This window comes from Lepus europaeus, chromosome 10 (genome assembly GCF_033115175.1).
Source record: "Lepus europaeus isolate LE1 chromosome 10, mLepTim1.pri, whole genome shotgun sequence".
NCBI classification, from domain to species: domain Eukaryota; kingdom Metazoa; phylum Chordata; class Mammalia; order Lagomorpha; family Leporidae; genus Lepus; species Lepus europaeus.
Window position 1 is genome coordinate 5,071,875 of NC_084836.1, and position 276,112 is coordinate 5,347,986.

At 59.2% G+C, this 276,112-nt stretch overlaps 4 protein-coding genes across 6 annotated transcripts in view; all 4 read left to right on the forward strand.

Moving 5' to 3' along the window:
- The first annotated feature begins 10,957 nt into the window (after positions 1-10,957).
- TTLL1 (TTL family tubulin polyglutamylase complex subunit L1) lies at positions 10,958-38,599 on the forward strand. The gene is made up of 11 exons (XM_062202737.1): positions 10,958-11,037; positions 12,508-12,580; positions 17,611-17,727; positions 22,085-22,293; positions 23,328-23,508; positions 26,099-26,233; positions 26,807-26,915; positions 31,606-31,749; positions 33,923-34,009; positions 34,698-34,861; positions 37,940-38,599. The coding sequence occupies exons 3-11, from the start codon at positions 17,615-17,617 to the stop codon at positions 38,067-38,069; spliced, it is 1,272 nt and encodes a 423-aa protein (XP_062058721.1). The 5' UTR covers positions 10,958-11,037; positions 12,508-12,580; positions 17,611-17,614; the 3' UTR covers positions 38,070-38,599.
- A 16,376-nt stretch (positions 38,600-54,975) lies between these two features.
- On the forward strand, positions 54,976-193,818 carry PACSIN2 (protein kinase C and casein kinase substrate in neurons 2). 2 transcript variants are annotated; one of them, XM_062202738.1, is made up of 11 exons: positions 54,979-55,105; positions 160,253-160,378; positions 175,379-175,535; positions 176,547-176,782; positions 179,289-179,444; positions 181,394-181,569; positions 184,037-184,157; positions 186,855-186,976; positions 188,403-188,516; positions 189,079-189,275; positions 191,860-193,818. In XM_062202738.1, the coding sequence occupies exons 2-11, from the start codon at positions 160,319-160,321 to the stop codon at positions 191,970-191,972; spliced, it is 1,452 nt and encodes a 483-aa protein (XP_062058722.1). In that variant the 5' UTR covers positions 54,979-55,105; positions 160,253-160,318; the 3' UTR covers positions 191,973-193,818. The 2 variants fall into 2 exon arrangements, with proteins under 2 accessions (XP_062058723.1, XP_062058722.1); XM_062202739.1 differs by lacking the exon at positions 188,403-188,516 and having other exon boundaries at positions 54,976-55,105.
- Positions 193,819-200,832: 7,014 nt separating this feature from the next.
- ARFGAP3 (ADP ribosylation factor GTPase activating protein 3) lies at positions 200,833-241,755 on the forward strand. The gene is made up of 16 exons (XM_062202740.1): positions 200,833-200,976; positions 204,764-204,882; positions 213,852-213,924; positions 220,807-220,938; positions 221,715-221,798; positions 222,244-222,331; positions 223,453-223,512; positions 224,724-224,770; positions 225,271-225,410; positions 231,997-232,125; positions 233,049-233,171; positions 235,312-235,443; positions 239,290-239,413; positions 239,642-239,732; positions 241,251-241,372; positions 241,578-241,755. The coding sequence occupies exons 1-16, from the start codon at positions 200,908-200,910 to the stop codon at positions 241,593-241,595; spliced, it is 1,551 nt and encodes a 516-aa protein (XP_062058724.1). The 5' UTR covers positions 200,833-200,907; the 3' UTR covers positions 241,596-241,755.
- A 25,525-nt stretch (positions 241,756-267,280) lies between these two features.
- A4GALT (alpha 1,4-galactosyltransferase (P1PK blood group)) overlaps positions 267,281-276,112 on the forward strand; it is a 21,380-nt gene continuing 12,548 nt past the window's right edge. For both annotated transcript variants that reach the window (XM_062201927.1, XM_062201928.1), the window contains exons 1-2: positions 267,281-267,319; positions 272,540-272,732. The gene's annotated coding sequence lies outside the window, so the exon portion shown is untranslated. The remainder of the gene's footprint in view (positions 267,320-272,539; positions 272,733-276,112) is intronic.

The following is a 276,112-nucleotide window of genomic DNA, read 5'->3' on the forward strand; positions in this document are numbered from 1 at the left end:
ACTTCCCAAATGCCCACAACAGCTAGGGCTGGAGCTGGCTGAAGCCAGGAGCCAGGAGCTCCATCCTTCTCTCTCACAGGGTGGCAGGGGCCCAGGCACTTGAGCCATCACCTGCCACCTTCCCCGGTGCGTTAGCAGGGAGCCGGATCAGAGGCAGAGGAGCTGGACTCGAACCCACACTCTGTTATGCATCCCAGAGTCCAACCCCCCGCGCCTGCGCCATGACGCCCACAACTTAATTTCTTCCTTTTTCATTTTTGTTTTATAATTTTGGGTGGGGTTTGGATCTTTTTCTCTGTTTGAAATCATGTCATTGTCTCGGAAGTTCTGAGGTGTTGCTCTTTCCTCTGGGGGGGGGGGGTGGTCCACAGGGCAAATACAAAGCCTCAAGGAGTAGGTGGGAAGGGCCGGGCGGGAGGCTATGCTGGGCCAACACAGCAGGTTCGTCTCTTAGGAGGGGGCCCGGCGACTCTCCCGGGGCAGCGGCCATGTGCGTGGTCACTGGAACCGTGCTGGGTAGAAGCAACGGCGGAGAAGTGAGGGGGCGGTTGGCAGCCGCAGCCGTAGCCGAATGAACAACCTGGCTCAGCCGCTGCCTCTCCTCCCCCTGCCCCCCACCGACACACACCCTGAGCCCACCTCACAGACGAGGACACGGACCGCAGGCTGGGCCAGCCACGTGGCACGATTTGAAACTCGGGGCTGTCCAACTCCTAATTCCCAGCTCCCTTGCTCGTTCATCCCCTGGCCTCCCAGCCCCTGTCCTGAGTGGCCTGGCTCTGGGAACCCGGAGTCTGAAGTCCCTGCCCCCAGGGAGCTCACCTTGTGGGGTTGGGGGTGGCGCTGGGGGCCGCATCGAGGCCTGAGTGCCCGGTTGAGGGAGGGACACACAGTCACAGCCCACTCGGGACCTGAGAGCTGCCCGGCCAGAGCAGGGCTTGGCCCAGGGCCGCGTCACCTCTGTGAGCCCCCATCCTTGGGCTCTGAGCAGGGGTGACCTGAGCATGGGCCTCCGGGGGCCACTGTGCGGTCACTTGAAGTCCTGGGCCCCGAGCTGAATTCAGCAGCCTGAGCTTTTTTTTTTTTTTTTAAATTTTTGACAGGCAGAGTGGACAGTGAGAGAGAGACAGAGAGAAGGGTCTTTCTTCCTTTTGCCGTTGGTTCACCCTCCAATGGCCGCCACGGTAGGCGCGCTGCGGCCCGCGCACCGCGCTTATCCGATGGCAGGAGCCAGGTGCTTCTCCTGGTCTCCCATGGGGTGCAGGGCCCAAGTACTTGGGCCATCCTCCACTGCACTCCCTGGCCACAGCAGAGAGCTGGCCTGGAAGAGGGGCAACCGGGACAGGATCGGTGCCCCGACCGGGACTTAGAACCCGGTGTGCCGGCGCCGCAAGGCGGAGGATTAGCCTAGTGAGCCACGGCGCCGGCCTCAGCAGCCTGAACTTTCCCATACTCTCCTTACCGACAGCACCTGCCCCGCCGGCCGCCTTGCGCCTCCTCCCCCGGCCGGCGTAGGGGTCCAGGCTGCTGGGAGTGGCCGGGCGTGTGAAAGCCAAGGTCCGCGCACCGCGTGGTTGCCCGATGAGCTCCATCCGCTCCTGGCACTGCACGAGGCCAGGTGCAGGGCTCCTGCAGGTGCGGCAGCTGAGGCCCCGGAACCTGCAAGGCCGGGCTGGTGTCGGTACAGAGCGCCGGGGACCCAGTCCTCTCCTGAGAGGCTGCACGGCCCCCACAGGAGGGACCCGGTGGGAAGAGCCAGGGTGTCGTGGCCAGCGCTCCCTTGGACCTCCACGTCCTTGCTGGCGGTGCTCTGTGCCGTGCCCATGCTGGCCTCTGAGGCGGTGAGGACAGCTCCGGGCAGGTAGGGGAGCGGACAGTGGCCAGCCAGCTGTAGAGACGGGCTTGGTGCTCCGGAGCCTTCCTGAGCCGCACCTCATGTTCCAGCTCCAGAGTCCACAGCAGCTGGCCCTCCCGGGGCCGTCCTCGGCACGCTTGCCACTGCCTGATGGAGAAAGCCCAGGGTCGAATGTGGAGTCCCCTGACCTGGGCTCAAGTTCCCCCCGGTGGCTGCCGGCTCGTCCTGTGGAACCCCAGGCAATGGGACCAGCGTGGGCTTCCAGTGTCTGGGCCGTGGGGCGGGCTCGGGGGACATCTGCCTCACCCCCTCGGTTGGATCCCGCTGTCTTGCTGGGGGCGTTCAGGGCGGAGCACAGCAGTAGCCCCCGAATCCCGGAGTGTCTGCCTCTCCCCCATCCCACTCCAGGGACCGGGTCCTGCAGTGATGAACGCGGGGACACAGGCCGTGGGCACGTGGACTCTCTGAGCCTCTCTCTGTGGAACAAGGGACAGCCCTGATCACGGAGCTGCCCTCCGTGCTGGGCTCCGGGCCGAGCTGCTCGCCGGCAGCACCTTGTGATTTTCACAGCCACCCTGCCAGCCGGTTCTGCCGTGCGCTCCATTTAAACAAGCAAGCGAAGGGCCGCGTGTGCCGCCTCTCGTGGCCGCGTGTGCCGCCTCTCCTGGCTGCGTGTGCAGGTTCTCCTGGCCATGTGTGCAGGCTCTCATGGCCACATGTGCTGCCTCTCGTGGCGCGTGTGCCGCCTCTCCTGGCCACATGTGCAGGCTCTCATGGCCACGTGTGCTGCCTCTCGTGGCCGCGTGTGCCGCCTCTCCTGGCTGCGTGTGCAGGTTCTCCTGGCCGTGTGTGCAGGTTCTCCTGGCCGCGTGTGTGGGCTCTCATGGCCGCACGTGTTCTCTCTTGTTATCGTGCTCCACTGGCTCTGGCCGAACAGTGATGTAGCTTTCCCTGGTACAGGGTAGGACCCCCGGGACCACAGGGCCGGAGGACCAGGGGACGAGGGGCCTGGGCCCAGCTGAAGGCAAAAGGCAGGCTCCTGCTGGGGCAGAAATGGATGGGATGGGGGTGTGGAGAGAAGGAGAAAGGAGGGATTGCCTTTTTTATTTTTTTAAAGATTTATTTTATTTACTTAAAAGAGTTACAGAGAGAGAGACATACAGAGAGAGAGAGAGAGAGAGAGAGAGAGAGAGAGAGAGAGAGGTCTTCCATCTGCTGGTCCAATCCCCAGATGGCTGCAACAGCTGGAGCTGCGCTGATCTGAAGCCAGGAGCCAGGAGCTTCTTCCAGGTCTCCCACGTGGGTGCAGGGGCCCAAGCACTTGGGCCATCTTCCACTGCTTCCCAGGCCACAGCAGAGAGCTGGATCAGAAGCGGCGCAGCAGGGACTAGAACCGACATCCATATGGAATGCTGCTGCTTCAGGCCAGGGCTTTAACCTGCTGCACCCTAGCGCCGGCCTCAGGATTGCCTTTTAAAAAAATAAATAAATAAAATTGAGATTTGAAATCAAGATTTTTCTTTAATTTTTTTTTGACAGGCAGAGTGGACAGTGAGAGAGATATAGAGAGAAAGGTCTTCCTTTTGCCGTTGGTTCACCCCCAATGGCCGCTATGCCCAGCGCATCGCGCTGATCTGAAGCCAGGAGCCAGGTGCCTATCCTGGTCTCCCATGGGGTGCAGGGCCCAAGGACTTGGGCCATCCTCCACTGCACTCCCTGGCCACAGCAGAGAGCTGGCCTGGAAGAGGGGCAACCGGGACAGGATCGGTGCCCCGACCGGGACTAGAACCCGGTGTGCCGGCGCTGCAAGGTGGAGGATTAGCCTAGTGAGCCGCGGTGCCGGCTTTTTCTTTTAAATTTTAACTTATTTTCATTTTATTTGGGAGGGAGGGAGGGAGAGAGAAAAAATCTTCCATCTGCTGGTTTAGTCCCCAGATGCCCACAGCAGCCAAGGCTGGCCGGACCGAAGCCAGGAACCAGGAGCTCGGGGCAGGTGCCCATGTGGGTGGCAGGGGCCCGGGCTCTTGAGCCATCGCCACTGCCTCGCAGGTGCTGGAAGCTGATCAGAAGTGGACCCCAGCCACTCCGACGCGGAGGCATGAGTCCCAGGCAGAGGCTCCCCGCCGCCCCAGAGGGAGGGAATTGCAAGGTAGCCCCGCACCGGGAAACAGCCCACCCAGTAGGCGCCCAGTGGCCGTTCTGGAGGGCTGGTGGGTGAGGAGTGGCCCTCAGCTCCTTGCCAAGAGGGATGTACAGTGTGCAGGGCACTGCCACGTGTGAAACGCGGAGCGGGGCCAGCGCTGGGGGCAACACGCAGGCTCCTCCAAAACCTAAGGTCAGAGTGACCTGGGACCCGGCTTGGGTGCTCAGATGGTCACACCCCATATTCACAGAAGCAGTAATCCCATCAGCCCAGGGGGAGGCAGCCCCTCGTGCCCTGCCTGGTGTGCGCATCCACACGGTGGGACGCGCGGGACGCTGTCCACTTTGGAAGGGAGGACGTCTTGTCGCAGACTGCGGTGGGGATGAACCCCAGAGACGCTGCGCAGGGCGACACCTGCCAGTCACCAGGGACGGACCCTGCAGGGCTCCACTTCCATGGGGTGTGCAGAGGAGTCAGGTTCACCCAGGCCGAGAGTAGCATGGGGTCGCCAGGGGCTGGGGCAGGTGGTGTGGCCAAGGAGGCTTAGGGCTGAAGGGGAATCCTCCAGTTCTCCGAGAAGGTTCTGGCTAGGGTTGCCCATCAAGGCAAAGATACCTAACGGCTAAGGGAAAACGGCTAAGGGAGTAACTTTTCCAAAACCATATTTATTTATTTGAAATGCAGAGTGACAGGGAGTGGGAGAGGGGGAGGGAGAGGTGGGGGGAGAGAGAAAGAGAGAGAGAGAGAGAGATCTTCCATCTGATGGCTCACTTCCCAGATGGCCGCTCCAGCTGGGTGTGGGCCAGGCTGAAGCCAGGGGCCTGGGACACCATCCTCCGTCCCGGTGCCTCACGTGGGCGTCACGGCCCGAGCACTCTGGTCATGTTGTGCTGCTTCTCCAGGACACCAGCAGGCAGAGCAGCCAGGACTTGAGCCAGCGCTCACAAGGGACGCTGGCATCACCGACCGGGTGGCTTAACCTGCTGTGCCACAATGCCAGCTCCAGGATGGAGACTTTATGTTCTGTGCTCTTCACCACAATCAAATAAGAAAATGAAGATTGGGGCCAGCGTTGTGGCGCAGCAGGTAAAGCCGCCTCCCGCACCGGCATTCCGTATGGGTGCCAGTTCATGTCCTGGCTGCTCCACTTATTTTTTTTTTTTTAATGTTTTATTTATTTATTTGAGAGGTAGAATTACAATGAGACATATATAGGGAGAAAAGTCTTCCTTCCACTGGTTCACTCCCCAAATGGCCGCAACGGCTGGAGCTGAGCTGATCCGAAGTCAGGAGCCAGGAGCTTCTTTCCGGTCTCCCATGCAGGTGCAGGGGCCCAAGGACTTGGGCCATCCTCCACTGCTTTCCCAGGCCACAGCAGAGAGCTGGATGGGAAGTGGAGCATCGAGGACTAGAACCAGTGCCCTGCTCCACTTCCGACCCAGCTCTCTGCTGTGGCCTGGGAAAGCAGTGGAAGACGGCTCAAGTGCTTGGGCCCCTGCTTTCCAAGTGGGAGACCTGGAAGAAGCTCCTGGCTCCTGGCTTCTGCTTGGCTAGGCTGTTGTGGCCATCTGGGGAGGGAACCAGTGTATGGAAGACCACCCCTCCCCTCCTGTCTCCTCCTCTTCCTAACTCAGATTTTCAAATAAATAATCTTTAAAGAAAAGAAAGAGAATGGAGCCAATGCCAACCAATCCCCTTGTGAGGACTCCCTGGGGAGTTCGGCCTGGTGCACCTGCTGGTGGACCAGCCTCCTGGGCTTGTGCCCTGTGCCGCCCCAGGGCCCTACTCTCACCGGGGCCACTCTTGGTTTCATGCTGCTGTCACTGTCTTGACAGTCTTAATTTTTGGACTTGAGGACTTGCACTTCCATTTTTCACCAGGCCCTTCAAAGGCTGGTGCGGCCGCTGGTCCTTAGGTAGAGATTCCTGCACAGAATTTGTCACCAGCTTTGGGGACGGGGGGGGGGGGGGGGGAAGGGACGCGCGAGGTGAGGGTGAGCAAGGGAGCTGGGGTCACCGGAAGACAGGAACAGCGGGACCACCTGCCCTGGAGGCGGGCCCTGGGCGTTTCTCACGGGCCCTGCGTCTCACATCCCAGGGAGTGAAGCAGCCGGGAAGGGGCCAGGGTCAGATCAACCAGAGAAGAAGCCTGGGCCATGACCACGCTGGCATTTCGGGTCTCTCTTGGCAAAGCTTAACCCCTAGACACTGGCCACAGGGGTTAAAATCTCACCCAGGGAACCCGGCAGGCGGCAGTTGCGGAATCTGGGTGCTGGGTGGCTGGTGTGCTTCGCTCACCTCCTGGGGCCAAGACGAGAACAGGCGAGCTGGAAGCCGGCAGGGCGGAGCCTCCCCCGGCCTCTCAGCTGGACACCAGCCCAAGAGGGAGGGCCCAGATCTGCGCTGGTCCCACTAGATGGAGCTAGAGGTGAGGGGAGAGGCTGAAGTGTGGGGGGCACCTTGGGAGCCTCGAAACTGCCGAGGTGCTTCCCGAAGGCGGGTGGGGACTTTCCTGGGAGGCAGAGCCCGGCCAGGCCTCCTGGGTTCAAATCCAGGCTCCGGCACTTACAAGTCGTGTGAGTTTTCACTTTTCCACTGATGGTGTTAAGCACTTACTAACGAATAACCTGGTAATACACATCTGTGATGCGAAAATGAAATTCTTTTTTATTTTATTTTTTTGACAGGCAGAGTGGACAGTGAGAGAGAGAGAGAGAGAGAGAGAAAGGTCTTCCTTTTTGCCGTTGGTTCACCCTCCAATGGCCGCCGCGGCCAGCGCATCGTGCTGATCCGAAGGCAGGAGCCAGGTGCCTCTCCTGGTCTCCCATGGGGTGCAGGGCCCAAGCACTTGGGCCATCCTCCACTGCCTTCCCGGGCCACAGCAGAGAGCTGGCCTGGAAGAGGGGCAACCGGGACAAAATCCGGCACCCTGACCGGGACTAGAACCCGGTGTGCTGGCGCCGCAAGGCGGAGGATTAGCCTGTTAAGCCACAGCGCTGGCCTGAAAAATGAAATTCTTGTAGGGGAGGAGGAACATACGTTTCTCTTACTGGGGGCTCAAATTCAGCGTGGTCCCATCAACTGCAGGTGGTCGTGCGTCAAAGCCCCTCTACTCTGCAGCCGTAAGGGAAGCGATGGTGGGCTGGGCCGGGCCAGCAGCCTGCTGAGTCCTGACCTCCCGACGACCAAGTTACCCCGTCTGTGGGCTGTTCAGCTCTCCTTCTGCTGAATTAAATTAATTTCTTTCTTTATTTGAAAGTCAGAGTTACAGAGAGAGGTAGAGAGAGAGAGAGAGAGAGAGAGAGGTCTCCCATCTGCTGGTTCACTCCCCAGATGGCTGCAATGGCTGGAGCTGAGCCGATCCAAAGCCAGGAGCCAGGAGCCAGGAGCTTCTTCCGGGTCTCCCACATGGGTGCAGGGGCCCAAGCACTTGGGCCATCCTCCACTGCCCTCCCAGGCCATAGCAGAGAGCTGGATGGGATGTGGAGGAGCCGGGACTCGAACTGGCGCCCGTATGGGATGCTGGCATTACAGGCGGCAGCTTTACCCCCTATGCCACAGCACCGGCCCCTCCTTTTGCTGAATTTCGTGCCTTCCTCCGGTGTGGTCGTTTTCCTCAAGGTTGTGGACTGGAGTCTCTCTGATGCACCACGGTCCCAGCTTCAGCCTAAACACGAGAGCCTCCAGCCGCTCTGCATGGAGACGACTCCAGTGCCCCTCACTGACCTCCCAGGCAAATATCCACCCACGGACCTTCTCACGTCCCCGCCTTGTGACCTCGGGGGTCGGTCCAGGGTTTGGCTCTGGGAGTCTCTCCCAGGCTCCAGCTGTGTCACAGATTTGTAGCAGACGGTCGCTGAAGCAGAAAGCAAATCCTGACAAGATCCATCTTGGATGGGAGAGCATTTCTGCAGTTTAAATATCTCCATCTGCTGGCTCACGCCCCACACGGCTGCAATGCTGGGCTGGGCCAGGCCGAAGCCAGAAGTCAGGAGCCTCTTCTGCTCTCTCACGTGGGTGCAGGGGCCCAAGGACCTGAGTCATCTCTGCTTTCCAAGGGCATCAGCAGGGAGCCGGATTGAAGTGGAGCAGCCAGGACTCGAACCGGTGCCTGTGTGGGACGCCGGCGCCACGGGCAGAGGCTCAGATTCCCGCACCACGGCACTGGCCTCGAATCATGCTCTTGGAGTGTTTTTATGTCAGAAGATTGAGAGGCAGATGGAGGGAGAGGAGAGGAGGGGAGAGGGGAGGAGGGGAGGAGGGGAGAGGAGGGGAGAGGAGAGGAGAGGAGGGGAGAGAGAGCAGAGAGGGGAGAGGAGGGAAGGGGAGGGGAGAGGAGGGGAGGGGAGGGGAGAGGGGAGGAGGGGAGGGGAGAGGAGGGGAGGGGAGGGGAGGGGAGGGGAGAGAAGAGGAGGGGGGAGGAGGGGAGGGGAGGGGAGAGGGGAGGGGAGAGAGGAGGGGAGGGGAGGGGAGAGGAGAGGGGAGAGAGGAGGGGAGGGGAGGGGAGAGGAGAGGGGAAAGGAGGGGAGGGGAGAGGAGGGGAGGGGAGAGGAGAGGGGAAAGGAGGGGAGAGGAGGGGAGAGGAGAGGAGGGGAGAGAGGGCAGAGAGGGGAGAGGAGGGGAGGGGAGAGGGGGGAGGAGAGGAGGGGAGCGGAGAGGAGAGGGGAGAGAGGGGAGAGGAGGGGAGGGGAGGGGAGAGGGGGGAGGAGAGGAGGGGAGCGGAGAGGAGAGGGGAGAGAGGGGAGAGGAGAGGGGAGGAGGGGAGGGGAGAGGAGAGGGGAGGGGAGAGGAGAGGGGAGGAGGATAGGAGAGGGGAGGGGAGAGGAGAGGGGAGGGGAGAGGAGAGGGGAGGAGGATAGGAGAGGGGAGGGGAGAGGAGAGGGGAGGGGAGAGGAGAGGGGAGGAGGAGAGAGGAGAGGGGAGAGGAGGGGAGAGGATAGGAGAGGAGGGGAGAGGATAGGAGAGGAGAGGGGAGGAGGAGAGAGAGGGCAGAGAGGGGAGAGGAGGGGAGGGGAGAGGGGGAGAGGGGGAGGAGAGGAGGGGAGCGGAGAGGAGAGGGGAGAGAGGGGAGAGGAGGGGAGGGGAGGGGAGGGGAGAGGAGGGGAGGGGGGAGGAGAGGAGGGGAGGGGAGAGGAGGGGAGGGGAGAGAGGGAGAGGGGGCAGGGGAGAGAGGGCAGGGGAGAGAGCCCATCCACTGCTTCACTCTCTGCACCCCTGCAGCAGCTGGGGCTGGGGCTGGGGCCGGGCTGGGGCCGGGGCTGGGCCAGGCCCAAGCAAGGACCAGGGAGCCAGGAACTCCATCCAGGTCTCTCCTGAGCGACAGTGACGGAGCTGAGCCATCAGTCCGCCTCCCGGGGCCCAGGAACCGGAATCACCAGCAGAGGCAGAACTCGAACCCGGTGCTCTGACGTGGATGTGGGTGTCCTAGCCAGCGTCTTACTCATCAGGCCAAATGCCAACTTCTAGGAAAGAACTTATTTTAAAAAGGTTTTTTTCATTTATTTGAAAGGCGGACGGCTTCCGTTCACTGGTTCACTCTCCAAACGGCTGCACCAGCCAGGACCAGGCCAAGCTGAAGCCAGGAGCCCAGGACTCCCCTTGGGCCTCCCGCACGAGCAGCAGGGGCCTGAGCACGCGGGCCACCTTCTGCTGCCTCCCCGGGGGCACTCGCAGGAATCCTGAGTTGGAAGCAGATGGCTGGGACCCACACCGGTGCCCCAAGGTGGGCGCCGGGGTCCCAAGAGGCAGCTGAAGCGGCTGCACCCCAACGCCTGGCTCACACACTGCCGTACGCATAGCTATGTTCACCTGGGAGATGCACCTGCGTTCCCAGGAGGATCTCTGGTCAGAAAAATTTTAAAACTGAGAATTCTGACAAATACTGAGAGACTGCCAGCCTTCACCGGCTGTGCAAACATGCAGTCCTCCACAGCGACGTGAGTGCCTTCACCCACATACCGATCTCTTCATTTTGAAGGTCAGAGTCACAGTAAGAGAGCGAGCGAGAGGGAGAGGAAGAGAGAGGTCTTCCACTCGCCGATTCGGTCCCCAGATGGCCGCACCAGCCAGCAGGGGACCAGGCTGAAGCCAGAGGCCACGAGCTGCACCCAGGTCTCCCCGGGAAACCAACCAGGGCCCATATGGGATGCTGGTGGGCTTCACCGAATTTATTATTATTATTTTAATTTATATGAGGCAGAGTTAGAGAGAGAGAGAGAGGAGAGAGAGAGAGGTCCTCCATCCGCTGGTCCACTCCCCAAATGGCCGCACTGGCCGGAGCTGGGCCAACTGGAAGCCAGGAGCCAGGTGCCTTCTCCAGGTCTCCCAGCAGGTGCAAGGGGTCCAAGCTGACCAAGAGGCCACAGCAGAGAGCTGGGTGGGAAGCGGAGGAGCCTGGACTCGAACCGGCACTCGGAGCCGCGATGCGGCCCGGCAGGCAGGTGCAGCCAGCACCCACCTGGGCGGCGCGCGGGCTGGGGCCTGGCTGGTACTCGGGCCCTGACCCCCATCGGCCCCACTCCCACTCTTCGGCCTCAAGCCCGCGCCCCCGACACCCCTCGGCCTCGCCCTGAAGACGGCGAAGGGCGAGGGTCCCCCACTTCCTAACACCGCCCGTCCCCATGGCGCCTGCGCAACGGGCGGAGCTGGGGAGCCTGACCCCGGAAGTGGACGCGCCCCGGCGGCAGCGTCCTCGGTTGCCAGGGCGCTGCCCCGGAAGTAGATCGAACGCGGCGCCCAGCGGGCCGGTCGGCAGCGACAGCCGGCGGCGTCTCGCGAATGCGGGCGCGGGGTTGGTGCGGGGCCGGCGCGCGGCGCGGGGCAGCCTCCCCGCGCCCCTCCGCGCCCGCGCATGCGCGCCCGCCGCCGCCGGGGCGCCGAGGGGCGGCCGGGGCGAGCGCGCATGCGCGGGCGCCAGGCCGGCCGCGCGCCCTGGGGGCTCTGGGCGGCCCCGCGCGCCCGCGACGCCTGCGCCCGCCGCCGAGCTCGTGCAGACGCCTGAGGCGACCGAGGCCTGCGGACGCTCGCCGTCGGCTTGCCCGGTGCGTGCCTTCTGCGGGGCCCGGTCCCGGTCGGCGAGGGCTCCGTGCGTGCGGGCGGTGGGCGCGGCGGACGGCCCGCGCTGCCCACCGCGGGCAGTGGTCGTTCACTGCGCTCCTGACTGCCGTGGGGGCGCCGGACAGCGACGCCGGGCCCAGGCCCTGGTGCGGTGGGGGTTGAGCGAGGCTGGGGTGGGGTCTCCGTGAGCGGCGGCCCCGGGCCCTGCTGGCTCTTTGTGCCCGGGGGTCGTGACGGCGGCCTGGCCCCCCTGGTGCGCCCTGCTCCTGGAAAGCCGCGGGGGCTCCGTGGGTGCTGGGGCGGGGTCTCTCCCCCGCCTGGCACAAAGGGCTCTTGTGTGGAACTCACTTCTGGGTTTGTGCGAGTTTCCCAGAGCCCCTGGGGGTTCCGGGGCTTCGGCAGGGGTGGGCACGCGGCCATGTGGGTAGCTGTGCACTCCCCGGATGCAGGGATGAGGCCGCGTCTTCGCCAGGGTGAGCCGGTGTGGAGTTCCCCGAGCTGGCGACAGCGTCCGGGCCCCCTCCCGGAGCGCGGGGGTGGGCGCGTGGTGGGTGGCACCTGCTTCTCCCAGGCTCTGGTCCAGGGGCCGGTGGACTGAGCCGCTATGGCCAACAGGAGCAGCGCGGAGGTCGGCGGGAGTCCCTCTCCCTCGTCCGTGGGTCTGCTTTCCATGGCTTTACCTTACCTGTGGTCAACCACGGCCCAAAAACACGAAATGGAAAATTCCAGGAACAGACAATGCACAAGTTTGAAATTGCATGCCATTCAGCCTTGGGCGGGACCCCTTCCCTGGCTGTGTGTGCCACCCGCCCGCCAGCCACTTGATGGCTGTGTGGACCAGATCAGCGGCCGGGGTTTGGCAGTGCCTGTGGCCGGGCCACCCTTGTGTTAATAATGGCCCCGGAGCACGGGGTTGGTGGTGCTCAGAATTCGCACTTGGAGAGCGGAGCTGTGCCGGGCTCCTCTAAGTGCAGGGTGCACGTATGCAAGGCAGGGCTGTCGTCCCTGTAGGCCTTGGTGCCCTCTGTGGATTCAGGCACCGTGGGGCGGGTCTGGGCGGGTCCCTGTGCGTTAACGCAGCCCTCCGTAAAGTGACATTGTGGTGGGCAGTGAGGCCTGAGAGGTGACCTTCGCGAAGAGGCAGATCTGGGCCAGGAGCAGAGCCCTAAGACAGCAGGGCCAGGGGCTGGCTGGAGAGGGGTGGTGGCAGACGGCAGGAAGCCCCCTGGATGAGAGGGGGTGGGATAACAGATAAAGGAATCCACATGACTAACCTGCCGGTAAGAAGGGCCAGGGTGCCCAGGGAACAGCTGCTTCATCCTGCCGCCTCGGCCCCAGGAGCACCCTCTGCACGCGTGTGGACGCCGTGCGCCGGCGTGCCGTGGGTGAACTTGTGGGGGTCTCTCTTGATCCTGTGATCGGAACATTCCGTCCGTGTCTTAACTTTGTTTTAGGTGAAGACCAGAGGCGAGAGTCGGGGAGACCGAGGAGAACCTGGCTGTCTCTGTGGCTCCACGTTTCCCTATGGTAGGTGCGGCCCGGGCTGACCCGTTGGTGACCGTCTGTCTGCGCATGGCCGTGAGGGTGGTTGTCCGCGACCTCGGTGGGTTTGGGGCCCTACACCTGGAAGCAGGTGTGCCTGGTGGAGACCAGAGGTGACGCTGCCTCCTCTCCTCCCAGGTGGCCGCGCTTGCTTCTGCGTCGTCCTCAGGTGTGAGGTCACCCAGCGGGTGTGGTTTCCAGTCTGGGAGTGGGGCCGGAAGGGTGTTGCCTGGGGGGGTGGGCAGTGCCTGGCCCTGCAGTCGGGCTCCAGGGGCAGAGCACGACCAGGCTTTGGCCAGGACTCCGGGCTCTCCCCCGCTGAAATTGAAGAACAGTGAAAACCAGAAGTCCCTCGGCCACTTGTGGGGGCTCCGCCGGCGGCTGTGGGGACCTGGGAATTTGGTCTCCTGGAACGGGAGCCAGCAGCGTGAGAATCGGCCCTCGTTTCTGTGCGGTCGCTGCCGGTGTTCCCTGTCTGCCGTGAGTGACCGCTAGGCCCAGGCATTTGTACAGCACCACGTAGCTGCTTTTTGTTTTAGAGACTCACTTGTTTATTTGAAGGGCAGAGTTAGAGAGATACAGAGATATGGAGGGAGATCTTGCATCCAGTGGTTCACTCCCCGAATGGCTGCAGTGGCCAGCACTGGGCCAGGCCAAAGACAGGAGCCAGCAGCTCCATCCCAGTCTCCAAGTACTTGGGCCATCTTCCACTGCTTTCCCAGGTGCCCCAGCAGGGAGCTGGATTGGAAGTGGAGTAGCCAGGACTTGAACTGGTGCCTGTATGGATGCTGGTATCACAGACAGTGGCTTAACCCGCTACACCACAGCACCTCGGAGAGCGATCCCACGTGCCCCTCCTGGTGACCCTGTCGTCATCGTGTTGAAGCCAAGGGTCACAGAGGAGGTGACGGGCTGTGTGGGCAGAGGCAGCCTTCAGAGCAGGGTTGTCCTGGCTTTGGATCAGGCAGCCACGACTCCCTTGGGTCTGGCTTTTCTTTTTTCCTCTATTTTATACTGAAATTTATTTGTTTGAGAAACAGACAACAGACTCCAGTTTACTGGTTCACTCCCCAAATACCTGCAATAGCTTAGACTGAGGCAGGGCCAGAGCCAGGAGCTGGGCACTCCATCCAGACAGGGACGTAGCTGCTTGGGCGTAACTGACTTAGGGCCTCCTGGGTCAGGAGTAGAGCCATGCGTGGGCCCACACGTTCTGATGTGGGGTGCAGGTGTGTAATTGTCAGGCCGGAGGCCGGCCCCTTGGGCCTGGTGCTTCATGTTTTTAATTTTTTAAAGATTTATTTATTTATTTTTATTTCAAAGGCAGAGTACAGAGTGGCCCAGGCAGAGAAAGTCCTCCCTCCGCCAGGTCACTCCCCAAATGGCTGTCATGGCTACAGCTGGGCCGATCCGAAGCCACGAGCCTCCTCCAGGTCTCCCACACTGGCGCAGGGGCCCAAGGTCCTGGGCTATCTTCCGCTGCTTTCCCAGGCCATCCCAGAGAGCTGGATTGGAAGCAAAGCAGCTGGGATTCGAACTGGCGCCCATATGGGATGCCGGCACTGCAGGTGGCAGCTTTACCTGCTATGCCACAGCACTGGCCCCTTTAATTTTTTTAAAAGTATTTATTTAAGTATCTATTAAGACATGCCAACAGATGTTGTGTCTGCTGGTTCGCTTCCCAAATGGCTGCAGCGGCCGGGGCTGGGCCAGGTGGAGAGAGGAAGTCAGGAACTCCATTCAGGTCTTCTGCGTGGGTGGCAGGGACGCAGGTACTCGGGCCGTCATCCGCTGCCTCCTAGGCACAACAGGAAGCTGGATTGGAAGCATGGAGCAGCCAAGACTCGAACGAGATGTTGTGATGGGTGCTGACGCCCCAGGCAGCAGCTGACCGCGTGGGTCTGGCCGCCCCGCCGGCTCCTGACCCCTGCTCTGCAGCCTCTGCTGTGCTGGCGCCGTTCTCCGTGCACTGGGTGTTCATGTGCTCCGTCCTCACTCCCCGTGCGCTGGGTGCTCCTTGCTCGTCCTCACTCCCCGTGCGCTGGGTGCTCCTTGCTCGTCCTCACTCCCCGTGCGCTGGGTGCTCCTTGCTCGTCCTCACTCGCCGTGCGCTGGGTGCTCACGTGCTCTGTCCTCACTCGCCCGTGCGCTGGGTGCTCCTTTCCTGTCCTCACTCCCCGTGCGCTGGGTGCTCCTTGCTCGTCCTCACTCCCCGTGCGCTGGGTGCTCCTTTCCTGTCCTCACTCCCCGTGCGCTGGGTGCTCCTTGCCCGTCCTCACTCCCCGTGCGCTGGGTGCTCCTTTCCTGTCCTCACTCGTCCGTGCGCTGGGTGCTCCTTGCTCGTCCTCACTCCCCGTGCGCTGGGTGCTCCTTGCTCCGTCCTCACTCGCCCGTGCGCTGGGTGCTCGCTCCTTGCTCGTCCTCACTCGCCCGTGCGCTGGGTGCTCCTTTCCTGTCCTCACTCCCCGTGCGCTGGGTGCTCCTTGCTCCGTCCTCACTCCCCGTGCGCTGGGTGCTCCTTGCTCCGTCCTCACTCCCTGTGCGCTGGGTGCTCCTTGCTCCGTCCTCACTCGCCCGTGTGGTGGGTGCTCCTTGCTCCATCCTCACTCGCCCGTGCGCTGGGTGCTCCTTGCTCCGTCCTCACTCGCCCGTGTGGTGGGTGCTCCTTGCTCGTCCTCACTCCCCGTGCGCTGGGTGCTCCTTGCTCGTCCTCATTCCCCGTGCGCTGGGTGCTCCTTGCTCGTCCTCACTCCCCGTGCGCTGGGTGCTCCTCGCTCCATCCTCACTCGCCCGTGCGCTGGGTGCTCCTTTCCTGTCCTCACTCGCCCGTGCGCTGGGTGCTCCTTTCCTGTCCTCACTCCCCGTGCGCTGGGTGCTCCTTTCCTGTCCTAACTCCCCGTGCGCTGGGTGCTCCTTGCTCCGTCCTCACTCCCCGTGCGCTGGGTGCTCCTTGCTCCGTCCTCACTCGCCCGTGCGCTGGGTGCTCCTTGCTCGTCCTCACTCCCCGTGCGCTGGGTGCTCCTTGCTCGTCCTCACTCGCCCGTGCGCTGGGTGCTCCTTGCTCGTCCTCACTCGCCCGTGCGCTGGGTGCTCCTTGCTCGTCCTCACTCGCCCGTGCGCTGGGTGCTCCTTGCTCCGTCCTCACTCGCCCGTGCGCTGGGTGCTCCTTGCTCCGTCCTCACTCGCCTGTGCGCTGGGTGCGCCTTGCTCGTCCTCACTCGCCTGTGCGCTGGGTGCTCCTTGCTCGTCCTCACTCCCCGTGCGCTGGGTGCTCCTTGCTCGTCCTCACTCGCCTGTGCGCTGGGTGCTCCTTGCTCGTCCTCACTCGCCGTGCGCTGGGTGCTCCTTGCTCGTCCTCACTCCCCGTGCGCTGGGTGCTCCTTGCTCGTCCTCACTCCCCGTGCGCTGGGTGCTCCTTGCTCGTCCTCACTCGCCTGTGCGCTGGGTGCTCCTTGCTCGTCCTCACTCCCCGTGCGCTGGGTGCTCACGTGCTCTGTCCTCACTCCCCGTGCGCTGGGTGCTCCTTGCTCGTCCTCATTCCCCGTGCGCTGGGTGCTCCTTGCTCGTCTTCACTCGCCCGTGCGGTGGATGTTCCTTGCTCCATCCTCACTCGCCCATGTGGTGGGTGCTCACGTGCTCTGTCCTCACTCCCCGTGCGCTGGGTGCTCCTTGCTCGTCCTCACTCCCCGTGCGCTGGGTGCTCCTTGCTCGTCCTCACTCGCCCGTGCGCTGGGTGCTCCTTGCTCCGTCCTCACTCGCCCGTGTGGTGGGTGTTCTTTGCTCCATCCTCACTTGCCCGTCCTCACTCGCCCATGTGGTGGGTGGGTCCTCTCGTCTCTGTTGTCCACATGGGAAAGAGGCTCCGAGAGGCTGCGTGGAGACCCCGTCACCCGGCTGGGGAGCTGCTTTCCCCCGTGCTGCTGCCTGTGGGCGGTGCCGTCACAGCAGGCCTCCTCCCGGAGCCGTGTGAGTCGCACATCCCTGCCTTTTCTGCCCCTCACACGGCCCCCAAAGTAGAGCTGCTGCAAGGCCACCGGCAGGAGCAGCGGGGCCCCCTGGCTCTCCGGCCTGGCTCGTGTGGACCCTGTCTCTGGGGAGACTGCCCGTGGAAGTGCCCCCAGTTCAGCCTTCTGTGATGGGAGCAGGGAGGGGAGCTGGGAGCTGGGCGGGTTGAGAGCCGGACTGTCCACAGGAGGACGCCAAGGTCCAGGAGACCAGGGAGTGCTCGGTGTCGTGCACTGGGACCGGCAGACGGGGCTCATGGTCGGTCAGTCAGAACCGACCGCCAGCGTGCCTCCGGCTCAGCTGGGCCCCGGGTGCAGTGTGGTGAAGGCCTCCCGCCGGGACAGTGGGGTTAAACAGGGACTTACGGGGTGCTAAGTTCCTGGTGACCAGGCTGGCTGTGTAGACGAAGTTTGTGGCAGACAGCGAGGGGAGAGGGCCACAGGCAGGGACCAGCCTGTGCCAAGGCCCTGAGGTAGACGAGAGTGGACAGAGAAGTCCCATGTGGCAAGAAGAGAGGGCGGAGGGGAAGTGGGGGAGCAGGTGAGGGCAGGTGTCTGCGTGTCCTGGGCACACGGGGCAGCCGCAGAGGTTGGTCAGCCGCAGAGGTTGGTCAGGGCACAGGCAGCCTCTCCAAGGCTAGGGAGCAGAGCAGAGCCTGGGGGAGGGGGAGCTCAGGTTGGGTTAGCTGTACCTGGGAGGTCATGCTGCGCCCCCCTGGGGCAGCCTGCCCCACCCACCCTGAGCAGGGCCCAGGCTCCCGCTGCCGCCTCTACTCCTTATGTGTGCTGGCGATCAGTTAACTGCTGCCTCCATCCCCCTAGGCCTGGCTCAGCTGGTGTCAGCCTTGGCACATTGACATCTGGGGCTGGGTAGCTGCGGTCGGGGCTGGGTGTTGAGTGGCATCCGTGGCCTCTCCCCTGGGGGAGTGGGGATGCCCTGGCAGGGACGGGGTTCGAGGGAAGGGAGCTGCGGCTGAAGCCGTGTCGCCTGCGGGGCGCGGTCTCTTGCAGGAGGATGGCGGGCAGAGTGAAGTGGGTCACTGACATCGAGAAGTCCGTGCTCATCAATAACTTCGAGAAGAGAGGATGGGTCCAGGTGTCGGAGAACGAGGACTGGAACTTCTACTGGTGAGTCCGCAGCCGGGCTCGTGGTTCTGCTTAAGCTGCCGAGAGGGGTTAACTCTACCCCCGGGCAGCACCTTGGCTGGGGGGGTCATGGGACCTAGGCGTCTCCTGCTGTGTGTTCTGTCCCGTTTCACGGTGTCCTGGCCAAGGCACCTGGTGGCCCTGTGGAGGGTGAGTGTGCACGTGGGCTGTGGCTGACCCGGGGCACCAAGTCCACGGTGCTGCAGCGCAGCCACGTGTGGTGACCCTGCGGGACAGGGCGAGGATCGAGCCTATACCCACCTTCCTTTGTGCTGCTTATGGTCAGCGACTTGGGGGCTTTCTCGCCCTGTAGATCCCCTGGCCCTGGGGCTCACCGTATCTGCTGCCGCCTGCCCTCCTCCCAGCTTCTCTTCCCCCTGCCCCCAGACCCAATTTTTCAGACTGCTTGGCTTCCCTGTTTTCCTGTAGACATTTCTTTATGTATCCTCTGCTCCCTACACACACACACACACACACACAGAGTGTCCTGAAACATGTCCGCAGACACACACATACACACAGGGACACACACACACACTCACACTCTGTTCTCACACACCACACACACACACACGCCTGTCCTCTGCTGAAACACACACCTGTAGGCACACACGTATCCTCTCCTAACACACATACCTGCAGGCACACACACACACACACACACCGTCTCTTAGCACCTGCCAGCACACGCACACCCTCTCCTAACACCATGCACACACTGTCCTGGGACGTACCTGCAGGCACACACACACACACACCCTGTCTCTTAGCACCTGCCAGCACACGCACACCCTCTCCTAACACCCATGCGCACACTGTACTGGCACGTACCTGCAGGCACACACACACACACACACACACCCTGTCTCTTAGCACCTGCCAGCACACGCACACCCTCTCCTAACACCATGCACACACTGTCCTGGGACGTACCTGCAGGCACACACACACACACACACACCCTGTCTCTTAGCACCTGCCAGCACACGCACACCCTCTCCTAACACCCATGCGCACACTGTACTGGCACGTACCTGCAGGCACACACACACACACACACACACACCCTGTCTCTTAGCACCTGCCAGCACACGCACACCCTCTCCTAACACCATGCACACACTGTCCTGGGACATACCTGCAGGCACACACACACACACACACACCCCGTCTCTTAGCACCTGCCAGCACACGCACACCCTCTCCTAACACCATGCGCACACTGTCCTGGGACGTACCTGCAGGCACACACACACACACACACCCTGTCTCTTAGCACCTGCCAGCACACGCACACCCTCTCCTAACACCATGCGCACACTGTACTGGCACGTACCTGCAGGCACACACACACACACACACACCCCGTCTCTTAGCACCTGCCAGCACACGCACACCCTCTCCTAACACCATGCGCACACTGTCCTGGGACGTACCTGCAGGCACACACACACACACACACCCTGTCTCTTAGCACCTGCCAGCACACGCACACCCTCTCCTAACACCCATGCTGCAGGCACGTGCACACTCTCGGTGAACCCCAGTGCGTCCTTTGCAGACGGGGTGTGTCCAGGGGTTAGGAGCCCAGATGGGAGCCAGATTCACACCACTTGGTGAGGGCGTGGCCCCTCCTCGTGGATTGGGGGCCCTGGCGCTCTCCCTCGGGGAATGTGGTAGGGTGGTGCACGGGCAGGCATGGCCTCGGGTTCTAGCAGCTTCCACTGCCTCCACTGGAAACCCGCAGGGGCCCCGAGCTGCCATGGGAGGTGTTACAGCAGGACTGAGGCTGGGGATTCCGAAAGACGAGAGGGTTATCCTGGCTCCTGGCTGCGAAAGCTGGGAATTCCCAGGGCACTGTGCTGGCATCTGGTGAGGGCCTTCAGCCTGGGCATCGTGACATGGCCAAGGACTTCACGCAGCAAGAGAGCAGGGCGCTACACAGAGCTTCCCCAGGAACCACTGACCCCTGAGAGAACGGGACCGTTCGGAGGGCAGGTCAAAGGTCAGCATTGCTGCACTGGACGCCAGGTTTCCGGCATGTGAAATGTGGGGCGTAGCCCGGAGAGCAGAAGGTGACCACATGTGGGCCCGCCGAGGTGCTGGGCGTGTGACACGGCCTTCTCAGACATGCACACTGGCTGCCCTGTGGCCTCAGGGGTGCGTGGAGCGGCAGCAGGCTCAGCCGACCCCGGCCCTGATCTTTATCCACAAACCAGGCGATCCAGTAGAATGGTTGTCGGCCCGAGGTGCTCACGTAGGGCGACTTGCCCGGTGCGTGTGGGTTCCCTTGTTCTAATGACCGTGCAGCCAGTAGGAACCTTTGTGTGCTGTAGGCTCCTCTTTAGGTTGGGGCTGTGGGGTCCAGGGTCAGGGGGAACAGGGGCCCTGGCGGGAGAAGCCATGAGACAGCTGCCTTGTCCCGTGGCTCTGAGTCACATGGGGCTGCTGGCTGTCCCTACGTGCTCCTCCCCGACCCCCTGTGGGGTTGGTGGGGCCGGGGGGTGGCAGGGAGACCGTGGCTTTCCCTGAGCGTTGGAAGGAACCCCTGTGTCTTTCAGGTTTGTTGTCCCTAGTGGGTTCTCCAAGGTTATGCAGAGCTGACTCAGGGCCCCTGCCCTGCAGAATCTGGGTACAGATATCATGTAGAGTGTGAGAGAGAGAGAGAGAGAGCCCTCATTCGCTGGCTTACTCTCTAAGTTCTTGCAACAGCCAGAGCTGAGCCAGGTCAAAGCCAGCACCTAGGACTCCGTCCAGGTCTCCCACGTGGGGGCCAGGGACCCAGGTACGTGAGCCATCACCTGCGGCCTCCCAGGGTGCACATCAGCAGGAAGTGGGATCAGGAGTGGAGCCAGGGCTCAAACCCAGCACTGTGAGGTGGGGTGCAGTCATCATTCTTAGTCTTCTTTTCTTTTCTTAAAAGATTATTTGGAAGTCAGGGTTACAGGAAGAGAGAGAGAAAGAGAGAGGTCTTCCATCCACTGGCTCATCCCTTAAATGGGCGCAGTGGCCGAGGCTGGGCCAGACTGAAGCCAGAGGGAGGAGTTTCTTCCAGGTCTCCCACATGGTGCAGGGGCCCAGGCTCTTGAGCCATCTTCTGTTGCTTTCCCAGGCGCGTTAGCAGGGAGCTGGATTGGAATTGGAGCCGCCAGGTCTTGAACTGCACCCAGGTGGGATGCTAGCATCCCAGGCGGTGGCTTAACCTGTTACCCACAACGCTGGCCCCAAGGGATGTGGGCATCTTAGCCGGCAGCTTAACTGCTAGGCCAGACACCTGCCCCTGGGCTGGGGAACATTCTGTCGAGGGCCATTGGGTATTTATGACATATTCATGGAGCATACCAAGCTATCAGCTTAAAAATAAGCCTGCTATAGATGGACTGGATTCTGGGCCCTGCCCTGTTGCCTTGGCAGGGCCTTACACGGCCTGTGGCTGGGCGCTCCCCGCCCCCGTTGTGTTGGGAAGAGGACTGTCTTGGCTCTCAGCTGCAAGGCCGGGGGCTACATGCCGTGGTAGACTTCTGGCTGCCACTCCTGAGGCAGTACAGGGCGTGCTGGCGACGGACAAAGCCCGAGGCCTGGCAAGCTGGCTCCTACGGCTCCCACCCCTGAGAGAGCCTGTTAGCCCGTCAGTCACTCGAATGGCTGAATCTATCCAGAGGGCAGAGCCCTGATGATCCCCCAGCATCCCACCCGGTCCCCCCCTCTGTTTCCTGACAGTGATCAGATTTCCGTGTGAGGGGCCAGAGCCACCGCCCGCCACGCCGTCATCCCCTGTGAGCGCTGTTTCGCGTCCCGGCCGTGGCGTTTCCAATCCAGCTCCTGCTGATGCATCTGGAAAAGCAGCAGACTGTAGCCAAGCCCTGGGGCCCCTGCCACCCATGTCGGACACCGGGCTGGAGTTCCAGGCTCCTGGCTTCGGGCTGGCCCAGCCCTGGCCTTTCTGGCCATTTGGGGAATGAATCAGCTGATGGAAGACCTCTCTCTGTTTCTTCCTCTTGTCTCTATAACATGGCCTTTCAAATAAATACATAAATGAATGTTTTTTAAAAATAATTTCCATGTGAGTTTGGGAGGGGACAGCCCCTAGCTCGGTGTTACCAACCGTCAAGGCCACCACCTGTCGGTGTGACTGCTCGCCAGAGCTGTCACTCGTCCACGTTCTCAGCCATGCGTGAGACGCCTGCTCAGGGTGTCCCTGCCCAGGGACAGCTGAGGTCGCTGCTAGCTCCTGGCTGTGCAGTGTGTGCTCCTGTGGACCAGGCGTCCACTCCGTGGGCACGGAGCTGGGTGGGATGTGGACGCTGAACTTCCGGTCTGTGCCTGCTGTCCCCTCCAGGATGAGTGTGCAGACCATCCGGAACGTGTTCAGCGTGGAGACCGGATACCGGCTCGCGGACGATCAGATCGTCAACCACTTCCCAAACCACTACGAGCTGACCCGGAAGGACTTGATGGTGAAGAACATCAAGAGATACAGGAAGGAACTGGAGAAAGAAGGGAGTCCCCTGGCCGAGAAAGATGACAACGGGAAATACCTCTACCTGGGTTGGTACCTGCTCGTGGCCTCGCGGCCTCACGGCCTCCGTGGATGGCTGAAATTCTCACTGCGGGGCACACAGCCGCGGTGGGGGGCGTGTCTGGGTTTTGGAATCCCCCATTTGGTTCAAATTTTGTGTCCAAGTTTCTGTGCTCTCCTGGGTGTACCCTTAGCATGAGCCAGAGGGGCTTTTGGGAGGCCACATCCTGCCACGGCCCCGTGGGCACCCGCAACGGCTGGCCACACTCGGGGGAGGACGGCTGCATCCTTCTGGGGCCCCTTGCCTGTGCAGAGTCCTGGACACACACTCCGGGCCTCAGTTTCCTCTTCTCCGTGGCCGTGAGCGACAGAGCTGAGGGCCACGCACTGTGCACAGGACGCACATAGACTGCGTGTTCCTGCTGGGTGTGTCTGTCCTGTGCGTGTCTCTCCTGTGTGTGTCCCTCTTTTGTGTGTCCCTCCTGTGTGTGTCCTGTGTGTGTCCCTCCTGTGTGTGTCCTGTGCGTGTCCCTCTTTTGTGTGTCCCTCCTGTACGTGTCCCTCCTGTGTGTGTCCCTCCTGCACGTGTCCCTCCTGTGTGTGTCCTGTGTGTGTCCCTCCTGTGCGTGTCCTGTGCGTGTCCCTCCTGTGTGTGTCCTGTGTGTGTCCCTCCTGTGCGTGTCCTGTGCGTGTCCCTCCTGTGTGTGTCCTGTGTGTGTCCCTCCTGTGTGTGTCCTGTGCGTGTCCTGTGCGTGTCCCTCCTGTGTGTGTCCTGTGCATGTCCATCCTGCGCGTGTCCCTCCTGTGTGTGTCCTTTGCGTGTCCCTCCTTTGTGTGTCCTGTGTGTGTCCTGTGCATGTCCCTCCTTTGTGTGTCCTGTGCGTGCCCTGTGCATGTCCCTCCTGTGTCCTGTGCGTGTCCCTCCTGTGTGTGTCCCTCCTGTGTGTGTCTTCCTGTGCGTGTCCGTCCTGGGCAGGCATTGCTGGCTGGACCTGGGTGCCGACTGTGCAGCTCTGGCTGTCCCGGGCCGGCCCTCAGCCACGCTGTGTGTCTTGCCTTCCAGACTTCGTGCCGGTCACCTACATGCTGCCCGCAGACTACAGCCTGTTCGTGGAGGAGTTCCGGAAGAGCCCGTCCAGCACGTGGATCATGAAGCCATGCGGGAAGGCGCAGGGCAAGGGCATCTTCCTCATCAACAAGCTCTCGCAGATCAAGAAGTGGTCCCGGGACAGCAAGACGTCCTCGTGAGTGCGCGCGCCCGCGTGCCGGCGCCCGGGCTCGCTCTCGGGGCCAGAGGCTGGGTGGCCCTCGCCGCCTGCCCAGCAGCACCCGGCAGACGCCCCTGCAGCGAGCCGCAGGCAGCCTGGTGCAGGCCACTCTGTGGTTCTGAGGCGGGGAGGCCTGGGCTTGATCCACTTGACACGCGCTGGCTCACCGAATCTTAGGGCCTCTGGCTGTTCATCTGAGTGAACCAGGGACAGTAGGAGCGTCCCCGTCACCGCCACCGCCACGGGGCTGTGGTGGGGAGGAAGCGCGCTAACCGGTGCAGCACTTGGGGGAGTGCCAGCCAGGCACACCCACGCCGGCGGGATCGTGGGCCAGGGCACCAGTCGGAGGTCAGGTGCGTATGAGGCGCCCTTGGCTGCTCAGAGATGCCTCAAGCCGGTCCTCTGCCCAGGGAAGGTGACTCGCGCAGGTCCCAGTGGAGGGACGCCTGTCATGGTGTAGTAAGCTTGAACCCAATTCACCTTCCAGCTCCCTGGTGGGTCAGGCCCAAGGGCCACCTCCCCAAATGGGCTCCCAGGGCCTGTCCTGTGGCTGTGGTGCTGTCCCCTCGGGAGGGAGTGTCCTTCCTGACACCCCCCCCCCCGTTCCTCCCCAGTCTGACCGGTGCCAGCTCAGTGTATCTCGTGTTTTAGAGTTTTGTGAGAGCCGGGAGCTTGTAACCGATCAACTAAATGCATGTTTTAACCTTCGTCAATTTCATTTAATAGTCTTAGTGCAGCTTTGGGTTCATTGCAGAAGGGAACAGATGTGCAGGGCCACCCCGCCTCCTGCCCGGCCCCCTCCACTACACCGTCCCTGCCAGCCTGGCCGGCTCCTGGAACTCACAGAAACAGTGGACCCGCCTCAGTGTGCGTCGGGGTCACCGTGGGTCTGCACGGACGTGTGGTGACGCGTGTCGGCTGCCACAGTGCCACACAGAGCAGGCGTCTGTGCGTTGGGGTCGCTGTGGGTCTGCACAGACGTGCGGTGACGCGTGTCGGGGTCACCAAGGGTCTGCACGGACATGCAGTGATGCGTGTCGGCTGTCACAGTGCCACGCAGGCATCTCACTGCCCTGGGAGTCCCTGTGCTCTGTGTGTTCACTCCTTTGCCCCCCTCTCGGGAACCCATGGATCCTCTCGCTCGATCCGTGGTCTTGCCTTTTCCAGAATGCTGGCGTCATACTGGATGCAGCCTTTTCAGATCGACTTGTTTCCGCTAGCGACACACATAGAAGGTTTTTTTGTTTTTTTTTTTTTTGAAAGAAAAAAAAAAAGGTGTATTTATTTATTTGAAGGGGCATGTGACAGAGAGAGAGATTAAGAGAGATTTTGGGCTGGCGCCACGGCTCAATGGGCTAATCCTCCACCTTGTGGCACTGGCACACCGGGTTCTAGTCCCGGTTGGGGCACCGGATTCTGTCCTGGTTGCCCCTCTTCCAGGCTAGCTCTCTGCTGTGACCCGGGAGTGCAGTGGAGGATGGCCCAAGTGCTTGGGCCCTGCACCCGCATGGGAGACCAGGAGAAGCACCTGGCTCCTGGCTTCGGATCAGCGCGGTGAACCAACGGCAAAAAGGAAGACCTTTCTCTCTGTCTCTCTCTCACTGTCCACTCTGCCTGTCAAAAAAAAAAAAAAAGAGAGATTTTTGTACCCACTGGTTCAATCCTCAAATGGCTGCAATGGCCAGTGCTGGGCCAGGCTGAAGCCAGGAGCCAGGCGCTCAACCCAGGTATCCCACAGAGGTGCAGGGGCCCAAGCACTTGGGCCATCTTCCTTGCCAGGGGCATTAGTAGGGAGCTGGATCAGAAGTGGAGCAACTGGGACTCAACCGATGTTCTGATGTAGGCTGCTGGCAGGTGACGGCTTAGCTCACTAGGCCACAGCGCCGGCCCCTGTTTAATGTTTTCTGTTTGTAAGTCCTCTACGTTGATGTTTCCTCGTGGTTTATCAGCTCAGTTCATCTTATTTCTGAGTAGTATGCACCATCTGGGTACGTGGTTTATCGATCCGTTCCCCTCCTGACGGCCATCTCTTGCTTCCAAGCAGGCAGCGCTGCCGTCTGTGCGCACATCTGTAGATGTAACTCTTCTCTCCTTGGAGAGCGGTGAGGAGTGTGGTGAGACCGGGGCTGGTTTGGTAGGAGCCCACCAGCTTGTCTTCCTGAGTGGCTTATGCGCTGCTCGTCCGTGCACAGGCAGTGAGGGCGAGCTTGGCGGCGGCGGCATGGCTACGGGCCGCCCAGCAGGTGTGCAGGGTGCCCGGTGCCGTCCAGAGGGCAGGCCCCCTGGCTGCCTGCCCGCCGTCCCCGCCTCGTCCTCGCTGAGTGTCGGTTGATTCTTTGGCCCATCTCCTGTTGTGTCGGTTGTTTTTTTACTGTGGAGCTGTGTGCGTTCTCTGTCTGGGTCAGGAGCCCCTTATGGCTTCTGTCTCTTCACTCCCCTGCCAGTGTCTTCTGTAGGGCAGGAACTTTCTTCTTAGCGCAGTCCCGTTTAGCACCATTCCCTCGGGGCCGTGCCGTTGGCGCCGCGTCTTCCGCCATCTAACCCTGCCCTGCCCCCGCGTGTCTAGGTTTGTGTCGCAGTCTACCAAGGAGGCCTACGTGATCTCCCTGTACATTAACAACCCGTTGCTGATTGGCGGGAGGAAGTTCGACCTGCGCTTGTACGTTCTGGTGTCCACGTACCGCCCGCTGCGCTGTTACATGTAAGACCCCCGGGGCGCTGGCACGGCTGTGGGGGTCGCTGAAACTGTGTCTGCACGGGGCCGGCGTGGCTGGCCCTAAGACAGGAGCGGCTAACCGGGTGCTGGCGGGAGTCTTGGAGATGAGCAAGCGGGTGTTGTCCTTTTCTGTTCTTTCAAAGATGCATTTACTTGTTTGAAAGGCAGAGTTACGGGGCGGGGGGGGGGGGGGTGTCTTTCAGCCACTGATTCACTCCCAGAATGGCTGCAACAGCCAGGGCTGGGCCAAGCTGAAGCCAGAAGCCTGGAACTCCATCTGGGTCTCCCACGCGGGTGCAGGGGCCCGAGCCCTGGGAGATCTTCCACTGCTTTCCCAGGTGCATTAGCAGAGAGCTGGATCAGAAGTGGAGCAACTGGACTCAAACCGGCGCCCATATGAGAGGCCAGTATTGTGGGCAGCAGCTTAACCCGCTGTGCCACAACTCTGGCCCCCGGCGAGAGGGTCTTTACAATAGTTCAGACAGGAAGCCCCGCCTGGTAGAGAAGGAAGAGAGGCTCTGATGCTTCTCACAGTTTGGTCGCCCCGGTTCCGCCTAGGTACAAGCTGGGCTTCTGCCGGTTCTGCACGGTCAGGTACACCCCGAGCACCAGCGAGCTGGACAACATGTTCGTGCACCTCACCAACGTGGCCATTCAGAAACACGGGGTGAGTGCGTCTGTGCGGCGGGGTGCCAGACTGCCCTGGCGGGCTTCTGCCTTTCCCTGTTTTGGGAGAGGACGGCGGGGCGGGAGTCCGAGGTGCATCCTGACCTGAGGCCCTGGCACTGTCCGGGAGGCTCTGGGCTTCAAGGGTGGCTGTGCTGGGGCCTCTGAGGTGGGTGCCAGCCTGCGGCGTGGGTGGGGGGCACTTGGAGAAAGAAGGCTCGGGGTCAAGCCCACCCTTCTGGTTCTGTGACCTCGGGCTAGTCAACGTGCCTCTCAAGCCTCAGTTTCCCCATTTGTGAAAGGAGGTGAGAGAGTCCCCGATGCGGGGCTGTGTCCTGATGAACCCGCCCTGAGTTGAAAATAGCCTGAGTGGAAGACAGGGACCCAGTGCGCATCCTGGCTAGGCAGCACCGTCGCCCGGCGTCACAGGGGAGCCTGTCCCGCACAGCCCTCGCCGGGAGAAAGGTCAGAATCCGCAGCGCGAAGCGCGGTCTGCTGGGCCTGCCTCCCTCACACCGTCGTGGAGCCAGGTCCTCGGGTGGAACCAGCAGAGCCCGGGGACCGCGTATACCTCGGAGCATCGCGGGAAGACTCCAGACGACTCCTTTACTCACTGGAACGGCAGAGTTACAGAGAGAGCTTGCTGATTGACTCCCTGAGTGCCTGTGACAGCCGGGGCTGGGCCAGGCCAAGGCCAGGAGCCCAGAGTTCCATCCGGGTCTCCCGTGTGGGTAGCAGGGACAGGGACCCAGATAATCGGGCCATCAACCACTGCCCCTGGATCAGAAGCAGAGCACAGGGACTCGAATCTGCACCCTGATGTGGGACACCAGCGTCATAGGTGGCAGCTTAGCCCGCTGCACCCAAGCCCCTGCGCCCACGCAGCGACTCTGGCTCTATCGTCCTTCGGTTCAGCCGGCGCCCGCTGAGCGCCCTGTGGGGTGCCCCTGTGCCGAGTGCTGGGGGTGCAGCAGGGGCCGGGAGCTCCTTCGGTCCCCACTCTCATGGGGGAAGGCGACCATCAGGTGATGCGGCGTTACTGCTGGAAGTGTGGTTGCAAATCGAGCTGTTGGCTGTCAGGGAAGGAGCTCACTGTGGAAGAGCAGGGCACGGAGGCCACCCCAGCCCGGCGGGCAGGAAGACTTCTCTGTGGAGGTGCTGAGCTGAGATCTGAAGCACAAGCAGGGCGCTCAGTGAGAGGGGACAGAGCGTGCCAAGGCCCTGGGGCAGGAAGGAGCATGGAAGGAGCTCCCGGAGTGTGGACAGCAGGGCGAGGGCAGGACGCACAGGGCCTGCTGGGTGCAGCTCAGGCTCAGGGCCCTGACCCAGTCCCAACCAAAACTCAAGGTCTCATTTCTCGGAGGAAGACTCTTCTACTTGAAGCCCGCTCACACGGATGCTGTGGTCTTCCTACGACTAGAGTCTGCACAGACATCGAGCGTTTCCCAGGAACCTGAGCGAGAGTTTGGTCAGACCAGGCTGGGCTCCTGCTCGCCACGTCCTTCCCTGTGTGACGTGGGAGACCACCCACCCCTCGGGCCTCACGTCTGCCCGTGGAGCTGTGGGCTTTACCTTGCAGGCCCTGAAATGACAGGGGTCGCCTCTCACCTGCCCATCAGGGTTTCCCGAGAGCTCACCATGGCGGCAGTGCTGTATGGCCTCGACGGGCGGGGCAGAAGGAACGGCCGCCCCGGCGTCAGGCCGGCTGCGAGTCGGCCGGCTGGCCGGCGCTGCACAGAGCCAGCAGCTTCTGCAGCGGCCAGGCAGTGACAGTGGACGCCAGGAGCCCACCCCGGCACCAGGCAGAGACCCGGCCGCCTCCGCCCAGGCCGCCAGGCTGAAGCTGGGAGGCCCCTTCTCCTTTGTCCCTGAGAAGCAGAATCCATTTGTACAGACGCGCAGGAGGAGAGCGCGCAGGCGCCGTTCACCTGGCCCCCGCAGAGCGCGGCGAGCACTGGGCTCCCTCGTGGCTCTGTGCATAGACCTCACACGTGGCCACGTCAGAGTGGTGGTTCTGAGAAACCCGCATTTGAACTTGAGCACATGCTTCCATGGCTCCGCCATGGGTGCCATGGTGTTGTCCTGGCGTCAGGAACTCCGACAAGCAGCGCGGGCGGCGAGGCCAGGAGTGCGCAGTGCCCCGTGGGGCTGCACCGTGGGGCCCAGGAGTGGGTGGGCTCCTGCCGTGCAGGCTGGGAGGAGGCTCGGCAGCAGGGAGGGGACAGAAACTGCAGGTGCGTCTTCAGCTGAGACGTCTGCAGTTCGACTGGATTCGGGGGTTTGAGATCACTGATAAATTAACGTTCCTGCCGACCAAGGCTGGGAGACTTCTGGCGGCTCTCAGTGTCTGCCTCTCAGTGTCTGCTCTCGCAAGACAGTGGTAATGTTTCTAGGGTGATTTTCCTTTCTTTGTTACTTATTTTGTAAGTTACTGTGAGCGCTGGGTTCCAGGCTGCGGCTTGTGCAGGCCGCACTGCAGGTCAGCTCCAGAGCCTTTTCATTTTGCAGAACTGAAACTATGTAGCTGCTGATGCCCATTTTAAAAAAGGTATTCGCTGGCATTGCGATGCCGCAGGTTAAGCCGCTTCCTGTGACGCTGGCATCCATATGGGCACCAGTTCTTGTCCCAGCTGCTCCGCTTCTGCTCCAGCTCCCTGCTAATGTGCCTGGGACGCAGTGGAAGATGGCCCAGATGTTTGGGCCCCTGCACCACCATGAGACCTGGAGGAAGCTTCTGGATGCAGCCTGGCCTAGCTTTGCCTGTTGTGGCCGTTTGTCCCTGCCTCTGTAACTCTGCCTTATAAATAAATAAAGCTTTGAAAATATTTTATTTGAAAGGCAGAGAGAGAGAGAGCATGTATCCACTTCACTCCTCACATGCCTGCAATAGCCAGGGTTGGGCTGGACCAAAGCCAGGAGCCGGGAACTCCAACCAGGATCTCCCAGCTTGTTGGCGTGGGCCCAGCTCCTTGAGCCCTCACTGCTGCCTCCCAGGGTGTGCACCAGCAGACAGCTGGAATAGGAAGCAGAGCCAGGACTCGAACCCAGGAACTCTGATATCAGGGTGCAGGCGTCCCAGACTGTGTCTTTTTTTTTTTTTTTTTAAGATTTATTTTATTTATTGACAGGCAGAGTTAGAGAGAGAGGTAGAGACAGAGAGAGAGATCTTCCATCAACTGGTTCACTCCCCAAATGGCCTGCTTCCTCCAGGTCTCCTAAGTGGGTGCAGGGGCCTAAGGACTTGGGCCATCTTCTACTGCTATCCCAGGCCATAGCAGAGAGCTGGATGGGAAGAGCAGCAGCTGGGACTAGAACCAGTGCCCACATGGGATGCCGGCGCTTCAGGCCAGGGTGCTAACCTGCTGCACCACAGCGCCAGCCCCCCAGGCAATGTCTTAACCACTGTGCCAAACACCTGCCCCTTAATTTTTTAAAAGATATTTATTTTATTTACGTGAGAGGCAGAGTTACAGAGAGAGAGGGAGAGACAGAGATCTCTCTGCTGGTTTACTCCCCAAATGGCCTCAACAGCTGGGGCTGGGCCAATCAGGAGCCAGGAGCTTCTGGGTCTCCCACGTGGGTGAGGGGTTCCAAGCACTTGGGCCGTCTTCTGCTGCTTTCCCAGGCCATTAGCAGGGAGCTGGTTCAGAAGTGGAGCAGCCGGGACTCGAACTGGTGTCCATATGATGCCTGCGCTGCAGGCAGAGACTTAACCTGCTATGCCACAGTGCTGGCCCCATCCCAGAACTTTTTTTTAAGGTGAGCATGAACTGTTCTTGTTTGTAAAGAGAGCCTGAGTGGAGTGAGAGGGATGGGGGCCTCAGCCTCGCTTTTTGTTGAACCTCTCCTGTGCATTTGTAGGGATTCTCACCCTGAGCTTTTTGAGTCTCTTTGACCCTCTGCCTTTCAAGTAGGCAAAATTAATTATTTTTTAAATGTCATCTCCTTAAACTACATATATATGTATAGTTATGTATATGCACACACATAAACATATATACATACACATATATACACACACATGCACATACATACACATACATGCATGTACACACATACACACACAAACATGCACACATATACATACACGTGCACACGCATGCATGCACATGCACACATACATATATATACATACACACATAAACATACACATACGCATGCACACACATACACATACATGCATATATATACATACACACATAAACATATACACATACACATGCGCACATACACATGCACGCACACATAAACATACACACATACACGTGTACATACATGCACATACATGTACATATACACATGCACACATACAAGACATGTACATACACATATGCACGTACATATGCCATGCATGCACATATGTGCACATGCACATACATACACGTATACACATTCATGCATGCACACACATAAACATATACATGCACACGTACACACATATACATGCATATCTACACATACATGCACACACACAAACATATACGTACACACATGCACATACATGCACATACACACATGCGTACACACATAAGCACATTCCTGGAGGCGCAGGTCCCGTGGGGAAAGGGCCACGCTTGCCTTGCTGCTGGCTGCGTCACCCACAGCCGGAAGGCGCTGGAGGAGAGATGTTGGAGGAAGCAGCGCGCACCGTAGGTGCACAGCCTGAGCCCCGCCCCCTCTGCCGCCCCCAGGAGGACTACAACCACATCCACGGGGGCAAGTGGACGGTGAGCAACCTGCGGCTGTACCTGGAGAGCACCCGCGGCAGGGAGGTGACCAACAAGCTGTTTGACGAGATCCACTGGATCATCGTGCAGTCCCTGAAGGCCGTGGCGGTGAGTGGCGGGAGCTGGATCCCAGGGTGGTGGTTCTGGGGGGCAGGGCTTGCTGTTCCTGCACCACCACTACCTGTCCACTCACTGCCTGTCTGCCACACAGACACAGGTACTCCCGGCACGTGAGGGGAGGGAGGCTGCCGGCTCCCTGCACGGCGTGCGGCTTCACTCTGACCTTTGCCTGATGGTGCTGATTCAGATGGGAAGAGCCCAGGGCTAGTGCATTGTGGAGAGTGATCTTGAAGGCTAAATGCCACGTCTTGTCCCATCGAGGCCTCCGGGTACCTTGGTGGCTCGGGTGGTGGGACACAGGTGGGGACAAGCGTGGCGTTCTGGGCTCAGGTGGGATTGATCTTGAAGGCTAAATGCCACGTCTTGTCCCATCGAGGCCTCCGGGTACCTTGGTGGCTCGGGTGGTGGGACACAGGTGGGGACAAGCGTGGCGTTCTGGGCTCAGGTGGGATTCACCAGGCCCCGCCACACCCTCGCTCGTGACCGTCCCCTGTTCGGCCTGTTCTGAGCCTCAGGTGCTGCGCTCTGGGAGCTGGGGCCATGACCCCAGTGTGGGCGGGGTGCGTGTACCGGCTCTGCAGAGGGCAGCTGAGAGGTTGGGACGTTAGCTGCCGTGAGCCCGTCAGTGCCGGCAGCCCCTGAAACGAGCCCGTCCCAGCTCGGTCCGCCCTGGCTTGGCAGAGCTTCTGGGAGAAATCAAGTCCCTAATCAAGCAGTCCCGTGGTTAGCGTGCCTCTGGGAGGCTCCTCCTGGGCCTCAGTTTCCCGAGCTGGGACGCTGTCTCCAGGGCTCTGAGCATCGTTGGAGGCAGGGTCAGTTTCTTCAGTTCTCACTTAGTGAGCGGCCAGCCACGGCACGTTTACCTTCAGACTCTGTGGCAGAGGTGGGCCAGGGAGCTGCGGGAGTGCACACGCAGGGCCTGCTGTGGCGTGCGAGGTGGGTGTTGGGCCCGGAACACAGACGGAATGGAGACCGAGAGCCACGGGGGGGGTGGGCCCAGGCTCAGAGAGGCCCTGGAGGTCACCCCCGGGGTGATGCATGGGTCAGCAGCATTCTGGGCCAGCGGTCTGGACTGCTGTCCTCCGTGGGGAGTGGGAAGGAGCGCCCGGGCCATCTCCCTTTGCTGTCTCCAGTTCAGGTTGGAGGCTTTGCCCAGGCAGGGCCTCTGTGCCCCCCACCTTGTAAAACAGCCTCGCTGGTGCGTCTCTGGGACACTGCCTGGGGGTGCAGTGAGATGACTGACGGTGGGGCCCTTCCCCGAGCCCTGAACCCGGGCTGGCGAAGGCCCAGGACTCTGCATTGTAGACAAGCACTGGTGGGTCCCCAGGCCCTGGGAGCGCAGCCTCAGCTGTGTCTGGTGAAATGGGAGGGAAACGTAGCCCGAGGTTCACGGGCAGCGAGGAAAAGGATTGGCCTCTGTTGCTGGGAGCAGAGGCCGCAGTCTCGCCCCTGTGTCCCTGGAAGCCCAGGACGGGAACGGGCAGTCCCAGGACAGCGTCAGAGAGGGGGCTGCAGGCGGCCTCACCGGCAGTCACAGGACAGCATCAGAGAGGGGGCTGCAGGCGGCCTCACCGGCGGTCCCAGGACAGCGTCAGAGAGGGGGCTGCAGGCGGCCTCACCGGCGGTCCCAGGACAGCGTCAGAGAGGGGGCTGCAGGCGGCCTCACCGGCGGTCCCAGGACAGCGTCAGAGAGGGGGCTGCAGGCGGCCTCACCGGCGGTCCCAGGACAGCGTCAGAGAGGGGGCTGCAGGCGGCCTCACCGGCGGTCCCAGGACAGCGTCAGAGAGGGGGCTGCAGGCGGCCTCACCGGCGGTCCCAGGACAGCGTCAGAGAGGGGGCTGCAGGCGGCCTCACCGGCGGTCCCAGGACAGCGTCAGAGAGGGGGCTGCAGGCGGCCTCACCGGCGGTCACAGGACAGCGTCAGTGTGGGGCTGCAGGCGGCCTCACCGGCGGTCCCAGGACAGCGTCCGTGCTGGGGAGACACCAGTGACTGCGCCGTAAACCCCCTTGATCTGCGGGGAGAGGCCCCATCCCCGCGCCCCGTGCAGGGCTGGAGTGGAGCTGGGAGCCCTGGCCGGCGGCGGTCAGAGCTGGGCTCCGGGTGGCGGCCTGGGGCTGCGTCCACGATGCTGGCGTGTAACGCACTGCTCCCTCTCCACAGCCGGTGATGAACAATGACAAGCACTGCTTCGAGTGCTACGGCTACGACATCATCATTGACGACAAGCTGAAGCCCTGGCTCATCGAGGTAGTGCCTGGACACTTGCCCCGCCCCCGCGCCCGCGGCTGTCCCCCCGGCAAGCGCACTCGGGCCAGGCCAGAGGTGCAGCCGGCACTCGGGGTGACAGGTAGCTGGCACTCGAGGTGGCAGTGCGGTGCCGGTGGGCCCAGGCCGGGCCGAGGGGCTGTGGTCCAGCTCCAGGAGACCTGGTGGCCACAACGCCCTGGCCTCCAGGGGGCGTGTGGGCTGCTCTGCACCTGTCCCCGCGGCCCTGCCCTGTTGCCATCCGGGAAAGGAGCTCCCGAACTCTGAAGCCCTGGGCCAGAGGAGGAGCGGTGCTCTGGCCGAGGAGGTGGAGGTGCGGTCGCAGCGAGTCAGGCGCCACGCGGCGGTTCAGCAGGGCCTGGCTGTGCTGTGCACCTGCCTGAGGCTGGCTTCACTCCCCATGCCGGGGGTGCCCTGCGGTGACCCTAGGGCCTCTGAGGGGCACGGGGCTGGGCGCTCCCACTCCTTGTGGGTCGTCGTCTTAATCTGCCCTTAAATGTTCATCTCTCACTTAGCAGCCAATAAAAGTGGCTGACGCAACGCTTCCGTAGGAGGTGCGCGCTGGGTGCCAGGGGCCAGGAGCCGACAGCTTCCCCGAGCCGTGTGGCCGCTGCACACGCGTTGCTCCCAGGGCGCGAGCGAAGAACTCTGGTCTCTTTCCGCCTCGCAGGTGAACGCGTCGCCGTCTCTCACCTCCAGCACCGCCAACGACCGTATCCTCAAGTACAACCTCATCAACGATACCCTCAACATCGCTGTCCCCAATGGCGAGGTCCCAGACTGCAAGTGGAACAAGTCCCCCCCGAGAGAGGTGCTGGGCAACTATGAGATCCTGTGAGTGTGCGGAGGGGCAGGGCGGGGCGGCCGGGCTCAGCGTGAGGGGGGACACTGGCTGCTCCCTAGCCATGTATGAAGCACTTGGCACGCGGCAGGCAGAGGAGGGTGGACGCAGGCTCCGCCCCCCGCCCCCCGCCCCGTGTGACGGACGTTAAGGCGCTCGCTGCGACTGTCTCGGCCTCAGTTTGCTCACCTGTTAAGTGGGTGAACACAGTCTGTCCTACAGAGCGGGAAGGAAGCAGAATGGTAACACCAGCTCGGTTGTGTGGCTTCCCACGGGCCACGAGCTGAGGGGACTTCACTCGTGGGCGTGCACTTCCCGTCCCAGCCACTGGGGGCGCACTCCGCAGCAGTGACAGGAAGCGAGGAAGCGGAGCCAGCAGACGGGAGCCCCGCCCGCCGCGAGGGCAGTGGCTGGACCGACTGTGGCTCCTGCTCCCCGGGTGTCGGGGGCTGTGCCGTGGCCTGGGAGGCCGAGGGAGAACAGGTTGCAGACGAGGGGTGGGGTGGAACCCCATGTGGTTCCTTTGCTGAGGGCAGGCCGTGCAGAGCCAGCTGCTGGGTCGTTGGCATGGGGGCACGCCGGCTGCGGGGGTGGGGAAGCCAGAGGGGGAGCCAGGGACTCCAAGGGCAGAAGGGCAGGGCGGCAGCCTCCTTCCCAGGCCCCTGTCCGGGAGAATGCCTTCAACTGGGTGCACACAGTGCCGTTCCACCACACAGCTCTGGCTCGCAGCTGGCGGCAGGATTCAAACACGGGCCGTGACTCCAGCGTCCGCCGTTGGCTGCCTCCTGCCTCTGCCAGGGGCGGGTGTTGGCGTCCACGTGCAGCAGCTGCCGTCGTGGCTGGGGAGGAGAGCGGTGTGCAGGGCTCCCCGGCCTCGCTCGCCCAGGCCTTGGCGAGTGGGCGTGGGGGTGGGCTGCCAGGGAAGCCGGTCCACGGGGGCGTCCTCTGCTGCCCGGGGCGGCTGCCTGCCTGGCCGAGCACTGCGTAGGCAGAGGGTGGGAGTGGCCAGAGCGGGGAGTGCTGATGATAGAGGGGGAGGGAGGGAAGGAGGAGACTGACTGGGGAGGGGGAGAGTCGGTGAAAGTGAGCCAGGGTGGGCAGGGCGAGGGCATGGCGTGCCCTGGGATGGGGGTTCAGGTGGGGAGGAGGACATAGTCATCGGAGGCCAGGGAATTGGGGGTCTCATCTGTTAAGGGGTTAAGGGGCGGGGGTCTGCAGCCTCTGTTTTGTGTTGAAGAGACAAGCCGGCCCCTCTGCCGGGCTCTGCCCACTGCTGTGAGGGGTCCCCGGTGGAGCCTCTGGACACCTCCCGCACGGTTCTGAGCCAGTGTGGCCTGCAGGTGTGGCCCCCCAGCAGCAGGAGGGCGGGCCCTGCCCCGGGCCAGACCCAGGCCTCACAGCAGCCTTCCAGCCACTCCGTCAGGAAGAGAAGGAAGCTGGCAGGGTGAGCCCAGACGCCCAGGGTTCCGCTAGTGCCGGCCCTGGGAGCAGGTGCCCAGCTGCTGCCCCAGATGGCGGCCTTGGCTTTGGCACCACAAAGGCTGTACTTTGCAGCACCCCCGGGCCCGGTTCTAACATCCCCAGCTGTACTGGTCCAAAGCCTGGCGGTGGCAGCTCTGCAGCCCCCAGGAGAACGGTCTCAGCTCTGTCGGATTCTGTTTCTCGTTAGCCCAGGAAGTGGCCAGACGGGGCCTGGAATGGTCCAGCCGTGCCCGCTGCTTGCCAGATGCCCCGCTTTGTGTTGTGGGAAGCTGCACACACAGCACAAACGCGCGGTCACACCGCTGACCCCGTGGGCTCCTTTGTGCCACGCACTCAGCAGATTCTCAGCCACCCCAGCCTGAGCGAGGCGCTGGGGGCGCCGGGAGCCAGCCAGGCGGGATGGCTGTAGCCCTGGGCCCAGGAGGCAGGCACAGCCAGGCCAGAGAGAGCTGTGTGAACAGGGCTCCCGGGGCCCATCCCAGGAAGTGTAGCAGGAAAGCCCTCCACCTGCGGAGTCTCTGTCCCACTTGGGGACAGACTCCTGTGTCGCCGTGCTGTCCCCACGCCGGGGCAGGGACGGTCCCAGCGTGAGCGCGCGGCATCTTCCTCCCTCCCCTGCAGCCCCGGTGGCCGGCAGACGCACAGGAGGAAAAGCCTTCTCTCTCAGTCCTATGCACCCCACGTCCACCCCAGACTCTGGTTCTGGAAATCAGCTTGTAGCCGAAAGACACCCTCTTCCCGGAGCCAGCAGAATTCCCTGAGAACCTGCCGTGTGCAGCGAGGGGTCTGCGTGTGACCGAGCGTCGCCAGGAGGGCAGGGGAGCGGGGAGCGGGGCTGCTCCCACGCCTCGGCCCTGCGAGGCGCAAAGCTCGGAACCAGCAGTCGGGAGTCCTGGATTAGCCCTGCCTCTGCCGCCCGCCAGGTGGGAGTCAGCAAGGGCGGTGAAGTCACGGTGGGGACTGGGGACGTCCCTGAGCCTGATCACTGTCTGTAGCCAGCGCAGGAGGCCGTCCCCACCCTCGGGGACACCTCGAGAGAGGGTCCCTGCTGCGGCGGGCCAGCCCAGCCCAGGGCTCCGGAGCCTCAGCTCCGGTCCAGTTCTAGGAGATGCAGAAGTCCTGGCTGGGACGCGTTCACGCAAGGTGCGCAGGCCTGAGGCGAGAGCGCTGACTCGGCAGACTGGCAGAGGGAGATGGGGGGACGTAGGTCACACCGCAGGGCCCTGCCTCCCTGTGTGGGCCCACGGGTGCTGTGTGAAGGGTTCCAGCTGTGACTTCGTCCCCTCACACCCTGAGCTGACCCAGTGGTGCCTCATCCGTGTCACTGGGGACCCTTGCCACGTTCTACCCGGAAGCCTGCAGGGGGCGGGGCCCTGGCTGAAGTAACCACAGCCTGGGGTGGTGATTGATGGGCTGTCAAAGCCACAAGGCGGGCAGGAGCCAGGTGGGGCAGGGGCCGGGGCAGAGGCCGGCTGCTTCCCTGGGCGAGGTCGTATTTGCCACGTGGCCACCAAGGGAGGGCCTGTGCCTGCTGCCGCCTCTGCTCGGTGCAGAGCTCACCGTGACCATGGAGACGTTTCTGTCCGTAGGTACGACGAGGAGCTGGCCCAGGGCGATGGGGCTGAGCGCGAGCCGCGAAGTCGCCCGGGCCAGCCGGTGGGGCCCAAGGGGAGCCGGTCGCGAGAGTCGGGGAGAGCCGTCCTCACCACCTGGAAGTGACCGTGGAGAACCAGCCCCCACCCCCGCCTGCCCGAGCCCGCCCAGGCCCTGGCTGCAGGCCCCTCTCCTCGAGCCCGCCTCCCTGTGCACGCCCTGCGGGGAACAAAGGCGCTGCCGCGAGGGTGAGGCGTCGGTCGCTGGAGCCCACAGACTGCTCCCCTGACGGAAGCCACAGCTCCCGCAGGCGAGTGAGCTTATCACAAAGTATTCACGTCTCAGACTCTACGACTGCGCAGGAACACAGCCCAGGGTGGGCACCGAGCCGCGGCGTCCCAGCAGAGCGCCCGTGCGTGCCGCAGACCCGCTCCCTGCTCCCCTGCCTGGCCGACAGCGGATGGCAGCCAAGTTCTCGGGTCCCTGCCGCCCACGAGGGAGACCTGGATGGAGCTCCTGGCTCCTGGCTCTGAGCTGTTCCAGCCCCGGCAGTTGTGGGCACTCGGGGAGGAACCAGCAGATGGAAGGTCTCTCTCTGTCACTCCACCTTTCAAACACATCTTAAGGAAGAAGTAAACAGGTTCTGACAGAATGCTGCCGCTGTGGTCGGGGTGTTGATTCCGACGGTGCTTTCGGCTTCATTCCCTTTGCTTCAGCGTCCCGGCTGTACCAGGGCTGCCTGCCGTACCTTCCAGCAGGTGAGCAGGGGCGTCTGTGGCCTGAGCGGCTCGGGCTGGGTCCTGCCGGCAGCCAGTTCACAGGGAGCCTCCCTGCCACTGGGCCTTACAGAAGGGTCTGGGGGGAAAGCCGAGTCCGCCCCGAGCCCGGTGTTCTTCGTAGGAGCGTCTACTGGCGCTGTCGGCTGGTGCCGCGTTTGTCCCGAAGGCTGCCCCTCTGTGGTCAGGACGCCGCCCCAGGCTAGAAACCCGCCCAGCATGGCTTCCCTGGGCTCGTCCCGGGTCTTTGCTGAAGCAGGCCGAGCTTGCACACCTGTCAGGTATGCAGGCCACATTCGTGTGTGTGTGTGTGTGTGTGTAAACCTATTTTTTTTAAAGATGCATTTTAAAAATTTATTTTGAGGGGCTGGCGCCATGGCTCACTTGATTAATCCTCCACCTGCGGCGCCGGCATCCCATATGGGCACTGTGTTCTAGTCCTGGCTGCTCCTCTTCCAGTCCAGCTCTCTGCTGTGGCCCGGGAAGGCAGTGGAGGATGGCCCAAGTGCTTGGGCCCTGCACCTGCATGGGAGACCAAGGGGAAGCACCTGGCTCCTGGCTTTGGATTGGCGCAGCGCCAGCTGTAGCGGCCATTTGGGGGGTGAACCAAGGGAGGGAAGACCTTTCTGTCTCTCTCTGTCACTGTCTAACTCTGTCAAAAAATTTATTGTGAAAGAGAAGGAAAGACACACACACACAGAAAGAAGTCCTCTGTCTGCTGGTTCACTCCCCAAATGGCCACAATGGCCGGAGCTGTGCTGATCCAAAGCCAGGAGCCAGGAGCTTCCTCTGGGTCTCCCATGTGGGTGCAGGGGCCCAGACACTTGGGCCATCCTCCACTGCTTTCCCAGGCCATTAGTAGGGAGCTGGACCAGAAGTAGAGCAGTGGCCCAGCATTGTGGCGTAGCAGGTAAAGCTGCTGCCTCTGATGCCAGCATCCCATATGGGCGCTGGTTCAAGTCCCAGCTGTTCCACTTCCAGTCCAGCTCTGCTGTGGCTGGGAAAGCAGTGGAAGATGGCCCAGGTGGTTGGGCCCCTGAACCCACGTGGGAGACCTGGAAGGAGCTCCTGGCTCTCGAGTCTAGCCCAGCCCTGGCCGTTAACGGCTATTTGGGGAGAGAATTAGTGGATGGAAGAGTCTCTCTCTCTCTCTCTCTCTCTCTCTCTCACACACCCCCCACCCCACATCTGTGATTCTGACTTTAAATAAATAAACCTTAAAAAGCAGCTGGGGCCGGCGCCGCAGCTCAATAGGCTAATCCTCCATTTTGCAGCACCGGCACACCGGGTTCTAGTCCCGGTTGCCCCTCTTCCAGGCCAGCTCTCTGCTGTGGCCCAGGAGTGCAGTGGAGGATGGCCCAGTCCTTGGGCCCTGCACCCCATGGGAGACCAGGATAAGCACCTGGCTCCTGCCTTCGGATCAGCGCGGTGCACCGGCCACAGCGCGCCTACCGTGGCGGCCATTGGAGGGTGAACCAACGGCAAAAGGAAGACCTTTCTCATTGTCTCTCTCTCTCTCACTGTTCACTCTGCCTGTCAAAAATTAAAAAAAAAAAAAAAAAGCACCTGGAACACAAATGTACCCAAATGGCTTGTCGGTATTGCAGGTGGTGGCTTTACCTGCTCTGCCACGCCTCCGGCCCCCTGCAGACATTGCACTGTGGAGTCAAGGACGATTCCTGGTAAACGTGTGCGGCACCGGGGGCGGAGCCTGCACCGCGGTGCTGGCGTTCTGCGTCAGTTCTGGTTGAAGGCCTGGGTGCTTTGCTGCTGATCCAGCTCCCTGCTGCTGCACCTGGGAAAGCAGCCAATGCCGGCCCAAGTGCTTGGGCCCTGGCACCCTCATGAGAGACCCAGATGGAGCTCCTGGCTCCTGGCTTTGGGCTGACTAAGCCCTGGCTGTTGTGGCCACCTGGGGAGTGAACTAGTGGATGGAAAATCTCTTGTCGCTCCACCTTTCAAATAAATGAACCCTAAAAAAAACAGTACAGTGTGAAGCAAGAGAAGCAATAATAGAAAAAAATTCTTTAACCAGAATCCAAATACACTGGACTCTGGGGAGCGGTGCGCTTGAACGACGTGATTGAGAGCTGCCGCCCGGTCCCTGGCGTTTAAGGTTAGTGCTGTTTGCCGGCAGGTGTGGGGCTGGGGCCTGGCTGTGTCCCCTGTAGCCCCGCCTTCCCCTTGGTGCCCAGTTGTTGCAACCCCGGTTTTACGTTTGCCTCTGGTAGAGTTGGGAGGCAGCCGGGGTGCCTGGGTGGGACTGCTGACCCCTGCAGTCAGCACGGGGCACGCGGGAGGTGGGCAGCTGAGTTGCCGATGTCCTAGTTGCTAGGTGAGTGTGAAGTGGGTCCACCTCTGATGCCGACTGCCGCGCTGTGATGTCACGTGATGTGCATCTGATGTCATGTTCCAGCAGGTGTTTCCTCCCTGCGCGTCCAGAGCCCAGGCGCAGGAAGTGCGCGGTGGCCCAGGCGGGCCTGGGCAGCGGTGACGCCCGTCGCTCGGCCCAGGCTCTCACAGCAGCCTGTGTGCAGCCGTGCCGGGCGACAGTTCTGCTGCTCTCCAGGCCCCATCATGTTTCTCCTCTCGGGGGGACGGGCCCCAGGCTTGAGGGATTTTTCCCAGCATACCCTCACGTGCACCTGCTCCCCAGGTTCGGGATGGGCTTGAGCTGGGAGTGTAGCAGTCCCCAGCTCTCCCCAACAGTCCCCGGGGGGCCTGGTGACAGCCTCCTGGGCCACTTCTAGAGCCCCGCCGATCTCTGCTGCCACCCCATTGTGTCCACCCTCTGGCCAGCAGCGGCCCCTCGGCCCCTTGGCTGCCCATATGCTTCCTGTGTCCACCAGGTCCCCGTGTCCCAGACTCACAGGGCTCTCTGCCTGGGCCGGCTCCCCAGGACACTGCCCGCCCCACCCTCTCTACAGGTATTGTTTGCAGCCCTTGACCCTTCCTCATGAGGGCGGGAGCTGCCCACCGTCCACCCGGCAGGTGCTACAGCCCAGGTGCCCGCTGCAGCGAGCCTGGCCTAACCGCCGTGTCGGTTAACTGGGCCCAAGTGGGGTGCCCTCGGGGTGTCTGGGGACCTTTCCCGCACCCTCCGCCTGGTTCCGGCGCCTCCTGTAGGGAGATGTTTCCATTCAAGAGGACCCTGTGCTGTCCTCTCTGGTTCGCTCCAGAGACTGAAGTTGAGGATGGCTTCGCCCCTTCCATCCCCAGGAGTCTGGGGAGGTGCAGGCTCCCCAGGCTCCTGCTCACACCCGGATGAGCCCCAGCGAAGGGCGGGGTGGGGCTGCAGCGCCCCCTGCAGGCACCATGGGCTTCCCCTGCCCGCCTCTTGACCAAGTGTTTTTGGTTTTTAAGCTGAACTCCCCTTCTTTTTCTCCTACAAAAATGCCCCGTGGTGGTCCCAGGGTCGAGCTGTTTCCCCAGGTCTTGGGGTGGGGCATCTCTACCTGACAGCAGGTTCTTGAACAGAATCCTGGCAGAGGTCAGCGGTGAGCAAGCAACGGTTGGGCCGGGGCCTGGGAGGGGTCTTGCAGCCCTACCTTTGGGTGGCCTCTCCATCAGCAGCAGCTCCGTGGGCCTGGGGGCGCCCTGGGATCCAGTTCTCTGGAGACCAGAGTCCCGGGCTGAAGAGCCAGGGCTCACCAGCCTGCTGCCCACAACCCTGCCGCCTGGGGTGCTGGCAGCCTGGCTGGGCGGTGGGTGGCCCCGTGTGCACCAGCAGCTTCTGCGTGAGCTCTCAGACCCTGACCTGTGCCACCATGCACCCGGCCTGCCGGCGAACCCCCTCGGGACCTAGCGACCTCCGATCTCCTGTGGGCGTACTGAGTGGTGTCCCTGCACCCCCCAAAATTCATGCCGACTCAGAACGTCGGAGTGACTCCGTGGAAAGGGAGGCTTTGCAGACAGACTTAGCTAAGGACCTCAGGACGGCGTCGTCCCAGGATGGGCCCTAACCTGACCGTCCTCACCAGAGGAGGTGACGCCGTGGGCAATGCCATGAGGCCGAGCGGAGTGGGGCAGAGCCTGGGGGATGCAGAGGGCAGAGAAGCTCTGCAGACAGCTGGATCTGGGCTTGCGCTCTCCAGGGTGCGAGAGATGTGCTGTGGCCACTCCGTGGCTCCTGAGGGCTCCTGGAGGCCCCTGCCGTGTGCTTTGGGGAAGGCGCGTCGCACCTCCTGCCTCCCCCCCAGGCCTGGGCCCCCTCTTCCTCCCACCCGGCTGCCAGCGTCCTGCGTCCGTTGTTCCTGTCTGCGGCTGGTGGAGTCAGAGTTCAGGGCCGTTCTTGGTGCCGCCGCCTCCTCCGTGTCGCTTCCACTGAGAACCGAGCCCTCGGGAGTTTTGCCACCTGAGTTGTGTCCCTTCTGTCACCCCTGCCTCCATTCAGGCCCCCTCCCTGCCCGGCCGGCCCTCGTCCCCCACTGCTCCCCTCCCCTGCCCCTGGAGCCGCGCTTCTGAAGGACGCACCTGTGGTCTGGTGTTGCTGGGACGCCTCCTGCGTGGCTCTCACACGGGGTTGGCAGCAGAGGCTGGGGGCACTGAGCAGGCCCTCCTGGTGGGAGGGTGGGCTGGGGAGAGGAGAGGCCAGGGGTCTCCTGCAGGGCCTGTCTCCCGTGTGGCCGGGGACCCTCACACCTCCAGGCCGATTCCTGGCTGACCAGAACGGCACTGGGCTGGCCAGGTCCCCATGCATAGGGCTCCAAAGCCCGAGGCCCAGCTCTGGGGCCTTGTGCATGGGGGCCTGATCGACCTTCTGTCCCCAGACCTCAGGCATCCACAGACAGGGGCAGAGGTGAGGGGAGAGGTGAGGTGAGGGGAGAGGACACCTCGGAGGGGCCAGCGCAACCCCGGGGCTGTTCCAGCTGGAGGGCCCAGGCGCTGTGCTCCCATCCTCTGACATTGTCCCCGTGGAGCAGGGGACAGGAAGCAGCCCGAGAGCCAGGAGCAAGCCCGGCCCTCCCGGCTGAGTGCACAGAACGCCAGCGGCAGACCGGATGGCTCCAGGACTGTGATGAGCGAGGTGCCCTGTAGCCCTGGCTGGACATGCAGCCGCGTGGACATGGTCAAGGCACACACAGCCTGGACCCGCCCGGCCCGGCTACCAGGAGCGCCTGAAGACCCCCAAGGGGGCCGGCATTGTGGCACAGCAGGTTAAGCTGCTACCTGCAGTGCCAGCATCCCATATGGGTACCGGTTCGAGTCCCAGCTGCTCCACTTCCTATCCAGCTCCCTGCTAACATGCCTGAAAGCAGCAGAGTTGCCCAGATACCTGGGTCTCTGCACCCATGCGTGAGACCCGGATGAAGTTCCTGGCTTCGGCTTGGCCCAGCCCTGGCCATTGCAACCATCTGGGGAGTGAACCGGTGGATGGAAAATTCTTTCTCTCTCTCTCTCCTCCCACCCCCGTCTGTCTCTCCCACACTCTGTAACTCTGCTTTTCAAATAAATAAATATTTAAAAAAGAAAGACCCCCAAGCCCCGAGCGACCCCTGCCTCCTGACAGCGTCCAGGCCATAGCCGCACCTCGGCCTGGACCCCTCCCCGGGGCCCCCAGCCCCTGCTGCAAGCTCCCAGAGGGCCCTCCCTGGCAGCGCCGTGCTGAGACGCCCTGGGCTTCCCATGCCGGGTTCTCCCTCTCTCCAGGCAGCCGGCCAAGATCCACAGGCAGGGGCAGAGGCGGGGGCGGAGCCCCTCGACCGGGAAACACCTGTTTGCAATGCGCTGGACAATGCGTGGGGTGAAGCCACAGACTGCGCTCAGCATATGGAAACCAGGCGGCCAGCAGAGGCCACGCCCCTCTCCCTGCCCCTCCCAGCTTTGCTTCCTCTCTGCCTGGTGGACTTTATAACCCGTACCCCGCCTGCCTCACACGGCGTCATGAGCAAGGCAAGATAATGGCTGCGGAAGATCCAGACCAGTTGGCACTCTTGCCACGTTTACAAACACACGGCCAGGGCGTCTGCAGCCCCGAGGAAGGCAGCGTGGGCTCTGTGCCCCGGGAGGGCCGTGCACAACACGGGCTCTGCAGAGATCTGGGCTGGCTTCCTGGAAGAGGAGCAGCTTGAGCTGGGTCTTAAAGAATGAGTCGGGGGCCGGCGCTGTGGTGTAGCAGGTAAAGCCGCCTACAGTGCCGGCATCCCATATGGGCGCTGGATGGAGGCCCGGTTGCTCCACTTCTGAGCCGTGGAGGATGGCCCAAGTCCTTGGGCCCCTGCACCCGCGTGGAAGACCCAGAGGAAGCTCCTGGCTCCTGGCTTCAGCCTGGCCCAGCCCTGGCCACTGCAGCATTTGGGGAGTGAAGCAGTGGATGGAAGATCTCTCTCTCTCTCTCTCTCTCTCTCTCTCACACACACTGCCTTTCAGATAAGTGAATCTTAGAAGAGGTTAGGGTGCCGGGCTTGGGCACGGGGCCTCTCCGGCCTGCAGAACGCCGCCTCCTGCATTCACACAGCTGTGGGGCAGGTGCAGCCGCTGCTGGAGCAGCACTGGGTGCTGGGGTGCGGGTGGGGACGAGAGGCCAGGGCTGCTGCCCCGAGGTCGGTGTCAAGCGTGCTGAGAGCTCTGTCCCCGAGTGGGGCAGCCGTGTGGAGAGATCTCCCTGGGGGCGGGCACCCAGGCCGCGGCTGGCAGACTCAGAAGCTTCGGTTGTTCGTGGCCCCAGCACTTCCTGGGTGCTCACCGTGTGCAGGAGTTGTGCTGGGAAAGACGATGAGGTGCTGGGGGGGGGGGCACCGTGGGGTGGGTGGGGCTGGCAGAGTGAGTTTATTGTCGCTTCGTAGGAAGCTGTCAGCACTCTGCTCCCTTATCCCCTCCACAGCAGGCCACCCGGGCTGGAGAGGGTTTGCGTTTGCCTGCTGACTGGTTGCGGTGGGCGTCTCTGCATGGGCCCTGGGCCACTTGTGTTTCTTCTTGGCCTCAGCCTGTGACCTCTCTGGTTGGTGTAGAATGGCACAGTTGTGAGGTAGTGAGTCTCCTGTCCCAGGGAGCATTCAAGCAGGGGGGGTGCAGGGAGAGAGGACAACAGGCACCGGCACTTCCTGTCCTGGGGCAGCTCTGCGTGCCCTCAGCTGAAGGCAGGTCTGAGTGGGTCTGGGGACCCTGCTCCCTGGGGGATTTGTTGAGTCACCTCCTTCACCACGGCCTCCCGCGTGCTCAGAGCAGCACCCTGTACCTGGGGTGCTCCAGAGGCCTCTGACTTCAGCCCCCTGGCTCTGGATCCGCAGTCCTTGGGGAGCCCCTGCGTGCCTGCTGGCTGTGTGGCTGTCAGCTCTCTGACTGCATTTCCCTGGGGACAGTGACAGGAGGGTGACTGCCATCCCTACCTGCCAGGTGGGCACAGCGGCCTCTGAGCTTGTGCGCCTGGGCCCCGCCCAGTGTCACCTGCCGTGGGGTGGGGTGCTGCCGCTCCCACTGTCCCCAGACTGTCCCCAGACCCTGCCTGCCACCTGCTGCCGTGAAGTAGGGCAGCCCTGGGCCGCTGGAGGCTGAGTCGGGGCCATGAGGGGTGTGTGTGTGTGTGTGTGTGTGTGTGTGGGATGGTGACTCCTGCCTGCCCAGAGTGTGCAGCATCTCCTGCCTCACAGACAGATGAAAGGAAATGGCTCACAGTGGCCAGCCTGCCCCCGGCGCTGCCTGCCACCTGGCCCACAGGACCTCCTGGCTCAGACACAGCTGAAGTTTCAGGCATCTCCCTGCCTGGCCGCCTGTGCCCCGGCTCTCCTGGCCGCCCAGCCTTGGCCACAGCACATGCTGTGCCCTGTCTGCCCTGTTCTGCCCTGCCCCTCCCCAAGACCGGAGAGACGTCTTCCACACCTGCCTCCGTCCCCTGCCTGTCCTTGACGGCCCCCTTGGCACCCCCAGGCCAATGGGTATTCCTCGCTCATCTCACGGTCGCCCTCCCCCCTCCACCCCAGCTTGGAGAGTCCTCCCAGGCGCTCTGTCCGCTCGTGTGGGTTTCTGACACAGGAGTCAGTACGGTGATGACGTCACTGCTCCCTGGCGTGCACCCACAGGCACCGAGGCCTCGGTCGCCAGGAAAACCCACACGCGGGTGTTGTTTGTGATGGCCCAGACCTGGAAGCGACCCCTGTGTCCTTCAGTTACCGAGTGGATAAACCAACCGTGGTGCGTCCGGATGGCTGGTGCATTACTCATTGACGAAAAGATAAGAGCACAGAGCCATGGAAGACGCGCAGAGGGGCTGGCGCCACGGCGAGGCGGGCACCGCTGCTGCCTGCATCCCACATGAGCGCTGGTTCGAGTCCTGGCTGCTCCACTTCCGATCCAGTTCCCTGCTAACATGCCTGGGAAAGCAGCGGGGGATGGCCTCACATGGGAGACCCAGATGGCGTTCCTGGCTTTGGCTTGGCCCAGCCTCAGGCTGTTGTTGCTATTTGGAGAGTAAACCAACAGATGGAAGACTCTCCTTCACCCCCCCACCCCCCGGCCTTTCAAGTAAATAAATCTTCAAAATAAAGTCTGTTGTGGGGAGAGTTCTGTGGTGCAACAGTTCAAACTGCCGCTTGGGAGCTCAGCGTGCCTGGTTCAAGTTCAGGCTACTCCACCTCCCACCCGCCTCCCTGTGAATGCACCTGGGAGGCAGTGCTGGTGACTCAAGTGCCTGGGCTCCTGCCACACCCATGGGAGACCTGCATGGCTTCTGGCTTCAGCCTGGACCGGCCCCAGCCCCAGCTGTTACAGACATTTAGGGAGTGAGCCAGGGGATGAAAGATCTCTCCTCTTCTCTCTCTCTCCCTCTCTCCCCTTCCTCTCTCTCTGTAACCCTGGTTTTCAAATAAATGAACCAATCTTTTAAAAAATAAATTATCAATTAAGAGACACCAGCCCCTTTTTCCCGGTGGTACTGAGGCTGCCAGTCCCCCTTGGCTCTGCTGGTCGAGGGCTCTCAGCCGCCAGGCGGAGACGGCTGGCGTCCGATGCTGGCATTGCCCTTGCTCCCTGAGCGTGGCTTTTTCGCTTCGCCGACCTCACTTTTCTCTCTGGCAGAGCAGGCGGTCATTTCTACCTTCCACCCGCTGGGAGGGTAAGTCCCTCATCAGAGGGGCTGCCGCTGGGCTGCGGCAGGTTGAGCTGCTGGTTGGGACGCCTGCCTCCCTGTCCGAGCGCCGGTTCAAGTCCTGGCTACTTTGCTTCCAGCTCAGTTTCCTGGTGATGCACCTGCAAGGCAGCGGATGGCGGCTTGGGTCCCTGTCACCCAAATCGGAGACCCAGATGGAGTTCTGGCTCCTGGCTGTGGCCCAGCCCTAGCTGTTTTGGCCATTTGGGGAGTGAACCAGCAGATGGAATCTCTCTCTCTCTCTCTCTCTCTCTCTCTCTCTCTCTCTGTATGTGTGTCACCCTGCTTTAAAAAAAAAAAAATCTCAAAAATAAAAGGAATCAATTGTCAGACGCCATGTTTGTCCAGGGCTGAGTGTGGCTCTTCCTGGGCCCTCTCCCGTCCTAGGCCACCCCTGCTGCTCTAACAGGACACTGCAGGGCAGGCTGGGTAATTTCTGAACAGTAGAAATTTATTCAGCCCATGGTTCTGGACACTGGTAAGTCCATGACTGAGGGGCTGTGTCTGGTGAGGGCCTGTGGCTGTGTCATGGTGATGGGCGTCATGTGGTGAGAGAGTGTAGAGGAAGGGGCACAAGGGCGGATCCCGCTCTAAACAGCCCCACCTGAGAGAGATCTGATGCCACTCATTCGGTCCATCGCCCAGCACGGTCGCACACGGGACTCAGTTTCCAACGTGTGACTTTGGGGGACACTGTCAACACAGAGCACTCTTTGTTTTAAGATTTATTTATTTATTTGAAAGGCAGGCTTACAGAGAAGAGGAGAGACACAAAGAGAGCTTTTCCATCCTCTGGTTCACTCCCCAAATGGCCACAATGTCTGGGCCTGGGCCAGGAGGAAGCCAGGAGCCAGGAGCTTCATCTGGGTCTCCCATGGGGGTTCAGGGACCCAAGCACTCAGGCCATCTTCTGCTGCTTTCCCAGGCCATCAGCAGGGAGCTGGATGGGAAGTGGAGCAGCCCAAACTCGAACTGGTGCCCACATGGGATGCCGGCACTGCAGGCAGCAGCTTTACCCAACCCATAGCATTCTAATGCAGCGGGGAAAGGAGCAGGTGGTTGTCCAATGGTGGGTTCCTGCCACCCACGCGGGAGGCTTGGTTGGAGTTCTGGCTCCTGGCTTGGGCCTGGCCCAGCCCTTAGGCTTGGGGCGTGGGCCTTGACTTGGGGTCGTGTATCTGGCTGGGAGGAGAAGGCCCAGAGCTTTGAGAAGATGCCGGGGTTGCAGAGCTGGGAGAAGAGGGCAGGGGCAGAGCTACCGAAGACAGTGCTGTGTTCTCAGAAAGAGGTGCGCTTTTCTGGAGCGGGAGGCGCGGCCCGGGGAGCGTCTGGGGGGGGGGGGCTGTTTGGGTGGGCGGGTGGCAGACAGCTGCGGGAGCCAAAGGCAGGAGGTGGGAGAGGGTGGGGGACTGGATGACTAAGAACACACATAAGCAGGTGACATCTGCCCTGGCTCCCGGGCCCAGGGGACAGGCCGGGGCTCTTCCTGTGCCCGTCTCTGCTAGGAAGTTCGTCACTGTGTGGGTGGTCTGAGGGGGTGTGGCTTTGATTTAACTGCTCCGAGCCTCAGTTTCCCCAAGTGCAAAGTGAGGTTGTGTTGAGGAGACACTGGGCACGTGGCCTGTCACCGTGGGAGAGGGGCCGTTCAGCCGCTCAGAGGAGACACTGGGCACGTGGCCTGTCACCGTGGGAGAGGGGCCGTTCAGCCGCTCAGAGGAGACACTGGGCACGTGGCCTGTCACCGTGGGAGAGGGGCCGTTCAGCCGCTCAGAGGAGACACTGGGCACGTGGCCTGTCACCGTGGGAGAGGGGCCGTTCAGCCGCTCAGAGGAGACACTGGGCACGTGGCCTGTCACCGTGGGAGAGGGGCCGTTCAGCCGCTCAGAGGAGACACTGGGCACGTGGCCTGTCACCGTGGGAGAGGGGCCGTTCAGCCGCTCAGAGGAGACACTGGGCACGTGGCCTGTCACCGTGGGAGAGGGGCCGTTCAGCCGCTCAGAGGAGACACTGGGCACGTGGCCTGTCACCGTGGGAGAGGGGCCGTTCAGCCGCTCAGAGGAGACACTGGGCACGTGGCCTGTCACCGTGGGGGGAGAGGGGCCGTTCAGCCGCTCAGAGGAGACACTGGGCACGTGGCCTGTCACCGTGGGAGAGGGGCCGTTCAGCCGCTCAGAGGAGACACTGGGCACGTGGCCTGTCACCGTGGGGGGAGAGGGGCCGTTCAGCCGCTCAGAGGAGACACTGGGCACGTGGCCTGTCACCGTGGGGGGAGAGGGGCCGTTCAGCCGCTCAGAGGAGACACTGGGCACGTGGCCTGTCACCGTGGGGGGAGAGGGGCCGTTCAGCTGCTCGGACCCTCGCAGGGCGCCCCGCGCAGGTCTGGCTAAGCCACAGGCCGTGTGGAAGAGAGTGGGAGGCTGTGTCTCAGGCCCAGTCCAGGGAGGGCCTGGCCCTGGGTGCCCACCGTCTGGGCCGAGCTTGGCAGGCAGGCTGGCCCCGGTGCCCACGTGGTACTCCATCAGCCTTAATGAGCGCACGTGCCGCAATCTGAAACCAGCCGGGGCGGCGACCGGCGCACAGATAGAGCTGTCACAACAGGAAGGGCGTTCGGAGCCGGAGGGACACTGGGAGCGGCCCTGGCCTGCTCCCCTGCACCCGGGCGCACAGGAGCTGTCAGGGCCCACAGGCAGGAGGCGGGCTGCTGGGAGTGTGCCCATGCCGGACGCTGCGTTCAGCCATTGTGGCCACCCTTGACCTTGGTCTGGAGCTGGTGCTCTGACCCCTCTCTCTCTGCCCCCTTAGCTGTCCCTCGAGGTGTCTTTGCAGACTGGCTCAACGCCCTCTTTCTAGAGGCTCCCCAGGGCCCACCGGGCTCAGGCCTTGCCCTGGAGTCCGGCTCGCAGCACCAGCCACTTGGAGAGGGCGATGACCACTTCTCGTTCGTGCCTCCGCCAGTGCCTGACCTTACGTGTCTGCCGGAGTCAGCGGAAGGGGAGGGAGGGCTGGTGTGCAGGGCGAGAATCCTGGAGCCGGAGCCGGGGGCTCGGGTCGGAGGGCGTCTCTGCGTCTGGGAACTGAAGAGGAGAGAGATTGATCCTGGGCTTCTGCCACCGATGTGCACAGTGCGAGGTCAGATGGTTCAAAACCCACCCTGGCCAGGCCCCCCCAAGAGAAGAGGCGGCCTGCGGAGAGGAGAGAGCGTGGGAGCCGCGGGCAGCCGTCTGGCTGAGGAGCTGCACGCACCTGGTGTGGCGCTGACCCTGGGGAGCTCCTTGGTTGGAACGCGGGTTCTGACGGCTCCAGCTTTGGCCGAGACTCCCACAGAGTGGTCAGGGAGATGAGGCAGGGGCGGGCCTGGAGTCTGGGAGGAGTGGAAGGGCGTGGGAGTGGGAATGCAGGCGGCAGGGTGGGGCGGCCGGGAGGGAGGTCGGTGCTGCATTCCTCTGTGGGCGATACCACCAGCGAGCAGGTGCCAACCGGAGCCACAAGTCCAGCTCACCTGACACACGTCCACTCCGGGCAAGCAGAGCTCCTGGTCCTGCTACTCTTGGGGCAGCATGTCCGAGCTGGGACCTGCGAGGCACCTTTGCTGCTGGCTCCCCCACTTCCTGCAGTCCAGGAAGTGATCCCGATGAGCAGGTGCACGCCGGCTGGAGCCACACCCAGCACTGACTGAGCAAGCCCACTGGGGGCGTCCATCTGGTGCCCTCTCGAATCGTCCACGGCCACCCTGTGAAGCAGTGTGGGCTGTGGCTCCCTTGCCCAGAGCCTTGTGCTTGTAAGAGCTGGGGGTGGGGGCGGGGCAGGGAGTCAGAGTCCTGTTTGTCCCAGGATGACAGGGGCGGCTTGTGCTAAAGTCTTGGGTTGGTGGCGCTGCGTGCGGTTTGTTTCTTTGCTTCTTTGTGTGTTGTTCACAGCTCAGTCCATTTCTCCCCAGTGTAAAAGGTACCCATGCTCATACGGAAGACTTGGAATTCGCTGAGAAGTAGATAGGAGAGGAGAAAAGCAAACACAACCAATCCTGGGCTTCTGCCGCAGACACCCTGGTGTGGGGCTCATTTCCTGTAACCAAGTATTGCCCACGGGTGGCTTAAAACAAGAGAAAGCGGTTCTACAGTTCTGGGGGCTGGGAGTCCCAGCCAAGGTGCGGCAGCGGCGTCTGGCAGGTGGACACAACGCTTCCATTCCGCCAGCTCCTGCAGCAGCTCCGCGGCAGGGCGCCGGGTACCTGCCGAGCAGGAGGAAAGCAGGTCCCCAGGGAGTCTCTGTCTTCCTCCTGGGGCACGGGACCGCTGTGCTTTCGAAACAGTCACTTGGAAATTGTTCTGGCTTGGTCCGCTTTGGTACAAACGGTAACGTTGTCACCCTCCCAGGGGGCTCTATGGCTTCGTAGAAGTTAGGCTGACCCACGCGCGCCTAACTTTAGGGTTCTCCAGCAGCGGGAGGCCTAAGGACCTGTGGAAGAGCTTGTGAAACGCGGGGTGCTCCTGACGCAGGGCACCCTGCCTGGGCCCGCTCTGGGAAGCCGTTTCCACAGGGGTTCCTGTCGGTGGGAGGGCGCCGCAGCTGAGGGTGGCCCACGTTGAGCGGGGTGTTGTACTTGCTGGGACAGCTTTGCGTGATCAGATGGGCTCAGGGCAGAAATGGAACAAAATCAAGCAAAGCGAGAAAGGCCAGCGCAATCGCGTCTTCATCAGTGAGACACCTGTGAGGAATTCAGATCTTGCCACACCCTTGGCCGGGAGGGCTTCATTCCCAGGTGAACCCCGAGACCAGCAAAGCCTCGGTGTCTCCAAAATATGGACAGGCGGTGCACGCACGTTTTTCAGGCTTCAGAACCCTCATTCTTTTAATCACAAGCTTTTTTTACGCTGCTCTGCCCTGAAGCGTGTCTGCAAAAATGGGCAGGGGGTCGTGGAACGCGTCTACCAGCCGTGGGCCGGGAGCCTTGCACGTGGGGAATCGGCGAGCCTGTTTCCCTGAGCGCTGGTTTCTGGGATGATCACAGCGGAGGGGACAGGGGACGGAGGCAGGAGGCGGGCAGCCACTCACCAGGGGTGCGCAGCCCTCTCCACCTCCTTGCTCCTCTCCGTGCCCCCCCCCCCGCCCCTGCCCCCGCCTTGGCCAAGCGGAACGCGTCTCTCCCTGACGAGTGGGGTTTCTGGCCTCTGACTGGTGCTTTCTGTCGCCGTCCATCCACGGTGGCCCAGGGACACGCCAGTCTTCAGCCCCCCTGCTCCTCTAGACCGTGTCCCTGCCGGATTTTCCCAGGAGCTCCAGCAGGACCAGGGCTACCCTCTGAGCCCCTGCCCTGTCTGGTACATTCCAAGCCTTGGAATTAATCATTGAACAAATGTCTGTGACATGAATGCGTCTGTAACGAATTAATTATTGAGCGAACGTCTGCAACAGATTTTGAGTTTTTCTGGAAACATACTACAGAGTAAGACTTTTTTTTTTTTTTTTTTTTTTACTAGCAACACATGTGGGTGTTTTAATTGTTTGGGAGGATGTTCATGTCTCTGTGAAGGCACGTGTTAACCCAGACGGCTGATGTCCAACCTTCGGAGCGGGAAACGGCCGATGAGGACTACCCTGGCGAGCGTCGGGTGCAGCTACGGGCACGCCTTGTGGGGAGGATGGAGTTCAGAGGGCCCTGCCCCCTCGGCCCTGCGAGGTGGCTCTTCACCACCCTTGTCGCAGGCGGGCACTCAGGAGGTGCAGAGGGCAGCAGTGACGAGCTCAAGGCCCCTCGGCTGGAAAGGGGCAGAGGCAGAACTGGGCGCAGGCCCGGCTGAGTGATGAGGAAGGAGGCCGGGGCCTCCAGGGAAGGGGCATGTTGGTGAGGAACAAGGCTGGGGTTCCCTGCTGGCACACGGGGCTCCCTGATGAGCTGCAGGACAGGTGTCCGACCCAGGGTTCAGGCAGCCGTGTCAAAGCAGAAAACGAGAGGGATTTTTGCTGAAAAGGATTTTGTAATGTGTAGGGCGGAGTTAGAGATGGAGGGAGAGAGAGGTCTCCCATCCGCTGGTTCACTCCCCAGATGGCGGCCATAGCTGGGGCTGGGTCAGGCCAAAGGCAGGAGCCTGGAACCCAAGCCCTTGAGCCGTCTGCTGCCGCCTTCCCAGGCGCATAGGCAGGGAGCTCGCACAGATGCTGGCATCAAAGGCAGGTGCACCACACACCAGCCCCCACGGGTTGTGTTTTTGTCTTGAGAAAGAAGGGGGGGCAAAGGCACTGCTTGGGTCGCATGACCAGGCAGTGACCTGCCCCCCCCATCCTGTTACTGGAAGGTGCCAGACTTGACACCTCCTCTGCCTTCCACACCCCCGCCCTTGGTGTGAGTGACTGCAGAAGGGGTGCTGGGAGGCCAGTGAGCGACGCTGGAGGGACAGGCACGGAGTTGGAGTGCCAGATGCCCGGCTGCACACACAGGGCCCGGGGGTGTCTCGCTGGCAGAGTCCCGGCACCGCGTGTTGGCTCTGTTCTTTCCTCCTCGGTTACCGTCCCGAAGACGACGCGACAGGACAGCCTGGAAGGCGGAGGGTCACCCTGGGGACCCTCGTCCAGTCCCCGCCCTGTGGAGGCTGGGCCGTGGTGGCGTTCCCGGGGTCGGCCGCCGGCTGCTGCCGCTCAGCTCCGAATTGCCACGCCACCCTCAAGGCGGCCTCGGCAGCGGATGGCCCTGCGGGTTCCCGTCCGGGCTGCGCCATTCAGCCCGCGGCCGCCCAGCCGGTCACCTGCTGCCAGCCCCGAGGACGTCAGCCCACGTTCCCCAGGAGGGCAAACTTCGGGAACTCTGTCCTTTGTCAACTCCCAGCCAGGTGCTGCGCCCCGACCCCTGCGCGCCAGCAAAGCGGCGAAGCCCTAGCCAGAGGGGGAAGCGGCCCCAGCTGATAGCCCCCGGGCCGCGACTTCTAGAAAGTGACGCCCGCCGGCCTTGCAGCCGACCCTATAGGCAGTCCGCCTTTGATTGACGGGGGAAGCCACCAATGCACGCCTAGAGGAGGTCCCCTGCGCGCCCTAGGGGCGTGCCGCCCTCGAGCTTCCCCGGCCCAATCCGGAGCCCCAGAGGGGCTGTGGGGCGGGGCCCGGCCACCGGCAGCCAATGGGGCGAGCGCAGCGGGGGCGGCGCGGTAGCGGCTGGCGGCAGAAGCGGCCGCGGCGGGGCTGGGCAGGGCTGGGCGGCGCGGCCGGAGGAGAGCGGAGCGCTGGGACCCGGGCCGGAGCCGGAGTTGGAGTTGGAGACGCCGTCGCGGCTGGAGCGGGGTGTGCGGCGGACGGAGAGGCGAGCGGCGACCGAGGTGCGGGGCCTCCGCGGCGGTTGGGGCGCCGCGGGCGGGACGCGGGGGCGCTGGGCGGCGGCGGGGCCCGCGCCCTGTCAGGCCGCCGCGCCGGGCTCGGCTCCCTGGGCGGGGAAGCCTGTGCGGCCGTCCGCGCCGCGCGCGAAACTTCCTGTCTCCGGGCAGGGGGCGTGTGTCCGGGGGCGGGGGCGGGGGCGCCGAGAGGGGACAGCGCCGAGGGGAGGAGTGGTCGCGGCGGCGGAGGTCCGGGGCAGGGCCCTCGCGGGGCCGGAGGCTGCGACCCGGGGGCGGCGGGCCCTGAGGAGAGACCGAGGTGCGGTTTGGGGAGTCCCGGGGCGCGGGTGGGCGAGGGGCGCCCGGGGCGCGGGTTCGGGGCTTTGAGGGGCGCCCGGGGCGCGGGTGGGCGAGGGGCGGGCCTCCGTTTCCTTCCTGCCTCCCCCCCCCCCCGCCCTGTCCCGGCGCCGAGCCCTTGCTGGGGAGCGGGTCTCCGGGCTGGGGGGGGGGTGTCCTCTTGACCCTGGGACTTTCCCCTCCCCCGCCCCCTCCGCGGCCGCTGGATTCGGGCTCCGTGGGAGAAGGCGGACTTTTCCGCCCGGGAGTCGGTCCGCGGAGCAGGCTGGGGGCTCCGTGGGGCCCACGCGGCCGCAGCCTCTGGGCAGACACGCCCTTGGGGCGCCGTGGCGGGGGCGGGCTCAGGCGGCCCCGGGTGGGGTGTGCGCGCCCCGCGGGTCTGCCCCGCTCTCCTCTCCCCCGGCCGTGCGGGGTTTTGGTGGTGAGTCCCGCGCACTGCACTGCTCACCGAACGCTCCCTGGTTGTCCCCAAGAAAATCTGGAGCCCAGCTCGGAGCTGCGGACCGAGCTCCCGGCTTCAGGCCCTGCCCGGCCTGGGCGGTTCTCCCTGGATGCGGGGTTTCTGTCGGAGCCCTGCTGGGCTCGCCCCACGCGTGCCTGCAGCCCCGCGGTGGAGGCATTTAGGGCGGCGCCAGTGCAGCTTGGGTTCCCCTGGTTCACCTGGGAAGTGTGGTCCGTGTGCGTTTGAAGTTGACCCTGGGGCGTGGCAGTCCCCGGCCATTGGGCCGAGCGACACTCCCATCTTGGGAAAGTAACGCGGAGCAGTGGACCGGTGACGGGGGCTGCACCTGGTCGCTTTCTGGGGTAGAGTGGCAGCTCATTTGAATGAAAATAGTATTCTTAGCGCCTGCTGTTTTGCCAGCTGGAACTTCACTATCAGTCTCCGACGTTAAGAGGTCCTAATGTTTAATCAAAAAACATGCGTCCATACAAATCAGCGCGTTGGCTTCCAGCAGAGCCGGGTGGGGGCCGAGATTGGCCCTGGTGCCCGTCCACAGGCATTTCCTGGGCGGGAGCACAGAGGGGATTGTGTTGAGCCTGTTTCCTCCTTCCCTGTCCCTGACAGCCCACCCTGGCGCACAGGCAGGGTCCAGGGCGTCGGAGAACCTCAGAACGACTGCTGTGTTGTTCCTCGTTGGCTGGTGCTTGGTGCTGAGAGATCACAGTAGCATTGGCCACCCCGCTCCCTCCCCGCAGGGTGTATGGGGGTTCCCGGAGGCCACCCTGTTGACGCTGTGCTCCCGGAGGGCGGTGCTGAGGCGGATTTTTCCAGTTAGGCTGTTTGGGACCTGCAGTGAGGTCACATTCCACAGGTGGCGTCCCCGCTGGCCACCGCCGTGCCGCCTCCGGACCTGGATGCTGGAACTTGACTCTGGCTGGCCACCGCGGCGCTGCGCCTGGGCCGCCTGGGCCCTCCTGCGGTCTTGAGCTTTCTGGTGTTTGTGCTGTGTCTGCTGCCTGGAGGCAGCCCTGAAGGACGGACGGGCTCTGCTTCTGTGTCCGTGTGCTTCCTAGGGTGACTGCCTGGGGGACAGCAGCCATTTTGGTGCTGATTCTAAACACACGCACAGCCAGCGAGGTCCCCACTCCCTTCGTAAGTTTTGTGTTGATTGATTTCCGTGATCACATCTTTTCTTTTATAAGAGTTTTTTCTTTAAAGATTTATTTATTTATTTGAAAGTCAGAGTTACACAGAGAGAGGGAGAGAGGGAGGGAGAGAGGTCTTCCATCCGCTGGTTCACTCTCCAGTTGGCCGCAACGATCCGAAGCCAGGAGCCAGGAGCTTCTTCCGGGTCTCCCACGTGGGTGCAGGGGCCCAAGCACCTGGGCCATCTTCTACTGCTTTCCCAGGCCATAGCAGAGAGCTGGATTGGAAGAGGAGCAGCCGGGACTCGAACCGGCGCCCATATGGGATGCTGGCGCTTCAGGCCAGGGCGTTAACCGCTGAGCCACAGCGCTGGCCCCTGTGACCACATCTTCATCTTTCTGCACGTTGTAGTCTTATTTCCTTGTTTCCTTTAAAACCTTTTAAGACTGCCGGTCATCTGCTAGGGAGGGTGTTTGGCCCAGCAGTGTAGACACCTGCATCCCACATGAGGCTGCCTGGATCTGAGTCCCTGACCCCAGCAGTGTAGACGCCCGTGTCCACGTCGGCCTGCCTGGCTCTGAGTCCTCGACCCCAGCAGTGTAGACGCCTGTGTCCACGTGACCCCAGCAGTGTAGACGCCTGTGTCCACGTCGGCCTGCCTGGATCTGAGTCCCTGACCCCAGCAGTGTAGACGCCTGTGTCCACGTGACCCCAGCAGTGTAGACGCCTGTGTCCACGTCGGCCTGCCTGGATCTGAGTCCCTGACCCCAGCAGTGTAGACGCCTGTGTCCACGTCGGCCTGCCTGGATCTGAGTCCCTGACCCCAGCAGTGTAGACGCCTGTGTCCACGTCGGCCTGCCTGGATCTGAGTCCCTGACCCCAGCAGTGTAGACGCCTGTGTCCACGTCGGCCTGCCTGGCTCTGAGTCCCTGACCCCAGCCTCCTGCTAATGGAGATCCTGGATGGCAGCCGGCAAAGCCTCCAGCAGCCGGGTACCTGCCATCCACATGGGAGGCCTGGAGGAAGTGTCCAGTTCCAGCTTCTGTCCAGCCTGGTGCGGTCCCAGCGGTTGTGGGCGTTCGGAGTGACCCTCAGGATGGGAGGTCTGTCTCTGTCTTCAAGAAATGAGTACACATTTTTAAAAGATTATGTACGTATTTTTTGGTCCTGGTACTGAACTAGACAGAGACGAGACCATAGGAGTGAATACAGCTGTATCTCAGTCACTGAAGACCTCGGTAAGAAGCCTTGACAAAGCCAACCTAGGATGGCAGCCTCTCCGAGCGCCGAGCTCTGTGCCCCGTGGAGTTTACGTGACCCCCGCCCCCCCCCCCCCAGCTTCTGGTGACGTGGGAGAAGTGGGGGTGCGGGCCAGAAGCCCGGGTTCATATCCAGCCTTTCCCGGACTCACCTTAAGGGCCAGCACAGTCAGCACAGATCTTAGGGGCTCCGTTTCATATTTGTAAAACCAGGGGTTTGGAGGTTCGTAACTTTTTGGGGTTCTGATAAAACTGTGACCCCTTCCCAGAAAGCACGCCCGGTCCCAGGCTGAGAACCGGGTCATTCCACCCCTAAGCTCCCTCTCGCCTCTGATAGTCTGTAATCCAATTTCCCCGGTCGTCTTTGAGCTGATAATGGTGACTTGTATTTATAGAGGACACACGTTCCAAAGCGCTTGCACCTCAGTCTTTGCCCTTAAAACATTTCTGTGTGGTGTCGCTGGAACAGGTGTTCCTCCCTGTGCTGGAGAGAGCGTGCCCGGCTTGGCACCGCTCTGAGGACCCCGCCGGAGGGCCGTGCTGGGGCAGCGCTGGGCCCCTGGCTGCCGGCCTGGGTTTCCTGTGTTTCCGTGGCGCTTGTCACCCTGAGTTACGTCTGGCGGCGTTCGCGTCACAGAATGTGTCGCTCGCAGAGGCAGCTGTCCGTCCGTCTGCCGTCCGCGTGTGCATCACGCACACCTTTCCGCCGTCTGCGAAGCGCACGTGTTTTCTCTCTGTTCAGCACGTTTGTAGGAGGTGGGTGTCTTGAGCAGACTTAATTATTAATTAGTATTTACTGACCACTGAAACGCTCACTTGTCAGTTGGGAAAGTGAAGTTCCAAATGTGTGCAGTTCCAAGTGTCTCACTTGTGCCATCCAAATCCATCCTCCCGGACGCGTGAGAGGCCCCGCCCCGGCAGAGCCGCTGGCTGGTTTGCAAGCTGGGTGTGGACAGCGACCGTGGCTGTGCGGTGGCCCCGTGGTTTCCGTGTGGCAGCAGCGCCGAGTGTCCGCTGTGCAGGCGCTGACGGCCGGGCAGTGCCTGAGTCCTGCTGAGAACAGTCCGGTAACCAAGCTGTTCTGAGTGCTCACCTGTGCAGGCAGCAGGGCTCGCCCGCGTGGTGGGGGTGCGGGCTGTGTGCTGCACCTGCCTGCCCTCCTGCTACGTCCCGTCTCCTTCCTGTAGGAGCGCCTCGGCCATCGGCACCCTGGAGGCTTGGAAAGGTGTTTGTTCATTCCAGGGCGTTCCTTTAGGGCTCCCGAGAGGCAGAGGCAGACACGCTGAGCCCCGTGGACACTGGACAGGAGGGCGGCCTCGTGTGTGCTGTGGGTGTCCCTGCGCGAGGGCCGGGCTCGGGGCAGGCTGTGAAGTCCCAGCGTCCAGCCGTAGACAGTCTCCAGAAGTGGGAAGCTGCCGAGGAAATGAGGCCACCAGAGGCCAGGCCCAGGTTGGGGAGCAAGCCCCCGCCTCCAGCCGCGGCCGTGCAGGGCTCCGAGCAGTGACCCACGGGAAGGTGGACACAGACCTGCCACGTGCCTCCTCCATTCCTCTGGTATCAGCGAGCACTGACCTGGAACCTCGCCCTTAGGTCGGCCCTTCCCTCTCTTCCCTTGGCTTCCTGCCTGTCATTTCAGCGTTGATGGGGAAGGGAGGGCGGGGTTTCAGCAGTGAGCTGGGCACTCCATCGGGCTGCTGCGTCGAAGGGCCTGGTCTTCGTTTTCACGTCACTCGGGAGCTGAGCGTGTCAGTGGCCCTCGTGGAGGGGCATCTGCAGGAGAGGGGAGTGGGCAGGGCAGGTGGAGGGAGGCTGTCCTGGCCGCCGTGTGTGTGGTGCCCCGTGGGCTGGCTCTGCTTTTTGCTCTGAGATTCCCAGATAAAGGCGACCTCCGTGCTCGGCAGGGGAGCTCCGTGTTGGAGGTGGGAGCAGTCATTTTTCACTGTGACAGTATCACGTAGGAATCGGGTCCATAGAGGGTGGTAGAGGGTGGGGGACAGAGGAGGGTGGCCCTGGTTGTCCTCGGGGCTCTGCAGAGCGACCTTCCAGGAGATGGCTTGGGAGGGTTTGCCAGAGCTGAGCCGCCGTGCTGTCCGGGGGTACGGTGGGAATTCTGCAGGTCTCAGCGGAGCTGCAGAGCCGTGAAGCTTGTGGGTGGTGTGTGTGGGAAGGGTGCCCAGCGTGGCGGAGGGAGGCCGGATGGCTGGGCTTCAGCTTCTGGTCTGTCTTGTAGCCAAGCGTGAGGGTTTGCACCTGGTCTTGGAGGGCGACGATCAGTGAGGGGCTGGTGAGGCTCTGTGGTCAGCGTGATGTGGCTGCAGGGTGGGGGCAGTGAGTCTAGTGGTTCATTTTCTTTCTTTTAAGATTTATTTATTAATTTGAAAGAGTTAGGAAGGGAGAGACAGAGATCTTCCATCTGCTGGTTCACCCCTCAGATGACTGTCATGGCCAGGGCTAGGCCAGGCTGAGGCCAGGAGCCAGGAGCTTCATCCGGGTCTGCCAGGTGGGTGCAGGGGCCCAAGCACTTGGGCTGTTCTCTGTTGCTTTTCCCAGGCCATTAGCAGGGAGCTGGATTGGAAGTGGAGCAGCTGGGACCTGAACCGGAGCCCAGACGTCACCCTTGTTTCCGAAGGCTCCAGGATGCCCCCTGCGTCCCAGCAGCGGGGGCCCAGCTCTGAGCGGGGCTTCCAGCACGGGCATGGCCGCAGGCTTGACTCAGTTTCTGCTCGGGTCCACATTTTTGGAAGGAGATGCAGCCGCTGCCTGGTAATGCGTGTGAATCTGTGAGGCCGGGGCGTCACGTTCAGTGTTCCTGAGGGAACAGGTGGTAATGCAGTAAAGGCGGGAGGGTAGAGCCGTGGTCTCGGAGTCAGCGGCCCTGGGTTTGGGTTCCGGCTCTGCGACCAGGTGACTCTGTGGGCTCCTTGGCCAAATGCTTCGCCACCTCCCAGACCCCTGTGTTGGGCTGTTTGGCTGCTGTAACAGCCTGGCAGAGCCTGGTGACCTGCCGGCCACGGAGGTTGATTTCTCAGTTCTGGAAGTCTGAGATCTGGGTTCTGGTGAGGGCTTCTTATGGGTTGAAAACTGCCAACTTCTTTTTGTTTGTTTTAAGATTTATTTATTTATTTGAGAGGTAGAACTATAGACAGAGAGAGGGAAAGACAGAGAGGTCTTCCATCCACTGATTCACTCCCCAAATGGCTGCAATGGCCCGGGGCTGAGCCGACCCGAAGCCAGGAGCCAGGGGCTTCCTGTAGGTGTCTCAGGTGGGTGCAGGGGCCCGAGCACCTGGGCCACCTTCTGCTGCTCTTGCAGGGCATAGCAGAGAGCTGGATCGGAAGAGGAGCAGCCAGGACATGAACTGGCACCCATGTGGCATGCTGGTGCCGCAGGTGGAGGCTTGGCCTGCTACATCACAGTGCCAGCCCCCTGCCAACTTCAGATTGTATCTTTACATGATGGGAAGAGGGCAAGAGAGCTCTTTGGGGTCCTCAGAGATGTGGGGCACTAATCCCATTCCCAAGGGCCTAATTCGTTAGCTTCTAAAGGCTCTAGCTCCTGATGGCATCAGGACCTGTGCGTTTGGAGAGCTGGAGACCTGTGGTTCATTGTGCTGGGAGGCTGACCGCCCCTGTGAGGGATGCGGAAGGTGCTGTGAGGCCCCGGACCCGGAGCGCGGTGTGTGTGCCTGGTCGGACCCGGAGCGCGGTGTGTGTGCCTGGTCGGACCCCGAGCGCGGTGTGGGTGCCTGGTCGGACCCGGAGCGCGGTGTGTGTGCCTGGTCGGACCCCAAGCGCGGTGTGTGTGCCTGGTCGGACCCAGAGCGCGGTGTGTGTGCCTGGTCGGACCCGGAGCGCGGTGTGGGTGCCTGGGCGGACCCGGAGCGCGGTGTGGGTGCCTGGTCGGTAGTGTTTGCTCGGGAATTCCCGGTTGCTGCCAATGTACCATCTGCTTCAGGGAATCTGCGCGTTGAATGACATGTACTTCATATGCCCAGAGTGGTTTTATTTTGTCCAATGTAGCTGAACATGCTCCCAAAATGTGTTCTTCTAGCTAGCATATATTTGTGTTTGAACTTTCCTTGATGACTTGGGGCCAGGGGCATTGCATGTAGGGGTCAGGCCTCACATGCTGGCTGTATCCTCAGGTTGTGGTGTTTCCTAGCCCTGTCTCCATCTTCTCCCCACCCCTGAGCTGGTGACGCCGCTGGAGTGAGGCCGCAGGATGGCCACCTCCTCTCCGGCTTTCACTCCTGCAGAGTTTGGCGTGATGGTTTATAGAAAGCCTGGTCCTGGTCCTGGTCCTGGTCCTGGTCCTGGGATGTTGCTGGGAATACACACAGTGACTCAGAGTTGGAAGGGAGTGTGTATGACCATGTGGTAGCGCGTACGTGGGTGATGAGAAAGAGACGGGCTTGAAGGCGCCGGGGCTGTGGCGCAGTAGGTTAATCCTCTGCCTGCGGCGCCGGCGTCCCATAAGGGCGCCGGTTCAAGTCCCCTGGCTCTTCCAGTCCCGCTCTCTGCTATGGTCTGGGAGGGCAGTGGAGGATGGCCCAGGTCTTTGGGCCCCTGCACCCACATGGGAGACTGGGGGGAGGCTCCTTGCTCCTGGCTTCGGATCAGTGTAGCTCCGGCCGTTGCGGCCATTTCGAGGGTGAACCAACAGTGGGAAGACCTTTCTCTCTGTCTCTCTCTCTCACTCTCTGTAGCTCTACCTCTCAAATAAATAAGTAAGTAAAATCTATAAAAAAAAAAGAGAAGGACTTGAAAAACCAAACGAGAAAGCTACAGGTACGCTGATCCCCTATGTCACATACAGCCTTACACGTAGCGACAATAATCAGGGCTGTAGAATCACGGGAAGTTTCTCATTTTCTAAACAGTACCATGCCCTTTTACTTTTAGAATTAATGTTTAAGTCATAACTTGATGCAGTAATTAATATAAGTATGACAATAACTTGGCTGTGTAGGCAGTTACAGGTTTCATGAATTTTCCCATAGCCTTCATTTTGTTTTCAGAATAGCTGTGTTGGCAGGGGTGTTGTGGCACAGTGGGTTAAGCCACCACTCGGATTGCCTGCATCCCAAATGCGAGTGCTGGTTTGAGTCTTGGTTGTTCTGCTTCCAGTCTGTCTCCCTGCCAATGTGGTCAGTGATGGCTCAAGTCCTTGGGCCCTGCCATCCCTGTGGGAGACCTGCATGGAGTTCCTGGCTCCTGGCTTCAGCCTGGCCCAGCCGTGGCTGCTGTATGTCTTTGGGGGGTGAACTAGTGGATGGAAGATCTCTCTCTCTCTCTCTCTCTCTTTCTGTCATTCTGCCTTTTAAGTAGATGAAAACAAATAAACTTCTTAAGAAAGCATTTATAAAAAAAAAAAAAAAAAAGAGGGGCCAGTGCTGTGACGCAGTGAGTTAAGCTGCAGCTTGAGATGCCTGCATCCCACATCGGGGCACTGGTTTGAGTCCTGGCTGCTCTGCTCTGATCCTGCTCCCCAGTAATGCACCTGGGAGAGCTGCAGAAGGTGGCCCAAACATTTGGGTCCCTGCCACCCATGTGGGAGGCCTGGATGGAGTTCCAGGTCCTGGCTATGGCCTGGCCCAGGTCCGGCCGTTGCAGCATTTGGGGAGTGAACCAGTGGATGGAAGGTCACTTTCTCTCTCTGCCTCTTTCTCTCTGTCACTCTGCTTTTTAAATAAATAAAATAAAAATAAGGAAGAACAGCTTTGGTTTGCTCCCCTTGTTACCACTCTGCAGAGAAAAGGAGGTGAACTGGAGGCGCGGTGGTTTTGCCTGGGGACACTGACCTGGACCCCACGTGGGCCTTTGAGCCCAAGCCCAGGGAGGCCCCCGCCTGGACCTACATGGTGGTCTTTAGCATAGAGAAGCAACTGTGGTTCAAGTTTTAAAGTTTCCCACTGAATTAAATGAAAATTTATCACTGTAAAGTGATGCCCAGCTGTAGTTTATGAATATCTTCGTATTTAAACTACCTTCATGTTCCATTATACCAAATTACATTGTCGCCAACGAGCATGCCAAGATTGTGAATTGTGGTTTTTAGAGGAACCACAGAGCGGGCTCTGCTCCCCGTGCAGACCTCCAGGCCTGCTATTAGTGGGTTTTAGAACTGGCTGATTTGCTGGAGCTGGCCTGCCTGGGCGCCGTTTAGCTTGGACATGATGATATTTTAATCAAGCAACCGTGAGCTCTGCACCAGCAAACGTATCGTCAGATAAGGCGCCCGGGCCTGTGCCGCCAGGGAGGAAGGGCACGGGTGGGACAGAATGTAGTGAGGGGCCCCCGGGGACAGGCCCCCACATTCTGGTCTTTCTTCGGGACCTGCAAGAAGCCTTACGTTCCTGCCTGTTGAATTCTTGCCGACTTCACCTCAGTCAGGAGGTCACTGACCCCTCTGGCCCTGAAGCCACTGGGGTCACTGGCCCCGAAGCCCTCGCTCCTTTCTCTGTGTTGAGCTGCCGTGAGTTAGCTGATGGTGAGTCGCTGGCCCTCACGTGTGAAAGTACTCTTTAAAAGTTAGTCTTCCTCCCCCACCTCTGAGAATCCTAGAAAAGAAGCAAATTATGTTTTGTTTCAGGCAGGATCTGTCTGCGCCTGTAATTAACCTGGTTGAGATAATCTGGCAGAGATAAGAGCAGAGGAGGAGGCTGCTGGTGTGTTCTCAAGGTGACTGAGGGTGGCGCGTCTGCGTGCTGCTGCTCCCCTACCCAGGACGGGGTCGGGGAGTGGAGCAGCGCAGCCAAGATTCCCCAGGCCCTGGCTTAGGGGTACTGTGTTCTCTAAGGTGTCGTGGGGTCTGCGTCGTGGCACGGCAGGTTAAGTCACCACTTGGGACTTGCTGCTCCTCTTCTGATCCGGCTCCCAGCCAATGCACCTGCCCCGGCCTCCTATGTGGGAGACCCAGCTGGACTTCTAGTTCCTGGCTTTGGCCTAGCTTAGCCCTGGCCGTTGTGGCTGTTTAGGGAGTGAACCAGCAGATGGAATATCTCCCTCTGCCTTCCAAATAAATAAATAAAATATCTATCTATCTAGATATATATTTTTTAAAAAATAAGAGGTGTGTTTGCAACTGAAAAGCAGGTGGTTGAAGAAGAAAGTCCGGTTCTGCAGTGCGTGGAAAGCTGAGGGGCCTTTGACGTCTGAGTCACCGTAGATGTCTGCTTTTGGGTTTGTGGTAGTTAACATTTTTGTGCCAGAGACTGTTTTTGTTTTTTTCTCTTTAAGGTGTTTTATGGCTTGAGGGTACAGTGTAGGAGATAGAGGTTTCCAAATAAAAAGTCTGTATCTTACCGCGTGGGGTGTTCGTGTATCTTCAGCAGTGACATGGAAGCAAAGCTGGTGCCTGCCGGCTGCCTGCACGCCCGCCTTGTCCACGCATCACAGGAGCCAAGAGAGGGGCCTGGCCTCCGTCCGTGTCCACAGCCCCGTGCTCAGGCTGCTCCGTAGAGCACCAGGCAGCTGCAGGAGCTGTGCGCTCAGTCCAGGTCACCCAGGAGCGAGCAGGGGGCCCTCCTCAGGAATCGACGCTGCGATTGGCCCACGCCGTCAGGGCTTCTTCCTGTTTCACCGCTGTCGGACTTGTCAGGTTGCCGTCCTGTTGATGGACGAGATGGACGCGCTCCTGCGCGGGGCGTTCAGGGGGTTTCCACTTGGTGCTCATGTAGAGGAGCTGGCAGCCCACAGTTCCATTTCTCTTTTTGTCTGTGTCATTGGTTCCTAGGACAAATTCTCAGGACTTGAAATCTTGGGCTAACGGATGTGAGCCTCTCACAGTGTGGTGAAAGCCTCCTCTGTTGCGCGTAAGTTTATTTTTCTGGTGTTTTTGGGTGGAAAACTGGAAGGTTCTCTCTGAGGCAGGTGTGTTGGCCTTTGGCGCTCCCGGGCGTCTGGGGCTGAGCCGCTTCCGTGCGTGCCTCTTCAGCAGGTGGCGCCGCCTCCGGCGTTCTGGGTGTCACAGGTCTTCACCTCCTCCCGCAAGACAGCGCGTTCGGGAGTTACTGCCCTGCCTCCTGAGCCAACGCTGTGTCCCCACAGCTGTACATGCTGTGGTGGCTCTGCTGTGTCGCCCCGGTCTGCCGCTCTGGTCTTTTGCTCACTTTCCACTCTGCAGGGTTGTTTCTGCTGCAATCAGTCATCAGGGCACCCGGCGACGCGGGGTCCTCTGTGGCTTGGTGGCTTCTAGATGCTTCTCTCTCGGATGTTCCTGTCTGTCCATTGCTCGAGGCAGACCACTCCGGGGACACACGGGGAAGGTTATAGTGCGATGGACACTCTGTCTGTCCTTTTGCTTTTCTCCTGACGTCCACTGTGTCCTTTTATTTCCCACTGCACCTGTCATTCACCACCAGACTGTACGAAGTTCTTTTTTCCCTGGTGGCTTCAAAGGACAAGCGGCTTTGTAGGGACGCCGAGGTGCTGCAGTGGGGAGCCATGGCAGGCCGCCGACCTCACCTCCTCCCTCTGGGTTCCCTCCCTTGGATTCCTGCTGTGTCCACCCCACACCCAAACCCTGGGCTGTTTCCCTTTTAGTTCTTTGGCCTCACTGGGCATAAAACTCGCTCTTCTTGGTTCCTCTTATCCCATCTAAGAAAAGCTGAGTTGTCCACTAGACAAAATGACTTCGCTGCATTCTAAGGTGGAAGCAAGAGGAAGCTGTGAGAGACGGCACAGAGACATAGAGGTGCTGTTCCCCGGGAGCCAGCGGGGTCTGGGTGGCAGTGCTCTGGGGCCCTGCTTCCTGCCCGCCTGCCTTCTCCACCCCTGTTTACTCTGTCAATAAAACCGAATTTGACAGTCTTGCTTGGCTCTGGCTTGACAGTCTGGCGCGTCATCACAAGTAGGGAAATTGTACTTTGCCCTGGTTTCTACAGATGCCTCAACACGTCCAGGGTGCTGTTGTCTAGGCAACCGGCCAGCCTGTTGCTGTGTGTGGTGAAGGCCCCACGTCATCCTCAGGGCTTCTCAGGGCTTCTCGGTTGAGCCAGATGGGCACTGCCAAGCCCCAGAGGCCCCACGCGCTCCGCCTGCCCTCGTCCCCCCAGCCTTCCTGTGGTCTTCCCTGGCTATCCCTGCCTCGCTGCCCCAGAGGCAGGGACTGGCACGCCACGGAGACCGGGCTCTGCTGGCTGACCTGGGTCGTGGTTCCTCAGCAGCCCGGACCCCAGCTGTGTCTGTCCTGTCTCCCTCCAAGTGTCTTCTGCTCCTCAGACCAGGGGTGCTGGGACCCAGAGCTAGGTCTCGCCTGAGTGAGAATCCTGGAGTCAGAGCCCAGCAGCTGTGCAAGTCACGGGAAGATGGACGCGTGCTGTGGTGTCTCCTGTGGAGACTGCCTGGCGGCCGGCGGCACTCGCCCGGGCCTGGTGGCCGGCGGCACTCGCCCCATACCCGGTGGCCGGCGGCACTCGCCCCATACCCGGCGGCTGGCGGCACTCACCCGGGCCCGGCGGCTGGCGGCACTCGCCCCATGCCTGGCGGCTGGTGGCACTTGCCCTGGGCTGGCCCGGTGTGCTGCTCTGGGCTCGGCTCGCTGGGCAGGGGTGGGCTGGAGCTGCCCGACGGGCCGGGAGGCAGTGACGCTGTAGAGTCGCCCCCTTGGGCCTTCAGGTGCTGCCCTGGATGTGTTTGCTGTGTGTGCTCCTTCCCAGAACGGTTGTTTTAGACCTGTGTTCTCTGTCTGCTACTTCCACCAGGAACTTGCAGGTTCACAAAGTGTAGAGATGGTTTAACACAGCACGTGCCCTCACCCAGAAGTAAAGAGGCAGGGCTGGGGTTCCTCCACATGAGCGGTATGATTGGCCGAGGTGAGCTGCTGCGGGATGCCCCTCTCTGGGTGGAGCTGGTGGGCTGCTCCCTGTGCCTGTGCTGGCTCCGGCTGTCTAGAAGGGCCTGACTTTGGGCCCCTGATCCGGACCCAGGGAACTTTCCCCGGAAGAGGGCTCCTCGGGAGCAGTGGCACAGGTGCAAGCCCTGTTGTGGGCCAGCCCTGGCCTTTGGGTGCCAATGGCTAGTCGTCGCCAGCGGCAGCTGGGTTGCCTGGGCGTGATCCTAGTCGTGGAGTTTACTGTGGGACCTACGTCACCTCCAGGTGGGGATGATGATAGGATTGTTGTGCCGACTGGGTGAAGGGAGCCGTGTCCTGTGCTTTGTGGAGCACACGTTGGTGTCCCGCTCTGGGCCGCACACTCCAGGGGAGCTCGGCACACCCGGTCTGTCTCGGGGCACGGTGGTCCCCACAGTTGCCCCGCCTCCTCAGGGAGTTAGGGCGTGACTGCACTTGACAGTGGTGCCCAGCAGTGTTGTTTATAAGTGAACTTTAAAAATATTTATTGACTTTATTTGAAAGGCAGGGTGACACAGAAAGCAGCAGTCCTTTGGTTCACTCTCCAGGTGCCTGCAACAGCTGGGGCTGGGCCAGGCCATAGCCAGGAGCGGGGAACTCGATTTGAATCTCCCATGTGGATGGCAGGGACCCAGTTATGTGAGCTGCTACCCGGGGCCATTCAGGGCATCAGAAGTAGAGCCAGGACTCCAGCCCAGGTACTCCAGCACGGGATGCAGGCAGAGCATCGACCTGGCTCACGCTCACCTGTGTCTGCTAGCGTGCCCTCATGGTGCCGGTGATTTTAATGTTTGGTTTTATTGAACAAATTCCTTCGCTTCCTCTTGTCCCAACCCGCCCCACTTGCAAAGTCTGTTCCTGAATCCAAACCCAGACGTAGAGCTGGGGCCTTGCCACGGCTGATTTAGAGGTTGCTCGGGGGCTGGCCAGCCCCTGACAGCCTCCTCTTTTCCTGGTCAGTTCTGCTTGGCCGATTCTGCTCTGTGATTTCCTGCACTACTGACTAAACCGTGGCCATTGGTGTTTTAGACACCTGGTTAGGATTCAGCAGTTCCTTGACCTGTGTTTGGTTTCTTACTCCTCCAGGATTTTGTGAAAATTGGTTCTCTCTCCCCAGAAATGGATGCAAACAGTTTTGCATGCAATTCTGAGGGCTTTATAAATTCACGTTCATTTATTTAACAAATATTTGAATGCCTGCCATGTGCTGGGCACTGGGGTTACAGCAGGAACCAAATAGACTTAGATCTCACATCCTGGCTTGGGAGACGGCGCGCATGATTAAGTACCCCAGGCCAGTGCAGGGGGAAGACCAGCCCAGTGGGCTGGAGCGGCCCTGCCTCGTTGCCCCTGCTTGGGGCTGGGCTCATTGCCAGCCGCCTGGTTTCTTCCAGCCTTCTCTTCCCCAGCTAAGTTATGTCTTCACATCAATATCATAATGGTTTTTAAAAATGTCAGACTTGTCCGTTGAGGCCTATTTTCCACTCATCCTCAGACAGCTCGGTTGTGCAGGTGAGAAAGCTGGGCTCGTGTGCGCAGTGCCCGGCCCGAGGGCTGGGGAGGGCTGGGGAGGGCTGGGGAGGGCGGCGGGTCTGGGTCTGGTCCGCATGCCGCTTGGGCTGAGGGAGCTCGCGAGCAGGCGTCCTCGGAAGTGCCCGCGAGGAGTGGAGTGTGTCCACGTGTCCTGGGCCGTCTGTTCTCTGCTGGTTCCTTCACTTGGTTGTCACATCGAGTGCCCGGCTCCCGGAGGGGCGCGTGGCTGGGTGTGCTTCAAGGCTCCGTGTGGGCTACACTACAGACCCTGGAAGGCAGCGAGTGTGTCTGCTGTTGGCAGAGCTGCGGGGCCCCTCCCCAGTCCCTGTGACGGCCTGGCTGGCGGCATCCGCGCCGCAGGTTACTGAGCGCTTGGCTGGGGGTGGTGGTGGTGGTGGTGCGTTCTGTACCAGATAGTTTTCTGGTAACTTTTAAGGCTCTGCCCGACGAACAGAGTAACTTCCTGAAGAGTGGCTTTAAGGTACTTGATCTGCCGCGTGGAGGGGGATGAGAGGCGGTGTGATCCGGACTCAGCCCTGTTCCAACAGAAGCCGCCTGCTGCCTGGAAGCCTGCAGGCTGCCACCCTCCTGGCACCCACAGCTGCTAGTCCTGTACATATTTGTGCTGAGTAGCTGCGTGGCTCTGCCTTTTTCCGAGGCTTGCCCGCTTTAGTCAGACCAGGGCTGCACTTCTGGAGTTATTTGGAAGCCTGAGCCCGGGCCAGCATGGGCTCTCTCCACGGTCGGCTCACGTTACAGAGCGACAATGGGGCTGGGTGTGCTCAGGACTGATTACCTGTGCATGGAGCGCGATAGCGTCCGTCCGGCCGGCTAGTCCGCAGCAGCCCCAAGAATGGGAGGGGGGAGTGTTGGCCCCTTTGTCGGGGCAGCCAGCGGGTGGTTGTGGGGAGTAGAGTCCCGAGGTGGAAGTGGGCCCAGTGGAGTTTCCCGGCTGAGGGGCACAGCACACTTCAATCCTGGCCTGAAATCCAATGAGACGAGACGGTGCTGGGGTGGGGGTTGCTGGCAAGATGGAGGATCGCCGAGCCCACGAGGAGGTGGTGTTTTTTTCTTTAGTGTTTGTTTATTTTCTTCTATTTGGGAGGCGGTGGAGGGAGGGAGTGAGGGGGAGAGGGGTAGGGGAATCTTCCATCCATTGGTTCACTCCCTGCAACTGCCATGGCTGGGACTGGCCCAAGCCAAGAGCCAGGAACTCCATCTGGGTCTCCCACGTGGGTGGCAGGAACCCAGGTACTGGAGCCATCCTCTGCGGCTTGGGGCTGCAGAGGGCCAGACGGTGGCTGTGTGCAGGGTGTGTCTGTTTGCTTGTTTGCTCACTCTTCCTTTCTAATTTATTCTTTTATTTGAAAGGCAGGGCTACAGAGAGAGAGGGAGACACACACTCACACAGAGAGATCTTCCATCTACGGGTTCAGTGCCCAGATGGCTGCAGTGACTGGAGCTGGGCCAGGCTGAAGCCAGGAAGCAGGAGCTCCATCCGGGTCTCCCATGTGGGTGGCAGGGGCTCAAGCACTGTTGCTCGCTCAAGTGCATTAGCAGGGAACTGGATCAGAAGTGGAGCAGCCAGGACTTGAACTGGCACTTGTGTAACCCTATATACTTGTTTTCTTGAAATAGTAAGTCCATTAAATTATTTGGTATGTTTGGCAATGTCCTTCCTTGTTTGACTTAGGCCTGGCCTGGAGGCCCCGGTGCCTGGGGAGATGGGTTAAAGAGCAGGCCCACTCCCCTGCACAGACGTTCTTACCAGTGCAGTGGTGCATGGGGGCGGGACCACCAGCCACTGTGCCATTTCACCCAGAGATTCCCTCTGGGGCTGGATCTTGTTGGTGTTCTGACGCTATAGGAGCAGAGCGAGTCCAGTCTACGTCGTGGTCTTGAGAGCTCAAATTGTATTCCCACTTACTCAGTGGACTTTAGCCTGAAAGAATCCCAGGGAGGAGTCTTCCTGTTGACTGTGACCTTGACATACACACGGCGCGAGTGCTGTGGCGAAGGGTGAGCGGCTGCGCACGGCTTCCGCGGCCACGCAGTGCTGTGGGAGCCTCCCGGGCGCGTTCTTGTGCACGCTTGTCCTCCGCAGGGCAGGGAGCAGTGTCTGGTCCCCAGTGCACACCGCTGTCCGCACTGTGGCCGGAGCCGCCGGGTTGAGGATGGAGGTTCTGTGAGGACATGTGGCCTCGGGCCTGTCCGTGAAGCCAGGTTGTCAGCACCGGGAGGAAGAGGACGACAGTGTGCCTGACTTGTGTGCGGTCGGTGGCTGCCCGTTCTTTCAGTGTGAGATTGTGACTGTTGTGCTCAGATCTTTTAAAATGTCTTTGCTTTTAGTGTTGGTGATAAAAGCTGCTTTTTATTTTTTTTTATTTATTTTTTTTATTTTTGACAGGCAGAGTGGACAGTGAGAGAGAGACAGAGAGAAAGGTCTTCCTTTTGCCGTTGGTTCACCCTCCAATGGCCGCCGCGGTAGCGCGCTGCGGCCGGCGCACCGCGCTGTTCCGATGGCAGGAGCCAGGTGCTTATCCTGGTCTCCCCTGGGGTGCAGGACCCAAGAACCTGGGCCATCCTCCACTGCACTCCCTGGCCACAGCAGAGAGCTGGCCTGGAAGAGGGGCAACCGGGACAGGATCGGTGCCCCGACCGGGACTAGAACCCGGTGTGCCGGCGCCGCAAGGCGGAGGATTAGCCTGTTGAGCCACGGCGCCGGCCAAAGCTGCTTTTTAAAAAAAACTTTAAAAATATATCTTTATGTATTTGAAAGGAAGAGAGACAGAGACACAGGAGTGGCCTGCCTTCTGCTGGTTCACCTTCCAAATGTCTGCAACAACCAGGGTTGGGCCAGGTCAAATGGAGCTCAGGATCGCAGTCTGGGCCTTCCCCGTGGGTGGCAGGGACCTAGGACTTTCTTCTTTGCCATCTGCCTGCCAGGCTGTGCATTGGCAGAAAGCTTGGGTCCTGGTGGAGCCGGGCCCGGAGGTGCCCTACTGCACCAACACCAGGTTCTGGAATCCTGGTGGAGCCGGGCCCGGAGGTGCCCTACTGCACCAACACCAGGTTCTGGAGTCCTGGTGGAGCCGGGCCCGGAGGTGCCCTACTGCACCAACACCAGGTTCTGGAGTCCTGGTGGAGCCGGGCCCGGAGGTGCCCTACTGCACCAACACCAGGTTCTGGAGTCCTGGTGGAGCCGGGCCCGGAGGTGCCCTACTGCACCAACACCAGGTTCTGGAGTCCTGGTGGAGCCGGGCCCGGAGGTGCCCTACTGCACCAACACCAGGTTCTGGAGTCCTGGTGGAGCCGGGCCCGGAGGTGCCCTACTGCACCAACACCAGGTTCTGGAGTCCTGGTGGAGCCGGGCCCGGAGGTGCCCTACTGCACCAACACCAGGTTCTGGAGTCCTGGTGGAGCCGGGCCCGGAGGTGCCCTACTGCACCAAACACCTCTTGTTGAGCTTGCATTTTTTGAATAGTCTTGACAAAATAAAAAGTTAATAGCCATAGGGTTTTCTCCCCACAGATCTTAAAACAGTTTTATCAAGTTACAGAGAACAGACAGTAAATTGCTCTCGTTTAAAGTGAACAGTTTGGGGCTGTCATTGTCACAGCAGGTTACAGCATCCCACACTGACACTGGCGTCCCATTTTGGAGTGCTGGTTCACGCCCCAGCTGCTCTGCTTCCAGTGCAGCTTAAGGTGCCTGGGAAGGCAGTGGGTGGTGATCCAGGTGCTTGGACCCCTGCCACTCACGTGGAGACCAGGATGGAGTTCCTGCTTCTGATTTTGGCCTGGCTCAGCCCTGGCTGTTGTGGCTGTTGGGGAGTGAACCAGCAGATGGAAGATCTCTCTCTCACCCTTTCTCTCCTTCTCTCCCTCTCTCTGCCTTTCAAATAAATAATTTTTTTAAAGTACAGTTTGTTAACTTTTGGCAATATGTGCATGCTGCCAACCCATTACTGCAGACAAGATCATGAACACACCATGGCCGCCAAGAGTCTCCCTCTGCTACTCTGTGGTCCCTTAACCTGCCCCTGCCTGCCACAGGCAACCACTGTGTTGTTTTGTGTTGTTCGCACCTTCTACAGTTCTGTATGAATGAAACCATACACTGCACTCTGTGTAGTCTGGCTTATTTTACCTAACAGCATTAATATTTTTAAAGCTTTATTTGCTTGGGGCCGGGATTGTGACATAGCGGGTAAAGCCACTGCCTGTAGTGCCAGCATCCTATATGGGTGCAGGTTCAAGTCCCGGCTGCTCCACTTCTGATCTGGCTCCCTGCTGATGGGCCATCTTCTACTGCTTTCTCAGGGACAAAGTGCTTGGGTCCTGGCACCCATGTGGGAAACCTGGAAGAAGCTCCTGGCTCCTGGCTTTAGATCAGCCCATCCCTGACCATTGTGGCCAATTAGGTAGTGAATCAGTGGATGGAAGATTCATTCTCTCTCTCTCTCTCTCTAACCCTACCATTCAAAATAAATAAGTAAGTCTTCTAAAAAAAGATTTATTTACTTACTGGAAAGACAGAGTTACAGAATGAGGGAGGGAGAAAAAGAGCTATATAGAGAGATCTTCCATCCACTGGTTTATTTTCAGAATGATTGCAATGGCCAGGCTGGGCTAGAACTCCATCTGAGTCACCTACATGGGTGGCAGGGGTTCAGGTGCTTGGGCCATCTTCTGCTGCTTTCCCAGGTACATTAGCAGGAGACTGGATCAGAAGTGGAGCAGCTGGGACTCGAATTGGTGCTCGCATGGAATGCTGGCGTTGCAGGCTACAGCTTAACCTGCGTCTCTAGAGTGCTGGCCTCTGTCTTCTCATTTTCTTAATAATGTCTTAATAGTGAAGTGGAAGTTTGTTTTTTAAATTTATTTGAGAGGCAGAGAGACAGAAGGGTGAGAGAGAGTGAGTGCTCTCGTATGCTGGCTTTCTTCTTAAATGCCAGCAATGGCTGGGCCTGGGCTAGGCCAAAGCCCAGGACTGGGGATGTAGTCCAGGTCTCCCTCAAGTGTGGCAGGAGCCCAGCCACTGGGCCCTCACCGCTGCCTCTCGGTGCACATCAGCAGGAAGCTGGGGTAGGACACCCCAGTGTGGGGCCCAGGCGCCTTGACCAGAGTCCTAACCTCTAGTCCCCCTGGAAGCGGAACGTTAAAAAGCTCGATGAAGTCAGTTTTTTATTCTGCGGTGTGTGCTTTTTTGGTTTCATTTTGGCTGGAGTCACAGGTAAAATCTTTACCCAACCCAAGGTCACCCATGTTTTCTCATATCTCTTTGAGGCATTTCATAGTTTTAGAAAGATTTATTTATTTATTTGGAAGGCAGAGTTAGAGAGAGAGAGAGAGAGAGAGAGGGAGGGAGGGAGACAGAAAGAGAGATCTTCTGTCCATTGGTTCACTCCCCAAAAGGCCGCAACAACTAGGGCTGGGCCAGGCTGGAGCCAGGAGCCAGGAACTTCTTCCAGGTCTCCCACATGGGTGCAGGGGCCCAAGCACTTGGGCCATCCTCCACTGCTTTTCCAGGCCATTGCAGAGAGCTGGATCGGAAGTGGAGCAGCCTGGACTCAAACCAGCGCCCATATGGGATGCCAGCACTGCAGGTGGCGGCTTTACCTGCTATGCCACAGTGCCGGCCCCTGAAGTTTTATTTTCTCACTTGTGACTGTGCAGTTGTTTAAAGTACCATTTGTTGGAAAATCTGTCAAATTTTTGGGGAGATTTTCTGAGCAGTGAAATCCATAGATACGGGACTTGTGTTTCTAGGGCTACAGATCTCCCTTTCTCTGTTCTTCTTGGCTTCCTATAGCCTGGGCTTTTATTTACTTCTCATGTGTGTCCTTGGCCCATTAACAGTGGGGGCCCTGTCACTGGGTAGTGGTGAGAAGGGGCCTGGCCAGTGCCTGCTGGAATTGCTGGACCACACAGGGCCCAGGCATGGATCTTAATGAGCTTCCTTGATGGTGGCTCCTGGGCAGTGTTTCATCTTGGGAGGTGCCAGGGCAGACTGGTGAGGCAGGGACAATGAGCCTTCTGTGCCTGACGGATGGGGTGGGGCCCAGGCAGGGGACCTGGCTGTGATGAGAAGGTGGGAGGGGCCATTCCCATCCCGCAATGGATGTCATTATGTGACCCCCCTTGCCGTGCTCTCTGACGGTGTATGTGCAGAACGGGGTTCTCCTTCTTTTCCTGTCAGTCACAGAGCAGCTCAGAGAAACCCCTGTGGCAGTATGATGGTGCAGTGCTTCTCCGGAGGTGGGAGTTTCTCTGATTGCTTTTTGACCTGTGGGCAGTGGGTCTTGATAAAAAGTGCTGTAGGTCCTGCAGTAGTAGAGCTGGGACTGAGTGCTGTGGGTGCTGTAGTAGAGCTGGGACTGAGTGCTGTGGGTGCTGTAGTAGAGCTGTGACTGAGTGGTGTGGGTGCAGTAGTAGAGCTGTGACTGTGAGTGCTGTGGGTGCTGTAGTAGAGCTGTGACTGAGTGCTGTAGGTGCTGTAGTAGAGCTGTGACTGAGTGCTGTGGGTGCTGTAGTAGAGCTGTGACTGAGAGCTGTGGGTGCTGTAGTAGAGCTGTGACTGTGAGTGCTGTAGGTCCTGCAGTAGTAGAGCTGTGACTGTGAGTGCTGTGGGTGCTGTAGTAGAGCTGTGACTGAGTGCTGTAGGTGCTGTAGTAGAGCTGGGACTGAGAGCTGTGGGTGCTGTAGTAGAGCTGTGACTGTGAGTGCTGTGGGTGCTGTAGTAGAGCCGTGACTGTGAGTGCTGTAGGTGCTGTAGTAGAGCTGTCACTGTGAGTGCTGTGGGTGCTGTAGTAGAGCTGTCACTGTGAGTGCTGTGGGTGCTGTAGTAGAGCTGTGACTGAGTGCTGTAGGTGCTGTAGTAGAGCTGTGACTGAGTGCTGTGGGTGCTGTAGTAGGGCTGTGACTGTGAGTGCTGTAGGTGCTGTAGTAGAGCTGTGACTGAGTGCTGTGGGTGCTGTAGTAGAGCTGTGACTGAGTGCTGTAGGTGCTGTAGTAGAGCTGTGACTGAGTGCTATGGATGCTGTAGTAGAGCTGTGACTGAGTGCTGTGGGTGCTGTAGTAGAGCTGTGACTGAGTGCTGTGGGTGCTGTAGTAGAGCTGTGACTTTGAGTGCTGTGGGTGCTGTAGTAGAGCTGTGACTGTGAGTGCTGTGGGTGCTGTAGTAGAGCTGTGACTGAGTGCTGTGGGTGCTGTAGTAGAGCTGTGACTGAGTGCTATGGATGCTGTAGTAGAGCCGTGACTGTGCGGCCTGACATGGACTAAGCCATGGTGGAATTTTCCTTTGTTGCCAGCTCCTCACCTGTATCACCTGTTTGGGTCCGACGCGATCTTTACGATGGCTGCAGACCCCTTTTACAGAAGAGACAGACACAGAGACGGTGACCGTGTGCAGGAAGTGTTAGGACCGTGCTTTCTATTCAAACATAGATTTAGTTTCATGCTTTCCCTTAACTCTTTTTTTAGATGTATCTTTTTTTTTTCTTTTTTCTTTTTAATTTTATTTATTTTATTTGAGAGGTAGAGTTAGAGACAGAGAGATGGAGAGAAAGGTCTTCCCTCCGTTGGTTCACTCCCCCAATGGCCACAATGGCTAGAACTGTGCTAATCTGAAGCCAGGAGCCAGGAGCGTCTTCCAAGTCTCCCACGTGGGTGCGGGGGCCCAAGGACTTGGGCCATCTTCTGCTTTTCCAGGTCATTATAGAGAGCTGGATCGGAAGTGGAGCAAGCAGGACTTGAACCAGTGCCCCTATGGGATGTCAGCACTGCAGGTGGAGGATTAATCCACTGTGCCATAGCACCAGCCACTTCACTTAATTTTTTTTAAAATTTTTAAAAATTATTTATTTATTTATTTATTATTTTTTTTGACAGGCAGAGTTAACCAGTGAGAGAGGCAGACAGAAAGGTCTTCCTTCCTTTGGTTCACTCCCCAGATGGCCGCCACGGCTGGCGCGCTGCACCGATCCGAAGCCAGGAGCCAGGTGCTTCCTCCTGGTCTCCCATACGGGTGCAGGGCCCAAGCACTTGGGCCATCCTCCACTGCCCTCCTGGGCCACAGCAGAGAGCTGGATGGAAGAGGAGCAATTGGGACTAGAACCCGGAGTGCCGGTGCCGTAGGTGGAGGATTAGCCTAGTGAGCCACGGCGCCGGCCCCTTCCGTAACGATGAACTTCGACAGCTGGTCTGGTGGTTCAGCTCTGCCCCGGCTTCCCTGCTGAGCTGCCTCTCTGCCTCCTCGTCTCTTGTCCACGAATGCTGTGGCCTCTGCTGCAGGTGCTCACTCAGCTTTGCCTGCTGGACTCCTGTGCACCTTCAGAGTGAGTTCTGGGTTCTCCTGCCTTGGATCTGCAGACTACAAGTCTGCACCTGGGTTTGCTGCCCATCTGTGGTGTGACTGACTCGCTCGCTCCTCTTCCTCTGCAGGGCTGGGGGTCAGGCATGGTGAGCGCAGGGACTGCCTTTTCTGTCAGACCCACAGTTAGCCCCGCACTGGCGTACTGTTGGCGGGCAGGCTTGGACAAAGGCACACACGACTGCCATGAGGACCCTTCAGTTCTAAGGTCAGATCGTGTTGGCCATCTGGGGTGATCCAGTGGGTGGAAGACCTTTCTCTTCCTCTTCCTACCTCTCTTTGTAACTCTGTCTTTCAAATAAATAAATCTCAAAAAAAAAAAAAAAAGTTTGTTGACAACTGTGAACTAAGTAAGCTCTGTTTAGCACAGAGTTTTGTTTTGTTTTGTTTTTTAAAGATTTAACCCACTGTTGGTGGTAATGTAAACTGGTAAAACCACTGTAGAAGGCAGTTTGGAGACACCTCAGAAATCTGAATACAGACCTACCATATGACCCAGCCCTCCCACTCCTGGGAATTTACCAAGGGAAATGAACTCAGCAAATAAAAGAGTTATCTGTACTCCCATGTTTATTGCAGCTCAATTCACAACAGCTAAGACATGGAATCAACCTAAATGCTCATCAACTGAAGACTGGATAAAGAAATTATGGGATACATACTCTATGGAATACTACACAGTAGTTAAAAAAATGAAATCTGGTCATTTACAACAAAATGGATGAATCTGGAAAACATCATACTCAGTGAAACAAGCCAGTCCCAAAAGGACAAATACCATATGTTCTCTCTGATCTGTGGTAATTAATAGAGCACCTAAAAGGAAATCTGTAGAGGTGAAATTGACAGTTTGAGGCCAGCGCCGTGGCTTAACAGGCTAATCCTCCGCCTTGCGGCGCCGGCACACCAGGTTCTAGTCCCGGTCGGGGCACCGATCCTGTCCCGGTTGCCCCTCTTCAAGGCCAGCTCTCTGCTGTGGCCAGGGAGTGCAGTGGAGGATGGCCCACGTTCTTGGGCCCTGCACCCCATGGGAGACCAGGAGAAGCACCTGGCTCCTGCCATCAGAACAGCGCGGTGCGCTGGCCGCAGCGTGCTACCGCGGCGGCCATTGGAGGGTGAACCAACAGCAAAAAGGAAGACCTTTCTTTCTCTCTGTCTCCCTCTACTGTCCACTCTGCCTGTCCAAAAAAAAAAAAAAAAAAAAAAAGAAATTGACAGTTTGAGAAGCAATGACTTGAACAGCCCTTGTCTTGACTGTCAAGGAACAGGTTTTTTTTTCCCCCTCTTCTTCATACTGTTTGTTGAACTCTTAACATAGTTAATCATTTGTATATAAAGTCAATTGTAAATAGATCTCAGTAAAAAAATAAGAATGGGAATAAGGGAAGAGGAAGTTTATAACTGTAAAGCTATATAATTCTGCACACATTCCTATAGACTTACTTCTAAGGGTGCAGTTTAAAAACTTGGCTGGCCCTGCACCCCATGGGAGACCAGGATAAGCACCTGGCTGCTGCCATCGGATCAGCGCGGTGCGCCGGCCGCAGCGCGCTACCGCGGCGGCCATTGGAGGGTGAACCAACGGCAAAAGGAAGACCTTTCTCTCTGTCTCTCTCTCACTATCCACTCTGCCTGTCAAAAATAAAAAAAAATAAAAAAAAAAACTTGGCTGGGATCCCAGATCCTATTAAGCTGGTTGGTAAAAATGCCATCTTATGTGTTAAAGTGACCATATTAAGTGTTAAAGTGATCATATAGATAGGATTAAATGTTAAAGGGAGCATATAAATAAGATCAAATGTCTAGTAATAATAATAATAGAATTAAAAAGAAGAGAATGTTCCAAAATGGGAAGCAGTGCACGAAGCAAACTCATAGAATGATAATCGCTTTAAATAGCATTCTGACCTCAGAATCAGCCCTCAAGGCATTCTGATTCGGCTGAAAAGCCCATGAGGCAAGGAAAGCCAAGACACTGACAAAAGAATGTCCTACATGAGGGATCTCTGTGAGAGACCCCAGTAGAAAGAAGTGGCCATCAAAGAAGGAGGTATTTTTCTCTGAAGGGAAGAGAGAACTTCCACTTTGCTTATGTCCTTGTCTAAATACTGATGGAGATTGTGGATTTAAAAGGCTTCCATAGCTTTGGCAGCTCATGTCAAGAGCCTCAGGTGATCACTGACATCAAACCTAAGAGTGTTAATTGTTAAATTAACAATAGGATTCACTGTGCACTTACTTCCTATGCAGGACTTCTGTCCTCAGTGAGTTGTATTATGAGAATTAACTTCTTCTCAAACAATTTTGTGTATGTGTGTGTGTGCACGCAAATTGTTGAAATCTTTACTTAGTATAGAGTTGGTCTTCTGTGTACATAGTTAATTGAAAATGAATCTTAATGGAGAATGGGAGAGGGAGGAGTTGGGGTGGGAAGAATCACTATATTCCTAAATTTGTGCTTACGATATTTGTCCTCATTAAAATGTTTCTTTGGGGGGGGGAAAGATTTATTTATTTTTTGAAAGGGTTACAGAGAGAGCGCGTTCCAGAAGGCCATGACAGCCAGGGCTGGACCAGGCTGAAGTCTGGAGTTAGGAGCTTTCTCTGGGTCTCCACCTGTAGCCTTTCCCAGGCCATTAGCAGAGAACTGGACTGGAACCGGAGCAGCTAGGACTTGATGGCACACAGAAGGGATGCTGGTGTCACAGGCAGCGGCTTTACTTGCTATGCTACAATGTGGGCCTCTTAGCATGAAGAGCTCTTGAGAAATGTTTGCTGCGTTTCAGTGATGTGTCACCCCGTGACTGCACACTTTACCCCTCAGTGGCTGCAGTTCAAGGAGCAGGTAAACTCCTGAACAGGGAACTCTGAAGTTGGTCTCTGGATTTTTGAACCTTTGAACCGAATGATGAGTTCATTGCATAATGTATTTCCCGCTAATTGGTAGGAGCTCTCACTTGTCTGCTTCTGTGTTTGGGGCAGGGTGGAGGGAGAGGAGGAGACAGAAGGTTGGATTGTGTCTTTATAATGGGGGGGGCACCTGTGTGGGAGACCCGGAAGAAGCTCCTGGCTCCTGGCTTCGGATCCGTGCAGCTCCGGCCGTTGTGGCCATCTGGGGAGTGAACCAGCGGATGGAAGACCTCTCTCTCTGTTTCTGCCTCTCTCTGTAACTCTATTTCAAATAAATAAAATATTAAAAAAAAATAATGGGGAGTTTACCTGGTTGTGCTGTCTTCCTGCTCCTGGCACGCACCTGCCTTTTTAGGCTGAGCCCCTCTGGTGAGTGTCCTTGTCCTGGGGAGCTCTCTGGCTGTCAGGGGACTCGGCAGGAGCCATGAATGAGAAGTGTTAAGGACTGTCTTCTCTTTTGTCTCTGATACCTGGAGCAATCCCGAATGTCTTAAATGGTTTTTCTTTGGAAACGGGTATTTTAAAATGTCATTCCATACAGAATGAATGGGCAAGTGTTCTCAGTGTGGTGCCCTGGGTGCATGTCCTGTTGTTTCAGGGCTCCCAGTGGACTGCCTTGAACCACCAGGGGGGTGGCCAGTGAGGTCCCTCAGGGGCAGGGCTGCCCATAGTTCGGTGGTCATCAGGGCTTGGTGTGTAGTTCTCTGTGGCAAGCTAAGTGGTCCCTACAGTAGCGACGGCGAGCTGAGTGTGGGTACCCACCACGTGGCAGGACCTTGTGTGTGTTAGCTCCAGTTCTCACGGTGGTGCTGCAGTGTTAGTGCTCGACTACTTTTTACAGGGAAAGAAAGTGGAGCTGTGAGAGGTGGTTAAGGTGTTTGTTATGGCGTAGTGGGCAAAGCCACTGCCTGGGGCGCCTGCATCCTATATAAAATCAATCAACCTTTTTAAAGGTGTTCTGTCAAGGTCACGTAGCTAGGAAGGGACAGTGTCAGCACTTGAACCTGTGTTAGGCTCAGCGTGTTGTGGGTCCGCAGTTGTAGGGAATATCTCTCGTTGACCACGGCATCTGCAGACTGTCGGAGCGCCAGGGGTGCTGTCAGTCTGGAAGGCTTCCTGGAGGAAGTGGAGTGTATATATCAGTGTGTGTAGGTACGCATAATTTACATACGGTGTTCACTCAAGGACTTTATCTGGCATAGACAGTGGCCGTCAACAAAGATTTTTAAACAGGAAGTTGAAATGAGTCCTGGTTTTCAGGAAGGATTTTCTGGAATGGATAAGAAGGGTTAGAGATTAGATATAGACAAATACTGATGCATAGCTTCTGCCTAGAATGTTCTCTGCCTGGCTGCCTCCTCTTCCCATAGCACCACAGCCCTCCTTGGGGGCCGCGGCTGTGTTCTACTGGGTGTCATCGCAGAGTTCAGTGGGTTATCTGCGTCCCTCCATCTGACGCCGCACCCTGTGGCCAGGGGCCTGTGTGTCTGTCTTCTCTCACAGTAGGTCTCTGAAGGCCCTCGTGGACACAGGGTGTGAGTGAGCAGCTGTGTGGGGAGGTGGAGCAGGCCTGGCGGTAGCAAGCCTGGGAAGGAGCGGAGGCCGGGCATGGGCGAGCTGGCAGTGTTTCTTTCAGGTGTCCAGTCTCACTTGAGCCGGTGATACTGCCCTTGATGTGTTTCAGCCGAGCGGCCCCTGCTCCTTCCTCAGTGGCCGGGCCGGTCGCCGGACACGCTGACCACTTGTGCAGCGGCTGCTGTGCTTGGCTTGCTGGTCCTTTTCTCCTTTGCCCGCTGTCATTTCCCTCTCTCTGCTCTCCAGGCACTGCTTGGTCTCCCCCCTGTTTGAATGCCTGCTTTTTCTGTATCGCTTCTGGGAAAAGGATCAACTGGGGCTGCTTGGGTGAGAATGTGGACTTTGAAAGTAAGGTGGGAGCCTCATCGAGGGCGTGTGCACTGAGCCGAGAGCCCGAGTTTGCTCGGGATGGCCTGGTGTGTGCTCTGTGCTGCAAGGCGGGTGAAGCCGGCAGCCAGCGGCTCTGGGAGCAGGGCACGGGGAGGGGTGGAATCCCTTCAGAAGGAGGGGGAGGAATGTGGGGTCTTTCTAGGACTTTCTATTTTAAGTTTGATTTGAAATTTTCAGCAGAGAGATGGGGGTGGGGGGAAGTTCATGGTTCACTCCCCAGATGCCTGCACCAGCTGGGGCTGGGCCATGCCAAAGCCAGGAGCCTTGAGCTCCATCCTGGTATCCATGTGGATGGCAGGGACCCACATACTTGAGCCATCATTGCTGCCTTCTGGGGTGTGCGTTATCAGGAAGTTGGATCAGAAGTGGAATGGGGACTTGAAGCCAGGCACGTGGGCCTCCAAGTGGTGTCCTAACTGCCGTGCCAAGTGCCCACATCATCTGGGAATTTTCCAAGCCTTACCTTCCGATTCAGAATGTGATGGGATTAAGGGACTGAGTGTGTGCGCCCGTGCTGCGCCCATGCACCCATGCGTGCGTGTTGGAGGGGCTGTTCCCACACTGTCTCTATTATTGCAAGTGTTTCAAAACAGTGTGGGTCCAACTCAGGAGTTTCCTGGGGGTGCTTAGTGAGGGTGACCCTGCCGAGACTGGCAGTGGTGGTGATGTGGAGGGGAGTGAAGTCAGGACATCCTAGACGGGGACCGCAGCTGACCGAGTGCACTGCCCTAGCAGGCAGACTGTGGGGCCCACCAGGAGTGGCCCTGGAAGCCAGCCAACCTCTGGGGTGAGCACCCTGTCCTGAGAAGTAGGCGGCCCAGAGAGGAGAGGGCCTCTTTGGTCACGCTGTCCCTGCATACTTCCTGATTTCATTCTTTGTAGGAACTAGCCAGCCTTCCTGAACTTTGGTTACAAAATAGAACCAGCCAACCCTCATGCTCACATCTCCACCTCTAGGGCTTAATTGGGACTCAGAAAAACGGAAGCATGGGCCCCACTTTTATTTGCCAGCCCTACCCCTGGGCTTTTCTGGGAGGAGTCAGTCAGAAGTGCTGCACTGCGAGTGGGGCATTGTTGATGTGCCAAGGGGAGGAGGCCTGTGTCTCTGTGTGTGGGGGGGTCCACCCTTCCCTGGGTGTGAGTCCCTCTTGGGACAAACAGGACACAGTTTGCAGCCTCTTGGCCCAGGCCAGGGAAAAGAAATTGCATTTCCGTTCCCTTCAGGTTTGGTTTGGTTTGGTTTGCTCCTTCCGCTCAGATGCCTGGAAGCTCCAGCTGAAGGTGTAGTGTTTGCTCTGGGAGCCATCTTGGCAGCAGCTGGAGCGGACGTGCTGGTCTGGGCCAGGCGTGTAAAATTCACACTGTGCACAGGTTAGGTGGGGGTGCATTTCAGAGGTGGGAGGTGGGAGGTGGGAATGAGGTTTGATGAAACTGACAGCAATGTTGCTGGTGCTTCGCGCAGCCTGAGGCATAGAGCTTTTCTTTTAGGCTGGAAATGGAGAGCTCTGAATTCTGTAATCTTATTAATTTGTCCTGGTCTTTACACAGATTGTGTAGGTTTTCTGTTTTCACTGCATTAGCAAGAAGCTGGAGTCAGGTGTGTGGATACGGGATGCAGGCGTCCCGACTTCCCCCGGCCCCCAGAGCTTCTCCACATGCAGGCCAAAAAGAGCAGCGCGTCGTTCAGGAGAACTCCAGAAATCGTGCCAGGCTCACCCCAGACGCACCGGCTGTGTGCTTGGAGGCCTTCCCGGCTCTGCCTGCCGAGGGTGGGCGAGCTGCAGTGAGGAGAAACTCCCTTCTGGGCGCCAGAGCCAGCTTTGCAGTTAGCGGGAGCGTGGGCTGGCTCTGCCGCAGCCGCCTCTTCCTTTGTTGTGTGTAAACAGAGGCCGTTTGCAGTATTTTTTACTAGAGTTCCCAAAGTTCCAGCTTATCACATTTGTTACTGTCTGCTCTTGCCAAGTGAAACAGAAAGATGTCTGAACACGAGGTGGTGATAGACCTCTGGCCCCGGCTCTGAGAGATGGTCCTGCCCTGATCCTGGCAGGGCAGCGCCTTCCACAGCTCTCTCCCATCCTCACACACACACGTTTCCGAACCTTGGAACCTGCTGTAGGCATCGCCCAGCAACTTGCTGTTTCTGGTTCCCATGAGCTCACACCCTTCTGACTCCAAGCTGCCTCGAGCGAAGATCTGAGGACGCGCGCGGCGTACTGCAGGTGCTCCTTATGGCGCGAGTGGTCTCCTTCTAGAGCGAAGATCTGAGGACGCGCGCGGCGTACTGCAGGTGCTCCTTATGGCGCGAGTGGTCTCCTTCTAGAGCGAAGATCTGAGGACGCGCGCGGCGTACTGCAGGTGCTCCTTATGGCGCGAGTGGTCTCCTTCTAGAGCGAAGATCTGAGGACGCGCGCGGCGTACTGCAGGTGCTCCTTATGGCGCGAGTGGTCTCCTTCTAGAGCGAAGATCTGAGGACGCGCGCGGCGTACTGCAGGTGCTCCTTATGGCGTGAGTGGTCTCCTTCTAGAGCGAAGATCTGAGGACGCGCGGCGTACTGCAGGTGCTCCTTATGGCGTGAGTGGTCTCCTTCGAAGGCAGTGGTTTTCAGCAGTTTCCTGGTTGAATGGCTGCAGCTTTGCTCAGACTCGCGGCAGGTCTGTGTACTCCCCCAGCATAAGATGTGTGTGGTGCTGATGTGATGGGTGAGGGGGAAGGAGTACTCTGGTGTTGTAATCTGGTTTTCCCAGGCACACTGTTTCACATGTGTGTTGATCATTTGTATTTCATTTTCTATGAATTTGATATCCATATCCTTTGTTTTCACTCTCTACTGGATCTTCTTTTCAATTTTTAGGAGTTCTTTGCGTGTTAGGATTGTAGTAGTTTGTTATGTGTATTGCAAATATATCCCCCGGCTACTGATGCTGTAATTTGTTTTTATTTTGTTTAGTTGTACTTTGTCATAAAATTTTCATATTTTTATGTATTTAAGCATTCCTCTTCTTTCCCCATATATATATATATATCCTCTCTCTATATATCTATATATCTCTGTGTGTGTGTATATAGATATAGATATAGATATAGATATAGATATAGATACAGATATAGATGGCTGCAAATGGCTGCAAAAGCTGGGGCTGGCCAGGTTGAAGCCAGGAGCCTCCACACGCGTGGCAGGGGCATCTTCCTCTGTTTTCCCAGGAGCATTGGCAGGGAGCTCGTCAGAGGTGGAGCAGCTGGGACTTGAACCAGCTCTCATAGGGGCTGGCAGCATTGGTGGTGGCTTAACCCATGGTGCCACAATGCCAGCATGGTCTAGAAGAACTGTAGACCAATTTCATACGTATGTGTGTGCTTCTACACAGATATACTAAACACTTTGCCCCAATGCCTTAAAGATATTCCTCTATAGTTTTACAATTTTTAAGTGTGTTTTTCACATCAAACTGCAGTGCATCTGGATTTGATTGTTGTAATTAATGATTAATCTGTCTATTGAGTAGCCTTCCTGTGTCCCTTAGGACACAATTCCTATCTTGCAGAAAGTTTAGAAGTATGCTTGGATGTTTCTCTTCTTTCCTTAAATTAAAATTTATTTTTTGTTGTAATAAAATATATATAACATTTCCATTTTAACCATTTTAAAGTGTATAGTTTTGTGGCCTTTAGTGCGTTTGGATCCTTGTACAACCATCAGCACCATCTGTGTCCAAAACTTTTCCATCTGCTCAGTGGAAACTCTGTATCCACTTAAAACTGACTTTTTTTTTCTTTTTTTTTTTAAATTTGACAGGCAGAGTTAGACAGTTGAGAGAGAGAGACAGAGAGAAAGGTCTTCCTTCCGTTGGTTCACCCCCCAAATGGCTGCTATGGCTGGCGCGCTGCACCGATCTGAAGCCAGGAGCCAGGTACTTCCTCCTGGTCTCCCATGCGGGTGCAGGGCCCAAGGACCTGGGCCATCCTCCACTGCCTTCCTGGGCCACAGCAGAGAGCTGGACTGGAAGAGGAGCAACCAGGACTAGAACCCGGCGCCCGTATGGGATGCTGGCGCCGCAGGCGGAGGAATAACCTAGTGAGCCATGGCGCCGGCCCCAATACCAACTTTCAATACCCTCTAACCCTATGGGTCTGTTCTTGGGCTGACCCTCCTTAATGCATATATATATATATATATATATATATATATATATAATCTGTATATCTGTATATATCTATCTGCATAAAGGCAGGGGGAGGGAGGGAGAGAGGATCCATTTGTTCATTTACTCCACAAATGTGTGCAACAGTAGGAGGTGCAGGGACCCAAGTACTTTTTTTTTTTAATTAAAAAAAAATTTTTTTTTGACAGGCAGAGTGGACAGTGAGAGAGAGAGAGAGAGACAAAGTCTTCCTTTTACCGTTGGTTCACCCCACAATGGCCGCTGCGGCCGGCGCGCTGCAGCCGGTGCACCACGCTGATCCGAAGCCAGGAGCCAGGTGCTTCTCCTGGTCTCCCATGAAGGTGCAGGGCCCAAGCACTTGGGCCATCCTCCACTGCAATCCCGGGCCACAGCAGAGAGCTGGACTGGAAGAGGAGCAACTGGGACAGAATCCGGCACCCCGACCAGGGCTAGAACCTGGTGTGCCAGCGCTGCAGGCGGAGGATTAGCCTAGTGAGCCGTGGCGCTGGCCTCAAGTACTTTCTTTAGCCTTCACCTGCTGCCTCCCAGGATTCGTTTGCAGGAAGCTGCATTGGAAGCAGAGTAGCCTTGACTCAAAACATGCGCTCTGGTAGTTGGACGTGGGCATCTCAAGCCATAGCGACTAGTGGTAAACGTTTTTAGTTTCCTTTTAATTTGAAATGTCTTCATCTTCCTTGTTACTGACAGTTTGAGTGCATAGTTCTAGGTAGGTGGATTTTCAGAGCATTTTGAAGGTGCGCTCCTGTTTTCTGGCTTCTGTTATTGTTGAAGTCCGTTGTCAGCCTTATCATTGTTCTTTATAAAATGATCTGTTTGGGGCCAGCACTGTGGCTTCGTGGGTTAAGCCGTCAGCTGCGACACCAGCATCCCATATGGGTGCCAGTTCAAGTCCCATCTGCTCCATTTCCGATCCAGCTCCCTGCTTATGTGCCTGGGGTGGGGGGCTGGGGGCAGTGGACGATTGACCAGGTGCTTTGGCTCCTGTGCTCCCTGTACGTGGGAGACCTGGAAGAAGCTCTTGGCTCCTGGCTTCAGCCTGGCCCAGTTCCGGCTGTCGCAGCTATTTGGGCAGTGAACCAGGGTACGGAAGACTCTCTCCCTCCTTCTCTCTTTGTAACTCTGCCTTTCAACTACGTAAAATGACTTTTTTTTAATTTTAATAAGGTCTGTCTTTAGGGCAAGCGCTTGGCATAGCACTTGGCACCGCCTTGCAGACACCTGCCATGTCAGAGCACCTGGGTTTGTGTCCCAGCTCTGCTTCCGACTCCAGCTTCTTGCTAATGCAGTGGTCCAAGGCAGCAGGTTAGGGACTAGGCGTTGGCAGATTTAGATTGAGTTACAGGCTCCAGGTTTTGGCCTGGCCCAGCCTCGGCTGTTGTGGGTACTTAGGTGTGAACCAGCAGATGGAGCATCTCTGCACCCCCTCTCCCCTAGGGGCCTTTCAAATAAACGAAAGCGTAAAATCATGCTAACGGCCAGCTTTTCACTTTGGCTGCTGTAGAGATCAGTGTTCTACCACGGTATGTCTGGGAGTGGATTTCTCCTCACGATCCCTCGATCCCTGTGTCTTTGGATTCCTGCTTTCATTGGTCTTAGACGGTTTTTAGCCACTGTCCCTTCTGCCTTTGTCCCATCCTGTCAGTTCTGTCCTCCTGGGAGTCCCCAGGCACTTGTTAGAAGTTTGTCACCTCTACTTCTTTAGCCTCTTTTTCCCTGTGCATTTTTTAATCTCCTTGTCTTTCTAAATGTCATGAATCATTTCTTCCATTATAATTCACAGTGTCTAATAACTGTTAACACATTCCTTGGATGTTAACCTCAGGGATTATGCTTCTAAGATTATCTTTTTGTTTTTTTTTTGACAGGCAGAGTGGATAGTGAGAGAGAGAGACAGAGAGAAAGGTCTTCCTTTTTGCCGTTGGTTCACCCTCCAATGGCCGCTGCAGCCGGCGCATCACGCTGATCCGAAGCCAGGAGCCAGGTGCTTCTCCTGGTCTCCCATGGGGTGCAGGGCCCAAGCACTTGGGCCATCCTCCACTGCCTTCCCGGGCCATAGCAGAGAGCTGGCCTGGAAGAGGGGCAACCGGGACAGAATCCGGTGTGCCGGCGCCACAAGGCGGAGGATTAGCCTGTTAAACCATGGCGCCGGCTTATCTTCTTAAAGTCAAGTTTTTACATACATTAAAATTTATAATTCGTAGGTGTGCAGGTGCATCAGTTTTTAACAGTCATGCAGATTGTCTGACTTCGGCTGGTTCCGTTGAGGGTTTTTGACTTTATGTGTAGAGTGAAACTGTACTTTGAATTTTGCATTGGTCTTTCCTGGGCCAGCAGGGTGCAGTGTGATATGCTCAGGGTTCGGGGCAGCTCCCAGTCGGAGCTGCAGCTGTGAGGGTGAGCAGCTGGTGCCTTACTGGGTGCTGTGTTGCTAAGCTGGGATGTGCAGGTAGGTGTGGTGCAGGCATTTCCAGCTGACCGTAGCTTCCTCCAGATGTAGTTCCGTCACAGACTGAGCAGCCTCAGTTGGCCATGAAACCACCCCCACTGCCATGGCACAGAAGTTTCCATGGCCCCAGAAGACCCGTGCGCCCCTCTGGGGCTGTTTCCGTCTGCCCCAGTGCTGGCAGCCATTTGTCCGTTGTCGGTTTTTACAGCTTTTCTTTCTGAAGGTCATGTACCTGGGACCACAGGAGGGAGCTGTTACGGCTGGCGTCTTTCACTCGACACAGTATGTGTGAGATTCATTCATTTTATTCCATCTTATGTTTCTCTGAAGAAGCCACCTTAATTCTTTTTTTCTAAGATTTTATTTATTTGAGAGGTAGAGTTACAGACAGTGAGAGGAAGAGACAGAGAGAAAGGTCTTCCATCCGCTGGTTCACTCCCTAAACGGCTGCAATGGCTGGAGCTGTGCCGATCCAAAGCCAGGAGCCAGGAGCTTCTTCCCGGTCTCCCATGTGAGTGCAGGGACCCAAAGACTTGGGCCATCTTCTGCTGCTTTCCCAGGCCATAGCAGAGAGCTGGATCAGAAGTGGAGCAGCCGGGACTTGAACCTGTGCCCATATGGGATGCCAGCACTGCAGGCGGCGGCTTTACCCACTACGCCACAGCGCCGGCTCCCATAATTCTTATATGTACTGAATTCGACAGAATTTCCAAAGTCCCTAGGGATTTAAGTTCCTTTTTGGTCATTGTTGCAGACTGTTAGTTCTGTTGGAGTAAGTGATTGTCTTTTTTACTTAAGGTTTATTTTACGTATTTGAAAGACAGACTTACACCCACACCCACACACACACACACACAGAGAGAGAGAGAATCTTTCATCTGCTGGTTCACTTTCCAGATGGTCAAAACAGCAGGGGCTGGCCAGGTCGAAGCCAAGAGCCAGGAGCTTCTTCCAGGTCTCCCATGTGGCTGCTGGGGCCAAGCACTTGGGCCATCCTCCACTGCTCTCCCAGGTACATTAGCAGGGAGCTAAATTGGAAGTGGAGCAGCTGGAACTTGAACTGGTTCCTATATGGGATGCCAGCACTGCAGGCTAGGGCTTTAACCTGCTGTGCCACCACGCTGGCCTAAGTGCTGTCTTTGATAAGCTCCATCAGTAGGCACCCAGGACCTGAGGATTCTCATGTGTTCCCAGAAGAGAGGGTTTCTGCTTGTACCTTAGCCCTCTTCCGTGGGCTCTTCCCAAGGCTGAAGTCACCGGTTCAACTCCCCTGTGCTGGCGTGGGCCTGAGATGCAGTCTCGCCACCCGGGGTGACTATGCGCTTGCTCCCAAGGTGACCTTGGTCTTTCCATTGTCGGTCTGCTTCCTTGCTTCAGGTTCAGTGGTGCCCCTGCCCCGTCCTGAGATTTCCTTTGCATTGCTGTAAATTGTGTTTGTGTATCTTGTGCAAGGCTCCTCAAAGTTCCTGGTCACCGTTACCACCCACAGAGGAGACCTCCTTTCTCCTTTGTCCTTGTCACGGTCTTGTTTTCCTTATGAGTAAATCACAAGAATGAGCACTTTGTCTGTAGGATTTCTGTATTGTCCGGTGAGCCCGTGGAGGAGCCGTGCTAAGAACTGAGTATGGGCTTGGGGTGAGGGAATCAGCAGGTTCAGCCTGTGAGGGTGACGCCCCCACTGTTGCAAGTACAGCGCGTGGGGTGGCCTGGAGCTCATCCGTGGTGCCAGGAGCGCGTTTTCCTGCCCCCCCTGCCCCGCCCTGGCCCGCCCTGGCACAGCCCCCTCTGGGTCCGCTGAGTCTTCAGAGCAGATAGGCTGGCTCCAGGGGGCTGTTTGGCTTGGCTCTGAACTAGAGAGGGAAGAAAGGGATCTTTTCATGGAGACTCCCTCCTGCCTGGAGGCCTGTACTTGGTGGCTGCCCCCACCCACCCAGAGGACTCCCCCCCCCCCACCCCCCCGCTGTCCGGTGGAAGAGTTAGGTGTGGCCCAGGGGTATCGAGAGAGAAAACCTCCCTCGTGGCCATCAGTGGAGGGGGAGCAGGCGTCCTTCCCTAGGCTTTGAAAGTGGGTGGGGTAAAATAGAAGTCCTATCCATTTAATGGTGTGGTGCCGGCCTCTGATGGCCATGGCAAGGGGCTGTGGGTGGACAGCAGAGGAGCTGGCCCGGCTGTGGGCTTGGCTTTTTGTTGCTCACTGTACCTAAGCATCGCTGGGCCAGACGGAGATTGGATGTGAATCTGGAGCGAAGGAGGCTTCGATTTTGGTGTCAGGTATTTAACTCTTGGCAGACTGAGAGGTGGGAGGTGCTGGTCCTCTGACAGTGGAAGAGACAAGGTAAGAGGTGGGTGAGCGTGTGCATGCATGGCTGTGGGCTGTGGGCTGGGTTTGTGACGAGGCTCTGGAGTGGCCGCCCTTCCGTACCTGAGACTTGGCATCGGCCCTGTGGTCCAGAGACGAGGCTTCCTCCACTGCTGTCCCCGTGAATCTTTTCCCTTCTGCTCTGGGCATGTGCTACCCACGGTGCTAGGTCCTGTGCTGGCACCAGGGAAGTGGGCAGTGAGGCATAGATGGGAACAAGCGTGGGGACTGGCACAGAACAGGCCTGCTTCTGCATGGGGTGGGCCCAAGAGCTTGCCCGCAGCCTCTGCAGCTGTCAGATGCGTAGATTTCAAAGTGTGTGTGGAGAGCTTCCAGTTAATAAGACGTCTGGGAAATGGGTGGAAAAGCCTATGTGACCCTTTTCTCCAAGTGAGGGTAAAAGATGGCGCTTCAGCTGGGTGGTGAGAGGCCCTGCGGTCCAGATCCCCGGTTGCACAGTTGAGAGCACCGGGGAAGATTTGGCCTGCGTTTTGCAAAGGCTCACTGGTTCCTGGGGCAGGAGAAATCGCGCAGTGCTTGGTGGCCTCTGTAGACGGCCCCGCCTGCCCCTCTCGGCTGCTGGTCTCTGCCTTTCAGTGGTCCTGTCGCAGGGCCCTGGGGCAGGCGTCCTTCACAGAGACCCTGTGCACGCTGGCAGACATCCAGCCACTGTGTCGAGGTGCTCACCTCTGCCCTGGCCACAGTCACGAAGGTTGCCTTTGGTCTGGTTCGCAGCGATTTCGGTCCCCATATTGTGGTGCACGTAATCTGAAAATCCGAGTGTGCACTTTGATTTCTGGAATGCTGTCCGGCCTCTAACGGAGGAAGAGGCTGTTGTGAGAAGCGCAGCAGAGGTGCTGGGCAGGGCAGGGCAGGGCAGGGCAGCAAGCTCTCCAGGTCAGGAAGGCCAGAGGTCAGCTCTGCTTCCGCTGCTTCTCGGCCTCCCTGTGTGGGCTGAGCCTTCAGGCTTCATCCTTCTCTGTAGGTGTATACAGAACTGCAGAGTGGATGCCGCACGGTGATTGCTAGTGCTCTTTTAGGTTATGTTCAATCGCTTCTCAGCCTTTTGGCTAAGGTCGGGCGTAATATGTTGTTTTCAGCTTCGAGTTAACCTGCAGATCCTCAGGAACTGCTGAGTGAGCGCAGAGGGCTGTGGGGAGGCTGAGGAAGGTGAGGGTGAGGGAGACCACGTCACTACCTGGGAGCACCCCGGAGCCAGGCGGGGAGACTGCGGGGGTGCCCTCGTGGTTTGGAAAACCTTGCTCTGCACCGTTTGTAACCCTGGGTGATCAAATGCTCCGTGTCCCTGGTGCACTGCCACTGAGCACCTGTGTGCCCTGCAGCTTACGGGGGATCCTGCCTTCATTTCCAAGCCTCTACTTTCCTTGAAATTTTTAACAGATTATTTTATTTCTGTAGGTGGCATTGTCCCTGGGTAACATTTAACATGAAGACCACGTTGTCATCTTTTGTGAAGGACATAATGAATATTCATTAATTAGTTAAAATTATACATGATCGGGGCCGGTGCTGTGGTGTAGTGGATAAAGCCACTGCCTGCAGTGCCAGCATCCCATATGGGTGCTGATTTGAGACCTGGCTGCTCCACTTCCAACCAGCTCTCTACTGTGGCCTGGGAAAGTAGTAGAAGATGGCCCAGGTGTTTGGGGCCCTTCACTTAGGAGACCTGGAAGAAGCTCCTGGCTCCTGGCTTTAGATTAGCCCAATTCCAACCTTGTGGCCATCTGGGGAGTGAACCAATGGATGGACGATCGCTCTCTCTGCCTCCACCTCTCTGTAACTCTGCCTTTCAAATAAGTAAATCTTATAAAAATTGTATATGTTTATTTCTGTACTGTTTATTTATTTGAAATGCAGAGAGAGAATCTTTCATCTGCTGGTTCACTCTCCAAAAAGCTGCATCAGCTGAGGCCGGGCCAGGCTGAAACCAGGAGCCAGGAACTCCATCTGGGTCTCCTGTGTGGGTGGCAGGAACTAAAAGAGTTGTCATCACCTGCTGCCTCCCAGAGTCATTAGCAGGCAGCTGGATGGGAAGTGGAGCAACAGGGACCCAAATTGACTTTTTTTTTTTTTAAAGATTTATTTATTTATTTGAAAGTCTGAGTTACACGGACAGAAAGAGAAAGTCTTCCATCAGCCAGTTCACTCCCCAAACGGAGCTGGACTGATCCAGGAGTTTCCTCCAGGTCTCCCATGCAGGTATAGGGGCCAAAGCACTTGGGCCATCTTCTGCTTTCCCAGGCCACAGCAGAGAGCTGGATACTTGAGCTGACGTCTATATGGGATGCCAGCACCGCAGGCTGCGGCTTTACCTGCTGTGCCACAGCACCGGCCCCTGAGCTAGCATTTTGGTATGGGATGTGGGCACCACAAGCAGCGGCTTAATCTGCTGTACAACAGTTCCCATCCCTGTACTGAACTTTCTATTTTAGAGACATTGTAGATACACAGAGGTGCAGATGCAACATAGCGGGAGGCTGGCCTCAGCCTGCGGTGCCAGCATTCTGATTCAGCGCCCTGCTGATGGCCTGGGAAAGCCACTGAAGATGGCCCAGGATTTGGACCTCTTCACCTGCATGGGAGACCCGAATGAATCTCCAGGAATTCAGTCCAGGTTTCCCTTGTGGGTGTCAGGAACCAATTTCTTTCTTTTCTTTTTTGAACATTTGTTTATTTTATTGAGAGGTAGTGATTTATTTATTTTATCTTAATGACAGAGTGACAGAGAGAGATGGATTGATCTTCCATCTGCTGTTTCACTCTAAAAATAGCCACAACAGCTGGGTCTGGGCCAGGCCGAACCAGGAGCCTCATCTGGGAATCGGTGCTGTGTGGGTGGCAGGGGCCCAGCACTTGGACCATCTTCATCTGCCTTCCCAGGCACAGTAACGGGAAGCTGGGTTGGAAGTGGAGACTTGAACTGGTACTCCAGTATGGGAGGCTGGTGTCACAGGCAGCTGCTCTTACCCACTGCGCCGCCGTGCCAGCCTTGGGGAACCCAGTGTCTTGAGCCATTGCAGCTGCTCCCCAGGGTCAGGAGCTGAGATTTGAGCCTGGGCACTCTGATGTGGAATGCCATCATCTGCTGCCGCCCACATCCATTGGCAGGGATTGGAGTGGAAGTAGAGCAGCCAGAACGCGAACCAGTACTCTAATGAGATGTGGGCTCAGTGACTTAACTCCGGCTTTAGAAAATGCCCTTAGAGGTTAAATCAAGTTGGCAGCTGTGTCAGCTGCTTTTTCTGCCCTCAGTAAAACACTGGTCAGTAAAATTGGGAGTTGGGGCCGGTGCCATGGGACTGGCACCATGGCGCAGTAGGTTAATCCTCTGCCTGTGGCACCAGCATCCCATATGGGCGCCGGTTCGAGTCCTAGCTGCTCCTCTTTCAATCCAGCTCTCTGCTATGGCCTGGGAAAGCAGTAGAAGATGGCCCAAGTCCTTGGGCCCCTGCACCCACATGGGAGACTGGGAAGAAGTGCCTGGTTCCTGGCTTTATATCGGTGCAGTGGTTTAGGGAGTGAACCAGCGGAGGGAGGACCTTTCTCTCTGTCTCTCCCTCTCACTGTCTGTAACTTTACCTCTGAAATGAATAAATAAAATCTTTAAAAAAAATAAAGTTGGGAGCGGCTTCTCTCTGGAGCCCGCTCTCCCTCAGTGAGGAGGAAGTGATGGTGGAGGTGTGGAGTGACACAGCCTCCCTTTACCTCACTCCCCTTTCCTGGGCAGTTCCCTCACTCTGAGACTCCCTGCGCAGGCTGTATAAGGCACCTGGGTACTTGTCTGTCTGCCTGCTGGACTCCAGCTGCTCATGGGCAGATGTGCTGGTTGATCTAGTTTGTGGCTTCCATAGCCTGTCGGATGGAGGATGCTAATTAAATCTTTGTCAGATGGCAGAATTAAAAGATGAATAAGGGAGGGGAAAGCCACACCAGTGAGACTTCATTCCCAAAGCTTGCACGCCATTCCGCTTTTGAAAACGTTTTAAATGTGAGAGGCAGAGCCAGCCAGCCAGAGGACAGCTTCCATCTGCTGGTTCTCTCCCCAAAGGCCCATGAGCCGTCACTGCTGCTTCCCATGGAGCAGGGCTGGGATTGAACCCAGGTCCTCTGATGCAAGACCCGGGCATCGTGACCACTAGGCCAGGTGCCTGCTCTGCAGGATTCCTCTCTGGGATCGCTTTCTGTCTCCAGTGTGTTGCTCAAAGGCGACTCGAGCTGTTTGCAGAACCGGGGCTGTGTGCGACATCCTGACCACGGAGATGCTGGCGTTGCTTCTCCTGATGGCATTCGAGGATTTTATAGAATGAATAAGAAAAAAATGAACATGTTTCTTTTATTTTTCAAGATTTATTCATTAATTTATTTGAAAGGCAAATGCAGAGGGTAGAGAAGAGAGAGAGAGAGAGAGAGGTTTCTCATCCACTGGTTCTCTCCCCAACTCTCCCCAAATAGCTGCAACAGCTGGAGTTGCGCCGATCTGAAGCCAGGAGCTTCCTCGGAGACTCCCATGTGGGTACAGAGGCCCAAGGACCTGGGCCATCTTCCACTGCTTTCCCAGGCCATAGCAGAGAGCTGGATCAGAAGTAGAGCAGCTGGGACTTCAACCATGTGGGATGCCAGTGCTGCAGGTGGTGGCTTTACCGGCGGTGCCACAGGGCTGGCCGGGATCCTGTTTCTTCTTATCACACTGCTGCTTTGGGACTTCTCTGCATTTGGGCTTCCTGCTTTAATTAGTGGGGCTTTTTTTTTTTTTTAATCATCTTTGGACAAGTGCCAGCGAAGCACAGAGCTTATGTAAAAGGTTTTCACTGTTTTATTTGCCAGAGGTAGAACTGGAACTTAGCTCCCCTTTGTTGCGGCACTTCCTTCTTTGATAGCGAATGTTAGCAGTTTGGCTTTGTTTCTTCCTTTTTATGGATGTACACGGGAAGTGTAAAGTAAGATGGCTCTATGTGCATCTTGGTTCGTGAAAAATGCAAGAAGCTAACAAGTAGGATTTGAAAATATCAGCACCTTGTCCCTCAGCGTCCCCCTGCCCCCAGAGTGGCCTGTCACGCTGTTGTTACGTAATCTGTGATTCTGGGTTCTAGGCTTTGAGTCGTGTCCATTTGAAGACAGAGGCCAGTACCTTAAATCGTCCTTTAGACGACTGCCTAGCAGCTGTTGGAACCTGTCCCGTGCTGGCACTGGCGCACGTTTTGCCGCAGTGGTGGTGGAGGCCTTGAGGTAGCCTGGGGAGAGTCGTGTGTGCGTGCGTGTGTGTGTGTGTGTGTGTGTGCTGGAGACCAGCTCTTCTGAGAACTGAGGCTGAAACGATGGAGCACCTTCTAGTGTGGGTCAGGACGTGGCGTCACCATCGCGCTGCGAGGCAGGCCCTGTGCTGGGCAGGAGAGAGCCCTGCACCCCGCAGAAGACTTCTCTTCCCCTCCCCATCCTTGTTCTCCTACTTCCACTCTCTCTCCCCCTCCCCCGCCTCTTTCATTTGTTGAGAAATCAATTTAGATAGTTGAACGCACCTGCGTAGGGGCTAGGACACGATAACACCAGAGTACCAGCTGTCCCCGTCAAGCCAGACCGTTTCTTCTACTCCAGAAGTTCCTTGTGCCAGGGCCAGTGTTGTGGCACAGTGCCGCCTGTGAGGCTGGCATCCTGGGTGCCACTTCTGGTCTAGCTCCTTGCTAGTGTGCCTGCAAAAGCAGCAGAAGATGGCCCAAGTACTGGGGTCTCTGCACCCATGTGGGAGACCCTGACTTTGGTCCAGCCCAACCCTGGCTGTTGTGGCCATTTGGGAAGTGAACCAGCAGTTGAAAGGTTTCTCTCTCTCTCCCCCCCCCTCCCTCTCTCTCCCTCTCTTCCTCTCTCTCCCCCTCTCTCCCTGCCTCTCCCTGCCTCTCCCTCTCTCTCCCTCTCTCTCCCTGCCTCCCTGCCTCCCTCTGTAACTATGCCTTTCAAATGAATAAATACATCTTCAGAGGTTCCTTGGGCCTCCTTGTAGTCAGTCCCCTTTCTTCCCTCGGTCCCTGCAGCGGCTCTGTCACTGACGGGGCTTGTTAGGGCCTCACACACAGATGGACGCAGCGTGTGCTGTTCTGCACAGCATAGTGTTTCTGTGATTCGCTCACGTGGCCTCTGTCTGTGGCTCCTGCCTTTGTGTTGCCCAGCTGAGGCCACACGCAGTGGAGTTTGTCCTGCATGGAGCACCCAGGCGTGACAGAGTGTGTGCGTGGGCCTTCTGTGGCTGCACCCCCACCTCTGCCTTTCCACAGATTTGGGGGGGCAGTTTGAGCAAATAAGCCAGATTTGGGGAGCCGTCGTCTTTTCTCCCTAACTGGGAGTGTTGCTAGTTCTTGAGTGGTCTGTCTGCTCAGAGCCACTCTTGCCTGCTGCCCCTGGCACGTAGCAGCGAGCACCTCAGTGGAGGGGAGGTTGGATTCTTAGCCTGACTTCGTCATTGCTCTGACAGTGGGCCACCAGGCCTTGCATTCAAGGCTGGCTGTGCTGGGGGTCCAGGTACAGAGGTCCTGGGGGCCTGCCCAGGGCCTCGCTGCCCAGTACCCGTGCCTGCTCTCCAGGCTGCTGCCGTGGAGGGGTCTGCTAAGCCCCGGCCCGACCTCAGCTGTCGGCGTCGGCAGGGAGGTTAGGCCTGAAGCCGGGAACTGGCGCCACAAGTCCGTTCCTGTGCGCCTTAGCCCTGCAAGTCCCTTGGGGAGACAGGGGCTGCCTGGGCGGGGGAAGAGCTGGGGGGATTGCTGAGGGGTAGTTTCTTTTTGAAGTGATGGAAATGCCCTAAAATCTACTGTGGTGCCGTTTATGCAGATCTGTGGCAGAGCTGAACATCGCTGAATTGCACACTTTAAGTGAGTGGATTCATATAGCATGTGAGGCTGTGGAGCAAGGGTGGGCCCGGAGGAATGACGAACCGTTCACAGAGGGGTCTTGTTCTCTTCCCTGGAACACGACCTAGGGCCCTGCTTTCCCTCACAGGGAGCTCCCTGGGAGAGCCAGTGTGGTACGAAGGTGCTGTGAGTGGCTGGGATGTGACTCTGAATCCTCTGGGCCTGTGTCAGCTGGCTGACCTGCGGCAGGTCGCTTCATCTCCCCCTTCCTGTCAGCCGGGGCTAGCAGGGCCCATCTCAGGGGTCTTCGAGCAGCCGTTGTGTGACTGTCACGACCAACGGCCTGAGAGAGAGGCGGCCTTGTCAGGCCCGTCCTGAGCACTGCTGGACTACTGTTTCTGCTGGCCGTGCGTGTGGTCTCCATGTGGTGTGCCGACGACATGCGTGTACTCAGCCAGTGGGGGAGGGTGCGGGGGTGGGTGGGGCTGGGGCGCTCTGGCTGGCTTGGCGGGCTCTCAGTCTTCCTGCTGCTGGCCACATGGCGCGAGTGGACTGGTGGCACGCTCTTGGTGATCCCGTGTCTCTCCTCTGCTCTTTGGCAGGTGCCCTGGCCCTCGGGACACACGGAGTTTAGCATTTATCATGCACACGGTTTCTGTGGCGTGGGCTTCCTCCGCTGTGGAGCGCTAAGCCCTGAGCACCGTGCTTGGCACTGGTGGTGGTTGAATGACTGCCTGTGGTTTCAAGTCTGGCGACAGAAGCCAGATCAAAACTGGAAATACCAGCTTAGGGCCTGCACGCATGCCAGAAATGAGCGGTGAGTTTCCTGGAGCAGTGTTTCCGTCCCAGGCCTCCGTGGGCTGTGCCTGGGCCCCAGGGCAGGAGGGCTGCCCCAGCAGCCGTCCCGTCCTCCTCTGGGGGCGGGAAGGAGAGTGGCTTTCTGCCCCCCATGGAGTCCTCTGTGCAGTGTAGCGGACGGGGTGGGTGGGCAAGTTGCTTTTAGTATTATTTCATGGCCCCTCATTCTTCATTCAGTGAAAATTAAGATCTTCATTAAGCAGCACTTGTATCTAAGACCCAGCTCAGATCCTGTAAGGAAGCCAAGCGTGAAACAGTGAGATATGCCTGGGACTCTTCAGGCTGACAGCCTGGGTTCAGACCCTCTGCTACCCGGTACCCGGTACCTACTGGTCAACTTGCAAAACTTCTCTGAACCCCAGTTGTCCGGCCTAGGAAATGGAGCGAACAGTACTTAGCCTCATAGAGTTATTTTCATATTTAAGCAGAAAAAATGTAATCTCTATACAAATGTTTATTGAATAGCCTGTGTTTGTTGGGTTAAAAAAAAGAGAATTAAAAAAAAAAAAAGAATTAGACTTTTAAAATTAATAAGAATCGGGGCCAGTGCTGTGGCATAGCAGGTTAAGCCTCTGCCTGCAGTGCTGGCATCCCATATGGACACCAGTTCGAGTCCTGGCAGCTCCACTTCCAATCCAGCTCTTTGCTGTGGCCTGGGAAAGCAGCATAAGATGGCTCAAATACTTGGGTCCCTGAACCCATGGGTGACCCCAAGGAAGCTCCTGGCGCCTGGCTCCAGGCTGCAGATGGGCCCAGCTCAGGGCGTTGCAGCCATTTGGGGAGAGAACCAGCGGATGGAAGACCTCTCTGTCTCTCCCTCTCTGCGTGTAATGCCTCTTGAATAAATAAATAAATCTCTATAAAAAATGAGAGGAAGAGTGTGAACAAACGTGCCTTCCTGCGGTGCCCTAGTGTGAACTCTGGCAGCCTGGCGTGGTGACGGGCACGTGTGGAGAGGCTCCTCGCCAGGCCCGGGCCCTCCTCCCTCCTAGTGCACACCGTGCTCCCCAGGCCTGGCTGACCTGGGGCTCTGCTGTGTCTCTTGTAACGGTGCGATTGCTTCAACAAAGCTGATGACAGAGTAGAATGAGATCTGCGCTGTGTTGGGTTCTCTGCCTTCACGGTGTGTGTGCACGTGTGGAGGAGGATATGATTTTCCATGTGGTGTAAATGATCATGGGCCAAGTGATAGTCTCCTGTTGATAGGGTCTTTGCTTTATTGTTCTATAAAGGAATTTCTAAGCCCAAGATTTTAGAAAGAAAATCTTAACCTATTTTGTTTTGTTGTAAAATGAGACTAGATAGGGCCGGCGCTGTGGCTCAGCAGGTTAACACCCTGGCCTGAAGCGCCGTCTTCCCATATGGACGCCGGTTCAAGACCCGGCTGCTCCACTTCTGATCCAGCTCTCTGCTATGGCCTGGGAAAGCAGTGGAGGATGGCCCAAGTCCTCGGGCCCCTGTACCCACGTGGGAGACCCAGAAGAAGCTCCTGGCTCCTGGCTTCAGATTGGCGCAGCTCTGGCCATTGTGGCCATTGAGGAGTGAACCAGCAGATGGAAGACCTCTCTCTCTCTCTCTCTCTGCCTCTCTGCCTCTCCTCTTTCTGTGTAACTCTGACTTTCAAATAAATAAATAATTTTAAAAATGAGACTAGATAGATTTTTTTAAAAAAACCATTCACTTACTTGAAAGAGAAAGATCTTCCAACTATTGGTTCACTCTCCAAATGCCTGCGCCAGCTGGGATGGCCAGGCTGAAGTCAAGAGCTGGGTCTTCCATATGGGCACAGGGACCCAAGTCCTTGAGCCATCAACTGCTGCTCTCAGGACGTACGTCAGCAGGACGCTGGGGTAGGGAGCTGAGCTGGCACTTGACTGGGGTGCGTGACGTGGAGCTGGGAAGCAGTGCCTGCCCGGCACGGCCATGGCCACCTCGCACTTTTGTAGTGTAGTCTTTGTCTATCACATACTTTCCCTCTACCATATTGGAGTGCTTCCCTTGGGCCCAGGTGCAGGGCACAGCTGTTTGAACTGGCCCCGTTGGCGTCAATACCACTTGACTGTAGCTTCTAGCTCGCCAGGGTGGTGGGGGATGGGTGTGTGTCTCTGGGAGTGCATGTTGGGGAATTAAGTCCTTGAAATATTTGTTTTCTGTTTTTGCAGATTAGTTTCAATATCTGCTCCTTCCTGTAGTATAATTTTTATGTTGTATGGAGATCTTCTGTCCACTGGCTTATTCCCCAAATGGCCACAGTGACTGTGGCTGGGCCAGGGCAAAGCCAGGAGCCTGGAACTCCATCTGGGTCTCCCACATGGATGGCAGGCTGTAGCTTAGCACGCTACACCACAATGCTGGACCCTAGGCACGTGCATTTTAAAATGCTGAGTTAGGATCTCTTACTTCCCACTTGAAACTACGATATTTTTTTCCCCTTCACTTTCAATTCTTCTTAAAGAAGTGGGTTTTGTTGTTTGTTTGTTTTTACCTCTAAGGGGTCAATTTGCTTATGTGGGGTCCCGCTTCATGGGAGACAGTCACGCAGCTGTCATGCAGGGTTGCTCTGCCTTCTGCCTGCACCAGGCTTCCTGCCCACCTGCTAACAAGCTGTTCCTGCAAGAAGGTGTGTCCTGCGTGTAGGAACAGTGGGAGACTGTCCTCTGCACGAGGCCCCGTGACTCTGGACCCTCGGGCACAGAGCTTGTCTTGTTTTCCTCTCCTAAGCAGAAGAGACTGAGTGTCGGGTCGATGTAGAGTAGCTTATACACAGGTTGGGTTTTTCCCAGGGGCAGGTGAGGAGAATAAGAATTTGGTTGTCAGAACTTTCTCTCCTGACTTGCCATGGAAACGGAGATTTCTGCTTGGACGCTTTCTGTAGAGAGCGCCTCTGTGCTGGCCACAGCAGGCAGGAGCCGCCGAGCCGCCTGGGAACCTGGTGCCCACATGAATGCAGCCGTGGAGGGGAATGACCTTATCTGGGCAGCCAACAGGAAATGATGAAATGTGCAGGGAGAATTCGCTGGGAGGCGGAGGTCAGCCCGGCAGGTACCGAGCTGATCCGCAGAGCTGGGAGGCTGAAGCCTGCGTCCACAGGAGAACGTGAGTGTGCGGTTTCAGGCCAGCCTTTCTCTTAAGGTAGACCTCTCTGAAAGTAGGAATTTCCGTTGACTCTCCCCCGCTGCTCTCACAGAAGGCTCACCTTGTAGGCGAGCACACAGAGTTTCAGAGCTCCTGACGCAAGCACTGAGCTGGTTCCGTGTTAACCAGTGAGGGCTGTTCCACCCAGAACGCTGTGAGCAGGTGTGGGAGCATCGGTCTAAACGAATGAAGGATTGTGCTTTATAATTTTTGACACTGGTTTTAAAACCTCTGTGCGGGGTTGCTTTCAAAATAGACGGAATGGCTGCAGCTTTGCTTTGCCTCCTTCAGACCAGCTCACAGGCTTCTGCGGTGGGCGTTCTGGCTGGGGGTCAAGCAAGTGACTGACTGTGTCGCCCCTCCCCGCCTAAGACTGTGTTTATTGCATGCTCACTTTCTTCCCCTCACAGCAGGTGTAGCCCACACACATGCAGGGGGCTGGCAGAGGACAGCACCGTGCGTGTTCCCAGCTGTGCGGTGAGGTCAGCTCCAGGCTCCCTGGTCAGCCCCTGCTCCCCAGTTAGCATGCCGCCTGCTCCGAGCCCCTTCCTTGTCCCCCCGCCCCCGCCCCGGGAGGCAGCTCTCTCTCATTTCTCCTATTAGCTGGACTCTGTGCCCTTGTCCCATCTGAGGGCTGTCACTAGACACTTTGTTTATATTTTTATTGGATAGTGAAAGGTAAAAGTTTTATTGTTTTAATAACTGAGCAGTCTTACGTACAATTTTAATTGCTTCTTATCTTGGAAGTCATGTTCTGGAATCGAACAATCGTGGCTTCTCCCTCCCCTTCACGTGTGCGGCATTGCAATTCCACTTAGAAGGCTTTGTACGAAGCAACTCCTGATGGTTAAGTGACCCGTCACCAAGTGAGTTCTGTTTATTGGGTTACCTGTTTGTGGCTTCCTGCTGCTGTCAGAAATGCCAGCGTGGTGGAGGCTGTGTCACACAGAGCAGCACGTTCGCTCGCTGCCTGCTGTGCTTGTACTTCTCACACTTCTAGGGTCTCGCAGGACCATGTCCAGAAGCCCTCAGAGTCTCTGCTCTGTCTTTTGGGCCTCAGTCGGTCCACCCGTTTTGTCTTTCCTTTATAGCTCTGAACAACTGAATTCTTGAGGAATTCTACATGCTCCATTTCTGAAAATAATAGAGAGTTTGTAACGTCAAACCAAGGCTTGTCGGTTAGGAGACTTGTGCCACTAAGTAGAAACGAGCCTCCTTCCGTGGGTGTCCGTGTCTTTCAGCAGTTTTAGTCCTTTGTCACTTTTGCCCGGCATGTAATTCTGTTACTGATTTGGTGGCGTGATTTAAAAGGTGAAGCGAAATATCTAGAGTCATGGCTCTCGGAGTCTGCATGGCCAGGCCCCTCCTTTGAACAAAGCAGTCGGGCGGACACACAGAAGACTTGGCCAAGGTCACCAGACTGTGTGTGCCGAGCCCTGGCTCAGTCCCCTTGGCCTGTGGCAGCCTGCTTTTCCCACACTGTTAGTCAGGATTGGTGGCCCTTGGCTAAGAGTGGCTTCTTCTTCTGATCAGTCCATTTTGATTTGTTTCATTTTCGAATGCTTGGCTGTTAGTCCGTTACAGTTTCCCTATAGGTACCATTTAACAGATGTCAAATGAACAACTATAATGTAAAACAAAGAACATGGGAAGTCAGAGAGCATTGGCGATTCTCCCCCAAGGTACTTTTTCTTAGAAATAAGGAGTTCTCTATAGTTTTTCTGCCTCGCCCCTAAAATTAGGTCTTAATCATCTGTAGTTGACGTAATTGAGCCTTATTATGTGATTATTTGCTAGATAAGTACACCGAACTGAATAACATTACAACAAGTAAAAGCATAGGCGAGGCCTCGGTTCCTCATTGGAACAGAGTTCTTTGGATGTGAAAGGAAAACCCCACGTCTCCGCATTTCTGTGTTGTAGTCCCTGTGAGGACAATCCTGTCTTTTTTTTTAAAATTTATTTTATTTATTTGAAAGAGCACAGACTTCATACATAGAGAAAGAAGGAGAGACAGAGACAGAGAGAGAGACAGAAAGAGGGGTCTTCCATCCGCTGGTTCACTCCCCAATTGGCTGCAATGGCCAGAGCTGCGCTGATCCGAAGCCAGGAGCCAGGAGCTTCCTCCGGGTTTTCTCATGCCGGTGCAGGGGCCCAAGGACTCGGGCCATCCTCCACTGCCCTCCCAGGCCACAGCAGAGAGCTGGATCAGAATTGGAGCAGCTGGGACTTGCCCTGGTGCCCACTGCAGGCGGAGGCCACAGCACTGGCCCCGATAATCCCTGTCTTGAGGTGAACCGAACAGATTTGAAAAAGGGACAGTTTCAAAAACAGAATTCATTATAATGTAATGATTAATTTATAAAGATGGAATTACTCTTAATTTTCTAGAATCATTAAAAATAGTCTCTGCTTGAACATTGCGTCTGGAGGGGCTGGCCTTGTGCTGCAACACGGGCATTTCGTGTTGGAGTGCTCGTTTGAGTCCCAGCTGCTCTGCTTCCATCCAGCTCCCTGCTGATGCACGTGGAAAGGCAGTGGAAAATGGCCCAAGTGCTTGGGCCCAGCCAACCTGTGGGAAGCTCAGATGAGTTTAAAAACTTCATGGAAAATGTGTACTAAGAAAGAACTGCATAGATTTCAAAAATTATAAAAAATTACAAGACAACTACATGTGGATCCTTCTGAGAGGAGATGTAGTGGAGCATGCTGGGAGCAGTGGTGACTTTTCGCAGGCCTCAGTCCGACCCCCACTGCCTGTCCAAGGTCACCGTAAGACGCCACGTGGAAGTTCATGGAGCAGTACCTACTTGGGTTCTGTAAAGTAACCAGCATATATACTTTGAAGAATTTCTGAACGTAACTCCTGGGAAATGGTCATTTTTATAAATATTCTGTCGTACTTGAAGTTGAATTTACAGAAGCCAAAGCCAAAGTGGGGCGCGTGGGCAGAGCTGGTCTTCCCCTTGGTGTCCTGGTAGATGCTTTCTGCCAGGGCCCCTGAAGCACCTGCCGCATCAGCTGCTGAGCTGGGGACAGCATCCTGGGGCCGGGCGCAGCGTAGTCTGCTTCTCCCGTAATCCAGTCACCTTTGTCGTGTTAGCATTTGTCACTCTGTACTTTCATTAGTGTCGAGTGTAAGATCTTTCAACTACTTTATTTTCTTAATATGCTTGACTTTTCTGTCGCCTGTCCAAGGCAGCAAGTACAGTTGGATACCCTGTCTTCCCCAGCCCCAGCTTGTGCTGTGAAGGATCGCTGACTGCCTCCGTGCGGGCTTTGCGCAGGGGCAGCCTGGAGCTGCTGTTGGCTCAAGAATCTTGAGAGCTGGGGCTGTTGGCCACTGGGCCTTCCTCACGTCCATCTCTGCTGAGGATGGTGGCCTCAGAATGTCCTCTGAGACTTGGGGGAGCTTTTCCCGGTGTTGTAGGAGGGTGTATGCTTGAGTCTGGTGAGACAGCACCAGTGAGACACGGTCTGAGTGAGTGACAGTGACAGACACGGGTCTGAGTGACAGTGACAGACACGGGTCTGAGTGACAGTGACAGACACGGTCTGAGTGACGGTGACAGACACGGTCTGAGTGAACAACAGTGACAGACACGGGTCAGAGTGAGTGACAGTGACAGACACGGGTCAGAGTGAGTGACAGTGACAGACACGGTCTGAGTGACAGTGACAGACATGGTCTGAGTGAACAACAGTGACAGACATGGGTCAGAGTGAGTGACAGTGACAGACACGGGTCAGAGTGAGTGACAGTGACAGACACGGTCTGAGTGACAGTGACAGACACGGTCTGAGTGACAGTGACAGACACGGGTCTGAGTGAGTGAGTGACAGACACGGTCTGAGTGACAGTGACAGACACGGGTCTGAGTGACAGTGACAGACACGGTCTGAGTGAGTGACAGTGACAGACATGGTCTGAGTGACAGTGACAGACACGGTCTGAGTGAACGACAGTGACAGACACGGGTCAGAGTGAGTGACAGTGACAGACATGGTCTGAGTGACAGTGACAGACACGGTCTGAGTGATAGTGACAGTGACAGACATGGTCTGAGTGACAGTGACAGACATGGTCTGAGTGAATGACAGTGACAGACATGGTCTGAGTGACAGTGACAGACACGGTCTTGAGTGAGTGACAGTGACAGACATGGGTCTGAGTGACAGTGACAGACATGGGTCTGAGTGACAGTGACAGTGACAGACACGGTCTGAGTGACAGTGACAGACACGGTCTGAATGAGTGACAGTGACAGACACGGGTCTGAGTGAGTGACAGTGACAGACACGGGTCAGAGTGAGTGACAGTGACAGACACGGTCTGAATGAGTGACAGTGACAGACACGGGTCTGAGTGAGTGACAGTGACAGACACGGGTCTGAGTGAGTGACAGTGACAGACATGGGTCTGAGTGACAGTGACAGACATGGGTCTGAGTGACAGTGACAGTGACAGACACGGTCTGAGTGACAGTGACAGACACGGTCTGAATGAGTGACAGTGACAGACACGGGTCTGAGTGAGTGACAGTGACAGACATGGGGCTGAGTGACGGTGACAAACATGGGTCTGAGTGAGTGACAGTGACAGACACGTTCTGAGTGACAGTGACAGTGACAGACACGTTCTGAGTGACAGTGACAGACACGTTCTGAGTGACAGTGACAGACACGGGTCTGAGTGACAGTGACAGACACGGGTCTGAGTGACAGTGACAGACATGGGTCTGAGTGAGTGAGTGACAGACACGGTCTGAGTGACAGTGACAGACACAGTCTGAGTGACAGTGACAGACACGGGTCTGAGTGAGTGAGTGACAGACACGGTCTGAGTGACAGTGACAGACACGGTCTGAGTGACAGTGACAGACACGGGTCTGAGTGACAGTGACAGACACGGTCTGAGTGAGTGACAGTGACAGACATGGTCTGAGTGACAGTGACAGACATGGGTCTGAGTGACAGTGACAGTGACAGACACGGTCTGAGTGACAGTGACAGACACGGTCTGAATGAGTGACAGTGACAGACACGGGTCTGAGTGAGTGACAGTGACAGACACGGGTCTGAGTGACAGTGACAGTGACAGACATGGGGCTGAGTGACGGTGACAAACATGGGTCTGAGTGAGTGACAGTGACAGACACGTTCTGAGTGACAGTGACAGTGACAGACATGGTCTGAGTGAGTGACAGACACGGTCTGAGTGACAGTGACAGACAAGGGTCTGAGTGACAGTGACAGACACGGGTCTGAGTGACAGTGACAGACACGGTCTGAGTGACAGTGACAGACACAGTCTGAGTGACAGTGACAGACACGGGTCTGAGTGACAGTGACAGACACGGTCTGAGTGAGTGACAGACACGGTCTGAGTGACAGTGACAGACACGGGTCTGAGTGACGGTGACAGACATGGGTCTGAGTGACGGTGACAGACATGGTCTGAGTGAGTGACAGTGACAAACACGGGTCTGAGTGACGGTGACAGACATGGTCTGAGTGAGTGAGTGACAGACACGGTCTGAGTGACAGTGACAGACATGGGTCTGAGTGGCGGTGACAGACACGGTCTGAGTGATAGTGACAGACACGGTCTGAGTGAGTGACAGTGACAGACACGGTCTGAGTGACAGTGACAGACATGGTCTGAGTGACGGTGACAGACACGGTCTGAGTGAGTGACAGTGACAGACATGGGTCTGAGTGACAGTGACAGACATGGTCTGAGTGAGTGACAGTGACAGACACGGTCTGAGTGAGTGAGTGAGGGTCGCAGTGCTCCTCCTTCAGACATTGCTCCTGAGGGATGGTGGCCACGCTGCCCGGGGCTGTCACCTGCACACCGCGCTTCTGCCTCCCTGCCGGTGACGCGGAGCTGTCTGTCTGACGTTGCTGGTGATCCCGGAGCTCCGGCCTGTTCTCTTCTCATTAGACTCGTACATGAATCACAGGACAGGAACCTTTATGTGGACTCGAGGCGTTTTCCATTTTGGGATGGTCAGCGCCATCTCACAGAGATGTGTGCCAGTGGCCATCACAGTAACGCAGGATTTAATCTGGCTGTCCCCGCTGTGTTCCTGTTTCCCGCGAGGGTTTGCTCTGCAGTAGCGTCCTTGAGGGAGTTCAAGGAAGAATGACAGCTGGAAAGTGCTTCCTGACAAGGTGTGGTCGCTGGCCTTCCCAGCTTGGGATTCTCCCTACATCTGTATTGATGGCACAGTTTAACAAAATAAGCGATGCACAGGGCGGTTTGGGGACAGTAGAGTGATTTCTGTCCCTGTGACCTGACACATAAAAAACAGTACGGGTGTAGTGGAGTGATTCACTCCTGAAATACACCCTAAGCAGCCAGGACTGGGCCAGGCTGAAGCCAGGAACCCAGAACTCCATCCAGGTCTCCAGCGTGAGGGGCAGGGGCCCAGGCACTTGGGTTATCGTCTGCTGCCTCCCAGGATGCGTTAGCAAGAAACTGTGTCAGAAATGACAGCCAGGATGCAGATTGGCCCCCCGATGTGGGGTGCGGGCATGCAGGCAGCAGCTTACTCCTGGCGCTGGTGCCGTGATGCCTACCCCTCTCCCCAGTTCTTGATGCTGCTTCTTCCTGGAGCTTCTCTCGGGTGGGCTCAACTTCAGGTGTATGTAACGATGTCCTCTCCAGGTAGAGCCCGTCGCGCTCTGTTGCTTCTCCAGCCCTTACACTGCCTAGTGGTGTGACTTTAAGTCGCCTGACCCCAAGGACTGCCAGCAAGGACTTTGTCACTTGTGCTCAACTGGACCCCCGCGCCTTGCGCAGGGCCTGTCATGCCACAAATCTTTGAGGACTTTGTTAGATGAAAGAATTCTAGGCTTTCGTTGTTGTTAATCATCCACCCTTCAATGTGTACTTTTTTTTTTTTTTTTTTGCCAGGCAGAGTTAGACAGAGAGAGAGTTACAGACAGTGAGAGAGAGAGAGAGAGAGAGAGAGAAAGAAAGCTCTTCTTTCCGTTGGTTTACCCCGCAAATGGCAGCTACGGCCGGCGCTGTGCCGATCCCAAGCCAGGAGCCGGGTACTTCCTCCCAGTCTCCCACGTGGGTGCAGGGACCCAGGCTGAATGTGTGCTTTTAAAATAAGCTCAGGTGTTGAACATTTCAGACGTCGAATGCTGCTGTGAGCTGTCTTCGCGTCAGTTTGCCGTTGGCTCATTGGCTTCAAGCTGTTGGCAGCAGTGACTGCTACCGCAGCCTCCAGACAGTTCCTCAGCCCAGGCCCTGGTCCACACGACAGCAGCTGCTCCTCTCCTGAGCCTGCACCTGAGGCCCTCTCCCTTCTTCCAGACTGCTGCGTGTCTGCCCTTGGCCCCCGTCAGCTGTGACCTTGTCCTTATCTCCCTGGAATTCCAAGCTGGCTGAATAGGGAAACAAGTGCTGATTCTGTTGAGGAGAAGGTAGCATAAGCAAAGTGGAGGAAGTGGATTCCCAGGGGAGAGTTTGAGAGACGTTTGTGAAAAGTCTACAGAAAGAAGAGGGGCACTGTGGAGCAGCGTGGGAAATGTGGCCACACAGCAGTGTGTGGAGACACTGCCCATGACGCCCCGTGGGGTGTCACCCTGGGTCTCGCCCCGCCTTGAGCACGGAGCAGGGCCCCCTGGACCACCCCGCGCACGCCTCTGGGTGTCCACTGAAGGAACAGACACTCCAATGAGACAGAGGCGGACTTTGAAGATAAAACCCATCAAGGGGAAAACCAGTGATTGCACACGTGCCTAAAAGTAAACACTGAACTGGAAGAAATAAGAACAAGGAAAGCAACATCACTCCCCCAAGAGGAACACAGCACCACTTCCGTGTCTGAAGATGAAGAGTGATGAAACGCCTGAAAGTGAATTCAAAAGAATGATCATAGAATAACTCAGAGAACAGATTCATGAGATAAAGAAATCCACAAATGATATGCATGAAAAGTTTTCCCGAGAAATTGAGATATTGAAGAGAAGTCGAACTGAAATATTAGAAATGAAGAATTCGGGGCCGGTGCCATGGCTCACTTGGTTAATCCTCCGCCTGCAGCGCCAGCATCCCATATGGGTACCTGATTCTGTCCTGGTTGCTCCTTTTCCAGTCCAGCTCTCTGCTGAGGCCTGGGAGAGCAGTGGAGGATGGCCCAAGTGCTTGGGCCCCTGCACCTGCATGGAAGACCAGGAGGAAGCACCTGGCTCCTGGCTTCAGATTGGTGCAGTGCCGGTTGTAGTAGCCATTTGGGGAGTGAACCAATGGAAGGAAGACCTCCCTCCCTCCCTCCCTCCCTCCCTCCCTCCCTCTCTCTCTCTCTCTCTCTCTCTGTGTGTGTGTGTGTGTGTATAACTCTACCTGCCAAATGAATTAAAAAAAAAAAGAAATGAATAATTCAATATATCAAATAGAAAATACAGTGGAAAGAGTCAACAATAGACGTGGTGAGGCAAAAGAAAAAACATCCAAGGGAGAAGACAAATCCTTGGAAATAGCTCAGAAAGATCCCCCCCACCCCCCCAAAAAAATTAGAAAAACTGAAAATAGCATTCAGGACTTATAGGATAGGATACCATCAAATGACCAAGCATATGTGGCTTAGGAGTTCCTGAAGGTGTGGAAAGAAAGGATGGATCAAAGGGCTTTTCAGCAAAGTAATGGCAGAAAACTTTCCTGTTTTTGAAAGAAAGCGACATCCAAGTGCAGCAAGCACACGGCGCTAATAGATGTGATCAGACGGGGTCTTCCCCACGCGCATTATGGTTAAACTTGAACAGTACAGCATGAAGAAAGGATTCTAACATGTGCATGAGAGAATGCCAGATTACCGCCAGTGGATCCCCAGTTAGACTAACAGCTGATTTCTCATCAGAAACCCTATAGGCTAGGAGAGAATGGAGAGACATAGTCTAAATCCTAAAGGAAATAAACCAAGCAAACTGTCATTTATAAATGAAGGTGAAATCAAGACCTTCCAAAACAGGAATTGAAAAGAATTTGTCATTATTTCTCCAGCCTTTTAAAAAGAAAAAAAGATTTATTTATTTATTTGAAAGTCAGCGTTACACAGAGAGAAGGAGAGGCAGAGGCAGAGGCAAAGGGAGGGAGGGAGGGAGAGAGAGAGAGAGAGAGAGATCTTTCATCTGCTGGTTCACTACCCAATTGGCCACAAAGGCCGGAGCTGTGCTGATCCGAAGCCAGGAGCCAGGAGCTTCTTCCGGGTTTCTCATGTGGGTACAGGGGTCCAAGGACTTGGGCCATCTTCTACTGCTTTCCCAAGCCATAGCAGAGAGCTGGATTGGAAGTGGAGCAGCTGGGACTTGACCCGGCACCAATATGGGATGCCAGCACTGCAGGCGGCAGCTTTACCTGCTATGCCACAGCACCAGCCCTTTGTCCAGCCTTACAAATGATTCTTTTTTTTAAATTAATTTATTTATTAGAAAGGCAGAAGTAGAGAGAGAGAGAGAGAGGTCTTCCATCTTCTGGTTTACTCACCAGAAAACTGCAACAGCCATTGCTGGGCCAGTCTGGAGCCAGGAGCTTCTTCCCACATAAGTTCAGGGACCCAAGCACTTGGGCCGCCTTCTACTGCTTTCTCAGGCCATAGCAGAGAGCTGGATTGGAAGTGGAGCAGCCAGGTCTCAAACCAGCATCCATATTGGATGCAGGCACTGCAGGTAGCAGCTTTACCCTCTACGCCACAGTGCTAGCCCCACAAATGATTTGTAAGAATGTTCTATGTGTAGAAACAGAAAATGATAGTCATCATTATAAAAAAATGTGAAAACAGAAAATCTCCTAGTAAAAGTACAAAGGAAATCCAAAGCAAACAATAGGAATATTTATGGGAAAATGGTAGGACCAAATCACCACTTATCAGTAATAATCTTGAATGTAAATGGCCTAAATTCTCCAATTAAAAGACACATAATGACTGTATTAAAAATCAAGACTCATCTATTTGCTGCCCACAAGAAACACACTTCCCCAACAATGGTACACTCAGACTAGAAGTGAAAGGATGGGGGCTGGTGCTGTGGCACAATGGGTTAAAGCCCTGGCCTACAGTGCTGGCATCCTGTATGGGTGCTGGTTTGAGTCCCGGCTGCTCCTCTTCCGATCCAGCTCTTTGCTATGGCCTGGGAAAGCAGTAGAAGATGGCCCAAGTCCTTGGACCCCTGCACCTACTTGGGAGACCTGAAAGAAGCTCCTGACTCCTGGCCTGGGATCAGCTTAGCTCTGGCTAATGTCATTTGTGGAGTGAACCAGCAGTTGGAAGACCTTTCTCTCTCTACCTCTACCTCTCTCTGTAACTCTTTACTCCCTCTCTCTCTCTTTTCCTTTCCCTTTCCTTTTTCTTTTCTTTCGATTTTTTTTATTATTATTTGACAGGTAGAGTTATAGACAGTGAGAGAGAGAGAGAGAGAGACGGAGAGAAAGGTCTTCCTTCCGTTGGTTCACTCCCCAAATGGCTGCTATGGCCGGTGTGCTGTGCCAATCCAAAGCCAGGAGCCAGGTGCTTCTTCCTGGTCTCCCATGCGGGTGCAGGGCCCAAGGACTTGGGCCATCCTCCACTGCTCTCCCAGGCCTCAGCAGAGAGCTGGACTGGAAGAAGAGCAACCGGGACTAGAACCGGTGCCCATATGGGATGCTGGCGCCGCAGGCGGAGGATTAACCAAGTGAGCCATGGCGCCGGCTCCTCGATTTATTTATTTATTTGAAAGAGTTACAAAGAGAGAGAAGGAGAGAGGGAGGGAGGGAGGGAGGTCTTCCATCCGCTGGTTCACTACCCAATTGGCCGCAAAAGAAGAGCTGCGCCGATCTGAAGCTAGGAGCCAGAAGCTTCCTCCGGGTCTCCCACATGGGTGCCGGGGCCCAAAGACTTGGGCCATCTGCTACTGCTTTTCCAGGCCATAGCAGAGAGCTGGATTGAAAGTGGAGCAGCTGGGACTTGACCTGGCTCCCATATGGGATGCCGGCATTGCAGGCAGCAGCTTTACCCACTGAGCCACATCACTAGCCCCTGTAACTCTCAAATAAATAAAAATAAATCTTTAAAAAAGTGAAAGGATGGTAAAAGATATTCCACGCTAATGGAAAGCAAAAAGGAGAAGGTGTAGCCATCCTAATATTAGACAAGATAGACTTTAACACAAAGATTGTTAAAAGAGACCATGAAGGTATTATGGAATGATTAAGGGATCCGTTCAACAGGAGGAGATAGTATAATAAAGGTATATGCACCCAATGCCAGAGGGATTATTATTATTATTTTTAAAGATTTATTTTATTTATTTGAAAGAGTTACAGAGAGAGGCAGAGACAGAGTCTTCCATCTGCTGGTTCACTCCCCAGATGGCTGCAACAACTGAAGCTGTGCCGATCTGAAGCCAGGAGCCAGGAGCTTCTTCTGGGTCTCCCACGTGGATGCAGGGGTCCAAGGACTTGGGCCATCTTCCACTGCTTTCCCAGGCCATAGCAAAGAGCTGGATCGGAAGAGGAGCAGCCGGGACTAGAACCAGCACCCATATGGGATGCTGGCACTTCAGGCCAGGGCATTAACCCACTGTGCCACAGCACCAGTCCCTAGAGTGCCTGATTATTTAAAACAAATGTTAATGGATCTAAAGGGAGACATAGACTCCAATACAGTAGCAATGGGACTCCAACATCCAACTTTCTTCAATGGACAGATCAACTGGAGAGAAAATCAACAAAGAAACAACAGAGCTATCTACACTATACACCGAATGTGCTTACCTGATATCTACAGAACATTTCATCCCACAGTTGAAGAATACACACTCTTTTCATTGGTGCATGGACTTTCTCTAGGATAGACCATATGCTAGGCCATAAAGCAAGTCTCAGCAAATTTAATAAAAGTGAAATCATACTATGTATCTTTTCTGGCCACAATGGAATTCTTAACAAGTTAAGAATCTCTAGAAAATATGCAAATATATGGAGACTGAATAACATACTCCTGAATGAACAGTGGGTCATAGAAGAAATCCAAAGAGAATTTTAAAAATTCCTGGAAATGGATGAAGATAACAGTCCAGCATATCAAAACTTACGGCATACAACAAAAGCAGTGTTAAGATGGAAATTTATAGCAATTAGTGCCTACATCAAGAAATTGGAAGAATATCAAATAAGTAATCTATCAGTGCATCTCGGAGACCTAGAAAAACACCAACAAACCAAACCCCAAATTAGTAGGAAAGAAATAATTAAAATTAGAGAAGATCAGTGAAATGAAGAGTTAGCTTTTTTGAAAAATTAAGCAGAATTGATACACTAGTGGCCAACTAACCAAAAAAGAGGGAGAATTCCCAAATCAGTAAAATCAGAGATGAAAAAGGAGATCTAACAGCAGATACCACAGAAATAAGAAGAATAATCAGGAATTACTACAAACAGCTTTTTGCCAACAAATTTGAAAATCTAGAAGAAATATTCCTGGACACATACAACCTACCAAGATCGAATCATGAAGACATAAGGTCCTAAGCAGACCAGCAGTCAAGACAGAGATTGAATTAGTAATAAATACTCTGTCAACAACAACGACAAGAAGCTCAGGACTAGATGGCTTTACTGCTGAATCTTACCAGACCTTTAAAGAAGAATTATTTCCAATTCTTCTGAAACTATTCAAAATAATTGAAAGGGTGGGAATCGCCCTAATTCCAAAACCAGAAAAAGATACAACAGAGAAAGAGAACTGCAGACCGACATCACTGATGAACACGATGCAGAAGTCCTCAACAGAACACTGGCTAATTGAATCAGCAGTACATCCGAAACCCGTTTACCCGAACCAAATAGGACTTATCCCTGGTATGAGTTGGTTCAGCATACACAAACCAATAAATGTGGTCCATCACATTAACAAATTGAAGAATAAAAACTCTATGAGCATCTCAATAGATGCAGAGAAAGCATTTGATAAAATACAACATCCTTTCATGATAAAAAGCTTAAACAAACTGGATATAGAAAAAACATGTCTCAACACAATCAAGGCAATATATGACAAATCCACAGCCAGCATCTCTTGAATGGTGGAAGCATTTCCAGTAAGATCCAGAACCAGACAAGGATGTCCAGTTTCACTGTTGCTACTCTACATAGCTCTGAAAGTTTTAGCCAGTGCCTTTAGGCAAGAAAAAGAAACCAAAGGATACAAATTGGAAAGGAGGAAGTCAAATTATCTCTGCAAAGACTTCAGTGAGAGTTTATTGGAACTCATAAGAGAGTTTGGTAAATTTGCAGGATATAAAATTAACACACAAAAATCAATAGCCTTTTTATACACAGACAATGCCATGGCTGAGAAAGAACTTGTAAGGTCAGTCCCATTCATGATATCTACAAAAATAAATACACACACACACGAGGCAGGGAATCTTCCATGTTTGTGGATTAGAAGAATTAATATCATCAAAATGTATGTATTGCCAAAGGCAATTTACAGATTCAATGAGATCTCAATCAAAATACCAATGGCATTTTTCTTAGGTCTATAAAAAATGATGTTAAAATTCATGTGGAAACACAAGAGACCCTGAATAGCTAAAGCATCCTTAAACACAAGCACAAAACCAGATGCATCACAGTACCAGATTTTAAGACATACCACAGGGGCCGGCGCGTGATGCAGTGGGTTAAGCCTCATCTGTAGTGCTCCCCCTCTGATCCAGCCAGTGCTCCTGGGAAAGCAGTGGAAGGTGGCCCAAGTGCTTGGGTCTGTGCACTCACGTAGGAGACTTGGAAGAAGCCTTTGGCTCTTGGCTCTGGCACACCACATGGCTGCTTTAGTTACTTAGGGAGTGAACCAGTGGATAGAAGACCTCTCTCTGTAACTCTGCCTTTCAAATAAATAAATAAATCTTTTAAAAAGGACTTACTACAGTGAAGTTATAACAGCCTGGTACTGGCACAAAAATAGACATGTAGGCCAATGGAACAGAATAGAGAGCCCAGAAAATGATCCCTGCATCTGTAACCAAGTGATCTTTCAGAAGAACTAAAATCAGTCCCTGAAGGAGGACATCTCTTCATTAAACAGTGCTGGGAAAATGGGATCTCCATGTGCAGTTCATCTCCAAATGAATCAAGGATCTAAATCTATGAGCTAATACCACCAGATTACTAGAGGAGTACATTGGGGAAACTCTGCAAGACATCAGGACAAGCAAAGACTTCTTGGAAAAGACCTCAGAAGCACAGGCAATAAAACCAAAAATAGCAAATGGGATTACATCACACGAAGAAGCCTCTGCCCTGCAGGGAAGCACTCAGCAAAGGGAAGAGGCGGCAGATCAAACAAGAGGAAACTTCTGCAAACTATGCAGCTGATAAAGGATTAATATCCAGAATCTGTGAGGAGCTCAAGTAATTCATCAACAACCAAACAATCCAGTTAAGAAGTGGGCAAAGGACTTGAACAGGCGTTTTTCAAAATGTGAAATTCAAATGGCCAACAGACACATGAAAGAAATGCTCAGGATCACTAACCATCAGAGAAATGCAAATAGAAACCACAATGAGGTTTCACTTCACCCCATTTAGAATGGCTCTCATACAGAAATCAAAAAACTTTAAATGCTGGCAAGGATGTGGGAGCAAAGGTACCCTAATCAATCAATAAATGAATCTTCAGGAGCTGACGGTGTGGCATAGTGGGTAAAACTGCCGCCTGCAATGCTGGCATCCAATATGGACACTGGTTTGGGTCCCGGGTGCTCCACTTCTGATCCAGCTCCCTGCTAATATGCCTGGGAAAGCAGTAGACGGTGGCCCAATCCTTGGGCCCCTTCATCTACATGGGAGACCCGAAGGAAACTCCTGCCTTTGGCTCGGCCCAGCTTCAGCCATTGTGGCCATTTGGGAAATGAACCAGGTGATGGAAGACTGTCTCTCTCTGCCTCTCCCTCTGCCTCTCTGTAACTCTGCCTTTCAAGGAAATAAGTAAATCTTTAAAAAAAATATTTTTAAAAAAGGTGCCCTAATCCACTGTTGGTGGGAATGTAAACAGTATCGCCGTTGTGGAAGACAGTATGGAGAGATCTGAAAATTGATCTACCATATGACCGAACCATCCCACTCCTGGAAGTTTACCCGAATAAATGAAATTGGCACCTAAAGAGTTATCTGTACCCCAGCGTGTTTTGTTTTGTTTTGTTTTGCTTTGTGTTTTTTTTGACAGACAGAGTGGACAGTGAGAGAGGGAGACAAAGAGAAAGGTCTTCCTTTTTGCTGTTGGTTCACCCTCCAATGGCCGCCGCGGCCAGCGCATCGTGTTGATCCGAAGCCAGGAGCCAGGTGCTTCTCCTGGTCTCCCATGCGGGTGCAGGGCCCAAGGACTTGGGCCATCCTCCACTGCCTTCCCAGGCCATAGCAGAGAGCTGGCCTGGAAGAGGGGCAACCGGGATAGAATCCAGCGCCCCGACCAGGACTAGAACCCGGTGTGCCAGCGCTGCAAGGCAGAGGATTAGCCTATTGAGCCATGGCACCGGCTCCCCAACGTTTTTTACAGCTCAGTTCACAAAAGCTAAGCTATGGAATCAATCCAGTCCATCAGTTGATGACAGGATAAAAAAAATGTGGTGTATATAATGAAATCCTGACTTTTGGTCACAGGCCAGTAGCGCAATGGATAATGTTTCTGACTTGTGAAATACTGTCTTTTGCAACAAAATGAATGCAACTGGAAACCATTATACTTAGTGAAATAAACCAGTCCCAAAAAGACAAATATCATGTTTTCCCTGATCTGTGGTAACTAATAGAGTATGAAAAGCTATAATATATGTGAACAAAATTGAGATTTGATTATTGTTTACAGCCTTGTCTCTACCGTTTTGCAACAGTGTTTTTTCCCTTCATGTTATTTGTTGAGTCCTTTACTTAGTTGAATGTTAAGCATATGATTATAAAAAAAACCTGAAAGTGTATCATTGTAAAAATTACAGAATAGGGAAGGAGGAGGGGAAGGAGTGTAGGGTGGGAAGCATTACTATACTCGTAAGTCTGTATCTATGAAGTACATGAAGTATGTCCAGCTTATATAAATTTAAACAATCATATGAAAGAAAAACTTTTAAAAGTGAGTCCTGAGCTTTGGAGCCCGGGCTCTAATAGTGACTGGACCCCTAGCAAGTTTTTTGATACTTAAATATTTTTAGAATATAGAGAGAAATGCACATAAAATGGCAAAAATATTATCTTAGCTTACTATCTTCTACTGAGTTTATCAGAATAAATTAAATGTTTTATTGAAAAAATATTTTCTAAAGATTTATTTATTCACTTGAAAGATTTAGAGAGAGAAGGAGCGGCAGATCTCTGTCTGCTGGTCTACTCTGCACATGGCTGCCATGGCCAGAGCTGGGCCAGGCTGGAGCCAGGAGCATCATCCGGGTCTCCCACATGGGTGGCAGGGAACCGAGTTCTTGGACCTTCTTCTGCTGCTTTTCCCAAAACATGAGCAGGAGCTGGATTGGAAAAGGAGCAGCCAGGACTTGCACTAGTGCCCATATGGGATGCTGCCATCACAGGCCGTGGCTTTACCTGCTATGCCACAATGCCAGCCCCCACAATATTTTTTAAGTTTGGAACCTTTATTTAGGGTGTAAGGGAAGGGTAGGCAGAGAGCACTCCTATCCCAACAACTAGGACTTGACCAAAATCTGAGCCTGGAATCAGGGCGGCATTCCATGTCTCCTGTGGGAGTGGCAGGAACCCGATTCCTTGAGCCATTGCTGCCGTCTCTAAGGAATTGCACGGGCGGGAAGCTGGGGTCAGGAGCCAGAGCTGGAATTGAACCCAGGACACTGGCGTGGAACGCAGACTCCTCACTGCTGGACTGAGCGCTTACTCCCATTGGAAATACACAGTCGGGACACTGCTGTTTCTTGAGCCAAAGTGACCGATATTTTATTAAGGGTGGGCTCTTCCTGCCTCTGTGTGTATCGGGGATTCTTATATTTGAAGTTAAGATAATAATCAAGGTATTTTCCTCAGGGATTCTCAGCTAACACTGACTATCTTGTGGTAATTAGGCAGTTTTATCACAAATGGAATTATCATTACTTTTCCCCCTCACAAAGTGGATACTAGAAATGTTTATTAGTTATATATCTATATATAGACACATGTAAAATGTAGACATATTTGTATATGAATGCAGTCTCCTGGTGCCTCAGTTTTGTGTTCCTGGATTTGTATTGGTACAGCTGAGGAGCCAGGGTCGGTGGCTGCCGAAGTGACAGCTGCCCGTGGGGGTGGGGCAGGCCAGAGAGGCCAGGAGGGGTTAGGGCAGGTCCAGGGGCTGGGAGGGGAGAATGACACGTGCTGAGTGCCTCCTGCGTGATACTTCCTTCGACTTCCTGATAACTGTGCAGCAGGCAGGCCAGCCACGTTTATCCCTGTCGGCAGCTGGAGGGTGAGGCTTAGACGTGAAGGCCGCCGCGGATCGGCTGTCCCAGTGAGTTCAGCGGGGTTCTCTCCCGCTCTGTGTAAGGGAAGCTTGCTTTTAGCTTGTTAGTTTCAGATTATTGCTTGATAAATGGGTTCCCTGTTCATTTTTCCAGCTTGCTGTGTAGTTGTTCATATTTTGTGGCATTTTCCTGGAAAAAATCCCTGTGGAGTTAGAATGCTGTTTGAGTTGTCGTCCAGGCCCACACTGGCCCCGTTCTCTGGAGCAGGCGGCTCTGGGTCGGGCCGGGACATTTGAAGGAAACGCGCTTGTTGCATGAGAAAGTGACCCCGAGCTGAGTGCAGATGCCTCCCAGGCGTTTAAACCCAGCCCTCCCGTGTCCGGGGACTTTCTGACCCCAGAGGTGCTTACTCATGGTTCCGCCTGAGGACTGTGCGCCGTTCACTTCTAGACAGGCGGCTGCTGCCAGGCCGACGGCTCGTCATGGTGCTCCCCTGCCTGACGCTGGTGGCCGGCTGGCGGGCTGTCGCCAGACTGCACACCTTCTCGTTGCTGCCAGCAGGCTGGGACAGGAGGCCCCAGTGTGTCGGGCTGGCACCCGGTGTCCCCCAGGGCTTGCCCTCCAGGACCAGCATGGCCCTCTGCTCTGCTGGGTTTTTGCTTTCTGTCCCGGGTTCTTCTTCCTGGGATGCCTTTCCCTGCCTCTCCTGCTGATGAGTTCCCACTGAAACGCCAGCCCCACGCACTCTTTCCGGACTTGCTGGGCATTGCCACAACCTTCTTCTTCTTTTTTTTAAAGATTTATCTGTTTGGTTGCAAGTATGAGTTACAGAGAGAAAGTGAGATCTTCCATCCGCTGGTTCACTCCCCAGATGGCTGCAACAGCCAGGGCAGAGCCAAGCCAAAGCCAGGACCCAGGAGCTTCCAGTCAGACACTCAGGCCATGTTCCGCTGCTTTCCCAGGCACGTTAGCACGGAGCTGGATTGGAAGTGGAGCAGCAGAGACGTGAACTGGTGCCCGTATGGGATGCTGGCATCACAGCTGACAGCTTTACCTGCTAAAGCCACAAGGTGGACCCCATCCTGATAGCCTTTTTTTTTTTTTTTTAAGATTTTATTTATTTATTTGAGAGGCAGAGTTACAGACAGTGAGAGGGAGAGACAGAAAGGTCTTCCATCCGCTGGTTCACTCCCCAAATGGCCACAACGGCCAGAGCTGTGCTGATCCACAGCCAGGAACCAAGATCTTCCTCCTGGTCTCCCACACGGGTGCAGGTGCCCAAGCGCTTGGGCCATCTTCTGCTGCCTTCCCAGGCCACAGCAGAGAGCTGGAGCAGAAGAGCGGCTGGAATTAGAACCGGCTCCCATATGGGATGCTGGCGCCACAGGCAGAGGATTAACCTACTGTACCACGGTGCTGTGGCCTCCCCCCCCCCCCGCCCCCCGAGCTTTTTAAAGAACTCCCACTCTGTGTTAGAGATGTTTGTTGAAGTGTCTGTCGGCCGCGCTGGGGGCTGGGGTCCTCAGGGATGGCCTCCGAAGCCAGGCACAGCGGAGGCTGCAGATTTCAGAAAACCCCGTGCCCCAGGCTCCACGCCAGGTCACACGCGTGCCCTGTGACCCACACGGCCTCCAGAGAAGACTGGGGAGCACTCGGTGGGAGCAGCAGCACTCACGGACGTCGTGAGTGTTTTCCTGAGGCCTGGAGTTCCTGCACCCAGGCTGGCGTTTCTCCGGTCCCATTTCTCTTGCTGTCCAGTTCTCAGCCCCTCCAGAGGATCTGTGCAGGCTGTGGGGTGCGGAAGCATCTCAGACTGCGGCCTCTCTGCCGCACAGGACGCAGGGCCACAGAGACCCTTTGTGCGACAGGAAGTCCTGCTTCTGGCAGGGTTGTCTCAAAGTGGAGGGGCTGAAAGAGGCCAGGGTGATTGACCTGGGGCCACCCTGACTCATGCGTGTCGTTAATAGTGTCCTTTGTCTGGTCTTGGGAACCTGCTAGGCAGACTCCGCGGCTGCCCACAGTGGTGTCCGCGCTCTCTTCCCCCGCCCTGTGAATGCCCGCGTTTTCCGCCCTGAACAAAGGCGCCTCCTGACCTGGTCTGCGTTTCTGCCGCTGCCTTTGCCAGAGGAATCTTCCATCGGGGCTGCGCGCCTTTCCTGTTGAGGGTCTGAGTGCTTCCCTGAGCTAGAAGACTCAGTTTCGAGGAGAGACGTCCTGCGAGGCAGGTGCTGCTGCCAGGTGGAGTCTCCAGGAAGCAGTTGCTCTGCGTGCCCGGAGGCCTGGCCTAGAAGGCGCAGGGCCGCGGGGACGTGTGGCAGTCCCTTGGCAGTCCACTTCCCCTCAGCTTCGTCGGCCATGTCTGTCGTGTCTGGCCATCTTTTCCCTGCCAGACACCGTGTTAGGGTAGGAGGACCCCCTGGAGTGAGGGGTGTAGAGAGGGGCAGGCGTGTGCTCCCGGGCCTGGTGCCCGCTGGCTATGGAGAGCAGTGTGTGAGCGTGTGGGATGCCTGTGTGAGGGCAGTGGAGCAGCACTGTGGCTTCAGCCCCTGCGGGCGGCCTCCCACGTGGTGCAGCCGTGTGCACGTGGTTGCGGTGGGCCAGTGAGCGCTTGTTCGCCGAGCTGCGGGGCGAGTCTGTTGGCTGGGATTGCCTGGGCAGTTAGTGTAGCACGCTGACGTGTGGGCAGCAGAGGCCGTGTCTGTGGAACGCGTTTAGTTGGAGCTAATAAACACTTCATTGAGACGTCAGTGGCCGGAGATCGTAAGTCTTCCCACATTTAGAACGGGAGAAAACCCTCACCACAGAGACCCCTCCCATCTAGCCCGCCGTCCACACTGGGAAGTGTTGGAAGTTGTGAGTGGGAATGAAGGTGTGACGGGATGAAGTCAGCCACCCTGTCTGTCGAGGTGACGAGACCTGGACAAGTTCCTCTGTGCCCAGCCTTTGTCTGACAGGTGTCCACACAGCAGGCCCACAGCCCCCGCGGTGTGTGCAGCTGCCTGCTGAGGGCTGGTGCAGTAGTGTCTCTCTCTCTCTCTCTCACACACACACACACCCCTCCCTTCTCCTGTTCGTCGGTGCTGAGAGGAGCAGCGTGTGTGAAGAGGTGGAATGTGGTCTGGTGCGGCACTGACTGCAGAGTGTTCATGCTGACCAGGACACCGTGCGAGTGGAGAGCCTGCAGACTGCTGACCTCGAGAAGTCTCAGCGGGATTTTGGGAAGAAGCATAGCTTGATCTTTCCAAAGACACACTGAGCACCATGGTAGCATCATAGAGAGTGAAGGGAAGAGGAGACCAGACTTGGTAGGTGGGAGTCAGTCAGGAGGTGGCCAGTGATCTGTGCAGAAGACCATGGTGGACTTGACAGAGTGGTGGGGATGGGACGCAGACAGGAAGAGCTGGGGTCCTTGGGTTGTGGTTAGATATGGGTTGGTGGGGGGGTTGGCTGTGGGAAGAGGGTTTCTTTCTGGCTTGAAGTGCGTGAATGGTAAGACCATTTCATGATGTAGGAACCCCAGGGACAGGAGGCTTGGGGAGGAGACAAAGGGAGGAGGGACCATGTGGTGGCCAAGTAGAAGTGTCCAGTGGGCAGTCGCGTGTGTGCGCCTGGGCCTGAGGGCACAAGTGGGCATGAGGTTAAAGCCAGGTTGACGTGTGTGGTTTGGAAGAGCTTGCTTAAGCAGAGCATGCAGTGGGAGAGACGGCCTGGGGACCCAGCCAGGGACTCTGACATCCAAGGTACGGGCAGAGGCGGAGGCAGCAGAGTGGCAGCTGGGGATGTGGGAAGACCAGAGGGGCTTCTGGCTCCTGTGCGGAGAGGGAGAGGGAGAGGGAAGGGGGGTGGGTGGGGAAGTCAGAGGGGACAGGAGGAAGTCTGCAGGGTCTGGCTGGGGGGGGGTGCAGGGAGAGGAGGGTTCCTTGGAGAGGGAGAGTTCTGCCGCCACACCCAGCAGACAGGCAAGAACCATGGAGGGGCAGCAGTGCAGCGGGTAGGTCTTTTTTTTTCCCCTAAAAGATTTATTTATTTTCTATTTGAAAGGCAGAGAGAGAGAGAGAAATCTTCCATCCACTGTTTTACTCCCCAAATGACCACACGACTGGGGCTGGGCCAGCCCGAAGCCAGGAACAGGGAGCTTCTTCCAGTCTCACACGTGGACGAGGGGCCCAAACTCTTGGGCCATGCTCTGCTGCTTTCCCAGGTGCATTAGCAGGGAGCTTCATCAGAAGTGGAGCAGCCAGGACTCAAATTGGCGCCCATATGGGATGCTGGAGCTGTAGGCCGTGGCTTAACCTGTTAACAGACCTAACCTGTTAATTAGCACCGGCCCCAAGGGTCTGGCTTTCACCTGGGGTGAGGAGTTGGCCCCTGAGGGGTTGATAGTGTTGGCACTGGGAGTGCCCTGAGGCTAGGGGAGACAGTGGCACTGTCGGCCAGAACGGCAGAGTGAGCGGTGGGGTGGGGTCAAGGCCACAGGACCAAGAGGAGAGTCTGCTGCTGAAGATAACTCCGTGTTACTGTTTGTTTTTTCTTTTAATTTCTGGTGAACTTTCCCAGTAATATAAATATTAGTTCAAAGGAAAAAAGATGATTTTTATAGTTACAGGAGACTATGATTGCCAGTAGTTTATTGACAGTGAACTCAGGGGGTGGGGGTGGGGGCATTGTATCCAAGTGGGTTAAGCTACCGCCTGTGATGCCAACATCCCATATGAGCATCGGTTTGAGTCCAGGCTGCTCTGCTGCTGTTCCAGCTCCCTGTTTGTGTACCTGGGAAAACAAGAGAAGATGACGCAAGTCCTGGGCCTCTTCACCCACGTGGGAAACCTGGATGGAGTTGCAGGCTCCTGGCTTTGGCCTCGCCCAGCCCTGGCTGTTGCAGCTCTTTGGGGGATGAACCAGCAGATAAGAAGAGGGTCTGAGTGAAGGGACATTTATTGTCTGTGCCCACCATTCTGTGGGGCACTAAGCACCCACAAGGAGAGACCAGGGAGCTGCCCCTGCCTCCCCCACCCCCAGGCGGCCTGCCAGCCTCCAGCTGCAGGAGCACTTCTTACTGAGCGGTCCCTGCCAGTGTTTCAGAACTCACCCTGAGGAGAGTCCTGCTCCGTGGACACTCGCAGCCCACTGCACTGACCTGAAATCCAGTGTTCTCCAAGGCACACACTGAAGTCTCTACTGAAGGGAAGCCAGGAACCCTCTGTCCGTTCACCAGTCTCCAGCCCTGTCACCTCCGCTTGTTGTTCATGGGCTCAGACTGGTCATTTAGGAAACATTGGAGCACCTGCCTCATGCTGAGCGCTGGGGGCGCAAGGACGGAAATAGCCCGTCTCCGCGGTGTGAAGTGTGAGAGCGTGTCTGCCTGGGGGTGTGGAGTCTGAGAGCGTGTCTGCCTGGGGGTGTGAAGCCTGTGAGAGCGTGTCTGCCTGGGGGTGTGAAGTGTGAGAGCATGTCTGCCTGGCGGTGTGGAGTCTGAGAGTGTGTCTGCCTGGGGGTGTGAAGTCTGAGAGTGTGTCTGCCTGGGGGTGTGAAGCCTGTGAGAGCGTGTCTGCCTGGCGGTGTGAAGTCTGTGAGAGCGTGTCTGCCTGGGGGTGTGGAGTCTGTGAAGTGTGTCTGCCTGTGGGTATGAAGTCAGTGAGGGCATGTCTGCCTGGGGGTGTGGAGTCTGAGAGTGTGTCTGCCTGGGGGTGTGAAGTGTGAGAGCGTGTCTGCCTGGGGTGTGGAGTCTGAGAGCGTGTCTGCCTGGGGTTGTGAAGTGTGAGAGCGTGTCTGCCTGGGGGTGTGAAGTCTGTGAGAGCGTGTCTGCCTGGGTGTGAAGTCTGTAAGAGCGTGTCTGCCTGGGGGTGTGAAGTCTGTGAGAGCGTGTCTGCCTGGGGGTGTGGAGTCTGTGAGAGCGTGTCTGCCTGGGGTGTGAAGTCTGTAAGAGCGTGTCTGCCTGGGGTGTGAAGTCTGTGAGGGCGTGTCTGCCTGGGGTGTGAAGTCTGTGAGGGCGTGTCTGCCTGGGGTGTGAAGTCTGTGAGAGTGTGTCTGCCTGGGGGTGTGGAGTCTGTGAGGGTGTGTCTGCCTGGGGTGTGAAGTCTGTGAGGGCGTGTCTGCCTGGGGGTGTGAAGCCTGTGAGAGCGTGTCTGCCTGGGGGTGTGAAGTGTGAGAGCGTGTCTGCCTGGGGGTGTGGAGTGTGAGAGCGTGTCTGCCTGGGGGTGTGAAGTGTGAGAGCGTTCTGCCTGGGGGTGTGAAGTCTGTGAGAGCGTGTCTGCCTGGGGGTGTGAAGTCTGTGAGGGCGTGTCTGCCTGGGGTGTGAAGTCTGTAAGAGCGTGTCTGCCTGGGGGTGTGAAGTCTGTGAGAGCGTGTCTGCCTGGGGGTGTGAAGTGTGAGAGCGTGTCTGCCTGGGGGTGTGGAGTGTGTGAGAGCGTGTCTGCCTGGGGGTGTGAAGTCTGTGAGGGCGTGTCTGCCTGGGGGTGTGGAGTCTGTGAGGGCGTGTCTGCCTGGCGTTTTGCTTCCACCCAGTCAGGTACAGCACGGCCGCCCACTGTCCCCCTGGCGCCTGTGCGATGTCCACTTGGTCAGCCCGACGCTGCTCTGAGCTTTCCAGCATTCGCCTGATCTCCGGTTTTTGCCGTTATAAATATTGCTGTGATGAACATTGTGTTCAAGCTATTTTTACTTTAGTTTACTTGCCTGGGGCGTATTCCCCAGAGTGAGCTGCGGGGCCAGAGGTTGGTGACTATTATTTGCCTTGATTTGTGTTTCCAGTTTTTTCCATGAGGCTATCAGCCGTGTTACAGATGTTCCCGTTTCTCTGAGCCCCACCAGAACTGGTGTTGTCATATTAATGATTCTTATTTGTACGCGTTATTTCCATTTTTAAAGCAAGGTGTGGCTTTCCCCCCATTGGTTGTGTGTCCTGTTGTAGTTGGCTTGGTTATCCTGTAGCAACAAGTGAACCCCAGATCTCAGAGGCATAGCAAGATGTCAGTGTTGCTGGCTCTGCCTGTCCCTTGTGGAGTGGCTGGAGGTCCGTGTCGCAGTCCCTGGGGGCCAGGCTCATTCAGGATGCCTTGCCTCCTGACATGGTCTCTCCTGCAGTAAAGGACTGGAAAGGTTGGATGTGCCAGGGCTGCCTGCGTCGTGAGGAGTCTGGTGTGAGCGGCTCTGCCTGCCCCGCCCTGCCCTCCCCAGCTCCCTCTTGCCTCTGCTCTGTGTGATAGCCACGGTCCCTTAGTCTCCACAGTCGTCCTCATCACAGTTTGGGAAGTAAGATGTTCATCACTTGGTCTTTTTCTTTTCTTTCTACATTGTGTTGTGCAGTGCAGGGTCTTCAGTAATTACGTAAGTTTGGCCACATCCAGGTTTTCCTCTGATACCTTCTGCTTTAATATCCCAAGCGTATCTTTCCACACAGCCAGAGAACCAGCTGTTTTGAATTACTTCACTTGGGTTTTGTTTGGCTCCTTAGGGCACTAAATTCAGCGGGAGACATGTAAGGTGGTTTTCCTCTAGCTGACTTTGTCCTTGGTGGTGTGTGCGTGTTCTGCGTCGTGTGCGGAAGCCTGAGCGGGTGGTGCGGCCCAGTCCGCAGGCGGAGAGGGCGGGAACTTCCTTGACTGCAAGGCCGCAAGCTTCCCTGTGCACTCGCACTGTGTGCAGGGCCCAGCCAGGGCAGGCAGGCAGGCAGGATGAAGAACTGAAAGGCAAACAGATGGGGAAGGGAAAAGGGAAGCCGTCCGTGGGTGCTCCGGTCTTTCTAAAGCATATAATGTTTGGTGTGTTTGAGAGGCAGAGAGGCCCAGAGAACACCTGCTTGTCGGTTCCTTTCCCGGATGCCATGGACATCCTTGGCCGGACGGGGCTGAAGCTGGGGCTGGGAACTCAGAGCAGATCTCCCACGTTGGGGGAAGCACCCCAGAACCTGAGTCCTCACCTGCTCCCCCCCAGAGCGTGCATTAGCAGGAAGCTAGAATCTGGAGAGAGCAGAACTTGAACCCAGACACTCTGACTAGAATTAACCACTGTCCACACACCTGCCCTGACATGGGCTTAAATACAGGAAACCCTGAGGAATCCCCTGTAAAGTATTTAGAGTTAATGTGCAAGCTCAACAAGGGTAGGATACAAGATCAATATACAGAAATAATGGTATTTCTATAAAATAGCAAGGAATATCCAAAAAGTGAAATTAAGAGAACAGTTCCATTTATAGTAGTATCAAAATAATTTAGAAGTAAACATCTCAAAAGAAGTATAAGATACATATACTTAAAACTATAAAGCATCGTTGAAATAAATTAAAGAGGACCTAAAAAAAAACCTGAAAGATACCCGATATCTATCCATAGATTGGGAGACAACTTTTTTTAATATTAACTGATTCACCTTTTCTTAAATATTTCGTTTATTTATTTATTTGGAAGGCAGAGTTACACAGAGAGAGAAGGAGAGACAGAGAGAGAGAGAGGGAGGGAGAGAGAGAGAGGGAGAGGGAGAGAGGTCTTCCATCCGCTGGTTCACTCCCCAGTTGGCTGCAATGGCCGGAGCTGCGCTGATCTGAAGACAGGAGCTTCTTGACAGAGACCCAGGTTCTTGAGCCACCATCCACTGCCTCCCATGGTGAGCATTTAGCAGGAAACTGGATTGGAAGCAGAGTAGCTGGGGCGTGAATCAGACACTCCATGTGGGATGCAGGCATCCCCAGCGGTGACTAAATACTCACCAGTGTACACGTTGAGAATTATATCTCAACAAATGTGTTAGGACAATAGCAACGTTTTAACATACTTAAACTGTTATCCCTTCTGCAGTCTCTCCTAGCTAAGTAACTTCATTCCTCAGCCTATTTCTTTATTAAAGATTTATTTTATTTATTTGAGAGGCAGAGTTTAGAGAAAGGTCAAGACAGAGAAACAAAGGTCTTCCACCTGCTGGTTCACTCCCCAAATGGCTGCAATGGCTGAAGCTGGGCCAGTCTGAAGCCAGGAGCCAGGAGCTTCTTCTTGGTCTCTCACGTGGGTGCAAGGGCCCAAGGCGTTGGGCCGTCTTCTACTGCTCTCCCAGGAGCATTAGCAAGGAACTGGATTGGCAGTGCAGCAGCCGGCACTCAAATGGACACCCATATGGGATGTCGACACTGCAGGCTGGGGCTTTAACCCACTGCGCCACAGTGCTGGCCTCCCCACCTCCCAAAAGATTTATTTATTTGAAAGTCAGAGTTACACAGAGAGAGAAGGAGAGGCGGGCGGGGTGTGGGGGGGGAGGTCTTCCATCCTCTGGTTCACTCCCCAATTGGCCGCAGCGGCCAGAGCTGTGCTGATCCCGATGCCAGGAGCCAGGAGCTAGGAGCTTCTTCCGGGTCTCCCAAGCAGGTACAGGGGCCCAAGGACTTGGGCCATCCTCCACTGTTTTCCTAGGCCATAGCAGAGAGCTGAATCTGAAGTGGAGCAGCCGGGACTTGACCTGGCGCCCCATGGGATGCTGGCACTGCAGGCGGCGGCTTTACCTGCTACACCACAGTGCCAGCCCCTCAATCTGTTCTTGAAGGACTCATGTGGATCCTTTTCAGTTGTATGCACGAAGTTTTAGACTTTTTGCATCTCCTTAGTTGTGACTTCCAGAATTAAACACAAATCTCCAAGGTTGTGTGGGAGGAAGTGGAGGTGGCAGGGGCAGTGCTTGAAGGAGGTAACTGGAGACAGGGATGTCCAGGGACTGGGGCAGGCTCCTCTCCAGCCCATGCCACTGAGGGCACTGTCCGTCTCCGCAGACCAAGCTCACATTCTGGTCACATCGCTTCTGCCTGCCTCGCTGACCTTGGAGACTGGCCCTCTGTCCTGCCAAGGTCTGTAACAGGTGGTGAACGTGAGAAGTGCCCGGTGTCTGCGTCACTCGTCTTCCCAGACACGGGAGCCGTGTCATTCACTCAGCAGCCTCCCTACCCACGCCCCCAGCACCTGTAGAAAATATCCTAACGTCGAGCGAGCCTGGGGTGGGACAAGAGGGGACTGGGCAGACGCAGCCCAGGGGCTGACGGCTCTCATTAAGAGGCCGCAGGTCCTGGTGCAGGTGTGGCCAGGAGCCTGGCACACACTGCGATTGTACCCTCACCTTCCCCTGTCTGACACAGGGCACCCCTTCCTCACGTTAACTCTCTGCCCCCGGCTGAAGATGAAACGGGTAACATACATGAGAACTTCGTGGGGATGTGCACCCCCCCTCTGTGTCTAACCCTCTGGGAACTTCCCCAAGACTTGGTGAATGTGTGTAACTCCTAGAAGCAGCACGTAGGACCTGTAACTCCTGGCTGGCCAGGGGGCCTGGGCTCGGGTCACGTGATGTTCTGGCTCCCAGCTCGGCCAACCCAGATCTACTCTTTTCTGCTTACAGCGTCCGTTGCTGTCCGTGGGCTTCCGTTGGTGTCCACACTGGACCAGATCCACCCTGTGGTTTCCTGCCTGGCTGCCCGCTGTGCAGTTTCTGAGATGTAGAGATGGAGTCGCTGTGGGCCGGCAGCCCGGACACTTGCTCTCCAGTGCGTTTCTCTCTTTCCATGGCATGGAATACAGAAATCTGCGTTTGGAGGAAAAGGTCCTGACCACTGAGTCGTTAAGGCTCTCGCGTCTTCAAGCTTTCCGTGTAGTCTTAGTTTTGGTTCCACTCTGTCGTGACAGTAGTAGATGACAGTGTTACGCGGCCACAGCATCGTCCTGTGTCTCACAACCCTCCCAGCCTCACGGCACGGCTGCACTCACGCAGTCGGCTGCGGGAGACTCCAGGCTGGAAGTCTGGTCCCGCGTGTGGGGCTGTGCCTTCATCCTGCAGCTTAGCGGCAGCCCGCACACGGTCTCTGGGAAGTCGGGGGCTTTACCTTGCCCGGGGCTGTCTCCAGGCCCTGGGACATAGTGGTGCTCAAGATCTATTCATTAGGGACAGCGGGATTGAGCAGAGGAACTGACCGCAGATGCGATGACAGTGACCGTTCATTCCCCGAGAGCCAGCAGGGCAGGGAACGTCGCTCCTTGCAGGACACTGAGGCTGGGCCGGAGGTGGCCTCCAACGTCTGCAGCGCTCGCCTCCAGGGCTCCTGACTCGCAGTGCGGCCCAATCCCTCCTAATCCTGGAAGCACAATTCATTCCATGTTTCTCACGATAACATTGCCCTGTGAGCCTGAAGCCCCCCTGCTGGCGCCCGAGGACTGCGGTGGGCCCTGTGGGATCAGGCTGCGTGGTTCTGGTTCAGTGAGGCCTGCTCTCAGTGGTCACCTCTGAAATCATCCTTTCAAGTCCTCAGATTCTTTCTGGACACTTTCTGGCACCATTGTTTGGATTCTCACACTAATCACAGATTTGAAAATGTGTCATTTTTGTCCTTTTTAAAGTAACTTCTTCTATTTTAAACCTGTGGCACATCAGCTCAGTATTTAGGTTGGGGAACTCTTCATCCGAGTTCCCACATTCCCAGGGTACTTGCCAACCAGAGGTCAAAGAAAATATTGCTGTAAAAATCCGTCCAAGGCATGGATCTGTCAGCTGACATGTTTCCGTTACGTAAGGAAAAGGAGTTTGGGGCACATCTCGCTGCACCCGTAGCTGCAGCGCTTCGTTAGTGGCTTTGTGTGGGTGACGGGACAGAGTCACTGGGTCTGTCCTGCCTTTGCTGCTGCTTTCTGAGCCATCTGAAAATGACCAGGAGCTGGGCCATCAACTCGGGGCTTTTTTAAGCTGCCAGGGTAATAGGGTTACTACATGAGTCCACGTCTTTTTTTTTTTTTTTTATCATTATTATTGTTGCTAATTTCTCACATAGGAGGGGGCTTCCAAAAGTTCATGGGAAAGCAGAGTGAAAAGACAGGGCGAAGTTTCCCGGCCTGAGCGCGTCCGTCGTCTCTGCCTTCAGGGTCCAGCGCAGACAGCAGCCCTCTCTCCCACCCCTTGTCTTCTGTAGCGTTTCTTGAGCACCTGTTTTGGGCTACAGATAGGTAGAGTGGAGTGAGAGAAAGCCTGTCTGTGAGAAGCACAGCTGGGTAGCGTAGGGGACAGCACTGACTGTGCCGAGCTGCCGGGAGGAGACGAGAGAGCCGAGGAGGCCCGAGGGTCTCCCCGGTGGCCTGTTCAGGGCTGTTCAAGCCCATGTGCCGTCTGCGGGGTGTGGTGCTTGGCGTATGGCACACACCGGTCAGCTCTTGCCAGAGAAAGAACTTCCCTGCCTGCTTCTGTATGCTGGGCCACGGAGCAGCCTGGTCTGTGATTGCCTCTGTTTGCTGTAAGGTACAAGGGGAGAGGGTCAGGCCTCTCAGCAGCGTCCTGCAGGTCCCAGAGGCCAGGCTCCCTTAGGCTTTTGCACCAGGAGCCTGCCTTCCTCAGATCGGTTCTAAGAACCAAGTAAACAGGCGTGCCTCTCTGGACCCGCGGAACCATCTTTTATAGATTTTATTTATTTGAAAGCCCAAGTGACACAGATAGATCTTCCATCTGCTGCTTCACTCCCAAATGGCCTCACTGGCCAGATCGGGGCCAGGCCAAGCAGGATCTTGGAACTCCGTCCACGTCTCCCACAGGGCTGGCAGAGGTACAAGCACTTAGGCGGTTTTCTGCTGTCTTCGGCATAGGGAGCTGGATCGGAAGCAGAGCAGCTTGGACTCAAACCAGCACTCTTTAAAAAAATTTTTTTCTAAGATTTTTTTTATTTATCTATTTGAGAGGTAGAGCCACAGACAGAGACAGGGAGAGACAGAAAGAAAGGTCTTTGATCTGCTTGTTCACTCCCCAAATGACTGCAACGGCTGGAGCTGGGCCAATCCATAGCCAGGAACCAGAAGTTTCTATGGGTCTCCCACGGGAGTGCAGGGGCCCAAATACTTGGGCCGTCTTCTTCTGCTTTTCCAGGCCATAGCAGAGAGCTGGATCGGGAGAGGAACAGATGGGACACGAACTGGTGCCCATATGGGATCCGGCGCCGCAGGTGGAGGCTTAGCCTGCTACACCGCAGCGCCGGCCCTGGAACCAGCACTCTGATAAGAGAATTTGGCATCACAGATAGCAGCTGGACTCACTGTGCCACCTTTATTGTCATTCTCGGGCCTTAGGAACTCACACCCTAGTGTCCTTTATTCATATCTCCACTTCTTTGTGAGGTGAGATCACCAGCTCAAATAGAGTGTGAGGTGTCCAGACACCTTCCCAGATTGGCCTCAAGTGACTACTCGGTTTGCTTTAAAAGTGTTTTAAGGTCTGCTCGATTTAGAGGGCATTCGTTCTCAGGGTTGTCAGCATGAATCAGCATTTAACAAGATGACATGTTTTACCTCCAGCGCAAGTGTGGGTAGGGGCAGGGAGGAAGTGAGCTGGGAAACACTGAGTGGGCAGGACTCAGGCTCGTCCTTAAGTTCTTGAGTGGAAGACCGAACCTTCTGGAGATAGGGATCAAGATTCGGTTGAGGCCGGCGCCGCTGCTCAACAGGCTAATCCTCCGCCTGCGGCGCCGGCACTCCGGGTTCTAGTCCCGGTCGGGGCGCCAGATTCTGTCCCGGTTGCCCCTCTTCCAGGCCAGCTCTCTGCTGTGCTGGACGAGGCAGGCCCTTCCCTGCGTTGTCTAAGCCCACGCTCAGAAGTCCTCGAGGGCAGCGTCAGGGTCTAAGCCCACGCTCAGAAGTCCTCGAGGGCAGCGTCGGGGTCTAAGCCCACGCTCAGGAGTCCTCGAGGGCAGCGTCAGGGTCTAAGCCCACGCTCAGAAGTCCTCGAGGGCAGCGTCAGGGTCTAAGCCCACGCTCAGAAGTCCTCGAGGGCAGCGTCAGGGTCCCCGGTTTGTGGGTTGGGTCCCAGGTGTCCCTCGGAGGGGTGGGGAGAAAAGTCGCGCAGCGACTCCGCGGCTGTCGTGTGTTCTGCAGGACTCGTAGTTGTTGGTGTTGTTGCTACTGCCCACAGGCACCTGGCCGTCGGGCACCTGTGTTTCCCCTGGGCCAGGTGCCCCCCCCTCCTGCTGGGGAGCGTGTGCTCAGTTTGACCTCCACGGGAAGCACTTTTTTTTTTCCTTCAAAGAATTTATGTATTTTTTATTTATTTTTATTTTTTTTTATTTGACAGAGTTAGACTGTGAGAGAGAGAGAAAGGTATTCCTTCCGTTGGTTCACCCCCAAATGGCTGCTACGGTCAGAACTATGCCAATCCAAAGCCAGGAGCCTGGTCTCCCAGCAGGCGCAGGGGCCCAAGCACTTGGGCCATCCTCCACTACCCTTCTGGGCCACAGCAGAGAGCTGGACTGGAAGAGGGGCAACCGGGACTAGAACCCGGCGCCCATATGGGATGCCGACACCGCAGGCGGAGGATTAATCAAGTGTGCCACGGCGCTGGCCCCTATTTGTGTATTTGAGAGGCAGAGTTACAGACAGAGAAGGAGAGACAGAGAGAGAAGTTTTCCATCCGCTGGTTCACTCCCCAAATGGCCGCAACGGCTGGAGCTGGGCTGATCCAAAGCCTGGAGCTTCTTTCAGGTCTCCCATGTGGGTACCGGGGCCCAATCACTTGGGCCGTCTTTCTCTGCTTTTCCGAGGCCATAAGCAGAGAGCTGGATTGGAAGTGGAGCAGCCAGGACACGTACCAGTGCCAAATGGGATGCCGGCACTGCAGGAAACCCAGGAAACACTTTCTCCTCCCCAAAGCAGGTGTGTGTTTTGCTGGTTCTCCTGAGATTTTGGTAATAAACCAGATTGGAATCTCAGTGATTATGGGACATGATGAATAATTTGTGCTGCAAAAGATTGAGAAAGTCAGCCCTCGCAGAGTGAACTTTCAGGGGTCCCCCAAGCGGAGTTTGTGCGCTTGTCCTGGATACCGAGTGGCGACAGTGTGTTTACTGACACGACTTCCTGTGCTCTGACCCCAGGCAGGCCGTGAGTGTGCGGAGTGTCCACAGCAGGTCTCTGGACATGGGGGAGAGTGGCGGTTTGTGTGGGAAAATGCCTTTGTTTTAATTGGAAAAGGAGAGGAGATACACACGCTATGGCAGAAGGTTGGGGGACGGGGAGGAAGCAGGTCCTGAACCAGCGAGGGTTCCTGAGAACTCCACGGCCGCTCCCTTCTCCCTTTCTGGCGGCACTGAGCACTGAGCACTCGTGTGGAAGGCCCCGGGGGAGCCGGTGGCTTGGGAGCGGTCTCAGTAGCTAGCACCTGCTTGGGGAGACAAGCACGGAGGAGCTGGAACGGGGCACTGGGTCCGTGGGGGCTTGTCTGCAGGGGCGGTGCTGGAGCTGGGTGTTACAGAGCAGGTAGGAGGGCTCAGGCAGTCGTATGTGGTCCGTCGGCTGCCATGTTGGAGCGTGTAGTCAGAGGGTGGCGGCAGATTGGTCTGGGGGGGAGGGCATGCACGCAGACTGGGATGGTGCAAAGGCGGCAGTGCACACACAGCTGTGCCTTCCAGAGAGAGCAGTCGTGCCATAGTTCTGCACCACATTCCGTTTGGCACACTCTGGAGCTTGGTTAGGTCTTTTAAAATTTAGCTTGGTTTTCGGCAAATGCCTCACTGCTGCCTGCATGAGTGTGTTGCCATAGGTCCCACCCTAACTCCAAAACCTACAAGCATGCAGGGACTCCAGCAGTTTGGGCACCAAGGTAAATTCCTCTTTTAACCCAATTTCCCACCGACTCTGTGAAGCACGCTTTTGTGAGGTCTTTGCACATCAGCTTGCCGGTGAAACCAGAGAGCAGTCTCCAAGCTGCCTCTCCCTGGCTTTGTCTCACGTTTCCCCAGCAGGAAGACAAGTGTACCAGAGCTGGCTGGTCTGGAAAGGACCTGAGAACAGTGTGAGTCATTGTAGCTCTGCTGGTATTTTAGTATCCGCTTTATTTTTAACAGTTCTGTGCAACTGGACTTTCTCTGTGGCTTCTGTTTCCATAGCACCATAACATTCCTCCCTTCTGCCTGTTGGTGCTTTCACACACGTCAGCGTCAGGCTTTACTGTTCCTTACTCAGAGCAGCTGCGTGTGCGCCGCCAGTCACAGTCGCCCTCGCTCCAGTGGGAGAAGCGAGTTGTTCCTGCCCACTTGCAGATGACAAGAAAAGAGAGGGCTTGTTTCTGTGTGTGTGTAGGGGCTCCCCTCGGTGCTCGGGGTGAGCCTGTGTCACCTGTGTGCAGCTGCTTCCCCTGGGGACCCCATGGCCGAGGGTGTGGGGTGGGCAGGCTGCTGCGTTTGCTCAGGGGGTGTTGCCGTTGTACGTGTTGGTCCTGACTCCCAACAGACCCTGGCTTCTTGCCTTTCCTCAAACCTGAGTGTGGATTGTTCTCTGGTACCTACGTGCTCCTGGAGTTTGGGACTTGGCTGGGTGTCTGCTCTGTGAATCGGTGACCCGCAGAAAAGCTGCGTCTTCCCAGCTCGCCCTGCCCTGTCTCCCAGGCTTTCTGGGCTCTTCAGGGAGGCACAGTGGCCCTCCACGTCCTCGGGTCCCACATCGCAGACTCAGCTAAACAAGTATCAACAATTTCTGGAAAAATGAATTGCGTCTGTCCTGAACGTGTACAGGTTTTTCTTATCTTTGTCGCCTAAGCAATTTAGTGTAGTAACTACATAGCATCTACACTGTGTTAGCTGTGGTTTAAAATGCGTGGGGAGGGTCTGTGCAGGCTCTGTGCAGTTACGGAATTTTACCGAAGGGACTTGAGCTTCCGCAGGTTTTGGGATCTGTGTGTGTTTTGTGGGGGTGGGGTAGGCTCTGGAACCAGTCCCCCACGGCTGCAGAGGGACCGTGCGCTTTCCTGCACATTGTTGCTTTAGAGTGTTTGCTTCTTAAAGGAGTGCTTAGGATGTCAAGACAGACCAGAGGCCTGTGGAGCTGTCGCCATCGGTTGCTGGTCTCCCTTGCCTCCCAGGGACAACTCGATTTTTCTCTGACACATCAGGGTTCTTACAGACTGGGTTCTGACCGTGCACCAGATGTTTCGGTCTCCTGTCACTCTAAATGCTGACTCGGTGGGAAAGCAGTTCCTGATACTTGAGAGCGTAAGTAGCAGGCCAGGCCTTCCGTCTCCTAGTAACAGTCGATGCTTCTGATGCAGAGGGGTTTTTGTTTTGCTTTTCTAAGTATTTATTTTTTGAACGGAGGAGATGCAGAGAGACAGGGAGAGACTGTGGTTCACTTCCCAAACGGCTGCAATGTCCAGAGCTGGGCCAGGCCGAAGCCAGGAGTCAGGAGCTCCATCTGGTCCCTTCCGTGGATGGCAGGAACCCGAGGACCTGGGCCGCGTTCCGCTGCTTTCCCAGGCACATTAGCAAGACGCTGGCTTCAGAGCATTGGAAGAGCAGCACGCAGTGTGGCCTCCCGTGAGCTGTGGTTCTGGGGTGCTCTGGAAGCCGCCTCTGGCGGGAGTTCTGATTCGGTGGCTGACCAGTGGCCATCTGTGGAGAATGTGGCTTTCTGCCCCATCCCCTCTTTTAAAAAATTGGCGTTTTACGAATCACCAAAAAATTTAAGTTTTGCTCCCAGTTGAGGAAGCAGTTGTGGCCAGCCCTGTCTGTCCCGTGCCATCCGTGGCAGTCGGCATGCAGCCCTCGGGAATGCAGCTGTCACAGCAGCCCACGATCGTGAAGGTTCGATTGGGTGTTTTTATGCAGGCAGCGCTTTGCTCTCTTTCCCCCATCCGTTCACTTGTAAAGATCCCAGCGGCGTCTCTGTCGAGTTCAGCATCAAGGAGGCCTTGTTGTTATGTGTGAGATGCCCTGGTGAATTTCCCTGCCATAGGAGAAAGCAGACCCTACAGAGATGTAAAAAGCAATCCAGGTTATGATGTGTGAAGCTGAAAAGCAGCAGGCTAGAGGGGTGGTGGTGGGCGGGACGGCAGGGCCCTGACCGTGTGCAGAGCTGGCCTGCCCTTCTCTCTGGGAGAGCAGCCTGTGCAAAGGCTCGCAGGCGTGAGGAGCAGTGGCAAGACCCTTGTGCTGGAGAGAAGAGGGCCAGCAGGTGCGGGAGAGCGCAGGGGACCACTGGGAGGTCGGCAGAGGCCAGATCTCGCGGGTTAACAATCAGGGGTGCCCTCAGGAGACTAGAAGTTAGAAGCAATGAGGCCAGAGCTGTGGCCCAGTGGGTTAAACTACTGCCTGTGACACCAGTGTCCCATGTCAGAGTGTGAGTTCAAGTCCCATCCATTCCAGTTCTGATCCTGCTTCCTGCTAGTGGAAGATGGGTCTGGCCACCCTGTGGAAACACGGATGGAGTTCCTGGCTCCTGGCTGTTCGGGAGGGAAGTGAACCAGTGGATAGAGGATCTCTGTCTCTTCCTCTCTGTAGCGCTGCCTTTCACGTGAATAAATTTAACAAAAACAAAACTGGAAGTGAAGATGGTTTTTCTCTTCTGTCTAACAGATTTCTTGGGAAAACGTTAAATTTTGTTTAATGAAAATTTAGAGTTATTAATTCCACCTGCATCCCTTATGACTTGGACTTCTGTCAGGTTTCCTGGGCTCTTGGAAGAGAGGAATTCTGTAAGCACACCCTGGTCGTTAACAATAGTAATAAGCGTGATTTCTGCATGGCCCTGTTAATTAAAAGAACAGAGCTATTAATAGTGTGTAAAACAGTTCCCAGCCAGACTAGCAGCTGGAAGACCACAGATTGTGAGAAACTCATCAAGTTTAAACCACATGGGGATTTTTGTGTAGAAATACACCGGTTCTTCCTTCCTGCGTCACTGTTCCTGTTTCAGGGTGAGCAGTGGGCAGGGCGGCCGAGGCCCCCGATTCTGGAGGTTTGAGTGATACCGATGGTGCCCCTCTCCTCACCTACCCAACCAACCTTACCGAATTGGCTTCTTCCCCACCCACCACCATGGCCTCATTCCTGTGGGTCCTGGGGACTTTGCTCCTCTGTGTGCTGGCAGAGCATGGTAGTTCCACCTCAGCTGCCGTGTTCACCTCCCAGCAAGCCAAGCCGCAGTCCCTTCTGCTGGCTCAGGAAGCCAGGGCTCAGAGTGGCTACGTCACCCACCCTGGTGTCTAGCAGGTGTCTAGCTGGGGTCTCTGGTCATTTGCTTATTCTCTCACTCCCTTGCACTTGCCTAGCCCCGGAGGGGTGAGTTACATGTCTGTCTCCCTCGTGACTGGGGCAGGAAGACATGTCTGTGAGGATGCAGGTCACAGAGAACGGGAGAAGTGGTCACTGTCGCCCACACAGCCCAGAGCTGGCAGGCACGTGTCAGGGTCAGAGACTGTCGCCCCTCTGCCTGTATCATCCTGGCACAGATGGGGCAAGTGTGACACGTCCCCCACGGCTACCTTGTGCCAGGATTGGGATGCAGGCTGAACGCCGTGTGATTCCTGCCCTCTGGGGCCTTTCTTCTCCAGGGCAAGGCAGGTGCGCAGGTAGCTGGCCTCCATGGATGGTGCCGGGGACCAGTCCTGTCAGGAGCATGGCACTGAGGCTGCATTTTGGCTGGGAATGAAAGGAGACTTCCCGGAGGAGGCAGGAGCTGCTCTTGACCTTGAAGGATGATGTGTATCTTGATCACCATTTGGACAGGAGGAGGAGGAGGAACGTGAAGGGAGGTACAAAGGCCTTTGGATGCTGGGGTGGAGAGTGGGCTGCAGGACTGAGTTGTTTGGTCAGAAGTAGGTCTTCATTCCAGAGAGGACATCACACAGTAACAGGGGTCCCTAGCTGTGTGGCCACTGTGACATCTGTTCTTAAGAGGTGGACAAGTTAAGCTTGAAAGGAAGCCAGGCGACATCGTCTGTGGGGTTCAGAGATGCTCTTCTGCCTGTGCTTTGGAAGCCGAGTTAAGCTGCCTGCAGGCACTCTGCTCCCACCTAATGCTCCACAGTCCACCGATCCCAGCGCTGTCACCGTTTGCGACCTCTCAGAAGCCACTGGCGGGGGTCCTCAGTGTGAAGCCCTGGGACCAGGGTCAGAGCAGCCGTCCCAGTACCCACGGCTGCGGTGCTGTGTTTCACTGACCTGTGTGATGGGCGTGACCGTCACAGTCGAATTTGCCTTTGAACTTGAACATTCCTGACTGTGCACAGGCGAGGTTCTGTGTAACCCGCAGTGCCGGTGATTTCCGTGGAGTGACTGTGCTCAGGAAACACGGACTTGATGCTGCCTGTGGCTTGTACGGTGAGACCCCGTGTGTGAGTTCAAGTCTGGACCTTGGGTGCTGATGCGAATGCCCTCAGGGTGAAGGCGTGGGAAGGCACTTGGCAGCCGTGAAGGTCCCCACAAATACACACTTGGAATTACTTGGCCTAAATCCACTCAGGGTCTCCCGTAATCTCTTGCCAGTAGGAGGCTTAGATAAAACATTGAAACTCAGAGAAATCGGAAGTTTTGAAGCCTGCTGCTTGAGTGCGGGCGGTGCGGTGCCGAAAGGATGAGGGTTGTTCAAGGTCCTGCAGCTGCTTAAGGGGCAGGTGTGAGTCGGGTCTCCCCAGCTGCCGTGGGAGCCCCATTTTGGGAGTGCAGACTGACTCTGAGCCCCCAGCAGTTCAGTGCTGCTCTGCTGGTGTTCTCTTTGGGTGGGTGGCTGGACGTGTCTGTGCTTTTCTCTTTTTTAAAGAGTATTTATTTGAAAGGCAGAGTTGCAAAGACAGGCGAAGACAGAGATCTTCAGTCGCTGTTTCACTCCCCAAACAGCTGCAATGGCCGTGGCAGGGCCGGGCCGAAAGCAGGGGCCAGGAGCTTCCTCCGGGTCTCCCACGTGGGTGCAGGGGCCCAAGCCCTGGGCCGTCTTCCACTGCTTTCCCAGGTGCATCAGCAGGGAGCTGGATGGGAAGTGGAGCAGCTGGGACCTGAACCAGATGGGATGCCCGCTACACCACAGTGCTAGCTCCTGTGCTCTCCTTCACAGACTGGCATTCCCCGCGGGGTATACCCCATGACCCCTCCAGCACGAGAATGAGCCACAGGGGCCACAGCCACCACCACTGTTGCTCTGCACCGCATCGTGTTCAGACACTGACACTGACCTGCGTTCAGAGGCCGTGAATCCGTCAGGATATACATGGTTGAAACTCTCCGACAACTGATATGTTAGGAGAGTTTCATATTTAAAATGTTGTAAATTATTTTTATTTACTTTGTTTCTTAAGAGCATTTTCATTTATGTCCCTTAAACCATGAATGAATTGGAAGCTATGCTGAGGCCTCTCCATGCAGTTTCCACTACGGCTGAAGTCTTGTTTTCCATAGAATGCACTCTCTCTTCCCCCTTTCTGACCGTGTCAGTGCCTGGATGTAACAGTTCCATCAGGGACTATTCCAGGTGGGGCTTCACCTCCTGAAATACTCGGATTGCATCAGGCAGCTGACCCGAGTTACTGGGAGGACTCCTGCGATGGTGTGTGCCCGTCCGTCCTCAGGGGTGTGACTGTCCCTTAAGTGAGGGCTGAGCAGGGGTGTGACTGTCCCTTAAGTGAGGGCTGAGGGCCAGTGTTGTAGTGTAGAGGGTCAAGCAGCTGCCTGCAACACTGGAATCCCATATGAGTGCCGGTTCAAGACTTGGCTGCGGCCGGCACCACGGCTCACTAGGCTAATCCTCCGCCTGCAGCGCCGGCACCCTGGGTTATAGTCCCGGTCGGGGTGCCGGATTCTGTCCCAGTTGCCCCTCTTCCAGGCCAGCTCTCTGCTGTGGCCCAGGAGTGCAGTGGAGAATGGCCCAAGTCCTTGGGCCCTGCACCCACATGGGAGACCAGGAGTAACCACCTGGCTCCTGGCTTCAGATCAGCGTGATGCGCCGGCCACAGCGGCCACTGGAGGGTGAACCAACGGTAAAGGAAGACATTTCTCCCTGTCTCTCTCTCTCTCACTGTCCACTCTGCCTGTCAAAAAAACAAAAAACAAAAAACAAAAAAAAGACCTGGCTGCACTACCTCCAAATTAGCTCCTCGCTAACACATGCGGGAAAAGCAGCAGAAGATGACCCAAGTGTTGGGCCCCAAGAGCCCATGGGAGACCTGGAAGAAGCTCTGGACTCCTGGCTTCTGCCGACCCCAGCTGGGGAGTGAACCAGCGAATGAAAGACCTCTCCCCCTCCCCCTCTCCCCATCTCCTCCTCCCCCCCTCCCCTCCCTCCCCTCCCTCCTCTCCCTCCTCTCCCTCCTCTCCCTCCTCTCCCTCCTCTCCCTCCCACTCCTTCTCCTTCTCCTCTCCCCTCTCTTCCTCTCCCTTTCTTTCTGTAACTCTGCCTTTCAAATAACTAAATCTTAAAAAACATAATGTAGACTGAGGGTGTCAGATGAAATCTTGCTTTACGAACTATACCCAAGAGCATCAGCTGTTCGTAGAATGTGTAGGCTAAGAGCCCCAGTGACGTGCTGGGGGCAGTGAGAAGCATACGCCGACCTCCCTCCGGCGTGTTCTGGCAGGACCTGAGACCCCTTGTGTCTGTGTGGGCCTGGTGCAGCTCAGGGTGGGGCTGCTGCGTGGCGTCTGCAGCCATCGGCAATGTCAGGACGCTGTGCGGGCGGCAGGGAGAAATGCTTAGTGTGCAGTTCTGAAAAGCAGACCGCAGAATGGCTTGTTGGCTGCGATACGGAGCCAGGCCATCGGCGACAGGACAAAGGGCTGAGCAATGAGATGGAGGCTGGTGGAACGGAGCCCGCTGCAGGGGCCCCGGTTGGCTTGCACAGCTCTGTGGAAGCACCGAACAGACCCTGGGACTTGAAACAGTGTGGAGCAGCTTGAAAGAGCAGAGCTGGAGGTGCTTGGTGGTCACAGGCGGCCGGAAGTCACGTGCCGAGCTGATGGGTGCCTCGCCGGAGGCCGCTGTGCTGCACTGACCCAACACATCAGACGCACCTCGGCCCACTCTGTCCTTTCTTTCTTTCTTTCTTTTTTTTTTTTTTGACAGGCAGAGTGGACAGAGAGAGAGACAGAGAGAAAGGTCTTCCTTTTGCCGTTGATTCACCCTCCAATGGCCGTCGCTGCTGGCGCGCTGCGGCCGGCGCACCGCGCTGATCCGAAGCCAGGAGCCAGGTGCTTCTCCTGGTCTCCCATGAAGGTACAGGGCCCAAGTACTTGGGCCATCCTCCACTGCACTCCCGGGCCACAGCAGAGAGCTGGCCTGGAAGAAGGGTAACCGGGACAGAATCCGGCGCCCCGACTGGGACTAGAACCCGGTGTGCCGGCGCCGCAGGCGGAGGATTAGCCTAGTGAGCCGCGGCGCCGGCCTACTCCGTCCTTTCTTCTTCGCTGTGGTTCTCAGGAGTCTGAGCCCTGTTTGTTTCCAGGGTTGCGGGTCTCTGGCCTGGTGGAGTTCCTGAATTCTTCCCTCAGTGGCAGCCGGTCCAGGGGTGGGAATCTGTGACCCCATGGGCTGGGTAAGGCCCTTGGAGGCAATCACAGAGGGGACTCAATTCAGTAAGCCTGCAGCAGGCTGATTGTGACGTTGTCACTTGTGTGGCCTGGGAATGATGTTGCAAATATCCACATGGCCCTGGGCAAGAAAAAGTCTCCACACTTGGGCAAGTGGTTTGAAATCCTGCGCGTGTTCAGACGTGGTGTCCGCGGTAGGCACCGGTGCTGTCTGACTGGGCTTGCTGCCGGTCCTCGGTCTCTGGGAGCGCCTCTGCCGTGTTCAGCCCGCACCGTCCACACCGGTGGGTGCGTCTGGACTGGGCCAGGATCTGCGGAGCGGGGCCTCCGTGCTTCCCTTTGGTGAGCCGCCTTGAATCCCAGGGTCTAGCAGAGCACAAGCTGTCCCCGGTGTTGAGTGACGTGCGTGACCGTGTTCCCGAGAGTCATAAGTCACTTTACTTGCTGATCTCTATCTCCTCCTTTGAGGAATGTTCACTTTTCCAGATGGAATCGTTGGAAACAAACCAGGTCTGCCAGGTGTCTGAGCCATTCAAGAAGTTCCTCCTTGCCAAGGACACGAGGCAGTGTTTTGGCTCAGGCCTCACTCCCTGGGCACCCAGCACAGAGCAGGGGAGGTCCTGGCCTTTCTTACAAGGGTCCAGTGGACTTCCAGGACAGCCAGAGCCCACGCTGGTGCTGGACAGCCTGTGGGGAGGAAGCGGGCTTCCCGTGGGACTGGTGGGACTGGCAGTGCGCAGCCAGGGGCTCAGCCACGTGGCCTGTACCAAAGTCGCCAAGCCCGTTTGTGGCTCCCCGAACGTGTGCAGTGGTGTTTATAAGAATTCTCACTGTGAGAGTTGGGGTGTCTTCACACATTCTCTGATGACTCCACCTGTGGGTCTTCAGTCTGCAGAGAGTTCGTCACCCAGGCTCTTCACTTCAGCCTTTCTTTTTCAAGATTGATTTATTTGAAAAGCAGAGTTGTAGAAAAAGACACACACACACGAGCAGGACAGATTTGGTCCCTACCCTCCTTTTTTTCTTTTTCTTTCTTTCTTTTTTTTTTTTTTAAAAGATTTATTTGAAAGAGTTACAGAGAGGGAGGGGGAGAAAGATCCAAATGGCCGTGACAGCTGAAGCTGGGTCAGTCCATAGCCAGGAGCCAGGAGCTTCTCCCAGGTCTCCCACGTGGTACAGGGGCCCAAGCATTTGGGTCTCTGCTGCTTTCCCAAGTGAATTAGCAGGGAGCTGGATTGGAAGTGGAGCAACCAGGACGGGCTGCCGGCGTTGCAGGCAGCAGCTTTACCTGCCATGGTGCCAGCCCCTCAGCCTTTCTTACCGTGAGTTTTTATGGAGTGACTGCTGCATGTTGGATCCTGGCTGCTGGGGCCAGGAATGACCCAGGCCCAGACTCCTGTGCTGGGAGTGTGCATCCTTGGGGGAGGCAGACAGAAAATAAAACTTAAGTAAATGCCGTAGCTTGCTAGAGGCCATGTGTCTCAGAATGGAAGGGTAAATCAGGGAGAGGGGTGGGAGTTGGGCAGGGTGGTGGTGGTGGCGATGATGGTGGTGGTGGTGGTGGTGGTGATGGTGATGGTGGTGGTGGTGGTGGCGGCGATGATGGAGATGATGGAGATGGTGATGGTGGTGGTGGTGGTGGTGATGGTGGTGGTGGCGGTGATGGTGGTGGTGGCGGTGGCGTGCTGGGAGTTCAGAGAAGGCGTTGTGCAGGGCCGTGGCTGATACAGGCTTGAGTGTGGAGGAGGAAGACCATCGTGAGGGCGGGATGAGTAGTCAGCTCGGAGCAAATCAGGGCTGCAGGAGGGTGTTTGGGGAGAGCACGGGGAGGGGTGGGGGTGGGGCCTGAGGGCTGGGCACTCTGGGGGGTGTGAGCCGAGCTCTGTTTGTAAGGATCTGGGCCTCTGCCTTGAGGGGCCTGAGAGGAGGTCCTGGGCGTGGGAGGTTGGGAGTGGACTGGGTGGGAGCCCTGCCCTGGGAGTGGGGAGTGGACTGGGTGGGAGCCCTGCCACCCAGAGGAAGCCGAAGCCTGCGCATGGGGAGGAGCCTAGGTTGCACGTGAACCCCTGTCTTTTCTTAAAATGGCATTTTAAAAAGATTTACTTTATTTACTTGAAAGGCAGAGTTTCAGAAAGAGGGAGAGAGAGAGAGAGAGAGAGAGAGAGAGTGAAAGAGAGAGATCCTCCAGCCACTCCCCGGTCACTACGGCCAGGGCTGGGCCAGAGTGAAGCCAGGAGCTTCATCCGGCTATCCGACGTGGGCGCAGGGCCCCAAGGACTTGGGCCATCTTCTGCTGTTTCCCCAGGCCACAGAGGGAGCTGATAGGAAGCAGCCAGGACTCACACCAGCACCCCTATGGGATGTCAGCATCGCAGGTGGCAGCTTTACCTGCTGCGTCACAGTGCCTGCCAGCACCCCTCTCTTGAAGCCATGGTGTTGCCTGCCCCCTGAACATGTCCCACTGTGAGGTGCTGTGGGATCCTTCCTCATGTCCGGGACAAGGCTATTAAGGAAACAAAGTGAAGTTTTTTGCTGGGATTTTTATTAGCTGGTTTTGTGTTCTAAGCCCCACATGCTAATAGCATTTTCGGCTAGTTAGGAGTTACAAGGTGACATGTAACGTTAATCTTCCCTGCCCCCAGCGCACCCCCCAGAGCACAATCTGATGCCCCCTGTGGCCCCAGCAGGACTTTTGTCCATGCCAGGGGTCAGGCTCTGCTGGGCCACACACCTGTGCGAAAAGCTCTGCCTCATTCTTCCCACTGACTGCCTGACGTCCCTCCCACAGGTTTGCTGGCATTTTCTGTCCTTTGATGGAAATTGAGATAGTTTTCAGTGCTATATTGTGTTTGTTTGTTGCTGTTAAATAATGATGCCATGGTGATGAATCTTGAGTCAAGGACAGATGTCTTGGTAAACACATTGTGCATGGAGAAGGTGTGCGGCAGCACACACAGCCAGAGGTCTGGGGTCAAGCACGAAGGGAGTAGGCATGCATGTGCGTGGTTTTTCATAGCACATCCTGGGGGCCGGGCTGTGGCACGGCCGGTAAAGCTGCTGCCTGAGTGCCAGCATCCCATGTGGGCGCCAGTTTGAGACCCGGCTGCTCCACTTCCCATCCAGCTCTCTGCTATGGCCTGGGAAAGCAGTAGAAGATGGCCCAAGTTCTTGGACCCCTGCACCCGCATGGGAGACCTGGAAGAAGCTCCTGGCTCCTGGCTTCAGATCAGTGCAGCTCCAGCCATTGCAGCCATTTAGGTAGTGAACCAGCAAATGGAAGACCTCTTTATCTCTCTCTGTCTCTGTCTCTGTCTCTCCTCTTTCTGTGTAACTCAGGCTTTCAAATAAATAAATAAATCTTAAAAAAGTACATCCTGTAAGTTCTTGAAGCTTTGGCTTTTTAAAAATTTTATGTGTTTATTTTCAAGGCAGCAAGACAGAGAATTAGGTATCTTCTGTCTGCTGGTTCACTCTCCAAATGCCCATAGAGCTGGGGCTGAAGCTGGGAGCTCAGAAGTCAATCCAGGTCTCTCACATGATTGACAGGGACCGAAGTAGCGGGACCATAACCTGATACTCCCCAAGGTACGCATACCAGGAAGTTGGAGTTAGAAGCGGAGCCAGGACTTGACCTGGGAGGCACTGTGAGATGGGGTGCTGGCATCTCAGGCTGCGACCTTTTTTTTTTTTTTTTTTTTTTAAGATTTATTTATTTATTTGAAAGTCAGAGTTACAGAGCAGGAAGGAGACAGAAATCTTCCATCTGCTGATTTACTGCCCAGATGGCTTCAACAACCAGGGCTGGGCCAGGCTGAAGCTAGGAACCAGGAGCTTCTTCCGGGTCTCCCATGTGGGTGCAGGGGCCCAAGCGCTTGGACCATCTTCTGCTGCTTTCCCAGGTCATTAGCACTCCATATGGGATGCCAGCTACGTCTTACCCCACTTACCCAAAGCTAAGTCTTACCCACTGTGCCAACTGTTTGCCCCTGAGGCTTTACTTTTTAGAACTGGTAGCACAGATTTAAGGGGGAAACATGAGTTAATATAGCACTTGTCTGTGATGCGGGATCATTCCTGTCTGGAGTCCTTAGTGCAAGCTCTCCTGCCGAGCCCACGGGCCGCACCTTGTGGAAGCTTGGGGCAGGCACGCACTGCCTCCCTCTGCCTCTGCCATTCTTAGCCTGTCTGCCACGGGTTGTTGGAGCGACCACCCTGGGTCCCAGCGTCTCCCGTCTCTGTTCTAGTGCTTCCTACATTCTGCAGCTGTGTCTGCTTTTACTGTGTGTCTGTGGCTCCTGGCTTTGGCCTGGCTCAGCCCTAGCCATTGCAGCCATTTAGGGAGTGAACTAGCAGATGAAAGACCTCTCTCTCCCTCTCCCTCTCTCCCTCCCCCCTCCCCCCTCCCCCTCTTCCCCTCTTCCCCTCTCCCCCTCTCCCTCTCTGCCTCTCTTTCTCTCTCTTTCTCTCTGCCTCTGTGTTTTCCTCCCTGTAACTCTGACATCCCCTAGTGAATGTCAGCCTCTTCAGAAGGGCAGGGACCAGTGCCGGCGCTGTGGCGTAGCAGGTAAAGCTGCTGCTTGCAGTGCCAGCATCCCATTTGGGCACTGGTTCAAGTCTCGGCTGCTCTACTTCCGATCCAGCTCCCTGCCAATGCTCCTGGGAAAGCAGCATATGGTGGCCCAAGTGCCTAGGCCCCTGCACCCATGTGGGAGCCCCAAATGAAGCTCCTGGCTCCTGGCTTCAGGCTTTGGCCTGGTCCAGCCCTAGCTGTTGTGGCCATATGGGGAGTGAACCAGACCTCTCTCTGCCTCTGCCTCTCCCTCTCCCTCTCTGTAACTCTTGACTTTCAAATAAAAAAAAAAAAATCTTAAAAAAAAAAAAAAAAAAGGAGGGTAGGGATCAAGTCTGCCTTGTTCGCTGCCCTATTGCCGGGGTTAGAAGGATGCCTGGCGCATGTATCAGTTCACATTTGTGAATGAAATCTGTAGTGAGAAGAGTGAGTGACTGGCCAGAGGTGGCGCTGTGATAAATTCGTCCCTTACTCAAGGAGGGGCCCTTCTCTTGCCCCAGGCCAGGCATTTCCTCATTGCTGGAGAATTTCCCCCTGGGAAAATGAAGCGAGAACACGCCCCTTGCGCAGTCTGTTCAGTGCAAGGTGTTCTAGCAGCCAGCGCAGCACTGCCTTGTGCTGGGGGTGTGGCCTGGAGGACCCTCCCTGTGCTGCCTTCTGTGGTTACTGGGCACCAGAGGAGGGCTTTGTCCGAGGCCGACTTCCAGGGAGACCAGTGCCATGGTGCTGGTATCAGAGTGTTCTTGCTTTATGGCAGTGGCCTTGCAGCCTAGCGAATGACCGGTTTTTTATCTTTGGGACAGATTGAGGGCATTTGAGGGGGGTGGGTAGAGGTCCTTCGGTAATGTGTATCTTTTGTTTACCTGATACCTGTTATCAGCTCAAGGGTGGGGAAGAGGGAGGTGACACAGCTTCCAGCTCGGGCCAAGGGCGCCCTGGCAAGCTCTGGTGACCTCCAGGACTGCATGGTTTAAGGAATGGTTCTGACTCAGTGTGGGCAACGGCAGAGACCACCGGAATCAGAGATCTGCAGCTGTCCGCCACTCCGGTCATTCTGGAGTCCCGGCTCCGCAGGAGCGCCTGGAACGAAATGTGAACTCGGCACACTTCTGTCCAGGGCCCAGTGTGCGCCGGGCTGGGGGACCGGGACGTGTTCTTCAAGAGGGTAGGGAGGGAAAAGGTTGATTGGAACATCCTGCCTCGAGCCGGTTTGCTGCTGTTTGCCTTTTGCTGGGACAGACAAGGTCCCAGGCAGTGCCCTGCTGTGCCTGCCCATCCTGCAGCTGGGATTTTAAGTTCTCTGAGGGGAGCGGGGCTGAGGGATGGCCCCTCGATCCACTCCCCGTGCCACAGCACCAGCCCCTCTGGCGCCTACGTGATTTCCCCTCTTGTTTCCCAGAGGTCGGTCAGGATGGAAGTTGCAGTGCTGATCTTGGTTCTACTCTTCCGTGGTTTGAGTTTCCGTTTTACGATCTTAGTGTATGATGAAGGATCCTCAGTTCTCACTTCCGTTAGGGAGGCAGAACAGGGTGTTGATACGGGAAGCCGTGCTGCGTTCCTTGACGGGACACGGACCACGCTGCTGAGGGAGCTGGCACTGCCCTCGGGCGTCCCAGCAAGCCTCTGGCGTGACGGTACCGAGTGTGTTTAAAGATGACCGCGACGATCGGCCCTCACCGAGTGTGTTTAAAGATGACCGCGACGATCGGCCCTCACCGAGTGTGTTTAAAGATGACCGTGACAATCGGCCCTCACCGCCTCCATGCTCTAACTGTATTCTCGGCCCAAGCCTGTCACCCTACCTTGGCAGTCTTCCCCCCACACTGGCATCTGGACTGGGGGTCCTGGCAGCCTCTGCCGGCCTGCAGCGTGCCCTGCAGCTTGCTGCGCTGCCGCCATCGCCTGGCTTCTCTGTGCCGTTTCAGTTCCCGCTGTTGACTCCCTGTCCCTGGAAGGAAGGAGAGGTGTGCACGCCTCTCTTGAATTGGCTGGCTTGGGTTTGGTTTGGTTTTGTTCTTTAAAGAAATTTGGAGGAAAATTATGGAAACACATTTTCTTATTTATTTTAAAAGGCAGAAAGATAGACGATAGAGATCTTCCATCTTCTGGTTCACTCCCCAAATGCCTCCAGCTGCCAGGGCTGGACCGGGAGCCAGGAACTCAGCCTGGGTCTTCCACACGGGTGGCAGGGACCCAAGTGCTTGGGCCATCAGCTGCTGCCTCCAAGGGTGTGCATTAGACAGGGAGCTGGACTGGGGGGCAGAGCTGGGACCTGACCCCGGGAACTCCGCTGGACTGGGGGCAGAGCTGGGACCTGAGCCCGGACACTCACTCCGCTGGACTGGGGGCAGAGCTGGGACCTGAGCCCGGACACTCACTCCGCTGGACTGGGGGCAGAGCTGGGACCTGAGCCCCGCCACTCCGCTGGACTGGGGGCAGAGCTGGGACCTGAGCCCGGCCACTCCGCTGTGGGGTGTGGATGTCCCAGCCAGCTGCTTGACTGCTACACCAAGCACGCACGCACGCAGGGAAACGCGCTGCTGGTCTTTGTTTTTCCTGTTACAATGGGGAAGAATCCAGAATACTCATCGTGTACCATCCCATCCCAGCAGCTCGTTTCAGAACTGGCTGTTTGGGGTTCAGATGGTGGTGTTTTTGTTTTGTTTTGTTTTTTAAGATTTATTTATTTATTTGAAAGGCAGAGTTACAGAAAAAGGTGGAGAGAGAGAGAGAAAGGTCTTCTATCCGCTGGTTCACTCCCAGATGACCACAATGGCTGGAGCTATGCTGATCCGAAGCCAGGAGCCAGGAGCTTCTTCCAGGTCTCCCACGCGGGTGAGGGGCCCAAGGGCTTGGGCCATCTTCTTCTGCTTTCCCAGGCCATAGCAGAGAGCTGGATCGGAAGTGGAGCAGCCGGGACTAGAACTGGCGCCCATAGGGGATGCCAGCGCTTCAGGCTAGGGCTTTAACCCCACTGTGCCACAGCACTGGCCCCTCAGATGGTGTTTTCTGTGTCAGCCTGTGTGGCACATTGGGCCAGGAGCATGTGCAGGGAGGGGGTTCAACAAGAGGTTCAGAGGTTACAGAAGGCATGGAGTGTTCAGTGTTGGAACTCCAAAGGAACTGTCAAGTCCTGGGGGCTGAGCAGCCTGCCGTGCAGAGGTGGGAGAGCGAGTCACGTGTACCTCGCAGAGTTCTGCGCCTGCTGTCACCCCAGAGCCTCTGAGTCCACAAAGGCCAAGATGCTCGGCCTCAGAGGAGGACCGTGGCTCTTGGTGGCGACAGCTGCCTGCGTTCCCAGAACTGGAGCCGGGCTCACTGTCTGTTCAGTGTCCTGTTGTCTCCCCAGGAGCTACCTTCCAGATGAGAAACACCCAGTTAATCATTCAGTGCATTGAGAAATAGATTTCAGAAGCATCCAGTCCCGTGGGGGCACTAGAGAACAGCTTGTCCCCAGCATGGCCATGGCCTGGTGGTCAGGGCTGGCTCAGACCCTGAGGTGTGCCGGCCCCTCTGCTCGGTTTGAAGGCGGTTTGCTTCTGTAGCCTTCCTGGTGTCCCAGGTTCCCTCACTTTCCAGCCCAGACTCATTCTATGGCTAAGGATGTCGTACATGGAAACAGAAGGTCTGAGTAGTGCCCTGGGCAGGCTGGGCCTTGGGGGCATTGTGGACGCAGTGTTGATCAGAGGGCCTGAGTCTCACTCCTCGGGGAGCAACTTCCCGGTCAGGGTGGGGGTGGGTAGACAGTGTGGAGTCCAGCAGTCGGCATCGAGTCCCGGCCTAGCGTCTGCGAGCTCAGGGACCCTTGACTGCTGATTCGCATCGGTTGCACCCCAGCTGCCTTCTGGGAAATGCGTGCGTGCTAGCAGTGTCGTGGAACCTGGGTTCAGCCGCTGCTTGTGACGCTGGAGCTCCATACCTGAGAGCCGGTGCGATCCCTGGCTGCTCCGCTCCTGATCCGGCTCCCTGCTGATGCGCCTGGGGAGGCAGGGGAAGATGGCCAAACACTGGGTCCCTGCCACCCACATGGGAGACCCTGATGGAATTCCTGGTTTCTGGCTTTGGCCTGGCCCAGACCTGGCTGTTGTAGCCATCTGGGGAGTGAACCAGTGGGTGTAAGAACTCTTTCTATCTCTGTCACCATGCCTTTCAAATAAATAAATCTTTTTTAAAAATTGGTATAATAACACAGATTTTGTAGGGTTTTTGAAAAATAGTATGTTTAAATTTCTCCTAGATCACCTGGTAGTGCTAAGGGGTGCTCAGGACATGGTAGCTACTGTGTGTTTGTTGATTTTGTTTGAAGGACAGACAGAGGCAGAGAGCTCCCACCTGCGGGTTCACTCCCCAAATACCCCACAAGTGCTGGCACTGAACCAGGCTGAAACCAGGGGGCAGGAGCTCAGTCCAGGTGTCTCACGTGGGTGGCAAGGACGCAAGTATTAGAGCCATCAGCTGCTGCCGGCCAGGGCGTGCACGAGCAGAAAGTTGCAATGGGAGTGGAGCCAGGACTTAAACCCAGGACTTAAACCCAGGCCACGTGGGGTCTACGCCCTTACACCAAATGCCCCTGTGTGGGATGGGGCATCCCACGTGGGGTCTACAGCCCCTACACCAAACGCCCCTGTGTGGGATGGGGCATCTCACGTGGGGTCTACAGCCCTACACCAACGCCCCTGTGTGGGATGGGGCATCCCACGTGGGGTCTACAGCCCTACACCAAACGCCCCTGTGTGGGATGGGGCATCCCACGTGGGGTCTACAGCCCTACACCAAACGCCCCTGTGTGGGATGGGGCATCCCACGTGGGGTCTACAGCCCTACACCAAACGCCCCTGTGTGGGATGGGGCATCCCACGTGGGGTCTACAGCCCTACACCAAACGCCCCTGTGTGGGATGGGGCATCCCACGTGGGGTCTACGCCCTTACACCAAATGCCCCTGTGTGGGATGGGGCATCCCACGTGGGGTCTACAGCCCTACACCAAACGCCCCTGTGTGGATGGGGCATCTCACATGGGGTCTACGCCCTACTCCAAACGCCCCTGTGTGGGATGGGGCATCCCACGTGGGGTCTATGCCCTACTCCAAACGCACGCCTCATGCTGCTGCTTTGATGTTGGCGTATTCCCCTCGAAGATCTTAGCCTGGACTCCAGGGAGAGCCGCAGAGCCACCTCTGCTGAATCGCTGGGGAATCTAGCATTCGCCAAGGAAACCTGTGCAGTGCTGTTAGGCAGCTCTTCTGTTGGCTGCCTTGGTCTCTCTGGGGTCGAGCGTGCCTTTTAGGGGGTGTGGCTGTCTGCCTTGGTCTTGCTTGGCAGTTGGTTTCCACTGAAGAGGGGAGCACTCATGTGAGGGTCCATACACAAGAGCAGGGAGAGGGTCAGTGTCTGCACACAAGGGGCCTTTTGTTCCAGAAGATTCTTTCCTTAGAGCAGCAGCTGTGTCCTGTGCCCTCTCCCTTTTCTGTACCCAAGAACTCTTGTCTGCAGCTCCAGGCCCCATAGTCACGTGTGCCCACCGCCTGTCCCAGTCTGGGAGGGAGCAGGCCATGCGGGGGGAAGGCAGACTTGCTGTTTGGGCCACCAGGCTCTGGATGAGCCGCCTTCTCTTCTCCCTTTCTCTGCAGATTTTCACCTGAGTCCTCTATATGGAACTTAGATTACTTTCGTTCTTCTAAGCTGTACGTATAAATACATAAAAAAAAAAAGGGGGGGGGGGACAGCGCTGTGGTGTAGCGGGTAAAGCCGCCACCTTCAGAGCCAGCATCTCACATGGGTGCTGGTTCGAGTCCTGGCTGCTCCACTTCCGATCCAGCTCTCTGCTATGGCCTGAGAACAAAGTAGAAGAGGGCCCAAGTCCTTGGGCTCCTGCACCCACGTGGGAGACCCGGAAGAAGAAGCTCCTGGCTCTGGATCGGCGCAGCTCCGGCCGTTGTGGCGAATTGGGGAGTGAACCAGCAGATGGAAGACCTGTCTCTCTCTCTCTCTCTCTCTCTCTCTCTCTCTCTCTGCCTCTCCTTCTCTCTCTGTGTGTAACTCTGACTTTCAAATAAATAAATAAATAAATACATTAAAGTATATATAATAGAAGAATGCCCAAGTTGATTGAAACGTGAAACTTCTCACCACTGGGTGTTGCCATTTTTCTTGTCTTGGACAAACAGATGGAGCAGAGACCCTGAGACCTGATTTTGATGGCCACCACGCACTCACTGCAGACTTTAGTTCGGTTACAGGGTTGAAAGGGCGAAGTCGTTCTGTTTGCATTTGACAAAATTTAATATTTGTGCCTTTCTTGATTTTCCCATTATCCTAGTACAGTTTGGTTTTGAATTTTATTTAAAGGAAATTGAGGTCTAGTTCAAGGGCCGTTTGTATTCCCAGCAGTAGCTCAGTTCTTTATTTATTTTAAAAGGCTGATAAACAGGGAGAGACACAGACAGACAGAGATCTTTGATCTGCTGGTTCATTCCCCGGATGTCCACTGTGGTCAAGGCAGGACCAGAGTGAAGCCAGAGCCAGCCAGTGAAGTTTGGGCCCACGTGGGTGCAGAGTCGACGACTTGGGCCCTCACCGCTGCCTCCCAGGGTGCACAGCAGCAGGAAGCTGGGTCAGAGGTCAAGCAGACACTCAGGTATAGGACGTGTGCACCCCAGGTGGCGGCGTAACCGCTGCAGCGAACGCCCACCCCTTTACCTCGCCTCTCGAAACTTACATACGTGTGAGTGAACAAATGAGACCATGGAGACCAGCTGACAATGGCGACGACGGCAGGGCTCCTCCCCCTCTTCCCAGTTTCACGTTGGCACAAGACTGTCGTGTCACTGAGCCCCGTGATGCTCCTGGGCGCTTGCTTCCCTCCTGACTCCCCAGGAGCCTGGGCATGGCTGATGTGACTCAGGGGTCACAGGGCCCCGGGGTAGTGGTTGATCCTTGAGCCATACGGAGTCAGTGGTGCCGTCAGATCCTGACCAGCGTGCCGTGTTCAGCGTTTCTTGCGTGAGCACCACAGGCAGACGCTGCCTCTGTTCCTCGTTTCCAGGGACAGATGGGATTTCCCTGGCTTCTTTGACCCGTCTTGACCCTCCTACATACAGATAGGAAGGCTCCTGTCTGCTGATCGGATCCCATGTGCCTGTCTGCCTCCTTGTAGCTCTCCCTGTACCCCTGCTTTCTTGACACCGAGCTGGTGTGGGGTGCAGTGGGAGGGCTGGGCCACTGGGCAAGGCTCCTGGGAGCAGGGCCAGAGAAGTGGTGTCGCTCTGGCAACGTCAGAGATGAGTTTTCTCTCGCCTGTCTCCACGCCTTCTTCGTATCTCGCCTCGGGGCCCCTGCAGGACTTTGGATGCCTCTGCTGGTTTCTGGCTGCACGGTTCACTGAGACCCTGACCCGGAAGTGAAGTGACAGTGCAGAGCTCTGGAGTTGGTTATGTTGGACCTGGAATGCCTTGTACAGCTTTCAGAAGGCAGCTTGTCTTTCTAGTTTTGTCTCACTCAAGTTAATAAAGATTCCTGTTTAACTTTGGAGAATGTGTGAGTTGGAAAGCGAAGAGTCGGGGGAGGGAGCTGCTGGACACGAGCTCTGAACGGTGCACACGAGGGTCGTTGAGCTGCCTGTGGTCACCAGTCTTGGAGCTCTGGCTGCGCGGGATGCCAGTGGGGTGAGTGGCCCGCGTCAGGCCTGAAGGCACCGTACCGTGGTGACGCAGGGGGGTCACAGCTGCTGAGTGCACTGCTGTGGTGGCACCTGGGCCCTGGACAAGAGGGGAGGTGAACGAGTAGAGTCCTTATCCCAGCTTTGCCCCTGTGTGGCTCGGGCAAGCCCCCTCCCCTCACGAGGTGTCCTTGTTCCTGTGGGTCAGTTCAGAGTACCCTTGGCCGCTCCGGGGTGCTGTGAGCTCGGTCATCCGCTCCGGGGTGCTGTGAGCCTGTCTTTCTTCACTCGGTCATCCGCTCCGGGGTGCTGTGAGCCCGTCTCTCTTCACTCGGTCATCCGCTCCGGGGTGCTGTGAGCTCGGTCATCCGCTCCGGGGTGCTGTGAGCCTGTCTTTCTCCACTCGGTCATCCACTCCGGGGTGCTGTGAGCCCGTCACTCTCCACTCGGTCATCCGCTCTGGGGTGCTGTGAGCCCGTCACTCTCCACTCGGTCATCTGCTCCGGGGTGCTGTGAGCCCGTCACTCTTCACTCGGTCGTCCACTCCGGGGTGCTGTGAGCTCGGTCATCCGCTCCGGGGTGCTGTGAGCCTGTCTCTCTCCACTCGGTCGTCCGCTCCGGGGTGCTGTGAGCTCGGTCATCCGCTCCGGGGTGCTGTGAGCCCGTCTCTCTCCACTCGGTCATCCGCTCCGGGGTGCTGTGAGCCCGTCTCTCTCCACTCGGTCATCCGCTCCGGGGTGCTGTGAGCTCGGTCATCCGCTCCAGGGTGCTGTGAGCCCGTCTCTCTCCACTCGGTCATCCGCTCCGGGGTGCTGTGAGCCCGTCACTCTCCACTCGGTCATCCGCTCCGGGGTGCTGTGAGCCCGTCTCTCTTCACTCGGTCACCCGCTCCGAGGTGCTGTGAGCCCGTCTCTCTTCACTCGGTCATCCGCTCCGGGGTGCTGTGAGCTCGGTCATCCGCTCCGGGGTGCTGTGAGCCCGTCTCTCCACTCGGTCATCCACTCTGGGGTGCTATGAGCCCGTCTCTCTTCACTCGGTCATCCGCTCCGGGGTGCTGTGAGCCCGTCTCTCTTCACTCGGTCATCCGCTCCGGGGTGCTGTGAGCTCGGTCATCCGCTCCGGGGTGCTGTGAGCCCGTCACTCTTCACTCGGTCATCCGGGCTCTCGCCTCTGGACGCTGGTGATCGTGCTGAGCCTCTCGTGGCCTGTGGCATGGAGGAGGCTCTCACAATTCCTGTGTAGAACGCTCTTCCCTTTGTGGCCACAGCTGCACCGGGACAGAGCGTGAATTCTTCTGCCCGAGCGTCCCAGGTGTCCGGCGGCCTCTCAGCCCAGAGCAGGGTTTGCTCCTTGCTGCCCCCGTGGCCGGCCCTGCAGCCCCCCTGGGGCTGATGGCTACACTGAGACTGCCCTGGTACTCTGTGAGGAGCCGCTCTGGGTTGAAAGCCCTGCTGCTGCCGATGGCCAGGGCGACTCCGGGAGGGCTCTGGGTGGCACAGAGGATTCTGCAGGAAAGGGGATGCTGTGGAGCCCAGCCCCAGGGCCCAGGCAGGGTGACCTGTCCAGCCCTTGTGATGTCCCAGTGCTGGACGAGCCTCCTGCCAGCACGCTGTCGTTGCTGAGGTGCCCTGGGGGTGCAGCCTGCTGTTAGGAGAGAACTTGCCCTTCGTCTGTTCTGTACCTGGTACCTGTTGCCACACAGCCTCGTGCTCACCTGTGGAAGCTTGGCAGTCCACTAGGTTAAACCCTGCGAATGGCAGGTAGACTTTAGGACACCGGACTGATTTAAACTTGAGATCGCTTTTGGAAAAGATCTTAGTGGAGTGGAGGAAACACTGTCTTAGCGAACAGTGGCCTTGGTGTCAAATGCGCGTGTCCATCGTTCATTACTTGGGGACCTCCTGACCACTGTGAACAGACACGGACGTAAGGACAGCAATGTGGTCGTCACAGGGATGACCACACCAGTCGCCTCCCTCCTGTTCACAGCACTTAGTGTGCGCCCGTGGTGTTCTAGGCCCATGGTGTTCTAGGCCCTGCTGTGTTCTAGGCCCCGCTGTGTTCTAGGCCCCGCGGTGTTCTAGGCCCTGTGGTGTTCTAGGCCCCGCTGCGTTCTAGGCCCGTGGTGTTCTAGGGCCCGCGGTGTTCTAGGCCCCGCTGTGTTCTAGGCCCGTGGTGTTCTAGGCCCCGCTGTGTTCCAGGCCCCGCGGTGTTCTAGGCCCCGCTGTGTTCTAGGCCCGTGGTGTTCTAGGCCCCGCTGTGTTCCAGGCCCATGGTGTTCTAGGCCCCGCTGTGTTCTAGGCCCGTGGTGTTCTAGGCCCCGCTGTGTTCCAGGCCCATGGTGTTCTAGGCCCCGCTGTGTTCTAGGCCCGTGGTGTTCTAGGCCCGTGGTGTTCTAGGCCCGTGGTGTTCTAGGCCCGCGGTGTTCTAGGCCCCGCTGTGTTCTAGGCCCGTGGTGTTCTAGGCCCCGCGGTGTTCTAGGCCCCGCTGCGTTCTAGGCCCATGGTGTTCTAGGCCCCGTGGTGTTCTAGGCCCCGCTGCGTTCTAGGCCCATGGTGTTCTAGGCCCGTGGTGTTCTAGGCCCCGCTGCGTTCTAGGCCCATGGTGTTCTAGGCCCCGTGGTGTTCTAGGCCCCGCTGTGTTCCAGGCCCATCGTGTTCTAGGCCCTGTGGTGTTCTAGGCCCCGTGGTGTTCTAGGCCCGTGGTGTTCTAGGCCCCGCGGTGTTCTAGGCCCTTGGTGTTCTAGGCCCCGCTGTGTTCTAGGCCCCGCTGTGTTCTAGGCCCCGCTGCGTTCTAGGCCCGTGGTGTTCTAGGGCCCGCTGTGTTCTAGGCCCCGCTGTGTTCTAGGCCCCGCGGTGTTCTAGGCCCTGTGGTGTTCTAGGCCCCGCTGCGTTCTAGGCCCATGGTGTTCTAGGCCCCGCTGTGTTCTAGGCCCCGTGGTGTTCTAGGCCCTGCGGTGTTCTAGGCCCTGCTGTGTTCTATGCCCATGGTGTTCTAGGCCCTGCTGTGTTCTAGGCCCCGCTGTGTTCTAGGCCCCGCGGTGTTCTAGGCCCCGCGGTGTTCTAGGCCCCGCGGTGTTCTAGGCCCGTGGTGTTCTAGGCCCCGCTGTGTTCTAGGCCCCGCGGTGTTCTAGGCCCCGTGGTGTTCTAGGCCCCGCGGTGTTCTAGGCCGCGGGACGTATTGGACCCTCACGATCCGGGTCCCGTGGCCGCCTGTCTTCTGCAGATAAGGCAGCGGGGCCTGGGGAGGGTGGGTGTCTTGCCACTGCCACCCAGCCAGTCCATAATGGGTGTGAGAGTGAAGCCCAGGCGGCCTGACGCTGGAGCTGCCCTCCCTACTCAGTTGTAGACTGCGTCACGGGGAACCCCGAGGACCAGCGTGGCCACAGATGGAGAACCGTGAACAAGGCGCGCCCCTCACAGGTGCTCAGAAGGCGTCCAGCACTCTGTGCCAGCCCCGCCCTGGGCTCAGCTGGGGTTTCCATCTCAGGTCTCTGGCCGTGTGACCTGACACAGGGTGAGGTGGGGCGGGGCCGGGGGGCAGCAGGTGGTCCCAGTGCTGTGCTCCATGCGCGGGAACGTGCTGAGGGCTCTTCCACTTCTCCCTCCAGTGGGGCCAGTCCTCGCCGGTCACCTGTGCCTGGCCTGGAGGTCACTGTACCTGTTACTCAGGAACAGTCCGGTCAGCCAGCCGTCTGCCGTCTGGGTCTCGCAGGTGTCAGAACACAGCGACCTGAGTTTGGGGTACTGGGAGCTGACATGAGGTTTGGGGAACAGTGCCCAGGCACACGTGGAAGGTGGTGGAAGCTCTGTGGACAGCCCACAATTGCCAGGTGTCAAGAGTGGGATTCTCCGCACTCCCATCTTGTCCAGGTCCCCGTCCTGCCAGGTGTTGGGGATGTGCCGGGACAGGGCCTGCGTGCGTCTGCCTGTCCCCAGTCTGTCCCTTTCCCCAGGGAGTGAGGAGATCCTTCAGTGAGGCTGTCCGTCTGCTGATGTAAGAATGAGACCTCGTCAGGGCGGTGCTGAGGTCTGGTTATTGTGGAACACGCACACACACGCATACACACACATAGGCACACACACACGTCAGGGCGGTGCTGAGGTCTGCTTGTTATTGTGGAACACACACACACACACACACGTCAGGGCGGTGCTGAGGTCTGCTTGTTATTGTGGAACACACACGCACACACACGCAGACACACGCACACACACACGTCAGGGCGGTGCTGAGGTCTGCTTGTTATTGTGGAACACGCACACACGCACGCAGACACACGCACACACATGCACACACGTCAGGGCGGTGCTGAGGTCTGCTTGTTATTGTGGAACACGCACACACGCACGCAGACACACGCACACACACACGCACACACACCAGTGCCCAAGGCCCGGTGGGTTTCCTGTGTGCTCTCTCCTAAGGAAAGGCAGTGACGGTACCACGGGGATGGCTTGGATTTCTGCCTTGGGAATCTGAAAACCGCTACAGTGTGTGTTTTTCTTTCCTAGGTTTGTCTGCAGATTGTGAACCCCAGAAGCTGAAGCACCCCCTGCTGCCCCTCTCCCTTTGAAGAAATGTCTGTCGCTTACGACGATTCCGTCGGAGTGGAAGTGTCCAGCGATAGCTTCTGGGAGGTAACGCCTCGCCGGCTCAGAGTGCCGCGGCCTGGCCGTAGCCTGGCCACCCTTTGCGTTTCCGTGGGGAGGGCATGCGATGAAGAGGCCAGCGTTTGCAGCCAGACCCTGGCGGCCCCAGAGAGGGTTGCTTGGCCAGGTCAGGTGTGCCTTAGTGAACCGAGAAGGCGGGGAGCTCGCCTCGTTAGGAGGTCCGGTGGCTGCAGGGGGCGTGCTGGTTAAAGGTCTCGCAGCTCTGTCCACCTCAGGTAGTCCTTTCTGTGTGGCTGTGCAGCGTGTGCGGTCATTCCCGGGCTTCGCCTGCGGGGCTGCTTCACACGCGAGTTCAGTGTACACGTGTGGATGGCCAGGGTGGGGCGTCATCCTGGGGTGCCCGCAGGTGCCCACAGATGTGTGCCTGCAAGAAACGCTCCTCCCATGCGGATTAGACTGTTGTATGACGGCTCCTTTATTTATTTATTTATTTATTTATTTATTGCGGATTAGACTGTTGTATGACGGCTCCTTTATTTATTTATTTATTCATTCATTCATTCATTCATGAGGCGGAGAGAGAGCTCCCATCTGCTGGGAACGCAGTCCAGTTCTCACATGGGGGTGGCAGGGCCATGCTCACTGCCTCCCAGGGTCTGTATCAGCAGGAAGCTGGAGGCAGGTGCTGAACCCAGGAGCAGACGTGGCACGTGGACATCGTAATCAGCATCTTAGCCGCTCGGCCAGACACCTGCCCCCGGGGGTGTTTTAGGGGACGTGGGAGCCATTCTTCCTGAGCCCTGCCTGTCCTCCTGCCTGCTGGTTAAAGCAAAGTCTACTTATTTTATTGTCATTTATTTTTTAAAATATGTATTTTATTTTTATTTGAAAAGTAGAGTTACAGAGAGGGAGGGAAAGACAGAAAGAGGAGGAGGTCTTCCATCCTTGGTCCACTCCCCAAATGACCGCAAGCCAGGGTGGGGCCATACTGAAGCCAAGAGCCTGGAGCCTCATCTGGGTCTCCCACATGTGCAGGAGCTGAAGCACTTGGGCCTTGGCCTCTGCTTTTCCTGGGCACGTTAGCAAGATGCTGGGTTGGAACTGGAGCAGCCGGGACTCACTGGTGCCCATACGCGATGCTGGGGTCACAGGCAGCAGCTTCACCTGCCTCGCCACCAGTGCTGCCTCATGAGCAAAGGCAGCTTTGTGGTCACATTTTGTCCCCATGCAAAACCCCTAGATTTTTTTGGCAGTTGTGGGCTTGTGGGAGGAGCCCTGGCTTTGCCGTTGAAGGTGTGGGTCCTGACAGCCCTATGACCTTGGGCGCGTTGCTGACCTGTCTGAGTCTCGGGGTGTTCCTCTGTAAGTGAGGGGCAGAGCAACCTCCCTGGAGGCTGCTGGGATGGGGTGAGGCTGCAGACCTCAGCCCCAGGGCTGCCCTGCTGGTGCGGGAGGCACCAGACGACGGTGGGGCCCTGGTGCTCACCAGGGACCCGTGCAGCAGGTTCCTAAGACGGAAGTAGTTGGGAGTGTTGTCTGAATCAAATCCTGTCTGATGTCCCTGTCCAGAAGGGACAGGTGATCACAGGTACCCAAGTTTTCAAGAAGATGGGAAGGATGCTCAAAATGCTGTGAGTACTCGTCTGTCCTGTGCTTTGGGTTCAAGGTCATGACCAACTCCATTTAATTGAAGTTTGTATTTACTGAGCACCTGCTGTGTGCCGGGCCTGTGAGGACACAGCAGGCAGTGAGACCGACTGAGTCCTTGCCCTCGAGGAGCTGGTACTTCCTCCCAGACTGAAGGAAGAGGCACCGGGTGCAGGAGCTGCCCACCCCGCCTGTCCTGCGTGACGTAGGCCAGAGCTCCAGTTTCAGTACCCAAGGCTCTCACTGAGGGCGGCAGGAGTGACAGGAGCCGCAGCTGCCAGACGGGCTGCCAGCCGCTCAGCAGCAGGGCTGGGGTGAAACCAGATGAAGCTGCGTCAGAGCCAGCAGTTACAGGTCCTCTGGGGCAGCGCTGGAGTTCATGACCTCCTGACCTCCGCTCAGCCCCACGCCCTAGTGTGGGTGCACAGGCAGCAGGCCTGCTTGCCAGCCTGAGAGGCCATGACCTCATCCACGTCACAGAAGCCCTGTGGGGCTGGTGGTGGCCGTGCAGCGCTGCCCTGTGACCTCCTGCGATGCTGACCTGTAGAAGTATGGTTCATCTTGTTAGGTTTATTTATTTTATTTGGAAGAGAGAGAGAGAGAAGGAGAGACAGAGAATCTTCCATCCTCTGATGCACTCCCCAAACGACTGCAATGGCCAGAGCTGAGCCGGGCTGAAGCCAGGAGCCGGGAGCTTCATCTGGGTCTCCCACGTGGGTGCAGGGGCCCAAGCACTCGAGCCATCTTCTGCTGCTTTCCCAGGTGCGTTAGCAGGGAGCTGGATTGGAAGTGGGGCAGCCGGGACTGGAACAGGCACCCGTACGGAATTCCAGCATTGTAGGCAGTGGCTTGACCTGCTGTAGCACAGTGCCAGCCCGTGTAGTTCATCTTCGTGTGGGACAGAAGGCCTCAGTGTCAGGGCTGCCTCTCTGTTCTCCCTGGTGGGGACGTCACTGAGCAGCAGTGACCAGCGCCTGCCTTGGGCTCAGCAGTGGGGCAGGCAGGGTGGCCCCCTCAGGAGGGCCTGTGACTGACAGGCCGGGAGCAGCCACGGGCACAGGGGGACCATTGCTTGGCAGCCGGGGGCCTGCCTCAGTACTTCTGCCTGTGTGTGGCTGTGGGCTAGACGTTGCCTCAGTTTTCCAGTCTGTAAAATGGAGTAACAAGGGTACTTGCATCCTGGTGTTGTGAGGATTAGTGGAACGCATGCATGCCGGTGGTGTGGGGTCAGGGTGGACCTGGCTGGGGCCTGTGTCCCTCTGCTGTGGCGCTGCGGGTAGTTGTGTGCGCACATCTGTGAGCTGCTCCTGCAGTACCCTTGGCAGCGCTGTAATCACCTACTTGGCGGCACCTCCTTGTAGCTAAGCAGAATGATATCACAGAAGTCTTTAGCTGCTTATTAAAAAAAAAAAAAAAGAAAAACAAAACAAAACAACGACTCGGGTGGATGCTGCGTGTATCAAAGCAAGGAGCCTCATCAGGCCCAGCGCCTGTCCCCACTGATTGCTCAGCTGCAGTGGGCTGAGGAGGGCTGAGGCAGGCTCGGCCACCGTGCAGCCCCTCAGGGTCCCTTCAGCTGTGTCACAGCCCGCTGGGCAGGGTCTCTGCTGACTGCAGGAGAAATCGCCAGGCCCTGCGGGCTCACAGCGGTTCTCGTGTGCTCCTCCAGCGGCACGTCTCGCCAGGCGGCCAGCAATTCCGCCTCCACACGGAGGGCAGTTTTCCCGAGGAGGCCTTTTGGTCTAGAGGTGGAAACATGTTCTGTGCTGAAGTTTACTCCTGGCTGGCTGGAGAAGGTCACTGGCCATCTGCCCTCACAGGAGGGACGGAGCCCTGCCCTCGGGCAGCTTTGGCTGTAGCACTTGGAGAGAAAAGACAGGCAGTGGGCAGACCGTGGTACCAGGGGCTGTGGAGCTGCTGCCTCCTGGAGAGAGGGCAGGAGGGAGGGCGTGGTGGTGCTCACTAAGCACACGGGTGTCTGCAGAGAGTACCCCCAGGGACGTCGTGTGAAAGGACTTAGTGCGTGTTTGGAGAGGACCCGTCCTGCTCTACCCCAGCCTGTAGTAAGAGGTTTTGAAAAAAAGAGAGAGGGGAGGGGCCGTGATTCCTGGGGGGGCGTGCTTAGAGTAAGGAGAGCAGGTGTCCCTGCGTAGCGTCGGAGCCTTGCAGGGCCGCGCAGTTCAGGAGAGGAAGGCTGCCAGCCAGAGTCGGCACAGAGGCCTGTGGCTGCTGGGTTGAGCTGGGCCTTGAATCGGGAGCAGGGAGGAGGGACCACATTCCGGTGGGAGCGACGGGGCCTGCTCACACTCAGGCCACGGCCCTGACCTCCTGGGAGCCAAAGCCTGTTCTGAAGGGAGGCAGGAGGATGGGATGGCGGGGCGAGAGGAGGCTGCTCTCCAAGTAGGTTACTCCCTCAGCAGGCTGGAGCCTGGCACGGCCTGCCCAGGGGATTCTCAGTGGGGTGTCAGGCAGCTCGGCTCTTCTCGCCAGCCGCCCTGGCTCTCTCCAGGAGCCCTTGGACCCTCCCCTGTGGCTCCACGCCTGGGTGGCTTCTGGAGCCTCTCTGGCTCTGAGGCTGACGTGCAGTCTGGGCTGTAGGCCATCAGGCTGTTCACGGGCCACCAGAACTTCTAGGGAGGCCTCACAGGCGCTGGGCAGATCTGTCCCCAGCAGTGCTAAGAATCACTGCCCGCATCTCCAAGCACTTGCTGGTGGCCAGGGTGGAGGGCAAACTCCACCTGTTTCTGGGCCCTGGGCCTGCCTCATCCCAGGTCCCCAGTCAGCTGCGGGCTCACTTAGGGCTCGAGCCTCCCGGAGTGTCCTGGCCAGGGTCTGACCTGCCTGCTCTCTCGAGCCCGTGTGCTGACTCTCAGCCTCATAGCTCTTCAGAATCAAGGCGTTCTGAAATGGGTGCCTTTTCCAGTGCAGAACGAGCGGATCCGGTCTTCGGGTGCCCTTGAGGACAGGCAGCAGTCGGCGTCAGTCGGCGTCAGTCGGCGTCAGTCGCTGCCTCGGACCTTGCGATTCCAGCAGCAGACAGCTTTTACGCTCGCTCACAGGGGCGATGGGGTCTATCCAAGCTGCCCCCTCCCCAGCCCAGCCTGCATGGCTTGAGCACCCACGCTGCGCCAGACCTGGCACAGAGGTGGACGGGACGGGGCGGTCCTGTGCTGTGGGGCTCACAGGCCAGCAGCAGCATTCGTATCAGTGACCGCCCCAGCCCTCCCCGTCCTCAGCTGCCGTCCTAACTGGGCAGCAACAGGCCCGCCCTGCTGTCTGTCTTCCACGATAGGAACTTGGCACTTGAAGCGGCAGGAGGGAGGTGGTGGTGTCAGGTAGCTGTGACTGAGGGTCTCACAGGAGCTCTCCTGCCGCTGGGTCCAGCTCTCTTGAGAGGAGCCTGGGGCTGGCGGAGCTGGTAAGTTCCAGCCCGTGCAGGGTGGACACAGTAGGGTGGAGTGGGCTTGGGCCACACCCACCTGCTTCGCCCAGCCCCAGGGGATGCTGCTAGGGCTTTATCTTGGCCAGATGCCACAGGGCCGGGAATTGGTCCTTGGTTTTTGGCTAGAGCCCTTGCTGTGCTGTGCGGTGACGGGTAGCCTGTATGCTCGCTCACTGCTCGCTCTGGGAACGGGCAGCTCTGTTTCTGGTAGACTGGGGCAGCACCCACGTCGGGCCCTGCACAGTGTGGCCCCACAGCAGCTGGAGTGATCACAGGCACCTGTGGCCAGGGCCAGGGACCAAGCCCAGAGGTCTCTGCAGCGTGGGCTGTGTCGTGACTCACCTCTCGCTGCAGGTGGGAGCTGGGAGGAGGTGGCCGAGTTGGCTCTGAAGGCCGTGGTCCCGGATGCCAGGCCACCATTCGGTTTTTGCTGGATGGACTTGCACACTCAGGGGCTTGTGCTGGCAAGAGGTGTAGCCTCCAGAGTCGCATTTTGGTTTTCTCATCTGATGTCATTCATGTCAGAGTCACAACCTTTGAAGGACACCTTCCCCTTCTACGCGGTGACAGGTCCGCATGTGCGGTTCCCACGTGACAGGTCCGCATGTGCGGTTCCCACGTGACAGGTCCGCGTGTGCAGTTCCCACGCGGTGACAGGTCTGAGTGTGCAGTTCCCACATGACAGATCCGAGTGTGCAGTTCCCACGCAGTGACAGGTCCGCGTGTGTAGTTCCCACGTGACAGGTCCGCGTGTGCGGTTCCCACGTGACAGGTCTGCGTGTGCAGTTCCCACGTGGTGACAGGTCCGCGTGTGCGGTTCCCACGTGACAGATCCGAGTGTGCAGTTCCCACGCGGTGACAGGTCCGCGTGTGCAGTTCCCACATGACAGGTCCGCGTGTGCAGTTCCCACGTGACAGGTCCGCGTGTGCAGTTCCCACGTGGTGACAGGTCCAAGTGTGCAGTTCCCATGTAGTGACAGGTCCGCGTGTGCAGTTCCCACGTGACAGGTCCACGTGTGCAGTTCCCACGCGGTGACAGGTCCGCGTGTGCAGTTTTTGAACAGGAGGGGTCCTCAGTGCTCAGTGGGGCTGTGTGGGCATGCGTGTTGGGGCTGCCACAGTGGGGGTCCAGAGATGGGGGCACAAAGGCTCCCGTCTGGGGGGGGGGGCTCGTGAGGGGAGTGGGAGTCATGACATAAATCAGGGGCTCAGATGCAGGGGACGGGGTGGAGCGAAGAGGGCCTGGGTCAGAGCAGGCTTGTGGGGCGGCTGGAGGGGACCGGGGTGGAGCAGAGGGCCTGGGTCAGAGCAGGCTTGTGGGTCGGCAGGAGGGGACCAGGGTGGAGCAGAGAGGGCCTGGGTCAGAGCAGGCTTGCGGGGCGGCTGGAGGGTACGGGGTGGAGCAAAGAGGGCCTGGGTCAGAGCAGGCTTGCGGGGCGGCTGGAGGGGACGGGGTGGAGCAGAGAGGGCCTGGGTCAGAGCAGGCTTGCGGGGCGGCTGGAGGGGACGGGGTGGAGCAGAGAGGGCCTGGGTCAGAGCAGGCTTGCGGGGCGGCTGGAGGGGACGGGGTGGAGCAGAGAGGGCCTGGGTCAGAGCAGGCTTGCGGGGCGGCTGGAGGGGACGGGGTGGAACAGAGAGGGCCTGGGTCAGAGCAGGCTTGTGGGGCGGCTGGAGGGGACGGGGTGGAGCAGAGAGGGCCTGGGTCAGAGCAGGCTTGCGGGGCGGCTGGAGGGTACGGGGTGGAGCAGAGAGGGCCTGGGTCAGAGCAGGCTTGTGGGGCGGCTGGAGGGGACAGGGGATGGGGTGGAGCAGAGAGGGCCTGGGTCAGAGCAGGCTTGTGGGCGGCTGGAGGGGACCGGGGTGGAGCAGAGAGGGCCTGGGTCAGAGCAGGCTTGCGGGGCGGCTGGAGGGGACGGGGTGGAACAGAGAGGGCCTGGGTCAGAGCAGGCTTGCGGGGCGGCTGGAGGGTACGGGGTGGAGCAGAGAGGGCCTGGGTCAGAGCAGGCTTGCGGGGCGGCTGGAGGGTACGGGGTGGAGCAGAGAGGGCCTGGGTCAGAGCAGGCTTGCGGGGCGGCTGGAGGGGACGGGGTGGAGCAGAGAGGGCCTGGGTCAGAGCAGGCTTGTGGGGCGGCTGGAGGGGACAGGGGACGGGGTGGAGCAGAGAGGGCCTGGGTCAGAGCAGGCTTGTGGGCGGCTGGAGGGGACCGGGGTGGAGCAGAGAGGGCCTGGGTCAGAGCAGGCTTGCGGGGCGGCTGGAGGGGACGGGGTGGAGCAGAGAGGGCCTGGGTCAGAGCAGGCTTGTGGGCGGCTGGAGGGGACGGGGTGGAGCAGAGAGGGCCTGGGTCAGAGCAGGCTTGTGGGGCGGCTGGAGGGGACGGGGTGGAGCAGAGAGGGCCTGGGGTCAGAGCAGGCTTGTGGGGCGGCTGGAGGGGACAGGGGACGGGGTGGAGCAGAGAGGGCCTGGGTCAGAGCAGGCTTGCAGGACGGCTGGAGGGGACAGGGGACGGGGTGGAGCAGAGAGGGCCTGGGTCAGAGCAGGCTTGCGGGGCGGCTGGAGGGGACGGGGTGGAGCAGAGAGGGCCTGGGTCAGAGCAGGCTTGCGGGCGGCTGGAGGGGACGGGGTGGAGCAGAGAGGGCCTGGGTCAGAGCAGGCTTGCGGGCGGCTGGAGGGGACGGGGTGGAGCAGAGAGGGCCTGGGTCAGAGCAGGCTTGCGGGCGGCTGGAGGGGACGGGGTGGAGCAGAGAGGGCCTGGGTCAGAGCAGGCTTGCGGGCGGCTGGAGGGGACGGGGTGGAGCAGAGAGGGCCTGGGTCAGAGCAGGCTTGCGGGCGGCTGGAGGGGACGGGGTGGAGCAGAGAGGGCCTGGGGTCAGAGCAGGCTTGCGGGGCGGCTGGAGGGGACGGGGTGGAGCAGAGAGGGCCTGGGGTCAGAGCAGGCTTGTGGGCGGCTGGAGGGTATGGGGTGGAGCAGAGAGGGCCTGGGTCAGAGCAGGCTTGCGGGGCGGCTGGAGGGGACGGGGTGGAGCAGAGAGGGCCTGGGGTCAGAGCAGGCTTGTGGGGCGGCTGGAGGGGACAGGGGACGGGGTGGAGCAGAGAGGGCCTGGGTCAGAGCAGGCTTGCGGGACGGCTGGAGGGGACAGGGGACGGGGTGGAGCAGAGAGGGCCTGGGTCAGAGCAGGCTTGTGGGGCGGCTGGAGGGTACAGGGTGGAACGAAGAGGGCCTGGGTCAGAGCAGGCTTGCGGGCGGCTGGAGGGGACCAGGGTGGAACGAAGAGGGCCTGGGTCAGAGCATGGAAAGCTTCCTGGAGGCAGTGCTACTGCAGCCTTCTCAGCTGGCAGCCTTCCCACTGGTTGTGTGGCCTTGTAACGTCTCTCAGGCTGTCCCTGCCCCTTTCGCGGTTGGCCGGGTGTCCCCGAGGGTATCCGCTGGCAGCACCTGCTGCTCTTCAGCAAGCATTGCTCACAGACCGGGAAGGCGATCCTGCCATCCCAGTGGGCAACAGTTCCTAACGGCAGCCAGGCGCATTGCTGGGTGTCAGGGAGGAGAGAGGGCAGCGACCTGGCCCTCGGCAGCCGTGTGCTGCTCTCCTGCCGTTGCTGCCTGGCAGAAGGGTGAGACACGGGTGTGCTTCTGCCCCCGCAGCCAGGCACTGGGGGCGATGGTTCACCCCATCACAGGTGTGGCAGGTGCTGCGGGCACGCCTGAGACCCCAACATCACCTTCTCGACATCGGTAACGCACGCGCCAGGAGCAGAGGGTGCTGAGCCTGGCCAGTTCCCTTAAGGAAGAGTTAAGTTCAAAACAGCTTTGTAATGGCACACCTGCCCGTCTGCATGATGTGTTCTATGGATTCTGCCTTTGGAGTTAGGCTCTGAACACTGGGGTTCCTTTTCCCATTTCATCATTTTTTAACTTGTCATTTTGAAATTTCAATGAAAGATTGATAACCCAATTAATCTTTAAGGCTGTTGAAATCTGGGATTTGTGCTTTTAAATTACCAAGCGGGGCGCCGGATTCTATCCCGGTTGCCCCTCTTCCAGGCCAGCTCTCTGCTGTGGCCTGGGAAGGCAGTGGAGGATGGCCCAAGTGCTTGGGCCCTGCACCCCATGGGAGACCAGGAGGAAGCACCTGGCTCCTGGCTTCGGATCAGCGAGATGCGCTGGCCGCAGCGGCCATTGGAGGGTGAACCAACGGCAAAAAGGAAGACCTTTCTCTCTCTCTCTCTCTCTCTCTCTCTCTCTCTCTCACTGTCCACTCTGCCTGTCAAAAAAAAAAAATTACCAAGCAGCAAGGGTGGTTTTCAGGACAGTGAGCTCCATATTCCTCACCTTCCTGTTTGATGACTACCAATTCCGGCCAGGGAGTGTGGGGCAAGAACTGACAGCCTGGAGCTGGGACAGGAGAGAGGCCCCACGGGTGGCCGGCTGAGTGCTGGGTCAGCGGGCTGGGAGCCGGGTCCGACTCGGGGCGGCCTGGGAAGTGAGGCTGCTGCAGGCTCGGGCCCCAGCGCCGCTCTCCAGCCCTCTCAGGGCATCACCCCAGTGTACAGTGGGCAAGATGGAGATGTGGCCAGTGAGAGGCCAGATCTTCTCAGGCGGTGGCCAGGGCAAGCCGAGAGCGTGTGCACTGGAAACCCACGTTCCCCAGGGCATTTGGCCCTCGCAGGCTCAACTCAGACGCCACCTTACGGCGGAAGGCACACAGATACACTGAGAGGGACTGCTACAAGGTCACACACGTCAGGGCCGTGCCGGAGGCTGTGTTGGAGACACCTGGGGGTGCAGTGGGTTTGAACAAGACAGCAAGCTCCTTGAGCCCCCTCAGAGCCATCTGCATGACTGTCATTAAGGAATCCCCAAAGGGTCGTTTTCTGTCCTTGTCTTCCAGGCTGACGGGCGGTACTGTACTCCATCAGCTTTGGATAAAACGTTTGACTCCAAGTCCCTGGCTTTGCTGAGAGGACACCCCCAGACGCCCCCTTCTGCTGGACAGCTTGGCCCAGCCGGCTCGCCCTCGAGCCTTGCTCTGCAGGGTGTGAGGAGTTGGCTGTGGGGCTTCAGCCTCCAGGGTCACGGGCTAAAGGGCTTGATCATTCGGAGGGTTACATCAAGGTCGTCCAGTTTGCAGACCTGGGGTCTCTGGGATGACCCTGTCAGCAGGAGGAGGCGGGGGGAGGACCCCTGCTGTGCTTTGCAGCCTCCAGCTCTGTGTGCGGCCCTTGCTGGAACCCGCGAGATGGGTAGAAGCCCCCTCGACACTGACCCTGAACTCTCCACCCTGCAGCAGACTCGGCCCCGGCGGGCTGGCCCGGGAGCTCTGCCTCCTCCTAGCTGCGTGGTGTCGGCCGACTGCACCTCTTCAAACCCGCGCTCCCTTTTCTGTAGAGCAGACACTGGATGTCACAGAGTGAATGAGGTGACAGCGCCAGCAGGCCTGCCGGGCGGAACACAGGCTATTGTGATGCCGCCGCTGCTGGAAACCTGCCAGGGAGGCCGCTCGCACGTGAGGCAGGCTGGAGACACGCGGAGGGCATGGGGACCGTGTTCGGAAGGACCCTCGTGGCCCCCAGCTGGGGCAGCCGGCAGGGGCCGTTAGTGGGGAACTGGTTTCTCCAGGTGAGTGCCGGTGATACAGGCTGTCCGTGGTGCTCCAGCAGGACCTGGTGCTGTCAGGGAATCCTCCGTGGGGAAAAGGAGCCGAGCCTTAGCGGAGTGCAAGGATGGGGGCGCGCTCCCCGACTCCCCTCTCCCCTTTCCCTCCTCCCCTGGATACCTGTTAGAGCTTTTGTTAGCACACCTCCAGTGACGGGCGTGCACCACGTGGCTCTGTTTGCCCGGTGTCAGGCTCTGCCGGTCTGGGTCTGCACGTCCTCGCTGTGCCTCACGCTGACCCATGTGCTACCTGCCCTGGGGCCCGAGGAAGCGTGTCTGTGGGCTGTAGGGCAGGCGCGTGCTCCATGACTCAGTCCCGCCTGGCTCCTGGAAGAAGGCTCCCCCCAGGACAGCCGGGGTGCAGCTTGCACGCCTCTCCGCACACGCACTTCCTGCTGTCGTGTGCGGCCTGGAGGTGCAGAGCTGCCTGGTGGTTCTCGGTGCGTCCTCCGGGGCCCACGCGTGGGTCAGCCCCATATGCTGGGTGCCTCTTGGCTGGAGTGTGCAGGACTTTCTGGGACACTCCAGATGCTAGTCCCCTGTCAAGTTTAAATGCAGCTGATTGTGAGAGAGCATTCGCGGTCTGCTAGCTGTCCATGGTGTTGGCTTCTAAGTAGAGACTCCTAGTTTTCGATGTAATTCGCTGTGGTGTGGTGTGTGTGTGTGTGTGTGTGTGGTGTGTGTGTCCTTGTAGCTTTTACTTTTGAGATTGTGTTTAAGGAGCCTTCCCGTACATCAGAGGAGTGTCGCCTGCGTCGTCTTTGAGTCACTCTGGTTCACCTCTCATGCTTTTCCTTTGCGTGTCGGGTGTGGGCCCAGCTGAAGGCGGTGGGGAGAGATGAGTGAGTGGGGAGACAGGCCACGCCCTCTCCAGGTATGGCTCTGAAGGGCTTAGGGACTGGGACGCCAGGGTGCCCACTGTCACCCCGGATCTGTTCAGATCTGGGAAATGGGACACAAGGCTGCCTGGGGGCAGAGCAGTGGCCTGGCTCACAGTGGGCAGGGTGGTCTAGCCCAGGCCTGACACTGCCCTCAGTGTGGGACTGCCACGCCTGGCCCCATGCTCCCACGTGCCGGAGTCCTGCAGAGGTCCAGAGGCCTGGGCAGGAAGGGGTGGGGGAGGCCCTTGGAGGTGGAGTGTTAGCAGCTTTGGGGCCATCTTGCCTGGTCCGCTTCTCACTCAGACCATGGGCTTTACCCTGGAACTTTGGCTGTAACTAGCTGATTTATCTATGAGCTGAGTCTGGTGGTCATCAACCAAAGAGAGGGTGAAAAGTATTAAAATAGAAGGTCCATTTATTTTTTTAAAAATATTTTATTTATTTGCAAAGCAGAGTTAGAGAAAGGGAGAGACAGAGAAAGGTCTTCCATCCGCTGGTTCACGCCCCAGATGACTGCAGGAGCCAGGAGCTTCTTCCAGGTCTCCCACATGGGTGCAGGGGCCCAAAGACTTGGGCCATCTTCTGCTGCTTTCCCAGGTCATAGCAGAGAGCTGGACTGGAAGAGGAGCAGCCGGGACTCCATCCAGCGCCCATATGGGATTCCAGCACTACAGGCAGAGGCTTACCCTGCTGTGCCACAACACCAGCCCCTAGATGGTCCATTTAAAGGGACCATATACAGCCACTTCTGTGCCGGTGACCTGTCAGCCCTCTGGTGGTGATAGGCAGTGTCACTGAGGGGCCCAGGGAGCTGCAGCCGACCTAGGAATCCCCAGATCAACTTCCAAACCTACCAGCTTTCCTGCTGCCTCAGGCTGCTGCATTCCACAGAAAGGTGGTGGCAACATACGTGGGCTGTGAGGTCAGAAGCAGGCGTTCTCCAGGCGCTTGTGAGAGGTCCCTGGGGACTGTTCACACCCACGTGCCTCCAGGGTGGATGAGGAACTGGTACAGCCTGTTAGAACAGTGCCGCCAGCACCCTGTAATTACAAGCCCGTTGGTTTTTAGAGTCCACTGCCGCTGGTCCTGATTCCACATATGTTTCCGCAAATGCAGGGAGTCCCAGCTGACTTAAAAACCAGGGCTGTTCTGCACTGGAGTCTCAGGGCGTGGGGCCAGACAGCCAGAGAAATGATCCAGAGCCTGGCTTACTGGAGGGAGCTTTGCGGCCAGGAGGAGGGTGGGCAGCTGAGAGCTCTGGGCCGAGGGCGAGGGTGTTGTGGGTGGAAAGTGGAGGCCCTGGGCCAGGCCTGACGACTGGGAGGCAGCGAGCGGCCCCAGGAAGCCTCTGGGAAGGAGGGCCCAGCCCTGGCAAGGTGTGCATGACGACGGCCCACCCAGCTCCACTCCACCCCTCCCCACCTGTCCCCTGGAGGACAGAGCGGTGCCTTTCCTGGCTTGCCCAGCTTGGCCCCATGAAGCAGCCGTAGTGTCAAGAGGCCTCTCCACACCTTCCCTCCAGGATCTCCCTGCAGCGGCCCCCAGCAGGCCCCACCCCATGCCCAGTCACCTCCCTGTGTTCTGCGTTTTGTTCCAGGTGGGTGTCTCACGGCTCCGGTTGTTGCCATTGCTGCTGCTGTTCCTTGTGCCTTTAATCTCTGCTTCCTGCCGGTCCTTGAAAAGTCCCTTACGTGTCCCCTCCAGTGTCCCCTCACCCCTCCCTGCTGCCGGGTGCCGCAGTCCTAGCACCCTGCGAGGTACCTCACCCTGCAGGTGCCCCCCGGCATTTGTCTTTGGTGTCTGAGTGGGGTGAGCCCGAGTGTAGAGGAAGTCGGGGACATAGATATATCAGACCTCATCCAGAAACAGGCATTTTGTGAATGAGTCAACCGATAGTAAGATTTGGAGCAAAGCTTGTTTATTACCAATTTCTGCATCAAACCATCTGCCATTTGGCCATCTGGAGACAAGCTAGTATTTTGAAAAAGTAAAATAGAGCTTTTATTTAGAAGACTGGTCACACACACACACACACACACACACTCTTATTCCGGTATATGATCAATTTGTCAGAAATGTCAAAATTAATTTCCTTGCATTTAAAACTCATCCTCGGCCGGTGCCGTGGCTTAACAGGCTAATCCTCTGCCTTGCGGCGCCGGCACACCGGGTTCTAGTCCCGGTTAGGGAGCCGGATTCTATCCCGGTTGCCCTTCTTCCAGGCCAGCTCTCTGCTGTGGCCCAGGAGTGCAGTGGAGGATGGCCCAAGTCCTTAGGCCCTGCACCCGCATGGGAGACCTGGAAGAAGCACCTGGCTCCTGGCTTCGGATCAGCGCGGTGCGCCGGCTGCAGCGGCCATTGGAGGGTGAACCAACAGAAAAGGAAGACCTTTCTCTCTGTCTCTCTCTCACTGTCCACTCTACCTGTCAAAAAAAAAAAGTGAAATAAGAAGGGCCAGCATTGTGGCATGGTGGATAAAGCTGCTGCCTGTGACACTGGTATCCCATGTGAGTGCCTGCTCAAGCCCCAGCTGCCCCACTTCTGATCCAGCTCTCTGCTGTGGCCTGGGAAAGCAGCGGAAGATGGGCCAAGTGCCTGGGTCCCCTCACCCATGTGGGAGACCTGGATGAAGCTGCTGGCTTCTGCGTGACCCAACCCAGGCCATTGCAGCCATCTGGGGAGTGAAGTAGTGAGTGGAAGAGCTCTCTCTAACACTTTCCAAATAAATAAGTCTTCTAAAAAATCAGATAAGAAAAAGGCAAAGTGGCACGGGGCTGACTGAGGTTTTGGGAGACAGTGGTAGAAAGGATCAACCTGCCGTGGGTCCTTTTTCCGTCCTGGCTGCTCTGTGTCCTCTCAAATGGTGGCTGTGGGTCTCAACGAATGCCATAACTCGCGCCAGCCTCCACGCGGTCATCTGTCCAATGGGGGCAGTTATTCCAGCTTGGGGGGGGGGGGTGGCATGGTGTCTGGAACACCTGGCAGTCAGGGTCGTTCAGTGGTGGGAAATCGCGTTCACTGATGACAAAGCGGGAGGCACCTGCGGGCCTGTGGGAGGAGCCGTGCTCCTGGGGCCTGCAGCCAAGGAAGCCCATCACGGAAATTAAAAGGTCGTTTTAATCTGAGCTGACAACACAATTAGTTTTCTGTTTAAAAACAAAGCATTTTCACTGGCCCTCAGCCCCACACTCCCTCCTTGCTGGGCCCTTCCCTGAGCAGCTGCTGTCAGTCACGAGCCGGGGGCTGTGCTGACAGTGTGGGGGCTCACGGGCTGCAGGGAGGCCAGAGAACGCTGGCGGGCCGGGAGCCCCTGCGCGGCAGCAGGGGCAGGCAGTCTCAGCTCAGGGAGAGGCCGGCAGGTGGCCAGCTGTGCTGAGCCCCGCCTCACCGAGGGTCTGTCTCCCAGGTGGGGAACTACAAGCGGACCGTGAAGCGGATCGATGACGGCCACCGCCTGTGCAGCGACCTCATGAACTGCCTGCACGAGCGGGCGCGCATCGAGAAGGCGTACGCACAGCAGCTCACCGAGTGGGCCCGGCGCTGGAGGCAGCTCGTGGAGAAGGGTGAGGCGGCGCGGCGCTGCCCGCGCCTGGAGGCGGCCAGGAGCTCTGGGCAGTTGGAGTTTGTTGGGGAGCAGCAGGATGCCCCTCACCCAGAGGCATAGGCTCCTTGGGGACACAAAACTGCACCAGTCCTGTTGTTCATGGGACACACCACCTTTGCCAGCCCAACTCGGAACAGCTCCTGTGTAACCAAAGGCCTTGCCGCCCAGCTCCGTGCTTTTGAATGCTGGTCACTCTTAACGTGGCCATGCAGCACGTCCGGAAAGGCTGTGTGGCGACACCCAGGCCTTCTTATTTTGAACGTGGCAGGGAGGGACTACAGGTGCTGGGAGGTGGAGGTTTTGCCCCCGCCCTCCTTCCAGAAAGCTCGTGAGATTCTGTAGCTTAGTTTCTGACACTGATGTGTGGGCAGGGGTGGTGCTGAAAGCATGCTGCCCAGTGGGGAGGGAGCCCACTGGTGTGGATATCCTGGGTCAGAGATCAAAGGGGCTCCTCGAGGTGGGAGGCAGACCATACTCTACCTATTAGCCAGCTGGTGAGCACGGGACTGGCCCTGGGCCTTCTCCTTTTGCACCCTCAGCTCTCACAGTGTCTCTCCCCCCAGAGCCTCAGCCACCCGGCACTGTCCCCTTACCGACGACAGCCTGGGCTAGGTTTTCTTCCTGAGTAGGGAGTGAGGGGACTGGGCCCACCCCCTGCCCCGAGATTTCCAGCTGGGAGCAGGCGGGCTCCCGTCTCAGCCTTGTCCAGGAAAGGGCTTCCATCCCGCCCAGGAGTCCGCGAGGCGGGAGCAGGAGGGACGTGTGAGGTGCACGGCCACTCCCTTCTCTGGCCACCTGTATGCAAACTCAGGCTTCCCAGGTGCCCAGCTTTGCCTTTGAAAGAACTCCGCAAAGGCAGTGTGTGCCTGCGCGAGTGCGGTGCTCCCTGCCGGTCCCCGGGAGGACCCCCCACCACCACCAGCCGGTGGCCTGGCGCTGCCAGCACTGACTAAGCTGCTGCTCTCACCAGGGCCGCAGTACGGCACCGTGGAGAAGGCCTGGATGGCGGTCATGTCCGAGGCGGAGCGGGTGAGCGAGCTGCACCTGGAGGTGAGGGCCTCCCTGATGAGCGAGGACCTGGAGAAGATCAAGACCTGGCAGAAGGACGCCTTCCACAAGCAGATGATGGGCGGCTTCAAGGAGACCAAGGAGGCCGAGGACGGCTTCCGCAAGGCGCAGAAGCCCTGGGCCAAGAAGCTGAAAGAGGTGATGCTGCCGCACGGCCTCCCTCCTGCTGGCTTCCTCCCCGCGCTCCCGGGCCTTCTTGCCGGCCAGAGCTGGCAGAGGAGAAGCCACGCCGAGGCCAGCAGCCCTGTGGCCGCCATTTCCCCAGTGCTTCATGGGCAGTGTTCACACTGTCCTCACCGGCTCATTGTAGAGGCTTGGATACCGGGGATCAGAACCACGTGGCGATGGAGCTCAAAACCCGAACTCCTGACACTGGTCGTATAGCTGGACGTGAGTCCCTTCCGCCTGGTGACTGGGCTGCTGCTTGGGACGCCTGCGTCCCATATCACTGCTAGGCCACATCCCAGCTCTGCTCCTGACTCCAGCCTCCTGCCGTCGCGGACCCTGGGAGCAGCAGTAATGGTGGCTGGTTCCCTGCCACCCACGTGGGAGACCTGGCTTTTTGGTTCCTGGCTTCTGGCTTCAGCCTGACTCCGCCTCAGCCATTGTGGGCATTTGGGGAATAAATTAGTTGATGGGAACTCTGTCTATCCATCTCTCTTTTCTTTCTGTGTCTCTGACTCTCAAATAAATAAATAAACTTTTTAAAACTTTTATTTATTTATTTGAAAGAGTTACACAGAGAAAGAGAGGGAGGGAGGGAGGGGTCTTCTGTCTGCTGGTTCACTCTCTAATTGGCTGCAACGGCCAGAGCTGCACTGATCCGAAGTCAGGAGCCAGGAGCTTCTTCTGGGTCTCCTACATGGGTGCAGGGGCCCAAGCACTTGGGCCGTCTTCTACTGCTTTCCCAGGCCACAGCAGAGAGCTGGATCGGAAGTGGAGCAACCGGGACTTGAACCGGTGCCTATATGGGATGCTGGCACTGCAGGTGGCGGCTTTACCCACTACACCACAGTGCCAGCCCCTAAATAAACTTTTAAAAGATCTCTTTGGACTTGCAGAAAGGATCACTTCAGGTATTTTTCTATCTCTTGTGTGGGTTTTTCTCCCAAATTTGAAAATGTTACTAATACTCCTTTTTTCGAAAGTATCAGCCAAAGCCACTGAGTCTTGTTGGCCTTGACTGACTGGAGGCTGCAGCCCCCAGCCTCAGGGTGGCCTCAGCCGGGCCCCCACCCCACTATAGCGACATCAGCTCTGCACCCAGCCTCTCCCAGGAGCGCGCCACCTGCCTCCTTCTCAGAACCACCCAGAAACAGGCTCTCCTTTTTCTCTGTCTTGGCTTTTGCCACCTCTCCGTTTCCTTCCTTCTCACCCTACTTGTGAGGAAACGACTTCCCCTCTCAGGAGGCTGCTGCTCCACACTCCCCTTTCCCTTAAGAATGAGCGTCTGGCTCCAAATAGGAAGTGTGTGTGTGTGTGTGTAACTCACTCTTGGCCTCCCTCCCCGGCATCGTGTGTGTGTGTGTGTGTAACTCACTCTTGGCCTCGCTCCCCGGCATCGTGTGTGCGTGTGCGTGTGTGTGTGTGTAACTCTTGGCCTCGCTCCCCGGCATCGTGTGTGTGTGTGTGTGTGTAACTTACTCTTGGCCTCCCTCCCCGGCGTCGTGTGTTTGTGTGTGTGTAACTCACTCTTGGCCTCGCTCCCCGGCATCGTGTGTGTGTGTGTGTGTGTAACTCACTCTTGGCCTCCCTCCCGGCATCGTGTGTGTGTGTGTGTAAAACTCACTCTTGGCCTCCCTCCCCGGCATCGTGTGTGTGTGTGTGTGTGTGTAAAACTCACTCTTGGCCTTGCTCCCCGGCATCGTGCATCGTGTGTGTGTGTGTGTGTGTAACTCACTCTTGGCCTCCCTCCCCGGCATCGTGTGTGTGTGTGTGTGTGTGTAAAACTCACTCTTGGCCTTGCTCCCCGGCATCGTGCATCGTGTGTGTGTGTGTGTAACTCACTCTTGGCCTCCCTCCCCGGCATCGTGTGTGTGTGTGTGTGTGTGTGTGTAAAACTCACTCTTGGCCTCCCTCCCCGGCATTGTGTGTGTGTGTGTGTGTAACTTACTCTTGGCCTCCCTCCCCGGCATCGTGTGTGTGTGTGTGTGTGTGTAACTCACTCTTGGCCTCGCTCCCCGGCATCGTGTGTGTGTGTGTGTGTAAGTGTAACTCACTCTTGGCCTCGCTCCCCGGCACAGCCCTCTCCCTTGTGTGTGCTTTTCCCTCTGCAGCCGCCTGGCAGCTCGGGCCTCCAGGGTCCCCACCTCCTCCTGGTTTTGCTCCCCGTAATCTCAGTTGACCTCCTCCACCGCTGCTGTGTCAACCCCCCACAGTACTTTGCACCCTCTAAGTTACTCGTTTGCCTTCCCCAAGGTGAGCACTGGAAGCTTCGTGGCAGCCCAGGTTCTTTCCTTCTGCTGAGCCTGGCCTGGCGCTGGCAGGGTGGCCCCAGGAAACCCTCGTTAGGGCCGTTGCTTGATGTCTTCCTGGGCTCTGAACCTGCCTCTTCCCTCGTCTGCCTGGCCGTGCACCCGCGGTCTGGAACGAGTGCTCTGCTGCCGGCAGCCTGGCCGGTGCTCAGAGCTCCTTCTCCCTGCAGGTGGAGGCAGCCAAGAAAGCCCACCACGCGGCGTGCAAAGAGGAGAAGCTGGCCATCTCAAGGGAGGCCAACAGCAAGGCAGACCCGTCCCTCAACCCAGAGCAGCTCAAGAAACTGCAAGACAAAGTAGAGAAATGCAAGCAAGATGTGCTCAAGGTACACCGCACACGCGTCTGCTTGCCTGGGTGCCGGCACGGCACTGGTCCATGTATCCGGCAGACTGATCTCGTAACTGCTCGGGTGGGTGGGTAAATACCAGTAAGTCACCTTCCCTGTGTCAGGAAGGCCACCCAGGTGAGCACCTTACCTCAGCATAGCCCTGCGCCCACCTCGGGTGACAGGCAGAGCTGAGTGCTGGGTGAGCAGCAGCCACGGGCGATTCCCTGTGCCCAGGGGATCGAGGTGGTGGCGTGCTTGCCAGACTGTGGGCAGGGGGAGGGGCCTGTGCAGGGCACGGGTGTGGGAGTGGGCAAGGGTCTGGTTCATAAGCTGGGAGGAGGCTATGAGGACCAGTGTGTACCAGTGACCCGGAGGGCCAGCTGAGTCAGCAGCTTGGGAGGGCAGAGGGCTTAGGGCTGCTGAGGTCGTGTGTGGAGGGGATGGAGGCCGAGGGGGCCCAGCGCGCTGAGACCTGAAGCAGGGGCTGGGCGAGGGGATGCCGCGGACCTGCAGCCGTGACAGTGCCGTGCACCAGAGCCCCAGAGAGTGTGGCAGGGGCGGTGGGAGGCCAGGAGCACGGCACGATGGCCTTTGGCCAGGAGGAGACAGTGAGCAGACAGTAGGGCTCTGTCTGAGGCAGGGGAGAGCTTTGTACAGGGTGACGTGTTCCACAGGACGTGCAGTGATTGCCCGGGAGCTCCCAGGGCTGTGGGACTTAAAGACTGGGCAGCATCGTGTCACTAAACATGTCCTGGGAGGTGAAGGCTCCCCTCCTTTGCCCTGTTGCAAGGCGGCGGGGCAGCAGGGTGCCCGTGTGGCCTGTGCTGCTCAGTGCCCAGGGCAGATTCCGCTCTGCGTCCCTCTGTGGACACTAAGCCTTCGGTGCAGGTGTTTGAAGCTTCAGTTGTGAGTCTCGGCTCCCATAGGGCTTCCCGGGCCGTAGGCACTGGCAGTGCTGTGCCGCTGGGCCTCCTCCTCTGTGCCAGGGGCTCCTGAGCCAAGGTGGAGAAGCTTCAGGAAGGTAGGTTTCTCTGGAGTGCGAAGAGGAGCTTCCCAGGCACAAGTCAGAGAAGGGTGTGGGGTGGGAGAGGGGGTGGGGGACCGAGCACGTGTGCTCCAGGGGTCTGCAGGGCCTCAGGAGGGGCAGAGAAGTCTGACTCCCGGTGGAGCCACGCCCACCCCCTCTCTGAGGTGTTACAGTGGAAGACCTGTGATGAACAGGGCCAGGTCTAGCCCGGCCGTCCTGCCATCCCGCATTTCCTCCCAGGTATCAGATGAGTGACCTGGCACACGCGGTGAGGCTGGGAGGCCTGTGTGAACGTGACGGTGCTGACCCCAAGGCACGTGCCTGCCAGAGCCACCTGCTCGCCGTGGCCAGTTCCTGGAAACTTCGTACATTTTCTGACTGTCCTGGGACAGCCTTGAGCGAGGCCACGCCTGCTTTTCCCCTAAGACTCCTGTGTAAGGGGTCGCAGTGGGGTGGAGTTCAAGGACTTTTGAGTTGAGCTCTGTGTCTGTTGTTGACACCTCAGAACACTGTGAAGTAGGAACTGTCCCCATCTTCTGGTGAGGAATAGGCGGCTCCGGGGAGATGGGAGCACACTGGGACCGGCTCCAGCCCCGCCTGGCACTGAGAGCTGAGGTCACCGCTGAGCCACAGGGGTATGACATGGTTAGAACCGTGTACACTGAGCCCTGGGGCGGCCCTCCCCTTCACCTACATACCTGTGTGGGCTTGGTCTGAGAGGCAGGACAGGAGCCAGCCATGTGATTTGTCTCGCTGAAGCAGAGGGTCTAGACAGGGACTTGAACTTAATGTCTGTCAGACGCCAGAGCTCCTGCTCTTGGGTTTTGGAGTCTGGGAGGCCTGAGAAAGTCCAGGGGTGGGTGGGGTGGACGAGCGGCCATGTAGATGAGCCCTCACCTCGTGCCTGGTTCTCACGTAGACCAAGGAGAAGTATGAGAAGTCCCTGAAGGAGCTGGACCAGGGCACCCCCCAGTACATGGAGAACATGGAGCAGGTGTTTGAGCAGTGCCAGCAATTCGAGGAGAAGCGCCTTCGCTTCTTCCGGGAGGTTCTGCTGGAGGTCCAGAAGCACCTGGACCTGTCCAACGTGGCTGGGTAAGTTTCCTGGAGCTGAGAGTCGGGGCAGAGCAGCTCTGCGCTCTGCGTGCTCACACTACTCTCAATGCCACGTCCGTGTGGTGCCGCGCACCTGTGGCAGGCGTGGCTGGACCGGCTGGCCCTGCTGGAGCATCTCCGGCAGGGCGTGCTCTGCCTTCTGGGGCTGCAGCTAGGAACAGCACACCTGGGTGACTTGAAAACCCCTGAGGGTGCGTCCAGCGTTCCCCGGGCTGAGCGCGTCCTGCCCCCGGGATGGCCTGGGTTCCCCGGGCTGAGCGCGTCCTGCCCCCGTCCTGCCCCCGGGATGGCCTGGGTTCCCCGGGCTGAGCGCGTCCTGCCCCCGGGGTGGCCTGGGTTCCCCGGGCTGAGCGCGTCCTGCCCCCGTCCTGCCCCCGGGATGGATGGCCTGGGTTCCCCGGGCTGAGCGCGTCCTGCCCCCGGGATGGCCTGGGTTCCCCGGGCTGAGCGCGTCCTGCCCCCGTCCTGCCCCCGGGATGGATGGCCTGAGTTCCCCGGGCTGAGCGCGTCCTGCCCCCGGGATGGCCTGGGTTCCCCGGGCTGAGCGTGTCCTGCCCCCGTCCTGCCCCCGGGATGGATGGCCTGGGTTCCCCGGGCTGAGCGCGTCCTGCCCCCGGGATGGATGGCCTGAGTTCCCCGGGCTGAGCGCGTCCTGCCCCCGGGATGGCCTGGGTTCCCCGGGCTGAGCGCGTCCTGCCCCCGGGATGGATGGCCTGAGTTCCCCGGGCTGAGCGCGTCCTGCCCCCGGGATGGCCTGGGTTCCCCGGGCTGGGCGCGTCCTGCCCCCGGGATGGCCTGGGTTCCCCGGGCTGAGCGCGTCCTGCCCCCGGGATGGATGGCCTGGGTTCCCCGGGCTGGGCGCGTCCTGCCCCCGGGATGGCCTGGGTTCCCCGGGCTGAGCGTGTCCTGCCCCCGTCCTGCCCCCGGGATGGCCTGGGTTCCCCGGGCTGAGCGCGTCCTGCCCCCGGGATGGCCTGGGTTCCCCGGGCTGAGCGCGTCCTGCCCCCGGGATGGCCCGAGTTCCAGACAGGACGTGAGGCCCTTTTGACCCAGAGCTGCGCAGTGGCTCCGGGTCCCCAGGACAGCACAGACCACAGTTCCGTGTCGTTCTGCGGGAGCCATGGTGTTTCTTCTGCTCTTCCCCATCCTTGGTCCTGTGATGCCCTCATCAGGGCAGAGGTCCAGGCTCCCTGGGGCCATGGGCGCTGAGGGGTGACCGCAGGCCAAGGCTTGCTGTCGTGGGCAGTTGGGGCCCCTGTCTCCTGACAAGAAGTGAATCGGAGGCAGCAGTTACTTCAGCCACTCTGCCACCCTCAGTCGGTCTTTGTGAGGGCCTCGTCCAGGAGCCGCACCCCTCCTTGTTGAAGAGGCTGCACAGCTGGCCGGGGCAGGCTGCGGCTCCTCTGTGGCTGTGTGCAGAACTTCTGCAGTGCGGGAGGTACCTCCTGCCCCGGGCCGGGCTCGGCACGGCTTGTCTTCCTTGGTCTTCCGGGAGAGACTGCCGTCCGTGTAGTGGTGCAGCCATCCCCCGCAGCTGCTGTAACGCAGTAGCAGGGCTGGGTGCTCAGAACAAGGGGAGTTGGCTCGTGTGGTCTGGAGGCCGGAGTCCCAGGTCCGCGGCTGTACAGGACTGTGCTCTCTGAAGGCTCCAGGAGTCCCTCCTGCCTCTGGGGGCTGCCAGCCGCCACCCCCCCCCCCCGGCTCCCGCGCGTCTCTCCAGCCCCACGGCCGCCTTCTCCCGGTGTGCGTCTCTATCCGCATTGTCCTTGTTGTAAGGACGCCAATCCTAACGCATTAAAGCCCCCTTGGTCACCTCGTTCCCGCTTGATCGCCTCTGTGAAGACCCTGTTCCCAGCGAGGTCACGTGTGAGGTCCCGGCACTAGGACCCCGGTGTATCCTTTCCTCTGAGGTCCCAAGTTAACCTTTAACAGAAGATACTGTGTACGCTAACATAACAGCAGAGGAAACAGAGGCCCAGAGAGTGAGCCACTGCCCGCCAGCCAGGTTAGCAGTGGACGTACCAGTCTGCCGTGCCACACGCTCCTGCCGCAGGGCAGCTTCCCGGGAGCCGAGCTGGCGGGGCTGCCACACAGGGGGTCTCTGCCTGCACGGTGGCAGCCACGGGGCTCTGCGCGTCTCTGGGCACACACCTCCCAGCCCCTCTGAGGCCCACGGAGGGAGGAGGTACCGGGTCACACTCAGCCTGGTGCCCTGCACGGCCCACACGCATGACCCGATGCGAGCCAAGCTCACCCGTGGCCACCCGGTCTGAGCTGAGATGCTGTCAGAAGCCGGCGCTGTGGTGGCTGCTTGTCTGCACCTGTGCACGGCAGCCGGGCGGCCCCTGCCCTGCGTCTGTGAGGGCCGCTCTCGCGGCCTGCCCTGGCGCCCTGTCGGGCTGGATGAGTGCAGGCTGGTCCTAGAGAGCCTGTCCCTCTCACGCAGCTACAAAGCCATTTACCGCGACCTGGAACAGAGCATCAAGGCGGCCGACGCAGTGGAGGACCTGAGGTGGTTCCGGGCCAACCACGGGCCAGGCATGGCCATGAACTGGCCGCAGTTTGAGGTAAGAGGCTCCGTCGTGGCCTCTTTGGCCTGGCAGGGCCCCTGGGCCTGTAGAGTTGAGCACAAAGACGGTCGTGTGCTGCCGCTTGGGCTGTGTATCAGGCAGCCCCCGAGCCTTGCTGCGGTCCACGCCAAGGTCACGTGTAAGGCCTGGGAGCTTCAGGCACTGCTGAACCCTGGTGAAGGCACAGGGTGTCCCCTGGTCTGTCACTTGTTGACCGCCGGCTGCAGACACACAAGCAGGGTTGCTGCCCCACACCGTGGGATGGCTGGGAGGGGAGCAGCCACAGTGCCCCATCCTCGCGGTGGGCCACAGGAGGTGAAGGCCGTCCTAGCAGGCAGCACCTGACCTTCTCCACGAGGAGACTTTCGGTACTCCAGGGCTAAATTCAGCAGCTCTGTGTTCAGAGTGAACTGCTTTCCACTCTCCCCACGTTGGCTGTGTGCTTCCCAGTCTGGCCTCTGCATGTTGTAAGATGTGAGGGCCTGGGGGTCTGGGAGCATCCAGTCTAGGATTGGGTCATGGTAGCAATGGCCAGAAGTTCCGTCCCCACATTCCCTGAAGAGGCACCCTCTCCCCTTGACGGGCCGAGCAGGTGAGGGCCGGTGCACCGTGTGCAGGCTGAGAAGGGGGTCAGGGCGTGGCCATGCTTGGCCTGGGGAGGATGCTGGGAGTGACTGCTCTGCCGCACGTGTGCCTCGTGCCCATGCCGCAGTCAGCCCCTCCCAGCCCCTCGCCGGCTGTGGAGTGCTGCGCAAGCCGTTTGGCCTTTGTGTGACTGTTCCCCATGTGTAAATGGGGCCAGCAGTGGCCCGTCTCCTCGGGTTCCCGAGGATCCAGTGACCTGATCCAGGCTGGGTTGGGGGCCCTGGCCTGGTCCCTAGCGGTGACTGTCCCTAGGCCCTGCCTGGCCTTCTGGGCCTGGTTGGTCTGTGGTTGCCCGTCTTCACACCTGTGTTCTGTTTGCTGGTTTTCACAAAGTTTCTCCAAATGGCCGCGGGGGGCCAGGGGTCTGTCAGCCCAGTGCTCCCCAGCATCCTGTGGGAATTGGCAGAGCAGGCTATGTCCCTTCCACAGAGGCTCTGCGAGACAGTTGTGAGTGGGGGCCAGAGTCCGCCCACCTCTCCTGCCCTGGGGACACACAATGGGAGGAAGTGTGCTGATGTGGTGTCCTGGGAGGGGGGGTGTCCTGGGCATAGGCCGCAGACTGTCCCTTGTGCGCACATTTGCAGCTGCTGTGGACCTCGCCTGACGCTCTCTAATGTGATTACTTGTTTTTATTTTCCATGCCGCAAGGATGAAGTAAGTTCCCCTGCCGCGGCCAACTCCCCGATGCCACCCCATAGAGTTCCCCTGCCACGGCCAACTCCCCGACGCCACCCCGCGGCGTGTCCGGTAGCGGGTCTGCCGGGCGCTGTGCTCAGGGCTGTCGGCAGCCCGCGGCGTGTCCGGTAGCGGGTCTGCCGGGCGCTGTGCTCAGGGCTGTCGGCAGCCCGCGGCGTGTCCGGTAGCGGGTCTGCCGGGCGCTGTGCTCAGGGCTGTCAGCAGCCCGCGGCGTGTCCGGTAGCGGGTCTGCCGGGCGCTGTGCTCAGGGCTGTCGGCAGCCTCCCTGCCTCCCGGCGTGCTTGGCGCAGACCCTCAGAAGCTGCCCGCCTGGATGGTGGCTACCCTCGCAGGTCACTCAGGAACGCTGGGCTTCAGCTGATCTCAGTCGGCTTCCTTCACTCAGCAGAGTAACTGGTAGACCAGAAATGGGCCTGGAGTGGGAGTCAGGGCCCAGAGCCGCCTCCCATTCTGCGTGGCCAGATTATTTTCTCATGGGACAAATTGGCAGAGTGGACGTGAAGTTTCTGAGGTGGTTTCCAGTCTTAAAGTCTGGGGCTCCATGAGAGCAAAGCTGTGGACTCAGCCACGCCGAGCTGGGAGGGAAGGAGGTGCAGGCACACCCACTGCAGCTGGCCTGCAACGAGGGAGACAACCCTGAACTACAAGTAGACCAGGGCCTGGGCAGCTCCCGTGACCACAGGGGCAGACAGGCAGCTGTGACCTCTCAGGTCTCCAGGGAGCACAGCCCCGCCCCCCCAAGGCAGACCAAGCGCTCCTCTCAGGGGCTCACTGTGTTCCCAGCAGTGAACCGGGGCAAGAGGGCTGGGTTCTGACTTTCCAGAAAAGTCCATGTGTGCCCGTGTGACTCCGTGCCAGCTGAGGGCTCTCCCAAGCCAGCTGTTGACCCCTGACCCAGAGGCCAGTTAGGGTATAAATGGGAAGGAACTTGAGCTCTCCAGGAGGAGGCCCTGCCCCAGCCGCGCTCCTCAGTGGGCTGCTCCTGTCCACTGTTGGAGGCCCCAGGACACCTGCACAACCACTCGGACTGGCCCGAGGGGCTGGAGCTGAGAGCTGTGGGGGAAAGGGGCGGGGTCGGCTCTCGGTGGGACACAGGGTCTCGTGCGTTGGCCTGGGCGGGGCAGTTGTGACTGCTGACCCAGGCTCTCTAAGGAGTCCCCTCTTTTTAACAGGCAAGGGTTCAGGACCTGTGGGGTCCATAGGTGGGTGTGAGGAGGCTGAGGTCTCCCGGGAGCGAGCGAGCGTAGAGTCCATGAGGCTGAGGGTCACTCACTGTGCAGGCAGGTGCTGGGACAGCTGTGGCTTCCAACAAGCACACCTACCGATTTCTGTCTCTCGGCACCTGCCGTCCAGGAGTGGTCCGCAGACCTGAATCGCACCCTCAGCCGGAGGGAGAAGAAGAAGGCGTCTGATGGTGTCACCCTGACAGGCATCAGCCAGACAGGTGACCAGGCTCTCCAGAGCAAGCCCAGCAGGTGAGTGCTGGGCCCAGCCCCTGGGCCATCTGCATAGTCCTGGGACACCTGGGAGACCCCCTGGTGTTCAGCCCCCGCCCCCAGGGACTCCTAGTCTCAGGGCAGTGGCCCAAAGGATGATCCTCAGCTGAAAGGCCCAAGAGAGAGCCTTCAGCGAGCGTCCCTCAGGCCTGCGCGAGGGCCACCGGGCCAGGGCTGGTCCGTCCCCCTGGGGCGCCCCGCATGGCCTGGCAGGAGGAGGCAGAGGTGCCATCCCGGCGGTGCAGGTGCTGCCGAGGGATGCGTGTGTTTGCTTCGTGAAGGAGGGGAGGGCGAAGGCTGGCGGGGGTCCCTGTGCAGCCACCTCCTCACTGAGGTCTGGGTAGTTTCTGACGTAGCCATTGGCTGAAAACGAGCTGTGGCTGGAAGGGGCTGCACGGAGCTCATCAGAACCTGGGAAGTGTGTTCCTGCAACCCCTGCCCTGAGGCCTCCAGCCGTAGGCAGCTGTGGTCGCTGGAGGACTCGGCTAAGCCGTCTGGGGACAGGGGGGTGGGCTGGCAGTAAGCATCAGGCCCAGGGATGCAGAAGGAAGCGACTTTGCCTCTGTGGGGCCCGGGGAGGCTCCAGGCTGGCCCGGCTACTGCAGATTCAGCAGCCGAGCACCCAGCACTTCTCAGAAGTTGCCAAGGAGAGAGGGGGCTCATTGGTCTCTGCACACGGCCTACAGGTCCGCAGCCTGAACACTTGGGCCTGTGCACCTCCCAGCCTGGAGCCCAGGGACGGTTGTTGGCCGCTCAGAACACTGTGGCGTGGAGCTGTGTCCTGCCCCCTCCCAGCCCCTGGGTGGCAGCTGCCTGCTCCCGGCAGCCTGGTCGGGGTGGGGGGGTGCTGCCCGGGGGAGTGACGGACAGCAGTCCAGGGCTCCTTGGTGGTGCCAGCGCTCGGGGGGCCTGGCTTCTCTCTTTATTACCTTGGTGCAGTCTCCCTTCCAATGCTTTGCACACTGCCTTGCCTCCATCCCACCCCCTGGCTCCCAGCCCTTGGCGCCGGGGGGCGGCTGATCGAGTGCATTGGAGCGCAGGGAGGGTCTTTCTTTCTACCTAGCCAAGGCTGTGCGGCGGTAAAGGCGGGCACCGTGCTGGGGGTGTGGTGAGCGTGGCGCCCCCTGTTCACCAGCAGGGCCCAGCGTCCGCCCGGGGAGCCCCCGAGCTCTCTGACCCACCAGCTCACAGCAGTGGGAGCAGGTTGTGGGGGCAACAGCGCGGACGCGAGGAAGGCCGTGGAAGCACAGTGTTGCCTCGTGTTTGCTCAAGTAACTTTCCCGTCCCAACAACGCGGCCCTGCACTTGGATGAGGAGCTGCTCTGGCCCTCGAATCCTGGCACCGTGATCCTGCCCCGAGAGGCCACTGAGCCGGGTCCCCTGAAAGCTCTCTCTCTCCCCATAGCAACCTTAGTGTCCCGAGCAACCCCGCCCAGTCACAGTCCAGCTACAACCCCTTCGAGGACGAGGACGACACGGGCAGCACCGTCAGTGAGAAGGAGGACATTAAGCCCAAAAAGTTGGTGAACACGCGCTTCCCTCTGGGTGCCGCCTCGCTCTCTGTCTTTCCTCTCTCTCTGTCCAGGGGCATCTCGGGGTCTCACCGAGCAATGCATGAAGCTCCTCTGGAGTGGGCACTGCCGCGCGGCACCCCGGCCTGCTGCCCGCGGTGGCCGGTCTCTGGTCTCTCGATTTCTCGGGAGGGCACAGCTCACACTCTTCTGGCGCTTTCTCTGTCTTCTGGTGACCGCAAGGCCCTGGCTGCACCACCGCAGGAGGACAGTTGCAGACAGGATGTCTGTGCTGAGGGCCTGCAGGAGCGGGGCCGGCTCTCCGCTGCCGGGCACTGTCCCCGGGGCCTCAGGGGGAGTGTGGATGGCGTGAATTCTCGCCAGGGCCTGGTCACACATGCCATCACGCCAGGGGGAGCTGTGCCCCTTGGGGAGCCGTCAGCCCCGAGCCCAAGGCTCTTGCACCCCCTCCTCTCTGGGTGGAGGCCCTGGGCGGGGCTGAGGCTCTGCAGGGGCCTCCTGCCCTCTGCCAGCCCCGTGCCAAGGACCTGGTGTCAACCCCTCTTGCAGCGTGAGCAGCTATGAGAAGACGCAGAGCTACCCCGCCGACTGGTCAGACGACGAGTCCAACAACCCGTTCTCCTCCACGGATGCCAACGGGGACTCAAATCCTTTCGACGAGGACACCACCTCCGGGACGGAAGTGCGGGTCCGGGCGCTGTATGACTACGAGGGGCAGGAACACGACGAGCTGAGCTTCAAGGCCGGTAGGTGGGCTCCAGGCGGCTCCTGGGGCCAGGGGCTCCCTACCTGCCTGGGAGGTTTTACAAAGTCTGGAAAGGTTCCTGCCAATCTCACTCGTGGGGCCTCACCACCCCTACCTCCCACCCCACCCCCAGTTCAAAAAGAGCAGGTGTTCAACTGGCAGAGCAGAGCTCAGAAAATAGACAGCCGGTGCCCCGGATCTCTGCCCGGGACATCTCCCCTTGCAGGGCTGGGCAGGCGAACTGACCACGGGCAGCAGAAGACACCCCGGGCCTGGACCACCGGGCACTGGGAGCAGCCAGCCCTGCAGGTCCCCAAGGAAAGCCCTTCTGCAGGCCCTCACTGCCAGCCTAGTCCTGGGCAGAGCCACAGCCTTGCCCAGACCTCAGGGAAGCACCGTGCGCTGGCCAGGGCTCTGCAGCCCTGCCGGAGCCACACCTGCCCCACACACCTGGCTGCCAGTGGTTTGACCCTGGCTTTGCAGAGCAGTCTGGGTCCTGAGTGCCTGTGCTGCCTGTGGGGATTTCTGTCCTGTCGAGTGTGTCTGTGCGTGTGTGTATACGTGTGTATATGCTTGTGTGTGTATATGCGTGTATATGCGTGTGCACGTGTATGTTTTATGTGCTGGCTCAGATTACTGAAATCGGCCACAGCCCTCTGTTGGCAAAGCGATGTGCTAGCCCTGAGGAACCTGTAGCAGCCCAGGGCTAAGGGCCACAGGACCCCAGGTTCCTTTTTCTGCCTTGTCCCCTCCTTGAAGCCACCCCAGAGCAGGCACCTGTCCCTCCAGGAAGACGGAAGCAGGGCCACCCTCAGCGGACCCAGGCCCCTGGGTACCCGCCGACCCCAACAGCTGAGGGAGGGGTGCTGTGCCCAGAGGCCCTCGGCTCACAGCGGTGCCAGCTGGCTGTCGCCGGACACCGCCCAGGGCTGGTCACCAGCATTGGGAACACGTCCCTGTGTTCCTTTGAAGCATCTGTATCCAGTTTTCCATCGTCCGTGCTGGGGTTGTTACCCCTTACTTCATTTATTGTTCATGTCTTCGTAGTTTTCCGTCTTGCCCGTTGGGTTTGACAGCGGTTTATAGACAACGCCAAGCACATTGTCAAAGGCAAAGCAGAATGAACGGTCTCATCACCAGCTCACGTTCTTATGACTTGAAGGCGCCCCCGTCCGTGTGGGCTGTTTTCTGTTGCTTTGCTTTTTCACGATGTGAGATCGGTTCCCACCTCTGCTGCGGCCTCTGCACTCAGCAGGGCTCGGGCCGCCTGACGCCCCCCAGTGCCTGCCTCTTCCTGCACGCGGCGGCTCCGCACACAGGGAGCAGCCCCCAGCCAGGCCGGGACGCAGGGCGCCCAGGGGCCACTCGGCACGGACGTGACGGCCTGCCCGCTCCTGCTCCGCACACAGGGAGCAGCCCCCAGCCAGGCCGGGACGCAGGGCGCCCAGGGGCCGCTCGGCACGGACGTGACGGCCTGCCCGCTCCTGCTCTGCACACAGGGAGCAGCCCCCAGCCAGGCCGAGACACAGGGCGCCCAGGGGCCGCTCAGCATGGACGTGACGGCCTGCCTGCTCCTGCTCTGCACACAGCGGCGCGGCCTCCAGGGGAGCAGCCGGAGCTCGCGCTGACTCGGTGCCCGCTGTGGGCAGGCCCCAGACCGCCCAGCCGGCGAGCTGTGGCCCTGGGCCTCCAACCCAGGCGGGCCTGCGAGTGCCGCCAGCCCCAGATTCGGAACACAGACATCCTCACCCGTTTTGCTGCCACCCAGAGTAAAAACGTCAGGGACGTGTTGCCGAGCAGGGCAGAGCTGAATCTGATTCTGAAAACTCAGATGCTAGCGAAACACAGAGCCGCAAGGTGACCCGTCAGGACCGAACAGCCCCGGGGACTACCAGGTTCCCAGAGCGAGCCCTCGCCTGCCCTGTCACAGCTCCGCCGGTCCCTGGTGTGTCTCCTCGAGGGAGCAGGCTCTCTCTGTTCCTCTCATCGCCGAATCTCCCCCACCAGACCTGGCCCAAAGCAGGGAAGATGGAGCCAAGGCGGGGTCCGTCTCCCACGTCAGGAGGCGTGACGAGTGTTGTTAAGCCTGAGCCTTGGGCCAAGGGCTGGGGCTAGGATGACAGGTCCAGGGGTCTGACAGGGTCCCCTCCCTCACACAGCCTCAGTTAGCCAAGATACCGAGCCACAGCACCGAGAGACAGCCAGTGGGGAGCAGGTGGGGGCAGCCGTGAGGGCCAGGCCTGTGAGGGAGGGGGCACGGGGTGGGGTGGGGACAGGCAGGGAGGCTCAGGCCTGCGGAGTTAACACTCTCGTCCCCTGGGAGCCATGGTGGCCACTAAGAGCCACTTGCCGCAGGGTCGCTGAGAGCGGTCAGCCTTCGGCCACTTCAGAGGCCCTGGGAGTGAAGCAGCAGCCCGGAGTGCAGTTCGGTAGGAGGAGGAGCAGCCCTGGCCCCAGCCCCGGGAGGATGCCCGAGGCAGGGGCCCTCGTGGGGCTGCAGGCGGATTCCACCCGGGGCTCAGACGCTGGCCGGGCCCCTGGCCTCCCGCTGAGCCCGCTGAGCCCGCTTCCTCTTTGTCTTCCAGGGGACGAGCTGACCAAGATAGAGGACGAGGACGAGCAGGGCTGGTGCAAGGGGCGCTTGGACAGTGGACAGGTCGGCCTGTACCCGGCCAACTACGTCGAGGCCATCCAGTGACGGGCCGTGGGCGGGCTGGCGGAGGCATGGGAGCCACCGTCGCAGGAGCCCCGCCAGCCCCTGGCCCAGGCAGCGGCGGCTCTGGCGCCCCCAGCTGGCCTCTGGCGTCCTCGCGGGCGGACGAGCTGGGCACGTCAGCCGTCCGGTGCAGCAGGAGCTGCAAGCGCAGGAAGACGCGGCGCCACAGAGGAAGAGCAGCCCCTCCCAGCTTCTCATGGGTCTGTGTATTCCTGACCTGTCCCCGCCCGGCCGCCGCAGTCACCCCGAGTTCTCCCGTCACTGCAAACACACCTGGCGCCGTTCCCTGAGTGGAGACTTCGAGGTGTCTAATTTACAGGCTGTGCACAGTTCTGCCTTCTCCGCGCCTGCTCTGCCGTCGGTTCATACCTAAGTCAGGCCGCAGGCTGAGCCGTCACGCGGCACAGGGCGGCTGCCAGGGGCGCGCGCGGCCGAGGAGAGGAGAGCGCGCTGCGGGCAGGCCCTGGGGTGCAGCCTCAGGAATAACCACGTAGAGCTCCCCAAAGTCACCGTATTTAAAAAGTATTTTCTCTATTCTTGCTTAAAACTTTATTCTTTTGCAAATTAACGATTTTCTCAGTGATTTAAAAGGTTTAAAAGCAAGACTAACTTTCCAAGCCAACGCCTCGTAGGTTGAGACGCTTTACCATGCGAGACCGTCATGTCTCGTGTGCATCTGTATATATTATTTGGTATCAGAGAATCTAAAGAGTTCACCTGCTGTTTTCATGAGACGTAACGGCTTCGGACAGCGCGTTTCACTTGCAAACTGCTTGAAGTCCGCGGCCCTGGGACAGGCTGGGCCGTGGGCCCCCCAGAGCGGAAGTGGAGACTGCTGGGGGCGGCTTGTCCTCCCGGGGCTGGGGGGGGGGGGGGCTGCTGAGCGCCTCAGGCCCCGGTCCTGTAGCAGAACACTGTGAAGAGCCCAGCCCTGCAGCGGTGCCCCGCTGGGTCGCGGGGAGGGGGGAGAGCCTTTATTTTGTTAGCACAGACTGTGGGGCCGTGGCCACTGCCTCACAAGCTATACATTTCCTCTGTGTTTCCGGTGAGCGCACGTCTCGCTTGGAAGGTGTCTGTGTGTGTGAGAACTCCCAGCAGAAGCCCTCGTTCCCGCGCTGCGGACTGGCCCAGATTGTCCAGGCTTTTATTCCTTTAGGTGTATAGTATTTTAGGACAAAATCAATAAACACTCCATCTGCATATCAAGTCCCTGTACCGAGCAGCTGCCCTGCACTCCCACGGGCCGGCGGGCGTGTCTGTGCGGGTAGCAGCCCCGGAGCTCGGCGAGAGTCAGGGCAGCCCGGGCTGCCCCCGCCTCCAGGCCCCACACACAAGACCGGCACCTGTCGCCCTGGGAGCTCCCGAGTCCCTGCCCTGCGTCGGGCCTGTGTTCCACCTCCTGAGTCGTCTGCAAGTGACCCCAGCCCCCGTGGGGAGAGGCATCGCCCCATCTCTGCTCCTCGGAGAAGCCCCAGCTGTCCCAGGCACTGAGCAGAATCCCTGAGGAGCCCCTGCCCCCCTGGGGGAGCTGAGGAGAAGGAGGCCCAGTTGACAGCGGGAGAAGCGAGGTGCGGGCTGGGCCCGGCGTTGCGGCGCGGTGGATTGAACTGCGGCTTATGACATCGACATCCCGTATCAGTGCTGGTCCCCGGGCCCCCGCCACCCATGTGGGAGACCTGGGTGGAGCTCCTGGCGTCTGGCTTCGGCCTGGCCCAGCCCTGCTGTCCGAGGCATTTGGGGAATGAACCAGTGGATGGAAGATCCTCTGTGTGTGCCTGCCTCCCTCTGATGCCCTGCCTTTCAAATAAATAAATCTTTTCAAAACAAAGCAATGTGTGGGCTGACCGGGACAACAGTGGAAAGGGGCGGGACCTGGGAAGCTCCCATGGGATGACCTCTGCCCAGCAAGGCCCCTCTCTCTGCTCCCCTGCCCTGGGCAGGCCCGGGCCTCAGTTTCCCAGTAGGGGTGGTGGGTGCCTCCCTGGCTGGAGGGTTAGAGGAAGGGAAGAAATCACTGTTGTGATCATGAGGGACCCAGCGGCCGGTCAGGGCTGGTGTCCCCTGCCACCCTTGGCTTCCCTCCTGTGTGCTCTTGGCCCCGCTCAGCCCTGGTCAGCGCCACCGGCCATCCTCCCCTCCCTCGGCTCCCAGGACTCAGTGAGGCACTGGGGTCCTGAGGCCGGTGTTCCTCCGTCTGCTGGAAGCCCCCCCAGGTGACCTGGGCAAGGACCTGGCTGTGCTGTCACCCGGGCTGAAACACTGGGTCTGGAGGTTCCTGCAGAGGGGCCACAGGACTGCCCGGAGCCACCCAGACGTGCAAGGCCCTCCCTCCCCCGCCTGGCCTGGCCTGGCCGTCACTGGACAGCCTACAACCTGCTCACAACGCATCAGGTAAGGGATGGTTGAAGTCCCTGTGGCCCCTGACCAGCCCCTCCTAGCTCCTGGGGAAACTGAGCCCAAGAGAAGGGAAGGGGTGCTTTGCCCAGGGCAGGTGGCCAGGGGAACTGGTCATGGCCTGACCCTAGCAGCGAAGCAGCGGCTCCCTCCACGTCCATCCATTGGGCATCCAGTGCCTCCCTGGGCATTTGTTAAGCACCTACTGTGTGCCAGGACAAATGAGGAGAGGCTGTGATTTTCCCTGAGGAAATCCTCTAGGCTCTGAGGGCAGAACAGCCACACAGGAGGGGCAACTGCGCCCACCGACCATGCACAGGGAGGATGCCGGAGGCCTCCCCTGAGCCCAGCCGCGCTGAGCCATTCCTCCTCTTCCGTGAGAAGTCCCCGCGTCCCCACCTGGGGGGAGGGCAGACTGGTGCAGACGGACAGGGAGGACCTCAGCACTTAGGGCACTCGAGGCCCCAGCGGCTGCAAAGTGAGGATGACCCTGGGGTGTGCTGAAGGCAGGAGCCCCTCCAGGGGGCGCCCTGTACGCCACTGTCCTCTCCGGACCCTTTTACAACCCGAGCCCTCTGCAGAGTGGTAGCCACGCCCCACCTTTGCCACACTCCCCAGGTACCTGTGGAGGACATCTCTGGACCCCCTCACTTGGGCGAGCGGGCAGTGGCCTCCGGGCTAGATCTCTGGTCCCTGCAGTGGGAGCAGGCAGAAGGGCCCTGGGGCCTGCAGAAGGAACCAGAGCCAGTGTGGAGGGGGCACCGCCGTGCCGTGCTAGATCCAGGCCAGGCCTGTGGTCGAGATCTGAGGCTTATCCCCAGCCAGGTACGGCTTCACCAGACTCAGGGTTAGGAGAACTAACCTGGCACTAGGGCCTGAGTGTTTATCTCCCATCCCACTAAGGTGATGACATGAGGATGTGGGTCTTTGGGAGGTGGGTGGTGATGAGGGAGGAGCCCTCGTAAGGGATGCTGGAGGGGTCTTGTCCACCGCTCCCCCCCACCTTGAGAGGACACAGCTGCACGCGTGGGAAAGTGGACTTCCTCCAGAACTGCGGGAAAGACACTAATGTCGCTCAGAAGCTGCCCCCGGCCGATACAGCTCGGGGGGCCTGGCCCAGGAGGAGGGGGACTCGGAGGACCCTGACCCAGGGCGTTCGGATCACCGTGGCGTAACTGCCCAGAGGTCCACTGGCCACTCCGCCAGGCGGGCTGCTCCTGTGGCCCTGTGTAAGATTTTCCAGCAACAGGTTTTTTTGGGTTTTGTTTTCATTGATAATGGTGCAGAGGCTCAGATGAAAATGTGGAAGTTCGGTGAGTGTTCAAACGTGAGTCGTCGACAGCCCGGCCCTCCGGCGGGCACATGGCCGACACTGGTCTGCCTGTGGGTCTGGCGGCTGCTGTCGGTGTGGGCGTCTCAGAACTGTAGATGAAGTGTGGGGTCCTGTGTTTCAGGGCTGTGTGGTGGTCCGCACTGCTCGGCACCGGCTGGCGCTCTACACGGTCAGGTGCAGATCGGCAACTTTTTTTTTTTTTGAAAGGCAGAGACACAGGGCACTTCCAGCAGCTGGTTCACCCTCCAGATACCACCAGTAACTGGAGCCGGACACACCAAAGCTGGGAGCCAGGAACTCAAGCCAGGTCTCCCAGCGTGTGACAGGTGTTCAGCCACTCGAGCCATCGCTGCTGCCCGCCAGGCTGTGTGTTAGCAGGAAGCCGGAATCCACACTGGAGCTGGGGTGGAGCCGGTTTCAGACGCAGGCATCCCAAACGGCGTCTTAACCACACTGCAAACGCCCGCCCCCAGTTCTTCAAGTTTTCATAAATGCATCCAGTCACGGGACCACAATTAAATACAGAATTGGGGGCTGGCATGATAGCACAGCAGGTTAAGCCAGCACCTACGACACCGGGATCCCGTATGAGCACCAGTTCGAGTCCCAGCCGCTCCACTTCCGATCCAGCTCCCTGCTAATGCATCTGGGAAAGCAGTGGAGGATGGCCCAAGTGCCTGGGCCCCCGCCACCCACGGGATAGACCCAGATGGAGCTCCTGGCTTCTGGCTTCAGCCTGGCCCAGCCCTGGCTATTGTGGCCGTCTATGTATGTTGTTCTGTCACCCCTCAGGTTCACCCCTGGTCCCTAAAAACCACAGCTGTTTTCTAGTGCTGTAGATTTGCCTTCTGCCGTCAACGTCATGTGAACAGAATCATAAAATCCGGAGCCTTTATAATCGTCTCGTCTTCTTTCATTTCATTTGTCTTCCCGCACCAGGGCTACGTCCCGGTCTCGGGGAGCTTCCCTCTGATGGCTGTGTTGGGCTCTGGGAGCCCGGGGGGGGGGGGGGGACATTGGACTGTTTCCAGCCCCTGGGGATTCCAATCAGTTACCAGCACTCAAGATCGGGTTTCCGTAGCCGCGTCCTCACTCCGCGGCCCCGTTATTTTTGCTGCACGGCGAATGTGAGCAGTGAGGATATTCCCGACCACTTATCCCACTAAAGAGAGGAATGGCACCTGTCCCGTTTCCATTTCCTCCAAGAATCGGTGTGCACTTTCACACTGGGGCCTTGGTTAATGTCCCGTGTGGGCAGCCGGAGCACATCGGGTCGGCACGAATCGGCGCTCCTCTTCAGAGCTCTGTGACCCAGCGGGAGCGCCGGGGCCGAGAGCTGGGCGCTCACCGTTCTCTCCCAGCACTCGCTGAAGACCCCTGTGTCCGGGGCGGGGCGGGGCACGGACCGTGCTTAGCGTCACTTTGTCTGGGCCCGGTCTGTTTTCCTTTGGGGTGGCATCAGGTATGCAGCAAGCGCCTACTGACCCGTAAATGCACTGAACAAACGCAATGCTGTTTCACTTGGCCGGAGCGGGTCAGGATGTCTTTATCTTTATGAAAGGTAAACAACAGAGGCACAGAAGGCAATGTGTGCCTGCCCCGGTGGCCACACCTTATTTATTTATTGTTCATGTGAAAGAGTGACACAGAGACATGGAGAGACATAGCTAAGGGGTCTCCCACCCACTGGTCCCTTGCCCAGGTGCCCAGGGCTGGGCTGAAGCCAGGAGCCTGGATTTCTGTTTGGGCACCTTCTGCTGCCTTCCCAGGCCATAGCAGAGAGCTGGATGGGAAGTGGAGCAGCCAGGACTCGAACTGGCGGCCATGTGGTGCCATAGGTAACCCCCGCACCACACCAGCTCCCCTGTGCCGTTTTTAAAGCCTCCTTTGATCGTGTTCCTCAGACCTTGACTCTTGCTGCCCTGAGTTCTGCTCTCTGAAGCTCCTCTCATTCTCCCTCATTCTTGGGATTCTTGGCTTCTTCTGGAAGACTCCCATTGTCCTCCATATTCAGGCTAGCGAGCAGCCAGGACGCTGGGTTCAAGATAAAGCCTCACCTCTCCCCACGGGAGGGGAAGACCCATGGGAAAAGACTGCGCAAAGTGTGACGCCTTTCAGGATGCAATCCTGGCCAGCACCGCGGCTCACTAGGCTAATCCTCCGCCTGTGGCGCCGGCACCCCGGGACGGATTCTGTCCCGGATGCCCCTCTTCCAGGCCAGCTCTCTGCTGTGGCCCGGGAAGGCAGTGGAGGATGGCCCAGGTGCTTGGGCCCTGCACCCGCATGGGAGACTGGGTGGTGAACCAACGGAAGGAAGACCTTTCTCTCTGTCTCTCTCTCTCACTGTCTAACTCTGCCTAAAAAAAAAAAAAAAAAAAGCTGCAAATCCTATTCAACAGGGACATGACTCGGGGTCCGGGTGGCCAGTTCTCTGAAACTTCAGAGTGACCTCTCCCGCGGCCCTGGGGCTTTGCCGTCAAGGCCCTGCCACAATCCGCAGTGCTTGCTGGAATCCCGATTCTCCCCCAGGACCTCCCAGAGAGGTGGTCCATCCGCTGGTTCACTCCCCAGATGGCCGCAACAGCCGGAGCTGCGCTGATCCGAAGCCAGGAGCTTCTTCCGGGTCTCCCACGTGGCTGCAGGGGCCCAAGCACCTGGGCCACCTTCTACTGCTTTCCCAGGCCACAGCAGAGAGCTGGACTGGAAGTGGAGCAGCCGGGACTTGAACCGGCGCCCGTATGGGATACCAGCACTGCAGGCAGGGGCTTTAACCCACTGCACCACAGCCCCACCATTAAATTTTGAGAATTCTTTCCTGAGAAGTCTTTTATCAGATGTGTGTTTTGAGAGGCAGAGACAGAGCTCACGTCTGCTGGTCCAGTCCCCAGAAGTCTGTGGCAGCTGGGGCTGGGCCAGGAGGGTGAGGACCCAGCCGCTTGGGCCATCGCCACTGCCTCCCAGGTGTGTGAGCAGAGGCTGCAATGGGGAGTGGGACTGGGGCTTGAACCCAGGTACTCAGAGGTGCAGGCCCCCATCAGCATCCCGACTGGGAGGCCAGATGTCCACCCCGAGAATAAAACTTTTTTTTTTTTTTTTGACAGGCAGAGTGGACAGAGAGAGAGAGAGACAGAGAGAAAGGTCTTCCTTTGCCGTTGGTTCACCCTCTAATGGCCGCCGCGGTAGCGCTCTGCGGCCGGCGCACCGTGCTGTTCCGATGGCAGAAGCCAGGTGCTTCTCCTGGTCTCCCATGGGGTGCAGAGCCCAAACACTTGGGCCATCCTCCACTGCACTCCCTGGCCACAGAAGAGAGCTGGCCTGGAAGAGGGGCAACCGGGACAGGATCGGTGCCCCGACCGGGACTAGAACCCGGTGTGCCGGCGCCACAAGGCGGAGGATTAGCCTGTTGAGCCACGGCGCCGGCGAATAAAACTTTTAAGTGAGACACTCCGGGCAGGCATCCTGCAGCTCCTGGGGTCTCGGAACACCAGCATCGCCTAGCAGGCTGCCTGGGTCTGAGTCCCAGCTTCAGTTTTTTTTCCTTTTGGTAGGATTTATTTATTTGACAGGCAGAGTTACAAACAGGCAGAGAGAGAGAGAGAGAGAGAGAGAGATCTTCCATCTGCTGGTTCATTCCCCAAATGGCCACAATGACTAGGGCTGAGCCAGGCCAAAGCCAGGAGCTTCCGCCAGGTCTCCCACGCAGGTGCAGGGGCCCAAGGACTTGGGCCATCCTCTACTGCTTTCCCAGGCCACAGCAGGGAGCTGGATTGGAAGTGGAGCAGCCGGGACTTGAACCGGCGCCCATATGGGATGCCGGCAGTGTAGGCGGTGGTGGCCTTACCTGCTGTGCCACAGCACCGGCCCCGTAAATAAAATTTTAAATCTAGGATATCGCCCTGACTTTCTTCTAGAAGCCACACCTCGGGCTGCGATCCTTCGGCTGGGGTGAGTTGAGGTTTACTTTTGCACCCAGGTGTCTGTGCCAGCGCCACCGTGGCCGACACTGTCCTCTCGCCTCTGCGGGACCTCGGCGCCCGTAATGGAGACTCTGAAACCGATACCCTATCCCGCACGTGGCGTTTCAGAATCTGTTAGAGCCTCAGCCGCCTCCCTGCTGCCCAGGGCGGGCCAGGGTCCCTGGGGCCGCGCTCTGCTGGGAGAGCTGCGTGTGCAGATCCAGCTGCCCAGGGGCTCAGGCAGGGGTGGCTTCGCCGACATCGGCCTGTTCTCATCACACCGGCAGCGGCCGGCTCTGGAGCTTCCTACCGCCCAGGCCCATCCCACAAATCTCTGGGCGCTGCGGACGGAGAGGTGGACAAAACAGCTGGGACCCCAAGAAACCCATGCTCCGGACACACACGTGCTCCCCGCCCCGAGGCCCCGGAGGCCTGCGGCACCGAGAGCAGGAAGCCGGCCCGGATTCAGTGCCTCGACCCGGCCTCCAGACCCAGGAGCCAACCTCAACCTCTCGTGAAGTTAAAAACGAGAAAGAAAGGGGCTTGTGTTCAGAGCAGGGGAGGCGGGCAGAACCGTCTGACAGTGGACACGGCAGCCCACAGCCGCAGGTGTGGACATGCGCTGCTCCCCCACGCGCCTGCGGTGGAGACCGCGCTGGTGTAGACGCCGTCTCTCCTGCACTGCCCTGCTGCTGCTTCTCCCTAGGCTCTCCACGGTGGGGAGCAGCCTCGACCTCGCCTCGACCTCGTTCCAGCTCCCCCTGCCCGAGTCTGGGGTCACCCCTGCGCCCCTCCGACGCAAAGGGCCGGGGACCGACCCTGGCTCCCTACAAGGGAGAACGTCTCGGCACTCGGCGGAGCCACAGGAAGCCCGTGAGACGCGGTCAGGCAGGCGGAGCCGCGCCCCAGCCAGACCAAGCTTGGAGCCGCCCTCGACCGCCCGCGCGAAGCGCACACCGCGGACCCCGAGAAGGCGCGCCGTCCCTCTGCGCAGGCGCGCGCGGTGCCGGGGGCGGGGCGGCGGTGGGCGGGGACTTGCGCGGGGCGTGGCCAGCGGCCCCGCTCGGCTCGGGTCTCCCGGGAGGAAGAGAGACGCGTGCGCCGCCGCTGTGGGCGGGGCCGGGGGCGGGGCCTCGCCGTCACGCGCAGCCCCGCCCCCCGGCTCCGTCAGTCTCTCGGAGGCGGCAACCGCTGCTCGTCGCGCTTCCCGGTTGGCGGGGCGTTCTCGGGGACCATGGGGGACCCCAGCAAGCAGGACATCCTGACCATCTTCAGGCGCCTCCGCTCGGTGCCCACCAACAAGGTAGCCGCCGCCGGGCGCCCCGGGCCCCGCCGCCCCGCCGCCCCGCCGGACCCCGCGGGCGGCCAGGGAGGCGGAGCCGGCCGGCCTGTGACACGTCGCACTGTGGGGCCGGCGCCTGGGCCTCGCTCGTCCCGGCCGCGCCGCTGCCGGCCCCCGCGAAGGCGGCCCGGGGCGGGGGCGGCGCGGGCGCCCGGGGGTCCCGGGCAGGCCTGGGGGGCTCCGCGGCTCCGGGCAGCTGGCGGCGGGGCACAGCCTGCACCGTCCGGAGTTGCTGGGAGGGCCGGGGGCGCGTCCCGGGGCTCCTGCCAGCCCTGGGGGGGCACCCGGGGCCCCCCAGGGGCCAGGGCCAGGGGCTCGCTCCAGCCGGCGGCACGGGGTGCGCGGGGAGCCGGGCGGCCCCCTCCCCGCGGAGCAGCGCGCCTCGGAAGTTCTGGGATCCCCTGTGACCCCCGCTGGTGTCCTGCCTCAGTTTCCCCGTCTGCGAAGCTGCTGGGTGGCCGTGGATGTCTCCCAGCTGTTGGCGCCGGCAGGTCCCTCCCTTCCCAGGCTGGGGTTTTCCTCTCCAGAGGGCGGTCCCCCCCCCACACCTGGTGACAACGTTTCCCGGCTGACTGGGGATGCTGGGCTGACGCATGGGGCGAAGGGGCAGGCGCCCTGTCGGAGTGGAGTTGGAGAGTGCAAAGGGCTGCCACGTCCCTGCTGTGGCCAGAGTGCCCTCCGGTGCCCACCGCCACCTCTGTGCTACAGCTGCCGAGTCTGCTTGTTCTCGGTCTAAGCCGGGGGGCTTCCTGGAGGTGGTGTCCAGCTCCCAGATGGTTACTGTAACCCCAGCTAGCAGAGTGGGAACCGTGGACACAGAGGGCCCTGGGGCTGACCTGGTCAGAAGCAGGTGCCCCTTCACACAAGAAGCCGGCGTCCGTGTGCCTGGCGCGCCTTTGAGGGGCCCGGGGCCTTGTGGCCCACTGTCCAGACCCTGCCGCCTTGCGCACGCCGGGTGGGCCGCCTGGCCACTCCTCGCCTCGTAGACGGGGCGTGCACTGGATCCGACCCAGAAGGGGGTACAGTGCGGATCCAGCGGGGTGGGCGAGGACGCCCGGATGGCGCTGCCCCGGGAACCTTGCGCTCCTGCTGTGTGGGGAGAGCTTGGCGCGGCTCCACGGTGACTGACGTGCTGTCTCCCGGAGCACACCCCTCGTGGCGTATCGGTCCTCCCTCCCGTTCGCGGGTTTCCTCCTGCCCATACCCGCAGTCCTGGGGCTGGGGCTGCGCCAGGCCAAAGCCAGAGGCTGGGAACTGGGGCCGGCGCTGTGGCACAGCAGATAAAGCCGCTGCCTGCGACCCCAGCGTCCCATATGGGAGCCAGTCGGAGTCCCTGCTGGCCCACTTCCCATCCAGCTCCCCACTGATGCACCGGGGAGGCAGCAGAGGATGGCCCCAGTCCCTGAGCTCCTGCCACCGACCTGGGAGACCCAGCTGGAGCCCCAGGCTCCTGGCTTCGGCCTGGCCTGTCCGCGCCATTGTAGTGATTTGGGGAGTGAGCCACCAGATGGAAGGTCTCTCTCTCTCCCTCCCTCCGTCTCTCTCTCCTTCCCCCCACTTTCTATGTGTGTGTGTGTATGTGTGTGTCCCTCTCTCTCTGTAAATGCCTTTTTAAATCATCTCTGGGGGCCGGCACTGTGGAGGAGCAGGTGAAGCCCCTGCCTGGGGTGCCGGCATTCCATATGGCTCACGGCCCAGCTGGGTCGCTTCCAATCCAGCTCCCTGCTGCTGGCCCAAGTGTTTGGGCCCCTGCACCCATGTGGGAGACCAGGATAAAGGGTCTGAACTAGACCTGGCTGTGTCAGCCTTCTGGGGGAGTGAACAAGCAGATGGAAGATCTCCCTGACTCTGACTTTCAAAAATAAATACATCTTTTAAAAAAAGAATAAACATTTTTAAAAAAAAGAAAAGCTAAGAACTCGAACCAGGTCTCGGACGAGTGTGGCAAGGACCTAAGCACTCGAGCCGTCGCCTGCTGCCTCCCAGCGTGGAGCGTTAGGAGGGAGCCGGAACCAGCACAGAGGACTCGAACCCAGGCTTCCCAGTGTTGGTGCAGGTGGCGTCATAACCACCGTAACCACCAGGCCGAATGCCGGCGCTGGAGACAGGCTTTAATGACAGGACGGAGTTGGGCAACGATTTTTGAAATGGGTTTGCAAAAAGCGGCCTAAGACACATGAGACAGGAGAGGCGAGGAGGAGTGACGTGGCTTTGGGACTGCGACGTGGAGCTCTGCAGAGGTTTCGGCCCTGAGGGCCGGCTTCCGTTCTGGGCCCCCACCCCGTGCCTTGCTCTTACGTAGGTGCTGTGCTGTTCAGCCAGTGAGCATTCACTAGGCAGCACAGGAAGCACAGTCGCCCCTCAGGGCTCAGGGGGTCGGTGCCAGGACCCCCATGGAGAGCGGAACCTACAGAAAACAGGGTCGTACTTGCATCTCGCCTGCACACTTCCTCCTGCACGCTTTAAAATCCTCTCTTGGCCGGCGCCGTGGCTTAACAGGCTAATCCACCTAGCGGTGCCGGCACACCGGGTTCTAGTCCCAGTCGGGGCGCCGGATTCTATCCCGGTTGCCCCTCTTCCAGGCCAGCTCTCTGCTATGGCCCGGGAGTGCAGTGGAGGATGGCCCAAGTGCTTGGGCCCTGCACCCCATGGGAGACCAGGAGAAGCACCTGGCTCCTGCCTTCGGATCAGCGAGATGCGCTGGCCGCAGCCACCATTAGAGGGTGAACCAATGGCAAAAAGGAAGACCTTTCTCTCTGTCTCTCTCTCTCACTGTCCACTCTGCCTGTCAAAAAAAAAAAAAAAAATCCTCTCTCGATGACGTACAATGCCTGACATATGGCAAGTGCCGTGCAAATAGTTCTGCTGTGTTGCTCGTTTTTTTGTTTTGTTTTGTTTTTTTGACAGGTAGAGTTAGACAGTGAGAGAGAGAGACAGAGAGAAAGGTCTTCTTTTCCATTGGTTCACCCCCCAAATGGCTGCTATGGCCAGCGCACTGCGCCAATCTGAAGCCAGGAGCCAGGTGCCTCCTCCTGGTCTCTCGGTATCTCCATAGCAGTTACTACTCTCACACGTGGGCAAGCCAGTCGTCAGTTAAAACCTGTTGATTTTTCCCCCCGTAAGAACTGAGATTCTGTGTATAACACAGGATCTTGGTCTTAGCCCTGAGCGGGTGAGGGTCTCTCCTCACACAGGTTCTGAGGCCCGGCTCTCGTGAGGCTGTGTCAGCTGAGGGCTCCCTCGCAGTGGGCTGGGGCCTCGCCGCGCCCTGCCACGGGGCTGCTCGAGACCTGGAGCCGGGGACCCGAGAGGGGGCGCCTCAGCGTCTCTCAGGAGCTGACCCCGCGGCGGCATGCCGGCCATCACTGCGTCCTTCTGTGGGCCAAGTGAGGGCGGCGATCATGCAAGGCGGGGTTCCCGGCGCGCCGTCCGCTGCCCACGGTGTTGAGGACAGGTGCTGTCTAGGGGACCGCACGCCTGCGCCCCGCTACCGCCCAGTGCACCTGTCTGAGCACACGCGTGCTCGCTGTAATGTGTGAATGATGACTATGCTGGAATAATCATATATAACGTAGTCGGGTGTGATTCCAGTAAGAGATTGAAATGTGAGGGTGTAAGTGAGCCGCTGTCCAGCACCCCGAGGCGGAGCTGCCCCGGTCGAGCCCGTTCCGGCCGGCGTGTGCCGCGCCTGCAGGTGGGTCACTCGCTCGTGGGGACTCATTCGTAACGGCCTCTGGGTTCCCCTCAGGTGTGCTTTGACTGCGGCGCCAAGAACCCCAGCTGGGCCAGCATCACCTACGGGGTGTTCCTGTGCATCGACTGCTCGGGCTCGCACCGCTCGCTGGGCGTCCACCTGAGCTTCATCCGGTGAGTCTGACCACCCCCCGCCCCCGGCACAGCCGCCCTGCTGTCTTATGGCGTCTTCCCTCCTTTTCTCTGTTGGCTTTGACACCAAGAAAAATGGCAGGTTGAGGACCGGTGTTGCGGCATAGGGGTTAAGCCACTATCTACCGTTCTGGCAGCCCACGTGGCCCCCAGTTCAAGTCCCGGCTGCTCCACTTCTAATGCAGCTCTCTGCTAATGTGCCTGGAAAAGCAGCAGAAGACGGCCCAAGTGCCTGGGCCCCTGCACCCACGTGGGAGACCCAGATGAAGCTCCTGGCTTTGACCTGGCCCAGCCCTGGCTGTTGTGGCTATTTGGGGTGTGAACCAGCAGATGAAAGATCTCTCACTCTGTCTCTCCCTCTCTCTCTGTAACTCTGCCTTTCAAATAAATAATAAAATAAATCTTTAAAACAAAAAAGTCTGAGGGGGTCGGCATTGTGGTGTAGCAGGTAGAGCCACCACCTGTAGTGCCAGTATCCCATATGGGCACCGATTTGAATCCTGGCTGCTCCGATCCAGCTCTCTGCTATGGCCTGGGAAAGCAGTGGAGAATGGCCTAGGTCCTTGGGCCCCTGCACCCATGTGGGAGACCCGGAAGAAGCTCCTGGCTCCTGGCTTCAGATCAGTGCAGCTCCAGCCATTGTGGCCAACTGGAGGGTGAACCAACAGATGGAAGACCCTTCTCTCTGCCTCTCCTTCTCTCTGTGTAACTCTGGCTTTCAAATAAATAAATAAATCTTAAAAAAAAAAAAAAAAAGGTCTGAGAACAGACATCTCACAAATGTTCTTAACAGAGAGGTTGCTTGTGAGTTATGGAGATTTGAATCTTTTATCATTGAATTAGCTGGGAAGGTGGGTTCTTTTATTTATTTAATTTGAAAGGCAGAGAGAGAGAGAGAGAGAGATCTTCCATCCCCTGCTCACTGCCCAGATGCCCACGATAGTCAGGACTGGGCCAGGCTAAAGGGCTTAACACAGCCCAGGACTCCCACATGCGTGCCAGGGACCCCATTACCTGCTGCCTCCAAGGGTCACGTCAGCAAGACCTGGATCACAGGTGGAGCCAGGACTCGGACTTAGGGGCTCCAGCGAGGGGTGCAGCGTCCCAGGCAGCAGCTTGACCGCTGTGCCACACGCCCGCTCTGGGGGTGCAGAGTGCTCGGAGGCCCGGGTGGTGGCGCTGCGGGGTGCGGACGTGGGGGCTCCGGCCAGCGTTTCCTCCCCTCTACTACCTGCTGCCAGTCGGCAGCACAGAGCACCCACTCCGGAGGAGGCGGTCTGCTGCTTGGGTCCAGCCACAGCCCCTCGCAGGTAGAGAGTCAGGTGGGGGCTGCCCGTCCAGTGCCGCCTGGCTCGCAAGGCCATGACCAGAGCAGAGCTCCAGGGAGCGATGCCTGCGTGGTTTCCCTGGCAGTTCCGAGCGTTTCCGACGTGCAGGTCCGGCCCCTGTCTGTATCTGAAGTCCGGCTGCTCAGGTGGCGGCCCGTGTGGGGCCTTTGTGAGCGTGGGAGGAAGGTGACCCCTGGACAGAGCGGCCCGACAGGCCAGGGAGCGGGAAAGTACCTTTCTGTAAAGCGAAAGAAGTGGAAATCATGAACTGAAAAAGAAAACAAGTCTGCAGCCACGCTCAGGGCCCAGGTGCTGAGCAAGGGCTGCCTGCCCACCGCTGTGGCCACCAGGGTGCCTTCTGCAGGGCCTGTGGCACGGCCATGGCTCAGGCTCCGGTGTTGCCCACGCCACTGGCCAGCTCGCCTGTTTGCAGGGCAGGAGCCGCTGGGCAGGCCGCTGAAATTGTGGCCAGCAGTTTTATTTCAAGACCATCGGCCCAACAGGCTTGCTATATACCAACATTTGTACAACAGGACACAATGTTATAATTCATAAAGAGATTCTTCATATGTCAGCACAGAAAGTATATAGCAATAATTACAACTTACTTTTTTAAAAAAAGATTTATTTATTTATTTGAAAGGCAGAGGTACAGAGAGAGAAGAGGGAGAGTCAGAGAGAGAGAGAGAGAGAGAGCGAGGTCTTCCATCCACTGGTTCACTCCCCAGGTGGCTGCAACAGCCAGGGCTGGGCCGATCTGAAGCCAGGAGCCAGGAGCTTCTTCTGGGTCTCCCACATGGGTGCAGGGGCCCACGGACTTCAGCCATCTCCTGCTGCTTTCCCAGGAATGTTAGCAGGGAACTGGATAGGAAGTGGAGTAGCCGGGACTTGAACTGGGACCCATATGGGATGCTGGTGCTGCAGGCGGCTTAACCCACTACACCACAGCACCAGCTCCAACACCTACTTTTCTTTTTTGATAGATTTTAAAAGATAACTTTTCCTGTTGCATGGAGTTCTTTTCTCGGAAATCAGCTTGTAAAAGCGTGAGGGGCTGGGTCCTTGTAGCCACGGAAGGCCTGGCTGGTGTTTAGAAGACGGAATTATTGTGTTTATTTAACTGCTTTCAGAGTGGCCGTCAAGTCTTTTCTCTTTTCTTAGACTCTGGTTCGATAATAGTGCGTGTGTGTGTGTGTGTGTGTGTTTTAAGATTTATTTAGTGTGGCCAGTGCTGTGGCGCTGGGTTAGAGCCATGCCTGCCAGGCCAGCATCCCATATGGGCGCCAGTTTAAGTCCTGGCTGCTCCACTTCCAATCCAGCTCCCAGGTAACGCACCTGGGGAGGCAGCAGCAGACGGCCCAAGTGCTTAGGTTCCTGCATCCACGTGGGAGACCTGGTTGAAGCTCCTGGCTCCTGGCTGCAGCCTGGCCCAGCCCCAGCCATTGCAATATTTGGAGAGTGAACCAGCAGATGGTAGATCTGCCCCCCCCCACCCCATATCTCCCTCTGTTTCTGTAACTCTGTCAAATAATTAAATAAATTTTTAAAAAAGACTGCAACATAATAAAGGCACCTGTTTAAGAAAAATATTTAGTTATTTGAAAGAGCAGCAGAGGGATCTTCCATCCTCTGGTTCCCTCCCCAAGTGGCCACAATGGCCAGTCTAGGCCAGGCTGAAGCCAGGAGCCAGGAGCTCCATCTGGGTCTCCCACATGTGTGACAGAGACCTAAATACTTGGGCCATCTTCTGCCTCCCCAGGCATGTTAGCAGGAAGCCGGGTCGGGAGTGAAGTAGCCAGGGCTCAAACCAGTGCTCCAAAGCGGGGTGCGGGCATCCCCAGCGTGGGCTCAGCCTGCTGCACCGGGTGCCTGCCCCGTGTGGTTCAGCGGCACCAGAGGCATCCACAGGGCACGACCTTCACCACCAGCACCTGCCGAGTGCCCGCCTCGCAGAACAAACGCTGCTCCCCTCCTTTCTCTGCCTGGTCCCGACAGCCCCCGTCCTGCTCTCTGTGCCTGTGCGCTGCCTCCTCTCCCCGCCCCCCCTGAGTGGCGTGTTTCATGTCACCTGATGTCCTAAAGGGTCCCGGTACAGCAGGCGTCCGCGCTGCCCGCCTTTCTCGGGCTGAACAGTATTCCCCACCCACCACTCTTCTTATCCCTTCGTCCACTGGTGGACCCTTGGGTGGCTCCACGACCTGGCTACTGTGCCAGATGCTGCCATCAGCCCGGGGCCGCGGATTCCTCTCTTTCCAGTTCTTTGGGTTTAGGCCCAGACGTGCAATCGCTGCTCCACGTGGTGATTCTGTTGGTCATGTTTGGAGGAAGCCCCCTGGTTTTTCACAGCGGCTGTACCTGCCAGCAGTGCCGAAGGTTCTGGTATCTGCACGGCCCGGCCAGCACTTGTGCTGTGTCTTCGGCAGTCACCACACTGATGGCTGCGCGGTGCTGGCTCGTGGTGGTTTTTACGTCCTTTCCCGGATGGAGAGCGATGTCGAACGCCCTCCCCAGTCCTTTGCCCGTTTGGGAACTGGGCATTGTGGTTGAGGTTTGGTGGCTCTCAGATACTCTGCACATTGACTCTTTATCACAAGGCTGAAACCGTTCTCCTGCCCAGGGCCACCCCTGTAACGCCACTGTAACGCCACTCCTGGCCACCACCGCGACCACCTTGAAGCCCAGCCTGCTGTGGGTTATTGGACTTCGAGTCCCGCCCGCCGCTGCCTTGGCAGGGCCAGCCCCGGCGATTTCCTGGGTGTCCCCGCCCCTGCTGTCACACGCGTGATCTGTCTGTGAGTTGCGTCTTTACTCTGTGGACATTCTCTCCTGATGCACAAGCTTTTAAAATTGTTCACGAAGTCCTCTGTTGCCTGTGCCCTGGTGTCACAGCCTACACTGCCGCCTCCAGTGCAGCGGCTGTCCCGCCGATTCCGTCAGGACTCCTCGGGCCTCGGTCTTAGATGGAAGCCCACGTCCCGCACTGAGCTCATTGTCGCAGTGAGGCGGGGCGGCCTGTGCACTGGCCGCTTTCCCAGCATGCTTTGCTGGAGAGATGGTTCTTTCTCCAGTGAATCAGGTTTGTTTCTAATGCACTTTTGTTGCCAGATGGGCCGTTGCCAGTTAGCGTATGGTCACCCGGCGTGCCCAGGGCGTGGGAGGACTGGACTCGAGCCGTACAAAGCCCTTCCTGTCTGTGCTGCGTCCTTCCCCCCCCTGCCCAGCGCCTCCCTCGCGACCCAGCCTTCCCTCCTCCTCTTCCTCTCTGGCAGCGTCTGCCCGTCCAGGCCACTCCGGAAGTCAGGTGTTCAGGTCAGGACTCACCCGGCGCCGCGCTGGGCGGTCACACTGGCCTGTGAGACAAACACAGCCGCATGAACCCCAGTGCTTGCACGGGACCCAGAGAGAGCAGCTGAAAACCGCTGATCGCGGGGGCGGCAGACAGCCCGGGCGAGAGAGCGAAGCCTGGGGACGTGCGCAGTGGGGTTGGGGCCCCACAGTAAATTCACTTTGCAGGGAGAGCGAGCCAGAGATTCTCCATCTGCTGGTTCACGCCCCACATGGCTGCAGTGGCCAGGGCAGGACCAGGCTGAAGCCAGGAACGTGGAACTCCATCTGGGTCTCCCACGCGGGTGCAGGGGCCCAGGGCCTTGGGCCATCTTCTACTGCCTCCCCAGGCCACAGCAGAGAGCTGGGTCGGGATGGGGCAGCAGGACTTGAGCCTGTGCCCATGTGAGATGCCAGCGTCGCAGACGGCAGCTTCACACGCTGCGTCACAGGGCCGGCCCCTCTGGTTGGCTTGTTCCAGTGTGAGTTGGAGCTGCTCTTTGGATATTTCCATGGACAAATCCCGACGCTCGCTCACTGGGAAAAGTCCACGCAGCTCCGAGCTGTGTGAAGACAGAAGTGAACGTGCCCCTCCAGAATCCCTTCCCCTCTGCTTCCTCTCCGCTGCCAGCCACACACGTGTACACTCACACACACATGCACACTCACACGTGCACACTGCACTCACACACTCACACACACATGTGGACATACACACACACACTCAACACTCATACAGTCTCACAGCCATACACACACACATACACACACATGTGGACATACACACACACTCAACACTCATACAGTCTCACAGCCATACACACATGTGTACACACACACACTCACACATGTCGACATACACACACGCACTCAACACTCATACAGTCTCACAGCCATACACACATGTGTACACACACACACATGTGGACATACACACACACTCAACACTCATACAGTCTCACAGCCATACACACATGTGTACACACACACTCACACACACGTGGACACACACATGCACTCACAGTCATACATACACGTTCTCACACACACGTGTACTCATACACGCACACACTCAACACTCACAGTCACACTCACACTTGCACACACGTGTGCAGATACACACACGTGCACATGCACACACAGACACGTGTACACACTACCGCACGTGCACACACGCTCACTGTCACTCTCATGTGGAAGTGTTCCCAGGCATGCCCTCTGTTAACGGAGATAAGCTGCGACCAGCCCGGCAGAGGGGGGGGAGGCAGGTGGGGAGTGCAGGGGTGGGCGGCTGCTCTGCGGCCTAGCGGGCCGCGTGCACCCCCGGGACCTCCGCCCAGCGCCCGCTGTGCTGTCCCAGTCGCCGGTGCCGCTCTCCAGCCCTGCCTCCCTGCGAGCTCAGGTTCAGCCTTTCATGAGCTCATGCAGGGTGGGTGACCGGACCCCAGCCTTGGTCGGATGGGGCGGGGGCACGCACTGCGAGGTTCCGCGGAAGAGACGGGGCCCAAGCAGCATCACGCGAGGCCTGGTGAGGTTTTGAAACAGAGGTTAGCACGCAGGCCTGTGAGAAGACAGCGAGAGGCCGGAGGAGGGGGAGCGCCCCCAGCGGGGGTCGTGGGGCGCGGCGCAGGGCCGCAGCTGCCAGGCGGGACTTCCTCTGAGCACCGAGGCCCTGGAGGGTGACCCCAGGGAGGCTGAGCAGGAGGCAGCATCTGGGGAGGTGAGCAAGGACGAGGGCCGGAGCCGGCTGCTGGGGCCCGGCCTCCATAGCTCTGGGCTGGCAGACGTGATGGCGTGTCAGGAGGGGCAGGTGGAAGACTTCGTGTAAAGTTTGATGCCTGGCACAGCCCTGGTGCAGCCCTGGCACATGTGGGCAATGACCCCGTGGAGGTCATCCGGGTGCCGCTTTTAGTGCAGAAGGCGACACTTTGGGGCCGGTGTTAGGGCGTAGCAGGCAGGGCCACCACCTGCGACACCGGCATCCCACATGGGCACCGGTTCCAGTCCCAGCTGCTCCACTTCCCATCCAGCTCTCTGCTGTGGCCTGGGAAAGCAGAAGATGGCCCAAGTCCTTGGGCCCCTGCACCCACGTGGGAGACCCGGAAGAAGCTCCTGGCTCCTGGCTTCAGATGGGCCCAGCTCCAGCTGTTGTGGCCATCTGGGGAGTGAACCAGAGAATGGAAGACCTCTCTCTCTCTCTCTCTCTCTCTCTCTCTCTCTCTCTCTCTCTCTCCAACTGCCTCTTTGTAACTTTGCCTCTTAAACTCTCAAGTAAATAAATAAATCTTAAAAAAAAATAGAAGACAGAACCTGTGGCAGATCACACGATGGTTTCACAATGGTGCGGTGTTTGCCGGGAGCCAGGCGCTCAAGATAAATCCCGCTCCAGTGATCCTCATCTACGGGTGAGGGCGGCAAGGCTCCGAGGCCCCGGAGCCGAAGCCTGTGGCGTCTCCGTCTCTGCGGACACCAGGCCGCTGCCCTGCTGGGGCTACGCGAGTGTCCCCGACCCCCCCACCCCAGGGTGCGGGATCGGCTGACGGCTCGGCCATCTTGCTTGGTGAGGGGAAGCTCTAAAAGGAGGTTTGGTTTTTTTTTCTTTTCTTTTCTGCTTGTTTGCCTTTGGGGAACCGATTCCTTGTCGCGTGTGGTTTAATTTTTACTTTCGTACATCACCGTGAAGTGGGTTTCATCTCAATTAGCCGTTGGCTTGGAAACAACTCGGATCACACGAGGGTTAAACAGTATCAGTAGGCACAGACGTGAGTGGGGCGGGCTCAGCAGTCGAGGTGCCTGGGTCCCAGCTCCACTTCCTGCTGACACATGCCCGGGGTGGGGGCAGCAGCAGGCGATGGCTCAAACGCTGGGGTCCACGCCCCACACGTGGGAGACCCCAGCTGGGCTCTGGGCTCCTGGCTTCCATCTGGATGCAGCCGTAGCTGTCGCAAGCACGTAAGGGAGTGAACCAGCAGACGGATTGTGCCCTGCGGTCTGCTGTGCGCCCTGCCCGCTTGGTGAAGGCCGCTGTCCCCTTTCTAAAACACCCACATTGCCCTACAGTCGGCGTGGGGCCGGCTTGTGTTCCAGGTAAAGGCTGCACAGCGGAGCCCGGGGCAGGGGTGTTGCTGGGACTTCCTCGCTGGTCTGCTCTCTTCTCACGCCGACGTGAGCAGGCCTGGAGGGGCTGTGGCTTTCGCTTCAGGAACACCACATCTGCTGCCCTCCATGCTGGGGTGATGGTGGGTGGGGAGGCCGAGCAGCCGGGAGCAGGCACTTGGTGCGGAGTTAAGGTGCTACCTGGGGGAGGGGCCGGGGTCCGGCTCAGCATGGTAAACCTCCACTTGCAACACCGGCGTCCCACATGGGCGCCAGCTCGGGTGCCTGCTGCTCCCGCTGATGGACCCGGGAAAGCAGGGAGGCGGGCTCAAGTATTTGGACCCCTGGCACCCAGGAGGGAGACCAGGGCGGAGTCTCTGGCTCCTGGCCAGTCAGCTTCAGCTGTTGTGGCCTTTTGGGGAATGAACCAGTGGATGGAAGTGCGCTCTGTGTGTGTGTGTGTGTGTGTATACATGTCTTACTCTCTCTTTGTCATTCTACCTTTCAAATAAATAAATCTGAAAAATGAAAAGACAGGGCTTGGGATACCGCCTCCTGTACCAGAGCGGCCTGGGTTCAAGTCAGCGCGGCTCCCAGTTCCAGCTGCCTGCTGCTGCAGACCTGGGAGCAGCAGTGGCGGCTCAAGCAGTCGGGTCCCTGCCGCCCCCAGGGAGACCTGGATGGAGCTCCTGGCTCCTCGCTCAGTCTGGCCCAGTCCTGGGCGGTTGCAGGCAGGTGAGGAGAGAGCTAGCAGATGGGAGATGTCTCTCTCTCTCTCTCTCTCTCTCTCTCTCTCTTAAACAAAGAGAGCGAGCACCACTCGAGCTCCTCGTGCAGGAGACACTGAACAGGCAGAAACTGGCCTGAGGAAGCCCAGCGGCGCCTCATTAGGGGCAGAGACATGTCACCAGATTCTAGCTCAAACACCTCCAGGGGCGAGGCGAGGAGCGGGGTTGTTCCCACGCAGTGCAGGGGCTCAGAGGAGACTGCTGCCCTGACCTGGCCGACTCATGGGCCCGGCAGAGCTGAACCGGCCATCGGGGCTGCCTGTGCCTGCCGTCGTCCACACTGGAGTCCGGGCGTCCCGGGGCGTGTGCTCCCCGTCCACGCAGACAGAGCTCTGTAGGACCCTGCAGCCCCGGGACGCGCGGCCTGGTCCTGGGCAGGAGGGGCACTGACGTCTGTGCTGCTTCTCTCGTTTAGGTCTACAGAGTTGGATTCCAACTGGTCTTGGTTTCAGCTGCGCTGCATGCAGGTTGGAGGGAACGCTAATGCCGTAAGTCCCTCTGCTTCTCGCCAGAGTGTTTGCTGCTCCCCTGAAGGGGCTCGCCCGCGCGGGGCCCCTGGGGGCGGGGTCAGACCAACGGGGAACCTGTCCCACACCTGGGAGGCCCAGGGATGCGGTGAGTGCAGGGCCGACAGGACAGCGGTGGCTGGAGGAGCCGGACCGGGCAGCTCCTCGTGACAGTGTCTGTGCACAGCGTGGGGCACCTGTAAAATGAGCAAAGAGCAGGAGGTGTAGGAGGGAATTCAGTGTGGTGGCAAGTCGGTGTTCTGAGTCAGGGTTGTTTGGGTAATAGAAAACGTGCAGAGTACACAACGGTTTTCCTTTAATCCAGTAAGAGAGCTTGGAGCCAAATGATTATTATTTCATTAAAGCTAAGCCATAGTTTTTTTTCATTTTATTATTATTATTATTTTATTTTTTTATTTTTGAGAGGCAGAGTGGATAGTGAGAGAGAGAGAGAAAGGTCTTCCTTTTTGCCGTTGGTTCACCCTCCAATGGCCGCCGCGGCCGGCCCACTGCAGCCAGTACACCGCGCTGATCCGAAGCCAGGAGCCAGGTGCTTGTCCTGGTCTCCCATGCGGGTGCAGGGCCCAGGGCCCAAGCACTTGGGCCATCCTCCACTGCACTCCCGGGCCACAGCAGAGAGCTGGCCTGGAAGAGGGGCAACCGGGACAGAATCCAGTGCCCCGACTGGGACTAGAACCCGGTGTGCCGGTGCCACAAGGTGGAGGATTAGCCTATTGAGCCACGGCGCCAGCAATGGTTTTTAAAAATATACAACATTGGCCGGCGCCACGGCTCACTATGCTAATCCTCCGCCTTGTGGCGCCGGCACACCGGGTTCTAGTCCCGGTCGGGGCACCAATCCTGTCCCGGTTGCCCCTCTTCCAGGCCAGCTCTCTGCTGTGGCCAGGGAGTGCAGTGGAGGATGGCCCAAGTGCTTAGGCCCTGCACCCGCATGGGAGACCAGGAGAAGCACCTGGTTCCTGGCTTCGGATCAGCGCGGTGCGCCGGCCGCGGCGGCCATTGGAGGGTGAACCAATGGCAAAGGAAGACCTTTCTCTCTGTCTCTCTCACTGTCCACTCTGCCTGTCAAAAATAAAATAATAATAATAATAATAATAAAATAAAATAAAATATACAACATTATGAAAGCTAGACATTGCGGAGGTCAAATAGGTCAGGTAAAGTGGTGGCAGAGAGAGGATACAAAAGCTTATTTTTTTAAAGATTTATTTATGTTGCAAGTCAGAGTTATAGAAAGAGAGGGCAAACAGAGAGAGGGAGAGAGAGAGAGAGAGGTCTTCCATCTACTGGTTCATTGCCCACATGGCTGAAGCCAGGAGCCAGGAGCTTCTTCCAGGTCTCCGCATGGGTGCAGGGGCCCAAGCACCTGGGCCATCTCCCGCTGCTTTTCCCAGACTGGAAGCGGGGAGCTAGATTGGACGTGGAGCAGCGAGAAAACGACCCTCACTGGTGTGGGACGCGGGAGGCATTGAGGCGGCGGCTTTACTCCCTGCCCCTCTCGGGAATGTGTGCCTTCGGTGTTTCAAGCGTCTCCTTAGAAACGCGTGCACATTATCACGATGCCCACAGACTTGTTCCTAAACCTCAGACGAGGGCCAGGGTCACAGAGGCCCCTCGCACACCACGGAGCTCTCCTGGCTCCAGAAGGGGGAGGAGACGGGAGGGAGGGAGCGAGGGGGTCCGCTCAGCACTCACTCAGCTACAGGTTAGGGCTCGGAACCACCCTGCTGGGGCTGGAATTCCAGCTGTGCCCCTCACCATCCCTGTGGCCTTGGGCCAGTCAGGGCCACACAGTTCTGGGAGCCGCGGATGCCATGGGGACCCCTCCTGGTGTTGCTGTGTGCAGCAGGGATGGCTGCCCCAAGGGTACTGCGCCCACAAAGTGATGGGAATAGCACGGCCAGGGGTTCAGAGGCGCTGCTTCCTTCAAGTGAGAGTGCTGAGGCTGGTGTGTGCACACGGTCCTGGTGAGGGGCTGGGGCTGGTGTGTGCACACGGCCCTGGGGAGGGGCTGGGGCTGGTGTGTGCACACGGTCCTGGGGAGGGGCTGAGGCTGGTGTGTGCACACGGTCCTGGGGAAGGGCTGGGGCTGGTGTGTGCACACGGTCCTGGGGAGGGGGCACTGAGGCTGGTGTGTGCACACGGTCCTGGGGAGGGGCTGGGGCTGGTGTGTGCACACGGTCCTGGGGAGGAGGCTGGGGCTGGTGTGTGCACACGGTCCTGGGGAGGGGCTGAGGCTGGTGTGTGCACACGGTCCTGGGGAGGGGCTGGGGCTGGTGTGTGCACACGGTCCTGGGGAGGGGCTGAGGCTGGTGTGTGCACACGGTCCTGGGGAGGAGGCTGGGGCTGGTGTGTGCACACGGTCCTGGGGAGGGGCTGGGGCTGGTGTGTGCACACGGCCCTGGGGAGGGGCTGGGGCTGGTGTGTGCACACGGTCCTGGGGAGGGGCTGGGGCTGGTGTGTGCACACGGTCCTGGGGAGGGGCTGGGGCTGGTGTGTGCACACGGTCCTGGGGAGGAGGCTGGGGCTGGTGTGTGCACACGGTCCTGGGGAGGGGCTGAGGCTGGTGTGTGCACACGGTCCTGGGGAGGGGCTGTGGCTGGTGTGTGCACACGGTCCTGGGGAGGAGGCTGGGGCTGGTGTGTGCACACGGTCCTGGGGAGGGGCTGGGGCTGGTGTGTGCACACGGTCCTGGGGAGGAGGCTGGGGCTGGTGTGTGCACACGGTCCTGGGGAGGGGCTGAGGCTGGTGTGTGCACACGGTCCTGGGGAGGAGGCTGGGGCTGGTGTGTGCACACGGTCCTGGGGAGGGGCTGAGGCTGGTGTGTGCACACGGCCCTGGGGAGGGGCTGGGGCTGGTGTGTGCACACGGTCCTGGGGAGGGGCTGGGGCTGGTGTGTGCACACGGTCCTGGGGAGGGGCTGGGGCTGGTGTGTGCACACGGTCCTGGGGAGGGGCTGGGGCTGGTGTGTGCACACGGTCCTGGGGAGGGGCTGGGGCTGGTGTGTGCACACGGTCCTGGGGAGGGGCTGGGGCTGGTGTGTGCACACGGTCCTGGGGAGGGGCTGGGGCTGGTGTGTGCACACGGTCCTGGGGAGGGGCTGGGGCTGGTGTGTGCACACGGTCCTGGGGAGGGGCTGGGGCTGGTGTGTGCACACGGTCCTGGTGAGGGGGCACTGAGGCTGGTGTATGCACATGGTCCTGGGGAGGGGCTGAGGCTGGTGTGTGCACACGGTCCTGGGGAGGGGCTGGGGCTGGTGTGTGCACACGGTCCCGGGGAGGGGGCACTGAGGCTGGTGTGTGCACACGGTCCCGGGGAGGGGGCACTGAGGCTGGTGTGTGCACACGGTCCCGGGGAGGGGGCACTGAGGCTGGTGTGTGCACACGGTCCCGGGGAGGGGGCACTGAGGCTGGTGTGTGCACACGGTCCTGGTGAGGGGGCACTGAGGCTGGTGTGTGCACACGGTCCTGGTGAGGGGGCACTGAGGCTGGTGTGTGCACACGGTCCTGGAGAGGGGGCACTGAGGCTGGTGTGTGCACACGGTCCTGGTGAGGGGGCACTGAGGCTGGTGTGTGCACACGGTCCTGGGGAGGGGCTGAGGCTGGTGTGTGCACACGGTCCTGGGGAGGAGGCTGGGGCTGGTGTGTGCACACGGTCCTGGGGAGGGGCTGGGGCTGGTGTGTGCACACGGCCCTGGGGAGGGGCTGGGGCTGGTGTGTGCACACGGTCCTGGGGAGGGGCTGGGGCTGGTGTGTGCACACGGTCCTGGGGAGGGGCTGGGGCTGGTGTGTGCACACGGTCCTGGGGAGGAGGCTGGGGCTGGTGTGTGCACACGGTCCTGGGGAGGGGCTGAGGCTGGTGTGTGCACACGGTCCTGGGGAGGAGGCTGGGGCTGGTGTGTGCACACGGTCCTGGGGAGGGGCTGAGGCTGGTGTGTGCACACGGCCCTGGGGAGGGGCTGGGGCTGGTGTGTGCACACGGTCCTGGGGAGGGGCTGGGGCTGGTGTGTGCACACGGTCCTGGGGAGGGGCTGGGGCTGGTGTGTGCACACGGTCCTGGGGAGGGGCTGGGGCTGGTGTGTGCACACGGTCCTGGGGAGGGGCTGGGGCTGGTGTGTGCACACGGTCCTGGGGAGGGGCTGGGGCTGGTGTGTGCACACGGTCCTGGGGAGGGGCTGGGGCTGGTGTGTGCACACGGTCCTGGGGAGGGGCTGGGGCTGGTGTGTGCACACGGTCCTGGGGAGGGGCTGGGGCTGGTGTGTGCACACGGTCCTGGTGAGGGGGCACTGAGGCTGGTGTATGCACATGGTCCTGGGGAGGGGCTGAGGCTGGTGTGTGCACACGGTCCTGGGGAGGGGCTGGGGCTGGTGTGTGCACACGGTCCCGGGGAGGGGGCACTGAGGCTGGTGTGTGCACACGGTCCCGGGGAGGGGGCACTGAGGCTGGTGTGTGCACACGGTCCCGGGGAGGGGGCACTGAGGCTGGTGTGTGCACACGGTCCCGGGGAGGGGGCACTGAGGCTGGTGTGTGCACACGGTCCTGGTGAGGGGGCACTGAGGCTGGTGTGTGCACACGGTCCTGGGGAGGGGGCACTGAGGCTGGTGTGTGCACACGGTCCTGGAGAGGGGGCACTGAGGCTGGTGTGTGCACACGGTCCTGGTGAGGGGGCACTGAGGCTGGTGTGTGCACACGGTCCTGGGGAGGGGCTGGGGCTGGTGTGTGCACACGGTCCTGGGGAGGGGCTGGGGCTGGTGTGTGCACACGGTCCTGGGGAGGGGCTGGGGCTGGTGTGTGCACACGGTCCTGGGGAGGGGCTGGGGCTGGTGTGTGCACACGGTCCTGGGGAGGGGCTGGGGCTGGTGTGTGCACACGGTCCTGGGGAGGGGCTGGGGCTGGTGTGTGCACACGGTCCTGGGGAGGGGCTGGGGCTGGTGTGTGCACACGGCCCTGGGGAGGGGCTGGGGCTGGTGTGTGCACACGGTCCTGGGGAGGGGCTGGGGCTGGTGTGTGCACACGGTCCTGGGGAGGGGCTGGGGCTGGTGTGTGCACACGGTCCTGGGGAGGGGCTGGGGCTGGTGTGTGCACACGGTCCTGGGGAGGGGCTGGGGCTGGTGTGTGCACACGGTCCTGGGGAGGGGCTGGGGCTGGTGTGTGCACACGGTCCTGGGGAGGGGCTGGGGCTGGTGTGTGCACACGGTCCTGGGGAGGGGCTGGGGCTGGTGTGTGCACACGGTCCTGGGGAGGGGCTGGGGCTGGTGTGTGCACACGGTCCTGGTGAGGGGGCACTGAGGCTGGTGTATGCACATGGTCCTGGGGAGGGGCTGAGGCTGGTGTGTGCACACGGTCCTGGGGAGGGGCTGGGGCTGGTGTGTGCACACGGTCCCGGGGAGGGGGCACTGAGGCTGGTGTGTGCACACGGTCCCGGGGAGGGGGCACTGAGGCTGGTGTGTGCACACGGTCCCGGGGAGGGGGCACTGAGGCTGGTGTGTGCACACGGTCCCGGGGAGGGGGCACTGAGGCTGGTGTGTGCACACGGTCCTGGTGAGGGGGCACTGAGGCTGGTGTGTGCACACGGTCCTGGGGAGGGGGCACTGAGGCTGGTGTGTGCACACGGTCCTGGAGAGGGGGCACTGAGGCTGGTGTGTGCACACGGTCCTGGTGAGGGGGCACTGAGGCTGGTGTGTGCACACGGTCCTGGGGAGGGGCTGGGGCTGGTGTGTGCACACGGTCCTGGGGAGGGGCTGGGGCTGGTGTGTGCACACGGTCCTGGGGAGGGGCTGGGGCTGGTGTGTGCACACGGTCCTGGGGAGGGGCTGGGGCTGGTGTGTGCACACGGTCCTGGGGAGGGGCTGGGGCTGGTGTGTGCACACGGTCCTGGGGAGGGGCTGGGGCTGGTGTGTGCACACGGTCCTGGGGAGGGGCTGGGGCTGGTGTGTGCACACGGTCCTGGGGAGGGGCTGGGGCTGGTGTGTGCACACGGTCCTGGTGAGGGGGCACTGAGGCTGGTGTGTGCACATGGTCCTGGGGAGGGGCTGGGGCTGGTGTGTGCACACGGTCCTGGGGAGGGGGCACTGAGGCTGGTGTGTGCACACGGTCCCGGGGAGGGGGCACTGAGGCTGGTGTGTGCACACGGTCCCGGGGAGGGGGCACTGAGGCTGGTGTGTGCACACGGTCCCGGGGAGGGGGCACTGAGGCTGGTGTGTGCACACGGTCCCGGGGAGGGGGCACTGAGGCTGGTGTGTGCACACGGTCCTGGTGAGGGGGCACTGAGGCTGGTGTGTGCACACGGTCCTGGGGAGGGGGCACTGAGGCTGGTGTGTGCACACGGTCCTGGAGAGGGGGCACTGAGGCTGGTGTGTGCACACGGTCCTGGTGAGGGGGCACTGAGGCTGGTGTGTGCACACGGCCCTGGGGAGGTGCTGGGGCTGGTGTGTGCACACGGTCCTGGGGAGGGGCACTGAGGCTGGTGTGTGCACACGGTCCTGGGGAGGAGGCGGCGCTGAGCAGGGGCCCCACCTCCCCGTGCCGTGCGTCCCGTCCTGATCTAGCGGGGTCCAGGCTGGGCCGTGGTCTCGAGCAGACCGCCTGCCCCAGGGGCAGCTTCCCGGAGACACAGACAGTTCTTCCATTCTGGGACGCGAGTCCCCCTCTGACTCTGCCCCAGCGGCGAGGTGGGTCCGTGGAGGCGGCTCCCTGTCCGCAGGCAGAAGTGTGGGTGTGCTGGTGTTCTCACGGTGTTTCATTGCGCCGGTGCCGCCAATGCTGGGTCACACGTGGGCGGGTGCCGCGACGTGGGGCCGGATGCGGCGTCTCTACTAACCTGTGCACCTCTATTGATCCACAGTCTTCCTTCTTCCATCAACACGGCTGTGCCACCAGTGACACCAACGCCAAGTACAACAGCCGCGCCGCTCAGCTCTACAGGGAGAGGGTCAAGTCGCTGGCCTTGCAAGCCACGCGGAAGCACGGCACCGACGTAGGTGGCCCCACCGGCGCGCTGGCTCCCCTCGTAGGAAGCAGCGGATCTCCGAGTCCCATTGCCCAAGACACCACTGTTGCGTGTTCTCGCCATGGCCGGTGTTGTCCCCAGGGGAGCGCGCTGGGTGCTGGCTGTCGCCAGCCGGTCCCCACGTGGCCTCCGTAGCGTGGGTTTCTGTTCAGAGACTCCTTGCTGCCTGATGGTGTTGACTCCTGAGGAGGGGGCCATGCCCGTGCCCAGTCAAAGCTTCCCAACACGCACACGTCCCCTGCAGCCCTCGTGTGCCCTGGGCCCCACACGGCCCAGCAGCACTGCGCCGGGGGCCACCTCTGACAAGGAAGGTGCACACGGTGTGAAACCTGCAGACGCACGCGTGTCCGTGGCATGCGTGAGGACTGGCACCGGCAGGCCTGTGCCTGGTCTGGCTCAGCCGGGTGCATGCTTGTGGGACGACGGGTCTGCTGATGGCCAGAACCAGCCCGGGCGCCAGCCTCAGCCCACGGGGGATCCGTGACCATGGGCCCCGAGAGTGCAGAGCCGACTGTGGCTGGAGCCTGCCCACACAGGCCGCGGCCTCGATCCCCTTCTCAGAAGGCGGGGGGTCTCCTCCGAGACTGGAGAGTAGCCTAGCGGGTGGCCACGTCAGTGCCGCGGCCCTGGGTGGGCGGGAACCGACTTGACAGCCCTGGCGTTTGGGAGGGCAGCGAAGCAGGTGAAGCGAAGCCCCCTCACGGCCGGTGGGGGTGCTGAGCGCTGCCCGTGTTCCATTCCAGCTGTGGCTTGACAGCTGTGTGGTCCCGCCTTCGTCCCCGCCCCCAAAGGAGGAAGACTTTTTTGCTGCTCACGCCTCTCCTGAGGTATGTATTGTGCTTGGGTGGCAGTGGTGACTGGGGGCCTGGGGTCTGGGGGCCTGGGGTCTGTGGGCCTGGGGTCTGGGGGCCTGGGGGCCTGGGGACCTGGAGCCTGGGGGGCCTGGGGGCCTGGGCGTGGGGTCTGGGAGCCTGGGGCCTGGGGGCCTGGGGTTCTGGGGCCTGGGGGCCTGGGGTTCTGGGGGCCTGGGCGTGGGGTCTGGGGGCCTGGGGTTCTGGGGTCTGGGGCCCTGGAATCTGGAGGCCTGGGGGCCTGGGGTCCAGGGTCTGGGGCCTGGGGCCTGGGGCCTGGGGTCTGGGGTCTGGATGGCGGTCGGCCGTAATCCTTGCTTTCTGCCTCACCCACTGCAGAGCTGGTGGGGGACCGTCCGCTTCCCCCACTCTGATTCTTTTGGGGACTCTGTCTGCTAATGATTCTCTCCCTCTACCCCAGGTGAGCAGCCCAGCCTGGGCATCGGCACAGCCAGAGCCACCTCCCTCAACACCGAAGGCCTTGGAGACCACGCCCGGGAACAGCACAGGTGACCTCTGGGGAGCCGCCGTGTCGCGCTGCCCTGGGCTCCAGTGGCTGCACAGACGTTGGGCGTTAGGTGCAGATTCTTCCACGTCGGCAGGGAGACGTTGCACGCAGGTTCCAGTGTGACAAGGAGTAGGAGCACAGAGAAGGCATCTTAAGGGCACCAGTCTATTAGGAGGATTTTGTTTCGGGGGTTTTAAGAGACTTATGTGAAAGGCAGCACCGCGGAGAGAGATCTTCCACCTGCTGGTTCACTCCCCTCGATGGCCACCACAGCCAGGACTGTGCCAGGCCCACGCCAGGAGCCCACGACTCCATCTGGGTCTCCCCGTTGGTGCCAGGGGCCCGGCCACTTGGGGCCTTCTTCCATTGCCTTCCCAGGCGTATTAGCAAGAAGCTGAATCCGAAGCGAAGCAGCTGGGATTCAGACTGGCGCTTTGATGTGGGACGCCCGCGTCACGTGGTGGCCTAGCCCGCTGTGCCACCGGGCCAGCCCCAGGACTGGTCACTCTGCAACACAGAACCTTAAGCTACAGTTTGGAATGGTACTAATCGAAGAGACCACTAGCAGTCTTTTTTTTGTTTTGTTTTGTTTTATTTATTTGAAAGGCAGAGTTACAGGGAGAGAGAGAGAGTGGGAAAGAGAGCGAGCGAGCTCCATCTACTGGTTCACTCCCCAAGGGGCTGCCACAGCCAGGGTTGGGCCAGGTCAAAGCCAGGAGCCAGGAGCTTCTTCCAGGTCTCCCATGTGGGTGCAGGGGCCCAAGGAGCTGGGCCATCTTCCCCTGCTTTCCCAGGTGCATTAGCAGGGAGCTGGATTGGAAGTGGGGCAGCTGGGACTAAAACCAGCACCCATATGGGATGCCGGCACTGCAGGCCACGACTTAACCTGCTATGTGACAGTGCCACCCCAAAAGTACTGTTGTGTAAGGCCACTGAGTAAAAAATACCTTGGGGTTCAGTGGACTTTGGATCAACGTTCTTACAGTGATGGGCCCTGGAGCTGCAAAGCAGGGAGACTGTCTGGGATAGGGCGAGGTGGGCGCTGGGCGGACCGGAACACGCACGCTCACCAGCACCGGGATGGGTGATTCCTGCACCAACATCAGTGTGTTACATTTCCAGGCGGGCCGGAACCTGGACCGAGCGTGGAAGGCCTCAACGCCCCGGCAAAGGCCGCCCCAGGTACGACCCTCCCGCCCCAGCTCCGTCCAGGAAGTGCGTCAGGTCGCGGCGTAGCCAGATCTCAGCCTGAGAGTTTGTTGTGCCAGAGGCTGCTGTGTCGCAGCCGGGTCGATGAACAGAGAAGGCCAAGGAGCCTGTGCGGCTGAGAGCCTGGAGCCACAGTCTACACTGCCCCCGCTTACTGGGGAGCTCAGCGGCTCAGAGTGTCTACACCGCCCCTGCTTACTGGGGGCTCAGTGGTCAGAGCGTCCACACCGCCCCTGCTCACTCAGGATCTCAGTGGTCAGAGCGTCCACACCACCCCTGCTTACTGGGGGCTCAGCGGTCAGAGTGTCCACACCGCCCCTGCTTACTGGGGGCTCGGTGGTCAGAGCGTCCACACCACCCCTGCTCACTCAGGATCTCAGTGGTCAGAGCGTCCACACCACCCCTGCTCACTCAGGATCTCAGTGGTCAGAGCGTCCACACCACCCCTGCTCACTCAGGATCTCAGTGGTCAGAGCGTCCACACCGCCCCCGCTTACTGGGCGCTCAGCAGTCAGAGCGTCCACACCGCCCTTGCTTTCTTCTTCCTGGTTTTAGGACAGGTGAACGTAGTACTGAACTGTTGGTTACCGGGGATTCTCTCTGAAATGGACGCTCACTGGGAAGTAGCTGCTTGGGTGAGAGGCGGCGCAGCTCTTAGAAGCGCTCCCCACGTCGGAGGCTGGGAGCCGGCTCTGGCCGCCATGGAAGCCCAGAGGGAGGGGAGGGAGTGCCCACGCAGGGGCGTGTCCCCAGTGCCGCTGCGGGAGGTTCCTCTCTGGCTGCTTGGTGTGCGCTGTGTCCCATCACAATGCAGTCTCAGCTCCTAAGGAAAAGTAAGGCCTTGTGCTGGCTGAGCCGCCAAACCTGAACCGTTTTAGGCCGCGATTCGGGGCTGCAGGTTTCCCGGCGCACGCCTTCTGCTGAGCTAACGGAGCGCTGTCCGTCCTCACTGGCCCACGCGTGGAGTCTGTGATTGGGGGAGGGCTCCGCGTTTCGGACGGTGGCCAGAGGTCCTGAGAGCAGAGCTTCCCGGGAGGGCGCGTCCCAGTCTGCAGCCGGGGACCGGCACGCTGTGGCTCCGGGAGCCCCGAGCCCGGCCCGTGCGGCGACGCACGGCACTGAGGATGTGTGGAGAGGTGCCGGGTGCTTTCTGGTGGCTGACGCTGGTTTTATTTTTTTGGCAGAGGTGCCCTCTCTCATCAAAAAGAAACCAAATCAAGCTAAAAGAGGAGTGAGTATTATTCATAAGTATCGGGTACTGTGGCTTTTCAAACCAAAAAGTCCCTCTGTCAGGTTAATTTATTTGCATTTTTAAAATTTTGAGCTGTAGCGTAAGTGTGGCTTTGACCCAGAGTCTTATGCTTCGTTCAGTGCGATGAATGTTCTAGAATGAGTGTTTAACGTTGCTTCTGCGACAGAAATCTAGAAAGTGTACCTGCCCCTGCCCCGCCCCGGCCCTGTGTTCGTGTGAGCACTGACACCCCCAGCCCCACAGGGGAGTCACCCAGAAGGCACCGTGTGGAGCGCCCTGAGCGCCAGCTCTGGAGGCAGGGGCCTGGGTTTGAATCCCGGCTCCGCCGCCGTCCGGCTGTGTGGTCTTGGCCAGGTCACCTAGGCCGCGTGACCTCGGTGTCCACGTCTGGGAACTGGGCAGGGGGACCGGGGTGAGGCGCCGGCGGATCGAGAGCCTCAGCAGGTGGGAGCCCGACCGGACTGTAACCTCTCTTCCAGCTCGGGGCCAAAAAGGGAAGCTTGGGAGCCCAGAAGCTGGCGAACTCGTGCTTTGAGGACATTGAAAAGCAAGCTCAGGCCGTGGACAGGAGGAGGGAGCAGGAAGGCGGGGCCAGGGCGGCACCCAAGGAGGAGTCCATGTGAGTCTGCCTGGGCCGTGCTGCCTGCAGTCCACGAGCTCCAGGACCGCATGGGAGTGTGCACGCGTGTGCATGTGTGTACACGTGTGTGTGCGCGCGCGCGTGTGCAGGGTGATGCTGTGGAAACTTCTGTTGCAAGGGAGGAGACCCGTGGCGAGGGACGTGGCAGTGCTTTCTGGTTGACGTCGTGAGGTGAGGACGGAGCTGGTACCAAGTCCCAGCTCCTCTGCCTCCGATCCAGCTCCCTGCTGTGGCCTGGGAGGGCAGAGGAGGACGGCCCAAGCGCATGGGCCCTGCACTCGTGTGGGAGACCTGGATGGGGCTTCTGGCTCCTGGCTTCCAGCTATTGCTGGTGTTTGAGGAGTGAACCAGTGTGTGGAAGATTCTTTTGGAGATGGATGGGTGGGTGGGTGATGGATGGGTGGGTGGGTGGATGGATGGGTGGGTGATGGATGGGTGGGTGATGGATGGGTGGGTGGTGGGTGGATGGATGGATGGATGGGTGGGTGATGGATGGGTGGATGGATGGTTGGGTGGATGGATGGATGGTTGGGTGGGTGATGGGTGGGTGGTGGGTGGATGGGTGGGTGATGGGTGGGTGGATGGATGGATGGATGGGTGGATGGATGGGTGGGTGGTGGATGGGTGGGTGGATGGATGGATGGATGGGTGGGTGATGGATGGGTGGATGGATAGGTGGGTGGGTGGATGGGTGGGTGATGGGTGGGTGGATGGATGGGTGGGTGGTGGATGGGTGGGTGGATGGATGGATGGATGGGTGGGTGATGGATGGGTGGGTGGATGGGTGGGTGGATGGATGGATGGTTGGGTGGGTGATGGGTGGGTGGTGGGTGGATGGATGGGTGGGTGGGTGGATGGATGGATGGGTGGGTGATGGATGGGTGGATGGGTGGGTGGATGGATGGATGGTTGGGTGAGTGATGGGTGGGTGGTGGGTGGATGGATGGGTGGGTGGGTGGATGGGTGGATGGATAGGTGGGTGGGTGGATGGGTGGATGGATAGGTGGGTGGGTGGATGGGTGGGTGATGGGTGGGTGGATGGATGGGTGGGTGGTGGATGGGTGGGTGGATGGATGGATGGGTGGGTGATGGATGGGTGGGTGGGTAGATGGGTGGGTGGGTGATGGGTGGGTGGGTGGATGGGTGGGTGATGGGTGGATGGCTGGGTGGGTGGTGGGTGGATGGGTGGATGGATAGGTGGGTGGGTGGATGGGTGGGTGATGGGTGGGTGGATGGATGGGTGGGTGGTGGATGGGTGGGTGGATGGATGGATGGGTGGGTGATGGATGGGTGGGTGGGTAGATGGGTGGGTGGGTGATGGGTGGGTGGGTGGATGGGTGGGTGATGGGTGGATGGCTGGGTGGGTGGTGGGTGGATGGGTGGATGGATAGGTGGGTGGGTGGATGGGTGGATGGGTGGGTGATGGGTGGGTGGATGGATGGGTGGGTGGTGGATGAGTGGGTGGATGGATGGATGGGTGGGTGATGGATGGGTGGGTGGGTAGATGGGTGGGTGGATGGGTGGGTGGTGGGTGGATGGATGGGTGGGTGGTGGGTGGATGGCTGGGTGGGTGGTGGGTGGATGGCTGGGTGGTGGGTGGGTGGGTGGATGGATGGATGGGTGGGTGGGTGGTGGATGGGTGGGTGGGTGGGTGGGTAGAAGGATAGGTAGATGGAGTAAATGGTTAAAAGGGGAGAGAACTGTCCAGAGTAGGCTGGGAAGATCAGTGGCTGCCAAGCTCGGGGGAGAGGGAGCGAGAGTGTCTGCTGTCCGACGTGGAGCTTCTTTTCAGGCTGCTGAGAGCTTTCTGGAGTTAGGTGGTGGTGACAGTGCCATAACCTTGTGACTGGACTAGAAACGCCTGAGCCGTAACCGGGTGAATTTGTCACCTGAATTATGTGTCAGCCACGGAACAGGTGGAGCGCACAGCCCTGCTGGGCTCGTTGCTGGGCCCCAGGTGTCCGATGGCAGGCTGTGGCTCTGGCGCCGTATCCGGGGGTTTTGAGCCTGGGTCTTGAAGGGGAGGAGGGAGGAGGGAGGAGGAGGAGTGTAAGAATGAAGAGGAGGGGGTGATGGCATTGGCACAGGATTGCCAGGATGGAGGGGCTGCAGTGAGCACCCAGGTGCCAGGGCGAGGGTGGTGGCCCAGGAAGGTAGGGGGGGCCGTGGCGTTGCACGGGAAGGTGGGGGGCTCCAAGCAGGCCGGAGGTGAGGGAGAAATGGGAGGTGTTCGTTGTGTTGGAAATGGCAGAGCAGTGTGGCCGCCCGGGAGCCGCGTGCGGCCAGGTGTCCGAGCAGGGAGAGGAGGAGGGAGTGCCGGCAGCAGGAGAAGGGCAGCTTCATCTCTGTTGTTGTCTGTGTTCAGGTCATTTTTACGGTGTTTTATCTTTATGTCTACAAGCGTACTTCTGAAGGTTCGTGGGGAAATGGAATTAAGACAAGTTTTGTGCAACAGAATCTTAAAAGCCATGTGTAGTTTTCCCCATAAATGCGTTTTCCATGAACTTTTTTTTTTTGGACAAGCAGAGTTAGACAGTGAGAGTGAGAGAGTGAGAGAGAGAAAGGTCTTCCTTCCGTTGGTTCAACCCCCAAATGGCCGCTACGGCCGGCGCTGCGCTGATCCAAAGCCAGGAGCCAGGTGCTTCCTCCCGGTCTCCCATGTGGGTGCAGGGCCCGAGCACTTGGGCCATCCTTCACTGCCTTCCCGGGCCACAGCAGAGAGCTGGCCTGGAAGAGGAGCAACCGGGACTAGAACCCAGCGCCCCAACAGGGACTAGAACCCAGGATGCCAGCACTGCAGGTGGAGGATTAGCCAAGTGAGCCATGGCGCTGGCCTCCATGAACTTTTTAAAAAAAGATTTTATTTATTTATTTGAGTGGTAGAGTTACAGACAGAGAGAGGAAGAGAGAGAGGTCTTCTATCCACTGGTTCACTCCCCAAATGACCACAATGGCCAGAGCTGCGCTGATCTGATATCAGGAGCCAGGAGGTTATTCCAGGTCTCCCATGTGGGTGCAGGGGCCCAAGGACTTGGGCCATCTTCTACTGCTTTCCCAGGCCACAGCAGAGAGCTGGATCGGAAGAGAAGCAGCCAGGACTCAAACCCACACCCATATGGGATGCTGGCACTGCAGGCGGAAGATTAACCTACTGCGCCACAGTGCCAGCCCTTCCATGAACTTTTTGAAGACCCCCTTATGCATGGATTTCAAAAATTTTTGCACCAAAATAAACTGATGTTTTAGTTCCATTCTCCAAGAACTTCTGGAAGTCCGTCAGCCCGAGTTCCTGCCGCCTGTGTGGTGGAGGCACTGCCGACGCCCAGCCTGTGAGTGCGCGAAGGGCTAGGAGGTGCTCACTGGGGCCGGCGGCCCCTCTCCCCGGCTGAGGACTGGGCAGGGGAGCCCAGATAACCCGCAGGCACCAGGTATTTCTCCTTGCTGTTGGGTTCACAGAACACAGGGGGCAGCACTGAACCATTTTTGGATGAAACACTTGGAACTGGTTTTGTACAGTGTTTTTGGGGTTGTCACAGACTTGTAATTTCTCCCACCCAGCTGGGTTGCTGACCCTGGGCAATGGGGAAGGAAGGTCTGAGTGTGGGGGTGTTTGAGAGCAGACCCTGTCCAGATGGCTCCGGCTGGAGGCTTTCCCGGGCTAGAACCAGATGTGGTCACAGGAGGTGGAGGGGAGAGAGGGGCAGCCCCCTGCCGCGGGCAAGGCGGCCCGAGTGCCACGGTTAGAAGGCGGCACGCGCCCAAATCAGCATAGCTAAGCGAGGGTGCAGAGCAGGGGGTCATGAATTCGGTTTGGGAAGCCAGTTTGGCTGCCGCCATGACTATTGGGAACAGCCGTGCCACTCTGCGGGGGTCGGTGTCTCTGCCCAGGCCTGTGGCAGCTTGGCCACACGCACCAGGGCGGTGAGGCTCAGAGCAGGTGCTCGGGTTGCATCCTCAGCAGCGGGAATTCTCGTCTCCAGGGTGACCCTCTCAACCGCTGAAAATGAGGGTCTCGCCGCTCCTGAGCCGTCGGGCCATCGCTGGGTGCTGCCCCGGCCGGCTGTGAAACCGCTGGGGCTGTGCGCGGTGGCGGGAAGGGCAGGACGGGGCCTGGCTGCCCAGGACGGCCCAGCAAGGGTTCCTGATTCTCCGCTCCGCCCTGCTTCCCGGAGCCTGGAAGCCCCCGCCAGGCGTCCTGGGAGGGAGACCCGTCCCTGGCTCCCGTGTCTTTGAAGGGGAACTTTCTCACCGTCAGCCGCTCACCCCCCGGAGGGCCCGTCCAGGACAGATAGTGATACCTGAGGGAGAGTTACGGGCTCAGGGCCTGGGCAGCTGCTGCAGTCACGCGGTCCCGGCTGCCGCAGGGTCAGCGGCACGACACCCGCGGCCTCCGCCCAATCAGAGCCCTTCTCTCGGGACTCACGGGGAGGCCGGAGCAGGAGCGTGGTGTCTGCAGGTGGCAGGTGCAGAGCACGCCGGGGGCCTGGTCTGGCCTCCAGGCGAGGTTTGACTGTGGCGTCCTTCATCTCCGGGGCTCCGCAGAGGACAGACCGAGAGGAGGGGTGGCGTCTGGGTGGGTGTTGCCTGCTGGGGACTAAAGCGGCCCTAACCTGATCTGTGTGATACTGCGGAAGCCACGTGCCAGCGTAGGACGCACGGAAGGACGCGTGCCGACCGGAAGGGCGGAGACAGCAGAGCAAGGTTATCGGTCTTCCCGGAGAGAGCGTTGCCGTTCCCGGATGACACGGAAGTGTTTGTTATTCTGTGCCGTGTTTGCAGGGCCTCTTAGCAGCCATTCACGGCGTTGTCCAGGATTTCATGATGTTCTCGATGCCGTAGAAATCCTTGTAGGGCCGGCGCTGTGGTGCAGCGGGTTAATCCTCCACCTGCAGTGCCGGCATCCCATATGAGTACCAGTTCTAGTCCCAGCTGCTCCACTTCCCATCCAGCTCTCTGCTGTGGCCTGGGAAAGCAGTGGAGGATGGCCCAAGTGCTTGGGCCCCTGCACCCACATGGGAGACCTGGAAGAATCTCCTGGCTCCTGGCTTCAGATTGGCCCAGCTCCAGCTGTTGCAGCCGTCTGGGGAGTGAACCAGTGGATGGAAGACCTCTCTGTCTGTCTCTCCCTCTGTCTGTCACTCTACCTCTCAAATAAATAAATAAATCCTTAAAAAAAAAAAAAAAAGGCTGGCGCCGTGGCTCAACAGGCTAATCCTCTGCCTTGCGGCGCCGGCACACCGGGTTCTAGTCCCGGTCGGGGCGCTGGATTCTATCCCGGTTGCCCCTCTTCCAGGCCAGCTCTCTGCTATGGCTCGGGAAGGCAGTGGAGGATGGCCCAAGTGCTTGGGCCCTGCACCCCATGGGAGACCAGGATAAGCACCTGGCTCCTGGCTTCGGATCAGCGCGGTGCGCCGGCCGCAGTGCTCCAGCCGCGGCGGCCATTGGAGGGTGAACCAACGGCAAAGGAAGACCTTTCTCTCTGTCCCTCTCTCACTGTCCACTCTGCCTGTCAAAAAAAAAAGAAAAGAAAAGAAAAGAAATCCTCATAGGTTAGATCTGCCATTTGCAGGGCCCTGGGGTGGTGCCGTCTTACTCTGCTACTGCTCCTAGAGGCCCAGGTTTCTTCTTCTTCTTCTTCTTCTTTTTTTTTTTTTTTTTAAGATTTGTGTATTTATTTGAGAGGCAGAATTACAGACAGAGAGAGGGAGAGACAGAGAGAGAGGTCTTCCATCCGCTGGTTCACTCCCTAGTTGGATGCAACGGGCAGATCTGGGCCGATCCGAAGCCAGGAGCTTCCTCCAGGCCTCCCACATGGGCACAGGGGCCCAAGGACTCGGGCCGTCTTCTGCCGCTTTCCCAGGCCACAGCAGAGAGCTGGATTGCTGGAGGAGCAGCTGGGACTCGAAGCGGTGCCCAATGGGATGGCAGCTCTGCAGGCAGAGGCTTAGCCCACTGTGCCACAGCGCTGGCCCCGTAGATGGTGCATTTTTAGGAGTGGGGGTAAGGACAGTGTTTCATGCGGCCTTTGATCTGCTGGGTTCATGAGCTGAGGCAGGTGTTTGATAAAGGGAAGGCCAGTGAGTGACTGGCAGTGCTGGAGATGCCGTGACCGATGTCTGGCTGTCCCGCGCCACTGCCATGGATGCCTGGCTGTGCAGGGACCACGGGAAATCCTGGTGTAAACAGAGGGATCCTGTCACGATTGTACCCTCTCCTTAGTTCATCTCCAAAATCGAGTTTACACGCGTGTGCTTGGGTCTTGGAGCAGGCCGGTGAGAGCGAGTGCGCGCTGCGGGGAGGAGCGGTAGAACAGCATCACAGGGAGACGTCCTGCCTGCTGCCGGCCAGGCTGCCGGCAGGGATGACAGGCCCCGGCCCTGAACGTGAGCCGCGTGGGCTCGGCAGCAGCCCAGAGTGTCCCCTCGAAAAAGCCCAGCGGGGGAGGAGCTGAGCCTCTGCATGGCTGTCAGTACAGAAAGCAGCCTGGAGCTCCGGTGCGTCCTACACAGCGTCCTGACCCAGAACCGGAGGGGAGAGCTAACGGAGGGGCTTCTCTCTCTGGCAGCGTCTCATCACTGCGCTTGGCCTACAAGGACCTTGAGATTCAAATGAAGAAAGAGGAGAAGATGAACTTGAGTGGGAAAAAGAGAGCCGAATCGGAGAGACTGGGCATGGGCTTTGGAACCTGCAGAAGGTACGTGGCGCTCTGCCTCCGTGGGTTTCCGGGTGGGGCCCGCGCGCTGCCCGTGGGCCGCGTGGATTTCAGCTGTAGGTATTGTCCTGCCGTGACTTCCCTTCCCCGATTGTTTTTGCCTTGATGTTCAGTTTAGTGTGAAAAAGTCCACCTTGGTTCTTAGGAAACGGGAGATCGGCCTGTCGTTACACACACGCCAGAATGGACGCCACAGATGTAACAAAAGTTCATGAAGAATGGAATGGAAAGATGTTTATTTTAGTACAAAAAAAAATCCTGTGAAACCCAAGCACGGTGGTTTCAGTCCATGCGTTTTCCGCGGACCCTCTGTGTGTGCGTGGATTTCCAAACATTGTTGCACCCGGGGCCCGTGCTGTGGACGGTGGGTTGGACCACCGCCCTGGGATGCCGGCATCCCTGCTGGGGTGCCCGATTGAGACCCGGCTGCTCCACTTCTAATGCAGCTCCCTGCCAGTGCTCCTGGGAAGGCAGCGGAGGATGGCCCACGTGCTTGGGCCCTGCACCCACGTGAGAGAGGCAGATGGAGCTCCTGGCTCCCGGCCTCGGCCTCACCCAGCCCCAGTTGCTGCAGCCATTTGGGAAGTGAACCGGCAGATGGGAGATTACTCTGTCTGTCTGTCTGTCTGTCTCTGTCTCTCCATCATTCTGCCTTTCAGACAAGTAAGTCCTTAGGAATCTCTTCGAATTCTAGCCTCCTGACGTTTTGGAAGTCCTTTGTAGGTAACTGCTTTGTGGCGTCACAGTCACTACAGAGTTAAGTTTGCAAAGCTTACACCAAAAATAAAAAATGAGTTGATTGCATGTGGTCTTCACCCACCGGGGGATGTGCCTTTGCTGGGGATACAGACTGAAGCACCCGGCCCCTGCTGCTGGCACAGACGCTCTGTCTCTGTTCTCCCCAGTGGCGTTTCACATTCAGTGACCACGGACATGCAGACCATAGAGCAGGAGTCGCCAGTCCTGGCAAAGCCACGGAGAAAGTACACCGATGACAGCGACGACTCCTACTTCACCTCCGGCTCAAGGTAACCCGTGAGACGCCAGCGCCCACGCGCGGTTCTGGAACGCGGCGACCAGTGTGGGTCCGTTCGCTGACCGGCACCCACAGCAGATGGGCTGGCTCCGGGGCCACCTTCAGCCTCAAGATCGGGGGAGACTGGACGTGACACTTGCTGACCTGATGAGGAGGGGTGACAGCGCCAGCCCCTGGGAGCTGGGGTCAGAGGGAGGAGAGAGCCCTGGTCACCCGGAGTCATGCAGGCCCCCGAGGGGCTTTGTCTGCCCGTGGGCCCCTCCTCCAGAGAGCCTGGAGGGCTCTGTGGCCCTGGAGCTGTGTCGATGCCACACTGCTGCCCCTGCTGGGTGACCCTGCTGCTAGAACAGGCACCGGTGGGTGCACGGGCAGCCGAGATGCAAAGGGGCCTTCGGAAAGCAAGCGCCGGCTTCCGGATCAGCCACTGGCCCGCCAGGCACGGGCACTGGCTCTCCTCCCAGCGTCGTGCACACCCCTGGGCTGGTGTTGGGCTCCAGAACGTGGACAGTGCGGGGCTGTGCTGAGCCTCGGCCCGCCCCCGGGGCCTCCACGCCCGTGCACCGCCACAGCTAATTCAGAGCCGTGGCGTCTTAGGCTGCTCCCAGCACGGAGTCTAGGGTTGTTTCCAGAGAGGACAGAAGTAGTAAAAGCGCCTGCGAACTCGGGTCTAGACGTGCAAATGTCCAGAAGCCCAGGTTCGGAGGCTGGGAGGGGCCCCGGTCCCTGCAGAGACCAGTGGCCTTAGGGGGTCCTGCCTTGTGGGCGTCTCTGTCTCCCCACTGTGCCAGCGTGCAGGGAGCCCCCCACCCCCCAGGTCGAACGGAAGGAAGGGAAGGCCCAGCCCAGCCGCCCACGGCTGCTGCTCAGTGGAGTCCACGCAGACGGCTTTTTCTCGCCGCCTGATTTCTGAGTGGACGCCCACATCCCACGATGACTGTGGGCTCATACGAAGGAAGACTGATGTTTCCAGGGGGTGCTAAACCTGCAAGACACAAGAGCCAAGGCCGCAGTGTCGGGAAGAACCTGGAGCCTCCCTTCCCCTCCCTGCCCAGTCCAGGGCCTGCCCCGCTGTGTGCCGGCAGGCGTCCTGCCCCGCGGCTCCTCCTGGCGCACGCCTCCTCCCCAGCCCACAGCCGCCCGCTGTAAAGCAGCTCGCAGGTGCCAAGGGCGGGGGCTGGGCGCACCTCGCTGGCCTGACCGCACCAGCAGAGCGCCCGCCTCCCAGCTGGGTGACGGGCCTGCTGCCCCCCACCCCTCTCACCGCCAGGGATCCCCATCTTCTGTGACCCCTCGACACGCGGGAGCGGGGGGCTGCCTCTCCCGTGGGCCTCCCTCCCTGGTGCTCCGGGCAAGCCTGGGTGACAGTGTTCACCACCTCGGCTGAGACCGGAGCCCTGGGACACCCCCCCACCCCCTCCCCCGCTTCCGGAACTCTGCCTCCATGCAGCTGTGGGGCTGGGCTGTCCCTCCGCCCCGAGCTGTCGTCTGCTGACACGGAGGCGCCGTCTGTTTTTATTAGGGTCCTGGTGGACCCCGCCCATCGAGCTCTGCCCCGCCCGCCGCTGTTGGTCAAAGGTTTCCCTATAGACGCACCAGACCAAAGCTGGCCCCAGCCCTGCCATCTGAGCAGTAGACTGACCCTGAGGGTCAGCGTCTCCCCTGAGAGCTCGCAAACCAGGTCAAGTTCACCTCAAGGTCAAGCGTCTCAGGGCAGCTCTGTGCCCTGCTCCAGGAGGGGTAGACAGCGTCGTTGGCATCGCTTCCATTCGGCGTGGTCAGCTGAGAGGGGTGACCCCCGGGACGCCCCGTGGTGGGGTCAGCGCTCCAGGCCCGGCAGCTTCACTTCTCAGAGCTGCAGGCCCGCCTTATGCTGGGGTCCTAGACGGCCCTCAGTTCTCCAGGGCTTAGCCCAATGGCCATTCGTCTCTGTCCACACGCCAGCGGGGCGGCGGTGACTGTCCAGTCCTGTCTTCCGTGTTGTCCACGCTGACGGGCGGCTCCCCTGCTCAGACTGCAGGCCTTGGAAGCGTGGCAGCTGTGTCTGTGTTGTCGCTCTGGCCAGTGCGGTCGCGGGGGGGGGGGACAGGGAGGCGCGGGCAGGGCCTCTGACCCGCGTGCTCGCGCTCACACAGGTACTTGGACGACCCGCTGGAGCTGAGGGGCGGCTCTTTCTCCAGCTGGGACGACAGCTCCGATTCCTCCTGGAAAAAGGAGAGCATCAAAGACGTGGACACGGCGCTCAAGGCCAGCGGCTGCACGGACAGGTACGGCTCCCGGCTGCGCCAGGCCCACCGGAGCGGCCACGCGTGCCGGCCTCGGCGCAGCAGGGAGCGATGTTGCGCCACCGCCTTCGAGAGCGTTGTCATCTTCAGCACGGGGCTCTGCCGCGGAACGTGTGTGACCTCCCCCGAGGGGGCCCCGTCTCCGAGGTTCCACTGCCCCCACTTGAAGGCGTTCCCTAGACAGTGAAATCCGCCTTTTTGAGGTCACAGTTGCGCAGGTTTTGACAAGATCTGCGGTCACGTGGCTGCCACCAAATCCGAGACACAGAAGGGTCGGCTACCCCCGGCCCCTCCCCCAGCCCCTTCCCAGAATTCCAGGAAAGCGGAGCCGGGCTTTCCCGGCCTCTCTCTCGGCCGCTGCTTTCAGATTCTGATGAAGATGGCCTGTGGGCTCCCTCCCTCCTGCTGTGTGTGTGTGTGCGGGTGTGTGTGTGTCCACCCTCTGCCACAGGCCTGTGTGTGTGTGCGGGTGTGTGTGTGTGTCCACGCCTCTGCCACAGGCCTGTGTGTGTATGTGTGTGTGCGGGTGTGTGTGTCCACCCTCTGCCACAGGCCTGTGTGTGTGTATGTGTGTGTGTGTGGGTGTGTGTGTCCACCCTCTGCCACAGGCCTGTGTGTGTGTATGTGTGTGTGGGTGTGGGTGTGTGTGTGTCCACCCTCTGCCACAGGCCTGTGTGTGTGTGTGGGTGTGTGTGTGTCCGTGTCCACGCCTCTGCCACAGGCCTGTGTGTGTATATGTGTGTGTGCGGGTGTGTGTGTGTCCACCCTCTGCCACAGGCCTGTGTGTGTGTATGCGTGTGTGTGGGTGTGTGTGTGTCCACCCTCTGCCACAGGCCTGTGTGTGTGTATGTGTGTGGGTGTGGGTGTGGGTGTGTGTGTGTCCACCCTCTGCCACAGGCCTGTGTGTGTGTGCGGGTGTGTGTGTGTGTGTGTGTCTACACCCCCACTGCAGGCCTCTGTGTGTGTGTGTGTCCACACCCCCGCCACAGGCCTGTGTGTGTGTGTCCACCCTCTGCCACAGGCCTGTGTGTGTGTATGTGTGTGTGTCCACCCTCTGCCACAGGCCTGTGTGTGTGTGCGGGTGTGTGTGTGTGTGTGTCCACGCCTCTGCCACAGGCCTGTGTGTGTATGTGTGTGTGTGTGTGCGCGGGTGTGTGTGTGTCCACCCTCTGCCACAGGCCTGTGTGTGTGTCCACACCCCCGCTGCAGGCCTGTGTGTGTGTGTGTGTGTCCACGCCTCTGCCACAGGCCTGTGTGTGTGTATGTGTGTGTGTGTGCGCGGGTGTGTGTGTGTCCACCCTCTGCCACAGGCCTGTGTGTGTGTCCACACCCCCGCTGCAGGCCTCTGTGTGTGTGTGTGTGTCCACACCCCCACCACAGGCCTGTGTGTGTGTGTGTCCACACCCCTGCCGCAGGCCTGTGTGTGTGTGTGTGTCCACACCCCTGCCGCAGGCCTGTGTGTGTGTGTGTGTCCACACCCCCGCTGCAGGCCTCTGTGTGTGTGTGTGTCCAGACCCCCGCCACAGGCCTGTATGTGTGTGTGTGTGTGTCCACACCCCTGCCACAGGCCTCTGTGTGTGTGTGTCCACACCCCCGCTGCAGGCCTGTGTGTGTGTGTGTCCACACCCCCGCTGCAGGCCTCTGTGTGTGTGTGTCCACACCCCCGCCACAGGCCTGTATGTGTGTGTGTGTGTCCACACCCCTGCCACAGGCCTGTGTGTGTGTGTGTGTCCACACCCCTGCCACAGGCCTGTGTGTATGTGTGTGTGTGTCCACACCTCTGCCACAGGCCTGTGTGTGTGTGTGCACACCCCTGCCACAGGCCTCTGTGTGTGTGTGTGTGTCCACACCCCTGCCACAGGCCTGTGTGTGTGTGCGCACCCCTGCCACAGGCCTGTGTGTGTGTGTGCGCACCCCTGCCACAGGCCTGTGTGTGTGTGTGTGCGCACCCCCGCCGCAGGCCTGTGTGTGTGTGTGTGTGTGTCCACACCTCTGCCACAGGCCTATGTGTGTGTGTGTGTGTGCGCACCCCCGCCGCAGGCCTGTGTGTGTGTGTGTGTGTCCACACCCCCGCTGCAGGCCTCTGTGTGTGTGTGTGTGTGTCCACACCCCTGCCACAGGCCTGTGTGTGTGTGTGTGTCCACCCTCTGCCACAGGCCTGTGTGTGTGTGTGTGTCCATACCCCTGCCACAGGCCTGTGTGTGTGTGTGTGTGTCCACACCCCCGCCACAGGCCTGTGTGTGTGTGTGTGTGTCCACACCCCCGCTGCAGGCCTGTGTGTGTGTGTGTGCACACCCCTGCCGCAGGGGACCCTGTGATGGCCTGGCGGCTCCTCCTCCTTGTTTTATGTTTACACCGCCTGTGAAGCGGGCATCCCATGTGGGTGCCGGTTCAGCTCCCGGCTGCTCCACTTCCGATCCAGCTCCCTGCTGTGGCCTGGGAGAGCTGTGGAGGATGGCCCAGGTGCTCGGGCCCCTGCACCCATGTGGGAGACTCAGATGAAGCTTCGGCTCCTGGCTTCAGCCTGGCCCAGCCCTGGCTGTTGCAGGTATCTGGGGAGTGAACCAGCAGGTATAAGATTTCTCTGTCTGCCTGTGTGTGTCTGTCTCTTTTTCAAGATTTACCTATTTATTTAGAGAGTCAGTTACAGAGAGGAAGAGACAGAGGTCTTCCATCTGCTGGTTCACTTCCCACATGGCCCTAGCAGCCAGCGCTGGGCCAGGCTGAAGCCAGGAGCCAGGAGCTTCCTCCAGCTCCCATGTGAGTGGCAGGGGCCAAGCACTGGGCCATCTTCTGCTGCTTTTCCTAGGCCATTAGTAGGGAGCTGGATTGGAAGTGGAGCAGCCGGGACTTGAACTGGTGCCTCTGTGGGATGCCGGTTTCGCAGGTGGTACCTTTACCTGCTACGCCACAGTGCTGGCTGGCCTGTTCTCTCTCCCTGTCCGGGTGTCTCTCTCTCTCTCTCTGAGCATTTCAAATAAAATAAAAATAAATAATAAATATCAATAAAATAAGGTGGGGGTGGGGGTTTGGCCTGGCAGTTAAGATCGCTTCCCGCGTGGGAGGGCCTGGGCTGTTCACCCCTGCTCCCGCCTCCGGCCCTGCTCGTGCGGACCCTGGGAGGCAGCAGCGATGGCTGGAGGTCTGGGTGGGGTCGCGTGCTCTCAGCTCTGCCTCCCGGCCCAGGGACATCGCAGGCAGGTGAGGAGTGGTGGGAATGGATGAGAGTGTGTGCTCTCTCCCTCTGTCTCTCTCCCTCTGTCTCTCTCCGTCTCTGTCTCTCTCCCTCTGTCTCTCTCCATCTCTGTCTCTCTCCATCTCTGTCTCTCTCCCTCTGTCTCTCTCCGTCTCTGTCTCTCTCCCTCTGTCTCTCTCCGTCTCTGTCTCTCTCCCTCTGTCTCTCTCCGTCTCTCTCTCTCCCTCTGTCTCTCTCCGTCTCTGTCTCTCTCTCCCTCTCCCTCTCTCCCTCTGTCTCTCTCCATCTCTGTCTCTCTCCGTCTCTGTCTCTCTCCCTCTGTCTCTCTCCATCTGTCTCTCTCCGTCTCTCTCCCTCTGTCTCTCTCCATCTCTGTCTCTCCCTCTGTCCGTCTCTCTCCGCCTCTCTCCATCTCTCTCCCTCTGTCTCTCTCCCTCTGTCCGTCTCTCTCTGTCTCTCTCCCTCTGTCTCTCTCCGTCTCCGTCTCTCCCTCTCTCTCTCTCCCTCTGTCTCTCTCCCTCTGTCTCAAACTTGTGTAAGAACGTGCAGCAGGTTGTGGCGTGTGTGCGCTGAACGAGACACACGTGTGCCTCCCCTCCGGTAAGCCCGCCTCTGGCCGTCTTCAACCGTAGCCCCGCCGCTCGCCGCAAGCCGGACTGCGAGCCCCTGGACCACACGGACGAGGCCCAGAAGAAGTTCGGCAACGTCAAGGCCATTTCGTCAGACATGTACTTCGGGAGACAAGCCCAGGCTGATGTAAGGGGCCCTGGAGGCTGGGGAGGGGGTGGGCAGGCGCCGAGGGAGGGGCTCAGCCGGCTGCCGCTTTGCTTTGGTCAGTCCTGAGCTAAGTGAAATCGTAGATGTGTTTGTGGAGGGTAAGTGTGTTTCTCTGGGGGCTGCTGCCTCTTCTGGGGGGCCTGGTCGGGGCCGGGGACGGCGCTCAGCACGGCCCTGCGGCCTCACCTGTGCGCTCCGTCCCTCTAGTACGAGACCAGGGCTCGGCTGGAGAGGCTCTCGGCCAGCTCGGCCATCAGCTCGGCAGACCTGTTCGAGGAGCAGAGGAAACCGCCGGCAGGTAAGCGGCGGTGGGGGCAGGAGGTTGGAGCAGCCGCTGTCTGACGCCGTGTCCGCCGGGAGTCAGGGAGAGCGGCAGCTACCGTGCGTGCTGCGATGGGGTGAATGGGTGGCCAGCGGCTCCCTCACAAGGCTACGGGAGGTGTGAGGTAGCACAGGTCCAGTGCCGCCTGGTCCGGGTCAGGCCACGGCAGGGGCCTTGTGGACACTGAGGGTGGGCAGAGCGGATGGAGGCAGGGACTAAACCAGCGTCTGTCTCAGGGCAGGGGGCGAGGAGCCGCCCGCCTCCCCGCCCGTCCTGAGGCCAGACCCCAGGAGTGAGGCACCTGGTGTCCCAGGGCTGGGGGGCCTCGGCGCAGACCCCTTGGGGACCGTCCAGAGCCGCCCCGCCCCTGGGTGCACCTGTGCGTCCCCACGCTGGCCTGGGCTGCCCTCCGCCAGGCCCTGTGATGGACACTGTGGGGGCCACGGCCTTGGAGGTCATCCAGGAGAGCCGACGGGAGGGGGCGCTCAGGAGGCGGCGTTCGGGGCCCAGCACCCTCGGCAGCCCTGGGGGAGCCGGCTTGGTCCCCAGGAGGCCCGGCTAAGCAGCCCAGCAGCCGGGCCTTTCAGCCAGACAGCAGCTGGATTGAGTGCAGAGAGGAACAGCGCAACCGGGGTGGCCTCGTCCGCCACGCCAGGGTCTGGGGAGGCTGGGGCGCCCGTGCGGCCCTGGGGTGCAGCGGGCACTGGCAGCTGGCTGCTGCGGCGGGCAGGAGCCCTCTGGCGGGTGGCACCTGCTGAGGCAGGCTGTGTGCCGCAGAGGCGGGCGGGCCCGGGTCAGAGTGGCCAGGCCTCACACCTCAGCGGGCCGGGGGCTGCCCTGGTCTCAGCAGAGGGGGGCGTCGCCCGAGGGCACTTGTGGCACTGACTCCGCGGGGGCAGGTGTGGGCCCCAGCCATGTTGCCAGCTCCCAGCACCCAGGTCCTGGCCCTTTGTCAGGGTGCCCAGGACCATCGCTGGTGAGAGGGACTGGCGCCTAGGGAGGGTTCCTCCCCTCACCCATTGCAAACTGGGAGTCAAGACCATGGCCTCCGCCTCCCGCGCCTCCCCCAGGGCCCGCCCCTCCTGGGAAAAACGCCAGTAGCCCTGGAACAGTAGGGGGCTTCTCTCCTTTATGTGTCTGTGAGCTCTGGGGGGTGGGGCTTGGATGGGTCAGGCCTGAGTCACCTGCACACGCCGTGGACAGGGGGCGGGGGGGGTGGGCAGAGGCTGTCCTGAAACCAATGGCGTCTGCCCACTTCTGCTCGCCAAGTGCTTGCCTCCAGGCCTTGGTAAGCCCAAGCCCAGAGAGGGTGAGCAACTTCCCCAGAGGCACACAGCTGGCGGTGCAGTGCCGGGACTTGAACCTGCGGTGGTGTTCAGCCGCTGTCCTAGACCTTGTGGCCCACAGCTGCTGCCCAGGCAAGAGTGGGGGGAGGGGGGACACTGTGAGTGCCCGGCGGGCTGTGCTGAGCCAGCGCCGCTCCTGTGTGTGCAGGCAGCTACAACCTGTCCAGCGTGCTGCCCAGCACCCCCGACATGGCGCAGTTCAAGCAGGGCGTGAGGTCCGTGGCTGGGAGGCTGTCCGTCTTCGCCAACGGGGTCGTGACCTCCATTCAGGTCAGTGGGCAGGGCTGGTGCCCGGCGGGGGTGGAGAGGTAACCCCGCTGAGCCCCCCTGGGGGGAGGTGCCCAAACACTGCTCCCTGCCGCACCAGCCCCCAGGCTCCAGACCGCGGCAGTGCGGGGAGGGGGCGGCCAGTGGGCTCCTGGCCATGGGGGCGCGCGTGGGGGTGGGGCGCGTGACGGCCCTGCTTCTCTCCCAGGACCGCTACGGCTCCTAGTGCCGGCCGGACGAGGCCCCCCGAGGACGCAGCGCCGCGAGGACGCCCCGGTGGCTCCGCGGCCCGTGCTGCTGCCGTCCCGCCTGGCAGACGCTGGGCGCTGATTCTTCCTATTTCTTTGGAGAAATTTGTTGTTGATGTAGTGGAAGCTTTGTTCTAATCCTGTCCCGTGTTCCTTCCTGCACACGCCCAAGCCGGCCCCTGCGATTCCGCAGCCGTGGCCTGGAGGCGCCGGCTCCCCCTCCCGCCGAGGGGCCCCCAGAACCAGGGCCGGGCCGAGGCGGGCGGGACTTGGCACACACATCCCATCCCGTAGAGGGGGCCGAGAATAAAACCCAAGCCCGAGACCGCTGGTGTCCACTTTGACAGATGTGCGTCGTGGCAAGGCCGCCCGCCCCCTTTGCAGGTGGATTGCGTTGGTTTCAGCCAAACCAAGGCGCTTTGTTGCCGCAGGAATGTGTCCTGTCTGGACAGGGTGTTGCCGTGTGAGTCCGTGAGAAACCTGAGACGAGACTTCGCTAGCGTGCTCACAGATGGGGGGGGGGGGGTGCGGCCACAGGAGCCAGCTCGGCGCGGGGGCCCTGCCACCGTCCTGGCTAGTTTTGTGAATATTCTTATCTTGAGCTTGGTTTCCAAGAAGTCCGAGTGTGAGTAAGTCAGGAAAGAGCGCCGGAGCGTCCTGCCCCCACGGCGAGGTGCTGGAAGCCGGATGAACCAGCGGCCTGAGTCCCCGGCTGCTTTGTGCCTCTTTCTAAAAGCTCGCGTTTGTAGACTTCCGCACACAATAAACCGTGCAGGCCGCGCACCTGCTTGGCCTCGTGCCTGCTTTTGGAAGAATTCATTGCAAACCAGGGCTCTGCCTGACCGTGGGGACGGCGTCTGTGGCCGGGGTGACCCCGAGGCCCCCTGAAGTGTGCCAGCACCATGCACGGCGGGGCAGGGGGGCCGGCACCCTCTTCTTCCCCAAGGCCTGGGGTGGTTTCGGCAGTGGGCGGCCCCTCGCTGCCCATTTGCCCCTGCTCTTTCCTCGCATGGGCGCCAGGCCTCAGGGCCATGTGACCTCCTCCAAGGCCTCACCCCAGGTCACAGGGGGGTCAGGGGAAGGAGGGCTCCTAACAGTGCCCCCAGGAGCCCCTCTGAGCCCTTGGGGTCCCACTGTGTCCCAGTCCCCACGGGCAGTGCCTTGCAGGCAGCCCGGGCAGCCAGGTCCCCTGGCCACGCTGTTGGTCTCCTCCTGTAGCCATTTCCCGCGGGCTGTGGGTGACACGGATCCCCGAGGCCAGGCTGGGCCAGGATGTCCCTGACCCCACCAGGAGGAGGGGCTAGGAGAGCAAGGGTAGCTTTTGTCCTCTTTCAAGGAGGTAAAGGAGGAACTCTGAGCCCACAGAGGCCAAGGCGTCTGGCCCCAGGGAAGCTGGGTCCCCGCACCGTGGGGTTCAGAGACGCTGCCTCTCCAGGGCCCCTTCCCAGCAGGACCCCAGCCTGGGCACCAGCCCTTGTACCCGCCCCGGCCTGGCTCAGACGCCCACCTGCCCCCGCCTCAGATCCCTCCAGATGGCCTGTCAGAGCCTGGCCCCCACCCGGGCTTGGGCTCCACGTAGGCCCCTGCGCCTCCCCCAGGCAGCCCCACCCTTGCTCACTGGCCTGGGGGTTCCCGTGTGCTCCCCACCACCCACACTGGTGCTCTGACCCCACCCAACCCTGCTCCGGTCCCTTCTGCTGCCACACACGTGCTCTGGGCGTTGGATGATGTCCCCCTCGTCCCATGGAGGTGGCTGTCAGTACGCAGTGGTCACAAATGTCGCCCGCGTCACCCACGTAGCGTGCCTGGCACACAGGAGGTTCTCAGAAGAAAAAATAAGTCATTTGTCCGAGAGGCAGAGAAAGACTGAGGGCTCCTAGCCACCGCTTCACTTCCCGAATGCTCGGACCGGCTGGAGCTGGCCGAGGCTGAAGCCAGGAGTCCAGAGCTCCATCTGGGTCTTGCACGATGCGGGCAGGGCCCGAGCACTTGAGCCATCAGCACTGCCCCTAGGTCGGCACTAGCAGGAAGCTGGAGTGAGGAGCCAGAGCTGGGAGCGGACCCCTGCCACCCGGCCAGTACGTGGGATGAAGGACTTCCCTGCTCCTGACCCGGGGCGGGGGCGGGAGAAGAGGCTGGAGGAAGGGGCGACTCCGGGCGGAGACCCCACCCACGGCTCTGCTGCCACCGCCCCTACCCCTGTGCTAGGCACTGGTTCCGCCTTGGCGACCCCAGCAGCCACGAACATCCAGATGGTCTAGGGGGCGCCCAAGTGACAACCTCGGGGTGCCTGCCGTGGTGGATAGTGGCTTTGCCGCAAGATGAGGGTTCAGACACCCGGCCCTGGCCCTGGGCTCTGCGGCTGCAGCGGCAGCAGGAACTGGGGTGACTGTGGCCCAGAGCCAGGCACGAGGAGCCCAGCCTGCTCCAGGGAGCGCTGGGGCCAGCTCTGCTCCCTTTGGTCACGGTCAAGGTCATGGGCTCAGAGGCCCAGGTGTGCACCGCGTCCTGGGATCGATTTTCAAAGGACTCCACACTCCCCGCCCTGTGTTTGCAGACTTCTGGCCCGGCCCGGCCGTCTGGGCTCTCTACCTGGCTGCAGTGCTGGGCCCAGGGAGGCAGCTGGGGTCCTACAGGGGCGTGGGACGGAGAGCGTGAGCCCAGCCCCACCCCACCCTGCACCAACACGACCTCCCTCCCCCCAGCCTTCCGTTCCTCCCTCTGCCCTGTGACCTTCACCTGCTGGGGGTCAGCTGGGCCCTGTCTGTACCACACAGCCCCAACAGGAGTGGGGGCTGAGGCCCCACGGTGGACAGCCCTTGCGTGCCCCAGCGCCCAGGGCATGGGGTGCATGTGCCATGGCACACCCAGTGCCATTGTGCTGTGGCCCAGGCTGGAGGCTGCACTCATCCCCCACCCCGTCCTGCCCCCACCAGGCTGCCCAGTCGCCTGTCGCTGGCCTTGTTGGTTGTCACTCCTCCCAGGAGTCCCCAGCCCCAGGGCCTCCCCCGACGCACAAGCCACTGCCTTCCCTGTCTGGGAGGACGCTGCAGCCCTAGGGTCCCTCCTCCAGCCCTCCCCCTACCCTGTTCTCCCAGGGCCCTGCGTGTTTCCTCAGGCCCAGACCCCTGTGCCGACCCCGGGCCCCACGGGTCACCTGCTCACCCTCTGCCCCGCGCAGGCCACTGCTGAAAACAGAGGAGCGGGGCTGGCAGGGACGCGCTGGATGGAAATGCACGTGAGGCAGTGCCCGCAGGGACGCGAGGGTCCCTGGGTAGCGCCTGCAGCAGGAGGCAGAGGTGGGGGACAGGAGGGGAGGGGCAGGGAGCGCAGGGCAGACGCAGGGGCCGCTGTGTGTGGGGTCACAGGAGGCCGCGAGGCTGTGGGGATCAGGGGCACCTGTGCCAGGCAGAGGGGCATTCGGGAACCCCGAGAGGCCACCGCTGGTCACATGGGCCTCCCGGACTCCCGCCAGGCCTTGGCTTTCATTTGGCCTGCGCTGATAAAGCCCCAGGAGTGCTCCGGGTGGGGAGCAGCCAAGAGCGGCCAGGTCTGACCTTCAGCAGGCAAAGCTGGGAGCAGCGGGGGTGGGGGCGGGGAGGGGCCCCAAGGCTAGGGGATGGGTTGGGAGGAGGAAGTGGGGGGACACAGGGACACTGCAGGGGAGAGAGTGGACAGTGCCTGAGCCAGCACAGCGCGTGAGGGGGGGCAAGGTGCTCGAGGAGGAGGCGTGGGCGGGGCTGCAGACAGGAGAGGGGCAGGGGCAGGGACCAGGTCTGACCAGAGGCCAGCAGGTGAGGATGGAGGCGTGGGCGGAGGTGGGTGGGGCTGGAGACAGGCGAGGGGCAGGGTCGGGGACCAGGTCTGACCAGAGGCCAGCAGGCGAGGAGGAGGCGTGGGCGGAGGTGGGCGGGGCTGCAGACAGGAGAGGGGCAGGGATGGGGACCAGGTCTGACCAGAGGCCAGCAGGCGAGGAGGAGGCTGGGAAGGAGGTGGGCGGGGCTAGAGACAGGAGAGGGGCAGGGATGGGGACCAGGTCTGACCAGAGGCCAGCAGGAGAGGAGGAGGCTGGGAAGGAGGTGGGCGGGGCTAGAGACAGGCGAGGGGCAGGGTCGGGGACCAGGTCTGACCAGAGGCCAGCAGGTGAGGATGGAGGCGTGGGCGGAGGTGGGCGGGGCTGGAGACAGGCGAGGGGCAGGGTCGGGGACCAGGTCTGACCAGAGGCCAGCAGGCGAGGAGGAGGCTGGGAAGGAGGTGGGCGGGGCTAGAGACAGGAGAGGGGCAGGGTCGGGGACCGGGTCTGACCAGAGGCCAGCAGGCGAGGAGGAGGCTGGGATGGAGGAAGAGGAGCCTGAGGAGGGCCCAGCTCGGGGGCAGGGACTGAGTCTCAGATAAACCCTCAACCCCCAGTATCAGCCTTGACTGCTCACCTTCTCTGTCTGGCAAACACACCACAACCTGCCCGCCTGGAAGGGAAACTGAGGCAGGGGGCAGTGCCCAAGGCAGCAGGCAGCGTCCTGTGCGGTCCCAGGCGAACAGCCGGGAGCAGGGGTGCTGAGCCTGCAGCCCTTCCTCCCTGGACTCCACGCGGAGTCCTTCCAGGCCTGCGGAGCCCAGCTGGGTGCTGGCGAAACCAAGATCCCAGGGAAGGACTCTGATTGGCTCGGCTCAGTCGGTGCCCGCCCCGACCAATCAGAGTGACATCACACAAGATGCCTCCGAGGGAACCATGGCTCCGTGGGGGAGGGGGAGCATCTAGGGGAGGCGGAGTCACAGCGGGAGGGCACGGTGCCTGAGGGGCTCTGCATCTCTGAACCGCTCTGGAGCACTCAGCCTGCACCCGGGTGAGGGACCGGTGCTCAGAGTCTGCGTGAGCACACAGCTCGTCTGCCGCGAGGCCGGGATCCAGGCCCTGGGGTCTTCTGGAGCCGACACCTGGGGTCGCCGCTGCGCCAATGCCAAGTCTGCAGCCCATCCCTGAGGCGGGCTCGTGTCGCTTGGCTGGATCGTGAGGCCCTACAAGCCGAAACCACACTGCATCTTCTCCCCAGTGCCCCCAGCACAGGAGTCCCCAAGTCGGGCCTGGGCCACCTCCGGTTGTCCACCAGGAGATCCTCCAGGGGCGGGCACTGTGGAGCAGCAAGTTAGGCTGCCACCTGCGACACCCACATCCCGCAGGGAAGTGCCAGTGAGCCAGCCCCGCCTCCACCTCCACTTCCCACCCAGCCCCTGCCATGGGGGGGGGGGGGAGCAGAAGATGGCCCAAGCGCCTGGGTCCCTGCCCCCATGTGGGAGACCCGGATGGAGTCCCTGGCTCCTGGCTTCAGTCTGGCCCAGCCCTGGCTGTTGCAGGCATTTGATGAAAGACCTCTCTCTGTCTCTCTCAAAATGTTTTAAAAGAAAACGGAGGTCCCCCAGGGAGTTGTACAGAGCCGGGGTGGGGGGGGGGAGCAACAAACTCTTTTGTTACCCAAATTTCACGCGCCTGCGATGGTTGAGTCACGGAAGCCGCCCGAGTTCTCCACACTCGCCCGAGTTCTCCACGCTCGCTCTGTCCGGACTGTGGCGCTCTCCGGCATTTTCCTATCATTTGCACGCCAGGGTTCCTGTGCACTGCATTTGCATTCCCCTTGTTATTCTGGTATCCCGTTCTGGCCCCGACGTCCCCAGCTGGAACACAAGGCTCAGAGTGACTCCTGCAGGTGTGAGTGAGCGTGAGAGCCTTGCAAATACCCCGCGGCCCGGGGCTGGCCCGCAAATCCGCAGGGGCTTGCTGCTTCCACGAGCGCGGGCGGGCGGGGGGCGCCGAGGCGGCCACGCTGACTCGACGGGGTCCCAGCTCCTGCCCCAAGGCTGAGCCTCGGCTTCTCCAGCTAAGTCCAGAGGGAATTTTCCAGAACAAGCAAAAGATAGTTCTTTCCAGCACAAAGCACACAGCCGATCAATTCTCCCTCCCTCTCTCTCTCTCTCTCTCTCTCTCTCTCTCTCTGTAACTCTGCCTTCCAAATAAATAAATAAGTCTCTAAAAAGAAAGTAGGACACGCTGACGGCAAAACTGCGTGATGACGCTGCAGGTTGGGGGCCACCGCGCACCGGCTGCACACGAGCCGTGAGGACCTCGGAGCCGCCGCGTCTCAGCGCTTGCATGGGAAGTGCCTGGTGGTTTTATTTATTTACTTGAGTGGCAGAGTTACAGAAAGAGAGGCCGAGACAGAGAGGCTTCCTTCCACTAGTTCACTTTCCAGTTGGCCACAATGGCTAGGGCTGCACCAGGCCAAAGCCAGGAGCCAAGAGCTTCTCCTGGTCTCCCATGCGGGTGCAGGGCCCAAGCACTTGGGCCATTCTCCACAGCCTTCCCGGGCCACAGCAGAGAGCTGTGGAAGAGGGGCAGCCGGGACTTGAACCGGTGCCCATAAGGGATGCTGGCACTGCAGGCTGTGGTCTCACTTCCAGTACCACAATGCCAGCGCCAGCACCATCACCCAAGGAGATCTTTGTTCTGCTTTGCACCACGCTTAGGCGGAGTGCCGGGGACCGTGTGCTTGTCAATGTCCTGTTGCCTTGACACTGCAGGGAGCACCCACGCGGCGCCAGTGTCCACGCACTGGAAACCTGTGCTCTGTGTCCCCTTCCCACGGCCTGCAGGAGGCGGAGCCACGCCCCTCGCTGGGGTGGAAAAATTAGGGAAAACCAGGAACGAGGCGGATGGCAGCCACCAGGCCCTCGTTTGCCCCCGCGAGGCGTCCTGACGGATGTCGGATGTCGGGGCCCCCAAGGCTGCAGGAGCCAAATCCTGGGCTCAGCTGCCTTCTGTCCACATCCAGCCTCCGGCCCGTGTGCCTCCCCGGGAAAGCGTCGGCGGAGCCGTGAGGACGCATGCAGCGGGGCCGCACGGACAACCTGCAAACTAAGGCTGTGAGCTCTTGTTTTTCCTTCCGGACATTGTTCGCCCCCGGGGAAGCTGTCTCTCAGACTTTTCTAATCTTTTGCCAGCCTGTGGTCTCTAACAGTATTTTGTTTGGCTCAAATGTACTTTGGAGTCGAATATCAGGATTTTGTGCAACACACAAGGGTTTGCAGAAGACAAAGTTGGGGTGCAAACCGCCCAGGCACGGCCCCAAACGTGCTGGTGAGCAAACCGGCAGAATAACAACCCGGGGTGCAGGTGCCTCCTTACCCCCTCATCCTGGATGATGATGGAGGCGGGACTTCCATCCTGACTTCCGGGATAAGGAAGACAAGGCCACGGCCACGGCTGCCGTGCGGACAGCCAGGTCAGGGGCCCGGGTCAGCAGGCTGCACCAGCCCAAGTGCGGCCTCCTGAGCGTGTTTCCCAGGACCGGGGTGAGCCAGCGGCACGCGCCCACGGCGTCTGGGTGTCCATGCGCACAGCACCTCGTGTGCTCCCAGTTCCAGCTCTCTGCTCAGGCACATCCCAGAAGACGGCGATGCTGGCTAAGTACGTGGAGACCCAGGTGGAGTGCGGGCCCCATGGCTTCAGCCTGGCCCAGCCTCCGCTGTTGCAGGAGTGTGAACCGGCGGATGCGAGAGGGGCTCGTTGCCTTTCAAGTCAACTAAATAAAAGTGTTAGAAATGCCAGTGCAGGACTTACATAAATCTCCGAAGCCAAAGCCACGAGAGAGGCGCTCAGGACCCGTGCCGGGGCCCGCCCGAGTCCAGGAGCTGGGCCACAGACGCAGTGCGGTGGGGGCTGCTGCTGCTGTCCCAGGGGGATTCCTTCCTCATGGAGCCATCAGCTATGCTCCCAGGGGTCTCAATTCGCAGGCCCAGGCTGGCCTCGGGGTCCCAGGCATGCACCACATCAACACGATCCCCTCCAGGCAGCGCCTGGCCACGCCGTGAGAGCATCCTCCTGGCCTCGCCACCCCAAAGGCTGTAGGTGGGGGTCGGTGTTTCCCGATCTAAAAGAAAGGAGCAGTCAGGTAACAAAACCCCACCTAGGGCTCCACGTGTGTTGGCAAGTTGAATAAAGATGCCCACGGGGGCTGGTACTGGGGCACAGCGGGTTAAGTGGCCGCCTACGACACCGACATCCCATATGAGTGCTGGTTCGAGTCCCGGCTGCTCCACTTCTGACCCAGCTCTCTGCTAATGGCCTGGGAAAGCAGCGGAGGCTGGGCCAAGTGCTTGGGCCCCTGCACCCATGTGGGAGACCCTGATGGAGTTCCAGGTGGTGATGGTGATGGTGGCCTCACCCATTTGGGGCTGGCTTTTTTCTTTTTTTAAAGATTTATTTATTTATTTATTTATTTGAAAGGCAGAGTTACAGAGAGGCAGAGACAGAGGGAGAGAGAGGTCTTCTATCCACTGGTTCACTCCCCAGATGGCCACAACGGCCGGAGCTGCGCCGATCTGAAGCCAGGAGCCAGGAGCTTCTTCCAGGTCTCCCACGCAGGTGCAGGGGCCCAAGGACTTGGGCCATCTTCTACTGCTTTCCCAGGCCACAGCAGAGAGCTGGATCAGAAGTGGAGCTCTGCTCTAAACCAGAGAACCGGAGCTCGGAGCTCAGCGAGGGAGACAGATCCACACAGGGGCAGGGGTCTCGACAGCATACTCAGGGTGGTGGGAGCAGGGATACTGTGGGGCCTCCCTGGGGCAGGCGGCCCCAGGGCTCGGGGGACAGGCTGCTGCCCGGGGCTCCCCCGGAACACAGATGGCACAGAGGAGACGCAGGGTGTGCTGCTTCCATGTCTTCCTCTCACTTTGAAAAATCCCACGTCAGCCCAGGAAGCCCGTCCATGCGTCACAGGACATAATTGGTCTTTAACCTGCCGGCCCATCTATCTGGGGAGGAGGGAGCTGCCAGGGAATCTGCCAGACGCCCGGATAATTGGGTTAGGCTGGGCAGACACGGGCAGCCCGGGCGGCATCCTGGAAGGAGCCCGCGGGTGCCCAGCACTGCCAGGCGCTCTGCTGACGGGGACCTGGGGCGTCTCCCTGCACGGGCCCCGGGTAACCAGTGTGGCACTTCCTTCCTGGTTTGCAGATGAAGAGCCTGAGGGTCTGTGAGACGCCAAACCCAGGCGTGACCGAGCCCAGCCTCACTCTGCCCCTCTGGGGTGGCGCCTGGCCAGTGCTGCTGTTGAGGGGGGCGGCTGGGCAGGTGCTGACTGCCCTCTGGGGTCCCGGGCAGTGCCGGGAGCTTCCTCTCTAGAGCCAGCCCCTGGCTCCTGTCTGGGCCTCCTTGGAAGGCATCTAGCGCCTCGCTTCCCAGGGAGCTGCTGTAGCTCACAGAGAGCCGGCAGGGGAGGCGGACTGGCAGGGAGGCCCACCGGCAGGCAGTCGGGAGTCGGCCCTGGCCTCTGCCCCTCCCCAGGGGGACACAGGAACAGGCGCCATCCAGGGGGCTGGCCCTTCCGTGCTGCCAGAGAGCTACGGGGGCCGCCTGTGCCCTGTGGCCTTCTCAGTTCCCCGAAGGCTGACCCCACCGGGGCAGCACGGACCTGTCCCGCCTCGCTGGGAGACCATCTTGGCTGGGTTAGGGACGCTGCCGTCCTGCTTGCTTTATTGTGTTGCACTTCAGATAGCGGCCACGGTCACGGGCAGCTTGGGGGGCAGAGGTGAGCAGGGTGGCCAGCTCAGGGAGGCTGGGACGGGCTCTGCCTGCCCTCCAGACTCACCGGCCGCTGTCGTCCCCTGCTCTGGGCCCTGGTTCTGGCCTGGGCTCTCCCTCACTTGCTGCGCCTCCCCCCCACCCCCGCCGACGCCTACGGCTTCCCACCCCCCCCTCCTCCTCTCTGCACCAGGAGGCCGGGCGCCCACCTCCCTCTGCTCCCAGTGGTCCCTCACCTCAGTGGCCTGTGAGCCCCTGGGCAGCGGCTCAGAGGTCAGTGAGGGCCTGGGGTGCCGCAGCCACCGCCCTGCCCTTGGTAGCTTTGCGGGCCTGGCCCCACTGAGGGCCCCGGGGCCAGGAGCCGCCGCCCAAGGGTGGTGTGGAGATGGCTCCTGTGCCTGGCTCCGTCCCGTACAAGTGCCCCGCGGGGCCCCAGCGCCCAGATGGAGCCCAGCCAGGAGCCATCGGTGCCACGCCCTTCCCAGCACCCCCGCAGCAAAGCTGCCAACCGGCCCCAGCCGCCGCAGGGAGCGGGGAGCGGACCCCGGGGCTCCCTCCCAGGCCTTCCTCCCCCTCCCGCCGGGCCAGGCCTGTGTCCCTGCTCCTGCCTCCCCGTCTCTGCCGCCTCCTCCCCCGTCCTCCCCATCTCTGCCGCCTCCTCCCCCGTCCTCCCCATCTCTGCCGCCTCCTCCCCCGTCCTCCCCCTCTCTGCCGCCTCCTCCCCCGTCCTCCCCATCTCTGCCACCTCCTCCCCCGTCCTCCCCCGTCCTCCTCCGTCCTCCCCATCTCTGCCACCTCCTCCCCCGTCCTCCGCCTCTCTGCCGCCTCCTCCCCCGTCCTCCCCATCTCTGCCGCCTCCTCCCCCGTCCTCCCCATCTCTGCCGCCTCCTCCCCCGTCCTCCCCATCTCTGCCGCCTCCTCTCCCGTCCTCCCCCTCTCTGCCGCCTCCTCCCCCTTCCTCCCCCTCTCTGCCGCCTCCTCCCCCGTCCTCCCCGTCACTGCCGCCTCCTCCCCCGTCCGCCCCCTCTCTGCCGCCTCCTCCCCCGTCCGCCCCCTCTTTGCCGCCTCCTCCCCCGTCCTCCCCCTCTCTGCCGCCTCCTCCCCCGTCCTCCCCCGTCCGCCCCCGTCCTCCCCCTCTCTGCCACCTCCTCCCCCGTCCTCCCCATCTCTGCCGCCTCCTCCCCCGTCCTCCCCCTCTCTGCCGCCTCCTCCCCCGTCCTCCCCCGTCCGCCCCCGTCCTCCCCATCTCTGCCGCCTCCTCCCCTGTCCTCCCCCTCTCTGCCGCCTCCTCCCCCGTCCTCCCCCTCTCTGCCGCCTCCTCCCCCGTCCTCCCCCGCCCTCCCCCGTCCGCCCCCGTCCTCCCCATCTCTGCCGCCTCCTCCCCCGTCCTCCCCATCTCTGCCGCCTCCTCCCCCGCCCTCCCCATCTCTGCCGCCTCCTCCCCCGTCCTCCCCCGCCCTCCCCCGTCCGCCCCCGTCCTCCCCATCTCTGCCGCCTCCTCCCCCATCCTCCCCATCTCTGCCGCCTCCTCCCCCGCCCTCCCCCTCTCTGCCGCCTCCTCCCCCGTCCTCCCCCTCTCTGCCGCCTCCTCCCCCGTCCTCCCCCTCTCTGCCGCCTCCTCCCCCGCCCTCCCCCGTCCGCCCCCGTCCTCCCCATCTCTGCCGCTCCTCCCCCATCCTCCCCATCTCTGCCGCCTCCTCCCCCTCCCTCCCCCTCTCTGCCGCCTCCTCCCTCGTCCTCCCCCTCTCTGCCGCCTCCTCCCCCGTCCTCCCCCGTCCGCCCCGTCCTCCCCCTCTCTGCCACCTCCTCCCCCGTCCTCCCCCTCTCTGCCGCCTCCTCCCCCGTCCTCCCCCGTCCGCCCCCGTCCTCCCCCTCTCTGCCACCTCCTCCCCCGTCCTCCCCATCTCTGCCGCCTCCTCCCCCGTCCTCCCCCTCTCTGCCGCCTCCTCCCCCGTCCTCCCCCGTCCGCCCCCGTCCTCCCCCTCTCTGCCACCTCCTCCCCCGTCCTCCCCATCTCTGCCGCCTCCTCCCCCGTCCTCCCCCTCTCTGCCGCCTCCTCCCCCGTCCTCCCCCGTCCGCCCCCGTCCTCCCCATCTCTGCCGCCTCCTCCCCTGTCCTCCCCCTCTCTGCCGCCTCCTCCCCCGTCCTCCCCCTCTCTGCCGCCTCCTCCCCCGTCCTCCCCCGCCCTCCCCCGTCCGCCCCCGTCCTCCCCATCTCTGCCGCCTCCTCCCCCGTCCTCCCCATCTCTGCCGCCTCCTCCCCCGCCCTCCCCATCTCTGCCGCCTCCTCCCCCGTCCTCCCCCGCCCTCCCCCGTCCGCCCCCGTCCTCCCCATCTCTGCCGCCTCCTCCCCCATCCTCCCCCTCTCTGCCGCCTCCTCCCCCGTCCTCCCCCGTCCGCCCCGTCCTCCCCCTCTCTGCCACCTCCTCCCCCGTCCTCCCCATCTCTGCCGCCTCCTCCCCCGTCCTCCCCCGCCCTCCCCCGTCCGCCCCCGTCCTCCCCATCTCTGCCGCCTCCTCCCCCGCCCTCCCCCTCTCTGCCGCCTCCTCCCCCGTCCTCCCCCGCCCTCCCCCTCTCTGCCGCCTCCTCCCCCGTCCTCCCCCGCCCTCCCCCTCTCTGCTGCCTCCTCCCCCGTCCTCCCCGTCTCTGCCGCCTCCTCCCCCGTCCTCCCCGTCCTCCCCATCTCTGCCGCCTCCTCCCCCGTCCTCCCCCGCCCTCCCCCGCCCTCCCCCTCTCTGCCGCCTCCTCCCCCGTCCTCCCCCGCCCTCCCCCTCTCTGCCGCCTCCTCCCCCGTCCTCCCCCGCCCTCCCCCTCTCTGCTGCCTCCTCCCCCGTCCTCCCCGTCTCTGCCGCCTCCTCCCCCGTCCTCCCCGTCCTCCCCATCTCTGCCGCCTCCTCCCCCGTCCTCCTCCTCTCTGCCGCCTCCTCCCCCGTCCTCCCCATCTCTGCCGCCTCCTCCCCCGTCCTCCCCCTCTCTGCCGCCTCCTCCCCCGGTCCTCCCCGTCTCTGTCGCTGTGCCATCTCCCCGGCTCTGCCTCTCTCCCTCTCCTGCCCCACCCCACACTCCTGGCTCCCCCTCCGTGTCTGGCTGAGCGAGGGTGCACTCCAGGTTCCGCTGAGACCAACGGAAACTTCCCAGGCCGCTGGCTTCTTCCTCGGGATCCACAGAGCAAGGCCTGCGGGCTGAGCACGGGACTCGATGCGTCCAGGGCTCGCGGGGTTTAGGGCAACCGGCACGCAAGAGCCCTCGCCCTCCCAGGCCCTCGCAGGGCCCACACTGCCAGGTCCCCAGCCCCAACGCCCTGCTCTGCCACGCATGCGCGCATCACCCTAGGGTGCCCCCCCAGCTGTCCCCGGGGATGTGCTGGCCAATCAGTCTTCCCCCCACCCCCTCCCGGGGGGGCTCCAGGTCCCCAGGTGCCGCCCCTCCCTCCCCAGCTCCGCCCTCCACGCCTTTGTTCTCTGCGCTCTGCCAGGTGTGCCCCCCGCCCCTGCACCTGCTGGGCACCAGACACCTTTCCCGCTTTAAGCTCAGCTGCACAGCGGCCCCGTCACCCACCCCTCTCCGTGGAGCAGGTCTCAGCCACACCAGGCAAAGCCCCTGTCCAGGCTGGAGGGGCAGGGAGGGGCGGGGCACTGCTGGGAGCAGGCAGACCCGGCTGTGGTCACGTCACCCCCAGGGCTGTCGCCCACTCACCTGGCAAACGGAGGTTTGTCAGCTTCTAAGCGACCAGACAGGGGCTGGCCATTCAGAGAGAGAGAGCCTGCCTGCTCTCCTCCCTTCCTGTTGTCTGAGCACCTGGAATCTCCCAGGCCCTGGGCTCAAACTGAAGCTGGGCCCGGTGGTACCCAGAGGAGACTGCCCCGTGGGGGGCGGGGGGCGGGGCGCGGCAGAGCTGGGTTCCCAGGAGCTCTTGGAGGCTGCCCACTGCACATGAGCTGGAATGAAACCCAGACCCCAGTGCGCGTGTGCTCAGGTGGGGGTGGTGACGAGGCCAGAGCCCACGGTGCCCCGTGCCAGGCTGCCAGCCCCGGCAAACCTGAAGGTCATGGCCAGTGGCCTGCAAGAGGGGTCCCCAGAGCTGCAGCGACAGTACCTGCTGGGGCTGTGGGAAGCGCAGGCTCTTGAGCCCCGCCCAGGACTAAATCGGAAGCTCCAGGGCCGGGCCCAGTGGTCTGTGTCCTAGCACAGACCTCCGCTGGGAGATCTGATGCTCTCTGAGTGGAAGCCACTGTCCGAGAGCCACAGACCCATCAGCAAGGCGGCAGCCCGGCCACATGGGTGCCGGAGGCCCCGGCTAGGGCTGTGCCGGGTCAGCATTCAGACCCAGGTCACCATGACCCGAGACTGGGCTTTAACCAGCCTGCACGCGGCCCTGGGCAGGCTGGGGAGGCCGCCTCGAACCTGCGGGCACGGCTGTCTCCCAGACTCAGCAAGGCAGGGCCACCCTTGGTTTTGGGGGGCTGGTCAGCCGCTGAGTCCTACCCAGAGCCCACTGGGGCGCACTGCGGCCAGAGAGCAACTGGAAAAGCCGAGCGTGACCCAGGCCCCGGCAAAGCAAAGCAAAACTCAGAAGCAGCGGTGGCGGCTGGAGGGTGCCACCCTGGAGAGCGGCGACTCCGTGCCTCAGGCCCTCTGCTGCGTGAGGCACCGGAGAGGCAGAGAGGTGAGCCACACTTTGAGCTTTTCGAGACTTCCCGTCCCGTGCAGCTGAACCCCAATTTCCACAGCACTGCAAACTTAGAGCCAGTGCCAGCTGGAAATACCCAGTGTGGCTGCAGGCTGTGTCCCTGAGATCATTCTGATGTCATTATTGTAGAACTATCAGGGCCAACACTCCCATTCCCATCACACGCCTGATGCCACGACATTTAGGAGATTTCCAAGAGAGCACAGAAATGGGCAGCATCGTGTGGGCACCAGTTCGAGTCCCGGCTGCCCTGCTTCCCATCCAGCTCCCTGCTAACGCATCTGGGAAAGCAGCAGAAGACGGCCCGAGTCCCTGAGCCCCTGAACCCAGGTGGGAGACCCAGATGGAGCTCCTGGCTCCTGGCTTTGGACGTTTGGAGAGTGAACCAATGGATAGAAGACCTCTCTCTCTCTCTCTCTCTCTCTCTCTCTCTCTCTCTGTAAACGCTGCCTTTCAAATAAATACATCTTTTAAAAAAAAACAAATCTAGTCTCATCCTGAGGTTCTAGGAATTGGGGCTTCTACATAGGAATTTGGGGAGGGGCACAGAGATGGCAAAACAAGCAGCCGCCCCTGAACTCCGTCACCAGGAACGTTTAAAATGGTTTCAATGATGCAGTCATACCCCCTCCACCACGTTATCCCCGGGGGCCCATCCCAACACGTCCATGTCCACGGACACCTGACACTGGGGTGACACGGAGCCCACGCGAGGCTGCCTTACAGAGTTCACGGGAAGATGGAATGAGCAGATCTTCTTCCTGCACACGCGTACACACCTGGGATGAAGCTATGGTTTGTAACTTCAATATGTAAATTAGCCCCAGGAAAGGATGCCCATGAGAACTGCTTGTAAAATAGAGCAGTTAGATACCATGACAAAAGTTCTGTGACGCTTGGTTTCTTTTTTTAAAGATTTATTTATTTATTTGAAAGTCAGATTTATACAGAGAGAGGAGAGGCAGAGAGAGAGAGAGAGAGAGAGAGAGAGAGAGGTCTTCCATTTGCTTTTCACTCCCCAGATGCCCTCAATGGCCAGAGCTGTGCCAATCTGAAGCCAGGAGCCAGGAGCTTCTCCCAAGTCTCCCATGCAGGTGGAGGGGCCCAAGCACTTGGGCCATCTTCTACTGCTTTCCCAGGCCACAGCAGAGAGCTGGATCGGAAGAGGAGCAGCCAGGACTCAGACCAGTGTCTATATGGGATGTTGGCACTGCAGGTGGTGGCTTTACCCGCTATGCCACAGTGCCAGCCCCAACGAACAGTTTGTTTCTAGAAGTTTCCACGTAATATTTCCGGACATCAGTTGCCTGGAGTGGCTGAAACCTTGTGAAGTGAAACCAGAGATAAAGGGGAACTTCTGTGCTAGGAGAGCGACAGGAAGCCAAAACTGAAACCACAGCCGTTTAGAGAAGGCCGTGGCGGGCACAGCGCTCCGCGCGCGCGGCTCCGAGACGAGGCGTGCGGTGGGCACAGAAGCCGCCCAGGGCGCGGTGCACGGGAGGAGGAAGCGGCTCCACTGGCGCCGGGAGGTGCCGTACCCGCCGAAGGCCCCACGGCGGGCAGAGAGCAGAGCTAGGACGGCCCTGTCTGGCTTAATCTGAACACGATTTCCTTGCAGCTCTGTCCGCGGGACACACGCACCCCACAAAGCGGCAAGGAGGACGAGGTGTCCAGAGAGGGCATCGTTTAAATAACCCTGGAGAGCGTGAGGGGCACACGGTGGGGACCACGCAGCCGGAGCGGCCCAGTCGCAGGGGAGCTGAGGCCGTGGGCCGGCTTCTCTCCCAGGAAGGCGTTGGCCGTGTCCCACTGCTGGGAAAATGGTCCTCTGCAGCGCCTTCTAGAGACCTCGGTCCTGAGAAGCGGGCTCTGTCTGGATGAATCGCCAAGGCACATTCGCAGGGAGAAGAGGCCACGCCCAGGCTGCATTGTGGTGCAGTGGATTAAGCCACCACTGTGGCACCGGCCTCCCATAGGAGCACCAGTTCGAGTCCCGGCTGCTCCACTTCTGATCCGGCTCCCTGCTAATGCACCTGGGAAAGCAGCAGAAGATGGCCCAAGCGCTTGAGCCCCTGTGCCCAAGAGGGAGACCCGGATGGAGTTCCAGGCTCCCAGCTTTGGCCTGACCCAGCTTCGGTGGTGGTAGCCACTTAGGGAGTGAGCCAGCAACGGAAGGTCTCTCTCTCTCTCTCTCTCTCTCTAACTCTGACTTTCAAAAATAAAAGTGAAGAGGCGAGCGCCCGGCAGTGCTACACAGGGCTGCGCTGTTTTAGTGGCTGGGCTCTCACACGGACCAGGCTGACCGGCAGACGTGCACAGACTCTGCCCCAGAGAGGGAAAGTTGGCGAGAAGGAGGCTGGGGTGAAAACGAGCTAACATTTCCCCCTCCGCTCTTCCTGAACTTGGTGCCAACGCACAGATGCGCACACCACTCGCCCCCGGAAACTGCTGAACGCATTGCTTGGTTTTGTCATTAGAGAGAGGGTTCACACACGTGTACACACGTGCACCTGCGGCACTCGCAAAGGCACCTCATCTGGTCAGGTCGGAGGATGGAGTCCGCCTTTGCGGGTCAGAGGGGCCCCAGCGGCAAAGCACGTGCGGGTGGCATCCGCCGCCTCCAGCAGCCTGGGCGGCCGCCCGGTCCCACATCTCACACTGCACAGTCCGGCCACCGGGAGAGCCTCCCTGCTCGGCCTCTAACACTGGGTAATAAAACCTCAGGAGGGAGTGCACCTGTTTCACACCCAGGAAACCCTTTGTCCAGGACAAAGGTGGAGGTGGAGGGGGGTGGGAGAAAGGTGGGAGACCCGGAGCCCATGCCTTTATGAGCCGTGTTCAGCGCTCAGCTCCGCGCTGAGCCACCAGCCTGGCCCCTCGGGCGTATCCTCCCCAGGAAACCACGCGGCCCTGCTTCCCTGGTCTGAAGGGCTGGGCGCCCTTGCTCAGATTGCCCCACGCCCTAACCCGTTAATCCGGGCCACGGGCTCCCCATTACCCTCTGTCTCACCTCGGGATTCTGAACTTACAGGCAGCCAGGACTCTCCATTCCACCCACTTCCTGGAACCGTTTAACCCTGATTACCCCCAGGCCGCTCACTGGGTTTTGGGTGGACCCAGCTACTTGGCCGAGAGATTTTTGTCTCGAATGTCGACTTTCTCTGCGTCTATTGCTAGGAGCCCGTTGGCACCCGGGATCGCAGGAGCTGGCTTCCAAATGCTGACCTAGCCCGGCGTGTGGGCCGGGGAGCAGCCCCACTGGGCCGAGGGCTGGGTTTCTGGGTTTCTTCCTGGGATCCGGTTTGCTGATATCTTGTTGAGTGTTGTGCCCGCGTCTCCCTCGGTTACCCTCCCCCGACGTCTTTCTCTGGTGTGGGTGTTGGGGCTGTGCCAGCCTCACGCCACGAGTGAGACAGGTTCCCCTGTGCTCCTGTTTCCCGGAAGCCCCCGCGGGGGACAGGACGGTCCCTTCACCAGCATTGCTCGGGGGCCTCTGGCTGCAGCTCCCCGGTTTTCCAGTGGGCTGTGACCCCCGGTCCCAGGGAACGAATAGGAGGCCCAGGAAGCCCCTCCAGAGGCCCCCAACCCTGCCCAGAGCAAGGAGGGGCTGCTCCATGGGGTGGGAGGTGGAGGTCACAGCAGCGTGGGGGCCCCTGGAGACTGGGCCCCCAGCTCGTCTGCTCGGGGCCCGACATGGCCATGGCGGCCGGGCACCGGCTCGCTGCTCTCACCCTGCTCTGGGGGCGGGGCTTTTGCCCCAGGACCTCAGCTCTCTTTCCTGTGACAGTGGCAGCGGGCCAGGCCACAAACCAGAACTTTCTAGCTTTTGCTTTTTGTTTTTGGCTTTTTTTCAGAAATACCCCTCCCTGGCCCCCATGCCCGGCTCCTGGCGACTCGCTGGGGCCCTCGGGGCTCTGTCCGGTGTCCATCACCATGTCAGCCGCTGCCACCCACCTGCACAGCTGGGTCACCGCCCGTGTCCTCTGCCTCTGGCCTCCAGAGAGCCTCAGCTGGAACTCCTCCCCTCCCCCCACACCCAGCCGCCCCTCCGCCTGCCTGTCCTGTGTCCAGGAAGTCTCCCTGCCCGGAAGTCCCCAGTGCCCCTATCCGGGGCAGCCCTTGTCTGTCAACCTTCCCCACTGCCGGGCAAAGCTCCTCCCTCTGCCTGGAGGAACCTCCACCTGCCACCAGGTGTGTGCAGGGTGAACTCCGACCCGGCTCTCCTGGGTCACAGCCTTTGGACCTGCTCCCTCCTCCAACTCGAACCTGGCTGACCCTTGCCCACCCTTCCTGTCTAGAATCAACCACATGCCCGCCTCCTGGGCACTCGGGCAGGCCAAGGCAGCCCCTGCCCTCTGCCCACAGCACACAGCTCCCAGCCTGGCCTCCCAGCGCCAGAGCTGGCAAACACCTCCCTGCTCGCCCTCCCGGAGGGAAGGCCTGGCTCAGGGCCTCTGCCAGTCCGGGCGGAAGCGCTCCCGCCGCGGCCATTGGCGCCACCCATACAGGACAGCAGCTTCCTCTGCCCTGGGTTCGTTCCCACCTGTAAGTCACGGGATACCCTCCGGCCACCTCCCAGCTCCAGGCAGGAGCTCCTCCCCGCCCCTGTGCCTTTTGGCCCGTGGGACCAGAGCCTCAGATTTGTCAGCTGTAAAAGGTCAATATGCTATGCACTGTGGTGCTGAGGGTGAGGCCTCCGCCCAGGTTGCCGCCAGCCCACATCAGAGCACCGGTTCAAGTCCCAGCTGCTCTGTTTCCAATCCAATTAATGGGCCTGGGAAGCAGCAGACAATGGACCAAGTCCTTGGGTCCCGGCCACCCACGTGGGAGACCCGGATGAAGTTCCTGGCTCCTGCATTGTACCCGGCCCAGACCTCATTGTTGCGGCCATTTGGGGGATGAACCAGTGAATGGAAGACCTCTCTCTCTCTCTCTCTCTCTGTCTCTCTCTCTCTCTGTCTCTCTCTTCCCCCTCCTCCTCTGTTGCTCTTCCAAAATAGTAAGTAAATGCATCTTTAAAAAAAGAAAGAGGCCGGCGCCACAGCTCACTAGGCTAATCCTCTGCCTGTGGTGCCGGCACCCCGGGTTCTAGTCCGGTCGGGGCGCCGGTTCTGTCCCGGTTGCCCCTCTTCCAGGCCAACTCTCTGCTGTGGCCCGGGAAGGCAGTGGAGGATGGCCCAAGTGCTTGGGCCCTGCAGCTGCATGGGAAGCACCTGGCTTCTGGCTTTGGATCAGTGTGGTGCACCGGCCGCGGCGGCCATTGGAGGGTGAACCAATGGCAAAGGGAAGACCTTTCTCTCTGTCTCTCTCTCTCACTGTCCACTCTGCCTGTCAAAAAAATAAAAAGAAAAAGAAAGAAAGAAAGCAAACGAGTGACTTGCAGTCCCAGGGAATTTGTACGGAGCCAGCAGGGGAGGGGTGGGGTGGGGGGACAGGAGCAGGGGAGGGGAGGGGTGGGCGGGGGGGGGGAGCGGGAGGAGACTGGGCCTGAGTGGGCAGGGTGGACACTGAGTGCTAAGAGGCCGAGCACCGCTCCCTGCAGCTCCTCTGGGGCCTGGAACAGGGGCTCAGCCTCGGGCGGGGGCCCTGGCAGGATGAGGCCCAGCTCGTGAGACCCTGGGGGCAAGAGCGAGTCGGCAGAGGGGGCCGGGCTCCCGTGGGCTCCGCTGGGGTCGGGACCAGCAGACGGGCTCAGCCGGCGCAGCCGCAGCGGCTCCCGCGGGAACTCCCGGGCTCTAACAGCTCCACGGCAGAGCTTGGCGACTCGAGTTTTCTAGAATGCTCGAACCTTGCGTGCAGGCTTGAGGAAGGAGATTGCCGTAAATGACCGGAGTGGTCATCGCAGACCCCAGGCCGCCGCGTCCCCCGGGAAAGCGCGGAGCCTCCTCTCCCCACGTCCCCTCCTGGCTGCCGTCTTCGCGGTTTGTGCTGCGGGATTGGGTTTCTCCCTGGGGCTCCTGTAATGGAGTTTGAGATCTTGCCATGTCTGCAATAATCTTTTTTAAAATTTAAATGCTTATTTATTCATGTATTTTTATCTGCTTGAAAGAGAGAGAGAGAGAGGGAGAGAGGTCTTCCACTGGTTCGCTCCCCAAATGCCTGCAACAGCCAGCTAGGGCCAGGATGAACTCAGGAGCCTGGAACTCCATCCGGGTCTCCCACGTGGGTGCAGGGGCCCAAGCATTGGGCCATCTCCTGCTGCCTTCCCAGGCACGTTGGCAGGGAGCCGGTTTGGAAGTGGAGCAGCCGGGACGCGAACAGGCGCTCAGATACGGGCTGCGGGCGTCCTACGCGGTGGCTTAACTGGCTGGGCGGAGGTCTCTGGATTCCGGCGCTTGACCCATGGTTCTCGGCAGGAAACCCAGGGCCTGGCGCCTCCGCGGGACTGGTTCAGCAGTGGGGGCGCCCCCTGCAGGCTGTGCCTCGGCCTGGACGGCAGTAGGTGACCAGGCTGAGGTCCTACACTTGATGCTCGCATGGCTCCTCCTCCTGCGGACTCCGCCTGCCGGGGCTGTAGCCGCCGAGAGCTGTGCTGATTCTTTTCTGATTACACAGATAAAGCAAACATCTCTCCAATTTGTCAACAAGGATAAGGAAGAAACAGCACAGACCACCAGTTTCAACACTTTGTATCAGTAAAACCCGTCGTCAGCTTTCTGATGTTGCAGCTTTGCAAAATGTTTTATGCGAACCATTTCCTCCTTCTGAGGATCACGACAGCCATGACTAGTCAGCTTACAATTAATCGTTTTTTTAATTTTTTTTTTATTTTTGACAGGCAGAGTGGACAGTAGAGAGAGAGAGAGAGAGAAAGGTCTTCCTTTTTGCCGTTGGTTCACCCTCCAATGGCCGCCGCGGTAGGTGCGCTGCGGCCGGCGCACCGTGCTGATCCGATGGCAGGAGCCAGGTGCTTCTCCTGGTCTCCCATGGGGTGCAGGGCCCAAGCACTTGGGCCATCCTCCACTGCACTCCCTGGCCACAGCAGAGAGCTGGCCTGGAAGAGGGGCAACCGGGACAGGATCGGTGCCCCGACCGGGACTAGAACCCGGTGTGCCGGCGCCGCAAGGCGGAGGATTAGCCTAGTGAGCCGCAGCGCCGGCCACAATTAATCATTTTTATGCTACTATCTCAACTCTGCTAGTGTTGGGGGGCGGTTCTGGCCTGCTCCGTTGTCTTTCCTGTGCTCCCTTAATGTTGTTGAGAGTGACCTTCCTTCCTGGCCGCCACAGGACATTCTGGAACATTCTGACTTGGTTTTTATGGGCCCAGGGATCCGAGTTCCCTTTGGTGGAGAAGGCTCTCTGAGACCACAGTCTGAATGGGGACCGGGGTGTCCCTGAGACTTGGGGGTGGGTGTGAAGCTACCGTGGCTTTTGGTCCATTCTTTTCAAAAATAAAGCTGGAAAAAAAATCTATTTGGAAGGTCCTAACTTTATGGCAAACTCCATTTGTGGTTTTGTTAAGGAATGTTAATGTTGTGAATCTGACAATGACAGGGTTTAACCACGAGCAGACCACCGTGAGGCTGGCAAGAGCCCCAGCATCGGCAAGACAGGGGGCAGAGAAAGCAATAGCACAGGGGAAGAGGAGGGGTCAGAAACAGCAGGTGCGTCTTGGAAGAAGCCGGGGGGGGGAGGGGGGGCTGGCCTTGGGCCACCAGGTACATGCCACCGCCTGGGATACCAGCGTCCTGTGGGAGTCCCGGCTGTTCCGCTTCTGATCCAGCGCCCTGCCAACGCACCCAGGAAGACAGCTCAAAATGGAGTTCCAGGCTCCTGGCTCCGGGCCAGCCACAGCCGATGCACGAAGACCCCAGCTCACTGGTGAAACCAAACTGTCTACAGATGGTCCGTGACTCACACCTCAAGACGGCTCAGTTTCTGATTTGTCAGTGTCACACGGCTGCAAAAGAGGTTGGCATTCAGTAGAAACCACACCTTGACTTTTTTTTTTTTTAAGATTTTATTTATTCATTTCAGAGGGAGAGACAGAGAGAAAGGTCTTCCTTCCGTTGGTTCACTCCCCAAATGGCCGCAACGGCTGGAGCTGCGCCGATCCGAAGCCAGGAGCCAGGTGCTTTTTCCCAGTCTCCCATGCGGGTGCAGGGGCCCAAGGACTTGGGCCATCCTCCACTGCTTTCCCAGGGCACAGCAGAGAGCTGGATCAGAAGTGGAGCAGCCGGGACTAGAACCGGAGTCCATGTGGGATGCCGATGCCACAGGCGGAGGATTAACCTACTGTGCCACAGCACCGCCCCCACCTTGACTTTTTGATTTGGGTCTTTCCGCAGGCTGGAGCTGTGGGTTCCATCTTCTCCGTGATGCTGGGCAGCCTCACCACCAAGAGGAGGAGACGCCCAAGGCTCCGCAGTGCCCGGTGCGGGTGAACCAGGCCGTGCTGTCTTCAACTTCCGAATAAGCTTCTAGGGACAGAAGCTGTGGTGAGGTGAGCAGCATGTAGAATGAGAGAATCCAGGTCAGGGAGGGAGGAGAGTGATCTTCAGGTCAGGCCTGAGTGGACACGGGCTCCAGGCACCATAGCACCTTCCAGGGATGGGCTCAAGCCTGGGGTGGACATGCCGATCCCCGGTCCACACAGTCCCAGCGTCTGGGCTGAAGGAAGGCAGCACACCCGGAAATCAGAGGCACCTGCGCCCCGGACCTCTGCAGAAGACCCAGGACTCACAGGGCCACGCCGGCCGCAGGTTCTTCTCTGAGCCGCTAACTGACCGGAGGAGAAGGTCAGCCCGTGCGCTTCAACTGGCTCACAGGCCCGAGCCGGAGCTGGCGCAGGTCAACCCAGCCACGTCCAGGAGGACACGCCGTGAGCGGCGCCGCAGGGACGTGTGCCTAGGAGCGCACATCGGGTGCCGGGAAAGCGTGGCACTGGGACACAAGGGGAGCAGTGATCACATGGGAGGAAGGGGGAGGAGAGGGTGGCCCAGGCCCAGGGACACCTTGGTGCGCCTGCCCTGATGCCGGACAGACGATGCCCCAGGGCTGCCACTGAGGCCAGCAGGTGAGGCCCCTATGTGGACGCTGGTTCAAGTCCCTGCTGCTCCTGATCCAGCTCCCTGCTACTGCACCTGGGAAGGCAGCAGAGGACGCCCAAGTACGTGGACCCCTGCACCCATGTGGGAGACCCGGATGAAATTCCTGGCTCCTGGCTTCGTCCAGGCCCAGCCCTGGCGATTGTGGCCATTTAGGGAGTAAATCAGCGGATGGAAGACCTCTCTGTCTCTCTCTCCTCTTCTGTGTGTGTGCATGTGTGTGTGCGTGTGCGTGTGCATGTGTGTGCGTGTGTGTATGTGTGTGTGCATGTGTGTGCGTGTGTGTGCATGTGTGTGCGTGTGTGTCTCCCACTCTCTCTGATGCTCTGCCTTTCAAATAAATATTTAAAAACAAAACAAAATACCATGAACCGGGTGACTTGTAAACAACAGAAATTTACCGCTCACAATTCTGGAGGCGGCAAATCCAAGGTCAAGTGGCCAGCTGGTTCCGTGTCTGCTGAGGGCCGGCTTGCTCAAACAGTGACTGTGGCCAGGGACCCTCACGTGGTGGAAGGGGCGAGGGGCCCCTCCCAGGCCTCCTCCAGAAAGGCACTAACCCCACCCCTGAGGACCACCCCCACCCCGCTGCAACTCCCTCCCAAAGGCCCCGCCTCCTGGCACCAACACCTTGGGAGTTAGGGCCCCCCACGGATTCAGGGGCTGCTGCAACAGGGCGCAGCACGTGGCACGGGCAGAGCTCGGGAGGGGCCCCCGAGCGGCAGTGGTGGGGGTGCTGAGAAACACTGCCAGCGGCGGGCCCGGAAGACAGGGAGGGAGGCCCAGGCTGCAGGTGTAGGAGCATGGACACGCCCCCCTGGTGGGGGTGGGGGGCAGGAAGGGCTGTGTCAGTGGCGTTGGGATGGGGAGGGTTGAGAGCCGGCTTGGAGGGGCTCTGGGGCTTCTGGGAGGAGCAAGGCGGGGACAGCGGGGATCCAGGCACAAAAGGAGGAGCCAGACAGACAAAGGGGTCTTGTCTTCAGACGGAGACACACAGAGACCCATCTTCCGTCTGCTGCTTCATTCCCTGGGTCGCAGGGAGCTCCCTGTGGGTCTCCCACGAGGGTGGCAGGGCCCGCCCACCTCAGCCATTGCCCTCCCAGCCGGAAGCTGGGTCCCAGGGGAGGAACCGAGCACTGTGCTATGGGGGCGGGCACCACCAGGCCGGCCCACTCATTTGAACTTTTTTTTTTAAAAAAAGATTTTATTTCTTTATCTGACAGGTAGAGTTACAGACAGTGAGAGAGAGAGACAGACAGAAAGGTCTTCCTTCTGTTGGTTCACTCTCCAAATGGCTGCAACGGCCGGAGCTGTGCCGATCCAAAGCCAGGAGCCAGGAGCTTCTGTTAGGTAGGAAGTCGGTTATGAGCTTATGTGTAACAGGCACAAAGAGAAGACATCTATGTCCAGCACATGCACCTGCATCTCAAAGTCATCCCGATAACGTTTCAGGGGCAGCCCGGCCTTCGCATCCTGCCCTGCCCCCTTCTACCCGATAACCTGCCAGGTGGGGGTCCCCACCCCTTCTGCCTGACAATCTTCCACAATCTCCCAGGTGCAGCCCAGTATCTGCATCTCAAACACCCTGCTCCCTTCCTCCTGTCTGATAACATTTACATCCATAAAGTCCTTTGTGTCAGACCTTCAAGAGAAGTTTTTCTATTTACATCCAAAAAGCGCTTTGTTCCAAGAGGAGCAGAGGTGGGGAAGCAAGACCCATCTCCTTAAAACCCCCAGCCTCAACTGGACTGCGCGCTCAGCTCTCTGCATCTTTGCTGAGCCGCCCGCCTGGCCTGGTCAGGTGTAATCTCTCCACTCAACATGTAACCTGTAACCTCCCTCCTTCCTCCCCCCCCCCCCAGTCTCTCAGGCCCTGTCTGGAGAGGTGCCCATCCGTCCTTACAGATGTTCCTTCCTAATAAACCTTGCTATTTTACCTCCCACTACTCTCTGTCTCACGCCTGAATTCTTTCTTGCGCGAAGACAAGAACCCTGCAATTTCTCCGGTAACACTTCCAGCGGACTCCTGAAACTTGGTCAGACACTGGGCCAACGCAGGCCGAGCTGCTGGCCAGGCCGCAGCACGGGGAGGCAGCCAATGCCGCCCTTCCCAGCCCTGCACACGGAAAGTAGCCGCTCCTAGCCTCAGGGCTCTCATCTGCGGAATGGGATCCTGGGCTCCGGGAACCGGCGGCCGGGCAGCACCCGGAGCGCCCAGCCCTGAGGGCCCGCGGGCCGGTACCGGGGTGGCAGTGAGGACGCGAGGGCGGGCGGGGCCGCGCAGACCCCGCCCCGGGCCCGCCCCGCCTGCCCGGCTCCGGCGCTCCCCTCCGGCAGCCGCCCGCCCGCCCGGCGCGGGTGTCCACGGTGCGCCGCCGCGGGAGCCGGAGGTACGAGGGGCCGAGCGGCCAAGTGGGGAGGGGGCGGCCAAGTGGGGAGGGGGCGCCCCAGGAGGGAGGGGTTACGGGATCGGCCACCGCCCTGGCCCGCGCCACCTGTCCCGGAGGCGACCTCGGTGCGCGCGCCAGCCCCGACTGCGCCCCGAAGTCGGCGGCCGCCCCCGAAACCCGGCCCGCGAGGAAGTGCGCGCCCCGCCCGGGAGCCCCGCGAGCAGCTCCGGCCGGGACCGTGGCGGGCGAGGCCCGGGTCCGAGCGCGGCTGCTCGGCGCCCTGAGTGTCCGTCCGGGGGCGCGGAGCCGGGGCGCGGCCGCCGAGGGGGCTGCGGGCTGGAGGCGCGGGCGCTGGGCTGCGAGCGATGCTGAAATCGTGGGCGCGCGGAGCCGGGCCGGGAGCCGAGCCCAGACGGGGAAGACTGGGGTCTGCGGGGTCGGAACAGGCCCGGCTGTCGGGGAGGGGTCTGGGCCCGGGGGTCTGCGGCCTCTCTGCCTCTGTTTCCGCGTCCGTCCCTGGAGACCCCCTCCAGGGCACTGGCAGCCAAGGCTCCGGCTCGGAGGGGGTTAAAGAGCCGCCTCCTGGGCCCACCCCCACCCCACCGGGACCCGCCCTGCCTCGCCCGGGTCCTCCCTGGGACCCGCGTTATAACCATTCCCAGAATATCTGGTGCAGCCACGCGCCAAGGGCTGCCTTATCACCTCCCAAAGTGCGGCCCGGCCGGGCGGGGTGGGGGGAGCGGCCTGGGTCTCTCTGCAGGGTCCAGGCTGGACTGCCCCCTCCAGTCCCTTCTCCCAGCCCTCCCAGGCCCCTAGACCTGGCTCCAATGTTGTCCCCTAAGAGGGAGCCCCGAGACAAAGGTGGGACCTTGTGTGCCCCTCCACTAGGTCGGCCCCGGCCGCACTGGACAGATGGGAGGTGGGGACGCTCCTAAGAGCCTATTTCCCGTCTTTGCAGCCACTGAAGCCCTGTAACACCCGAGTTGCTGGGGGTGCGTGTCGGGCTCCAGGGCCCTGGCCAGTGGCAGAGCAGGCCCGTGGGGGAGCTCAGCAGGCGGGGTCCTCACCGGGGGCCGCGTGCAGACCTCGGGGTCTCAGGGCAGCAGGGGGTACAGGTCCCCACAGGTGGTGGCAGGTGGACAGCTCCGTCTCCAGCTGCACAGCCCGGCTCTGGACCTCACTTCCTGCCCACCCCGCCCCGGGCCCCTCCCAGGTGTGCCCACAGTGCCGGCCGCCCCCTGTGCTGTCACCCCACGCCCTGTGCTTCCCTCAATGGGGAGCCCTGGCGGGGATAGAGTTTGGTCATAAATCGCCCAGTGGCGACGGGGGAATTCCGGGTTCACAGGAGCCCGAGATGACGGTTGTCTAAATTTTCCTTTTTGCACTTTTTAAAAATCCGTTTCTACACATCTGAATATTTACTGTAGAATCTTGTCCAATTCTCGTGACTTCGTGAGCAACCCTCGCCGCTCTCCAGCTTTTTTTTTTATCTTGTTCCGTGTCCGCTGAGTGGTTTCTCTTGCCAGGTGGGGTTTTTAGGTTTGTGTCCCGTAAAATTATACATTGAATTTATGCACAAATGTGCGCATCGCTAGACTTCCTGGAAAGGCATTCGCCTGGCGATTCCAGAGAGGCCATGGGCGTCTGGTTCCCTGGCCGTGACCTTGTGTGCTGCTTCTGGGTTTGTTCCTGCCCATTCGTGAGCAAGGGCCTTGCCTGTCTCCTCACCTCCCGACAAAGATCTCTTCCCGGGGCTGGCGCTGTGGCCGGGCAGGGAAAGCCACCGCCTGTGGTGCCGGCGTCCTGTGTGGGGTCCCAGCTGCTCCACTTCCCACCCAGCTCCCTGCTAGTGCCCCTGGCAAGGCAATGGGAGATGGCCCTAGTGCTTAGGCCCCCACACCCATGTGGGAGACACGGAAGAAGCTCCTGGCTGCTGGCTTTGGCTGGCCCAGCCCTGGCTGTTTTGGCCATTTGGGGAGGGAACCAGAGGATAGATTTCTCAGTGTGTGTGTGTCTGTAATTTTGTCTTTCAAATAAATAAAATCTTAAAAAAGTAAAAAAGATATCTTCCTGGGGTAGCTTTTTTTCCCCTGCTGCTGTGTGTGTGTGTCAGCAGCAAGTTTTTATTTTTATTTTACTTTCACTGTGTGTGCACTTTTTTTTTTGACAGGCAGAGTTAGACAGTGAGAGAGAGAGACAGAGAAAGGTCTTCCTTCCGTTGGTTCACCCCCCAAATGGCTGCTACAGCCGGCGCACTGCGCCGATCAGAAGCCAGGAGCCAGGTGCTTCTTCTTGGTCTCCCAGGACTTGGGCCGTCCTCCTCTGCCTTCCCGGGCCACAGCAGAGAGCTGGACTGGACGAGGATCAACTGGGACAGAACCGGCGTCCCAACTGGGACTAGAACCTGGGGTGCCAGCGCCGCAGGCAGAGGATTAGCCTAGTGAGCCACGGAGCTGGCCATGTGTGCACTTTTTGATAAGGGTGACTTGGCTGTGTTTATGAGCTGAAGGGAAGGAGCCAGCAGCGGCCAGGAAGGGCAGAGCTGTGCACTGAGGGCTTGGACGGTGCGGGAGTGGGGAGCAGGAGCCAGTCCTGCTGCCCAGGGACCTTCTGAGCTGTGAGGACAGAGAGGTGGGGCTGGGAGAGATGGCAGGGGGAGAGCTCAGGGCAAGAGGGCTCTTGGGCCCGGCGCACCAGCTCCCGAGGTGCCAGTGCTGGTCTGGGCTGTTTCCCAGCCTGGTGACCTGGAAGGTGGCAGGTGTGGCCACTCCCAGGAACAGACAGCGGGGGCGGGGAGAGGAGCGGGCACCAGGTCCCTGCTCTCCACACCCTGGGCGGCTGCAGTACTAGCGGAGTACCAGCGTCCTCTCTGCCAGCTGTCTCCTTTGTCTCCCTCTGGGCAGGTCCCCGTGGAGCCCAGAGCTTCTGGTGGTAAGAGCTGGGGGGAGTAGGGGAGCCCCCTTCTTGTCCTGGCTGGGACGACACCTGAGCAGTCTGAGCTGGCAGGTGAGGGGGTGGGTGGCGCAGGGCAGAGAGGCCCAGCCCGTCTGTGGCCTTCGTCCGTACCTCCCCAGGGGTCTTCCCCCGCCCCGCACCCCCGGCCTAGGCGCTCTGCTGCCTCCCGGTCTGGCCCAAGCCTGTCGGCCATGCTGTGCTGTTACCCCCACTTTGTAGAAGAGGGGACTGGGATGCAGGGCCAGGCGCCACTTCTTGACCACAGCACAGAGCACATTCGCCACCGAGACCGGCTCTGTCGCTCACCAGAGTGGTAGAGAGGACAGCTGGTGCCCCTCCAGGGACCCGGGCGGGGGAGGCAGGTGTGCAGGAGCCAGTTACAGTGTGCATCTAATGCCTCAGGTTATATTTAGCAGCCACTAAGGATGAGCCAAAGACCTAAGTGCAGAGACCCGAGGGATGTCCCCCAGGGCCGAGTCTCTGAACACAGGAGGCGGGCAGCCACGTGTCCAGGGGTGGGGACGGGGAACTGAGTCGCTTCCGGCCCGCAAGGCCCCTGGATTGGCGGGCATGCTGCCATTGGCTGTGCTCCGTCCTCGGGGGTGTGACGACAGAACCAGGCTCAGCCTCACTCCCACCAGGAATAAAACCCCCATGGCATCGAGGTGGACTCTTGGTTGATGGCCTTGCACATGGCACACGGTGAGGAGGTTCCAGGGAGGGCATTTGGACAAAGGAAGGGTGCCCCGCAGCCGGCCCAGGTCCAAGGGCTGGTGGGCCGGGGGGACAGGGAGCACTGTCCCTGCCATTTTCGAAGGCACTGTGAGAATCTCGTACTTGTATGGGGTGCCCTGTGTGCCAGGTGCACCCCGATTTGGATGCCATTCGCAGTGTGGGGTGGGTGGGCGGCGTCTGGCTCTGCTCCCCCTCCCTACTGCACCAGATGCACCTGTCAATCCGTGTGAGATGCAGCCCAGGCCCAGGGGCTGTGCCACGGGTCCAGACCGTGGGTGAGGCCTAGGGTTCAGGGTGAGGGCCACTCAGCCCACACTCATCTCCAAGGTGGCCACGGGCACAGGCACAGGCCAGGGTCCCCGACGATGCCCTGAGTGTGGCCTGCTGTAATCTTCCAGGTCAGTGCAAGGGGGGTCTGGGACAGGGGGCAGACCTGTGTGACACGGGGCAGACAGGAAGCTGAGGGGTGGGATTGCCGAGGGGAGCTCCCCGCAGTGCATTCTGGGTGAGTCTCACGGTCTGCTGGGGAGGAACCGGCACCTGCAGAAGCTTGACTTTCTCAGCACCGCTGGGGGCGGGGTGGTGGCGGCTGGAGCGTCGTCGGCAGGAGGTCAGCTGGGCTCGGCTGGGCTCGGCTGGAACGGAATGCTTGGTGGCCAGCAGCAGGGCAGGGGCTGAAGGGGACATGCGCACGGTGTAGGGTTGGCACCAGGCCGGGGAAGAGGCGAGGCTGTGGATTTCCAGAGACGGAGGCCGACAGACCTGGGCCAGGCTGACTGCAGGGCCGCCTTAGGAACCCAAAAGCGGCCAGATTTTGAAGCCGCACGGTAGGTAGTACTGCCCCGATCACAGTCATCCCACTCAAGACCTGGGCTGCGGAGGCCGGCACCGTGGTGCCGCGAGCTAAGCTGCCCCCTGCGACACCGGCATCCCATGTGAGCACGGCTTCGAGTCCCGGCTGCTCCACTTCCCATCCAGCTCCCTGCTAATGCGCCTGGGAAAGCAGCGGAGCGTGGCCCAAGAGCTTGGGTCCCTGCTATGTACCAGACATAACAGGAAGTGGTCCCTGGCTCCCCTGGGAGGTGACTTTTCTCCGCGACATCAATGCGCAGTTGTTGATTCAATCAGCCTTTGTCTTCTTTTTTTTTTTTTTTTTTTTAATTTTTGACAGGCAGAGTGGACAGTGAGAGAGAGAGAGACAGAGAGAAAGGTCTTCCCTTGCCGTTGGTTCACCCTCCAATGGCCGCCGCGGTAGCGCGCTGCGACCGGCGCACCGCGCTGTTCCGATGGCAGGAGCCAGGTGCTTATCCTGGTCTCCCATGGGGTGCAGAGCCCAAACACTTGGGCCATCCTCCACTGCACTCCCTGGCCACAGCAGAGAGCTGGCCTGGAAGAGGGGCAACCGGGACAGGATCGGTGCCCCGACCGGGACTAGAACCCGGTGTGCCGGCGCCGCAAGGCGGAGGATTAGCCTGTTGAGCCACGGCGCCGGCCAGCCTTTGTCTTCTAATCTTCCTCACTTTCAAACAGATCTGTGGCCTGGCCCATCCCCCACGGCGGGACTGGGTGTGGACAGGGTGGCTGCCTCTGCTCCAACAGCTGCCGTGACGTTGCCCTTCGTGGCGAGCGGCACCAGAAGGCCTGCCCACCAGTTGGGAGCACCGGCTGCCCACCTCCTGGCCAGAAGAATGTGCTGGTGAGCGCCTGGATCTTGGCCGATCTGGTAGGTGAGAGATGCTGAGTGTCTGGCGTGCTTTTCCCTACTCACACGACGATTCTTGATCTTGCTTTCTGGTTCGAGAGTTGTGTTTTGAATGTGTGTGTGTGTGAACAGTCATTCGCCCACTTCCTTCTCTTAATAAAAGGTCTGTCTATTGAAGGGAGAGAGAGACAGAGACAGAGAGAGACAGAGAGAAAGATTATTCATTTGCTGCTGCATTCCCCAGATGCCTCCAAAAACCAGGGCCAAGCCAGGCCAAGGCCGGGAGCCTGGTCTCCGTCCAGGTCGCCTGTGCAGGTGGCAGAAATACAAATACTCGGGCCGCCACCTGCCTGCCAGGTGCATCAGCAGGAGGCTGGGTCCGAAGCAGAGGCAGGACTTGCTCCAGCCCTCCAACAGGGGCGGGGGGACCCAGTACCCGTGCTGCCACCTTCCTCTGGGTGTCTGTCTCTTTCTCGGACTCCTTGCGTGACACCAGGTGTCCCTGAGGTGTCCGGGCAGTCACTTCTGTCTGACTCTCCGGATGGTGTTTCGGAGGCCGACCGGGGGAGGTACGCGTGCTTGCTTGTTTGTTTCGGGTAGTCTGGTTCTGCACCTCACCTTTTCTGGCCCTGGCTTTCAGACAGAATTCGGGAAACTTCGCCAGCCCCAGAATGGCAAGTGAGCTCCCCACATTTCTTCTGTGCTTGTGTGGGTTCCAGCCGTTGACTTTGGGGTTGGTCGTGGCGCACGGGCTGAAGGGACCCAGCTTGTTCTTGTTTCCCTGGAAACCGCAGTCGCCTGGTGCCTGTGCCAAAAGGCCTGTTTCGCCCTGAGCACTCTATCTTTTTTTAAGATTTATTTATTTATTTGAGAGGCAGAGTTACAGAGAGGGGGAGGGACAGAGAGAGGTCTTTAATCTGCTGGTTCACTTGCCAAATGGTTGCAATGCCCGGAACTGCGCCAATCTGAAACCAGGAGCCAGGAGCTTCTTCCCGTCTCCCATGTGGGTGCAGGGGCCCAAGGACTTGGTCCATCTTCCACTACTTTTCCAGGCCACAGCAGAGAGCTGGATGGGAAGTGGAGCAGCTGGGATTCGAACCGGCGCCCATAAGGGATGCCAGCACCAGCCCCGCCCTGTTGGTTTTAGATGCTGCCTTCATTGTGTGTTCAAGTTCCCTATCATTTCTGTGATGTCTTTTGCTTCTCCTGTCTGTTTGTTCGTATGCTAGGGCTACACCTAACCATGGTCAAAACTTCAGGGGCCGGCGCTGGGGAGTAGCGGGTAAAGCTGCCACCTGCAACGCTGGCGTCCCATATGGCGCCAGTCCTGTCCCAGGTGCTGTGCTTCCCATCCAGCTCCCTGCTGTGGCCTGGGAAAGCAGAAGATGCCCCAGTGCCTGGGCCCCTGCACCATGGGGGAGACCTTCTCTCTCTCTCTCTCTCTCTGCCTTTCAAATAAATAAGTAAATCTTTTTAAAAAAAGATTGTCTAAAGGCGCTGCCAGTCCTTGGTCGTTTGTTCTTCCTTCTCAGAGTCCCCGTACGTCCTGGGCTGTTTATTTTTCCACATCCGCTTTAGAATCCACGTGTCTGACTCCACAGTCGCTGAGGACCCTGAGCCGGCGTCAGGGGAGGCGGGCGTTGTCAGGAGACATCTCCCGCACACGTGGCTCTTTCCCGCTTGTTCCTCACCGCTTCGCTCCCGTGGATTCTGAGCTGGACCCCAGTGCCGTGGCCACGCTGCTGTTCTGTCTCCCAGCTCCTGCAACTGCTCGCCATTTGTATCAGTGTTCGTCACCTTCTAGTGTTCTTTTACTATTATTTCTGTATTTATTTGAAAGGCAGAATGACAGAGAGAGAGAGGGAGAGACACAAAGACAGATCTCCCCGCCCCTGGTTCACTCCCCAATGGTTAGGGCTGGGCTGGGAGCCAGAAATCCCATCCAGCTCGCCCCAGGAAGTGGGCCATCTTCTGCTGCTTGCCCCATCGCATTAGCAGGGAGCTGGATCAGGGAGGGAGGAGCCAAAGCCAGGACCAGCGCCCCGGTGTCTGGTGTGGGGTGCTGGAGGGACGGGCAGCGCCTGAACCGCCGTGCCACCGTGCAGCCCCTCCCGTGTTACCTGCAGCATTGCAGTTTTCTCCTGGCTTTCTGAGGTTTGTGACAGCAATGGCTTTCGCTGTTTCTACTCCCTTTCCACACCTCTGGCCCCGCTGTTATCAGACTGCAGGCAGTGATGGGGGGGCGGGGGCAGTTCTGCTTCCCTGTGACCCGGCAGCAGCTCCCCTGCATGTACCTGGGGACGCACAGGCCCCGAGGGTCAGGCTGGCTCCTGGCTGTGGTGTCTTCTTGCTAAGGAAGTGTCCACCGGTTCCCACGCCACCAGAGCTGAGTGGTCAGGTGACGATGGCCCATGTGGTCTTTTCCTTAGATCTTTGAATCTGATGGACTATGGCGAGGATTTTCTGTTACTGAACCATCCTTGTGTTTCTGGAATCAACCCAGCCTGGTCTGGATGTTTTACTCTTGTAATGGGCTACAGAATTTTCTTTGCGTATATTTTATTCAGGATTTTTTTTTTTTTTTTGACAGGCAGAGTGGACAGTGAGAGAGAGAGACAGAGAGAAAGGTCTTCCTTTTTGCCGTTGGATCACCCTCCAATGGCCGCTGCGGCTGGCGCATCTCGCTGATCCGATGGCAGGAGCCAGGTGCTTCTCCTGGTCTCCCATGCGGGTGCAGGGCCCAAGGACTTGGGCCATCCTCCACTGCCTTCCCAGGCCATAGCAGAGAGCTGGCCTGGAAGAGGGGCAACCGGGATAGAATCCGGCGCCCCAACCGGGACTAGAACCCGGTATGCCGGCGCCGCAAGGTGGAGGATTAGCCTGTTAAGCCACGGCGCTGGACATCTTGTGCATCTTTGTTAGGTTTTGATTTCTATGTTATACTTGAAACTTAAATTTTTTTCTTCCTATATTTTGCTGTTGAACAGTTTTAAAACTATCCATTTTTTAGGGTTGGTTAGAATTTGCTCTCATAGTATCTTGCTGAGGTGGGCGTTTGGCCTGGTGGGCAAGACACCTGCTCCCATATCAGAGTGCCTGGACTCCATGCCCACCTCAGCTCCTGACCCCGGCTTCTACTAATGCAGACCCGGCGGGCAGCCGTGATGGCGCGAGCGGCTGGGTTCCTGCCAGGATGGAGCTCCCAGCTCCTGGTCTCTGCCTCAGCCCAGTCTTGGCCGGCATGGTCACTTGGGGAGTGAATTTTTTTCTCTCTCTTTCAAATAAATACATAAAAATGTAAAAATAAATAACTAAGGCCAGCGCCACAGCTCACTAGGCTAATCCTCCGCCTTGTGGCGCCGGCACACTGGGTTCTAGTCCTGGTAGGGGCACCGATCCTG

What these genes read in the sequence shown, in the direction of transcription:
- TTLL1 (XM_062202737.1), top strand. Translation starts at nt 17,615, where the DNA reads ATGGCGGGCAGAGTGAAGTGGGTCACTGACATCGAGAAGTCCGTGCTC. An exon ending in CGGGAAATACCTCTACCTGG is followed by an intron (nt 22,294 to 23,327) that starts GTTGGTACCTGC and finishes CTTGCCTTCCAG; the next exon opens with ACTTCGTGCCGGTCACCTAC. An exon ending in TGAAGCCCTGGCTCATCGAG is followed by an intron (nt 34,010 to 34,697) that starts GTAGTGCCTGGA and finishes TCCGCCTCGCAG; the next exon opens with GTGAACGCGTCGCCGTCTCT.
- PACSIN2 (XM_062202738.1), top strand. Translation starts at nt 160,319, where the DNA reads ATGTCTGTCGCTTACGACGATTCCGTCGGAGTGGAAGTGTCCAGCGAT. An exon ending in CCAGCGATAGCTTCTGGGAG is followed by an intron (nt 160,379 to 175,378) that starts GTAACGCCTCGC and finishes TCTGTCTCCCAG; the next exon opens with GTGGGGAACTACAAGCGGAC. An exon ending in GCAAGCAAGATGTGCTCAAG is followed by an intron (nt 179,445 to 181,393) that starts GTACACCGCACA and finishes GTTCTCACGTAG; the next exon opens with ACCAAGGAGAAGTATGAGAA.
- ARFGAP3 (XM_062202740.1), top strand. Translation starts at nt 200,908, where the DNA reads ATGGGGGACCCCAGCAAGCAGGACATCCTGACCATCTTCAGGCGCCTC. An exon ending in GCACCCAAGGAGGAGTCCAT is followed by an intron (nt 225,411 to 231,996) that starts GTGAGTCTGCCT and finishes TCTCTCTGGCAG; the next exon opens with CGTCTCATCACTGCGCTTGG. An exon ending in TACTTCACCTCCGGCTCAAG is followed by an intron (nt 233,172 to 235,311) that starts GTAACCCGTGAG and finishes GCGCTCACACAG; the next exon opens with GTACTTGGACGACCCGCTGG.